Source organism: Diplotaxodon limnothrissa, linkage group LG12 (assembly GCF_057381915.1).
Source record: "Diplotaxodon limnothrissa isolate DT_005_m linkage group LG12, D_limnothrissa_male_GT1.1, whole genome shotgun sequence".
In the NCBI taxonomy this organism is placed as follows: Eukaryota; Metazoa; Chordata; class Actinopteri; order Cichliformes; family Cichlidae; genus Diplotaxodon; species Diplotaxodon limnothrissa.
This window is the reverse complement of record NC_140607.1, coordinates 34388037-34626867: the sequence shown is the minus strand read 5'-3', so window position 1 is coordinate 34626867 and position 238831 is coordinate 34388037. Positions and strand designations below refer to the sequence as shown.

The following is a 238831-nucleotide window of genomic DNA, read 5'->3' as shown; positions in this document are numbered from 1 at the left end:
TCCATAGTGCTGACGCTACATTTGTATTACTAACCTGTAACTTGAGCGTAACCATGTTGATTGTATTGTCTTTATGTGAGAGTAAACCTTCACATTGACCTGCCCAGTGCCATGTAGGAACCCAGTGGTGTATATATTCTGTACAGATTCATGGCAGAGCACTAACATGCTTTATCGTACACTATGTTGATCTCCATCGGCCGTGTATGGGAGCAGAGGGCAGAGCGGGGACGACCGGCAGGAACAGAGCCACTGTTTATCTCGCTGACTTCAGTTTATCTGCAGCACATGTGGTGATGTCATTGGTTAGACTGCATACGTGATGAATACAATCAGTTCGCCCCAGTTTGTGCTTCTTATGAGTGGCAGTGTGCCTGAGGGATGTTAGTGTCTGTGAAATATCTTCACACCTACTGGATGCACTTTCATTATTTGCGTACAGATAGTTTTTCAGGTGTGCTATATTTAGGCCACTGTTGAGTGAAGTATAAGTAACAGATGATTTCTTTTGAACGCATTGCAAATCTACATCACATTCATCTGAGCTTTGTACATCAGAGAAGGACATGGCCACTGTGACTTCCTTTACTTTTGAAGCCTCACCTTTACCATTTTGGTCCCCACCATGTTAGTCTGTTTGGAGTTCATATTTGGCCTCGGGAGTGGGGTGCTAAGTTATCAGCTAGCTAGTTACATCCATAGACTCTAACAGTGCAATGCACAGACACAGATATCTGCTAATTAGTGCTATATAAGAGAAATTTACATAGCACTAATTACTAACTATAACTTAAGCACAATTTAATTTTATTTGCACGAGCATGTCCTGCGCAGCAGGTCATACAATGTAGAATGTATATAGAGTTTTGTTAAAAATGTTTCAAATGGCACCAACGGCACAAACACAGTTGAGAGATCCAGTTTAGAGACTCCGATTAGGAGAAGAGGTGCAGGCTAGCAGACAGTGATCAGGTACAGCTACCTGGGTTGGCACACCTGCCAGCCTTAACAAAATCCAAAGCTGAGCAGAAAAATTGATTCATCCCTTATAGAGTTCTTATGAAAGAGCAGAATTAACTAATTTTATAGCTACATTTTTTGCAGGAGCATTGATTCATTTTGGAGCTAGCCTCCAGCAGCTATTAGAAAGACTGCAATTCAACAGCAGCATCGCATGCATGTTTTTGCATGCACTAGCAAGCCAGACTGATAAAACCAGCGAAAACAACAGTGTTTAGCAGCGGCTATGAGTAATATAGGGATCGTGTTTTCAAAAGCTGAATTGTTTTTTGAGGCATGCTCAGGGTCCATCTAACTGAAGTTCTGGAGCTCGCAGTCATGTCAAATACAGATTACTCTAAAAGCCTATAAATAGACTAAAAAATGCAAATTAGAACAGTTATAGTTTGATCTACTGTGAAAGATCATGTGATATGTGACATGATACGTCTAATCTGATGAGCTCAAGTTAAACAGCTTGGAAAGAGCAAACGTCAAGGCTTAATGTCAAAGTGATTTTGAAGTCAGATGTACAGACTGGGGCTTATAAATTCTGTTGTTAAAATACCTCTCTGTGAAGGATAAGTCCAGTGAACGTTTTCCTTTCTAATGGAAATTATTTACAATAACCTCGAGGCTGTCTGAAACATGGTATTTTCACTCAGGTAAAATAGTGAGTTGATGGCAAAAAACCAAAAACAATAACTGGCACCGATTTGTTTATCAAATGGAACGACTAGATGCAGACTGTGAACTTGGGGTTGACTTCTGTTTTCTTGTTATTCTTTTGTTTTTTCACATTGTGCATTAAATCATTGACTTGCATGAGATTCTGCTCAGTTTCGATTACAACATTTTGCCATCTAAACAGTTTTTAGATGCATACAACAGAATATTTTAAGATTCTTGGGCTCTAGGAAAAAAATAGTTGGTTTGATTACAATATTTATTTTCAATGACACTTACAGTGATAGAAAAGTTGCCAGAAATATCTAATGAGATCAAATCTGCACTCAAATAATGAAAAGTGGATGCACACTGGCCATCCTTTTGTTGAAATGCCCACATTTGTATTGTCAGTGATGACTGTGGGGACATACTGTATATGTGGAGTGCCACAATCCTTCGCCCTGCTCGTGCTCTTGCTCCCATGCTTTCTACAAGTTAACTAGCTCACAGCAGAGTCCCTGATAGACACAAAGGTCTGACTTTACCATTGGTGTTGTACCACTGCCAGCTTAAATAAGGTTCAGTAGATGCATGTATGTTTACAGATGATCCAAAATTTGTTCAAAACTCACTGGAGAACTACTGTCAGAGTGATAATGTTTATATCTGGCATATGTGCTTAAAAAGACCAACAGTAGACCTCTAATAGGCTGTTTCCGCAAATATAGTTTCAGGTTGTCAGTCAAGCAAATAATCCAAGGCTTATTTCACCAGCCCTCTGATCCAAAAGCCTCTGGATGGTCAGCTATTATCAATAGCCACCATGTCAAGAGGATTATGGCTGACAGTGAGGGCCAGTTAATGGTTTCGATATCAGCTACAGACTCAGAACAGTTCCAAGTATGACCAGTATGATCTCCAAAAATTTGGAAGCACTGACTAATGACTATTGGTTTAGGCTAAAGACATGAGTAGCTCAATATCACAGTGCTGCAGTATGTGTATTTGTGTGTATTAATTAGACAATAGCCTTTATATGAAAGGTGAATCAAATAGATCAAATATCACAGAAAATTGGAGATCACAAAGTAGAGACAGCCATTAGATTAAATGGCCCCCCTATATAATTAACAGAATAATCATGTTTTAACAAATGAGCACTCAACAAACGATTGTGACTATAACCTCGCCAGGAAAGTGTGCACTGGGGTTATAGCCCTACTGAACAGTAGGGGGCTTCCTTTTTGTATAATTGTTTTTATTATAAATAACCTCTTGTGGCCCCTTGACTGACGACATCATCCCAGTGGTCTACCTTGTCTATGAGTAGCTCTGCCTCACTCACAACACCTTACCTGCATAGTATCAGTGATCATTCTATTACTTGAATATAGTGCTATGAACTCTGTTTACAAGATGCTGTCAACTTTTGGGAGACACAGTGTTGTCTTTAAAAGGCTGCTTGGTATGTTCAATTCATCCACCTGGTATATCCAGTTATTCACACACTGAAAACGTACAAAAACATGAAACCTGCTGTTGCTTTTTTATACTGTATATGCCTTAATTCATATGTTTGGCAATCATGATTAAAGGATGTTTATATACATTTTTGGTCAGTGAAGGTTTTTTTTGTTTCTTTCTTTCTTTCTTCAGGATATTTGTGTTTCAACAGCATGTTGACCATTGGCTTTTTAAATGTTTGAAAAATAACTGTGTGAAAAACAGTTTTATGTGATGAAGTGTAACACCTTGCATATGACAGGCAAACATCTGTCCTCTGCAAGGTACAAGTGATTTATAGGGTCCTGTTGGAAAACGGTTAGAAGATGATACTAATAGTAATAATACAAGACAAAAATATTTCAGTTAATTCATATTAATGAACAATCTGTCAGTCATTCAAAATAATACATGATTATTTGACATGGTTGAATTTAGAAGTTCGGTTTAAGTGTGTTGCTCTTTGCTTACTTGATAGTAGTAATCAAGGTAATTAATACTAACTAAAATTAAACTAAAATGAAAACTAGACTTGAAAAAAATAATAAAAAAAGATTAAAAAAAATAAGTGAAACGATTTTGTGAACTTGCAAAAGTAACTTTGTTTAAATTCAGCATCAATGTTAATTTGGTTAAAAAAAATTGTTATCATAACCTACCTGAGGCCTTCATGTACGGTGGCCCTGAGAGGCCAAGCGGACTGCAACTTAAAAAAAACACCAGCAATAAGAAAAAAGGTTGCAAAAGCACACAGAACACAACGGAAATAGGGAAAACAACAATGGAAATAGGAAAAAACAAAACAGAAAAAGGAAAAACGACAACAGAAATAGGAAAACTGAAAGCAGTAATAATAAATTCCTGCAACTGGTGCGTCGGGTTATTGTCTCCCCAGAAACACTTCCCTTGTGCTTTTGGAAGTCTGTTTTCTGTTTTCGCTTTTCCTATTTCCCTTGTCGCTTTTGCAGCGTTTTCTTTTTATTGCTGGTGTTTTCTTAAGTTGCAGTCCGTTTGGCCTCTCAGGGCCACCATATTCATGGCTGTGGTTAACAAGGACTGTCCAAAACATCACGTTCAGCACATTCCCTCCATGTGCTAACATAATGCTTTCAAAATTAACATTTTCAAACTATAGGAAGTAAATTTAAATAAGTAAACCCACGCTGGAAACTAAATGAAAATCAGTTATATTAGAATAAAAAAAAATCAAAACTAAATTACAAAATACTCAGAAAACACAAAACTATAATAACTCTGGTAGTAATAGCAGACGTAGCAGTACTAGTGGTAGTAGTAGTAATAGTAGTAGTGGTTAACTTTTACTGCAGTTCCACCTCCAACCAGCATGAGGTGCTAAGAACTCGGGCGCCTTTATCATCACTTCCTCTTTGAAAACAAAATGGGTGGCGCCAAAGCTTGACAACAAAGCGGCTGTTTGCTGCCTGTAACGGTCGTACAGTTATTCTTTATGTAAACTACGTTTCTTTACCTTGACATCTTCGTCAAAACTCAGCTGAGCAGCGGCGGGAAGGAGAGTTTTCCCATTTTGAATAAAACTTTTTTTTCACTTCCCTGCTGTACAAATGTCAACATGGCTGCGAAGACTGACCAACTTCTCATCGTTCTGTCCATTCTGGAAGGTGAGCGATTTAAAGAGCTGGGTATCCTCCGATAACCCTCCTACATTGGAGCTACCAGCCATGTTTGCTTATACGTGACGTGTTTGACTCGTTGGTACCACAACTGCAGCCGTTTAACGGGTGTTGTTAGTCCCATGGGGAAAAGCCGAACCTATTGCTGCTGCAAGTGTTGGTGGTGATCTCAGGTCGGTGAATTAAATCCAGGCTGAGGAGGCATTAAGTGTTTGCTGTTCGAATGACACGCCCTAAGCTGGTGAAGCAGCTATTCCTGTCACTGGGGACAGTATAGAAGCCACGTTAATGTCATTTATGCTGAGAAAGCTTCTTACACCTATGACTTTCTATGTCATCGTTGAATTTGCAAGTCATCACATTGTGTTGGTGTTTTGATGAATTCAGGCTTTCAGAGATAATGCATCAGTATTCTGATTTGTGGCTCAGCACACAGCAGATAGGGTGGCCAGGTGCAACACCCCATGTGGGATTTCACTGCTTTCTGTCTCTTGTTCACCTGTTTGGCCTTTGTTGGCCTTTTATATTATTTCTTTAAACTGTTCTTTTTATAAGGTGGAGTAGTTATACAGCATACATCTTTAGTGACATTCACAAACAAGAATTGAATGCAAGAGTTTTAAATTATTTCGAATTAAAAGGCCAAATTTACCATGACATTAATGGCCAGCTCAATTAACGAAAAAGTCATAGTCACATATTGATTTATACTGACGTCATGATCATTTAATACAGCTACTTAGATGGTAAAAAGTAAATGGACTGATTCTTATATAGTGCTTCTCTGCTGTGTACATCAAAACCTTTTTGATGTACATAATAGAAAGTGGGACAAAGTAGAGAATTGATCAGCATCTGTGTAACCAGTGTGTCGGAAACACTTTGTGTCAATCCCTAGGTCGTCACTTCCCCAAGAGTCCTCGGCTCAGTCTGGTGGTTCAGGCGAGCTTTGACGGGGAGCAGCTGGCCACGGATCCTGTAGAGCACCGAGAGCAACCGCAGTTCAGCACCGAGCTGGCCTGGGAGCTTGACCGCAGGACGCTGCACCAGCACAGGTTAGATATCATGTGTTTTTGAAACTTTTTAATCACATCCTGGGCTCTATGAGTAATTTAATATTTTTGATCTCATGATACAGCTGTTATTTTCATCATAGATTTATACAAAAGGTCTTTGTCGTTGGATACATTTTTCCAGCCCTGTCCATGTCTATCTTTTATATTGTCTGTTCTGTCAATACACAACTTGACTCCACCCACTGTGTTTAGCTGCGATGCTTCTTTGCTACATGCTTGTAAACAGTGGAAGCATAGCACATTCTACTGGATTTACTATGTGATGACGCGACTGTTTTTTTTTTAAAATTATGTTGTTGAGGTTAAAGTTGTGGTAATATTGTAAAAATCTAATTATTATTATCTAATTATTTAATTAAGAACCACAAAATACTAATATTAGAACAATTTCCATTAAATTACAGTAGGTTGAAAAGATTGACTGTAGAGCTGCAACCACATGCCTCCATAGACTGTATGTAAAAGATGGACATAGCCAAGTACATGTAGAGTTACTTGGAACTGCAACCTTGGAAGAAAAATAACACCAACCAGGGACCAAAAAAGGTTTTTGATGTCTGTACCTAATGCTCTGCCTCTTCACAACTGTACAGAGGCTGATTATTGTTATTAATTTTCCATAATTCACATGTTTGGACTTTCTTAAGACTTAAGTCAAAGAGGTTTCTGTTGAGCTGTAACAAATGTTTATTTGGCTAGTTCATGATTCCCTGGTTATTTTCTCATTTAATCGTTTGAGCAACGAGAACAAAACATAATTAGCCAATGTTTCTTTTTTCTTTTTTCGCCTCACCTCCCAAATTGTTACAATAGATAGCTACTCCTCTCTGAGCCTGGCCCTGGTGGAGGTCTTTTCCTGTTGAAAGGAAGTTCTTCCTTCCCTGTGTCCCCAGGTGTTCGATCACAGCAGTTTGTCTGACTGTTTGGATGTTCTTTCTAATACTTTTGATTTGTTAGGCAGCTACCTTTTGAAGTATTACAGAAAACAAATTTTCTCTCAAACCACAAAAAAACCTTTCTAAAGTAGGGTTGTGAAAATGTTAGCCGAGTCACACTAATGCCTCTTGATGGCCTTGTCTCTTCAGACTGCAGCGAACTCCCATCAAGCTTCAGTGTTTTGCTGTTGACCCTGTCAGCAAGAAAAAAGAAAGCGTCGGCTACATTGTCCTTGACCTTCGATCAGTTCAGGAGGTCAAACAGGTGAACGTCTTCTCTGTCTGTCTGTCTGTTCAGAGGTGCGCTGGTAGAAGATTTATTATGCAGGGCTGATGTTCTGATAAATCTGTTGTGTGTATCAGGAGTCACGCTGGTATCCACTGCTCAGCAGTAAGTACACCAAACAGAAACCTTCCCTCCTGCTCAGCATGGTGTTGGAGAATGACAACAAGCCCTCTGAACCTTCACCTGATAGGTTCAAAGCCAAGAAGGCCCCGCCCCGACAAGGTGAGCTCTCCCAGCTCTCTTTCTTTTGTTTTCACCTTCCTTGGTTTTATCTTTTCTCTATTTAACTGTATTACTTGTGTTTGATGGTGATGAGCTGGAACAGTCTACATTTTAATAAACTATTTTTCTTTCTGAAGTCCAGTCGGACTCTGTGCTGAGTCGTCACTGCTGTGCCATATTCCTGCCTTAAAGAAACTTAAAAGAATCAGGGCAAAAGACAAAGCTTGGGATTTTATTTTCCTTTACCATCCTTCTATAAAGTTACTGCTTACTGTTTAGGTTTTGGTCACCCTCAAATATAAAGTGTGAGTAAGAAGAAAAAGGTCCAGATCTTGGCTCAGTTGTAGAGAAAACACTGACTCATGTTTGAAATCTAAGAAGGGAGAATAGTGGGTTGGCAGCATACATGGAGCCTAAATCCAGAGTTTTTAATGTGTAAAATCCGTCTCTATTTAAACCGGGCATACTTTTAACCTCCTCCAGGGTTCTAGATGTGAAAAAAAAATTACTTTTAGAAATTCTTGTCTTTTTTTCTGACAATGACAGACAACTCCAGAGCTTATCCATCATTTTGACAGATTAGTGCACTGATGGAGGATCTGGTGTAACTTTTACTGACATTGTAAAGAACAGTGGTCTGATGGTCTGTCTCTTTCATAACATAATATAGCATTAGTCATGTGTTATGTTAGTCATTACAGGGTCATAGCTGCAGAAGGAGCTCAGATTGTGGGATTTCCGTTCTGTGAAGTGAGCACTTGTAAGATCATAAAGTCGCACATTCAGAAAATTGAATCTCATCATTTCTCTGGGAAAATATTCCCAGTCTATACAGTTGAGCCTCGAGCTGAAGTTCACTTAGTTCATATTTGCCTGTTAAAGTGCACTGACTGCAAGGGCTTTGTGTTTCGGCTGTTACTGCAGGGGGAAAAAATCATAAGGGAGCACTCAGTCTATGTTTCTGTTTACGATTTACTTATGAGGGTGAAGAACTACTATTCTATTACTCATTACATTTAAAACAAATATAATATTTTCATTGAGATTATCACAGTTTATACTTAGTCTAAATGCTATGTGCCGCTTTTTCACAAGATTGCATACACAAGTAGGTAATTCAGAAAGTGAATAAATATATTTTTACTGAGAATGGTTGCAGCTATTGATTATTTTACTAATCGAGTAATCAACTGATTATTCCGTCGATTAATCGAGAAGTCAGATAAGAAATGCTTTTGTTTTATTAATAAGAAATAATAAACATTCAAAAGACAAAAAGCACGTCTTTCAGAATGAACTTTTCATTGTTTTCTATTTTAGAAATTGTAATGCTTTAAAGTTTAACTGCATATAACGTCTGTCAGAAAAAAGAAATCCTTTGATTGTATTTATGTGCCATATTAAAACGTAATTAAAAAAAAATAAAATATATAAATATTAGATATTTTGAATAAATAAATACTCTCAAGTGCAGTCAAAGCTAAATAAAATAAGATATGTAAGCAATTTGTACTCTTGCTTCTTGGAAGGTTTTCTGACATTAATATGAGGCAAGTGTTTGTGTGCTTTTGACAACAAGTTAATGATGTAGACGTAATAATAATTCAGCGTTCTACCTAACAGGTCAGTGGTTCAGAGTTTATTGGTCCATGTACATTTTTATTGGCTTGCTGGGAAAAAAAGCTTTTATTTTTATGAATATTTTTAATTCAGTTTTTAAAAATATGAATGCAATTTAATTAACACAGTATTTTGTATTATTTCATTATTAATCTGAGGAATTGAAAATGCCCCCCTGTAGACTCACCCTGTGTGCTGCAGGCATCGCGCCACGTAAAATAAGACGTCTGTCGTCAGTCTTCAGGAAGCTGTGTAATTTAAACATCCTTTCAGACCAAGTTAACATTCATCTGCATATTTTAATACAACTTCTGGAGACTTACTGCAGATTTATTTGCTGTGTAAACCAAACGGCAGTGGATGGAGCAGCTACAAAGTTCCTCATGTCAGAGTTTGCTGACCAGGTGGTTTGAAGAAGGACGTTAGCTTTTTCCCAGGGAAGGTTTTAATGGTAATTCCAGGATATTTTGGATGCTAGAAACACGTTTTCTTTCACTCAATCTGAGCTCACCTTCTCAGTCACGGTGGTGTGTGTGTATGTGACAGTGTCATCATCACTGCTGTTGTTGTCTTATCAGTGTTTTTGTTGTGAAAAACTGGGGGCTACATGGTCTTACGTTTTATTCATCCATTGCTCCTAAATAAGGTTCAGTTGCAGGTCTGTTTTTAGTAACAAATGTGAATGAAACACTCGCCTGCTCATCGTTTAACACAAGGGCGTGCTAAAGAGCCGTGCTTTTACCTAAGCATTTAGTTTATTGTTGCAGCCCTAACTCTGAGTCCTTTTTGCTGCCAAGTTACTGTAACAACCTGTTCTGACATCTCAGTTTGTACACTTCAGATCTGAAAATGTGTCTGAGGTGAACATTGCTCTATTTAGAGTTAAACTTCTGTTCACACAGTTCCTGGTTTGCAGCCATGATGTCTTGCTTGTGGTTTTGTACAGTCTCACTTCAGGCTCAGCTCCGGTTCTTGTGTAAGCGTTGCTCTGCTACCAGCAAACATCAGAGAGGAATAATTGGTGGTTTCAGTGAATAAAAATAAAACTTGTGGTTTCTTCACATCTGCAACCTGTAAGATTTTTGTTTTTGCTCTTTTATTTACTGCTTGTTTTGATCTCCTTGTTATGCTGGTGTAGGTTCCTCCTCGGTGACCGATCTACTCCCAGAGAGGCTGGAGGCCATACTGATCCCAGACCAGGGATACCATCAAGTAGGGCCGGCAGATCTTTGCACCGACATGTTTGTCCTTTCTGTCACCGTGGCCTTCGCAACCAAACTAGAGCAGGTAAAGACCGAACTCTGACCCTGATGCCTGTCTGATCACGTCAGACCTAAATGTTGAATTGTTATTGCTTAAGATAATGTAGCCAAAGTGATGTCACACCCACAAATTTCCAGTATCTGGACTAAAGTTTGATAACAGAAAATGGAGAAACACTCTTTTTCTTGGCTCGCTCGTATGTTGTCACTGCTGCATGGGTTGTTTCTGTTTCCACGTGTCAGATAATGATGATAAACCCAGCTGACAGCATCCCCAGGCATGCTATTTGGGGTCATCTAAAGGCACTCTGGGAGAAGCTGAGAAAAGTATTAAAGAAATAAAAGCACAGCAGTTTTCTCAGAATGACTTCTAAAATATGGATGAAGAATATCACAGGTGGTTATTGTTGTTGAAAGATTATTGCTTCATCTCTTAACTGCTCCTACAGGGACTGCCTCCTTTGGAGTGTCATAATAAGAGAGCAAAGACACTGAGTATCTCACTGCCAAATTAAACCAATCTCTTCTCCAACCATTACAATTAGAATTGTTTTCACATTACACGCTGCGCAGCATTAGTTATAAATCTTAATTAATGTGTAGTTGGGGTGTTTTTATTTTATAGCTTAATGTGGCAGTAATTCTAATCTTGAATGTTTAGTATAACTATTAATTAATGTCATGCATATATTAAACATACTAAAACTAATAAATGAATTGAAAAAACATGGCTATGGTGTCAGGGGCCCAGATTAGCAGTTGCTTTTAAATGTAAAGCCAATCCCTGCTGGCCTACAGCCTCTCCCACAAGATGTCTGCAGGTGGCAATAAGAGCCCTGCAAAGAAACGAGGGAGAGCTGAAGCTGATAACCAAATGACGTCCCAGAAACCCGAAAGCAGAGCGGGGTGAGAGAAAACAAAGGAACCTGCAGGCACCCATTAATTGTCCTTCTACTGGTTCACCAATGGGAGCCATTTTCAATTATTTCATGCGCTGTAGATTTTTTGACCAAAAGCTCTCGTTTTTATAGCAAAAATAAAGGCAGAAAAGTAATCGTTTTATCCCCAGAAGCCAAAAATGTAATTAAATGGAAATCCAATTAGTCGACCAGCCCTGCAAAGAAGAAGGGAAGCGCTGCATGGCTCTGATGGCTGATGTGCTCTTCAGTGAAACAGATAAAATAATAAAAAAAACAGAATTCAAGAAGTACTAGCAGGGGTTCTCTATAAACAAATAAATGAATGTCATATTGACAATAACTCACTGTTGAATAGCCTAAATGTAATCAGATTTTTAATTTGAATTGACGACTGTGTTGCAGTGGTTTGCACTGCTACATCACAGCAGCTGTCGAATCCAGCAGCTGTCTTTCTGTGTACAGTTTGCATGTTCTCTTTGTACCTCTCTGGCTTCTCAGGCTTCCTCCCCCACAGTCAAAACACATGATGTGATCCCAAATTGGTCATAGGTGTGTCTTTGAGCCTGAAACTGTCCAGGGTGAATTCTGCCTCTTGCTGGATGACAGCTAATTTAGGCTTCAGCCCTCCGCAACCTTGACTTGTTCAGCAAGAACTACCATGAGTGAAAGAAAGCCTCTGGCTATTGAAATATATCTAGAGAAGTAAATCTTGAGAAATGTTCTGTAGAGGAACATGTGGAAGGACCATTAACACTTGCAGCTGCCAGTTTTCTCTGTCGGTGTACTTCAGGGTCACGCAACCGAGTAAAGTCGTTTGACTTTTGCTAACATTTTCTTAAAAACTGTATGTTTGAGTTAACTATCGATTAATTAAAAGTGAACTTCAAGTATTTATTCATATTTAACTTTAAATGAATGTTTTTTTATGGTAAATGGTAAATGGCCTGTATTTGTATAGCGCTTTACTAGTCCCTAAGGACCCCAAAGCGCTTTACATATCCAGTCATCCACCCATTCACACACTGGTAATGGCAAGCTACATTGTAGCCACAGCCACCCTGGGGCGCACTGACAGAGGCGAGGCTGCCGGACACTGGCGCCACCGGGCCCTCTGACCACCACCAGTAGGCAACGGGTGAAGTGTCTTGCCCAAGGACACAACGACCGAGACTGTCCGAGCCGGGGGCTCGAACCGGCAACCTTCCGATTACAAGGCGAACTCCTAACTCTTGAGCCACGATCGCCCCGGTTTATGAAAATCTGCAGCTTCTGTGGGAGTTAAAATTGTTATAAAACAGTTCTTCAATAAAATAGTAAAATATATATAACTCTATAACATTATCACACACATGCACACACTCGTATTTTACCAGCATGCTGACTGAAACTGAAAAATTATCTTCACATGTACATGTAGACTTTAAAAGAGAATCCTTTAAAACCAGAAATGTTTTTGTTTCGCTGTAGTTGGTCCCCAGCACCATGAAACTGTCAGCGGAGGGCTCAGAGTTCTTCTTCTACTATTCTTTACTGGGGAACGACATAACCAGCGAGCCTTTCCACAACCTCCTGAGTCCTGACTTTGAGCCAGAGCGCGCGTCTGTGCGCATCCGCAGTAGCAAACAGATCCTCAAAGCCTTCCTGTCTCAGCAGCCCAGTTTACAGGTGAGTGCCTGACTGGGAGCTCCTGCCTCCCAGTTACCTGCTGTGTACCTGTATGTCTTAGTCCTTTCTCTTCCTCAGATCCACCTGTGCTGTGGGAATCACTCTTTGGGCAGCACTGACATTTCTCTCTCAGCTCTGGCTGGTATTTCCACGGATCTGGATAACAAAGCAGCGACACTAGAGGGAGCCTTTCTCCTGCAGCCTCCGAAGCGAGTCAAGCAGACGCTGCCTGCTCTGCCCACCGACCTGCAGCCGACTCTGGGAGTGGCTGTAACCCTGAGGAGGGAGGAGGTCACACTGCAGGTAAATGAAAACAAGTACTCAGAGTTTAATTTCTAAAACATTTATGATTGGGATGTTGTCAGCTCTAAATTACATGAGATGAATGAAGGATGAATCTTTGCACTCACAGCAATTTGGAGGGAGAGCAGAACTCTGCATAGAGCCTCAGACTAGATTTCATGTGTTTCTTTACCACTGTGATTTTATAACTTCCTGATGCATTGGTTGTTTTTGTTATGCTTTATGATGGACCTGAGTTGTTGTCCGATTATCACACTACATGTCATGCTGCATGGTCTTGTGTCCTTTCAGCAGTCTGTGGGGAATAAAGAGGCTAGTGGAGCGCTGTCTCCTGCTGTTCCTCCTGCTGAACAGAGACCTCGAAGCTCTTCTCCAGTCCATAAGCCTGCAGGGTCTCCTCCACATCCTGGTCCTCGGGGTCCTCCTCTCCCTCCTCCTTCATCTCATACAGAGAGCGAAGCAGAGAGTCTGCTGGATGAGCTCCGGCACGGCAGAGAGCCGACAGGATTGGCAGGTAGGACTTAAAATAAGCAGCTGTCATTTTCACACGAGAAGTTTGAAAGGTTTAGAGCTGAAGTTTGTTCACTGGTGTCCAGCTACAGATTTGGAGGCTCCAGCATCGCTGCCCAGACAGCCTGAGGCTGCAGCGGATGGTGGAATGTCATCCGTCAGTGTTTCTGCTCCCAAAGTCTCCATCCCCCCCTCTGCTCATCACTACTGCTTCTCTCTGGACCTTCGCAGCCTGGGAAACCTCAGCTTACCCCACCCCATTGCTGCTACGCTCAGGTGAAACACTTTATCTGCTTTCAGCTGTCAGAATGAGTTTTTCCACATACGGTGCTGTGCAGAGATTTTAGGGAACTTTAGATGTTCACATTAATATCTGTCAAACACTCAGCAGCATTGAGCCTGAGTCAGGAGGAAGCATTTTAATTTCCATTCAGTTTTATTTACATGGTTCCAAGCATTAGAAATTGCAGCTTGTTTACAACAACAATTAAAAAAATATTATGTCAATTGAATTGATAAGAATTTAGCGATTCTGATGCCATTATTGATATTACTTTTTAATTCATATCCTTATCGATTCTCACGGGGTTCTCATTGACTCCGCCTTGAGAGTCATCACCATCACTAAGCAAGATATCGAAGACATTCGATTCTTGCAAATTAATTGCATGCTGTGGGTCGAAGGTTTGTTGGAGGTATTTTTCCTCTTTTTTCTGAGTCATTACTGGTTTTACAAATAATGCAGTGCGTTACTTAAGTATTTACTGGAGAAATTAATTAATTACACAATGTGATGCATTAGTTTCTTGTTTCTCCGTAAAGTCACCTGAAATGCATTTTCTCATAGTTACATTTTACAATATAAGGCAATAGGCCACACCCCAACATACCGGCACCTAATGCACTATCCTAATGAGCACACACGTGATCTTTCTCTTAGTATGTAAGCACAACACCGGCAACACAAAACAAACATGAAAACCAGCACAAAGCAATCGCCACAGTGATTCTACTTTAGAAACATTAACAGGTAGAAACTGAGGCTGTAGCCTGAGTGGTCATCTATTTGTCAGCTGTTGAGGTTCAGGGTCTGGCTGCATAACTAAAATTTCTGGGCCTAAAGTTGTTATTAATGAAATACACAAATTATTTGCATTAAGAACCTACAAATCCTGTCTGCCATGATTTCGTTCCCATATAAAAAACAAGCCCAGTTGCGACTTGCAATCATGCAATGCTATCAGTGCCATTAAACCTGTTTATATGTTCTCAAAAACCATAAGATGTAAACTACCTGCTAAGTATCTTGAAAACTGGGTTAATGGGGCCAGTAACGATTTTTAATTGTTAACATGTACAAATAAATGTACTGATTTTACCTTTAGTGCTTTAAAGGTCTGTATAAGTGTGGATGGTTAATTTATCAACTGTTCAACATAGAGGAAGTAGTTTTCCTGTATTTTACTCACAATCATCACTTCTAACATTTTATTTTAAAAAATCGGTTATAACAAACATGCCTTTAAAAAAATTATTATCGTAAGATTTCATGGACTTCTGTCTGGTGTTTGATTGAGATAATTTTCTATTTAGGAATCCATCCAAATATTTAGTGCAGTGGTTTTAATTTTATCTGTTCATTGATGGTTGTATATTTGTCACACTTCAGGTACTCCTACCAGTTCTTTGGCAGTGCTGCTCCGATCATGACTAACCCTCCTGTGGAGCTGCAGAGGAACACGGAGGTGTCTCTGCCTCAGTCCTACTGCGCCTTCGACTTTGCTGCCCTGCCACAGCAGCTACAGGAAACCTTCAGCAGGTAGGGAAAAAAACTTCATTCTTCCATCAAAATTTAAAGAAGTGCAGCTATTATTGCAACTGATGGACCCTGTTTTTAATATCATGCTTTAAACATATGGAAGGAGATCAAATGTTGATCGCAGTTAAATAATTCACTTTCATTCAGTATCAGTAAATATTATCAGGAAAAAATATTCAGTGTAACTTACCTTGTATAGTTATAAAGGTCCAGTGGTGATATTTTTAATGATAACACAGTAAAACATAAATAAGTGCAAAGAAACCATCTCACCTTCATACATTATTTAAACAAAGCTGAGCTGTCGGGTTTATTGTTGGTTTGCTCTTTGTCCTCCTGCTTGAGGGATCAGCTCTCTGACTCTGTGTCAGCCAACAGGCACAAAACTCTTCTGATGGAAAAATAACTCCAGACCTATTATAATGACAGCTCGAATAGTGTTTCCTTTTAAGTTATCATCTATAATTATCTTTTCCTTTTACTTCAAAGTTTGTTTTTCATGACAGTATAAATGACATAAATGGGTGAAAAATTAAAGGAAAAACCTGAACCATTGAACCCTTCAGTGATTTCCTTTTTCTTAGTTCTGCTGTAGAGAACATTTTGCTGTTATGTTTTGTGACACCTTTGAGGGAATGGTCACTGCAAATGAACATGATGCCCTTTTTTTATTTTTAAATCCTGTCCTGTCTGGCAGCTTTTGCAATCAGAGTTGTGATCTGAGTGCACTGTGGTGCCAAACACATTTTGCTTTTCCAAAAACAGCTATATAAAATCTTTATAGCCTCCTTGTGTTCATGTGAATCTTTTATCTGATTATTTATTAATTTCCTTTTGTGTTATTTCAGTTATTACATTATATGTGATAAAGTATGACAATGTGTAAGGTAGGACAGGCAGGGGAAAAAGTGTGTGTGGGGGGTATAATAATAGGATGGAGCACAAATAGAAATGAACAATGTATCGACACCTGCTGCACCTGTAAGAAAAACAAACATACAGCACCTGGAACACAAAAATGAGAAAATATACTAATCACCTGAGAGATGTTTATGTGTATTTGTCATGAATTGACTTGATAATGAGGGTGGGAAGCTGCAGTAACAACCCCACAAGAGCAACAGACAGATGGAGATGGAACCAGGGCAACTCTCCCATCCAAGACCCTGAAGAGTACTGAGGACCCAAGGCCACACATCACTGCGACATCCGCGCATCCATCCAAGGAGGAGAAGGATGGAGGCCCCAGATGGGGTGCCCATGGCCAAAGGGTGAGACTCCCAGAGGCAATAGGCAGTGGACCTGCTAGAGGCCGGCCACCCTGTTACAAGTTGAGAACACAGTCACCCAGCACGCAGCAATCCCCCCCCACCCCCCCACCCCACCAACGAGATCGATCAAGCTACCCTGACTCACAAAGGGAGCGGGCCAACGGCCACACCAGAGCATCCAGTCACGCAACCCGGAACCAACAAGCACCCACATCCCAGGGAGAGGCATAAGCGTCCAGCAGGGAGCGGTGACCATGTCCCACAGGGTCCGGGGCTCAGCCATGCACACACACACTCATAGACCACTCACTCACTGTCACATGCACACACGTTGACGTCCCACCTTCGAGATGTCACCGATGACATCGCCCCGCACCAGCAGCAAACAGAAACACTATGCAGTCCCCTGGTAGTCACCTGGTTTTTCTTTCTTTCTTATTCTTTGAGGAAACATTGTTATCCTGATACAGTGTTTCCATAGAATCAGATTGTATTTGTGCAGTAGTGAGGCTGGGGAACATGTATACGGATGTGTTTTTGTGAGAAAGATGGCTCACTCGTACTTAAACTGGATTCATAAATAATGTTGTGAACAGACTTCAGCTCCACAGTTTTGAATTGCAGCCTGCGATAGTTGTCCTTGTTCTCTTATGACGCCTCATTGATCTCAGTGTAGCAGCACGAGCTCTCCTGCTACAGCTCATACTCCTGCAGCTTTGTACATGAATGCCAGCTATGCTTGATGAGATGAGCTCCACTTTTTAAAGTGAACCGGTTGGTAACAAATGTTCTAAAATCTCACAGCAGAAATTAAGAAAGAAAAAATGCAGGAATGTTCATTAGTTTGGTGTTAGTTCAGGAGAAGTGTTAAAAAAGCAGCGGGGGGATTTCATGTGTTTTAACTGTGTGTTGTAGAGTTCCTCTGGTGGTGGAGGTTTGGCATAGAGATACAACCAGCCGTGACCAGCTGATTGGACGAGCCTCCATCCAACTCTCTCAGCTGTTGAGCACTGAGAAGAGCAGATTCCTGGGATCAACTGGAGAGCAGTGCTGGAGACAGACTCACCTGGACAGGATCCCTGTGGTCCAAAAACACCGGTAGAAACCAGACTGACTGATGGATCACGTAATGATGATTAACCTCTGTTTAACAGCTGCATTTCTATCTGTCTCTCAGGCCTAGTGAGAAGGTGGCAGAGTTGGGCTACATGGCAACGCTAGAGGACCTGGGATTGGTTAAAGCCACAGAGGTCATAGTGTCTGACTCATCACAGGTGAGAGAGCAGCGCAAATAACAGCCAGTATGGTGCATCTTCCTTTCAACAAGATAAAGAACAAAAATATTCTGGATTTAGATGACCTAGGTGTGTTTTAGTCGATCCCTCCGTGCAACATTTTTCACCATCAGTCAGACTGAAAACTGACTTCTTTTACTTGCTGCACCATCTGTGGTACAGAGTGCTATTCTATAAAAGCTGCTTTCAGTTCATAACTCTCCAACATGATACACAAAGTATTGGATGTGGAGTCACAGCTTTAGTTGATTTTATAAGGTTTAAAGGATTTTTAAGCACGTCATCTACAATAAGTGCCTTTTAAAGAAACAGGATGTAAACCTTTGTTTCAAAGGATAAACTGAGTGCCAGGGTTTGAAAAATATGTTTTTAACTGAGTCATGTTCCAAAAATAAAACTATATAAACACTGTAGAGCTGGGAATGTGTTCTGCTCTAAAAACAACCTTTTTCTGTCCATGCTAGTTTTCTTTTAGAGATAAAAAAAAAAAAAAAAAAAAAAAGTCTTTCTAGTCTTCTATCACCACAGATTACTTGGAGTAAAATGTTGTTGTTTGTTTCTAGCTCAACTAGATCACTTTTGACATGTTTATTTTCCTACATATCTACAGAATGAAGTTGCACCTCGCTCGCAGCCATCCTTCCACCCTGCAGTGCCCAGACCTGCAGCTTCCAGCCTCCACACAGCGCCACTGGGTCTTACAGTCCCCAGAGAGACTCTGGAGTACCGCACAGCCCTGGAGCTGGAGATGTGGAAGGAGGAGCAGGAGGATCTGTTTGATGATCAGGTAACCACTAGCTCCATGCAGTTTATTGGATTCTTACAGCGCTCATATATTTTCTTACTTTTGCCAAAAATTGAACAATTTTTTTTCCTGTAGGAGTCGACTATTATATAACGTTTATAAAATATGCTTGTTTTAGCTGAGGAAGAAGGAGCTGAGCCACATGCAGGCGTTAGCAGAAGAGTGGAGGAGGAGAGACCGAGAGAGAGAAGCTCTGGTCAAGAAGAAGGTGGAGAGTCTACACCCGCCTACACAAATTCACATATCAATATATGCTTAAGTTTTACTGAAAGGTCCCTCCTGCTCACTTCTACACATCTGTGTGTGTTTGCAGGAGGTGGAGTATAACCTGCTGGAGGAGCAGCTTCAGAAGACTTTGTCTGATCTGGAGAAGAGAGAGAAACAGTTGGCTGAGGCTGAGCTGGAGGTCTGATGCTAGCTGATGACACAACATACAGTATCAAAGGCTCATAATATTCATACAAATTATTGTAATTGTAATTCTGTAAATGTGTGTTTTAGTGTGTTGTCAACACTTAAGAATTGCTTGACAGAAGGAGGACTGTAGACAGAAAATTGATCATCAGACATCACATGAAGTGTTTGGATCATTGCATTATTCAGTAATTTATCAGCATCTGTCATCATCCATCACCTCAACCGCTTTATGACTTTTATGCCACACATTGTAGCACCATCTTGTGTACAACGTTATATATAAAACCAATTCTTCATTCATTCCAAATGCTAATAGCTCACACTTCAAAAGCAGCTATCAGTAAAACTGTACTTTTTGTAGTTCTTGTTTAACATAGACTAGAAATTATGTGGCCATTTCCAAACTCAAGATTATAACTGACCAAACCCTTTATAGCAGGTTTTGTTATTATAGAAAATGTAAGCATAACAAAGACACTTCAATAAATCTAAAGATACAAGTGTATGTTTTAGATTTTTGGCTCTTTTAAAACACTTTTAGTCAGAACATCGGCTGTGCTGATGTTTAAAATGTAGATTAAAGGTGAAATGCTACACAGAAGTCTTCATTAAAGCTTCTCCAGGGCTATTTTGACCATAGAATGTATGTAAAAGCCTTTTTCTTAACATTTTTAGTATTATTATCATAATAATAATTTTTTTCTGAGATCTCTTAAAGACCCCATTTAAGCAGACCATTTTACTCTTGCAGTCAAAGTGTTCACTGGTAGATTGTAGATTTTAGCTCTCTGCAAAATGTAATATCTAAAAATGTATTGATTATTGAGAATGTGAAATGCATGCAGTCTACGTATATTTCACACATACAAAGGTAGAAGGAAGTGACCAGGCAGTGACATTCACTCTAGTCAAGATTATAACTGACCAAACCGTTTCTCTACAGTAAAGTGAGTGCATCTCTGTTTTCAGACTCAGAGGCTGCAGAGGGAGCTGCGGGCCGAGCATGAGCTGACCCAGAGGGAACTGCAGGAGAGCAGCAGGCGACTGCGACAGGAGTGCGACCACCGGGTGGCGCTAGAGAGAGAAAAAGTCCGACTGATGGAGGAGGAACGAGCACGGTTACTGCAGCAGGTAGAGATTGAGGATTAATCTGTTTGACTGATTCTGATTGTAAAGTCAAGTGACTTCTTCTATTCTTTTCTTTGTGCTCCTGTTGTGCAGATTGCAGATGGTGAGTCTCGGTACAAACAGCTGGAGAAAGAGTTCCAGCTGTTCAGAGAACAACAGAACATCAGACCCGAGTTCAGACTGCAGTCAGAGATCAACCTGCTCACCCTAGAGAAGGTAAAGCAGCTGCTTTAGGAATAGTACTACCTGGAAAGACGGTACTCATTATAATGAAATTAAAGTCAAAGTTACAGCAAAAGAGTAAAGAAATAAAAAACTGACAGACCTTATTTGTACATCACCTTTCTGTGCAGGTTTCCAGGTTTTCTTCACAGATATACGATAAGCTGATGGGACAGAGCAGATGTAATATATAAAAATATCACAAGATGAAATTTAATGAAACTCAAAGAAAATGACACAATTTGCACTCCACAGGTTAGTTAGTGAAATAAAGCAATATTAGAGAAAATGCTAAAAAAAGCTGCTAAAAGTCTAAAATAATAAAAATTATTATACAACATGTAATACTACAATATTACATAAAACAGTGCTCTATAACCTTTTTAAGCTAAAAGGGTTAAATAACATTAATGCATTTTTGCAATAATAACTCTAAAATAAGTAAAAATAAAGCAATACTGAAAGAAATAAACTAAAAATGAAAACAAAAAAAATGCAACACAATAAATATGCTATTGAAAAAAGCACAAAAGGTGTTTTTCGTTGTCAGGTGGAGCTGGAGAGGAAGCTGGAGTCCGCCACTAAATCCAAGCTACACTACAAGCAGCAGTGGGGGCGTGCCTTAAAGGAGCTTGCTCGATTCAAACAGGTATGGTTCACCCAGAGAAGGATGTGATTCTTATAGGAGCTGTTTACTGTAGAGTGCTAAACTTTTATACCGGGGTTACAGATTTAAAGGATGGGTAGTCTTAACAATGCATGTTTGCATGTTAGTATGGGCTGTAAAGGTATGTTCATGCTAGTTGTCTAAGTATAAAAATATGGGCCAGTGGTTATCCCTGTTAAGTATGTAAATGTGTTTAAAAACTCATAACAAACCAAACATAAAAAGGATTTTTCAGCAAATTACAGTTACTTATTTTTGTTTTTAGAAAAGCGCAATAACATCTGAAGCTAAATGTTAATTACATTCCAAGTTGATATTCATAGAGTATTCCAGTATGTAATGACATCAGTAACCAGATGGATGAAAACAAGACTAGTAGTCCAGAATCTCAACAGAACAGGACAGAATGATGACAGCAGTACCTGAAACTGACAAAAACAAAACCCAAACTTTACCATTAAAACAAAGCGAGTGAGAGGAGCTGACCTCGGACCGTCTTGACAGCGGTCATATTTCACAGCAGATAATTGTAGTTTTTCAGTGAGGGGATGCTGCAGGTTTTTAAATCTGCTGCTAGAGATGAGCTGACAGTGTTAGGACATGTAAGTGCTCTGTTTAAAGACATAGAGTGAGCAGAGGAAACCAACCATAGCTCCACACACGTCACATCATACTGAGGATGCAGCAGCATGTAGATGTGTGATTGAGTTTTAAGGCAATTTAAAACTTACTGTAGACTTTATATTGCTGTCACCTTTTTTGGTGTTGTCTTTTTATTTCCTCAATCTAAACATGTTCTTTTTAGACTAACTGGTGATTCTAAATTAGCTGTAGGTGTGAATGTGAGAGTGAATGTTTGGTTGCCATTCAGTGTCTTGGTCCAAATGCTGCGACAGATTTCATCACCCTGCAGTTAGTCGCCAAGTTGAGTAATTCACTTTAGTTTAAAGTTCATAGCTTAAACATAATCTCAAAGCACTTTATATTGTAACATTAGGACCCTAAATAAAGCCCCAGATATTAGACGGAGAACCCCAGGAAGAAATTTCCATTAAAAACTGTCTCATTGAGCGGGAGTGACCATCGATGACCAGCTAGGGGGTAAAAAGAGAGGATAAAGGAGCGTAGAGAGATGACAAACAAAAAGGCCAGAACTTAAACTACAAGAGAAACTGGATAAAAGCTGAAGGTGTGCAAAGAGTGGAGAAGTAATGTTTGGTGCATCATGGGAAGTTACGTGAAAGCATCAACAGCAAAAGATGGAAATAGAAAACCGGAATTCAGCTTTTGGTTAGTGACGTCTGCTGCTGCTCTACTCTACTCTAATAGGGACCATCACTTAAAACATGACCATGACGTTGTAAGGCATGAAAGCAGTCTTTTTGAAAACAGAGGAGTTGCTCTCTGCTGGTCATTAAAAAGATTTAAGGCACTTTCACGTTGCTACATGCATCTTTTACAGTATACACTCTGTGGTCAGAGGCCCAAAAAGCATCAAAGTGTATATATCTATGCTGTTTGAGGATTAAGAGTGGATTTGTATTGGTTTTGTGTCCTCACAAGTTTGGAAAGACACACGTGTGTGTTTGTATGTCTGAAGGAGAAAGAAAACGGGAGGAGAACGAAGTGTGTTTTTACATTGGAGTCAAATATTTAGCAGAGTTGAAGTAGACAGCCATCAGTTCTTAACAGCCCATACACACTCATCCACCTATCTTTGTGAGGACTCTGATTCACATACAACTACTAAATGCCTAAACCTAATACCAACCCAAACCCTGAAACCAAACCCTTTGAAGGTCTGTCACAAAGTGAGTGAGCACGTCATCACTCCACAGGCCTACAACTGAAACTTGTCCTCACAAGGGTAGACGTTTATGTGCACACACACAGCACTAAGTGGGGCTTTAGTCAGACTAAGCCTAATGTAAACACACGCAGACGCACAGACCTTATCTGACAAACTAATAACTGTTACCGACATTAACCAGCTGGAAAACTGGACGGACATTTTTCCTCCCCCTCGCTCTCCGTCTCTCTTTCATTTTTCCTTTTTACAGCAGCCTCGCCTCTTTTGTTTCCTCCTGTCTCCTTTTTTCTTCTTGTTTGACAGTTTCTCCTTCTCTTGTGTCTTCACTATTTATCACGTTCAAACTTCTTCCTCATTTTAGTTCTCCTTTCTTTTCTTAATTTTCTTCGTCTGCCTCACGTATCCTTCCTTGTACCTCCTGTCTGCCTCCTTTTGGTTCGCCTTCCTTTTCGTTTCCCATCTTTGTTCTCACTTTTTTTTCTTTTGGTTTTTCCTCCCCATCCCTCCTTCCTCCCCTCTCTTAAGTGCCACATCATTGTAAAGAAAACACAGAGTGATTTATGCACCTCTAAGGGGGTTCAGCTCTGAGTGTCACCCCCCACCTATTAATCATTCCCTGGGTTTGCGTTGAGCAATAAGCTAGTCAGGCGCTAACTATTCAGATGTCACACTCTCGCTTTTTATAAAATATCAGGCCTGTGTTTACACGACCATCCGTCTTGGTGCGCCGCGGTTTTTAAAGCCGCCGCTTGTTTGGTTTTTCTCGGCCTCTACTCGCCTATTTATTCTCTCCTCTCAGCGCCTCGCATGGCGTGCTGTTTAGCTCAAGTCAGATCATAAAAATTCTTGTCCAAGGAATAATGTGCTTTTCTACCCAGGAGGTGCAAGCGGCTGGAGAATTAATACCCACACAGGACTGTGGTTTTAGATCAGAGGGTCGGCCCCTGCCTTTTTGAATTCAAAATATTGGGACAAGGAGCTTAAGTTGGTCTTTTCAAAGAAAAAATACTAGGGCACAAAGAGATTAAAGTTTTGGGACGAGAAGCGTAAATGTGGTATTTTTAGAAGCTAGGTGTTGTGGGACAGAGAATTACACTTGGTCATTTTCTTGAAAAGAAAGAAGCAAAGACTTCTTGGCCAGTTTATTTCTGCAGATCCAGCAGTAACAAAGGCTTTGATACAAAATCCAAGTTTATGGAGGAAAGAAAAGGGGCTGTTGCTGTTCTGATGTGAACTGAAGTCCACCATAGAAGTCAAATATAATCATAAGCCACAACATTAAAACCACCTGCCTGCATCTGATGGGCAAATTATGCAAAAGTGGGTTATTTTTAATGCCTTTTTTTTTTTTTTTCAGCATTTCTAGGCCACTCAAGTACATTTTGCTTCACGTTTTAGCAGGTTTTTTCCCCCCGAAGAATCTATTGTTTCTAGCTTTGGGTACCGCTCACATTTGAACTGCTACTGAGGCCGTTGCTGGAATTTGCAGATGGCCATTTTAAAAACCATGAATCTTATATTTTTAGAATTCAAGTAAATAATTGAATATATACAATTATTTATTAACAATAATAATAATAATAATAATAAGGTACTTTTTGTTCTTTTGTGAGCTTAAAATGATGTAAAACCTTGGAAAATTAATTGAAACTATAAACAGAATATAAAGAAATGCCCACTATGACTTTTTGTCAAAACATCAGTGTATTGTGATGAAGAGACATCAATTGAAGTTGAGAAAGATCCAGGTAAAAAGAAAAATTAAAGGTTAAACGGAAGCATACGTTCTGAAATATTTCAGCAGTTTTATCTATAATCATACAGTCTGTGTATCAGTTTTGCAGTAATGTAAATCTACTTATATAAAAGTGCACATAATGTACTCAGTAGTGCAGTTTTTAGTACATTACATGTGGAGATTGCGCGTTCTCTCCAGATACTCCTACAATCCAAAAAGATGTGTGCTAGGTGATTCTAAATTGGCTGTAAGCGTGAATGGTTGTCTGTCTCTCTGTGTTAGCCTGGGGACCTTTACAGGGTGTACTCAACCCTTCGCCCTATGATACCAGAGACACGTTCTGACCCCCAACCACCCTGCGTTAGATAAGTGGAAAAAAAACTTGATGGATTAGTGTTTCATTCAAAATATTGTGGACCACAAGAAGAACACAGGGTAGCATTATAGGGTATACAGTGGGGCAAAAAAGTATTTAGTCAGCCACCGATTGTGCAAGTTCCCCCACTTAAAATGATGACAGAGGTCAGTAATTTGCACCAGAGGTACACTTCAACTGTGAGAGACAGAATGTGAAAAAAAAATCCATGAATTCACATGGTAGGATTTGTAAAGAATTTATTCGTAAATTAGGGTGGAAAATAAGTATTTGGTCACCTCAAACAAGGAAAATCTCTGGCTCTCACAGACCTGTAACGTCTTCTGTACGAAGCTTTTCTGTCCCCCACTCGTTACCTGTATGAATGGCACCTGTTTGAACTCATCATCTGTATAAAAGACACCTGTCCACAGCCTCAAACAGTCAGACTCCAAACTCCGCCATGGCCAAGACCAAAGAGCTTTCGAAGGACACCAGGAAAAGTATTGTAGACCTGCACCAGACTGGGAAGAGTGAATCTACAATAGGCAAGCAGCTTGGTGTGAAAAAATCAACTGTGGGAGCAATCATCAGAAAATGGAAGACATACAAGACCACTGATAATCTCCCTCGATCTGGGGCTCCACGCAAGATCTCATCCCGTGGGGTCAAAATGATCATGAGAACGGTGAGCAAAGATCCCAGAACCACACGGGGGGACCTGGTGAATGACCTGCAGAGAGCTGGGACCAAAGTAACAAAGGTCACCATCAGTAACACACTACAACGGCAGGGAATCAAATCCCGCAGTGCCAGACGTGTTCCGCTGCTGAAGCCAGTGCATGTCCAGGCCCGTCTGAAGTTTGCCAGAGAGCACATGGATGATACAGCAGAGGATTGGGAGAATGTCATGTGGTCAGATGAAACCAAAGTAGAACTTTTTGGTATAAACTCAACTCGTCGTGTTTGGAGGAAGACGAATACTGAGTTGCATCCTAAGAACACCATACCTACTGTGAAGCATGGGGGTGGAAACATCATGCTATGGGGCTGTTTTTCTGCCAAGGGGACAGGACGACTGATCCGTGTTAAGGACAGAATGAATGGGGCCATGTATCGTGAGATTTTGAGCCAAAACCTCCTTCCATCAGTGAGAACTTTGAAGATGAAACGAGGCTGGGTCTTCCAACATGACAATGATCCAAAACACACCGCCCGGGCAACAAAGGAGTGGCTCCGTAAGAAGCATTTGAAAGTCCTGGAGTGGCCTAGCCAGTCTCCAGACCTCAACCCCATAGAAAATCTGTGGCGGGAGTTGAAAGTCCGTGTTGCTCGGCGACAGCCCCAAAACATCACTGCTCTCGAGAAGATCTGCATGGAGGAATGGGCCAAAATACCAGCTACTGTGTGTGCAAACCTGGTAAAGACCTATAGTAAACGTTTGACCTCTGTTATTGCCAACAAAGGTTATGTTACAAAGTATTGAGTTGTATTTTTGTTATTGACCAAATACTTATTTTCCACCCTGATTTACGAATAAATTCTTTACAAATCCTACCATGTGGATTCATGGATTTTTTTTTTCACATTCTGTCTCTCACAGTTGAAGTGTACCTCTGGTGCAAATTACTGACCTCTGTCATCATTTTAAGTGGGGGAACTTGCACAATCGGTGGCTGACTAAATACTTTTTTGCCCCACTGTACATATACAGGGTAGAATTACTGAGATTACAATTTGGCGATGCACAAACTTCTGTCACACAAGATAACATTCTTCACTCTTCTGGACCTTTTGAAGATGTAGCAGTAGAGTTGGAGTTGGTCATCACGATTAGGAGCTCAATACTCCACTGATTGCCACAGAGTATTTGTTATTTTATTGATTTTAAGTGCAGCATCTTCCATGTGCCCACATACCTGCAAATGCTTTTTATCTTACCACGTAGAAAAATGCAATCCTTTTCCATGGGAAAGAGTCTGCCGGGGGTTAAAGTTTTATAACAGGTTGTTGAAGGTCCATTCTCTGCTTGGACCAGTTAACCTCCATCATGTCTTGGTTTCATTGGTCATGTGATCTTGCTGCTGAGTTCAGCTCCCCTCGGGGCTATCCAGACTAAAAGTGTCCTCTCTCATGACGCCGTGAGTGTGTTTGTATAAAACTGTCTGTCAAACAGCAGATGTAACATGTTGTCTGAGGGTATTTCAGTGTTACTGGTCTCAGTGGACACTCTGATGGTTCCCACTGGTCATTCCTGAAATATTATGGAGTCCCAGGGTGAGGGGTGCTGTCCCAGACAGCGAGGGTCAAAGGGTTTGATCGGTACTGAGAGATTTTAAGGAATAATACTCTACACATGATGAATTTTCAAATTTTTTCCACACAGTTGCTTTGCTGGATGGTTTTCAGTCCATCTGGAAGTAAGCACGCGGCTGAAAACACATAAGCAAAGCAGGAAAGGCAAACAGTGGTAGTTCATAGAAGTTTAATATAAAGAGCCAAGCAGCTCCACTGGGAACGTGAATTTAACACAAATTGCAAACAGTTGGAATAGAAATGACGTTTTTGACCACTTGTCGGTCAGAGAGCTGGTAATGAACATCAGTTATTTCTCAGGAACAGAAACCTCAAATGGAGCCAAAAGAATGTGTCGAACAATGAAAAATGGGAAACACTCTACTATAACCATTGTTAATAAATGGTAAATTGACCGTTAATTAAACTTCAGTTGCCTCTCGCCCTGCGACAGCTGAGCTAGGCTTCGGTCCAGCCCCCCCACCACAACTCTGCAATGGAGTAAGCTGTTAGGAAGCTGGTTGATATTAACAGTGAAAATTGGTTTGTAGAGCATTTTCTGGATGGTTATTATAAAGCTGAGGCTGATTTTGATCATTTTTGTTTTTTCTCTTGTCGTTTTCTTGCATTTCCACTCAGATAGGTTTAGTTTGGTTAAGTCCAGGAAAACATTGCTGTTTAAAGTTAAGTGAGCCTGGTTTTGCCCCAGGAATAGACTAGCGCTCTGTATTTGCCTTCTGGCACCAGGCATGCTTGAGGCAGGGTTGAGAAGACATGGGTGCACAAGCAGTTTAGTCTCTAACTGCTTTTCACTTTTATTTCCATGCAGTAACACAGAGATTCCCAGATGACAGAGGAAGATTTTGTGACAGTTGGAAAAGATGACTTTCTCAGATCATTTGAAAACCCTTCATGATCACTTTGTTTGCCGCTTTGACTTCTTGCTCTACAACAACACTGATGGGCTTGATTTTTATTTCTGGTCTTTACTGCAGTGAGTTTTAAGCTTAGGCCTGTGTTGACATCACAGTTTAGGTGAACGACTAATATGTCGGGCAGAATTGCAGTTTTTAGTGATTGACATGGTTCAGAGTTGGTCTTACAAAAAGCTCGATCACAGCTTTACACACTCGTCTGCATGTTGTCACTGTTTGTGCCGTTCTTTCTACAGCTCACTGTGGTGACTGAAGTTATAATATGCAAACAACCAACGTGAAACATTGTAAATTTGAAAGCTGATTTTGGTCAGATTATTGAGCTTTTGGTCCCATAATTTATTTTTAAATCGTTTATTTTGTGTGTCGCTGCTTGTTTTAAAGATTGAACAAATAAGAACTTCAGCTTTAACTAGGTATCGCAACTCCGATATTTCAGTGCTACTAATACATTGAAACTTCACTTCAAAGAGTGAATACAAACCCAGTGCTTAATGTTAAATGTTTCGGTCTCCATTATAGACGGACGGCATTCTTCAACTCTGCTCCTGCAGCTTTTATCTCCTGCTTATTGGTCTTAAACGAGGGCGATCGTGGCTCAAGAGTTGGGAGTTCGCCTTGTAATCGGAAGGTTGCCGGTTCGAGCCCCGGCTTGGACAGTCTCGGTCGTTGTGTCCTTGGGCAAGACACTTCACCCGTTGCCTACTGGTGGTGGTCAGAGGGCCCGGTGGCGCCAGTGTCCGGCAGCCTCGCCTCTGTCAGTGCGCCCCAGGGTGGCTGTGGCTACAATGTAGCTTGCCATCACCAGTGTGTGAATGTGTGCGTGAATGGGTGGATGACTGGATATGTAAAGCGCTTTGGGGTCCTTAGGGACTAGTAAAGCGCTATATAAATACAGGCCATTTACCATTTACCATTTAAACCTCCACTCTGCATGTCCCTGCAGCCTGAACATATGGACCTTAACCCTTCAAACACAGCAGATATAACAGAGCTGCAGGCATGTTTAACCCTCTGTTGCAAAGATCTCATCTGCTCAGTGCTACATTTAATTAGTGAGGTTGAAAAGCCTGCAAACATTACACTATTTAGGCTGCTGGTTGTGATATTGACTTAATAATTATATCAGTATGATGGTAAGAGTTCTCAAGATGAAATTGATGACTTCAATTCTGAAAACTTGTTGATCCGTCTCTATATTCAAAAACATTTTATTCCAGTTTTATTTCCTAAAATTGGCAAATTTCTCATCAGTCTACTTCTTGAATAAATAAAACTTGCTGATATTTTTTTTTCATCTGAGGAAATGGTAAATGGCCTGTATTTGTATAGTGCTTTACTCAAACAATGTAAGTTGCACATTTTCTAAAAACATCTGTGAGTCCTTATTACTTAAACTCCACTTTGTTTTTCTCCAGACGGCCAAAATGTGGGTTAAGTGATTTACAAAACTGCTCTTGTGTGTGAAGCTCACCCAGCTTCTTATGGAAACCAGAGATTCTGTATATGAAGCTAGGAACCCTCGTTTATCTCTAATCATCCTCATTTCCTTCGTGTTTTATCCGTCATGTCTCTAAACAAGCTCACAGAGCGCTGGTGAAAAACTCCCCCTGAACTCCCACAGGTGGCGAGCTGCTCAGAAAACTTCATGTGATTATAGAAAAGTGTGTCCACATGTAAGCGATGGGATGAAAGTGTTTGTACGAGGCATCCCCCACCCAGCTGCTCAAGACTTCTGACAGTACAGGCGAGTAATGGAGGGTCAGACAGCGGGGGAGGAGAAGTCATTCTCGGAGCATCCATCCCAGAAACCAGCATCCAGCCTGGTCTTCATCTTCAGGCTCACAGCAGTTTTTTTAGCCGTTGATAAAGGAGCAGTGAAGGCTGGATGTTGTGTTGTGGTTCACAGTGGTCATGGATATCATTTTATCTCAGTTTATATTTTCGGTCTGTTTAAACATTTCATTTGAATGTGTTTCAAGAATCAGGAACTTAAGATGGATGCTCTTTTATTCAAACAGTCTGATATAATAGACACAGCTATATATTCAGAGATTTCGATACAGCGGTACCACTAATGTTGAAAAATGAAAAATACGCCAATTCAACGTCTATAAAACTGGAAATTCCAAGTCCAACTTTCTTTCTGTCGTGATTTTTGATTGTTTGACTTTTTGTGATTTGAACCACACCAGTGGGCTTCACATGCTAGATGCTCTACACAAGATGCTCGTAGTCTCTCGATTACATCAAAGGATGTAAAAAGGCCCCAGGAGGAGGCCTGAGGGCAGACTCGGGACACGCTGCAGAGATTACAACTCTCGGCTGGCCTGGGAACGCCTTGGTGTTCCCCCGGACAAGCTGCAGGAGGTGGCCGGGGAGAGGGAGGTCTGTGCTTGAGCAGTAAGGTCGTGTTTATACACCACGGACAAGCAGTTGTGCCTATTATATTTTATTAAATGCACCTGAAGGTCGTAGTTGATGGATCATAGATAAATGACCAGTCACAAAAAAAACTTGAAGAGCAGGTTGAAGTCCACTTGGACGCTTGCATATTCATGGAGAAATATAAATATTATCGCTGCATGATTGTGGATTTTATCTTATCTGCAAAGAGATGACACTTCTGAGTAGAGGCTGAGATTAATTTCGTTAATTTAATCGCTTTTGGTGACCAAAGCTTTTTTATTTCTTTTTTTAATTTAATGAACAATACCAAAAACTTCCAAAAATTGGCATTTGCCCCTAGAGTCAAAGCATACCTTGAGCTTTCTTCTACATGGGTTTTGTTAAGTGAAGTTTCTCCTTTGGTTACCTCAGCTGATGCTAAGATTTTCATTCGGAGTGAGCAGGATGAACAGGGTTAGAAATGAGTATAACAGAAAGATAGATGGACGGATCAAATCAACAAGACATCAGGACAGCAGAGTGAACGGGAAGGTTTACAAGATGGTAGCGAGACCTGCTATGATGCATGAACGACAGGAAGTCGAGCTGGAGGTGGGAGAAGTTGAAGATGCTTTTCACTGGGAGTGACCCGAAGGGACAAGATTAGAATATCAGAGGGACAGCTCAGGTTGAGGTTTGAGGGGCATGTTTGAGATGGTTTGGACATGTGCAGAGGAGGGATGGTGGATATATTGGGGAAAGAGTGTTGAAGATGGCTCTGACAGGTTGGAGGAAAAAAGGAAGACCACAGAGAAGTTCATGGATGTCGTGAAGGAGGACATGATAGTTGTTGTGATAGGGTTGGGTGCTAAGGGTAGGGCGAGATGAAGGGAGATGATCTGCTGTGGCAACCTCTAAAGGGAGCTGAACAGAAAGAGGAACCAACGGAATAATTTTATACAGATTATTTTGTTTTCATAATTGGTGGAAGCCAAAATCAGATTAATTGTGTTGCCTTATATTTAGTTTACAATCCGTGGCCACTGGTCCCCCTTCATCCAGAACTATGTCTGTCCTGTCAAATACACTTCTCGGGTAGGTGACCACATTTTGTTAGAACTGTCCATGTGGTTATTTTGATGCTGTCAGCTGTGATTCAGAGCCCAACTGTGTAATATCTGCTTCAGAGTCCTGACTTTTAGCTACTTTTCTCTGTGCCTCCCGTTCCTCCTACCCCCCTGTTGAGGCCTCGGTATCACCTCGTCCTCTGATTGTTTCAGGACTCAGCCTCAGGTTGTCCTTGGCAGCGGGCACTAGAGAAAATGTTTAGCCTGTTTGTTTTTCTAGTAATTAGCCCTAAAACGGCCTGTAATACAGACTGTTAATGGTCCACAGAGAGCTGAGCCTGTGTCAACACACGTGTGTGTGTGTGTGTGTGTGTGTGTGTGTGAGTGTGTGTGTGTGTGTGTGTGTGTGTGTGTGTGTGTGTGAGAGATGGTGTGTTTTTTCTGTGAGGAGGCGATCAGCCGTGTGAAAGTGGAAGCTTTCTGTGTGTGTGTAATGTGAAAATGTTGGTTTTCCCATCCAGAATGAGCCGGCTGCTCGATCTGCTCTCTATCAGCCGAGCGCACAGACAGATTCCAGCCTCTCCGATCACCTCCCCACTGCCTGCGCTCTGCTGCTCGCACTCTTCCTCATTATTGCGCCGTCAGCTGAGTATGGGATGGTAATGTTGCTCAGCCCATTAAAGATATTTTAACAACTGCTTTTAGTGGTTAAATTTAGAGGATCGCCTTCGACCTTTGGTGCGCCTTCTCCATGAGATCATGGTCAATCTGCACTGTAACTAATGGATACTAAGAAAATAAAGCTGCAGTTAGTCAGTAAATCCATTAGCTCATCAATGGAAAGTTATTGTCCATTATTTTGATACATGATTACATATTAACCGTCAAGCTTTTGTTCCCATTTTACAATTCCTCTGAACTTTCCGCTTTTGGGGCCTCATTTCTGTAAATTTAAAGACTTTTGGATTTTGTTCTCTAAAAATGTAAACTGTCGTCCGATTTCAAAACGGAAAAATCAAAACAGACTCCAGTGAAACTCTTTCTGCTGGGGAAAAACAAAAGAGTTCATCGTTTGAGTGCATCAAAAACAAAGTGCTTAACCATCACGTAACCACACACTGCCATTCGCTTTAGGGAGAATTAACTTAATTGTCAACATTTGCTGCTTTTATTTGCCTTTCAATTATGATAAATTTAATATTTTGGAAGTTAGACAAAACAGCTTTCACTGTTTTCATAGACCTTTGATCCATCTGTTGTCTGAACAGCTGATCTGATTCAGGGCTGATCTGAGAAATGTGCCGATCTGTGGATAGTGGAAGGCAGCTGTCATACCCAGAGACAACAGGGAGGTGCAGCAAGAACATTAAGCTCCCCTGTGAAAATCATTTATTTAAAAATATTTTAAAAAATCAGTTACCTAATAAATCAACATAATTTTTAGTTTAAGCTGTTAAAGAGAGCATCTCAGTTTTTTCATGATAAGAAATAAGAAGCCCCCCCCCCCCCCCCCCCCCACCCCCCAAAAAAACAAAAACAAAACCAAAGTGTTGATTGTCATAACTTCCTACTGTTTGTTTGCTGTTCAGCCATCAGATATTAAATATTTTAGTCTGTTTGTCAGAACAGTGGATAACCTCCAGATCTTCAGCACAGCATGAAGATAAGAAACAGGTTACCGCATAAAGCTGCCATAAACCAAAACCAGTGGCCAAGTGACTTAAAACCTTTGTGCTAAAGCCCAGACAAACTTCATCCTGCAAGTAACCCTAAAAACCTAAAACCCAATTGGTTGATTTGATTAATTGTTTACCTGTTAGTAAAACATGTAATAGTTTGATATTAAGTGCTGCCAATCTTGATCCTGACATATGACAGATTAAATATTTTGGACTGTTTTTCAGACAAAATGTTTCTACTTTAAGAAATTCCTGCATTTTTTGGTCTCACATTCTGTTAAATGTTAATGAAGCTGCTGGTCAGCTTGCCTCTGTGTTTTATGCAATCCCTTCAATATTTCAATTCTTTAAATAATATTAAAAAACAATGTGCCAAATATTCAGCTTTTTCTGTCTTTTATAATGAAATAAATTATTTGTTTAGATTTTGCAAATGCAACTTTGCAAGCAAAACATTAGACATGAGAAGAATGTCACAGCTGAGTAGCTGCTAACCACCACCCTGTTTTCAAAGGAAAAGGGCAAATATTAGATGTTTCTAAATGACTCATTACTCTTTAGTTCATTCAGTTTAATTTAAATATTTAAATTTGTTTGTGGACTGTTACACAGATCAGACTTCACTGCTGGATGTTTTACAGACCAAACAACAATCACATGATCATGAAATTAGTCATCAGATTAATTAATACATTTAAGAAGTGGTTTAACTGATTAATTAACTATAACTTTAAACCTTCAGCGGTAACTAATTACCAAACATGAGAATTTACTTTAACCACTTTTCTGGATCATCATTTCTAACCACGTAATTCGTTCTCAAATGTGCTTAATAACAAAAATAAGTGTTAGCGGCAGCCCTCGACTGGGGTTATGAGTAATTTTGATGACTTGCTGACCCTCTGCTAGTGCTGGAAACATTCACACATCCTTCCAGGGTTCACGTGTAGCCAGATATTTGTCACTTTTAACGGTGACAGTCAGAATAATAAGAAATACCCCAGTAACTGTTTTCTCCAATCACTACATAAAACGTGAGCTGCAATGATTAGCCAATAGATGATTCATCTGCAGCTGTTTTCATATTTATTCAACGTTTTCGGTCATTTTTAATAAACTGAAAGTAGAAAATTCTCCCAGTGCGCTTTTCTGCTTCTCTTGGTCTCGTGTTGAATATGTAATATTTTTCTAATTTAAAAGTAAAAAGATATTTGGTAACATCACTTTATGCTTTTGTATGTTGAGATTTCACATTATTTTTCTCCCATTTTATTATTTTATTGACCAAAAAAGACTTTGTACTTTTTTTAATCTAGATTATTTGATCATTTGTTTACATTTAATTATGTCTTAAATACGGTTCGAAAGCGCGAGGTTTTCACAGCACATGCTCTTTTTATCCCTTCTCGTAGACAGTAGGTTCATATGTTGGAGTTATGTCATCACCTTCAATCTTTTATGTTCTTATATCAGATTTTTTTTTCTGCAGGTTGTTGGATGTATAACCTGCAGCCTTTAAATGATAACTCTTTACATTTATAATTAAAGGTCTGAAGGAACGCCACATTTGTTTTCTCTCTTCAGACGGTTTTGTTGATTTATGAGCGTCCAGCTGACTCGGCTCAGATTGCTGTTCGGGGCGGTTTTGGGAACTCTGAGCTGGAGGCCCGAGCAGCTGAGAGAAATACGGCTTTTGGACATTTTTTATTAAGTTTCCTTTGAGTTCTCACCGCGTTGCTGTTGGTCTCCGTGTGAATTCTCTCGAAGCCCTGCGGCATTTTTCTCAGGCCAGCTTTATGAAAATGTGAAACCAGACAAATTTATCACCACAGTGCTCTGTGTGCAATTTGGAAAAACACTTTCTTGGCATCTGAACTCACACATTTCAGCGCACGGGTCAGAGGTTTATTTTCAAATATTCTCAGTTCAGATCTGATCAGTTGACCGGTGCTTGAATGCCAAGGTTCAAGTCAAACGTGTTGGAAGTCACAGTGAAGATCTTGAGGTTACGTGAGGTGAAAGAGAACCTGATTCTGCTCACATTTAACGAACATTCACAGCTTCATAGTTTCTCTTGTTTTGTTTTTTGCAGCGGGAGCAGGAAAACGCCATGACGCGTCTGAAGAAACAACAGGCTGAGCTCGAAGCCATGAGGCTGCGTTACCTAGCAACGGAGGAGAAGGAGGCGGTCCGACAGGACCGACAGGAGCTGGACAGCATCAGGAACGAGCTCAACAGGTGATGGTGATGATCAAGTTCAACAGACTCGGGGTGTCTTTCTGTTACGTGGCTGCACTTATCCCAACATCAGCAACCGCAAAGTGGTCGCAAAAATCAGCTCGACCAACCCAGAGTTTCCAAATTTAGCTGTGAGCACGCTCACACGAAACAGTTGAAACATCATAGAGAATGACAGGAGTAAAGCTGTCTGCACGCTTAAGACTGGAAATGCCTCTGTAGACAGAATTCACTATAAGCCAGCAAACAGCTGTGAGCAATTAGTTTTTTTAATTACAACCAACAGGAAAAAAAATAAAGTTGCACCTAAAACATGAATGAATAAAATTCAGTTTCTTATTTACGCTACTTTCCAGAGGACTGATGCATCCTTTGGCAGTAGCTTTTTCTCGTCTTGAGCATAAAAGTTCAGCAAATCTGCAGCATAAGTTACCATGGCAACATGCCTCATTTGTAATAATAAAATCTGAGCGTTCAACCTGAAAGTATATTGCCCCAAACCCTGCTTCACAGTACAGACTCCTGTAAGGCATTTTGTTTTCTTCAACAGGTTAAAACAGCAAGATGACAGATTAGGCCCCACCCCCTCTGTGCTTGACCCCGCCCCCGGTCTGGCTCTGAGCGAGAGCGCCGAGGAGCACCTGAGCCGCCTGTTGGAAGAGAGAGACGCGTTGCTAAGGACCGGAGTTTATACCCACGAAGACCGAATCATCGCCGAGCTCAACAGGCAGATACAGGAAGCCATGACGGACAGAGGGAAGCTCTGACCGCTGCTGCAGCCGTCCAATCAGAGTCTGAGTCACACCTGAGGCTGCAGGTAAATCGGCTACCTGTTTGAATTCAGTTCGAAACCTGAGTCCGATTTGATCACATCTTTGTAATTCTTCAGAAAGAAAACAAACAGGCGACACGTTTGTTGTAATTGGGTAAAATTTAAATGGACCCTTTCTGCTAATATCCAGCTTATATTTTTATTTTTTGGAAAATACTACAACAGCTTTTCATGATTTACAGTTCAAAGTAATCCCTGTAACCTGCATCCCCCCTGGCTCATCTGAAACGCGCTGTTTTAGCTCCTCCCCTTTCAGGACCACCCTCACTTTCAGACACACACGGGCGAAGCAGAGCCTGAGGGCTCCAACCGACCACAGACCACATCAGTCTGAAAGATGTTTATTCAGCAGATCCCGACTGCTGAATAAACATCTTTCCTCTGTGCTGCACAATCAGGCATTAAATTTTTCATTATTATGGTATTTGTGTATAACATATAAATAATTAATGTTAACCTAGACCTTTGTGCATTCGTGCAGATCTGTGCTGTGTTACATTTTGATTAAATGTAAAACAGTTTCCCTCTGTATTTATCACATAAAGCAATGAGACGTGCACAATGTTCCTTTTAAGACAATTACCGAGCAGCGGGGACATTTTTAAAGTAAATGCAGCATATTATTGAATTATTGCGCTCTCTGTAAGTATTTTTATTTTTTAAACAAGGCCTTGAGCCTCCTGTGCTGGCAGTGATATGTCACATGTACCTTAATCATGGAGTTTAATGTAGTGCAGTGTGTAAAGTTCGATATCAGCAGCGTCTATATGGAAAAAGGCAGCTTTCCTACGATTGGCTTTCACTTTAACGCAAAGATGAACAGCATGTAGCCTCTATGGATTCTGTGTCTGAGATAACTGTATTAGGGATACCCCCTCTCTGTGACATCATACAGAGCAAGCAGTAAAAAAAAAACCTGTGATATTAAGTATTCAGAGCAGTCTGAAGTCAGAGGTTTCAGCCCACAGAGAGTACTTGTACATGCACTGACCTCGTTATTTAAAAATTTTACCAACCTCATTATGAACATGCACCAATAGAATAGATATGATAGAAAATATAGCAACTTAGAACCTGAATGAGATCTTTTTCTCATGTGCGCCAAAATCTGTCTCCAAACAGAACTCAAGCGCATGATGGTGGATGAACTCTCCCGGAGTCCTGAAGCTTCGACAGCGTCTGTTACATAAATCAACCTCTATTTAAAATCTGTGTTTATCTGTGAACGAGTGAGTGTTGTATAAAAACTCAGAGTTTTGCTTTTAAAGCATCATCCTGCTGATTTTCAGTGTTTTACCTTTAAAAAGACAAATGCATAACGTTCAAGGACACTGCAACATTCACTGTGTGTCTGTTAGTGTATTAACTGTGTAAATAGACTCGTCCTTCATTTGTTGTGTCAGTGAACGCACCACAGACTCAAACGATGATTAGTTAATTGTTCGATTTCTTCCTTTATTTCATGTTTTGTGAATATCTGAAAAAGATATTCGGTTTAGTTTAACAGAGGATCAGGAAAACTTCCTTTTTTTTCACTCCATGCAGATAAATTTATTTTGTTGACGTTATTATGCTCATTTTTACATAATGGCTGCTTAGGAAGCAGAGAATAAATTATAATATAATAAAAACGAACTTTTGATTTTTGGATCTTGTTAAAATCAACAAGATCGGATGTTTCTTTACTAAAAACAGGAAACCAGCAGAGTGATCCTTGAGAGCCTGAAGCATTACTGAGTAAATGTTCTTTTTAAGTTATTAGAGACTCTGACGAGCCTGTGTGCAGTGTTGAGGAGTTTTTCTGTCTGACAGCAGGTGGCGCTGTAGCCTCAGAAACTCTCCTGCAAACACTGAGATCTAATTTATTTTTTAATGATCAGAGATGACTGATCTGTGTGCACGTGTGGAATAAATTATTTTGAGAGAAAAGCTGCTGTGTGTCTTTCATTAGTGTTTTTTAGAGAGCAGATCAGTATATTTACTCATCATTAAAAATTTTAAATTCTCCTGAAACCGTTTCTTTTAAATAAATTCATTTCTCTGTTCGCCAGTAAATGTAAATATGAGAATATTTCATTGGAGTCCTGATTGTGATTTTATTCTAAACCAAATGAGGAGGAAGAATTACAGATGATGTAAAAATGAATCTATAACTGCTGTTGCTCATTGGACTGGAGCTTTAGTACTCGAGTAATACAGGACGCAAGTAACTGAGTGAGGTCATTTATGATGCACACTTCCATGTGCCATCGGGATATTTTAAATTCTCAAAATATTCCCTACAATCCATCCAATTGATTATTAAACTGTAAGTTCTGCAAAGTTTCTGTTAATTACAGCTGTTAGAATTATTTTTTTTAAAGCAGTAAATATAAAAGAGTAAATCCTAAAAATGCAAAACACTTTTAGGTCCAAAGTGAAATGAAACAGAGCTGAAGATGGACTGCGCTGAGCAGACAGACGACATGTGTTATAACATGTAGAACATGTTCTCTCACACACGCAGATGCATTAGTGTGTGCTCACGGTGAGCAGATGTTCCAGCTCATCCGTGCAGACGAGGACGAGAGGAAGACGTGAAGAAAAAGTCAAGTGAAAAAATGTTGATGTTTAAAGCGAAATCCTTTCAAGTCTTGTCGGCTTTCTGCGTTTTTACCTCCAGCTTTTAAAACTTCAGTTCAATTTGCTGCATAACAAGGATGTAAAATGATGCTCAGATGTTAGTGACCCTCTCACTGTTTTTATTCTGAAAAATGTTTTTACTTGATAAGTTTCCAAAGAAAGCCAGGAGCAGCTGTGATGCAAAAGTGATGTTATTTACAAACTGAGTTGGCACCTCTAGTTGTATCTCTCCTCTTTTTGATTTTTTTCATATCAGACATCATAATGTCATAATTACACCCAATGAGACAATTGAAACAAGAGGACTTTGAACTGAAACAATGGAAAGGATGATCCAACTCCTTCAAGTCTCTTTCAAAGGATGGCAGTTGTTTCCAGTTGTCTTTTTGTGTCTAAAATTTTGGAGCAAGTACAACCAAAATGGAAACAAAAAAATGGGTTTTAAAATCAAAACATACGGACAGAAGACTCAAAGAAAAATGCTTTTGAAAACAGAAAATGCAACAAAATAAATGAAAAGCAGTCAGTGTTTGCAAGAGTGGGACAGATGAAATGAGATTCACATGCAGCCTTTAATTATTTTCTTCCCTTTTTTAAGCCAGAATGTTCACTTATTAACCCTCTGAAGTCGTCATCAGTGACAACCTGAATCCAATCAATAACCTGAACTCTAAAATCTAGGCAATCAGAACCTGTCATTTTTGGTTTTACTAAATTGTCCTGCCTTTGCAAACAGCCAGCAAAGAAAAGTGTCAGTGGAAATGCAGCACAACAAATGCACCTTACACTTTTGCTCCTAAAAGTCCATTTAGTCTTCCTTCAAAATATAGGGTTAGGGGTATAAGAAAAGTAGGACTGTGTTATAGCTGCTGCTAGTTGAATGGTCAACCTTCAAATATTGTGATTCCATTTTTGCCAGATGTTGGATATTGGAAAGTCTCGAAAGCCATTCACTGATGTCAGCGGGTCATTTTTAAAATGTTCTGCTGCTACTTTGTAGTGACTTACAGAAAGTCTTTGATACAACAGATTTTAGAGTATTCAAGAAACGTGTGAAGAACAGGATTGGAGCTATAGCTCGCATGTGGATGAAAAGCAACATGGAACAGACACCAGAGAATTAATGATACAGTCAATAGTTAATAGTCAAAGGCCATTTAAAGTAATGATACTATAATTTTATCATTTAATATTCTTAGGAATGGTTTTAATTATTGTATCTTCTTTTATATATTTTCTGTTATCGTGTATATTTTCTTTCCAAGTAAACATATATTTATTGTAATTTCTTATCTTTGTATATTGTGGATATAAAAGCCCAACTAGTCACAAGGGTTGGAAATTACGAATAGCTATACAATCTGTGCAACATACCACTTTTATTGCACTGCATTGCATTGTCTCTATCAAATAACATTTAATATGTAATAATTAGTAACAGTAATTTACTCTTATTTCTTTCGTACAGACGATTCAAATTTATTTTGTTCTGGGAAAAGTCAATAGTCAATATATGTCCCTACCCTCACTTATCATCGTGCGCTCTGGGTAGTGACCAAAAGAATGATGGAGATTGTAGATACAAACGACCAGTAGGGGAAATGATCTTCATCCAAAGATCCTCCTGTCAGGATCCTCCTCCATCCTGTCAGATGGAGAAGGATCATTCAGGAGGCATATAACCACCTCTCCACCGCACTGAAAGGAGCTAGTCGAGATGCTTTGGTCACCTGACCTCCTGGATGAGGTGTTCGGGACATGTCCCATCAGGAGGAGGCCCAGAGTAGAGCCTTGATTCTTGCTGGTTACCTGTCAACATCTCAAATTTCTTCAGCAAGAGTCAAATCTGTCTTGCACACAAGTTTATTCATGCTGTGCATTTTAACATTTTAACATTAGAGTCAATGGGGATCGTCTCACTTTTGCAGTCAGCCTCTCGTGGCCATTAGAGGGACTGCAGTTTGGGGGACATTTCCAGCCTTGAAGGTTGCTGATCGTCTTTTGAGCAGAACATTGCTCTGTGCTGAGATAAATCTCATCAGCTTCACCTCACAGTGGGTTTAATGTTGTGGCTGCCGTGCACAAACGGACTCTTTCATGTGATATATCTGAAGCTGTGGTCGGGTTACCAGCAGACAGATTTTCTCACAGTGAAACTTTCTCCTCCAACATGTTTCCAATTAAAACTTGAGAAAAAAAACCTCCAAAGCTTGATGTCTAATTGGTTTTGAAAGTGCAACCTCTACTCTGCTTAATATGCTCCCAGTCTTCCGAACAGGAAATTCCACTCAAAGCAAAGCATTATAACCATTACACCCATTACACACACACATGGTGGGGGAAACCCCATTCTCTGAAGTCTTCTTCTCTTGTATCTGCCACTGTAGAGTACAACCGAGCTGACCCACAGTGTTTGTTCTAAAGTGTGTGTTTTAGTTCCCATTAACCATACTGTCGTTATTATCATGTTTCTGTTAATCCACCAGTATGTGCAAGCTCTGAAACTGAATTTGCAACTTTACTTATTCATGAATGAACAGTTACTTTTAGTGTTTGACCTGATTGATGATTGATTAATGTTTGACTTCAGGGTGTCAGCTCAAATTTGGACATTTAGTTCAGTGAATGTAATTTTAAATTAAAAAAAAATCTTAAAATGCTGAACAAGTACAGTTTGTCTGGAGAGGTTGCCAGTAAGAAGCTGCTTTCCTTTATAAAGAACACGGCAGTATAGCTTCGGTTTGCAAAGTCTCATCTGCGGAAACCACCAAACGGCTGCAACAATCCTTTGGACTGATGAGACCAAAGTGGAGATCTTTGGCTATAATGCCCAGCGCCGCATTTGGAAAAAATAAAACACAGCATAGCACAAACCATCATCATCATCTCTGAATCACTGTGGGGGACGGGTGATGATGAGGGCTTGTTCTGCAGCCACATGACCTGTGCACCTTGCAGCCATTGAGTTGACCATGAACTTCTCTGTAAGTGTTTTAGAGCAGCGGTCCCCAACCTTTTTTGCGCCACGGACCGGTTTATGCCCGACAATATTTTCACGGACCGGCCTTTAAGGCGTCACGGATAAATACAACAAAATAAAACTAGTACCGGTACCGAAAAAAAGAACATTTATTCATAACACACGTGAAAAGACCCAGGAAAACCGAGTTAACGATAAAAACGATAACAAAATAACGCTGAAAACCGATAAAAACCCTGAAAACCATACATTTCACACCTGAGCCTCAACTCTCGCGGCCTGGTACCAAGGGGGTTGGGGACCGCTGTTTTAGAGAATGCCATTTCTAACAAATGAAGCTAGGCTGACAATGGGTCAAGCAACAGGACATTACCCGTTACAGTTAAGCACAGAAATCTACAAAATGACTGAAAATAAAAAGAATCAAGTTGTTCAGTGGGCCAGACCTCAACCCGATCAAAATGCTGTGATGGGACCTCAAGAGAATGGGTTAGTAGTAAAATGAGTCACAAAGCAAACCAGATTGTCATTTGATTGCATTAAAAATACTCCAAAATGAATCAACAGCACAAACCTGGTTTAAAAGTCTGATTCAGTCACTCACTTAGCAAACACGAAGCGCTAGCAGCTGCAGCTACATGTCTCAGCATCCACCTGCCTGTCAAAGAGGACACGACCCTAAACTTAAAACTGGACATTTATGACAGGAGTCTGTGGAGATGGACTCACTTTGGGAGTCTAAGCCCCCGTTAGAGCACCTTTGGTTTTCCAGCCCTGAAGGCTGTGATGCCTAAACCTGCAATGCTTCGATCCCGTTTTGTAGTTTAGTGTTTTTATTTTCTTCAGTGTTGTTTTTTTGGTAGTTTTCTCTCTGTTTGTTACATGTTTTGTTTATTATCATTTTATAATAAAAAAAAGTTTAATATTATTACCTCCTTTGATGTTAAGCAAAGCTTGTAATAGTAAGGTTTCATTATTGCTCAAGGGTTAAGTTGTTCTTGGGTCACAGTAACCTGATTTCTATTACAAGTACTCTGTTTATGGTCTAATTTACATCCTGTTGTACATTAACAACTTTTTTCCCTTCATTTCAACTCATTTCCAAATGAGCGATTGCTATAATTAGTGTGCAATTTTCCTTTTTTCTGATTTTCCTCATTGCATAATCTGGATTCTCTTTCAGCTGGGGATGTTTTAAATTATTTAGGCTGAGGTCATAAATCAGGCATTCTTCTCTTTTTTTCCTCTTCCTGGGAATTTAATGTCATTGTTCATTTTTCACTTGTTCAACCAAATGAAACTGAACAGTTTTCCTTCTCTCTCTCGTCTCTCAGTCAGCAGTTTCTATACGTTTGTTTTTCTTCCTTCACACTAACTGCTTCTAATTAAAACTATCGCTGCCATAATCTCATTACGTGTAATCTAATCTTGACTCACTCATGTGTCTGTCAGACATTTAGAAAGTGGGGGGAAAAAAACTCCTCAAACTTCTCGTTGTGGGATCATTTGTTTGGCTTCAGAGTTTGGATCAGTTTCCCACGGTGAAAAAAAAAATCCCTGTGAGTGATGTCTGAAGGCTCGCCTTGTGTTTGTTTTGGTAAAATTTTGTTGAATCCTCACAGGAATAATTTCAGAAATCAGACTGGAAAGTTTGAAAATGCAGCTTGCAGACTGACAGAGAGGAGGTCAAGGCAGGGCTGTGTGTGTCACACATTATTAGCAGTAAGTAGAGGCAGCTGGTGATTGAGGGATGGACCATCCTGTGTGACAAGAAGATAAAATATTTAAGCCGTGTGAAGGTGAAAAACTTCAGAAATTATTTAAAAATGGAATTTGGGAACAGGGATCATTTTAATCTGATTAATATCCGATTCTCGTCTGATCAGCACCTCTGTGACCACTTAAAGGTTTGACAGTAACAACTGACAGCACCAATACATGAAGGGTAAACACCAAAGACTGTATATAAAAGATGGCTGGGGTCTTCGTGATGTAACCATTTTCTTTCTAGATACATTTTGAAGGTTCAATGTTACCATCATGACCACTGATCATGCCGTTTTTGGGAGCCATACGTGATCATATTTGTTAGATACAGTAAAAAACTTTTCAGCTAATGATAGCAAGCTAATAACACCTTCAGTCATTTTTTTTACATTGCTAAAGCTACTTTCATAAACATAATTTAAATTTAATTAATGGAAAAGAGAATTTTCCCCATCAAGGACAAACTTTTTGGACTCCTTCACAAGTAAATCATATCATCTGTAAATATAATGTAGCAGCAATAAATCCAGATGGATGAGTTATAAAAAAGACAACAAAGAAATTCTATAACGATGATGTTACAAGAGGCTAAAATCATTTTTGTACCAGACCAGTTATTTCTGCTCTATAACAGGACATTTGGAGAGACTCACTTCTGGAAAGAGCCTTAAGCCAAGTCGGCTCACAGTAGTAATATTTTCTGTGCAGAGATGAAAGCGCTGTCAATTTTTGTTGTAAACAAGACAAATTTCAAGCTCAACAAATTGCTGCGGACATAAAAGTGGTTACATTTTTCTGTCATCCCCAGAAAGTTAATGTAGTGCAGGTGATTTCAGCAAACAATGTAAGACAATAAGATCACAGAGAGCATCATGGGTAAGAATCAAAAGTGGATGTCAGCTTTATTTTCCTCTGGAACAACGTCTTTTTGCTATTTGATCTCATTTTGTCAATCTTTTTAAAAAATGGGAATGGGAGGAGGAAGGGGAGCTGAGGGAATCATGCAAACAAGATTGAGCTGAAATTGGAGACTTTCTGTTTGACATTACAGAGCAAATGATTATCATCATCATCATCATCATCATCATCAGAGGCCCCAAGTAAGTTTCACTTTCTGTTCAGGTCATCATCAGAGTTTAACACTGAAAATGTCAGAAGTAGGACTTAGAACACAGAAGGTAAATCTTTATATTGCCTAAATTATTATTGGAATACTTACCTATTTAATTAGAAACATCTGTTGGAGCTACATTTTTCTCAGGTTATAGTGTTAAAGTCCGGCTTCTGGATTCTGAACAAGAAGTGAGCTTGGTCAAAGTTTCACTTTAGTCCCAACTGATCCACAGTTTGCATCTTTCTATATACATCGTTGGATCAAGCTGCATTCTGAGTAAAGAGATATTTCTCTCAGGTGCAAAACTGTTTTACTTTTAAGAACACAAACGAGTCTGTAAGAGTTTGAGGAGCACCTCTGTCCAGATGCTCGACTGCCCAAACATCTGGATTTATTGTCTTTATTGCAGAGGCTGGAGGCTGCCAGTTGCTAGGTGAAGTTGGATGCTAACAGGGTGCTGCACCAAATCCTCCTCATTGCTTTGGTCACTAGCAGGTTGCTTCTGTTGCCTGCAGTTTGCACAGAAGATGTGTCTGTAAACACAGTTGCCAATCGGTAGTGAAAGAAATAGAACCATTCACCTGCAAAAATAACAGTTTTCACCTTTGGAAATATGCCGTTACAGCACTAATTTCATGGTTTTTTTACTAGTTTCTGGTTTGCATCACACCTTTTGGTTTTCTGCACAATTTACAGCTGAGAGCAGTAACCTGATAGAGGTCAGAGGAATCCCAAGGGCGTGTTTGGTGTAGCAATGTCCACCAACCAGTGTGGGGTTTTTCTCTGGTAACCTGTGGTTTCCAGGTGGATTCTCACTGGTTTCTAGGCCTGTGTGACTTTAGCGATGATTCTGTCGTCAGCCTTCACCAACTGGTTGGGGAATAAACATTTTTCCAATTTCTCCAGGCCTGTGTGAGGTCTAAAGGTGCTCCTGACCTCTCTGAGACACGCATGTGATAAAAAATAAAATAGTTTCCCTGCAGTGAAACATCTGTTTGAGTTTTGGTTTGGACAGCAGAGTTACATCCACTCGGCCGGTCTTTGGAAAGAGAAGCTACAGTTTTCAGATTATTAACATTATTAAAGCTTTTTTAACGCTCAGGCACAAAAACCTATTTGGTGTTCATCTGGTATTAAATGTGCTTTTTACCCTCAGTCGTTTTAATAGAAAGTGAATCGTTATGACACAGGACTATTTACACAGCTGAGATCTGAGTGGATTCAAACTTGCATTGCGTAGCAAATATACTCTACCAGACAACATGATAAACTATTCTTCAAAACCCAAAATTTGTTAACATGTTTGTGCCTCATCTGAGATTAAAAAAAAACAAAAAAACCCATGAACTTAAGAAATGTTTAGCATACGAAAAAGAAATTAAACACATGCTGTCAACTTCATATTGAAACTTTTTAAAAAATGATTATTTCATCAAGAAAAAAGAAATTTCAATCATCGCATCCATCATCTCTGCACTATTTCCCTCTTTTCTTCATCATCTCTAATATTAAATTATAAACATTTTAAAACAAAAGTGCCTGAAGCATGATATGAGGAAAAAGATAAATATAATTTGTTTCCTTTGTCCTTTCTTTTTTTTGTCTGTTTTTTGTTTTGTTTTTGTTTTTTTACAGTACATACTCTTTGTATGGTGTTCATTTTGTGATGTAAAACTCGAGCGTCATCCTCAGACGTTCGAGTCGTTGCTCACTGTTTGCTTTGGTCGCGCCCTCCTTTGGCATCACTGTTGCAAAAAGAAAAAAAGAAGTAAAGCTACAGACAGACCATTAGTCTTAATATTTTTGGTATTTCATTGTTATTGTCCCGGTTTCAGGAAAGAGTTTTCTTTGGAGGGAACCCTGTTGTGGATTCCAAAACGTCCCCAATAAATATTCAAAAGTTTGTTAGTCCGACTCCTCCGTCTGAATCTCTGCTGAGAAAAAAAAGAAGGAAAGAAAAGAGATCTTTGGTTTGGTTGAATCAGGAGTTTCTCCAGCAGGATGAATGTGGCTTGAATGCTGCTCCTCTCCAGAATTCTCAGTCAGTCAAGTCAAAAGTGTAAACAGTCAGACAAACGTTCCCACCAAGACAGATAAATCTGAAAAAAGTCTTAAGTAAAGACCCCCATCCACACAGAAACATCGGGAAAGCATGAAATCTGTTCCCTCTCTTCCTGTGTGCTTTAATAAAGAGCATTCAGTTTGTTTGCAGAGACATGTGACCTCTACTGTGTGTTTTCAGAAACACTGGACATATCCTGATATAAATCTGGTGACAGTTAAAATAACTGTTTTTTTAATGGTCACCTGACACTGCATCACTCAGGAGAGAGAGAGGCCCAAAAATGAGCCCAAATAAAAAGCAATAGTTGGTATTTATTAGGGGACCAACACATTTAACTCCCTCTGCTGGCATCAGCTAAGACCTCCAGGGAAAACCATCCTGATCCAGAATCAGCTACAAAGTGAGGATCTGACATTAGGAGCTGGTTATTTATGATACACTGACTCTTCTTCCCATCATCAAAAAAAAGTCTGCAATGGTCACGGCAGACAGCGCCAACTCCCTGAGCCAGAGGTGTTTTTCCTGTTTAAAGGGAGTTTTTCCTTCCCACTGTTGCCTTTCTCATAGGGATCATCTGATTGTTGGGGTGTTCTCTGTATTATTTTAGGATCTGTACCTTACAATATAAAGCGCTTTGATGCAACTTTTGTTATGATTTGGTGCTAAATAAATAAAACTGAACTGAATTAAAAAGCCGTATCGTGTCCGTTAAAATGGGCTGATCTATTGGAAGCTAACAATGACTGGTGGAGAGTTTGGACATAAATGCCACAACCAGCAGCTTTTCTCTGTGTGTTTGCAAGTTTTTTACTTCAACCGCAGTCAGGTGGGTCAACACGACTGAAAAGTTACAACAACCATGACACTTCCTCTCATGTTGTTTGGTTTAGAGCTTGTTGGAAAGCTGTTATTGCATTACTGTGGTAACTTAAGGTGTTGTCATCAACTTAAAAGCAAGGAAAGGTGAAACAAATGTGATCGTAAATAAGACCAAAGTGATTCTCACACTACACTGAAATGATACTTGCCCAAAAAAATTTACCATACATTCACATTTTGTTGTTTATCCCTGGAAACTCCTGGAATTTGCAAACTTTATTTTTAATCCACACATTTAATTTAGTGCAGGTTGGACCCAATTAACACAGTGATGCTCCTCAGGAGCTTTATTTCTGGAAAACTAAATTAGAATTAATATGAAGTGAGCGTCTTGGTGTGGATGGAGGTCCAAAACTGAAGAAAGAGTCACATTTTCATATTGAACTGTCTTAATGTGGACGTGGTCTCAGTCGGGAAACAGTCGGGGGTTAATCCACCTCGATGGACTCGCTGGTCTCGTTCACGGGTTTGCACTCGTTGGGAAGTCGCTGATGGCGGCTGAGCTGAGTGGCCTGTGTGAAGCTGCGGTCGCAACGCTCGCACCTGACGCACAAACAGAAAGACGCACAAAAGACAGCGATTAGAGGAGTCTGCACGTAGAGAAGCCTGAACAGAGCTGAGGAGAAATACACTTTAAAAGGCAAAACCTTAACATCTGCTGACGCACATGTACACAATCACGCGCACGCACACACCTCCCTGTTAACCCTAATATCCAGTGACAGTATAAAGTGTGTGTGAGGCCCAGCGGAGCAGCAAGCTGTAATTGTTGCCCTGATCCTCACAACCTGACCGACAAATTACACACAGTCCACCTGTCAATAATCTATCAGGCGGGCTGAGGAGGGTATTCCCATCTCACACACTTTAACACACACTCAGATATATCCAGGCCCGATAAGGCAGTGTCACTGTCACTTTCAATAGAAGTAGAGAAGAGAGGGAGCTTTTAGTGTGCGCTGGAGGGGGGTTAGGGGGTAATTTAAATGTATATGAATGTGTGTGTGTGGGGGGAGGCTCTTCAAAGAGAAAGCTGTGTGGAGATATTGGACTTAACAGCCCTGAAACAAGACTAACGTGCTCTCAGATAGATAGATAGGTTGAAGGGGAGGGAGGTGGTGTTAGACACAGGAGGAGAAACAGTGTGGACTGGACAGCGGTCGTTAGGAAGCTCTTTAACCAGAGCTTTTCCTCATTAAACCTCATAAACACGACACAGTTTTCTGATACAGCTTCTGCCACTACATTCATCACAGGGCCTGACTTTCTGTCTCGTACATAAGGTGATCACTGCCATAAACCGGCAGCAGGATTATTGGATGCAGGGTTGCTCAACTATAGCAAAAAACACTCATTATTTAGGTCAATATTTATAATAATAAAGTTATTTATTCCTTAAGCTTTGTGCATTTGCTGAACTTTTTAAAAGAGTATTTATCTGAGATTGCATATAAAAGATGGATGTAGCCACAGTGAAGTCAGCCGGTGTGTTTGTGTTGAAGTCAGTTCACATGTGGACAGCTAAGACACTTGTAAGCTGGATGGGTGCAGCGCACAAAGCAACAGCATCAGCATTATTCCCTCCGAAATGTTACTAAACCCACAAACTCTGTCATGATGTCTGGTTCAGTGGCTTGAGTTTTTTGAGGGAAGACAGCTTGTTGACTGCTGCCTGTGTCAAGATCCTTTCAATTCAAGTTGCCACAAGCTTCAGTGAAATCCAGGTTAAAAAAGAAGAAGAAGAAAAACTAAAGAAAAACCTTATTGAGCCCATACAGTTATTAAAGCTTTCTCCTTCTGTGAAGGTGGACATTTTAAAAAGGAAGTCTTTAATGATTATCTCACTTATGGCCTCAGCTTCAAGTGAAGTATATCTCAATTTCCGAACGGGGAATGCAGGGACGATATGGGTGTTCAACCATCTAGCGTTGACACCATTAATGTGGTGGAAAGTTGCAGAGACAGTCATCAACTGCCAAGAAGAGCAGGACAGGTTAACTGAACTGATGTCTGACGACGGGTCACATTTGTAGCTTTTTGGATTTGGTGGTTTTATGGTCGCTCTAATTAAAATCAAATGTTTTTAAATGTGTTATTTAAACGGTGTAATTTTAGCTAATGTTGCTGATCTGACTGACCACTGTAAACCAAATTTCATCCTAACATTTTGAATAGATTACTGTCAAACATGTTGCTCCTGGGCGAACCTAAACCTTAAGGTCTCAGAGAGAAGCATTTACCATGAAGGATCATGTACTTTGCATTCAGTTTTATTCCAAAACGTCTGCAACAGCTGAGACCTGAACTGGTTCTCCCCATTTTTTTGACACATTTTGTAAAAGCAGCTCTAGATTGAAAGTACATTAAAACAATGAAGCTTGTGAAACACGTTTTCAGTGGGTTCCACCTATGTTAATCTGCTTGGGTCCCTGTAATGTAAATTTCAGCATCAGTCAGAGCGTGCAGCGGTCTGCACAGACATCCACCCGCTTGCCTGTTTTCAGGTGTCCAGACAACGCTGCAGCGACTTCTGCCTTCTCATTACTTTGTCTGTCACTCTTAAATAACCAGTTTCTTTAAAAAAAATAAACACAAACTTCTGTTTAAGCTTCACCAAAATTAGTTTGACAGAAACTGTTAGCTCGCCCCATCACATCACAGGATATGAATGTTTTTCTGTGATCACATGAATTTAAAGAAGTCCTGTATGTTTATATATATTACATATACGTGTGTGCGTGAGGACCAGACTTTGAGCTGATGGATCTGAAATTATTCTCATTTTCTAAATTTTCTTGCAGCACAAGAAAAAGAAAACAGACCCCCGACTGCTCTGCCATTAAGGTGGATGTTCCTGCTGTCATTCGTCTGTGAATTTACAAAACCACAACAGCTACGGACTTCAAAGCTCCTCTGAAGCTTCTCTGTCACAGCGACTTATCCAGGCACGAAGACGGCTGTCCTGCACAACAAAGAGCAGAGCTGAAACGAGGCAGCTGCAGTCCGCTGGCTATCGACCAGCGGGCGTCTGTTAGCGGCCGCCGCCTCCATTTCTCAGCAGGGAAAAATAATGTTGAGTTGTTGTCCTGACAAAATGACAGAGGCCGCTTTAATCACTTTCCCTCAAGGATCAGTGAAGTTTCAGCTCACCTCTTATCTTAATCTCATCTGTACGGATGTGGATCGAATGCGAGATAAACAAGTACAGACTGTGTTCAGTCACAGACTGATAGAAGCTGAAGGGCTAGAAGAAGTACAGACGAAGTCTTCATTTACAACAACGTTCAGCACCGAGACCGAGCAGTTCAGACAAACTCTGACCACACCTTTACTTCAAAATCAAAGGCTGTGTTTGTGGGAAACGTGCAACTCTGGTTAGTAAGATCTCTTTCCTGAGGGAATATTTTTGAAAATAAATCATGATCTAACCATGCATTCATGTGGTGTTGGATTAACTGGAAAAGAGAATTTCCCACTGGGGAAAATCCACATGAACACCACCTTAAAGTTGGAACACTAACTGGGAAAGTCTGAGAAATTGTTGTTGAGCTTTTGCAGTCACACATTAAAACATGGCGGATGAAAGACAATATTTTGTTGAGTGCAAGAAACTTTTTCAATTATTGGCGCAAAATGCTCAAAACTTGTTTGGGCAGCACCATCGAAATGAAATTTCACGAACTGGTCTTTAAGGTGTCGCGGATAAATACAACAAAATAAAATGATACGACCAAGACAAAAACTGTGGTATTTTATAAATATAATGATAAACACGAAATTCACTGTGTAATTGTGTAACTTTATTAGCAGCGTCCTCCTGAAATGCGCCAACAACACTGAGAGTAACATCCTCCTCTCTGCCCCTTAATGATCGCTGTGGTAACGCGTAAATATTTCTTTCAAAATAAGACACACAAAGCGCATGAAAATATATAGGAAATTTATTCATAACACACGGGAAAAGACCCAGGGAAACTGAGTTAACGATAAAAACCCTGAAAATCACAAATTTCAAACCCGAGCCTGAACTCTCGCGTCCCGGAACCAAATAACTCGTCCAGGGCCCGGGTGTTGGGGACTGCTGCTCTGTGTCACGGTCCTGAGTCTGGCGACTCATTGTTTATGTTCTTGTTTATTATTATTCTTTGATTGAGTTAGTTTCCGCTTATACTTTAGTAATTTTTAGATCTCAGGTTTTGTTACTGTCCTTCTCTTGTGTTCCATGTGTCACATCAAGTCATGTCAAGTGTTATTGTCCGTTTTTTCCCCAGTCTCCATATTCATGCACCTCCCGTGTCAGTAATGTCTCCGTGTCGCAGTTTGTTATTGTCTCTGTGCTCCATGTTCTCTCTGTCTTCCCTGTCAGCCGTGTCTCCTTGTCAAGTCTGCGTTCCCGTGCCTGTGTTCAGTATTTCCTGTTTTACTTTGACAGTCTGGTGTTCAGTGTTTTCAGCTTTGCTTCCGCCCTTTCTCGTTTGGTCAGATTAGCCCCAGCTGTATCTCACTCCTGTTTCCCATTCCCTCGTTACTCCCTGGTGTATTTAAGCCCTGTGTTTTCCTCTGTCCGTTGTCACGTCACGTTACCCGTTTAAAGTGCTTTATAAATAATATTAAATTGAATTGGATAGCTATCTAGTTTCCAGTTTAGGTTAAGTTTCTGTGAGTTTTGGGTTTTGTTTGATTTTTGCTACAGTGCAATAAAGCTGCTTTTTTATTTCATCTGCATTTGGGTCCTTCATCCTGCCTGCCACACAGCGCTGCATGACAAATAGATTCAACAAATGTTTAAAGAAACATTGAAAAAATGTTTAGTTTTCCTAATTTATTACAAGAGGTAATGACTCTACCAGCATCCACTACACAAAAGCATAATCTCTGTGTGCTGGCTATAGAAATAGGCATTTGTTAGTCCTAAAGCATAGTACATATTAGTGTTTTGGGTTTTTTGTCAGTGTTCGCTCACTCTGAATGCTGTCTCTATGCAGCTTCACAGTAATAGAATCATAAATATAATGTACTAAGTCAAACAACTTTCTGTGGTCTCCAGGATGACATTTAAAGCTAAGACGTTGCTTCTCTGAACAAAATACAGAAGAACAAAAAGCGGAGCAGAGAAAACAGCAGCACGCTTTGACAGCCTGCACAGTCCAGTGAGCATCAGCACCGAAAAGCTGCCGACCACACAGAATCGCGGCCTCCGTCTCCTCAGTGGGAAAATAAAGTTGAGCGTTTTCCTCCTGACAAAGTGACAGTGGCAGCTTTAATCTATCCGCTGCACCGTCCGAAAGGAGATAACTCCCCGAGGCCATCGATCCGCTAAAGATTTCTGACGCACGTCCGTGATTGTCTTTGTCCCGCTCTGCCTCCACCGAGACTCTGAAGTGCTGATGAAAAGGTTCGGGGGTTTCCTCTGATTGCTTATTAAGAATGCTGATTTGGTTTAACTGAATTTAATCGCCACCGCTTGTCGTTTCACTTTTTACACCATGATCTCTTGTTCCTCCTTGCTCTCTCTCACTCATCCTTCTCGCCTCTTCGCTCTCCACGTCAATGATGACTTTGGATTTCTCTGATTGCTTATTAAGAAGGTTAATTTGATTCTACCCCCGTGTTCCCCCGATGCCAGTCCTTTAGATTTTGCACAACTCAAACATCTTATTTTGCTTTCTTCACTTTCTTTTATGTCTCTTACTCTTTGGCCCTTCTGGCCTCCACTTGAATGCTGACCTCTTGGTCCACTGGAGGAATCCTTATTGTCCTCTGTTGCTGATTAGATGACAGGATGACAACAACAGCATCCAGAAGCCTCGAATTGCAGCGTGGCATGCCCTCTAATTATATTAGCCTTAACCAGCAGAAGAAAATGGAAATGAGTGTGGGGAGATTCATTACCGGGCTGTTAACAGATCCTGTATTTACACTGGACAATCTGCTGATGCCCTCTGATTTACAATGAGGAACAAACAAGAGAATTTCCTCATAGTTTAACGTTACAGGCAGCCAACAGTAAAGCATCAAAGGTCAGAGGTCACAGCAGACATGATGGAAGTGAATGGAAGCAAATATTATCACGAATAATGAATAATAGAAAAGTGATTGAGAAAGTAGTAAGGGATAAAAAAGCAGTTTGCAAATGACTCTTATTATGATTTTGGTTTTTAGGACCAGAGCTAAATTTAGAGCTGAAGACCAAAAAGAAAAATGTAGACAACAAATCAACTGGTTTCTAAACTTCTGAAGTGTTTGGTAGTTTCAGTGAAAATGTGTTAGCCACCATCACGTTTGATTTTTGGAGGCAGAAGTGATGCGTTTGGATGGAGTGCTAACTTATCAGCTAACGCTAACTAGTTTGGTGAGCAAGCTGGATGTAAGTGTGTAATGCACAGACTGATAGCGGCGTATTAGTGCTTCTTATTAGTGCATCAAAACTGGGGCATGGACTTCTTAGATGGTCTTTTCTCATTTTTAAACTCCAGTGTCTCCTTCACATACCTTTAGATCAGGGGAGGGGAACTCAAGCCCTCAAGGGCCGGTGTTCTGCAGGTTTTAGACGTGTCCTTGATCCAAATGGCTCCCTTGAAAAAGAGGTCTTTGATCTCAACGGGACATTCCTGGTTAAATAAAGGTTAAATAAATAAAAAATGGCTAAATTAGCTCCTCAACATGTCTTGAAGTTCTCCAGAGGCCTGGTAATGAACTAATCATTTGATTCAGGTGTGTTGACCCAGGGTGAGATCTAAAGCCTGCAGGACACCGGCCCTTGAGGCCTGGATTTCCTCACCCCTGCTTTAGTTGGTCAGTCCTGGTATGTTAACAGCTGCCAAAGTAAAACTGTGACTCAGTTGGAATATTTACCTGTAGATAATCTGAATGGTCACTCTAGAACCTGCAGCACCATTGGAGGACGTGTTGATGTGTCTCTCCAATATTCATGAACAAGAACCTGAGTTCCCGCTGCTTTAGTGCATATTATTTATTAATTTATTTACTAAAGCATATCTGTGTACATCTGTTGACAACAATGAAATCCCAACCCATTTACTACCATTTTATATTTTTTTTCTTTTGTGCAAGCTAAAACCTTCAGGACTTCAAGCCCTCGGTGGCTCACTTTAGTTTTCTTATGGTGACGTTGGTTTCAGGAGTGCTGGGGGAAATTGATTTAGCATCCAGACAAAGCAGATGTGACACTCTTTAAAAACATATTAATCATTTTATGATTCTACAAATTTGATGTCAATGACATGAAATCATTCCATTGATCTGTATCAGACTCATATGGGAATATACACCATAATTGCTTTTATTACTGATTTAAAAACCTGAATAATTTACAAGCTGGTGTAACAAAATATTTAGATTCACAGTTTAGTACCTGCTATTAGAGAAGTTCGGTCAGAGCTTTATTTGTTCTAAATCGTTCTCTGCTGTACCAACATGGGTCGCTGTTGATAATTACCAGTTTATGGGAACATCAGTTGCCATCCACATTAAAAACAATCCATGGTGCCTTTGACATTTTGAGCGGTTTAGCGGATCCCTGAGCGTTATATTGTCCTCTGTACAGTTTATTCAATGACCTCAAAGACATAATTATGAGAGACACAGAAAGACAGAGTTATGGAAGTGAAATTATTGGTGTCAAAAGTATAATTTTCAGGAGAGGAAAAACTTATTTGGGACAAAGTCACCCAATATATCTAAAGGTGAGACTTGCTTCTACAATAATTTTGGTGGTGACAGTTAAGAGCAAGTCGAGTGGTATTAGCTGGGTTGTTTGTCGCAACAGGTGGCAGGTGGGGGCAAGGTGGGTGGATTTTATGGGTGTTTGGGGGTACTCACTGTTACTTACTTGAACGGCTTCTCTCCTGTGTGTGTGCGGATGTGGTTGTTGAGCGTCGTGGCGCCAGCGAAGGCCCGGCCGCAGTATCCACATTTGAAAGGTCGGTCGCTGGAGTGCGTCACTACATGGTTCCTCAACTCTGAAGGCTGAGAGAAGGACTGGGAGCAGTGGCCACACTGGTATGGTCTGAGGACAAAGACAGTCGGATGAAAGAAGAAAACAGAAGGTGTGTGCGTGCGGGAATGGCTTAAATTCACTGCCTTAAATTTGCATTCTTTCTAACAGTCAGCAGGGGGCACCATTTGTAGTTGCAAAAAGAGGACTGCTACTAGTGCTCACTTTATCGAAAATGAATTTAGAATATTATTGTAAAAGGCGAGATTTTAAACTAGTGATTGAGGTGAGGTCATAGAGGATGTGAGCTGAAGCTTCATTTTCTCATAGACTTCTACACATTCACATCCTCTTCAGTTACCTGAGATGTCTCCCCCTACTGGCCATGATGTTACTTACCCGTAGGTCTATTGGTAAGATCATATTTTATTTTGTTAGCTCTGTTACTTTGTGACTCTTGTGCTCCATGTATTAATTTACCACGACATGAAAATTCATCAAAAAAAGAATTATTTCTTCATCTTCCCCATGAAGATTCTTCATTTTTATGGGTTTGTTCCACCTTTTCTGTTGTTCTTCCATTATCACAAAGAAACAATGATGCACAGATGAATTTTTCTGGGTGCTTGTAACTGGAGTGGAGCAACGTGAATTAACACAAAATGAAAATTTGGAGACATTTTGTTTACATACAGAAAAACATGAGCCTGCACACATTACAGCTCACTAAAAAGCAATATATATGGTCTATAAACACACGCAAACAGGGGGCGGGGGAAGTCGGACACTGCTCCGGTAACCATGGCAGCCTGACCCTCATCAACAATGCAGGCCTAGATCATGACTGGACCATTTATCATGGTGTGTGTGTGTGTGTGTGTGTGTGTGTGTGTGTGTGTGTGTGTGTGTGTGTGTGTGTGTGTGTGTGTGTGTGTGTTTGTGAAGAATAGCAGTTACAGAGAATGAGATAGAGACAGTAAGAGAACAAGAAAAGAAGAGATATATTAGGTTATTGTGTGTCAGTGTGTGTGTGTGTGTGTGTTTGGCCCAAATGGGAGTTAAACAAACAACCAAACAGAAGCTGTGTGTCTGCTAATAGAGTGTCCTGCTTCCATACAGCAGCAGATCTAATCTCACACTCCTTCCATTCGCTGAGCCGAACACGCAGCCAGCTGTGAACATTATCGAGGTATTTTGTTTTCACTTACAGGACACTTCAGCCTCTGCTCATATCTTGCATCTCCTCTCTTTTCCCCCATTATCATTTTCAGGCTCTGTGTGCAAACCTCTGTTTCCCACATACAGACTTTACTTAGGCAGCCCGCCCAAGCCTATATGTTGATGCTTTTCTTTATTATCTTTTTGAGAGGATAATTTAGTACTGCTCAACCCTCTGCTAAACAAACTCACCCCGGCTCTTTTCTTCACATATTTTCCTTACAGGCTGTCTCACTGGCCACATTGCTATCTGTGTAGGTTTCTTGATATCATTTAGCTACGTCTTCAGAGAGGATCATCGTCCACCTCCCTGATGGCAGCAGTCCCTTCATCTGATCTGAAAACTTACTGAAGTGGAGAGTCAGTCTAACCAGAACACAGCAGCTGATTATATTGGTCCAATATATACATTTATCTGTAAGTATTTTGAAATGTCACTATTTACAGAGCAGAGACTTGTAGCAGTAGTATTTCACATGCCTTTTTTCTTCCACAGTTTGGTTTGCACATTGCATTCCAGTTTTATGGACTGCTTGTTTAAAATCACTAAAATTGCAGAGTGAGACCTGAAACAAAATCAAGCTTCGAGGCACTCCATGGCTTTGACACAGCACCACAGGAGGATGTGGGGTTAAAGTACATAGAAAGTCAGTTAGTGCCGTGTATCAGTCAGTGTGCATTGATGAGCCGGGAGCTCTGAGGTGATTAGCTGCTGTGTGTCTTCTGTCAGTCACATTAACGACCTCAGGAGTACACTGAGGATCCCGTTTTTAAAGCTACTTTAAAGACAGGGATCAGGGACGCTCTGGTGATTACCATTGGTACTTTATCTGCTACAGTCACACTTTAGCTAAGCATGGATATTATCATTAATTACTTTAATGAGTGTTATGGCTACTTTTACTCATTGTAATTGTAATCAGCATTATTATTGCGTCAAACGCAGGTGGGGCTCCTCTGTGTTTCATTTGCTGGTTCTTCCCATGTGTGGATTTTCTCCAGGAGCCTGGGAGACATTCAGGCCCAGGATATAAAAGAACCAGAGCTGGAGCCTATCCCAGCTGTCATAGCAACCTCTCACCCCACGAGAGCAGGGTTCACCTTGGACATGTTGCATGCTCACATTCACACCTACGGCCAGAGATGGGCAGTAAAACGTTAAAGGTAATGCGTTACTGTAATCTGATTACTTTTTTCATGTAACAAGTAAAGTAAGGGATTACTGTTGCAAAAAGGTAATTAGATTACTGTTACTTTCCCTAATATGGAGTGCGGGAGAGAGTACGACCATGCAGTGTTTAAAGCTTGGAAGCATTTACATCACTTTGAGTTTGATTCCATGAAAAGCGACAAAAACATCAGCGTCCAATGTACTCTGCGTGGGAAGAAAATTTCTTTCTACAGTGAAAAATTAAACTTCTAATCTGAGCAGGCACCTAGCACGCCGCCACGGGAATGTGAAATTTACAGAGAAACCCCCGGATCTCCCCCACTGACATGACTGCTGCGGCACTGGGCAAACCTCCACCTGCCTCACAGGACTCAGTGCTGCTGGATCTTTGAATGTGTGTTTTACTTGCATCTATTTGAAAGAGTGAGTGTAAACACAAAACACTTGATTTTATATGATGGATTATGCAGAAAAAAATTGAATTGGGCTGAAAGGTCTATTCTTTATTATGTATTTAGGTTGTGTGGCATGTTTTTGAAAAGTAACTAAGTAATAAAGTAACAAATTACTTTTGAAAATAAATAATCAGCAAAGTAATGGGATTACTTTCATTGAGAAGTAATCAATAATTAGTAACTAATTACCATTTTCAAGTAACTTGACCAACACTGCCTACGGCCAGTTTAAAATCACCAGTTAATCAGGCAATCATGGAATACACTGCAGAAGGATTTGCAGCTCTCTCAGCTGATTTCGCTGAGAGGTCTCCTTCTTCGGTGGTTTCTTTCTTCCTCTTTTTCTCAAATTTATGGATTAATGAAGTTTATTTTATCCTTTTATGAACCAGGCTTTTAGACCTCTCTGAGACACACTTTGATTTCTTGTCTTTACCATCTTTATCTCTCCGTAGTCCAAAAACATCTCATCAGACTTGTATATCCATCCATCCATCCATCCATCCATCCATCCATCTTCGACCACTTATTCGGGGCAGCAGTCTAAGCAGTGAACCCCAGACTGCCCTCGCCCCCTCCACGTCTTCCAGCTCATTCAGGGAGCACACCAAGTTTATCCAAGACAGCTCAGAGACATAACCTCTCTGGTGAGTCCTGGGGCTGCCCCTGGTTCTCCTCCCAGTAGGACATGCCTGAAAGACCTCACCTATGAGGAACTAAAATCGGTTGGCTCAACCACCTTAAGTGGCTCCTTTCAGTGGAGGAGCAGTATCTCTGAAGGAGATCCCCTTCATGATTTCCTCCTGGTAGGATCTCCCAAGGCAAATTGGACCTGGATGAGGGGCCAGACAAAGAGAAATTCTGACAACCGCTATGATGACTAAAAAAACCCCCCCAAAAATCAAGGGTCCAGTTTACACTGTCCAGACAAGGTCACCAGAGGTAGAGGCTGAAGGTGCGAGCCTCTGGTGGCCCGGTCCAACTAGGCTTAGCCTGAAAACCTACATGAATATATAGAAGCCGCCAGGGGGGCTTGAAAAATGTTTAGTCATGAAGGAAATGGAAAAATGATATAGTTTTTTCTGTTTTTCTTTTCATATGGGTCACTTGGTTCTGTATTACTGTGTAAGCTGTTAAACTGACAGGATAAACTCCCATGTGCTGCCTGAAAATAAAGCGATTTTCATTCTGAAACTAATAAGACAAAACTCTGACATCAGTTCCTTACAAATGGGTAAATACCCCAGAACTAGAATAAAACAAATAGACCAACATCTTCACCACTCTAATAAATCACAAACACCCACAATACCCTGAGACGATGTACACACACACACACACACACACACACACACACACACACACACACACACACACACAGGAAAGTAATAAGAGTAAAATAGTGTAATATAAAATCGAAAAATTCTCACTTGCAGTTTTCCACATAAAAGGCGTCTCGCCGTGGGGGTCGGTTCATTTATCAGCCGGCCGGTCTATAAGTTCACGCCTCAGTGGGCCGCACCACTATTTATTAGGTGGGTTTTCTATGAAGAGCTGCATTGATTGTGAATAGTTTAAGTTGATGAATGTGTGGATATTATTTATTAAGGCAGCAGGCCGGGAGATTAATGCCCGGTTATTGTTTATTACAGGGAGGAGTGGAGGAGGAGGAGGTGAAGCATAAACACCTCTATCATGCACATAAACACACATGGACACACAGGTATGTGCATATGCAACCAAAATATGGGAACAGACAGGCAAATGCAAATACGATCATTTATGCATAAATTACCGCACATACTGTACGGTCTGGGTTTTATACCAGAAACACTGAACTTCTTTACCATGAAACACAGGGGTGTGCGGATAACACAGAGAGGGGAAAAAAGCTTTAGGAAACTTTAGTTTTTAACAGATTTCACTGGTGAATGTGACACTGAGCACTGAAATGAAATACAGATAATATTTCAAAATATCAAGGTTTTTCCTGGCTTTTAATGGGCGTGCTGAAAACCAGACTAGGTCTGCCTATAGCTAAAACAAGTAGTCTGTGTTTCCACGTTTAAAAGGACCCTTTTCCTCTCAATTTCATAATGAAATGTAGCTAGCAAGCTTTCTACTCTTGTTCTATGACAGCTGAAGTAATTAAGAAAAGTGATAGATTGACATTTTTTGCATGCGGGATAAATCCTAATTAACTCCCCAAATAAGTTCCTAGAGGACTGTTGCTGAAACGGCACATTAAATTTGTTTCGAAGGGGAAACAAATTTCAAACAAATTGTTTTACATTTTAGAATAAACTCATATTTTGATGGAAAAATAGGTTCTAGACAAAACTGAGAGTCATTCTAAAACCATTTTAAACCCAAAGTCAAAAAGCATGGGGAGAAAATATTCTCACAAAATAGGGTTGAACTCATCTTTATGACTCAGTGACTCAGATCATGTTCATATTATCAAAACAAAGCACTAGATGTCAAACATATGACACATCATCTCCATTTTAGGGATGCTCCTTGTGACTATTTTACTAACAAACAGGATTTTAAAAAAGTCTAAAAGTAAGAAAACATTAACTAGGAGAACAGAGGAGAAGTGGAAAGTGTATCATGGGGTCTACAGCAGCATAACTAAGTGAGGCTCAGGGTCAGCCGATCAAGCTCTAACTATATGCTTTATGACAAAGGAAATCTTAAACGAAGACAAGGTCTGTCTCTTGAATCAAAACTGGGAGCTGTACAGGAGTCTGATAGCTGCCTCCCATTCTACTTTACGAAACTCTAGAAACTGTTATGTGATGGCTATGTGCAGGCAGGAAAAGGACCTAAAGTGCAGACTCCGGAGACAGAAAGTAACTCAAAACAGCTTTAATGCTGAACTCAAAAGGGTACCAAAACTAAGACTACAAAATACACCTACACAGCTAGATAAGGGTAGATCGCGACAATGACAAACTGAAACACAGGGCTTAAATACATAGAGGGAGCAATCAGGGAATGGACAACAGGAGGGAAACACTTCTGGGGCAAATCAGAACTGACGAGACAAGGAAGCATAAACTGATCACACTGAGGTAAGACAGAGACCTTCAAACTAAAACAGGAAACACAGACTGAACAAAGACACAGACTCACATGCAGGCACTACAACAGAGGGAACAGAGACGTGGGACCAGGGCAGACACAGACACTGACTGGACACGGGGGATATAGCGGACAGGGGAGACAGCAACTAAGGATTACACAGAGACAAACCATAAGACATGACTCTAACAAAAACCCAAAGACTAGAAATTATAAATAATATAATGAACTCAAAAACCCTGGGTCAACGACCCAGGCATCCTAACAGAAACCACAAGTAAGCCTGCAGTCTGAGGCTGATATGTCTACTTGGATATACTATCATAACATCATAGATGGAGCCTAATAATTATGTGACAAGAAGGATTTAAAATTTGGTAACAAAACACATTTTAAATGTTGCAAATGCCTGAGAAGTCCAACCTTTATAAACAGTCTATGTACACAGTTGGACATGCTTTTTACAAATATGAGAGATTTTGACTGCAATTTTCACAACTTTTATGTTTTCCAAATAGTGTTCATTATAATTTGTCAGAAGCTTAAGCTCATGTGTCAAAAAAATAGACACACTGGAGAGCATTTCACATTTATGATGAAAAATTCCTTATTTTACTGTCAAATTAATGAATTAATTTGGTATTAATTCTTGTAGGAAGTTGTTATTTCAGTCTTTTCTTCATCTTTGTTACAGCTGATCTCATGAACCTCTCCCCGTTTCTCTTTTTATTGCTACAAACGAAGCTGCTCCATTTGGACTGCTGGCTAACTGTATCACGTCTCTTTCGGTGGCCGTTAGCATCAAGTCGTTACTCAGTCCGATTGTGTCGACAGCACAGACAGCCAAATATGTCTAAAATCAACAACGCAACAAGGTAATAAAAACACCAAATGGACAAGTTAATAATGCTTAGTTTGGATACTCGATGAGAGCTAAATCAGCTGCTGTGTTTTTCACGCTTAGCTTAGCCTGTGTGTGTATGTGAGATCTGTAAAATTAGCCATTTTCAACACATCCGTGTAATACGGTTCAGGACAATAAACCTCGTGTCAGCTTTCAACACAACATGTGGTAGGAACAACAGAGTCAGAGTCAACATGTCGCTGTGTCCACACCTTTAACACATGAGCTGATGAAAGAGGCAGCGTGTGTGAGAGACCGACTGCATGCCGACCAGACCTCACTACTGAGACTACATGGGAATGAAACGTTCTGGCTCGCATACATGTTTTCATAGCATCAGAGAGAGGTCAGAGGTCAAGAAGGTGGACAGGCGAATGGAAAGTAAGAGCGTTGCTGATCAGATCTCTCGTAGACTGGAGAGAAAAACATTTAAACGGTGTGTGGTGAAGTGGGAACTTCACACGATGACAAAAACATGCAAATGACTGCTCTACTGCAAGACCGCAGGCAGTGAAATTATGGGCTTAAATTGTGGTCATAAATATTGTGAACTGAGTTTTGTAACCTTGTAAACAAAAATATCTGAAAATTTTACGTTTGTGCATCTATTTGTATGTTTGTAAAAAATATTTACACAAGTTGCTTTTTTTTTGTTAAGGTCCAGATACAAACCAAAGAACTACGTATAAAACTCTGCGCTCACGTTCGCTCACTTGCGTGTGAAATACTCATGACCACAATTTGAGCCCAGACGAAAAGTCTGTCCATCATATTGCTTGTACAGATTACTATGAAGCAAGGGCCTGTGGGTTAGAGTTTTCCCTTGTGACTTCAAAATAAAAGCCTGGGTAAATATAATCACTAAGACTCTAGACAACCTGAGGTTTGCAGTAGCGGTGGAAAAAACTTACAAAAACACTATTTGAAAGTCTATTTTCTAATCAGTTTGTAACATTTTCTTTGTCAATTTAAAAAAAAAATGTACAGATGTTGTAACATCTGTAAAAATTGTAGGATTATCAGCAAACAGTAAACACCACTGTGCTAAAAGTTGCAGTATGATCAGTGGCCATTTAAGGCTCCAAAAGTGAGTTCATCCAAAAAAACAAACAAAACCAAACACAATGCATCATTAGCATTACCAGGGGTGCAGCTGGTCTGACTGACAGGTGGATGTTCTGCTCTGACTGTAGGTTTCACCTCCATTAATTGGAGTCACTGAACTGGACCTTTTCACCATGTCTCTGCTGCTGCTCCTGCTGCTTTTGGACCTTCTTCAATAGAATTACCTTAGAGTTTGTGCTGTTTTATAGCAGGTATGCATTTGTGAGTTGCACTCATGCAGTTTCTGGATGCAGACTAACAAAGTGAGCGTGACAAGTGTTAGCTTGTAAGATTATTTTTACAGAAGGACAAACATATCTGCTTCTAGATTTAATAAAAACAATATTTAACCACTACATTTCTGACAGCATCACATTCATATTTTTATGTGTTTGGGGGTTAAATCGGTTGCTTGCAGATGATGTTTTCATTTTCTGAGCTTTTAATTTGATTTAGGACCTCAGTGACTCAGTGAATATGTGTGTGTGTGTTTATTTGCAGCGTGCAGTGATGCAGAGTGAAGTGTGTCGATTGACCCGCATGGACTCAGTCTAATCCATATGGAGTTATATCTGTGCTGTGAGGACGTCTCCTCTGTCTGCCTCATATGAAGACATTATTCCCTTGAGACCAGCAGCTATAAATCACTGCTCCCACATCGTCAATACAGAATCAATGGCCCTCTGAACACACATAAAAATATGTATGTATGTGAGTGGAGCACGGACATCCTAGCACAAACAAAAATCACTGGAAGACAACCGTGAACACACACAACTCCTTTTTCTTTTATGTGCTGTTTTTTATCCTCCAGTATCCATGTCTTTTTGTTTCTCTCTGTCTTTTCTTTTTCTTTCAAACCTTATTGACTGATCTATTAGAGCAGAAAGTTCACATAATGTCCTCTCATCAGCTAGCTGTACTCATCAAACCAACCTCATAAAGAAAACTAAGCAAACAGCCAATATTGTGTCATTGTAGATAATGCCTTTTGTGTGTTTTGTCTGTTTTAGTGTGTATGTGGTCAGGGAGTACTGAACATACATTATGGGTATTGTAGTTCAAAAGGAAAACATAGTTATTAAGAAGATCTACTGATGGGTCCCAAACAACACTGGGTGATTTTACCAATTTACCATTTTCTGTTTATACTCAATGATGGATTTCCCGCCATTGTAATATCTGCAGTAAATGTCAGCTTTGAATGTGCATTTTGCAACTTTTTTCACTGATGCATTTATGATCACGCCCTGAATGAACAGACCAATTTTATGTTAAAGACTCAGGATTGACGTGTATGAGTGTTTGCTATGTCTCAGCAATCCGGTCTTTAAGTCTGACGTCATTAGCCGTGTCTGGGCCCAAACTCCGCTGCAGGTCCATAAGTCAACGATCACTGCAGGATCGCTGAGAGTTGGAAAACTGTCTAAATTCTTTCATCTGTAATAAAATGATCAGTGTGGCTGCTCTACCAGGTGTAACAATTAAGTTTAACATCCAGGCATCCATGGAAATCGAATTTATTATCTCTCTGTAGTTAGAAGTTAGCAGGGAGGTGGCTCGCTAGTTTCCATCTAAATATAATATACCATGTCCTGACTGAAGGATTTCTGAAACAAATGAATTAGTGAATGTTTGAGTGGATATGCTAATTGTTTAGCTTCACTTTGACCAGTTAACATGATACATAAAACTAACCTATGTATATGCCATCATTTGCTTTCTAGTGTTTGCTCTCCAAAGCTAGCTGTAACTTAGCTATACAATATGAAGCTGGCACTAGAAGCTTTGTCACATCCAGTGATGGGAATAACGGCGTTACTAACGGCGTTACTTTTTTCAGTAACAAGTAATCTAACTAATTACTATTTCTATCGTTACAACGCCATTACCGTTACTAACAAGAAAATGCGGTGCGTGCGGTCGCGTTACTATTTTTCAACAAACAGACAGTTGAAGCTGTCTTCTGCTTACTGCATTTTATATCAGTTGCCGGAAGTAGCTGTAAGTAATCTGGGCGCTACAGCTTTAAGCAGCTGCGCGCGCTCCCATGGACGGTAATCACTTTCTGCCCGTCGATCACTTTTTGGCACAACACCTGGAGTAAGTGCAAAACAATCACATGAGTGCTGCTGTTTGGCTGAAGAAGAATAAAGTAGTCGTCGTAAGCCAATCACACGATCACTTCAAGACGCCAAAGCAACAAGGTGATATATACCAGTTTTTAAATTGTGGTGATAGGCCACGTAAAACCAGAGTCATGATAAACAATATATACGCGGCGTTTTTCCTGAATAGTTTTGTCACGTTTACTGTCTAAGGACAGCGCTAGCAAGCACTCTCTGCTTATGACCAAAAAATAAATAAACAAATCAAAAAACCCTTTCGTGTTGGTGGAAAAATGCACCATGTCGACCAATCAAAAATGATATGGCAACATGACATTTGGTTGTTTAGGAAGACGGGGAAGTTTTAGGAGTAACTGTGTGTGTGACAGAGAGAGAGCCGAAAAAGAGAGAGAGCGAGTTTTGAGATGTGAGAGATTTGTGACGTTTACTGTGTTTGTAGTGTGTAGTTAATGTGTTGTCTTGTGTAGTTAGTGTGTAGTGTTGTGGATAGTTTTGTGTTGTGTGTCAAAACAATGAGATGACTGCTGTCTTCAGGTAGAGAACAGGAGTAACACACCTGCTGTCAGACCTGCAGGTATGTGATTTTCTCCTTTATAGTGGACAGAAATAATTTTTTTGGAGTGGCACAAATAATTTGTTTGGCATCTTATTTAATGCAGAAGACCTGATTGTTATGTAAATAGTTAGGGTAAAAGGTAAACGGCTGCAAATAACTTTGTTTGCAAAACTTGTGCATAGGATTTTAAAATTGACAATTTATATTTGCATTTAAAGTTATGAAATATGATTCAATAAACATGTTTGTGGTTGTTACAGTAAAAAATATTACTTTTTCTACTCGGATTTTATGTTTTTTGTCTGATTTTAGGTCAATTGAGTTAATACAGTAAGTCAAAATGAAAACATAATTGTAAATTCAGACACGTGAGGTTGTGCTGAAAAGAATGACATCAATTTTTAACACCAGTTTGTAAAGATATGACCAATTATACCCTGGACCCCAGAAGGTTAAACATTTTTTTTAAAGTAACACAAAAAAAAAAAAAAAAAAATGACAAAGGATGAACTGAAGCTCTGCCATCACGTAATGTCGCATACTGCTGTTTCTGATGTCATTTAAAGAAAAAAAAAAAAAAAAAAAAAAAAAAAAAGTAACACAATAGTTACTTTTCAAGTAATTAATTACTTTTAGAATCTTGTAACTCAGTTACTAACTCAGTTACTTTTTTGAAGAAGTAACTAGTAAGAATAATTAATTACTTTTTCAAAGTAACTTGCCCAACGCTGGTCACATCCAAGCTAATGCTATTGTCATTATTCAGGTAGTATTCAACATAGTGATACATGACAGAGCAACTTAATTGTGCAAGGCAGTCTTGTGCATGTCTCAGCAATGTTTTTGTCAATGCCAGCTGACAAATGTGAGCAGCGGTTTACTGACTGCAGTTCACTTAACAGCCACGGGTTTCATTTATATGATGGTCTGAGGGTACACTGAGCTTTCTGCTTCGGTTTTCAGAAATGGTGGCTGAAAATGTCCCAGGCCTCTAAGCACTGTAATATGACCAAACTACATTAAACAAATAAAAGCGATTACGGATAAGCACATGGGAACATTGGTGCATTTTAAACTGGAAAAAGTAAAACCACCTGAGACTTGAGGGTCTAAAATTTGCTCCAGTGTGCTCTGCCAGCCCACAGAGCTTTACTTACTGATACTAAACAAAACTCACTCGCATGCAGATGCAAAACAAAGTAGGTGTTTATTATAATGGCAAACATGACAGATAAAAATAGACTTTGAAGAAATTTCTACAAGCCCGTCCATCACAGTGATGAATCATTATCCTGCGGCTACACATTGAAAAGAGAAAAAAGCTATTTTTCAACACATCTGTATGTCCAGCAGGGACAACACACATCTGTGTTAGTGTTAAATGCAAATATGTCTTCACTGCCGGGTGATAAATCTCCTAAATGTCAACTGTTTAGTAACACAAAGAAACAGCCTCGTTATAGCCTGGCATGCAAACATTTTGAGTTAATTGTGTTTTGAGAATTTTCTCAGCTCACAGAGCAGCAAGTGAGACCCAGCTGAAAACATGAACAAGTGTGTTGGTTTTAACACTGATAAATCCATTACACTTCTGTAAAACATCTCTGAGCATTCAGATTCTTCAAGAGACAACTAAGGTTTAAATGTGTAACCAGTTACAGTGCAGTCCAGAGGTTTTATATTTATATTTAATTCACAGAGAAACACTTTCAGATGTTAATTACCACCACTGGTCCCCCCCCCCCCAATGCTCCCAGTGAGCTATGGTTTACTCCGCTAAGATAAAGGAGTGCAAGATATAATTAATTAACTCCATCACATGTCCCTCACCATCTAGCATTTTGACCGTTAGCTGGAGACAGTAATACTTGTTTTGCTTACAACAAGCTGGAGAAGCAACTGCCAAGTTGATTAGTTCTAACCAGAACGTGAGGCAAGCAGAGAACTGGTTTGATGCTGCAGAGCAGAGCAAGGACTATTTACACCAAGATAGTGGAGGTGGAGTCTGTGCATAGGATGACGAGCTTAGTGGAATGGTAGCTGATTATTGCTCCATTTTGTATTGGGACTAAGTTTATACATGGTATTATTCTATAATAACTATTTATTCAAAATGTGTACTACTCAAACAATGTTAGTGTTGGGAAGAGTTTAATTAGATCATTAGAGAAGGGTGATTGGACAAAACAGCAGAAGCTTAATGCAGTGAAAAGTGACAGATGAAGCTCCAAGAATTAAGGCCAAACACAGGCTGATATATTAATGAAGAATAGTCTACCAGAGTGCTAATATAAAGTCAGTGGCAGGTTTCTCAAACTGTGGGGCAGGCCCCTCTAACAGGACTTTAAATCATTGCAAATTGGGTTTGGCTGACCAGGAACAGAGTGAAACTCAGTTGAATAGATGAATTTGTGGGGGTAAAATTTCAAAAGATTACAAATAGATTGTTAATGCTTTGGTGATCTTTATTTTACTAAAATTGAATATTTTTATTTTTGATTGGCAAAAATTTTAGCTATTGGGTATGCTGGTTGGGTATCCCAGAAAAATGTTATCTGTAAAATCAGCACATTTACGTCAAAAATATTTGAAACGCTTATGTTTTTAGCATTAAATTAAAAAATATAAAATTGTAATCCTAAAAAATGGTAAGACAAAATAACACATCTTGGATTATTTTGGGGTTAAGCTAAATGAAGCCACCAAAAAAGGAGGAGCTGGGGTGGAGGTGGGTTGGTTAAGGCTAAATTTTGTATTTTAAGTAGGCTATATTGGATATGTCAACAATTATCAGATGAGCCATCAGTTGACCTGGACTGCCATTTGATCAACATTAACATCAAATATAATATATAAAAATACATAAATAAAAATCAAATCAAGTGGGAATTAGGGTTTGCCATATATACTTGTACATATGATAAACACGATGATTAAAAATGAAATATTGCTATCATATTTATATTTTTCCTTTGGGATGCATGTCGGTGTAAAACAGACATAACAGGTGCTAAAAAAATTCACTACTTGATTAGCCTGTAACACCCAACCCATCAAAAAATAGCCTGAAAATTCTTATTTTTTTGGAACTGAGATGTTTATTAACCCTTATAACAAAATTCACAAAAGCTTTATTGCTATATCATGTTGTTAATGATATATTTATTATATATTTTTTGTATCACATTTGATACATTGGGCGTCTTTGGCAAGTTTTTGTTAACAACAATGTTAATTTTAGACAAAAAAAAGAGTTTTGTACATAACATTTTGGAATTATGACAAGCATCAATCATGTTGATGAGCTAGAGGTCTCAGAAACTCATGTATCAAATATGATGCAAAAGCATCATAGGGTTAATAATCAAGTGGAGAATATATAATATCATGATGTCCCTCCCCAGTGGTATTATAATCAAGGAAAAAAATATTTAACACGATTAATGTCTAGGAAAACTTCTCGCTCTATCAGTTATCTCGGTTCAGGGTTTTTCGGCTTTTCCACTGAGAAACATTAAACCTTAGAACATTTAAATGCCTCAATGCTCTCATTATTGTAGCGCTTACGTGAGTAATGGAGAATTTTAAATGTTTAACTGGGCTGCTGGAAAGCCGGAGAAATCAGGCCAAACCACCAACAAGGGATTGTTAGATGCCAGAAACAAATGACAGAAATTAAAATTTAATTCCTCCATAAAGTCGGGCTCTGTGATGATACACTTTCAATCGGCTGTAAACCTTCTGTCCTCCGATATACAAGCGTGATTGTGTCCATATACAAATACAGGCCTTACTCATAAACAACATCAGCCACCAGAATGAGACCTGAATTGTGAACTGTGGAGATCAAAGTGCTTAGCAAAAATATCCAACTTTCCCTAAAAGCACTAATGACTCCTTTAAACACCAGTGCGGTAAACACATCAATCATAAAAGGAGTGGTTATTAATTTAGTCCATTGCTGTGGTTTACACTGCACTGCTTTTGTAATATGTCAAGGCTATAAGTGGAAACGCAGGCCATTTATGATCTGATTTTTTTCCTGATTCATCACTCATTGCCATCACAAAACTTAAACAGTATCCTGTATCTCGACACCAGTTTAAAGCTGAATCGAAAGCACTTCCAAGGCCTTGCTGACATAAACAAACTGCTCCTCTGATGATGGATTCTGTTGAAATGACACACAGAGGGGAAAAAAAATGACAGAGAAGAAGAAAAAGTTCAGAAAAAGAAACAGTCAGCAGAAAAAAAACAAACCGGAAAGAGATGGAGCTCAGAGGAGGTGTGCAGTGTTTTTTCTTTCCCTTTTTTTAGGCTGATATAAAGAGCCATCAGTCTTCAGCTCCAAATGTTCCCATCAAGTAAACATCAATAAATATGTATGAAGGGGGAGAGGGAGGCCAGGAGAAAGTGAGGGAAGCTGTTAGAAATCAAAGTGAGAGATGAGCTTTTATTACTAGTGAAACCATACTGGAAGAAGAAACTAAACCTTACAATACTGGTAGTAGAATCTAAAGACTCAAATCTGCAGAGGAAAAACAGAAATCTGTAACTTACCCATCAAATATGCATCTGTCATTGGTGGCTTTGTCAACATCAAAGTCAACTCTGTTGTCATTACATCAATACTGATAATTTGCTTTTTTTTTTGAGGCAACGAGTTTCCATAATTTTTAAAAGTTAAAACCAACTATCAAATTTAACAGTGTTTGAATGTTGTTAGGGCAGTACAGCTGTTGCACCAGATGGTGGATTTAAAACAGGGACCTTCTTGCTGTGAGCTGCAATGATCAGCACTGTGTTGTCTCCCAACAAGAAGGTCCCGGGTTAAATTCCAACATCTGGCCAGAGGTGTTCTGTGTGTTTAGGTTGTTTCCAGGTACTTCGGCTCCTCTCCGTAGACCAAAGATATGCAGTTAGTGGAGTTAAACTATGATTCTAAATTGGCTGTAGGTGTGAATGTCAGTATGAATGGCTGTCTGTTTCTCTGTGTTGGCCCTGTAGGTTGTACCCCAACTCATGGTCTATGATAGCTGGGATAGGCTCCAGTCCCCCTGCAACCCTGAATTGAATAAGTGGACAAAAATGGATGGATGCTGTTAAACTTCATTTCAGAAGCTAACATTTTAATCAAATCGATATTTAATTGAACATTTTATTCTTCCCTACAACTTACCTTAACCCTACAACACTAACATGAGTTTTGTAACACTATCACTTTCAGCCGTTAGTGTTCTACGTTTAATCTTGGATATTTGATGTCAATGAAAAATTTCACACATGGGGTATATTGAGTGCTTGTTTACACTTTAAAGACCTTTACAGGATGTAAGAAACTAATACCAGTTTTGCATTATCAGCATGTCATGACTTGTAGGGATAGTGGTAGTTCATAGAGCGCATTTTTGTGAAACACCTGGCCAAACAGAGCCCACAGTGATACACTATGATGACTTATGAGTTGGTGTCCAACAGAAGCTTTTCTGATTTGCTTTACTTTCTATTATCACAACTTCATTCATATTATGAACTTAAATATAAAAGATAAGAGATGAGATAAGATAAGATAAGCTTCATTGTACTCATAAGCACAAACATGCAACGGAACTGGAAGCACTGCTGAAATCATTCTACTTGAATGAAAGAGTAATAAAATATAAAAATAAAGTAATAAATACATAGCTAATAATCCTAATGACAGCAGCTTTGACAATGGCACAGGTAGAAAGCAGAATAGATGATATCTAGAGGTATTTTAGCTATTGCACTTGTTCAGTGAATGCTTAGAGTTTAATTTGGGTGTTGAATAGCCTGATGGCCCAAGAAGCTATTCTTTAGTCTTCTGGTACTGCTTTTAGAAGGTGGCAAACTAAAGAGTTGATGGCCAGGGTGAGAGTGAACCTCTTAAACATACAGATTGACAACTCTTGTCCTTTGTACAATGAAGAATGGTGGAGCAGAAAAACATAAATTTCATCATTTGATGCATATAATAGTCTGGTTAGGTGCAACTTTAAGAAAAAGATTAGTGCTTATGTTGGGGCATGACTTTGCCTCATGGGCATACTGGTATAATTCCAGTTCACCTGAACGGTACAGTATGGCCTTGGAGGTCCAGGACTGTTTCTGTTTGGCTTGTTCAGCTGAATTTTATCTGCTCCTCTGTCCCATAAAACCTTCCTATTGACAGGCAGCTCCCCATCGACTCTCCCTCCCTCCTCCATATCCAGCCCACATTTTTCTTCCCTATGAGTATTAGTTTATTGAATAAGTGGCATCTGTTTTCCTGGCCCCGTCACCGTAAGGCGAGGTATTTCTCAGTGACGCACAGCGCTGATTTATACGCCGCTCTGACTCTCCCCACAAAAATAAAGCTAAGCAAAAAATTTCCAATACATCCTGTGTCCCCCTTTTGCACACACATACACACACTCCACGCATGCTGTATATAATTAACTTGGCAGATGTTATACACACTCAAACACTTTTACACACTCTTCACTCTCATCCCCAAACTCCCACTTTCTGTCACACACAAATAGTGCCATGATGGAACAATGAGAGTCATAAATCACAGCAAACGCATCAGATTTGCTGGCTTCCTCTGGGAAAACAGCAACAACTATCTGACACTTTGTCACTTTGAGGGTCATATTTTTTTCTTTTTATACAAAGTATTGTACACTATAATACAAAAGACATTGATGTGGTGAAGTGTCATCTTTGTGCCAAAAAAGTATTTCTTTTCAAGCTGCCAGTAGGTACAGACCAAAATCTCGAAGCCAAATTCTTGACTGAAAATGGCGTTTCTGGACATATGAGCACTTGGCACTTGCTACCTATGTTGATTATACACGTTATCTCTAGATCGTGCTTTGTTTACAGTTAAAATCATCGCCTTTATTCATTTAAAACTCATTTTAAATTATGCCGAAGTCCTTCTACCTTCTTTAAGGGCTTTGGTACAACACAGTTGCTTACAATGTTGATTGTAAGCTATCAAAAGATTTTGATCCCCTGAGGTTTCAGACATAAAGAAAAGTTTTTGGAGTCATTCTCAAACCAACACTGTGTCCCTTTAGTGTCAGTTTATCCTGCATTACAACAGCCTTGAGACAAACTGTCAAGTACCTAAAACCACTGTCTTACCGGTCAGGATTTTGCGGACACACATGCATCTGGAGCAGGATCCTCTGGGTGAAGGTCTTGAAGCACTGGCCACATTTCCACAGGTGCCAGTCGCTGAACTCACTGCTAAGCTGGCTGGTGGATGTGGGACTTGCCAGGACTCTCTGGTTCTTTGACGCCAACTGGGCAAAACTGGAGTCCGACTGAACCCCAACCTTATCCAACAGGGAGAAACTCCGAGGGCAGGGGGAGTGGGGGAAGACCATGGAGCGCATGAGGGTGGAGGACGGAGTGGAGGACGATGAAGAGGATGAGGAAGAGGGTTTGCCGTTTTTGCTGAAGGACTGGAGGGATTCCTGCCTCGTCATGGCCTCCACCACTGTGGCTGGGACATTTACTGGACACAAGAGAAACAGAAATGATTTGGTTTTAAGTAGAAAAAAAGAGAGTCCAACAACTGCCAACAACTGAGGAAAATGATGTAAGTTAATGTTGATGAAGATGTTCTTTAAAATTTTGACTTGGAGGAATAGCTGGAAGGCACTCAGAAGACTAGCAATGCTAACATGGACTGTTAAAGTTTTCAAAACTGCAGCACAGGATCAAACAAGAGTGCAAGACTGGAAAAATATTCTTGGCCTGAACACAAACAAATGGATGAAACCATTTATTCTTTCAGGTGGCCCTTAATGATATCTGTCCCTATAGGTTGGATTGTTGTCAGTGGGCTGGGCTTAATAGATAAAAGTATGGTTTAGCTGTTTTGATGGGAGGAAAGGAAAGGAAAGCCAGAACTTTATTGTCCTAACTGAGACCAGAGCTGGCTGACCAGCCCGGGGCAAACTGCAGCTCCTGGTATCAATGAATGGAATTATGGGAATTATGTTAGTACAGCGACTCACTGTTTTCCTCTCAGGGAAGACAGAAAGCTGCAAAAGCTATGTTTCAGGGTCAAAAAATGGACCTCCAGCATGATGCTACTACAGATGAGTTTTAATTTACAGAACTACTAACATTTCTACTTTAAACTTTGCTTTCATTCCAGAAACTCAAACATTCTAAAATGTTCCCTTCACTAGTTCACTGTTAAATCCAGAATTAAATTTACCAGTCCTTTTCATATAAAAAGTTAGCCCCCATCATATCTGAAAGATCTCATAGTCTTATACTGTCCCAATAAAGCATTTTGTTCTCAGACTGCAGCCTTACTTTTGGTACCTAGAGTTTTTAATAGAAGAATGCGACAACAAGCTATCATGAAGTTCTCCCAAAGAACCATCTCCAAGTTTAAATTTAGGAGACAGACACCTTCTTTACTTTAGAGATTATACTCAAAACTTTCCTTTTTAAGAAGGCTTACTGTTAGTGCTGGTTGAGTTGATATTGAAGCATCCTTTAGTTGTGCTCCTATAGACTCAAACTGCTGTGGGACTTCCCATAATACACACCCTTCCTTTTTCACTGCGCCTACAGAGCAGAGGTGAGCAACTTATTTATTGTTTTATAGAATTCAATTCAATTCAAGGTGTAGAAACCCACACAGATTTAGATAAAATAAGCAAAGGGCCCTAGAGTGATATTGCTAGCACTAGCATGCTAATAATTGCAACCATGGTTGCAGGTTACGATGAAAATAATACATTCTATGCAAATGTTGGCATTTTTTGGTTACACTACATAAGTGTGTCACTTGAATTGAGATTCCTTACTATAAACAAGGCCTCTTCTTGATTTTGTGGGGTTTGATGGTTTTACCTTTACCTTATGCTGGTCAGATTGACCAGACTCGTGGGCCAGTTCTGGTCATTGGAGCTTTTTTTCTGATGTGGTTGGGCCCTTATGTTACAGTACAAAATGACTGCTTTGACATGACTGCTATATGGTGCTATATAAATAACACTGAATTGAATTGAATATAGTAAGTGCTTCAGAGAAAAAAAATGAACACAGGAGCTGGCATAATAAATCCATTAGACCGATAGGAAAAACAGATTCTGGATAAAGTGTTGCTGGTGAATACAACAGTCAACTACAATGAGATTAACAGGAAAAAACACATTATATAAAAGTGTGTAAATTAGATTTTGGTTTGATGCCAGCTGTCCTCACTTGACCCAGAAGTCAGCTGTGTTCTGTTTTGTGGTCAGACCAACTGACAGACCTGGAGTCCATAACCCTTCATCATGTTTGAAATTGCATTAAGAGGGTTGATTTACTTTAACTCACTGTGGAGGGTTTTGCTTTTCATTCTGTAAAACTGGTTTGCTTGGGAAAACTTGGCATGCAGACTGGGAGGAAGGAAAACTATTGGACAAGTTGTTTTACATCCTTAAACTTAACCAGACAAACCAGTAGATGCTCATAACGTGTTATTTAAGAAGACAAATAGCTTATTTTGTGACTTCTTTAGTTAGACTCATTTGGGTAATTTGTAAGTCCATTTTGTTATTATTATTCTTGGGTACATTTTTCCTTCTCTACCCACACACTAATGCATAAACAACAGTTCTGGCTTTCTTAGTTTTTCTGAATTTCTTCGCATCATTTCGATTGCATCATTTTACATGAGTAAACACCCCTCTCTCTGAGATCTGCTGCTTCAGTCGTCATAACCATTTTCCATCCCTCATCAGCTCACCTCTGCCATCAGGCCACCAGGCTCGATTGATCCTCTAATAACCTGATGAGGAGATAATTACACCATTTGTAAGTTGCCCGACGGTGTTATTGACGCCCGCGTTATACGCCGCTCGCCCACACTTAATTCATTTTGCAACCAACATTGCATATACAAAAAATGCAGGTCAATACGGTTTGGATTGCGTATGAAATGCATCATCAAAATGAGAGAATTATGCAGATGCAGCTGGCAACATTGCAGAGTTTGTATTTTCTTTCTTTATGAGGGGTGTGTTCTCTCCTACATGCCCCTCATAAAGATACAAATGGAGGAGATGCTGGTCTTCATCGCACAGAACAGAGTTTTAAAAGCAACTTCTGACACCTAAACTTGGAGTTTCATCTTCCTCTGTATTGTCTGCCTATCCATCAGTTCTGTGTATTCATTCAAACATTTTTCCATGTCATCTTCATTACGAGAATCATCTGAGGCCCTCTCCTCATCCTGTCCTCTTTTCCCTTTTTGTATCTCTCTCTTTGTCATTCAGTTTTACAATATATATGTTACAGCCATCAAAATGTATTATATCTAGAAGTTCCCCAAAAATAAAAAATAAAAATAAAAATCATGAGACTCATCTGTCAAAGGAGTTGGTGTTATCTGTTTGTAAATGTAAATGCAATCTATTTGTGGAACTATGGTGCTTAACAGTGATATAGTTGCTCTATTAAAGGATGAACTGATGTGTTCATATTCTTAGATAACAAATTAGACCACCTTATTTTGCAAACCTTCACCAGTCTATTTGAGATGGATTCCAGTCACTCCAAGTAAGAGCCCAATTGTTTGGAGACAATATCCCTTCCACCAAGGGCCTATCCAATTACCATACGTTACGGTTGTTCCACGATCAACCTTCGGGTCACCAGAACTACTTGCTCTTGGTAATTGGCAACAACAACAGCAAAAAAAAGTAAGAACACTGAGCAACCATTGTTGATTGTGATCAAACTATGAAAGGACTCTTTATTTTGATGACAAGAGTTTCACTTCCAGCACACCAATTAGATTGTCCAAGTTGTCCAGCGCCTCCAGGACGGCATAATTAGAGCCAACATCATATGTGCCATTGTAAGTAGGTATGCTGTGTCTCTCAGCATAGTGTCAAGACTTAGGAGGATTGACAACAAATTGCAGTCAATCTGTCTGTATTAATCAGTGGAAGGACAATTATTTATTTATTATTTGTTAAACTTTCACCAATGTATTTGAGTGTAAATACAGTCAAGTCTGAGTCCGACTGTGATTGTTTGGGGACAGGCTGCCTGCTATCGGCGAGGCATCTGAGAAGGATTGCACTCCACAGACCATTGCCCTCTCCTTATCCGTCTCAACTGACTTTTCTCTGGTTTTGTTTTTTAATCAGTGTCCTTCTCATGACTAGTAACATGAGACAGTGACTGGAGGCCATTCAGGTCCTCCAATAGTTAAGCTCCTCCAGGGTAACCACACGTGCTGCCACAAGAAGATATGTTATGTCTCCCAGCATAGTCTACAGAATGAGGAGATACCAGGAGATGGACTGTCAACATGTGGATAGTTGGACATGGTCATAGAATTGAATATTCTCAGCAGAAGGACAGTTATCTGTTCCTTTGTGGAAGGAGGAACAGGCGGAGCACTGTTACAGCCCTACAAAATGACCTCTGGGGGCTACTTGACTTCATTAGGGTGTCATGAGAGACCAACATCCACGGATTTACATGAAATAAGTTAAAAATAATAAGAATATGCGTCAGTCTTGTACATTTCAATCATACTGAATTAGCAGGAAGTTTGACTCTTGAGAGGCCACCGTTCGTCTCAGAGTGTCTTCCTCTCTTTACAGGAATGAAGTACAGTTCTGATTATGTTGCCAAATCTTTGCTGGGTAATCAATAACCATAACGTTACAGCGATTATAAAGTTTCATAAAATCAATGGAGGCAATTATAAGACTGGTAATAATAATACGTCACATAAAGAAGAGAAGTACGGAGGAGTTTACTGCAGAGGTGGACAAAATCAAAATCATTCTTCCCTCTCCTTTCTTTTCTTCAATCTTTTGCCTCTTTGACTCCTCCACTTTCCCTCTCATTTCATCCATTTTCCTGTTTTTTCCCATCATTTCTCACAGTTCTAGAGGATAAAGGGAAGTTGAAAAAACTAAATAAAGAGCAGGAGCAAAGAAAAGAAAGATAAAGCAGAGTCTTTCTGAGATGTTTCCTCGTCTGCTGGTGCATATGTTGCTGTGGAGCGTCAAGCCGACAGGCTGTGATTGGATGGAACATGTATGAGTAAACAACCATGGGGTGTGTGTGTTTTCTTTGTTGTGTGGTTTGGATCTTGATGTGTCTGTGAGTGCTTGAGCTCTGCACATAAGCAAGAGTATAGAGAAATGTGTGTTTAATGTTATGTGCGTGTTTCCTGTTGTTTGTCGTTTGCCTTTGTGTATATGACTTTACTTTAAGGGGTCCTATGATGTTTTTATTTAAACAGTGGATCAGTGTGCCGCTTTTTTGAGGAGAGGGGATATGGACATCCTTTTTATTTTTACTACATGAAAGAATAAGTGCGTAATAGTAAAATTAGGACAGAAATAACTACATTATACTGCTAACACAACACTGCCTCTCTGCAAGAATATGCACAGATAGCATGCTAGCACAGAGCTAGCCAAGAACCCAGAGTGATGTTATAGCTGAGTGTATGTCGACCCGTCCAGAGCACCAGTCCAGAGCCTGATCTTCAGCAGGTAAATAAGGCAGTGATGAGCAGCCAGGCTTGCAGCGTGTAGCCTCCAATTCTGCCTGTGCATGCTTTGAAAGTAGAGTCACTGTGGAAGATCGGTTTGAAGTCTCTTCGGATTGTTGTCAGCTTTGCATTTTTGTTGGTTTTATGTTCATACGGAAACAGCAACAGAACGACTGTATGTGTGTCCTACTGTAGCCTCAGGTTTATATAACGACCTGATAATTGTGCGGCAGTGCATTTCAGGTCATGTTATGGAATAGCACGAAAGTAACATAATGCGTTCTTTCTCTAACATATAATTAAGTAATATGCTGCACTGGTTTCAGGAAAAGTAACCAGTAGTGTCTAATCCAAGACTTGTTTTGTAGCAATAAGCCCAACACTGATAACGAGGACAGAGAATGTGTGAGTCAGTCAACTCAGATTGCTCTAAACAGTTTTAGACAGTTTTTTTCCTGCTCTTTGATATGTATTACATCAATAAGAGGGGATGTCCTTATATGGTCACCACTTTTAAGAGTTTGAACACTATTGTACCCAAACACAGCAGATAGAGCTACAGGACAATGTGACTGCACTGGACATTTCCCAGTCTTATTGTGTTCAGGCAGCCTTTGGAGCACTAATAAAGGTCAAAACTTTAAATGTCTGTTCCACTGAGGACAGCCTACTGTCTCCAGTGCAGTGTTTTGACGTCACAGTCATCCTTTGTGGGTACAATTACAAGATAACAATGCCACAGAAACTAACTGCTCCAATGCAGTTAGAAGCAAAATGTCTTTAATTTGGAGCAGAACTGCTGCTTTTCATGTTTGCACAAAAGAAGCTTAATCTAATTTCATTTAATTTTCATGTGAACAAACTTTTTTCACTGCAGGGTGGAACAAAAGCAAATCCTCCGGTATTTGTTTGTGCGATGCCAGGGTGTGTATGTGTGTGTATGAATGTGTGTTTGGTACATCTGGACTGCTGAGGACCAGATGCCTTCACATGAATAGAAACCATTCAAAGGTCTCAATTGTCATCCCGTAAATGCTGACAGTAAATGGTCCATGTCAACTGTGAACACACAGGAGGATTTTTAAAAATTTTATCCACTTCATTTATACTAATTAAGTCACTCTAATTAACAGAAACATATTTCTGTATAACACAATTTAACAACGTTGCTGACTATGTTTTTCAGACTGTTCATAGAGCTGAATTAACACCTCATCGCTAAATCTGATACTATTTCAATAAAACCTGAACAAATAACACCATGTCATTTGCAGAGCTGTTGAATTTAACTCATTTCATAAATCTGAGGGCATCATGTGAATAAATTAATGAGGAATCTGAGTCTGAAACAACCTTGGAAATAATGTTTTCAGTTCACACTGTTTTTGTTGTCCTAAAACTAATACGTTTCTCATAAATGAATCCCATTTTCTTTCAGTATTCATATTATTTTTATTTAATATTTAATGAAAATCTGAATTTTTTGGAACAAGACAAATTTTCTTATATGTAAAATCCATACATGCATAATTCTCCTCTGGCTTCCTTCTCCAACTCACTTCGCCCAGTGTTGCCAACTTAGCGACTTTGTCACTATATTTAGCGAGTTTTCAGACCCCCTTAGCGACTTTTTTGTCTAAAAAGCGACTAGCGACAAATCTGGCAACTTTTTCTGGTGTTATTGGAGACTTATGACTTTTGACGTGAAAGCACGTGTCGCTCTTACTGTCAACAAGCAGAGGGTGCTACTGTGGGCAGTTTGTTAACAATGTTATAGTTAAAAATATTCTTCTTTTACTGTTACTTTTTGTGGATCACAAGGTTTAAAACTACTTAAACACACACACACAAAGATTGCTTATTTTGGGTCACTTTTGCCAGTACCAAGCCTGGATAAAGGAGGAGGGTTGGAATTGTGACATTAAAAAAAATAATTGCTGAAAGAAATTTAATTTTAGTTCTAAATATATTCGAAATGCATTTAGCGTGTTCTTTACTGGCTTTATGTCTCTTCCACGATGTTATTTCTCTCTCTCCTAAAGCGTCAGTTGCAATTACATAAGCATGACCAATTATGCAAATTAGGTGATGACATCATTTTGTGACTTCTAGTGACTTTTAGGACAGCCAATAGCGATTTTCCTTCCTGAGGAGTTGGCAACACTGCCTTTGCCTACCAATCAGGCTTAAACTTCTCTATGTGTTTGTTAAAATGTCTTATATATTATCAGAACTGATTTAAAAGACCAGCCTCAACAGATGGCCAGAACAATAAAAGTCAGGTTGTTTGGCTGAGGCTCCCTAAAGCCTGTGTTACTCGGTTGCAGACACGAAAAGCTGGAGACCTGACAGTGGAGTGGGGTCTGCTTGAAAAGTCTCCACGAACTAGTCCACATAGTCATAAAAAGAACAACAGTCAGGCTCGTGGATGTCCATGAGTCTAAAATCCGCTTCACATTTTTCACTCAGTTGTTCACAAAGTGGGATGAAACGTTCATATCTTCAGTGCACAATTCCTCCTTCAAACCACGGAGATAATGGTTTTTGTTGTGTCTTTATTTCTCTCTGTCAATCAGTGCTTTGTATTTGTCTCTGTCCCTCCTCTCCCCAGTCTTCTGTCTTTAGTTTCTTTCTTTCTCCCCCCTCTGTCTCTTCTCTATCCATTCTCTCTTTTTCTCTGTCACTAATTTGTTTTTGTTTACATCTCCTCCAGTTTTCTGCTCAGTCAGCCTGTTTATATCTGTTCCATTTAAACATTTTTTTCTCCTGTGGATTTGACAGAGCAAGCCCCTGCAGGGGGATAAAAACAAACTTTGACCAAAAAACCCCACAAAAAACCAAACATGAAAAAAGATTTTTAATCTGTGGAATCTAAATTGAATTGAATTGAATTAGAGGCTCGTCTTTCACAGAGTCGCAGTGAAATGAGATCGTGCTGCTGATTGCAAATTAGAGACGTTTGGCCACAAACTGGTTTTACAGATGAAACAAGTCTTTTACATGCCATCGTTCATCATGGCGGGACTGTGGCAGCAAACTGCAAACGCACACAGTTGCATTACTTGTGTTTACAAAGACCTAAGCTGCCTATGCATTATTTTTAATTTCACCTAATTTAATCAAAACTCAGACATGAAACAACTGGCTAGTATTTGCCCAAAAAAAGCACCTATAAAATAGGGATGGGTGTTGAAGTTTTTCTTGACTTTATTATAATCGTTGATTTTGCTCTTTGATCAATTCTCGTATTAATTCCTGAGCAGTTTCGTGCGTTTGTAGGAAAAGTAGATCTGTAGAAACAGAAACGAGGCTTGAATATGATTCAGCAGGGTTTTTCCTGGCCCACAATGGGCATTTGTGGACTAAGCATGACTCTTGCATACAGTAAAGGATCTGAGTCACTGTTACCTTCTTGATAAACATCTGTTCCAATGAGTTCAAAAGGATAGCGCCTAGGGGGGAATGATCCAAAAGATACTGAAACGATGACAAAAACCCAATACTGTAACAATATTTATGCTTTTTCCTGATAATATGGCGATAATATTAATACATGCACCTGTGCTTTGAGTGAATAAAACCTATAAAAATGGATGGTAAGGATTTCTTCATAACACTGTCAGGGAGAGGGGATTTTTCACAGTTCTAACAAAAAAAAAAATCCTGAAAAGGTGTGCAACAGCTCCTTTGGTATGAGTTTAACATCATTGTTTTGCAATGTTCAGCGTTCAGGGAAACACCTACACTGATAAAAAACACTGATAAGCTTGGAGACAGACAATTACGAAAGAGTGGACTATGTGGAACAGGTTCTCAACTCGTCCTGGTTCTCATGTTTTTGTGCAAAAATTCCTCACAGCGTTTTCTTATCTCATGGGGGAGAGGTGAACTTTTGATAAAATGGTGTTCTGCTGCTGCTAAAAACACAAGATTTGGACAACAAGTATATTTAAATTACAATATATAACCTTTACTCTGAAGGCAAACACCCTCCATTTTGGGAGACCACTCTTCCACTTTTCTCAGTTTCACTGCTACTCGCCAAGTGGTTTGAAGTAGTTGTTGCGTAGGTGCAGATCAGTCAGAGCCCCTGCCTGACTGAAGGTCGTGGGTTCGACTCTACTGAACGGCTACCCTGAGGTACCCCTGAGCAAAGTACCGTCCCTACACACTGCTCGTTGAACCCAACCTGCTCTGGAGTAGAGAGAGCTTTAGAAACGTGTGGGTTTTCAAAGAAGAAAACAATGAGAAGTCTTGATGGAAAACATCCTTAGTTTCATTTGACTTAAGGACAGGAAAATAGGCAAGTGTGTCAACACTAACCCACAGTGTGGCCACATTTTAGCAAATAAAAGACCTGCCCCAGTCCTGTTTTGGCTGGCTTGGTTTTTCAGACAAATAAATCCCCTTTTTTTTTTTTCTTTCTTTTTTTTTTTTTTTTTTAAAGAAAATGCATTTGTATCATTGTTTTTGTGGCAGGCCAAAAGATTTCCTCCAGTTTAAATACTGTCAGTAATAAAAGCTAAGGAATGGCCAAAGAAAACAGCTGATTTTAAATGCAGGCAGGCCAGTTTTCAGGGCAGAGGTTTGGCTTATGTTTGGACGTGTCAGACATTTAGATATCATAGTCAAATTTACATCTGAGTCCATTTTTAGTGCTTCAGTTTAACATAGGGCAGCTGAAGAAGGTGAACCTATTGCTTCCTAGGAAACAGATGACCTTTAAACACATTTTCTTAACTATGTAAATAATGTTGTACTTCAACAAATTTGGAAGGTGTGACCTAACAAAGTTTGGACAGAAAAACACATTCAGTAAATGTCTTTTTGTTTCGTTTGCCTAAATTTAAGGCTTATTTTAAAAAAATGTTTATCAATCTCACTATATGTATATGTACATATACATACACTAGACAGGTCAACTTAGATTATTGAGACATTTTCTCACAGTTTTCATCCTGGGCGATGCACTGCAGCGGGATACCGAAGAACGAGGTGTAGGAGTCGTTGTACCAAACCAGCAGCTCTGTTCCTCTGGGGATATCCATACATGCTCTGTAGAAGATGCAGGATCTACAATACAGACACAGGCATGTTTAGTTTGAAAAGTGCATCAAAAGTAAACTTCACCACTCTCTCAGGTCATGTTGTCACTTTTAAATTACAATGCAGGGTAGACATTTAGTGCAGTTTATTTATTTATTTATCCCAACATGTAGTGATATTTCTTGGGAGTTGCAGGGAGTGCATAATTCAGGCATTCATCCTGAAAAAATAAGGTGTTTTACTTGAGAAGAGCTGAAGGAAAACCAAAATATTCTCTAGCTGAATCGAAGTTAAGAAATAAACACTAAATAGATAAATGCAACCATTTTGATATATAAACAAATTCATTCATTGGCAAACCTGAGAACTGATTTGTGGATAAAGTGTGATGTTTCAAAAATATATAATTGAGCTTTGCAAGAAAATTACAATTTAGAAAAATAACTACAAACAAATAAAACTATAAAAACTTTAAAGTTATGAACACACAAAAAACACACCAAACTATATGCAAATGAACACACATATCCACATTATATGCATTAGAATATTGAGGTCAATAGTGGTTCAGTTAAAAAAAACAAACAAGCAAACAAAAAACTTTCAGAGTAATAATGCTGAACAAAAGTGAAAAGCATTAATGTTAATCTATCCCTCTGTGGATCGGCGCCCTACAGGTTACAGATCAGGTCACTGAGGTCGTCCTCCCAGCAGCTCCTCTCTGTCCCATCCTCACATATAAAAACTAAAGGTGTGCAGGCTTTCTGTTATTGCCAAAGCCTCTGGAATAGTCTGCAATTACACAAAGTCCACAAAGACTCGCCTATTGCTGTTTACTTCGAGTCGAGTCTGAGGTGTCTCATCATTTTTCTCAAGTTGAGTATTGTTTCTACAGACTTTTTATTCACTGATTTTTTTAAATTAATATAATTTTAACATTGCCAGCAATCACTGCAAAGATTTTTTTCAATCTATACGTGTTTTTCTGCACCATAGAGCACAGCTTATCTGCAGTGTGTCTCTTTGCAATATGGGACTCAAGCGACCTCCAACGTCCTATAGGTTGCTGAACACAGGTTTCAACAAAGGGTGCGGTTAAATCCATGACTTCTTGCAAAAGCAACATCAGTATATTTATGGCAGAATGTTTAGATTTCTGCCTTAAAACGTGGCTGGAATCCGAATGTGATCATTCAGAGTAAATTTCTGTGTGTGTGGACAGCAACAGGTTTGTCATTTTTCCCGGTTAATCACAATATCATCACAAACAGATTGGACGTAACTGCCAACTTGACCACATGTAGTCACAACGTGATAGCAGACTGTTGCTGTCTTATCACAGTTTATCACCACCTTGACACACCAAAGTATCTTTAAAGATGTGGTCGCAGACCTTTCCATAACTTTGGTTGTGCAGAAGTCTTCAAGCAGTGGTGTGACTCTAGCATTAACTGTGTGCTGACTCTGGAGAGTGAAGGCCATTGTATGTACCTGGCTAAGAGGAACCCACCCTGAGGAGAGGTTTATATAGACTGCAGAGGTTTATATATAAAAACATACAGAGACAGCCACAGACCATTAAGTGTAAAGCACATCTTAAACATATTTTTCTTTTATAGGTACAGACCGCTGGACTTCTGGAAGGAAATAACTTAATTTTCCCTGCAAGGAGCCATGTAATTTTACTCTTTACCTAGAAGTGAAGCAGCACCAAAGCTCTCTAAAACAATAAAGAAAAGACATCGAAGATAAGCGCATGCCTGATTTATAGATGTGTGGATAACAACTTTGATGAAAATGTTGAACAAACTGTCCTTAAACCCTACTTCGGATAAAAACAGTCCTGGAAACAAGATGGTGTGAGGTGGTTGGTGACTCTTTCCAGGTCTGATTTTACAAAAGCTTCCCATCTGATAACAGCTTAATTTCACATCGGACCAAATCCGAATGATTTATGGGAAATATCTGGTGTCTCTCACTCTGTTCAGACCAACTAATCACCATTATATTGTTCAAACATGCAGCCACTGGGCTGTCGGTTCCCGGGTCACACCACCGCTAAAACAAACACCTCATCCACCCAAAAACATCTTTGTAACAACATGAGCGAAATCCACATTCAAAACCACATTTTCATACCCAGACTATTTTAAAACACTTTCCCACATGTTTTTCTCCCACCGGGGCCGTACAGTGTCAGACAGACCAGATTGTAACAGAGGTCACAGGTTCAACTCCCTCACGACTCCCTTGTTTTTTGTTTTTTTTTTGCCAAAGTGCCTTTGAGCCAGAAAACCTAGTCTGTGCAAACAGCTTGTGACAACCACTTAAAGTGAAATCAAATTACATTTAATACAAACCATAACTCCTTTTTCTTTTTTTAAATTTCCATTCGAAGTGCACCAAGTTCCTCAGTATAAGAAATGTTCAATTAATAAAATTTGACTTGATGTTTCAAAAACACCTCAACACTGAACCTGCTCATCCAAGAAACACTCAATACTAATAATGTATTTATTTATTTTAGATTGATTTTGTATCTTCAAGGAGACATCAGTTCTCCTGAAAGTATCTATAGAAAGATATACAATCAGAATTTAGACAACTTTATTTTTTCTGGTCAAGTGACTCTCTGGGGAAGAAAGGGTTGAACAAACAGTGAGAGTTGGAGAATTTAAGGAGGACAAACGTTAAAGCAGAAAAACACACACACAAAAAAGTTAAAGATGATACAAAGCAAAATCAGACAGACAGGAGAGGGAGGTGGGAGTCAGCCAGTGACATTATGCTTAATTAATTAAGTTACGAAACATAAAACTAACAAGGGAGGAAATGGAAGAAAATGTAAAAATCAAACATAGAGACAAACAAATTAAAAGGAGGACTTAGAAATACAGAAATATGAGTTACATTTGCACTTAACATTGGGGGAGACAAAAATAACAGAAAACAGAAGCATCATAAATCTCTTTAAAATGGTCTTCCTCTCAGATTCATCAGTTTAAAAGATTTATATGATTTTTACAACATAAGATACTGAAACACACTGATGGCAACAATAACATCTAGAGCTCCCATGATCACCATGCATTCCTGCAAAAGTTGCACAATTTGAATGCATGATAACACTCAGCACAGCAATACTTTATTTTGGTTTAATAGTAGTTGATAATGACCCTGGCTCCGCCCCCCAAAGACACAGCTGTAGTAGTCTAATTTGTAAAAAACAAAATAAAATACAAATACTACTAAGTAAGTATTTCAAAGACGCCTATCAAGTGGCAAGATGTGTGTTTAGAAAGATTTTTATAGGACTACACTAATTAAATTCACTTCGGTTTATTAACAGTGCACACCTTTCCCATTGTCTACCGTGAAGTCCTGGCAAACTATTGCAGATAATTGCTATTATCAACTGACACTGAGGGACTGAAATGGACCTTCCAGGTTACGTGAGTACTAAAAGATCTGCTTATGTAAATGTTCATGACTATGATAACAGGAATGAGGCATTTCCCTCTTGTAATGTGTTATAATGTCAGAGAGGAGTTAATGAAGCCAGACAAGTCCTGAAGATCTGCGTTTAAGAATGTGTGTGTTTTATTAATTCTTTCCACACAGTGACAGGAGTAAGGTGTTTTTGGATCCATGTGAAAACACAGCTAGGAGGGACTGGGTTATAAATCAAACACACCCAATGACCTCCCCGGAAAAAAAGGAGAAAGAGGGGTGCACAAATATGCAGAAGCTTGTATGCATTAAAACAAATGTATGTATTGAAAACATGCGTATTGAACACATGCCACTACTTTCAGGTGGGGCTGTGTTATAAATCAAACACGCCCAACAGGCTGCGGTATGAAAAATAAAAACCCCTGCTGCCTTACAGCAGCCGACAGAGTTCAAAACGATTCGTCTGGCAGATCAGTGGGGCAGCGTCGTCAAGCGTCTGATCTTCTTCTGTTGTCTGTTTTCATAGAAAGCAAAGGTAAAAGCTTTATAATCAGGTTTTCAATAATAACACATGCCCGTCCATGTGCGCGGTTCAGGATTATAAATCACACAACTCCAACACCTCACAAGGAGTGCGTATGTGTCTTCATTTGCTTGAATGTGTTAAACCATTCGAGCTGACAAAATGTCATAAAGTCATGACTTCAGACTGAGTCTAAAGGATCAAAGACCGACTTGTAACTCGAGAATCTCGAGCACGAACATAAATGCAGGAATCCTGCTCTGTTGCCTCATCAGTCTTTTCAGATAAAAGCCTGTTTGTCTTAGAAGAGGATCATTTGAAAGCATCTCCAGGAACTCAACAGGGAAGTGAACTCATGTCCTGACCAGAGATGGGCAGTAACGCGTTACAAGTAACGCGTTACTGTAACCTGATTACTTTTTTCAAGTAACGAGTAAAGTAAGGGATTACTATTGCAAAATCGGTAATTAGATTACCGTTACTTTCCCGTAGGAACGCTGCGTTACTGCGTTACTAAAACCGTGATTTTTTTTGCGAGAATGTCTCATGACAGTGACGTAAGCAAGTGCGACGTTGGTGACAGCAGCTGTGTGCAGATCAACAATGGATAATATATCGAGTGCGGGAGAGAGTATGAGCGTGCAGCGTTTAAAGTGTGGAAGTACTGACCTTACTTTGAGTTTGATTCCATAAAAAGTGACAAAAACATTAGCGTCCATCGTGCGTGGGAAGAAAACTTCTTTTTACAGCGAAAAAAACCCCTAAACTTCCAAACAAGCACCGAGTAGCTACGACGTGATGGGAAACTCACAGAGACACTCGCGCGGATTCTTCAACTGACCGCAGCACACCTGCACCAGGGTAACCCTCCGCCTACCCTGCTCCTGCTTTACAGGTGAAAATAGAGCAAAAGGACCGCTGAGTCTTTGACTTTATTTATTTTCTGCTGTGTTTTACTTGCATCTGTTTGAAAGAGTGAGTGAAAACACAAAAAATATTTTATTTTATGTGCTGGAATGTGCAGAAAATAGGTTTAAATGTTAAACTAATTTATTCAAGTCAGAGAATGTTGCATATAATTAAATGTTTTGCTTGATGCATAAAGTTAAAAGATTAAAACTGATAAAACAAGTTAAAAAAAGAGACTTTTCCATTTGATTACATTTTGTATGATGGATTATGTAGAAAAAGTAGAATTGGGCTGAAAGATCTATCACTTTATCACCTCTTCAGGTTGTAAATCGTGTTTTTAAAAAGTAACTAAGTAACTAAGTAACTAAGTAATTAATTACTTTTGAAAATAAGTAATCAGTAAAGTAACGGGATTACTTTTTGGGGGAGTAATCAGTAATTAGTTACTGATTACTTTTTTCAAGTAACTTGACCAACACTGGTCCTGACACACCTTTTTTTAAAAATAGATAGAGGTTATTAAATGTGTAGTTTGATAATGTGGATGTGTCTTAGCTTGGATCAGTATTACCAGTTTTTCCAGCCCTGCACCATGCAAGCACATTAAGGTAATTTTAGACTCTGCTGTGTTTTTAATGGGAGGGCCCTAAAGTTGGAGTTTCACTTCAGTCTAGTTTTTCTGATGGGAATCTAGCTAAACCCAATATATTACTATAAACAGAGACATTTTAAGAGACAGGCATGGTGCTCAATTATACATGACTTTTCTGAAAGAGCAACACTGGTGGTAGAAGAATAATGCCCAGTAGAAATTAGATTTGACTGGTAATTCTGCACACAAAGTGTTTAGATTTTCATGACCAAGATCAAGTTAAAGTTATTTTAGATAATGCTTTAAAACATATGTCCAAATAAGTGTCTTTTCAGGATTTCTGCTCAATGGCAAGACTTTCTTATAACATACAGTAGACATGTTAAATTTACAACTTTCACTACATGTTTTTTCAGTTCCCCGTCACAGCTGTTAGCATAATTGCACGTTAGCATTAGACTTTTGAATCTATCAGGAAGATGTTTTAGTCACCTGACCCAAGGCTCTTTATAATACTGTATCAGTAAAGTATTAGATAATAGAATGTATTGCTGTAAACATAATTGAAACTGAGTGGCTGATGGGAACCCTGCAGGGTGTCAGGTTTCTGTTGTCAGGCTGAACAATGAAAACATTTCATACTTTTTGGAATTTGGCAGGCGTTTGTCAGTGCATGTATCCTGCCGTTTAGGTCTCACACAAACTCTTCCTTGACATTATTCTATTTTGAAGCAGCTCTCCTATCTGGTATCTGGTAAGTATAAAACAGAATATCTGTGTGTTTAAATGCATATTGTTTGTGTATATCTGCAATCCAAATCTTGTTTAGTCATTCGTAACTTTCAACAACTGGAAAGAAAGTGTGTGGTAAAGCACTTAAGTGGGGTCAAATAAATACCTGCTGCATATTTAGTGACAAAAAAAAAAAACTTACATAGGTCTATGGTGATGTCATTAGCATGTTTAGAAGTAATGATTATTTTCCAATAGAAATGTACAAAACTCTGGAAAATACATTTTTAAATCCAGTTTGTATTTCTGTCTATATATTCTATTTCTACAGAGGGGTTAGTTCATAGATTAGTAAGACCTTTAAGCACTATTTACAAATGTAATGCATATTTGTAAATTTTTGAATATTTTTGCAAATTTAGCATTATCAAACATGAAACTTTAGTAAAATTCTAATAGAAAAAAAGTTGTTTCTTTTTTCATTATTTTCAACATATACTATGTTCATCCTGGTTTCCTTAAAAACAGACAAACCGACATGACGGTGACTTCAACCAAAAATATGACAGAATGATGTTCCAGTAAAATATACCACAGCCTCAGGTAAGTGCAGCAGATTTTTACTTTGCGAAGCAAAATCAGTATTCAGCACGAAAGCTGTAATTTGGAATTTTTGTCTGCATTATAAATTAAGTATTTGTTTGTTATCACAGTTTTTGTCAAGTTAAAGTTTGCAGAAACTAAAAATGTTGATACTCATGCACTTGTTGAGTATAATGATTTAGAATTATTTCATGTATGTGTTTAAGTTATATGTTTATTATATTTTATAATATGGCTTGGTGCATGGTACTTGATACTTTGGCTACTACAGGGAGTGCAGAATTATTAGGCAAGTTGTATTTTTGAGGAATAATTTTATTATTGAACAACAACCATGTTCTCAATGAACCCAAAAAACTCATTAATATCAAAGCTGAATGTTTTTTGGAAGTAGTTTTTAGTTTGTTTTTAGTTTTAGCTATTTTAGGGGGATATCTGTGTGTGCAGGTGACTATTACTGTGCATAATTATTAGGCAACTTAAAAAAAAACAAATATATACCCATTTCAATTATTTATTTTTACCAGTGAAACCAATATAACATCTCCACATTCACAAATATATATTTCTGACATCCAAAAACAAAACAAAAACAAATCAGCGACCAATATAGCCACCTTTCTTTGCAAGGACACTCAAAAGCCTGCCATCCATGGATTCTGTCAGTGTTTTGATCTGTTCACCATCAACATTGCGTGCAGCAGCAACCACAGCCTCCCAGACACTGTTCAGAGAGATGTACTGTTTTCCCTCCTTGTAAATCTCACATTTGATGATGGACCACAGGTTCTCAATGGGGTTCAGATCAGGTGAACAAGGTGGCCATGTCATTAGTTTTTCTTCTTTTATACCCTTTCTTGCCAGCCACGCTGTGGAGTACTTGGACGCGTGTGATGGAGCATTGTCCGGCATGAAAATCATGTTTTTCTTGAAGGATGCAGACTTCTTCCTGTACCACTGCTTGAAGAAGGTGTCTTCCAGAAACTGGCAGCAGGACTGGGAGTTGAGCTTGACTCCATCCTCAACCCGAAAAGGCCCCACAAGCTCATCTTTGATGATACCAGCCCAAACCAGTACTCCACCTCCACCTTGCTGGCGTCTGAGTCGGACTGGAGCTCTCTGCCCTTTACCAATCCAGCCACGGACCCATCCATCTGGCCCATCAAGACTCACTCTCATTTCATCAGTCCATAAAACCTTAGAAAAACCAGTCTTGAGATATTTTTTGGCCCAGTCTTGACGTTTCAGCTTGTGTGTCTTGTTCAGTGGTGGTCGTCTTTCAGCCTTTCTTACCTTGGCCATGTCTCTGAGTATTGCACACCTTGTGCTTTTGGGCACTCCAGTGATGTTGCAGCTCTGAAATATGGCCAAACTGGTGGCAAGTGGCATCTTGGCAGCTGCACGCTTGACTTTTCTCAGTTCATGGGCAGTTATTTTGCGCCTTGGTTTTTCCACACGCTTCTTGAGACCCTGTTGACTATTTTGAATGAAACGCTTGATTGTTCGATGATCACGCTTCAGACGCTTTGCAATTTTGAGACTGCTGCATCCCTCTGCAAGATATCTCACTATTTTTGACTTTTCTGAGCCTGTCAAGTCCTTCTTTTGACCCATTTTGCCAAAGGAAAGGAAGTTGCCTAATAATTATGCACACCTGATATAGGGTGTTGATGTCATTAGACCACACCCCTTCTCATTACAGAGATGCACATCACCTAATATGCTTAATTGGTAGTAGGCTTTCGAGCCTATACAGCTTAGAGTAAGACAACATGCATGAAGAGGATGATGTGGACAAAATACTCATTTGCCTAATAATTCTGCACTCCCTGTATTACTCACTATTCCACATAAAAGTGTAAATGTTTCTTTTTCTTTACAATATAGAACAATGCCATTCTATATTTGGCGACATCTATGTTTAAATTCTATACATTCACCAGCCTCCAACTGTCACACAAAAGAATCTTGAATGGTTAAACATGTGAACATCTTATCCTTAAATACATTTGTTTATGAAACAGTTTATGATTTTTTGGAGAAACGAATTCTTCTCCTTATACTAACATTTACTTCTGAACATTTGTGCTTCTAGTAGAAAAATATTTTAGCTATATTGCTTGCAGTAATGAAACAATGAATTAATTTTGCTTTTAATCTGAACTGAACTCTTCATAATTGTATTTAATTTTTTCAAATTTAACAGACACTGAACTGAACTTCTGTGTGGTGGAGTTTTGTTTGCACAAGATGGCAACTGGTAGGTCCAGATGATGTTTGTGTGCAAGAATAATATAGGTCCCATAAAGAAGAATAAAGGCGCGCACACACACACACACACACACACACACACACACACACACACACACACACACACACACACACACACACACACACACACACACACACACACACGAGAAAATTGAGAAAATGTACACCTCTAACCATGGCCTGTGTTACCATAAAATACGACAAGAGGTTCATGTCACCCTAACCCAGGAGACAACTGTTTTGATTTGGTGCCTAATCAATAAAATCAAATTGAATTAAACTGAATAAAGAGCAGACAAATGATCTACAATAGTGTATTCTGCAGCACACAAAGCATTACTCTTTCCTGGGATAATAGCAATCCTGTTCTAATCTTGATATTAATAGAGAAGGGCTGATAATTTCCTGTCATAAAATTGCAGCAATATGTAATGCCTTTGTTTTCTTTTGTTTGTCCTCTGTTTTTGTCTTTTACAGTATCTGAACTCAGAATTGTGATTCTTGGAAAAAACAATGACGATAAGACAACGCTGAGCACTTTCATCAGTGAAAGATATGACTGTCCTTATCGAAAGACAAACAAGCAGTTTACTGAAATTAAAGGAGAGTGGAGGAGAACTCCATTCACTTTATTGAAAACATCAAATATCTTCATTGTGCCTGCAGAAAGAGTGCGATATGAGATAAAAATGTGTATCGCACACTGCCAACCTGGACCAAATGTTCTGTTGCTCCTAGTAAATCCTTTGGATTTCACCGAGGACGATAGACAAAAAATGAAGTTCATCGTGAGTTTCTTTGGACGAGATGCTTTTAAACACTCATTGGTCATCACAACATGTAATGACAGGGGAGGGAATTCCTCAGTGAACCAACTCGTCCAAGACTGCAGACAAAGACAGCACAAAATCAGGCTTGATGAAAAATATTTTCTTGAACACGATCTTCAAGAACTGATGAAACAAATGGAGAAAATAGTAAGTGATAACAGGGGGTATTTAACTTTTACTGAAGACGCTGATCCCGTTGTGTTGCCTACAACTACAAAATCCCCTCTAAACCTGATTCTGTGTGGGAGAAATGAAAGCTTGAAAACTTCAGCTGTTAATGCCATTCTGGGACAAAGAAAATGTATTCCATCTAAGAGCTCATCAGAGTTGACCAAACACCAGGCAGAGGTTTGTGGCCGTCGTGTTTCTGTGCTGGAGCTGCCTACTTTGCACGGAAAACCTAAAGAGACGGCGATGAATGAATCGTGCAAGTGTGTCGTCCTCTGTGAACCTGAGGGTGTCCATGCCTTCATGCTGGTCCTTCCACTGGACCATCCTACTGATGAAGACAAGAAAGAACTGGAAGCCATCAAGAATACTTTCAAGAGTGTGATCGATAAGTTCACTGTCTTGCTTTTTATTGTTGAAAATCCAAATCTTGACCAGTCTTCAGCAGTGGAGAAGATTCTAAAGGACAACAAAGACATCCAAGAGCTCTATAGGCGCTGCGGTAAACAACACATCGTTTTTGACATAAAGGATAAGCATCAAGTCGCTGATTTGTTGCGTACTGTGGAAACAATGAGAACTGTCGGTTGCAGAAGCTTCACAAAAGATATGTTTCCAAAACCTCCACTGAAACCAGTTTCAAGACATGTATCCCTTTTAAAGCCAGAAAATTATAGACATCGCTGGACACCACCTATTAGGATGGTACAAAGCAGAGAGCCTCTCAGGATGGTGCTGATTGGGAAAACTGGATCTGGGAAGAGTGCCACTGGAAACACCATGCTGGGCAAACGGTGCTTTTATTCAAAAGTCTGTCTGAAGTCTGTGACAAGTGTTTGTCAGAAAGAAACAGGAGTGATTGACGGGCGCCCTGTCGTTGTGGTTGACACGCCCGGCTTGTTTGACACGATTTTGTCCAATAAAGAAGTTGAACAAGAGCTTGTTAAATGTATCAGCTTACTGGCTCCTGGACCTCATGTGTTCTTACTGGTGGTGCAGATTGGTCGCTTTACAAAGGAAGAAAAAGATACCGTGGAGCTCATCCAAAACTTTTTTGGTAAGAAGACAAAGGATTTCATTATTGTCATATTCACCAGAGGAGATGATCTTCGAGGTCAAACATTTGAGAGTTATATAAAAGAAGACAGTGAAGGATTCCTAAAACAACTGTCAGCTGATTGTGAAGGGCGATACCATGTCTTCAATAACAATGATCATAACAATCGTTCTCAAGTCAGTCACCTTCTGACCAAAATTGAAATGATGGTGAGGAAGAATGGTGGTGGCTACTTCACCTCAGAAATGTTTCAAGAAGCAGAGGCAGCAATACAGATGGAAATGCAGAAGATCATGAAAGACAAAGCAAGAAAGATAGAGAGTGAAAAGAGGGATCTTATAAGAAAATATGAGGAGGAAATGCAAGTGAAGAGGAACAAGGTAACACACCTAACAGCCAAATTTGAAGAAGAAATAAAAGCAAACCAAGCCCAGGTAGCCAAAAAAATGGAGGGTTGCATTAAGAAACAACAGGAAAATATGAATAGAGAAAGAAAAAAGAGAGAAGAAGAACAAAGGACTAAGAAATTGGAGGAGAAGGACCAAATTTATAAGTGGGATAAAGAAGATGAAGCTCTGCAGAAAGAAATACAAAGACAAGAGATTCCTGCTGGGATCTTATTACAGAACAGAGAAATAATAAGAAAAGAAAGAAAGGCTTGGGAAGAGGAAAGAAGAGCATGGTGGGATAAACAATGTTTAGAGGAGGAAGAGAGATTTTGGGAGGAACAGAGACAACTTAAAAAGCTCAGAGAGGAACATATGCAGGAACTAGAGAGATATGAAATCAAAAGAAGACAAGAGGAACGAATCGGAAGAGAACAAGAGGAAAGACAACTGAAAGAAAACTATAGGAAGGAACTGGAAGAAATGATGAGGAAACATGAAGAGGAGGCCAGAAAACAAGCTGAAGAATGCAATGAATTCAGACAGAGATTTAACCAGGATTTATCAGCTGAGATGGAAAAATATAGAAATGAAACAGAAGATTTGAGGCAGAGTCAACAAAACCAAAATGACTTCATGATAATGCAGCTCAGGAGAAAAAAGGCCTATGACAAAGACTTCGACAAGCTGCAGAAAAGACAACAAATTCAAATGACTAACCTAAAATTATCAAGTTTGCACTTTGACAGTAAAGAGCAGCTAAACAAGCAAATTGATGAGCTGAAAAAAGTGCATCAAGAGGAGATAAATGAGTGGATTCAGGAACATGTGAAGAAAGCCACACAAAATAGCGCTTGTAGCATTTTATGAGAAGTTTTGCGTTTCAGTGTTGTTCAGTTTTTCAGCGTTAGATGTATTATATGTAAAGTCTGTATAAATAAAGTGATCACCATAGCTAATGGGTTTTGCACATGCAGGTCAGAGTAGCTGTAAAAGACAGCCAGGATGGCAAGTTTCACTTTGTAGACATTTTTGGATTTCTTTTCTTTTTTGCCATTCGACACAGGTCAAATGAAGTTTACTTAAAAGCATTTACTCTGTTAATATATATGTATTCTTTTTTTAAAAAAGACAATTGGAAAAGGAAGATGCAGAATTGCTGACAAAGCACATTTATTTTTATTTCACAGGGAGCCTTTTATTCTTGAAAATTGTCACTCCAGTGATAAATTTATGTAAAAAAATAGGCAAAGACTGCAACAACACTTTTGAAAAAATATTGTTCTTATTTTCTTATATTTTCTCTTATATTCATGTTATTAATCACCATGGACGATCTGATATCTTCCTGTTGGTGTTGTTCCCACATCATCATAATAAATGTTGTTCCATGTTCAACATTGCAAGTGACCAATCACATTGTTGTGACGTCGCCCTTTTGTGCCTTTGAAAAATCTACTTCACTTGCGAGAAGAGAAACCGCTTCTGTCCGCCGATCCAGGAACTTGAATTCTTTGCATTTCAGGATACTTTTCTTTAATAAACGGTAAGCATTATACATATTGTCCTTACAGAGGCGGTTTCTCTTCTCGCAAGTGAAGAAGATTTTTTGAAGGCGTTTGTTTTTTTCGAGGTCGCGGATGACCTCAGGAGAAGGTGATTGGTCACTTGCAATGTTGAACCTGGAACAACATTATTTATGATGACGAGGGAACAACACCAACACGAGGATATCAGATCGTCCAATCACCACACTGGCAGAGAAAGCATGTCTTACACTGCAGTGCCAATCAGCTGGAGATTGCTACCTGTCACTTTGTTAAATTGGTCATAAAGAGGTGTAAATAAATAAGTAATGGTGCTGCACAGAAAACCACTTTGTGATTATTGATTTTACTTTTTAGCTGGTGTTTCTAGCAGAGCTCTGCACCAAAGGACAGCTACGACGAGGACGGAACATGTATGTGTGTCAGCTCTGTTGACTGTCAATATACAAACTTTACTTCAGTGTGTTATTACACTGACCTCTTCTTTTTGGAACACTCCTTATAAATGTTCTGGTTGCTTGTTTTGGTGTCTGTTATTATCAGCTTATTATTCATATGTAAATCTTCACTTTAAATCTCAATAGAATATGCTACACAAATTAAGCTTGACTGATTGAGAAAAAAAATCTTTACAGAAGTGAACATATTGAAATAAACTAATAAAAGGTGACTGACCTGTAGGACCACCTATTCTTTAGCTTGCATTGACTTGTATTATAAATTATGTGAATGGAATCAAACTAAAGTCTAAATAAACATGAGAGTCCAGTTTGAGACTTTTCTCCAATTGGCTCTTCATTACAGTAGGTCAGAGTTTTACTGCATCCTTGTATATTTTTACTGCACAGTAACTTTATATACTGCCAGGTAGGTTTGTGTATCACAAAGAAAAATAATTTATTAGCCGATTTGACATTAATGGATGAATATGATCTTATACCTAAATAATAACTAACTGTAGGAGACTAAAAGAAGAAAAAAGTACTATGTTACATTCCACCACTTCTTTCCTTTCTGATAACGCAGAACATTGTCAGATTGAAAGGAAAGGGTTGGGCAGGTGCATAGTTTGACAAGGTGTTTCATGTGTCAGGCGTCATTACTGAAGAGAGAGAGAGAGGGGGGGGGGGGGCAGGTTGGGTGCTGCCAAAGTTTGTTTTTCCTTCAGGTAACCACACCACTTTACTTGTTGAGTCAAAATCGAAACAAAACAAATCATGCTACAGATGTCACTAGCAAACAGGAAATGTCACCTGAACATGCATATTTTTTTTCTTTTTTTGCTTTGGTGCAAAATTTCTGTAAGCCAACAGGAAATGCTGAGAACAAGTCCAACAACTAACGACATGCTGCAGAAACCTACAAATCACTGACAGTGACACCCAGGAAGACGAGTCTGTGTTTCAAATGCATTTTGATATATATCCTTAATGGATAATAATAAAATACCTTAGGTCAGTGGGAAGGGTTAAACCCTTAAAACTCTTTTATTTGAACTGAAGTACACTCAAAAAACTGGTACAATATGAGTGCATACTTGGGATACATGGGATTATTATTTCGTTCCAGTTACACACAGATAAATGGCCTGCCTGCATTTGTATAGCGCTTTATTTAGTCCCTAAGGACCCCAAAGTGCTTTACACTACATTCAGTCATCCACCCATTCACACACACATTCACACACAGGTGATGGCAAGCTACATTGTAGCCACAGCTGCCCTGGGGCGCACTGACAGAGGCGAGGCTGCCGGACACTGGCGCCACCGGGCCCTCTGACCCAAATTAATTGTATATGGCAACCTGTTTAGGTTTCTACTAATTAAATATAAATTGGTGTATGAAGTCTCAGCTTCAGTATCAGTAATTTTTTGCCCATTTGAAGCTGTGCTTTTAGAAATAGTTTCACAACAGCAGCATCATATCTTGACTGTTTGCATGCTTCAGATTTAATCCCAACACTTCATTCTCATTTCACGTGGGCTAAAGTTATGAACATCCTCCTGTGGACAGGTTATACTAGTTTTTACTGCCACACTTTGTTTGTTTAGAGCCCCTAACATTTGCCTTATGGTTGTGGAAGAACTTGAAAAAATAAGTGTAGAGAGAACAAGTAAAGTCACAGTCATAAAAATCCAGTATCTGTTTCCTTGACGTACCACAGTTGTCAGTCATCGTTATAAGTCACCTGTCTGTCATAATAAGCACAGCTCCGCCTTAGTGAAGTACGTGAGCTGCTTTCCTTTTAGGGTGCTACCTTCATTATTAGCTTTGACACCATGAGGAAGTCGTCTGGTGAGTACTTACATTAAAGTATATTTAACAAAAATTTAAAATACATGGACGTATGTGGAGTTCAAATTGTTATCCTTAAACTGTAAAGAGACCAAAACAACAACAACAACCTTTTAATTGTATTTTTGCTTAGGTATATCAAAAGTAGTATTACCACATGCTCTGACAAAGGGACAATTTCAGTGCAGCATGTTTAAGTATGTCAATGTAATTCGACTCAAAATGTAATTCAGATATTTAGGTTATTTATGCTGAAGCCATTTAAGTCAGAGATTATTCATTGAACTGTATTCATCATATACATGTACTAATGCTTAATTATTACATTTGCCAAGATACCACAGAAATATAGTTTTATGCCAGAACACTTTATGTATTATCTAAGAATACATTTTACATTATTTAAACACTTGTTAGCTTCTTCTTGTGTGACAAAGTCAGCTGATTTAAAGAAAAACTGCCCCATCCAAACGAACAAAAGGAGAGATACCTTAGACACACCCTGTTAAATGAGTCTAATAAGTCAGTGAGCAGATACAGAAGGACCTCTAATTCAAACTCTAATCAAATTAATGTCTTTAGTTCATGGTTCTGAAAAGCTCATTGTAGAAAACACTCCCATAAATACCACAGGTAGACACTCCTGTTTCATAAGGTTGTATCTGCTGAGTGTATATATACACACACATACATACATACATACATACATACATATATATATATATATATATATATATATATATATATATATATATATATATATATATATATATATATATATATATATATATAGTGTCACAAGTTCATTGTTAATCCCTTGTTGTTGCTTTCATTTAACCCCAACAGATTCCAACATTTTGTCCAGCTGAAGTTTCCAGGTCAAAAAGGTGAAAACATGGCAGCACGTGGTGAGTTCAGCAGATGGCCAAAAATATCCCTGCATTCAGGATGGTTGCTATTTGAGAAAGTAAATACAAGCTAGCAACACTTAAAGATGTTTAAGTAACAGATCCATGAGTTTGAATATTTATTAAACACTGAAAGACTTCCCAAAAGAGTTGAAAGACTTGACATCTTTCATTCCACACATTATCCAAGTAGCCAGTTCACTGTAAAGTCATTCACCAGGAATGTGAGCTTACAGGTATTTTTGGACCACCAAAAGACACTTTACTGTGTGTGTGTGTGTGTGTGTGTGTGTGTGTGTGTGTGTGTGTGCGCGCGCATTGTGTTTAGCAGCTCTTTTTTTCCCCTGATGATCCTTGTTTTTTTTTCACCAGAACCCTCTGAACTTTTCAATTCTGTTTTATTTTATTTATATAGCACTAAATTAAAACAACAATGTCCTAATAGCGCCTTATATTGTAAGGTAAAGACAGAGAAACAGAGAAACCAAACAAGCAGATAACCCGCTATGAGCAAACACTTGGGTGTCAGTGGGAAGGAAAAACTCCCTTACAATACAAGGAAACTGCCAAAAGAACTGGCTCAGGGAGGGGTGGCCATCTGCCATGACTGGGTGGGGGTGAGTGGAGGAAGACAGGACAAAGACATGTTGTGGAAGAGAGTCCGAGATCAATAATAACTAATTATTACAATATAGAGTGGTGGCAACCTTACTTTTCATGACTAGCTGCAATTAATTAAAAAATGAAAACCTTAAAGTGACACCAAATGCAGATACAGACTTAACAAATGCAAGCTTTTGTATGACAGGAAGACCCCTATCATTAAACAGCTTCACTAGATCAATGCAAGACAAAAACACAAAATTAAAAGACAACTATGACACTAAGCAAATTGGAACAACATGGCATTTAATGTGTTTTTTGTGTTTTTCTACAGCATCTCAATTCAGGATTGTCATATTTGGGAAGAATGATAATGAAAAGACTGCACTAAGCAACTTCATCACAGGGAAAAAGAATCCTATTCGTCTAACATTACCGAAGAAATCTATAGTCCAAGGAGAATGGAGAAAAATACCTGTAACAGTGGCAAAAACCACAGACCTCTTCAGTCAGCCCGTGAAAAAAGTGAAACTTGAAATGAAGATGTGTGTGGCCCGTTGCCCCCCTGGACCAAATGTTCTCCTGCTCGTACTCAATCCTTCTGATTTCACTGAGGATGACAGACGCACTCTGAAGTCTATCTTGTGCTTGTTTGGTGGTGATGCCTTTAACTACTCTATGGTCATCACAACACAAAAGGGTGAAGCAAAGAATACAGCAATAGATCATTTTATCCAGAACTGCAGAAAGATGCATTACACACTTGACTTTGACAAAAAAGACTTTTGTGACTCAGATCGTGAAACACTGATGGGAGAGATGGAAAAAATTGTGGCTTACAACAGGGGAGGACATTTGAACTTTACAGAGACTGCTGACCTAGTAGAAGAACCACAAGAAGAATCTGGACATGGAACTGAAGAGCCTCAAATTCCTAATCTAAACTCTTCTTTGAATTTGGAACTGTATGACAGACCTCGAGTTGATAAGGAAAACCTGCAAAGTCCACGTTTAATTCCTCCTTTAAACCCGGAACAGAATGAAAACCCTCAGGCCAGTACAGAAGTACCTCAAAGCCAAAAACTAAAACCTTTGAATTTGGTGCTGTTTGGGAGATTTAGAGTTGGTAAAACTTCAGCTGCCAATGCCATCCTGGGAGAAAGAAAAGTAGAATCTGAATCATCTCAGTGTATTAAAAATGAGGCTGCGGTGTGCGGTCGTCTGGTTTCACTGGTGGAGCTGCCTGCTCTCTGTGGAAAACCTCAGGAGGAAACAAAGAAGGAAGCATTCAAGAGTATTTCCCTCTGTGATCCAGAGGGTGTCCATGCCTTCATCTTGGTTCAACCACTGGATCCTCCAACCAGTGAAGACAAGAAAGAGGTGAAGACTATTAAAGATACACTGAGATCCCAAATTGACAACTACACCATGATTCTTTTTACTGTGGAGTCAGATCCTACACACCCAGATGTTGTTAACTATGTAAAAACTAATAGAGAAATCCAAGAACTTGTTCATAGCTTTTTTGGCCGATACATTGTCTTCAACATCAATGACCAAGAGCAGATCCCTCAGTTATTGGATGCTGTAGAAAAGATGAAAGGTGGGGCATCAACAGGCTTCAAAATAACAATGATTCCAAGACCTCGCCAAAAACTTTCACGGCTCGGATTGAAACCTGAAGTAATGTCTGAACTGAATAAGAAGATACATTTTGAAAAAAATATGAAAAAAGGGCAAATTCCGAAAAAAGAACAAATTCCGAAAAACAGACAGATTCCACAAAAAGAAATTCAGAATCATCTCAGAATCGTGTTGATTGGTAAGACTGGAAGTGGAAAAAGTGCCACTGCAAACACTATATTGGGAAGGGACTGCTTCCACTCGAAAGCCAGTATGAAATCAGTAACCAAGCTCTGCCAAAAAGAAACAACAGAGATTAATGGGCACCCTGTTGTTGTGGTGGACACACCTGGTTTATTCGACACAAGTCTGTCCAACGATGATGTTAAACAGGAACTCGTGAAATGCGTCACAATGTTGGCTCCCGGACCTCATGTGTTCTTACTCGTCCTGCAGGTCGGTCGTTTTACAGAGGAAGAAAAAAAAACTGTGGAGCTCATCAAAAACTTTTTTGGCAAGAATTCAAATGACTTCATCATTATCTTATTCACCAGAGGAGATGACCTAAAAAATGAAACAGTTGAGAGTTATATAGAAGAAGACAGCGAAGGATTCCTAAAAAAACTGACAGCTGATTGTGGAGGACGATACCATGTGTTCAATAACAATGATCCAAATAACCACTCTCAAGTCAGTCAGCTGCTCGCCAAGATTGAGTCAATGGTGAAGAAAAATGGTGGCGGCTACTACACCTCAGAAATGTTCAAAGAGGCAGAGGCAGCAATTCAGAAGGAAATGCAGAAGATTATGAAGAAGAAAGAAGAAGAGATAGAAAGACAGAAGAAGGACCTTGAGAAAGAACATGAAAAGAAATTCCAAGAGGCACAGCTAAAAATTCAACAAGAAAGAGCTGCAAGAGAAAAAGCATTGCAAGAGAAGGAAGAACTCATTAAGAAAGAGGAAGAGGAGAAGAAAAGGATGGAGGAAAAGAGAGCAGAAGAGGAAAAAGAGAGGAAACGGAAGGAAAAAATTCAGCAACAACAGTGGGTACAGAAAGAGAAAGAAATTAGATCCAAACCGGAAGAAGCTACATATGCAAACCAAAGGAACGAAGAAATACAAAAAGAAATAGAGGCTTGGGAGAACGAACAAAAAGAGTGGGAGAAAAAACGACTTCGAGAAGAACAACTGAGACTGAACGAGCAAGCACGACTGGAAAAACTCAGAGCTGAATATGAGCAAGAAAAAAAAGAACATGAATGCAGAAGAAAAGAAGAGGATCGACTCAGAAAAGAACAGGAGGAAAAAGAATGGAGAGAATTGCAACAAAACTTAGAAAAGCAAGTGGAGGAGATGAGGAGGAAAAATCAAGAGGAAGCCAGAAAACAAGCAGAAGAGTTCAATGACTTCAGACAGAGATACACCACTGACTTTGCAGTTGTGGTAGCAAAGCATGAAAGGGAAGTTGAGAATATGAAACTAAAGCAACAAAAAACCAACGACTTAATGATTCAACAGCTGCGCAGGAACAAGGCATATCAAAAGGACTTTGACCTAATGAAGATGAGACAAGAAGAAGAAATGAGCGAGCTCAAACGGTATAGTCCAGAACCAAAACAAATTGATGAACTACAGAAAGCTCACGACGAAGAAATAAATGAGTGGATCCAGGAACACGTGAGGAGAGCCACAGAAAAAAACTGTTCCATCTTATGACTTTTTACATTGATATGCTGATATGATGACACTTTAGTGATGATTACTTGGATGTGAGCAACATTTGAAGTTACTACATCAATGAGTGTTTAATGGAGGCAATTTCCTTTGAAAGAAAAGAAAAAGAAAACAAGTTTCTATATGTACGTTTCTACATATAAACATAGTCATTGTCAGTGTCCTACATTAAAACCTCATGATGAATATAAATTTCCTAATTGCCAAGAAATGGTTTGCAGTAGAGATGAAAACAGCCTTTGACATATTTTTTTTCTTGTGTAAGCATATAAAGAAAACCACTCACTATGGAACACACAAGGATGAGCAATATGTAAAAAGATTTAATGTAGGCACTGTGCTTTTAGCTTTGACCAATAATTAAGTCGTTTGGAGGTCAACAGTGATCACTGACTGTTTTAGGAGCTTTTTGAGATTAAATAGAAGAAAATACATAATATTAAACATGTTAACAACACAAAAGCCATATTAAACGCAGACTACTTTAGGCCCGGAAGTAGGATTCGTCACGTCATCACTTAAAACGACCGGATAGAGCTGTAGGCGAACACAGTCACTGTTTCAGTACATTTTAGTCTCCAGGGAAAGGAATAGGGAACACTTGTGTTAAATGTGACTTACTTAAGCCAGATTTTGAACATATCATACTGGTACAATTCTCTTCTCTGATTTTAGGTAAAGTTTGTGGACAGTTTAGGGGTTAGCACTATACTGCATACTCAGTATAACTGAGAAACAACCTAAATGTATAATTAGATTTAGGTAGTTCCTTTTGTTTAGAGACTACTTAATATGTTAGCAATTGAGTTTACATCAAAAACAGACTATAGGCATTGTTCTTTACATCACTTAAAATAACCAATGGACAAGCTGAGTTATAAAATTAAGCCTCATTTTGAATTTCAGATTCAATAATAACTGTTTTTAGTGTAATTTTGATATTTATATCAAGAAATGTAGCTTATTTACCAAATTAGGTGAGGAATACATGAAAACAAATTAAGAAAGCTTAATAAAAATGTTTCTTTTTACAATTTTCATGAACTTTTATTGAAATATCTTTTGTTTCGTTGTTTCGTTTGTTTTTCACTTATTAAATTATTCCGTTAATGATGGATTAATAGGAATGTCATACAAAGACAAAGCCCAGCCCCCTGAATCATGTGAATTGCTTTTCTTGTGGTTGCTGTCATTTACATGAACATCTGATATACTTCTTCTGGTGAGTACTTGCATGAAAGTCAATTTTTTAAAAGTCTACAAGTACATTAATAAAAGTGGATACTAATCAATAGGATTGTTATTGATAGCTATCAGGTGCATTAAATATGGTATTTTATATATTTATATAGCAATTTTGGTGAGAAATTGCGGCATGTTAATATATGTCAGTGTAAAGCAATTTTGTTCTTTTTGCTTTGACCTTTGATGGTGACTACGACACGTCTGAGATTCAAAAGGAAATCCAAAAGATTATGAAGGAGAAGGAAGAAGAGATAGAAAGACAGAAGAATGAACTTATTAAGAAAAAGGATGAGGAAAAGAGAGCACAATAGCAATGGGAACACAATAAAGAGGAAAATAAATACAAATTGCAAATAAAAACAAAAAGAGTGGGAGGAAAAAAGCCTTCAAGATGAGCAACTGAGACTGGAGGAGCAAGTACGGCAGAAAAAGCTCAATCAATTTTGAGTTGGAAAAAACAGAGCAGAAGAATATAGACTCAGAAAAGAACAGGGGAATAAGAATGGAAAATATTGCAAGAAAACTAAGAAGAAGAAGTGGAGGAGAAGAGGAGGAAAAATCAAGTGGAAGCCAGAAAACAAGAAGAGGAGCTCAGTGAATTCAGACAGAGATACATTACTGACTTTGCAGTTTTGGTAGCAAAGCATGAAAGAGAACTTGAGAATATAATTCTGAGGCAACAACAACAAAAAAGATAAATAGATAGTTTTTATGTATTTGTACTGACATTTGCTTGCAGTGGAAGTCACCTGACTTCACCACATAAAAATAAACATATCAACACAAGCAGACAATATGCAGACATTTTCACTCTCTTTGGCCACACCAATTTAGTAACCTCTGTGTTGCTAATGTTTGGAGATGTGAAAACCTTGAGGAATAAAAGATCGATCCTGTTTTTGTGAACAAGGTGGGACAATAGTAATATACATATGAAGGAGACAAATGGATTCTTCACATGACATATTATTTGCTTTACTCCATATACAGGCCCTATAAATACTTTCCATGCTTGATAATGCAATTCCGAGCAACTTACTAGCTTATCGTTACAATCATTTTAATGGCCCTTTTCTGTGCCTCAGATACATCTTCCAACCAACAAATAACACAGGAAGTCAACTACAAGGCTCTCACATGAATTGGGCCTTCTAAAGATAAAGCACAACCCTTAATGCCAGGCCCAACAGTGGCAGAATCAAAATATTATTTTCTATGGGGTTTATGTCTTTGGAAAATCAAGATCCACCACACCAGTGCTCTGCACAAAGGACTCACACACACCACTCCAGCGTCAAACGAAGAGACACTAATTACTTTCACCTGTGCTTATAAAGGGAAGAAAAACAACTCAAACCTGCCCACAAGGAGTGGAGCTTGGTTTGAGTTGTTTTGTTGGGTGGAGCCTAATTGGAGTTGTTGGGTGGAGCCTAATTGTGAAAGGTGAACCTTTCACAATTAGGAATCAAGTATGGGTTTTTGTGACAGGCTGGTAGTAACAAAGTGCCTAAAGATGTACAGGTAAGACACAGCTTACAGGGTAGGTTTGTAGTCAGTTTCAGGTGAACACCCAAACTGTATGTACTCTTAGCTACTAGTAAAGAAAATTCAGGAATTCTGCTTTTAAGGTTCACCTGCAGCGTGTGCTATGATAAACTGTGGCTTGTACTGCACACTCACTTCTAACCTAACTCCCACCCCACAGCTTCATTTCTGTTTAATCCAGCAGTGATTACAATTACTTTGTTATCTTGGTGCATGCTCAATCATCCAGGTAAGGAAAATCCCAGAAAGTTGATTCTGTTCTTCTGCCCATAGCGTTTTCAGTGGGAGTGTCCCAGTTAAACATCCAGATGAACAGAATCAACTTTCTGGGAATTAGTTTGGTATGTTTTGTTTCTTTTTGTGCAACATTTCTCATCTGCATTTCTCCAGCATCTGAGTTGATTTGTCTATTGATATTAGTCATGGTTAATTAGTTTGCTTAAAACTTAAGCTGGGGGAAAAATGACCAAGTACAGTTATAAAATGAAACCGCACATAATGTGTACACTACACTATATGGTTCTACTTATTGTAATTTGCCAGTTACAAATATTTATCCAAAATACTGACATGACATACATTATTAATTTTATCAATTTCAGTAGAATTCTCAGTGCAGAGGCTCTGGCGATAAATTTGGGTTGTTTACGTGCATAATCTGTTTACTCAAAGTTACATCCTATTGTGATCTGTTTTAACAAACATTGCTTGGAAAGCAACAGCTCACCCACACCTAAGCCAGTTCTCAGGGAAAATAACTCAACTCTGCAGATAATGAAGATCTTTAGATTCATGCAAAAAGTGGCAAAAACACCGTTTTTCCTTAGTTGAACAGCTGTACAGACCTGTTGGTAAAATATGTCCAGTACTTTACTTTATAGGTGTTCTATCACTTCAAAAAGCCATCAACAAAGTTTAGTGCATACTTAGCATCTCCCAATGATTGCTTTTTGGTCAGGGTTGCTCCTGTACAAACATATTTTGGCAATACTTAGCCAAAGTAAAAGGACAGTTAAGAATATTGTAATAAAATGTTTTATTTGACCTGCTTTATTACCTAGGCTTGATCTACTCACGCCAATACCATCTCCATTTTAATTTGTCTACCACCAGTTGGCAGCAAAGTCCTAATATTACAGGACTCAGTAGGAATGGTAATAATTGATGTGGCAGAATTGGTTTATTCACAAGAATCACTGCCCATAAAAACAGAAGTGGGGTCAACCGGAAAGCGTGCATAACAATGTTGGGAGCTATAGTAAGATAGAAGTTAGTGTTCCTAACACAGTGAATATAAAATGTGCTTGATTTTAAGTTTAAGTTTATTCCCATAAAATGCGAATGCAAAGTAAAAAAACAAAACAAAAAACTAAGGTTAATTTCCTTTATAGAATCTTGATATAGTTTGTTACTTCTTTAATTTGTGCAGTGTGATAAAATATCCAGCACTTACCCCCGACAAACTAAAGCTAAATAAAAGCTTTATAATAGGTGGTTACACCCATTAAAAAGTCCTTCTACAAGCAAGTGTTGCCACATGGCAGCTATAACTGTAATTTTAATGACCACTGGGACATAGATTTACACCACAACTTCAGAATACCAAGAATGCTACATATCTCATTTTTGCTATTAAGGATTTCGATAAAATTATATTCTCAAACTTTTTTGTGTGATGCGTCACTCTTTTTTCTATGAGTCTATGAGCTTTATTGGCTCAATTGCCCACTTTGTGTTATAACGGCAAACTGCTTGTAAAGCATCACGTGGTTTTGACATCTAAATGGTAATTTTTAAAGTCAAGGCATTCAGTACATATGGTGGACTGTTTGTGGGTGTTGCACTGATGTGCATAAAGGAATGTGATAAGACTGAGTTTCATTTTTACGATTTGTCTGCTGGTCTGACAACTCACAGAGATGAAAGACAAATGTTTAGTGATCTGATAATATTACTTATCTAGTAGCAAACGGATAACTTTGTTCAGTGCTGGCATTAAATAAGAGATAGGACATAGTGACTCACAAGGAAGTAGTCAACACATTCATTATACATTTTATCTGAAGGCTAATACCTGAAAGACTCAGCTGAGATATTCAGGATATTAGTGATAGGATATTAGTCCTGGGTGATTAAAGGAAGAAAAGAGTACTTCACAAGTTTAAAAGCATGAACACACTAAAAATAAAACCATTGGTAAAACAATTTAATGGACATTCGAGTTACATGGTTATATATTGTCCTAACAAATATCGCAAGTAAGTAGTCGAGTGGTTACATGTTTGCAAAAACATCAATTGCAACAAAATGTAAGCTCAAATGAATTCATTTATAATTATTTTTGTTGACTGACTGCATGATAATATCACAATGTCACTCACAGGACATCAGTAATGAGCAATATGTCAGTAATGTTGTTTCTCAGTCAACCATAGCCATTTCATTGCTGTAATAGCTGAACAGAGCACTCCTTTCAAACTCTCCTAATAAAGGTTTTTTCAGCTGACCTGTTTTCAGTTTGGGTTTTTAGTTCCAGTGTTGAACTTTGACAATAACATTTTCATCTTGTGAACCTTTTAATTACTGTACCAGCTGCAACAAGTCCTAAGTAGGCCTGTAACTTCAAACACTGCTCATATACTCAGATGTTCTCCAATCCACGTCCAATAAACAAGAGTGGTATAAAATATCATAAATGAATTTGGGTCAATTCGTATAATCCAAAAGTTTTTGAACACTCTCAACAACATGACATAAAAGAAAAATGGAACTGAAGAGGAAACACTATTAAGAAAAAAGTACTGGGCCACCTAAATATTATACCTACATACCAACTGCTGTTAATTTCACAAGTTTACTTTATGTGATCTGCTACTTTGTGGCTGAGTTACTGTAGTTGCTTCCACTTTACCATTTATAATACCACTTATAACTGATTGTGGGATATCTAGGAGGGCATACATTTTACATAAACTAAACTGTTGATGTCTTTAGAACAACCCTATTCCTTAACCCTAGACTACTTTTCAACAATGTTTGTGAAGACTGCTTGATGCTTGAAGTGCTTAATTCCATACACGCATGGCAACATAATGAAAACCACCTAAATTCAAAGATTAAATGATATGACACCAATGCTTTTAATATTATAGTGTATATTACACCCATAAATCCAAGTAATATAATGTGCATTAACTGTAAATTACTTTTGGCCGTTTATTTATTATTTAATACAAAATAATTTTAGCAGGACTTTCCAACTCATATGGGTCAAATTATATTTAACTAGGAAACAGCTGTGGTAGTAAAAGTATGAACTAAATCAAACGCTGATACACATAGATTTACAAAGTATCATTTAGTTAAAAGAATGGTTCGCTGAATTAAATGGCAGGGCTGTATCAATTTAGAAACCAAAACCAGTTCAAATTTCTGTAGTATCTTATCACAGTTAAATCATGGCACCCAGATGGGGGTGGCATGCCAGGTTAAGGCATGTTTTTATAATGATAGCTGGTTCTGAGGTCTGGCTCTGTGTGTGTTTGGCTGCAAACTGGATACTTCTGAAGCACTGGTGGAGAAGAGGTCACCGCAGATTATTTTGTAGACCCTCTGCAGTTCCTGCTGAACGGGGAGTGAAGCCCGTTCTCTCACAGACTGACCGACTGATTCAGCTTTGCTTTACATTCATCAGGTTTTGTATCAATTCAGTTCATCCGACAGTAAAACCATCTATCTGAATGTGTTCTATTCTAGTGTTCTGAGGCAAATTTGACCTTCACAAGTATTTGCTCCCTAAAATCCTAAAAGTTTATCGATTTTCTGTAAATATAAACCAAATTAAATGGTTGCTGTTTTGACACACTAGTGTAGATTCAGTTGAAAACACAAAAAATACAGGACATTAACCACATTTGAGATGTTTTAGAAAAAGAACATTTTTAGAACACCTTTCTTAGAACTCTTTTGATCATGGTATTTTACCGATGGACCAAAATCTACAGATTTCAGTTTTCTTCCCTTCAGTTAGACAAGTTAAGCCCCTTTTTTTTGGCCCATGGTTTGCTCATTGCCCTGGGTAGCAAGTGAAGCACTCGCAATAATATTTTAGTAAACATTTGAGCATTTGCTAGCTGTAAGCCAGAGTGGCGACGTGACTCGAGCTGACACTCATCAAACAGGAAACAGTCATCAGTGATTGGAGTCTTAGATAAGACCTTTACATGTCCTGTATGTTTTAGTTTATCAAGACTCACTCGGTGGATGGAGCCTTTATGATAGATTTCAACTGAAAGAAAAAAATTCTTTATGCTAAGATGCAACCGAGCATAAACAATGCAGAGAATGCTCTAACTCTATCAGATAGAGCCTTTACATTGCTGTCATACTTGTACAGGGCAACACCTCCCAATTCTGTTAATAAAAGGTACTTTCGAGTGACCTGATTCAGTTTGGATCTGCAAAGGAACATTTAAAACCGCTGAGGACGATCAGCAGTTTCACCCGGTAAGTACATTCACAAAGAGTAAAGGCAATGAATATAAAAACCTATAACTGCATCTGTTCTCGGTTTTGTAGGTCATGGTAGACTCAAGTCCTTAATAAAATCTGTAATTGTGCTACAAAAAGAGTGTGGTCTTAAATAGATTAGTCACAACTGTGTATATTAATTAAGTGTATGACAGCAATGCAGGTAAGTTAAAGTACCGCATTTTGTATATATTCATATTATACTTTGGGGTGAATGTTCTACAACATGATACGAGCAATACCAGACATGTCAGTTTTTAAATCCTACGTACAAAGAAGCTGACTTTAATTCTCCAAGCTGAATTTACATATAAGGTTCACCAGTATGAATAAATAATTTAGACTTACTTTATTTATTTTCATAATTCAACTTTAGTTGGAAGCCTTTTGATACTAAACTGTTCTGATGATTGTTTGCATTTTTTAAACATCCATTTTTTTTTATACAACTGCCAGTTCTGCCTTATAATATTATTGCACTCACTGACAGACCTTTACCACACCACTATACTGCACTATACTACATATACAACACATTCTCAGGTCTTGTCAAAACTTTTTGACTTCTCATAACCATAGGGAAAACAATGTAATGACACTGCAATTATTAAATAAAACATATATTTTGTACTCCAGTACCTGAGCCATTATTATCAGATCTGATAAGGAGAATATTTGTAGCCATGCTATCCACAGGCTGATCCTATAGTGGCAATGATATTGCACTTATTCTACCTGCTCCTGTGGCATCATATCCACCACATGATAGAGCCCTCTGGAGTTTTAAGGTTTCTTCTAAAGTTCCATGTATTCAGATTCTTTTTGTCTGATGGTTTATTATTAGATGACAACTTTCTCTTCCTTTTTCTTTCATCCAACAGACACCAACCAATTTCTCATATTTCTATCACAGTGGCACTATGGCATCACAACCTCTTTCATCACGCGGTGAGTCTGGCGAGATTTATCAGAACATAACACAGATAGCAAGACAGAAAGAATGCAAGTATCTGAGCATGACGAGGACAGCTAAAATCCAGGTTAAGCCCAGTGCTAGGCAAAAGTCACAAGAAAATAAGGATGTGTTAGGGAGGATAAAGGTGACAAAGAAAATTATTAACAAAACCAGAAGCCACGTTTACTCCCGTTAACACACTTAGAATGACAGTTAGAAACACTAGTTATGTTGGGAGTAGGGACAGTTATGACTTTACCCAAACCCAGGGCTGGACTGGTAATCTTGCATACGCATAAGTTTCGTCAGGAAGAAGTGGCGGAGAGGTGGAGCTGGAAAACAAAATGAAAACAATAAAAAGAAACTAAAAATTGGTGCAGCTAATTGTAGTACTAGCAAGAACTAGTAACAAAGCTTTATGGAGAAGTGAGGAAGAAATCAAGGAATGTGAAATTCACAGGGTAAGACAACGATGAAGGGACATAATGGGATTAAAAAATGCTAGGACCAATTTTCTGACCCAGTCCAACCCTGACCAAAACACATGAACATCCGAATCTAGAAACAATAAACTTTAAAGCTGTTTGACACTTATCCCGAACATGTTACACGTTTCTAATTTACAAACTAAAGGACAATTACTACAGCTATAAAAAGCATTGACTCTCCCCAAATTTCTTAAATGTGCCCCCTTGTGCATTAGTGAGACATACAAGCAGCTTTAGCACATTATCATTTGATGCACCAAAATTTTAAAAAGGCTGGTGTTCACACCTTCACAGTGGGGGGAGAAGGATAAGAGAGTTTAAAAAGATTATTTGAACACTTCCCCGTAAAGAGTAGATATTTTTTTACAAATAATTAAAAAAAACATTAAAGTTAAAAAAGAATAAAAGAAATAAAAGATATAAATATGTATGTATGTGCTGGAACACATGTAATAATTTTTTTGTTGATTTACAGCATATGAACTTCGGATTCTGGTTTTTGGAAAGACTCAAAGTAAAAAATCAATTCTAACCAACTTCATCACTGGGAAAAAAGATTTGACTGGGGATCTTCTGCAAAAGGTGTCCCCATCCACTACAGTCACTCAAGGACAGTATAGGAAAACACGCCTAACAATAGTGAAAACTTCAGATGTCTTCAGTTTAGCTGGAGAGAAGGTGAAGCATGAAATGAAGAAGTGTGTGGCTCTTTGCCCCCCTGGACCAAATGTTCTCCTCGTGTTGATAAAGCCTTCTGAATTCAGTGAAGAAGACAGACAAAAACTAAAGCTCATCCTAAGATTCTTTGGTCAAGATGCTTTTAAATATGCAATGGTCATTTTGACACATAGTGAGGAGAAAAAAAATTCAGCTGTGGATCGACTCATACAGGACTGTAGACAAAGGCAGCAGAGAATCAACTTTGACAAAAAAGATCTGCCAGAAAAGGATCTTCAAGAACTCATGGAAAAGATGGAGAGCATAGTGAATGAAAACAGAGGAGGCTATCTAAACAGAGGTGAAGAAGCTGACACCACAACAGTCGCTTTTAAACCGCCTCTTAACCTGGTATTGTGTGGGACATATGAAGTTCTGAAGAGTTCAGCAGCCAATGCCATTGTAGGAAAACACCAGTTTGGTAAACCTGCTGACTCCTCAGAATGTGTTAAGAAGGAGACACAGGTGTGTGGACGTTTAGTGTCCCTGGTAGAGATGCCTGCTTTGTATGGAAAATCTCCTGAGGCAATAAAGAGCTGCAAAAAACAATGTGTTTCTCTCTGGAATCCCGAAGGTGTCCATGCCTTTATCCTGGTCCTTCCTGTGGGACCCCTCAGTGACGAAAACAAGCGAGAGTTAGAGATCATCCAGAATGAATTTGGATCTCAGGTCATCGACTTCACCATGATTCTTTTTGCAGTGGAATCAGATCCCACAGATCCAGTTGTTGTCAACTTTGTTAGTGAAAACAGAAACATCCAGGAGCTCTGTCAGAAGTGTGGAGGACGAAACATCATCTTCAACATCAAAGACAAGCAGCAGGTCTCTGAGGTGTTGCACACTGTGGAGAAGATGACAGCTATGGGATCTAAGTGCTTCACAAGACAAATGATTGTTAAGCCTCGATTGATTAAACTCAAAGGAAACCCTTCACAGAAGACAGAATCCTTTGATAATCCCAACCACAGCCCAGATGCTCTCCGGATAGTGATGATTGGGAAGACTGGCTGTGGGAAGAGTGCAACTGGAAACACCATTTTAGGCCAAAAATGCTTTTATTCTAAAACCTGCATGAAGTCAGTGACAGAGGTTTGCAAAAAAGCAAAAGGAGTGGTCGACGGCCATCCAGTTGCTGTGGTCGACACACCAGGCTTGTACGACACGACTCTGTCCAACCATGAAGTCAAACAGGAGCTTGTGAAATGCATCAGCTTGTTGTCTCCAGGACCTCACGCGTTCTTACTGGTAGTGCAGATTGGTCGATTTACCAAAGAAGAAAAAGACACAGTAGAGCTCATCAAGGAGTTTTTTGGCAAGAAATCAGAAGACTTCATTATTGTTATATTCACCAGAGGAGATGATCTTCAAGATCAAACAATAGAGAGTTACATGGAAGAAGTCAGCGATGACTTTGTTAAAAACCTCATTGACGACTGTGGAGGAAGATACCATGTTTTCAACAACAGAGATCAAAATAATCATTCACAAGTCGCAGAGCTTTTAGACAAAGTACAAACAATGGTGAAGAAAAATGGTGGCAGCTGCTACACTACAGAGATGTTCCAAGAAGCTGAGGCAGCCATACAAAAGGAAATGAAGAGGATCCTAAAAGAGAAAGAAGCAGATATGGAGAAAGAGATGGAAGAACTTCAAAGGAAACGCGATGAAGAAATTCAGGCGAAAAAGAAACAAATTGATCAAGAAAGAGCAGAAAAAGAAGAAGTACTGAAGGAGAAGGAAGAACTGATTAACCAGGAACAAGAGAAGACAAAGAGAGAGGAGGAAAAGAGAGAACAGGAGACCATAGCATCAATAAGATATGAAGAAAAACTCCGAATGCAGTGGGAAGAAAAACTTGAAGCTCTTGAGCAGAAAATAAAATCAGAATGTGAAAAAAATGTACATGCTGACAGAAAGCTGATGGAAAACCGAGAAGAGATGAAATTAGAACGCGAAGCTTGGGAAAAAGAACGCAAAGAATGGTGGGAGAAACGAAATCAAGAAGACAAACAGAGGAAAGAGGAGGAACAAGCGCTGCTTATAAAGCTCAAAGAAGAATATGATGAGGAAAGAAATGAATATGAAAGCAAAATAAAAGAACAAGATAGACTCAGGAGAGAACAAGAGGAGAGAGACTGGAAATTAGCGCAGGATATCTATGAGGCAAAAGTCAAGGAAATGAAGAAGAAAATTGCAGAAGAAGCCAGAAAGCAAGCAGAAGAATTCAATGAGTTCAGACAGAAATATTCAGTAGATTTTGCAGCGTTGAGAGCAAAGCATGACAGTGAGATGGAAGACATGAAGCAAAAACAACAAAAAAGCAACGCCATCATACTTAAACATCTGCTCATGAAGAGAGAATACAAGAGAGACTTTGACAGACTGAAGAAAAAACAGGAACAAGAAATGGATGAGCTGAATTACAATCTTTCTATAGGAAATGAGGGCGAGCCAATTGAAGAAGATATCAACCAACTACAGCTAGAACATGATAAACAAATCAATGACTGGATAGAAGAATATGTACAGAAAGCTGACGGAGATAAGTCTTGCACCATTTTATGAAACGGGCTCTTTTACCTGAATGTCAGTTTGATTTAACTTTGATAGCTTTTGGTTTTAAAGCTTTTAATAAACAAATACTTTTGTTATAGCTGCATAATAGATGACACTTATGTAGTTCCATATAACATAATATACTCAAATTATTACAAATTGATTCATTTGTTCTAAAATCACTGTCAATCTTTTTTTTCCTTTTTCTTTTATTTACTGCAGAAAATGTTGCCTGCTAAGTAAAAACATGAATGAATGTAAACTAATCATATAAATCATTTAGGTAAAGATCTCGTTTAATTTGCATCATATGATTTTTACTGCAGGAAGTAATGCATATTTTTCCATTTAAAAACAATGACTGGTGTCAATAATCTCACGAAAAGCACAAAATGTCTTTGGCTCAGATGGGTTTGTTATTTACAGAAAACACTTTATTGCACTATATAACCATTTTTTGGCACAGCTTGTCTCTTTTTTCAGAATGATAAAAATGTTTCAATTCCTGATTGTTTTTTGTTTTTATAAAATACTTATTGCATCTGATAAGTAGTCTGTGTAGAGATATATTAAAATGTAAGCTTCATATTTTGGACAAAAACCAGTTGATGTTCTTATCGTTAATTTTGATGATCACTTTATCACCAAAAATAATTCTGATTCAATACGGGACAATGAATAAGTACTACTGTTGGGAAATATCACAGTAAACTTTAAATAAAAGCAAACATTAGCTGAAGACTCTTTAAGGATATTGATTGATTTATTGATAGATTAAAACTGTTTTAATCTAACTTTAAAGTGAAGGAAATGTAACAAAGTACAGGCAACCTAAGCATGGAACCACACTTCATAGTGAAATACAAACCATATTTGTTGAAAAGCTTGATTTAAATTGTTTCTTCAATTTTGAATCTTTGAAATAAGGGAATATGTCCTGCCTTTATTCAAAAGGTCCTTTCATATTTAAACCCAGTTTCAGAAAATTTATTTCACAGAGTTCATAGGGTAGACGTCATCTTTTAGACCTTAACAAATAATCTACACACCTGACAGTTACGCCACATTCTTTAAACGTACATGTACATAGGAAGAACAGTGACAGTTCTCAATTATAATAATGTGAGTGTTTGAGGTGGAAACACCACTGTTGGAATAACACAGCTTGTACTAATGCTGTGAGCTCTTTAGGACAAGAAATTATTTAAAAAACTTGTAAAGGTAGACTCCATGGTTTGCTGCTTGATTTCATATGCCTGTGGCAATCATGCAGAAAAAAATAACCGAATTCAAAAATTAAGAACTGTAGTCCATTGATTTTGTCCCTAAAGCATACAGGTTTTGATTCTGTGGTTATGACTCAGCAGTTTTTACTCATTCACACAAACTGCTTTTTCTATGTAAGTCTATTAACCGCATTTTAATTTAAACCCACTGTCAGTTTTTTGATAATGGACCAAAATCCACACATTTCTGTTTTTTCAACTAGTTAAGGCAATGTGCCCTTTGCCACCATTTGCTCCTTGCCCTGCATAGCAAGTGATATCCTTGCCATCACATCGTGTGAACATTTTCTACATGTAGATCAGGATGATTAGCTCAACTTGATATTTATCACTGACAATGATTAGATCTTTGGGTGTCCTGTACGTGCCTGGTTAATCCAAGTGGAAAAACAGCCCAATAATAACAAAACAACTAATGCGGATTTTCGCTTAGATTAGACATAAAACCACCTGAGACTTGTACGACCTTTTTCTGTTGTTGAAGGTTCAGACAATGCATGGAGGTTGCACAGATGCAACAGAGCATAAAGAATCCAGGGAATGCTCAGTGTTTGGTCATTTATCAGTAACTGTATCAGACATCACCTTTACTCTGTTGTCATACTTGTACAAGGCAACACCTTGATATTCTGATAATGAAAGGTGGTTACAAGTAACCTGATTCAGTTTGGAACTGCCAAGGGACATTTAACAGCACTGAGTAAAACGTCAGAGTGTCACCTGGTGAGTACAATCACTGAAAATAAATAGTCTGAAGTGATTAAGAAAGTCTATAATTGTTGGAAACAGACTAGAGTCCTACACTGGTTAGTTTTAACTGTTAATACTGACTAGGTGTATGAAATATATACAGGTCTGGTAATTATATACAGATCACATTGTGTAGTTAAAGTACTGCATTTAATATGTCTTCATATTATATGTGTGGGAAATGTTTTACAAAATAGTACAAGCAAGAGCTACATAGATATTAGTCTGAAACATGTAGAGTTACATAAAGACATACAGACCTGATTAATGCAAGTTACATTCAAATATCAGGCTAAAATAGGTAAGGCTGATCCATAACAAACATCAAATGGGCATCATTTAATATAATTTTAACTTTACTTGAATTGCCATTTTATGGAAACTCAAAGAGATGATAGTGGACTACAGGAAGTCTAACAAAGACAACTCTATCTTTATCAAAGGTTCTGATGTTGAGGAGGTAACACGTTTTAAGTTTCTACATAAATTGTTGAAGACCTGACGTGGTCTTTATTTAATTTCTGTTAGATAAAGGCCCAGCAATCCCTCCACTTATTGAGCGGGTTAAAAAGGCCAGCTGTCTCTCTTGTCAATTTACTGTATTATACAAAGCATTATAACATCTTGGATATCAGACTCTATCCAGTGAAAACAGTTGTGCGACCTACAGACATCTACATAAAACGCTGTATCCAGCATGCACATAACAACACCCATGACCTCACTCACCCTAGCAACAGACAGTTTGAACCCCTGCCAATTTGGAAATGGTACTAGTGTCTCGGGGCTTGCACTACAAGTAACAGTTTTTTTTTCACTCAGGATTGCAAATCTCTTAAACTGTGTTTCTGACCATATGTTCCTAAGCATTTTATTGATGTTTTGTATTAATGTTCAATAATGTTATTAAATGGACAGTCATGCACTGTATAACACACAATCACTGAAACGGGAACTGCCACATACTGACAGTTTATCAGCAGTAATAGACTGCTTATAATTCACTAATCTGCTGCCATTTTACAGCACACCCTGGACATCTTGCCCTACCAATGCAGGGATGAAACAGAGACTGATAACCATTCATGCTCCACGTTCACAGCTATGGGCAGTCACCAGTTAACCTAAATCCATCCATACCTTTGGGCTGTGGGAGGAAGCTCGAGTACCTGGAGAAAGCCTACGCAGACTTGCAGAGAACATGCAAACTCCACACAGAAAAGATAAATGATTAATATGCTATTTCTATTACCGTTTGCCTATTTCGCTCTTAAAAAATAAATAAATTTTAAAAAAGCTCATGTAACATGGGATAAGCATACTTTACATGTTAAGAGACCAAGAAAAGAGGGACCAGTCATTCCCCTAAATAGCCCATTGAACTTGGGTGCACAAATCAAACAATGCTGCACACTCTCTGCTTAAGACTCAGTTTGTACCTGATCCTTGTCACTGGCAGTTGCCAGTAGCAGCCACCCACATGTAACCGCACTCTGTCAACATATTCTGATAGTCTTGATATATAGAACATCCTGTGGTAAGCGAATATCTTGGTGTGCAAAAACTCTCACGTTAATGGAAGCTCTAGGCTGTACTCAACATCAGACCTTTGACTTCTATGCAGAAAAAGTGATCCAGATTGTAATGTAACTTCCCAAGTGCTTGTTTTGGATTATATGTAGATTAAACGATACTAACTACTGTCTAGAGTTTTAACATATACAGTAAAGAGAATACTATACAGTGTTTTGCCTGTGGAAGAGAGAAGTAAATAGGCCATCTTTTTTGTGTACCAGCAGATACTGGTACGCTGCTGCAATATAACTGCAAGAACAAGCTCCACAACTCACCTTTGCAAAGAATTCTGAGTCAATGTTTAGGCAATACATTTTTTATGAGCCTTCTGATGCTCTGAATTTGGCTAATTTCTCTTTTAATCACTGACGATGGCAGAAAGGATGAAAGTGCATCATGTTTTGTTTCTTTTGTCATAATTTTCCCAGCATTCATATTTCTGTGTTTACTGTCCCTGTTAACATTTTTTTGTGTCTAGCATATGTCTATTGGCCATTTCCTGTTTACTGTGTTAGCTTTTCTTATCCTGTCTGGTTTTTACTTCTTGTCATTCTTAGTATCTTCACTTGTGTTGATTACTTTTGCCCGTGTCTTTTTCCCCACCTGTTTCACAGTGAACAAAGTCAGGTCTACATCATTGCCAAAGTTAGCCATTTGTTTTCTCTGTTTGTTTTTTCCATGTGGAAATTGCAGATTATCCTGCCAATTTGGAGCAGCATTTTTTTGTATCTCTCTCTCTTTTTTTTTTTAAGTTTGTATCCTGAATTTTCAACACCCCAGATTTGGATCATCTCTCTTACAGCATCCTGACATGCACTTTGTCAAACATAAAGTCACAGACTACCGCTCTTAAAGTGGCAGACCATGAGATCCACCACAAAGCTAGAATAGTGAAACTGACATGGTAGGGAGAGTTACACTGCAAGGCAGCACTTCAAAATTCTTAAAAAAAAAAAAAAAAAAAAAAATCATCCATGATGTGTTGGCTAAATACAGATTTGGTTGTTTCTCTATTGTAAATGAAGTTTAAAGGTAAATGAATGGTTAACTGGTATTTCTACTACTGACTTTTTTTGAATAAATTAATGTAATGTGTAATGTGATAAGCATTTTTAAGTGTTGAGAGAGCAAACTAGTAATGATGGCTATTTTGCCCTAACAGAGCCCACTTAAACTTGGGTGCAAACATCAAACAATCAAAAACAAAAATACTCAGAAATGCCAATGAGTTGCCACAGTAGAAAGCCACTCCACAGTCTGTCAACATATTGTGATACTTTTGATAGATAGAACATCCTGTGGTAAGTGAACATCCTGTTGTGCAAAATCTGCAAGTCGTCTGCAAGTAATTTACTACATAAAATGAATAATGTGAGCTAAAACTTAAACGAAAAACACCAGCCCTTGAGCCTGACCTTTGTAAACATTTTCCTGATGGGGTAATGGGCTCAGTCAATCATTTAAGATTATACTGAATATATTATTAAGTCCATTTTCATTTATTAAACATTTTTAAAATACAGACATTCAAGAATTAGCAGAGAATCCTTTTATTGTTGTTGATGCTGTAATTATGAATTTCGATTTTAAAATATTTATAAATGGAAAAAAAAAATTCTAACTGCTGTGTATTACTGTGATACTATTCAATGAAAGGATTTTTATTTTATCTTAAAAGATTTTGGATTTTAGTAAAAAAAAACAAACACTGAGATTAGATCACCTTAGACAACCTTCTTGAATAGTTAAGAGGCAGGATATTTGTACAGACACAGTTTCATTTCCAATTCAACCAAAACTAGCTGACAGAAAATTCTTTTAAGAGCTCCAAGCAAGACGTTCTCACAGATCTGGTGAGTACACCTAACAAAGAACATTTAGCACTATATGCAACAGATCCAATGCTTATACAATATGACTGAACTGAGAATTAAATAGTATTCAGTGACTGAGACAATGCATAATACATAGTGCATTAACATAAGAAATATTAAAATCCACATGAGAAGTGAGGGGAAAACCATATCTTACACTTTAACGTTTTTGGTAAATTATTTGTCCGCTGCAGAAGACATAAATAAATAGGTTGGGTCTCAGAAGGCTATAAATTAAATTTATTACGATCAAAAAGCAAGTATAATAGTAACAAATAAGGGCTGGTGTTTATATTTTGTTAACATTTAAATCTAACAAATTGGTTGGTTTTTTTTTAAGAACACATCTGTTGGAGGTGTAATAGAATCGTTTTGAATTCATTTTGAAAGAATTTATCCATCTTACGCAAATAAATAGCACTTAGAAAAAAGTTCAATTTATGGCACAATTTGTAACTTTGTGTGAGTAAGAAAAAATGTTCTCTCACTGTCACATAGTGACCAGTGGTTCATCCCTGGTAAAGGCAAAAAAAAAAGCATAATTGTCAGTATTATATGTATATGAGTTAGAGAACCAGCCCTGTTGCAAGACACTTCAATGATAAACATCCAAATTCACCATTATGTTTTTAGGCATTGAAGCCATTAAACTAAACCACGGAGGTGGTAATATTAATTTTATCCGGAAAAAAAGAGAAGCATTTTGGATATAGAGTCTGCACCCCAGAGGTATGAATGAGGATTTTTCGAATCAATGAGTTTTTGTGAACTGAACCTTTTTTATTTTTTATGTTTTTATTCTAATTTTATCAGTTAAATTATTCACGCATGGGTAATGTTTATTTAATTAATTTTATTTATTTTTTCAGCAAAAGGAGTAGCATTCTAGACATCTTTTCTTAAGTCTACATTTTAAGTCTACTTTTTAGAGATTTTACATTTTAGAGACATAAATTAGGACCTTTTAACAAATGTGTTCCCATGTGATGATGTCCTCTTGTTTTTTAATTCAACTGCTAGACATACTTCCTTTTATTATCAGATACTGCCCTTTGTCCCTTTTTTTTTGTATATTCACAGTATTCTTTTTATGTATTTCACGCATCTGTTATTTTGAGACAGGTGGGGATTATGTCTCCTCCCCCCGTCCTCATCATTAATGATCTAGTCCAGTATTTACTTGGGTGTGACTTAACCAGTTATATAACCTGTTATATGTCAGCTGATCTATCTATGAAGTTTTGATTGGTTAATTTGAATTTTTTTCTGTTTCCTGTCTTGTATTCAAGCAATTTTCTACATTCCTTCTTTTTAAGATTGTTAATTTGGTCACTTTCAAAGTTTTTGATATCTCTCTGATTTTGTTTTATTTTGTTCTTGCAAGCTTCATCACCATCTCTTTGGACCTACTATTGAGACCAAATACAATAATAGGATTATTTTTTTTTAAAAACCCTCCCCGCTCGCCCCTGCAGCTAGTCTGTCCTTCAAGCTCTGGTCCTCTACCAGAGGCCTGGAAGCTTGAGGGTCCTGCGCAGTATCTTAGCTGTTCCTAGGACTGCGCTCTTCTGGACAGAGATTTCCAATGTTGTTCCTGGAATCTGTTGGAGCCACTCGCCTAGTTTGGGAGTCACCGCACCTAGTGCTCCGATTACCACGGGGACCACCGTTACCTTCACCCTCCACATCCTCTCAAGCTCTTCTCTGAGCCCTTGGTATTTCTCGAGCTTCTCGTGTTCCTTCTTCCTGATGTTGCTGTCATTCGGAACCGCTACATCGATCACTACGGCCATCTTCTTCTGTTTGTCTACCACCACTATGTCCGGTTGGTTAGCCACCACCATTTTGTCCGTCTGTATCTGGAAGTCCCACAGGATCTTAGCTCGGTCATTCTCCACCACCCTTGGGGGCATCTCCCATTTTGACCTCGGGACTTCCAGGTTATATTCGGCACAGATGTTTCTGTATACTATACCGGCCACTTGGTCATGGCGTTCCATGCATGGCTTGCCTGCTAGCATTTTACACCCAGCTGCTGGATTGTCTCATGGGTGTCTTTACATAGCCTGCACCTGGGGTCTTGCCTGGTGTGATAGACCCCAGCCTCTCAGAGCTTGTTCCTGTGCTGCCATGATAAATGCCTCTGTGCTGTCTTTCAGTCCAGCTTTGTCCAGCCACTGGTAGGATTTCTGGATATCAGCTACCTCCGCTATCTGCCGGTGGTATATACCATGCAGCAATGTTCCCTCTAATTTTTCATGTGTCTGAGCGAACACACAAACTCCCTGAGCGGTCCCTTGGACCACTGTCAAGTCAAGTCAAGTCAAGTTTATTTATAGAGCACATTTAAAAACAACCAAGGCTGACCAAAGTGCTGTACAGTAAATACAGATAAAAATACAATAGAACACAATTTCGTAAAACACCTCGCTGATCAAATAAAAAATAAATAAACAAATAAATTAAACCTTTCTAAAAGCCAATGAAAAGAGGTGAGTTTTAAGAGCAGTTTTAAAAGTTTCTAGGCTTTTGGAGAATCTGACGTGAGGAGGTAAACTGTTCCACAGTCTGGGTGCAGCCACAGCAAACGCCCTCTCTCCCTTTGTCTTTAATTTATACCTGGGAACATCTAAAAGCATCAGATCGGCTGACCTCAAAGATCTCCTGGGGCGATAAATACTAAGGAGTTCTGACAGGTAAGAAGGTGCAGTGCCATTTAAAACCTTAAAAGCCAGCAGTAAGATTTTAAAATCAATCCTAAAAGCAACTGGGAGCCAGTGGAGAGAGCAGAGAACCGGAGTGATGTGTTCTCTTTTTTTTGAACCGGTCAACAGGCGAGCGGCAGCGTTCTGCACCAGTTGAAGGCGATGTAGACAGGAACGATCTAGGCCAGCACTGTGAGCAACAGTAGACATCACGCCAGCACTGAATCCATCCAAGTTACATGGTTTATTAAAATAATCAAATTACAGCATTTACATTTATGTTAGACTACAGGGTGGGCCATTTATATTGATACACCATAATAACATGGTAATGTTTGGTGATATCAAAGTCCTGTTTGTGGCACATTAGTACATGTGAGGGGGCAAACTCCTCAAGATGGTTAACTCCTCAAACTCCTCAAAGTTACGTTAAAATCAAGCACACCATTGTTTTTCTTGTGACATTACCAATAAGTTTGATGTGTCACATGGCCCTCTTCCTATTGAAAAAAAAAAAAAGTTGTATCCAAGATGGCCGACTTCTAAATGGCCACCATGGTCACCACCCATCTTGAGGAATTCGCCCCCTCACAAATACTAATGTGCCACAAACAGGACTTTAATATCACCAACCATTCCCATGTTATTATGGTATATCCATATAAATGGCCCACCCTGTACTTTTAATTAAGTGCTTTAGCCCACTTACAATGAAAATTAAAAAAAAAATCTTGCTCATGACCTGTGTAGTATGTTAACACTATTGGAAGTAAAAATAACTTGAACTCCAATTTTGAAAACACAACTTTTTTTTTTTTTTTTTTTTTTTTTAATAAAGCTCTGACTTGTTTTAGGAGTATGAGTCTGTGGTCTGGGAGAGAGTCCTGTAACTCTCTGTCTGCAAAATACAGTAAATAATGACCAATGTTGGGCAATTAATTACATAGTTACTTCTTCAAAAAAGTAACTGAGTTATGCAAACAAAGTTTTTTGCAGCTGTTTATTTAAAAATGCAGCCAAGGCGTTTTTTAAAATAAAATTTCAAACTATTTACAGAACAATCAGCTGTTCTGCATCAAATTTGATGCCACACAAATTATTTGTGCCACTCCAAAAAATAATTTCTGTCCACTATGAGATAAAGGAGAACACCAGCCTGATACCTGCAGGCCTGACAACAGGAGATGTATCACTGCTGTAACACCTGTACCATTCAGCAGTTGCCTCATTGTTCTGACACACACAACAAAACTATTGACTAGACTACACATTAACTACACAAGATTTGCGCTAAACGTCGAAAATCTCTCACATCTCAAAACACCGCCGTCACTCCTAAAACTTCCCCCTTTCCTAAACAACTAAATGCCCTGTTGCCATATCCTTTTTTGATTGGTTGACATGGTACATTTTTCGACCAATAGGAAAGGGTGGGGTTTTTTTGGTTTTGTTTTTGCTCACAGGTGGAGAGTGCTTTCGAGCGTTTTCCTTATAAAATACCATTTTTATCGTTTCTTCCCTCAGTAAATATAAACAACGACAGTATTCAGGAAGAAAACCAAACATTGCAGATATTTTTATCACAACCCTGGTTTTACGTGGCCTATCAACACAATTTAAAAACTGGTATGAAGTCCACACTTTTTCCGTCAATTGTTCCGTCTGTCCTGCTCACATCTCCAATGGTTGTACACGTTGTCATTAACGTGGATTCACTCCACATCAGCCATGCGGCTTTGCTAGTTAAAACACCGGTGTCGGCACATAAGGACGCTGTCATAGCCTGTCAACGACGTTGATTAGCTGCGTATATACGAATGTGAATCGCATTATTGGCTGGACTATGGGATAAGGTTGCATCATTCTAATCCCATACGGGAGCAGCCAGTCACTTACTGACTAACACTGCAAAACAGAATATTTAAAGTATTCATTTGAATTTCAATTCAGGTTAGATTTTTTTTGTGCGCAACGCAGATTTTCTGTGTGCAGAGACCGTGCCAGCTGTGCGCAATTGCGCACGCACGCAGCTTAGAGGGAACATTGCCATGCAGGGGCCTGTCCTTTCATGATGGTGCCTCCCCTTCTTCCTCATTCTTGGTTTTCTGCTGCCTGAGGTATTCAGTGAGCACGCAGTCGGTTGGGGCCATCTTGCTGATGTATTCGTGAATGTTTGTTGTCTCATCCTGGACTGTGGTGCTGACACTCACCACTCCCCGGCCCCCTTCCTTCTGCTTAGCATACAGCCTCAGGGTGCCGGACTTGGGGTGAAACCCTCCATGCATGGTCAGGAGCTTCCTTGTCTTGATGTCAGTTGCTTCTATCTCCTCCTTTGGCCAGCTTATTATCCCAGCCAGGTACCTGATCACGGGCAGGGCGTAGGTATTGCTAGCCCAGATCTTGTTCTTACCATTCAGCTGACTTCTCAGGACTTGCCTGGCCCTGTGCAGGTACTTGGTCTTTGCAGCTTTCCTAGCGACCTCTTCATGGTTCCCATTTGCCTGTGGAATCCCCAGGTACTTGTAGCTGTCCTCTATGTCTGCAATGTTGCCTTCTGGTAGTTGGATCCTCTCAGTTATGACTACCTCCCCTCTCTTTGTTATCATCAGACTACATTTCTCCAGTCCTAATGACATTCCGATATCATTGCTGTATATCCTGGTGGTGTGGATCCGTGAATCAATGTCTCGTTCACTCTTGGCATACAGCTTGATGTCATCCATGTACAGGAGGTGGCTGACAATTGCTCCATTCTGTAGTTGGTATCCGTAGCCAGTCTTGTCAATGATCGCACTGAGGGGATTCAGGCCTATGCAGAACAGCAGTGGGGACAGAGCATCTCCTTGGTAGATCCCGCACTTGATGGCAGCTTGTGCTATGGGCTTGGAGTTGGCCTCTAGTTGGCCGCTAACTATATACATATATATGTGTGTGTGTATATATGTATTTTCAGGTCAGGTATTCCTCATCTTCCTCTTGTCAATACCCTTACACATTCTCTATTAGTTTCATTTCAAGTGACTGTTCTGGAAAATCAAACACAGCAATAACATGGTCAGCGATTATTTAAGATAAGATAAACTTTATTAGTTTATTTGACCCACATGTGGGATATTTGAAATGTGTTGTTTGATAGTAGTTTTAGCCCTGTGAGAAAGTCCTAAGCCCTGCTGGAAAAGGAAATCCGAATCTGAGCTTGTCAGCAGATGACACAAACGTCTCTAAAATCTCCTGGTAGAAGGCTGCATTGACTTTGGATTTGATAAAATGCAGTGGACACATTTGTGTTTCAGTGTTATAACTTTTCTTTTTTTTTTCCTTCCCTAAAATTCAACAGACATCTGCATATTCTGCTGCTGAACTGAACAAAATAAAATCATGGCAGGATCAGCATATAGGTCTGGTAAGTGCACAAAATATATATATTTTTGGGGTTGTTTGTTTTTTAAGTTAAAGAAACTTATTCAAATTTATTCATATTAGTCATAAATAAAATAATACCTAAAATGCTCCTTTTTGAGTTTTACAGCAGCTGCTAAATTTTTTTGTGACAAATTAACTGAATATTTTTCAGAGAGTGATCCACCATGAATATGAACTTGAAAATATTTGTTTAGCGCTCTGAAGTCTATTTCAATTTAAACAATGATTTAAAAAAAAATTAATAAAAGAAAATTTATTTGTAACAGTGTTTAATCATAATGTTTCTTGTGTCCACTTCAGCATCCGAACTCAGGATTGTGATATTTGGAAAAAACCAACATGAAAAGGCAACTTTAAGTAACTTGATCACTGGTAAAAGAGATTCTCATCCTCTAAAAATATTAAAGAAATCCATTGCTCAAGGACAATGGGGAAAAATGCCCACAACAGTGGTGAAAACCTCAGACATCTTCAGTCTTCCTGTGGAAAAAGTCAGACATGAGATGAAGATGTGTGTGGCACGTTGTCACCCTGGGCCAAATGTCCTACTGCTGTTAGTGAAACCTTCAGATTTCACAAAGGAAGACAGACAAACACTGAAGTTCATCTTGAGTTTGTTTGGTCCAGATGCGCTTAAATATTCAATGGTCATCATAACACAAAAGGATGAAGAAAAGAATGTGGCAGTCGATCAATTTATCCAGGACTGCGGACAAAGACAACATAAATTCAACTTTGACAAAAAAAACATTGACTTTGATTTTGAAATACTGATGGAAAAGATCAGTCAAATTGTGACTGCCAACAGAGGAGGACATCTAAATTTTTCTGAAAGCGCAGAGCACCTTGAAATACCTGAAATGCCAAAATCAAAAAATTTAGCACTATTTGGGAAATGGGAAGATGGGATTGAAGAATCTGAGAAACCAAAGCCTCCTGTGAAGTTAGTAATTTGTGAGAGACCTAAAATTCCAAATCTGAAACCTATGAATTTGGTACTGTGTGGGAGGTTTAGAGTTGGGAAGGCATCAACTGCCAGTGCCATTTTGGGAGACAAAAAAATAGAATCTAATTCATCAGCGTGTGATAAAAATGAGGCAAAGGTGTGTGGTCGACTGGTTTCAGTAGTGGAACTGCCTGCTCTCCATGGAAAATCTCAGGAGGAAGCAGTTAGTGAAGCAATCAAGACAGTTTCTCTCTGTGATCCTGAGGGTGTCCACGCTTTCATCCTAGTTCAACCCTTGGATCACCTTACTGATGAAGACAAGAGTGAGGTGGAGACCTTCAAACAAATAATGAGCTCTAAAGTCAAGGACTTTACAATGGTTCTTTTTACTGTGGAGACCGATCCTACACACCCAGGTATTGTTCACTTTTTAAAAATGAACACAGAGATCAAAGAGCTCTGCGAGAGTTTCAGTGGCCGATATGTTATCCTCAACATCAAGGACAGACAGCAGATCCCTCAGTTATTGGATGCTGTGGAAGAGATGAAAACACCATTTAAAGGCTTCAAAAAAGAAATTATTGAAAACCCTTTCATGCAAAAAAGCGCAGGAGATAAATCCAAAATGGGAGAGTCAAGATTTGAAAAAAAGAGCCAGGACTGTCTCAGGATTGTGATGATTGGGAAAACTGGAAGTGGAAAGAGTGCCACTGGAAACACTATTTTGGGAAAAGAACACTTCCATTCGAAACCCAGTGCGGAATCAGTGACCGTGGATTGCAAAAAAGTAACAGGAGAGATTGATGGGCGCTCTGTTGCTGTGGTGGACACACCTGGTTTATATGACACGAAGGTGTCCAATGATAAAATTAAACAGGAACTCAGGAAATGTCTCACAATGATGGCTCCTGGACCTCATGCGTTCTTACTTGTCTTGCAGATTGGTCGCTTTACGGAGGAGGAAAGAAAAACTGTGGAGCTCATCAAAGGTGCTTTTGGCAAGAATTCAAATGACTTCATCATTATCTTATTCACCAGAGGAGATGACCTAAAAAATCAAACAGTTGAGAGTTATATAGAAGAAGACAGCAAAGGATTCCTTAAAAAACTGACAGCTGATTGTGGAGGACGATACCATGTGTTCAATAACAATGATCCAAGTAACCGCTCTCAAGTCAGTCAGCTGCTCGCCAAGATTGAGTCAATGGTGAAGAAAAATGGTGGCGGCTACTACACCTCAGAAATGTTCAAAGAGGCAGAGGCAGCAATTCAGAAGGAAATGCAGAAGATTATGAAGAAGAAAGAAGAAGAGATAGAAAGACAGAAGAAGGACCTTGAGAAAGAACATGAAAAGAAACTCCAAGAGGCGCAGCTAAAAATTGAACAAGAAAGAGCTGCAAGAGAAAAAGCATTGCAAGAGAAGGAAGAACTCATTAAGAAAGAGGAAGAGGAGAAGAAAAGGATGGAGGAAAAGAGAGCAGAAGAGGAAAAAGAGAGGAAACGGAGGGAAGAAATTCAGCAACACCCGTGGAAACAAAAGGGGAAGAAAATTCAATCTGAATCAAAAGAAAAGACAATTACGGGCCAAGATTTGATACAAAATTCAGAGAACATCAGAAAAGAAAGTGAAGTTTGGGGAAAAGAACCAAAAGAGTGGCAGAAGAAACGACTTCAAGATGGCCAACACAGATTGAAGGAGCAAACACGACTGAAAAGGCTCAGAGAAGAATATGAACAGGAAAAGAAAGAATATCAAATCCGAAAAGAACAGGAGGAAAAAGAATGGCAAGAATTACATGAAAACTTTCAAAAGCAAGTGGAGGAAATGATGAAGAAAAATCAAGAGGAAGCCAGAAAACAAGCAGAGTTTAATGAATTCAAACAGAGATTAACAGCTGACTTTGCAGTTGTGGTAGCTACAAAAGAAAGAGAAATTGAAAATATGAAGCTAAAACAACAAAAAACCAATGACTTCATGATTCAACAGCTGTGCCGAAAAAAGGAAAATAAGAAGGACTTCAATCAAATGAATAAGCGACAAGAAAAAGAAATAAATGAGCTTAAACATTCTTGTCAAGCCGTAAAACAAATTGATGAACTGCAGAAACAACATGAGGACGAAATAGATAAGTGGATCCAGGAACATGTGGAGAAAGCCGGAGAACAACAATTTTGTAAAGTTTTATAAAACATTTTCTGACAGCAGATTTTAAATGGGAGCAAATGTGTTTTAGTTTGATATTTCCCTATAAATTGTCAATGTAATATTTTCATTTTTTCTAATTTTGAGAAAGATTAAAATTGTTAATTCTCTATGTATTCAACTACCATTAAAGTTATAACTTTCTCTCCATTAATTTGGACAAGAATTTTAAAAATGACATCCTGGAGGTAATAACAAGATGGTTGCCAAGTGACAAGACTTACCTCCAATAAGCCTTGGCAGTTGATAAAGACAACTGAGTTATTTTATGAGTTAATACTTTCTGAGGCAGCTGTCCACAAAGATAAACTGTTTCTTATGTGGCCCCTTGGGAAAATTAATTGCCGACACCTTCAGGAATGTCATACTGTTATTGCTTCAAAATAAGAAGTAATACGCTTCCATTATAATAGTTGTAGATTTTATAATGTCAGGCATAGGAGGAATCTTGCAAAGATGCCCAAATTATTTGAAATCAGTTTTGCTGAGACTGATAGTGACAGTGTCCAAACAATTATTAGCTTAGTGCAGCTAAGGCCAGCTGCATCAAAGATACCAAACCACACCAGACCATATGGTCATTCATCAGAAACTTTATTATTTGCATCTTGTAATAATACAAAAATTATTTTCTAAGGAAAGAATGTACATATTTCTTGCTATTCTAGCTCGAATCCTTGATGTATAGTGTGCCAGTGTATAGCAGAACTGTCTTAACAATTTTCCAGTTGCTACTGCATCATAATACATTTGAAGCATACCTTAGAAGCAAGTGCTGAACTTCAGACAGTATAGCTAAATGAGCATTCTATTGTTTTAAACATGTTACATGTAAAGAGGCAAGGTGTTCTAAGAGATTTTTGTAAAATCCTATTTCTTTTTTTCTCCATTTTCATTATATACACTTAGCAGAAGTTTAATAATAAACCAAGTGCACTTTTATTCTTAGGTGAAGTTCAAATTACAAACCCGTAACCTGAAATTCATTGGTATATTACAATATACCGATGTCATTACATCTCTGTGTAAAGTGTGAAAATGTTTGGGGTTTTTTTTACCTAGTATTTACGATTATCAGCAGGTTTTTCATAATAAGTTCAAAGGGATGTCTCATCTGCACTCCTGCATTTGAATCGCACGGTATGGGGTTTGATTAGAAACAACTGCAAGACAGTCATTGTGAAAAAAAAAATGTAAATGATAGATTCCCTGTAAACAGAATAAAAAATGGCACCATACTAATTCAACTGTGGTTGTGTTTTTTTTAATGTAATGCTAGTGCATAAAGCTTGCCATTTCGTAATCAATTTTCATCTCTAAAAATTGGGAAAGAGAAGAAAAAACCCAAAAGCTTAATTCTCTTAGATCTCTACTCTACTGGACAAGAAAAAGAAAGATGGATAGAGATGTATCAAAAATGGAGAAATAAAAAAGTATATGCAAAAGTTTAACCTTAGTTTTCTACAACTAAAAGAAACCAACAACTCCTGCAGCTAGAAAACACTAGGATATAAATAATTACATTGTACATATTATTAAGGAAATTTCTGTTGACTTTAATAAATTAATATATACATGCTAAAATACATGAATAAATGAAAAGGAGTGAAAACCTCAGACATTACCAGTAGATAAAGTTAAAAACCACATGAAGAAATTTGTGGTTTATTGTCTTCGCTGGACCAAAGGTTTGGCTGTAGTGATGTGAAACCTAATTTCAGGGCAATACGCTTGTGTCCATTTTGGTGTAGATCATTTTAAATACTGCACTGCTGGCAAAGACAAGGAATCAACTAAACCAATCATCAAAACCAGCACACCCAATCTTAGTCTACATTAGACTAAAACATGCCCTATCATGATACTATATGTGGCTCTGAATCTGAACTTTGCAGCTGAAACTCTCATTCATGTCTTCATTAACTCCTGCCTGGACTGCTGCAATGCAAAGCCCTGGACATGTTCTATGTTCAGGACACAGCTGTCAGAATTGTTACCCACAGCAAGTCCTAACAACCTACAAAATGTAACTACAAAGTCTCCTGGTCTTCTGTATCTCCTACAAAATCCTTCTCCTCTTCTACAAATCCTGACACACCCCTGCTCCCCAGTACTTACTGGATCTCCCCTACACTGCATCTTAGACTCTAAGATTTTAACTAAGTCACCCATTCTCCATCCCATACATAAGACAGGTCTTTTGGGGCAAAGCCTTTAGTGCTGCCCACTCCCTGAAACATGCTCCCGTGACCTGTTCATTGAGAAATTTGGCCTTTGACTATTTTCTTTTTCTTTTTTGTTTATAAAGATAAATTTACATTGTGCTAAATATGCAAAAAGCTAAGAGATAAGGAAGGGAGCTAATACATAGTGCGTTTCAAGAAATCCAAACTGCTGTTGTTAGTAGTCGTATCAGTATTAGTATTACATTATTTAGATCTATTTTGAAATTTAGCTGGTGAAGCAATCTATGAAAATATAACAAAGAACTCCAACCATCCATTATCCTTGTCAGGGTCATGGGGTGAGGGCTGGAGCCTATCCCAGCTGTCTTAGGGGGAAAGGCAGGTTACACCCTGGACAGGCTAACACTGCGGTCCCCAACCTTTTTTGCACCACGGACCGGTTTATGTTCAACAATATTTTTATGGACCGGCCTTTAAGGTGTCGCAGATAAATACAACAAAATAAAACGAGTACCGGTACCAAAAATAAATAAATAAAATGTATTCATAACACACAGGAAAAGACACAGGGAAACTGAGGTAACGATAAAAACAATGAATATTAATGATAAAACAAAAAAAAACCTGTAAACCATAAATTTCACACCTGGACCTCAACACTCGCGGCCCGGTACCAAACGACTCATGGACTGATACCGGTGCATGGCCTCGGGGTTGGGGACCGCTGAGCTAACACATAGAAACAGACAACCATTCACACTCACACCCACATTCATACCTATGAGTCTCCAATTGACCTAACCCCACTGACTGCGTGTCTTTGGGAGGAAGCCGGAGTATCCGGAGAGAATCCACGCAAACACAGGGAGAACATGCATGCTCCACACAGAAAGGCCCCGGCGTGATGTTGGAACTGACCTCAGAACTTTCTTGCTTTGAGGCAACAGTGCTAATCACTGTGCCACCGCGCTGAATCAGATTTAAAAAATAGAGAAAATACACTAGACATTGTTCAGCTTTTTGTTTGTGCATGTATATTGTTTTTGTTTATGGTAAATCGTGACAGTAACACTATAAATGCAAAGAATGTCCAATCATTTTAGCTAAGCATAACTTATCATTTATACAAGTTTATACATATTTACCTTACCTTGACATTTATTATAGAATAAGTTGAACTAAGGTTTGTGCTTATAACTCACTAACAGGTGTTAGTGAGATTCGTCTTAAAACAAAAGGTCACAGACAGAGTAGAATCTCAGTCCAACCCAATAATTAAAGGTGGGTTTTTTTCTGAAAAAAGCACCACGTCTTGGTGACACCTTTTGGTGTATGCATAGTAAAATATATTCCGTGATTAGGTGTCTTTTTGTAATATTTCTGGGAAAATTATATTTACATTTTTAAAGGAAATCCAAATCAAATTTTATACAGAACCAGTCTAAAAAACTTGCCTTTGTTTTAAGTTACTCAATATAAACATGCAACAGTATAAGTAACTGTTCATTGTGTGCTTTGAATCTACACTGTGAAAAATGAATACAAATAACATGTAAGACTTGCACCTACCTGTACTGTACAACCATCATGTTCTGCTCCCCACAGTGTCTCGCACAGCGAATATACCTCATCCAGCTGGATTTACTGGGATCATTACCATCGATGAAGTGCTGTAACGTTCCCTCTGAATCGTAGATCTGGAAACACAAATGATCAGAGTTGAAAACAGAGACATTAATTCAGGATAGTATTGATATATCTGAAAACAGACACCCTTCAGAGTTAGAGGTAGTACATGTATCTTTTTCATCCATAAAAGAAAAAATGTCAGATACGAATTAGACACAACTAACTTTTTAGTAACTGTAATTGTAGCTACTGTAATAACACCTTGACTGTAAATTTTAATTGTATAGATTGATATACGTATTGAAATCTACTTTTACCAGTCAAATAATTTAGCTCATTTTCCAAATTGGCAGTGAAACCAACCTTACTTAACTAGGGCAGAAAAATGTTAAATATAATAATTATTAGTTTTAATTATTTAATTATTTTTATTATATATTATAATCTTATAGCTCAGTGTAAATCCAATTCAAAATAAATCTGAATTTGTATATTTGCCATTACAATCGTATCCTGTTAAAAATGAGGTAATAGTAAACAAGGTTATTATAGATAACTAAAACTAAAGACTCAAACTAGAAATAACCACTCTTTGTGTCATGGTTTGATCTTTAGGGATATTTAGGCGTTTTGTAGTTTTGGTTAACATAAACAGTAAAGCTGGAGGACGAACGCTAATGAACGGAGGACTTTTTTCCACTCGAGAAAAGTTCATGTGAGGGTTCCCAATGGTTAGGGGCAAATGCAATCGCATGGCAGCATGCTGTAAACGGACCAAACGTCAGTCAGGAGAACCACCGAGTTAATCCATCCACAATACGAGGTTAGTCATTAATATACTTCTGCGTGGGCTGGGCTGTAGTTACATCTTAAGGGTTTAAAAACTGAGCTTTAAAATGATTAACGGTAATAAAAACCGTGAGAAGTCGACATTGATCACTGACTGTTATTAGGGGCTTGTTGAGATTAAATCGAACAAGATACAAAGCATTAAACATATTAAAAACACAACAGCCTCATTAAATGCAGACTACTTTGGGCCCGGAGGCAGGATTCATCACGTTATCACTTAAAAGACCAGATACCGGCCATGGAGGCTAACAAGGGCTGCCCAAAGAACATGTGGATTAAGACATACCGCTTAAAAAAGTTTTGGTTCTTTACAACAAATGCTCTCAGTCGCTGTTGCCATTGGCAAGCAGTAGCCGCATAGACACCAGTTGGTTGCCCTCACTCTCTCGTCCTCGTGCAACGGATTGTTTCCATCTTCATCTAAACTAGGTACTGGTAGACTATTTTCATTCTCTCTCGGTTTGCTCTGGTTCAAACTGGAAAGTGTCACGGGTTGCCGGGGCAAGCTGTGTGTGGATTATTTAGGACCCAAGATGCGGCAGCTCTGGTGCAAGTGAGTTTATTAACCAAATGTGGATACAACAGAGATGGCGGGGGTGAACATGAAACTAAGAAAACCTAAACTGGGAAAAACTAACAGAAACTAACCAGAAACAGAGATGCAGGGAGGCACAGGGAAATACACAGAATGACGGATGGAGAGACGCAGACGAACCAGCCACGAGGACGAGGTAACACATAAATGCACACACCAGCAAACAGGAGGGCAACACACCTGGAAGACATCACAGCTGACGAGGCAGGGGAACGTAAACAGAACGCACTGACATCAGACAGGGACCTTCAAAGTAAAACAGGAACACATACACGCAAAGACACAGACTAAGAAACGCGAACTAAACACAGAGACCTTACTACACAAAAGGGGATACACCAGCAGGGATGACACCAAACAGAGGGAACACAACTAAACCCTGGGAAACCAAAACACAACAGTCATAATACATAAAACTATCAAAAGTAAAAGTACAACAACCAAAAACACTGGGTTACTGACCCAGGACCATGACAGAAAGGTTGAACAGAAGCCATTTCCAGTGTGCTGTTAACTGTGAACTGGATGCGGTGCAACCGTATGACGTCACTACCCAGAGAAGTAAGTAACAAAAAGTTAGTAAGTAAGTAAGTTAAGAAGTAAATAAAAATGGCGGCCTACTGGTAAATTGGTTTTATATAAAATGTGCTTAAAAGGAAAACATTTGGCGTATTTTAATACCACATATGTGTTACTGAAAGCACAGTACATATTTTAGGCAAACAACTCTTAATAGCCGGGGTTCCCTTTAAAAAGAAACATAAATTGTACATAGATGAGAATAAGATTTCTAATGAAATCTAGAAGATTATAAGTTGTGGGGCGATCGTGGCTCAAGAGTTGGGAGTTCGCCTTGTAATTGGAAGGTTGCCGGTTCGAGCCCCGGCTTGGACAGTCTCGGTCGCTGTGTCCTTGGGCAAGACACTTCACCCGTTGCCTACTGGTGGTGGTCAGAGGGCCCGGTGGCACCAGTGTTCGGCAGCCTCGCCTCTGTCAGTGCGCCCCAGGGTGGCTGTGGCTACAATGTAGCTTACCGTGAATGTGTGCGTGGATGACTGGATATGTAAAGCGCTATATAAATACAGGCCATTTACCATTTGTCCTATTAGAACTGTCACTTCCAAAATTTCATCCAACATTGAAATTTATCTCGGCGTTTAAGATAGCATCTCTCGTGACACTGGTAGGGAGTTGCAGATTCAAATGTGAACTGAAATTTTTTTTTTTTTTTTTTTGCTAATTTACGATTTATAGTCTGATGATGTATCAGCCTCTTTTCATAAGAATGAACCCTTGCAACTGAAAACGATATCGAGTTGTGCACTTGCAGCTCAGACAAATAACTTAATTTGATTTGAAATGTTTTAAACAAGCTTTTGCAACTACTCATTAGGCTCTTATCCACAGTCAGCTGGAGCTGTGATGATTACAGCCTGCTGGGTGTTAAACATTACACAGACCTGATTTACATGTGCACCTGCTTAAAAGCCTTACAGCTCTGTCTGCCAGCTTTAACATCGAGGCCTAAAAATACTTTTTCACAGCAACAGTGGAAGGCTGCACATCAAATAAGAAAAATGGAGCTGAAACGTAAACCAAACAAGGGTCCATTAAGAGGAAGAAGCAGCTTGCTTTTTTTCCTGTTGCTCCTGGCTCAAAGATGAGATCTCTCAGTCTGTTCCCCTAAAGAAAACCACAAGTCCTACTTTTAAACGGAAAACATTAAAATGAAATGTTTGAACTGGTGGGAAATTTGCTGATCACATTCCCCAGAGATTTAATGTTTCTTGTATTTATAATGACCCAGTGACCTCTAGTGCCACCCTCAGGCTCAATGATTTCATTCTCTATTCAAGCTTTCAGTTCCTTCAACAACAGATCTTTTTGTTGCATGGAGAGTCTGAAGTTATCATTTTACATTGATTTGAGAATGTGTAACTTAAAGGATCACTAGTATTACTGGACCGATGTAAATGGTATATGAGAAGATGACATCTAGATATCTGCTGCAAAGGCAACAGGGATGAGACAATTAAAAATGAGTAAATAAATCAACAGAAATCTGAAGAGTGCACAGCTAATAGTGATCATAAGCACTTAAAAGCAGTCGATCTCCCTTAGCCTCCGTCTGTGTGTGTGTTCATTATTAATCCATCCCTCCGTCCATCCGTGGTAAAGATGCAGTGTGACTGTATTGAGGCAGCGTTGAGTGTGTTTATAAGGTGATGACCTGAGCCAATAGCCTGCCTCTCTGCTGTCCATACAGCCAACAAACAATCAATGCAGTAAATGACTGTGAGAATCAGAGGAAACAGCTTCATTTATTATTCTCTGTATGTAAGCACTTTACTGTCTGTCGCTGTTGGACTGCCTGCACACTCTCCTGCCTTTATCCGAATCTTTGTCCATTTCACATAAACTACTTTATATGATTAAGTGTACATTTTTTTCTAGGTTGTTTATCTTGTGGCCTGAAACTCTTTCCACGTTTACTCTGTTTTACATAATTAAGACACAAAAACTTCCAAATTAGCTTTTTTGTGCTATGCACAAAGATGTTGAGTTTGCTATGATAAATACTATTTAATTTATGCAGTAAACCTTCACATGAGAAGCTGGTGAAAAAAACAAAACAATCTATGATTAATGCAGTTACGGACTGTATATAAAGACTGTGAGAGGCATGATGGCTTTGCCCATTTGTTTGGGGGCATTTTATAGCCTCATTCTCATATTTTTTCGGTGGGAGGGGGTGGGTGGGTTCAGGGGGTGGAGGAGATTACTATAATTAAACAGAAATGGTTAGTTACCAACTTTGGTGAGCTCGGTTAGCACGCTGCATTCATAAACTATATGAGTGCAATGCAGAGACATAGACACCTGCTATTTACTGCCAAGTCGCATCCCAAAAATCGTTTTTAGTACATGCACTATAATGTGAGAATGTTTATTTCTGCTGTAAATCTGGATATTTTTAATATGGGAATCTATAAGAATGAACTCACTTTGGAGTCAGCCTCAAGTGGACATTAGAGGAACTGCAGTTTCTGGCACATTTGTTTTTCTTTTTTTTCCCCTTTTAATTTTTTTTTTTTTTTAATTCCAGGAGGTAGCCACTCAGTAAAGTTTGTTTTGTTTTGTTTTAAATAAATGAGGGCTCATAATTATTGTCTACACCAACAATTCTCCTGGGGATGACTGATGAGGTGCTTTATTTATAATTTTGCAGCATCATGGAGATTAGAAGCCTTATATATTTCACATTAAACATCAGTCACTTTCAAATATCACTGTTCTGTTCTACTCAGAAGTTTACTTGTTCATTTTTTTAACATTTAGATTTTCCAGAGTAGTTTTTAAAAATTTAGCCTGCTGGCTTCACATTCACCGTGTACAGTAGTGAATGAGTGTCATTAAAAAAGTATTTTTTCATGATATTTTTGTTTTTTGTGGGGTTTTTAATCTTGTTTCAGATAATGACAAACAACAATGACGTAGCCAGCACATTTGTTTTTCCTAAAGCTTTAAAAGTGCACAAAGCAAAATATACAGGAAAGTAGTTCAGAAAATATATTAAAACTTGTTTCGGTATTAGTCCTCTGCATGCTATGATCCAATGGTGTTGTGCACTGTAGGATTAACAGCACTCTAGTCTGACTCTTGGTAAAACTGACCGATTAGCTGAATTCTATTTTTTGTTTTCGTAGACTTTTAATTTTTGTTTTCTTTTTGTAATTTGTGTCCTTGCCTCATTGAAGCATTTTGAATTTCCTGAAATGGTTTTAGCATTCATTTCTTGTCACGAATCTGTGCTGATTTAAAGTTTTACCCTTGCTATTATATTATGTCACTTTCTCATTGGCAGGGCCAGCTTTTGCTGAGTTTACATATGACATCTGAAGCTCCAGTGAACTTGGGCCTCTCAGACCAGCAGCTGGTTTCTAGCTCGATGCTGTTCTGTCAAAGACGTTTTGGCCGCCTGTGTTTATCAAATCCATCGCTACAAAATTCCAGCCATAAGATAAACGGCCAAAGAGAAAATGTTGTTTAGCTGAACAGACAGAAAATGTTGCAAACATTGCCAGGCTGCCGGATTGGCTTCACAGCTCCAGCTGTCATTTTTCCATCTGAGCACAACAGTCGTCACAAAACGAGACTTTTTTTTTTTTCTTCGTAGCTTCAGTCTGTTGAAGCTAAATAAATTCTCCTTGTTTGACCCTCAGTTTGTTCGGGACAGATGACCCTTACAGCAGCACACTGGTTTATTTTCTCACACTCAGACCACACATAATACATACTATAAGTGCTGCTTCTGCAGAAAGCGCAGTGTCTTGGGAGCTTTATTCAAAGAAACTGCAATGACTAACACGCCATTTCATCTTTGTTTAATCTATTGAATAATTCTATGTAGTTTATGAAACAGTAGAAAAAGTTCACACCACATCATATCCACACTTGCCTTGTTTTTCCCGACACAGCAAAGCTTTCCATCTTACTCCCATGTATAAATCTGCAAATGCTGGAGTTTGACAGCTTTTCATCACAATTATAACATTTTAAGATTTTATCTTTCAATTCTGGTAAAAATCCTGATAATATTGAGAAAGCCATGCATGACACACTTTCATGTGGTAAAGCACTATGCTCTGACAATACACTTAAAGGTACTTATTTAAATTACCCTCTTTCACCACCAAGAAATTACATTTTACATATAGGTATGCAGTATGAAGACATTTCCTCCCTTTAAGGTTTTAGATTAATAATGTAACAACATACACCGCAGCTCTAATGCAGCTTCATCTGATATCTCTTCAACACAACACATTTGACATTTATCAGTAAGTGGTTGTTTTGTTAATACCTTTAGTTAATGTTGCACAGAGTGCTGCAGAGGTGTAAAATCCACTTTCAGACATTTCTACTACTATTTCACAATTTTGTTTAGAGAAGGATTGTTCAGATCTGCTCCTTACTTTGAGTATTGGATGTTTTCTGTCCTTATTATTGTGGAAAGTGTGGCAAGTTACATAAAGTCAAGCAAAACTGCTTATTTAGTTTTAACTTTTCAATAGAGCTGAAGTGGAGGGTGAGAGAGCCTAATCTATCTGCATCCGCCTCTTTGGCTTTACAAGAACCAGAAAACTGGAGGTAAGAGGGGAGAATAACACGCTCACAGACACACACACACAGACACACACGTGCAGACGCAGAAACCAGTGACAGCTTGTGTGTCTTTTTAAGAGAGTGGATTACAGCTCTCTCTTTCAGTCATTGATCTCTGCTGTCAGGTCTTCACTTACTGCTCTGTCACTGGCCACACACACACACACACACACACACACACACACACACACACACACACCAGGCTATACTAAATAGATGCTCTTACTTGTTACCCTGGAGCATGGATGTATGTAGCTTTCATAGATTAAATATTTAATAATTAATTTTTGCTTTCGAGCTCAGGAATTTGAATTTGGACGTATTTGTGATTGATGGCTGTTAATGAGGGACCTGCACAGCCTCAATCAACACCCTGGAATGCACACATACACACACTCTCTCTCTCACACATACACACACTCTCTCTCTCTCTCTCTCTCTCTCTCTCTCTCACACACACACACACACACACACACACACACACACACACACACACACAGGAGGAGAGACTACAATTTACCAACAGTGTTTTGACCTTCTGACCTAATTACAGAGAGTAAATCTTCTCCTTGTCTGGGCCAAGAGCAGAGATACTCTGTGATGTGTCTGAGTGTGTGCATGTGTGTGTTTACAGACAGGAATGCATTTCAGCTATCAGTTAAAAACACTTAACTGTCGCTCTGAACCTACACTGGCATGTAAATGGCCACTTCGCCGTCAGACGACGATATGAGTGAGACAAGTGTGTGCGTGCGTTAAATGCATTTATCACTTTGTGTGTGTCAGTAAGTCACTAATGCAGCTGTGAGTTATCATTTCTGAAGGTGTTACGACACTTCCTCTATCACACACACACACACACACACAAGCATATGGGAGTGTGTTTGAAGCTTTTAACAGAGAACAGTTTTGTTTGTTATGAAATGAAGCTAATATTAGGTGATATTTGGTGTGACAGTTCAGTTTTTCCATCTTCAGTATGTCAACACACACACACACACACACACGCACGCGCACACGCACACACACACACACACACACACACACACGCACGCACGCACGCACGCACACACACACACACACACCAAGTGTCAACAGACTTCAGAGTCTGAATTCTCTCTGCAAAACAACAAAAACTATTTTATAACGGACCCTGTATATGTAATAAGTATAAAAAACAAAAACAAAAACATACTTGTAACTAATTAAAACCCCTGGAACTGGATAATTAATACCATAACCTTTGTGTTCTTAAAGGTCTTGGGGAAAAAAGGGTGGAAGACTGACTTCAGGAGTGAGTTATGATTGCTGGGGGGAAGACTTTTGCATCTTAACAATGTTAGATTTCTTTGAAAATGTAAATGTTCTATTTAGGCCCCAAAACACTGCAAAAAAAGGGGAAAAACCCCAAAACAAACACAAACACACTTGAAACATAAATTTCTTTGTTACTCAAAGCAAGCAACGTGTGGTTACACTTGAAATGAACACTACCATTTTATGGTGTTAAATGATGTGTAAAAAAAGTTAGGGTTAAGGTCGGGGTTAGAGTGCTGCTCACAGCATGAAAAGAAATAAAATTTAAAGATGAGGGTCCTCAACAATTTCCTTAACACCATCTTACAACATAACAGTTTCCCTCTTTGGGGGCACTTTATCTATATTTAAGATCTTTTAATATATGCCATGTATCCAGTTGAATAATTGAATAATTGAGTTTGAATCATTTTGAATTGATTTTTTTTTTTGTCAAAAGTAAAAAGCAATGACCAATATTTACTGTATGTCCTGAAAGTAGCCTTAAAAATGTAAAAGTTAAAATAAAAAGGTGCAGTTTCTCTACTGTGAGTTGATCTTGTCCTGCACTTGGGGCTAACTCCAAAAGTGAGTTAATCTCCATTGACTTTCATGTTAAAATGTGCAAATTTAATACAGAAATAAAAGTGCTTACAGTTATTATTATGGTCTTTACAACTAATTTCCCTCCTTTATAACAACTGAGTCCATCTCACCTATTAAAGGGCAATTTTTTTTAATAACCCAACCATTTCAAACTTATGAAGGCTTAAGGTAACAAGTGTGATTCCTGTGATTGACCTATGCGTTGCATCCACAGCTTTTATGACATCCCATTCTAAACAGATCCCTCCCTTGGCAGCTCTAACAGCTTCCATTATTCTGAGAAGGCTTTGCACAAGATTTCAAGCAGCGTTTGTGGAAACTTTTGCCCGTTCATCCAGAAGAACATTTTTAGGGTCAGAGTTCAGGGCTCTATGCAGGTCAGTCCAGTTTTTCCACACTAAACCTATCCAACATGCCTTTATGGAACTTGTTTTGTGAACTGGGGCACAGTCATCCTGGAAGAGAAAAGGGCCTTTCTCAAACTGTTCCCACAAAAATGGAAGCATAGAATTTTTCAAATTGTTTCTGGTAAGCTGAACCATTAAGAATTCCCTTCACTGGCGCTAAGAATGCCAGGCTAAAACCCAGATCAAGATCAATGATCAGGGTAGCCCAACTTTTGTCTTTATGGTCCATCAGCTAGGCCTCATCTCCACTGTGTGCTGTTGGTTCATTTTAAATACAATTATCTGACAAATAATATGGCATAATGTATCATATTGCCCACCTAGGTCGTTTGTGGGGGGTTTCTGTGAATAAATTCCTAGTATTTTTGTTAATTAGCATCAATTAACAGGAAATTATCTGTACGTAACCAGCCAAGCATGCTAGCAGTAGCTGACTGAACAACTTAATATGCCACCATCTAATCCTTATATGCTATGCTAACTTCTAGCTCCAAAAAACCCCAATATGGTGGTGGTAAAAACAGAGGCTTCAAAAGAAAAAGACCCAGAGACACACAATGGCTGATTCCACTTTTTATTTCATAATATACACACACACAAAACACTATGTAGGTTTTGTTTTTGTTTTTTTTGCAAACCTGCAAAGTTGAAGTAACTGCAAGTCACAAGTCACAAAATGTAATCGTGGTATTTATAGCTGAAAACAATAAATCACAGATTTCCCTCTGAGGGGTTTTCCAGACTGTAAATCACACAACAAATCAGCCCTCAGACCCTTCATGCAGAATTAATGACTGTGCAATAAGTTTAAAAAATTTTTGTTTTGATTCAAGATCTATCACACAGGTAAGGAAATCGCAGAAAGGTGTATATATATATGAGTGACAAAGCAGTTCTCCCAGTGAAAATACTACAGCCAGATGACCAGACTTCCTGCGATGTTATATGAATAATGAACCAGCTTAACCTGTAAGTTTCCAAAAGCTTACAAATCAAAACTACACAGTGTGTAATTTAACGTCATTTGTAATAATTGAACTAAAACATGATAAAGCTTACATGCTAATAAGTATGTAGTCTTGATATGGTAACATTAAACCACAAACGCTCTTCTTTTATTCAGAACTCAGTCTGACCAACCACATGCTTTTCTCATCAGCTGACCACATCTGTCAGCTGTTATAAAAGACAAACATCAGCCTCAGAAAAAGTCAGCCTCTCCACCCTCTTCTTCTTCTTCTTCTTGTACTAAACGCACCGTTTTCTTCTTCTCGTTCTTCTTTTTCAGTCCAAATCCTGTAAAACTGTTCCTGAGAGCGGATCAATGCTTGCACACTTCACTTTTACAGCTAATCAATGATTATCCGCTAATTCCACTGTTATCTGCTCTCTTCATCTGCCTCCTCCTCCTCCCTGTTATCTTACCATGTCTCCTCCTCCTCTGTCCTCACTCACACTGCTCTCCTCCTTCACCTCTTCCTCCTTTTTCTAATTTTACTATAAAAGATCTCTGCATTCACAGCTTGCACAATTGACTTGATTACAGGACTGTGGGGCCACGTCTGCAGTGATTTTGCATCTCTTTTGTCATTTTTGTGTCTGTTTGTGGTCATTTTTGTGTCTTTGTGGTCATTTAACCTCTCTATTTGACTATTTTTCTGTCACTTTGTGGCAATTTTATTCATCTTTGTGTTCACTTATGTTTTTTATGGTGATTTTTGATCTTTATATAGCCATTTTGTGTGTTCGTGGTCATTTTTCTCTTCATGTTCACTTTGTCCCCCTTTGTGGCCATGTCTGTGTCTCAGTAGTCATTTAAGACCTCTGGTAAATTTTTGCTTCTCTTTGCGCTCATTTTGTGTTTCTTTGTGGTCAGCTGTGTTTGTGCAGGCCTTCAGTAGCCCTACATTGTCATTATCTTTGTCTTTGTGGTCATTTTGACTCTATTCATATTCCTTTAGTATCTTTTTTAGTCATTTATTCATTGTTACTCTGCAATTGTTTTGGATCTCTTTGCCTTGATCTCTTTTTCCTCAACCTTAGACAATACGTCCCATAAGGGTAGTGTTCATATCTGTAGACATTTGATTCTCCTCGTTATTGTCACTCTGTTAAATCTTCCATAGCCACATGATTTATTCAGCCTGCCAAAAATAAATGGAAGGTTAAATAAAGCCACAGTCCTGCTTATTCACCCAATCTGACACACTGCTATTCAATCGTTCAGTTTCTTTAAAAACACTACATGTCGCTGAGGGGTCCATTTTTCAGCACTAAGCCTTATAAACTGTGCTGCCATTGCTGCCATCACCACCGCTGCCATCATGCCCAAGAGCAACAGTCTGGGCCTCTGCACACAGCCAGAGCAGCCTCACCATCTGAAACTGTGTTTTCAGCAAGCAGCGAGCAGAGTCATAAATCTGAGGGCTAATAATCGTTCAGAGAAACGGATAATATTTGGATAACCGACGCTGATTCACCTCAACGTCAACAGCAGAAAGTTCTTGTCTGGAAGCAGAGGTGCTGCTTTCTCACACAACAGTAAGAAGCAGAGGGGGGCAGCAGCCCACCACCCAAAAGGACAGAGACCACCACCCATCAGAACACCTTTGTCTGTGCTGCAGTCCATGGCACAACTCAGCTCCTTACAACAGTCCTGTTGACCCAAATTAGCCAAACCATAGCTCATCTCCAGCAGCTCTTCATCATGCTTTACTTTTTCAGCAATTTTTTTTTAAATTTGAGTTGACTAATGATTCTTTAAATGTAGTTTTAAAGTCTTATGCGACTCGCAGTCTTAAGTGTTTCGAGTGGTCAGTGAGACTGGAAAAGTGCTCGATATAGATGCGTAAAGGTTTTTGCAGAAATGTGACAACCAAGAAGACTGCAATAACTTCAATAAGGAATCTGCTTTTTTACTTTTAAATTTTAAAGTTTTGCCTCTAAAAAAAAAGCTCTTGCCTCTTTTACGCCAACGTGTTGCCATTTCTGCCTCTTTGCCTTTTAAGAGCCACCCTCCATATTTGCAGGTTTAAGAGAGAATTATTAATGGGCAAAATATGTGGGCTGCATCTGCCAATCATTGGTAAATTTATTGCAGTAGCCCCTCACTTAGACGTGGTTTCAGAGCGTCCAAATTTAGGATCATTTATTTTGTTTGCAATGTGTGAAACAGGGTTTAGATTGAGCGCTGTCTGCATCAGTGGAAAAGACGTAAACAAGAGTAGCAGTTCCACATTCCATGCTAATGTGGGGCATAATCGCTGCATTCACTGAATCCATTCCTTCACGGTCAAGAGTTCAGGTTTTTCTTTTAATTTGTCAAAAGTCTGTGTTTGTATGTCTTAGCCTGAAACATTCTAATCAGACAGAAACAATCATTTTAGAATGAGTCAGTTTTTCCATGCACACCATGACACTTTTTTTTTAGCTATTATTATGACAGAACAGGAACGCCGGGAGAGAGCAGGGGAAGACATGCAGTAAATGGCCCAGGGCGGATATGAACCCGGGCCTTATGGCATCTGGGTCACCAGCTCAACTAGGTGGGATAGAATAGCACCCACAACAGACGAGTTCAGGCTTAAAGCCCTATTTATTAAAACTAAAAAAAAGGCACTATTTATATCATCCACGCCTCATTATTCCAGGCCTTCATTTATATGCAAGTCACCTATCAAATCTTCAGTTCAGTTCAGTTCATTTTTATTTCAAACATTTCAAACATGTGCCTTCACAATCATTACAATGATCTAGCCAAGTTTGAAGCACAGATTTAAATTTGTGAAACCTTTGTATAATCATAATCTTGTTACAGCTTTGTTGGATAAAAGTAATTTATAAAATCAGCTCATAAGTGCTACCACAAACACAAAATTTTGAAAGTTGCCAAATTTCAAACACACCAATGTATTTGGCCAGGCTAACAAGCATGCTAACATGTTTGGTCTTGTGGCCTTCAGAGCATGAACTGCTTGCTCCTGTCACTGTGCCACTCTGATTTCGTCTCACCCCTGAAAGTCTGATAGCTCGACCACAGGAAAGGCAAAAGTCGGGAAAGCTAAAATTGTCTTTTTGGATAATAATATTGAGAAATTGGTGGTGATTTCCCTTATCACATTTCTGAGATTTGCATACCATTTTCTTTTCTGTTTTTATACTTTTTCACACTTTGTGTCATTTCCACTCTGTCTTTTCTATCATTTCTTCTCTCGTCTTCTTCCTATAAAGCCCTGCTGTTTTCCAAAGAGCTAGATCAATAGAGTTCAATCCTCCCTTCAGCAGCTGTCTTCAAGACCCAACCCAGAAGACTGCCTATTGCACATTATGAGGCTGCTTCAGCATCCAGCTGACCCATCTGTAGCCATGACCTCTGATGCTACTTCTTAAAACTGACCACTGAAAGAAAATCCCAGCGTAACTGAGCTATTTCGAGGATTTAAAAACTTTCCAGTAAATTAAAACTGTTTTACTTGTTTTAAGCTCCAAACTGAACAACAATCTCTCACTTCCTTCAGGGCATTTCTAAAAAATGTTTTTCCCGACACAAATCATTTGACACAAATCATAAAACTGAATATGAACAAAAAATGTTGTGAAAAAACTGGAACGCAGCCAGTTTGGTGATTTTGAGCAACCACCAATTACCAATAAAATCATAGGGATAGTTGTGGAGAAGGCAGACATGCGTGCGTGCACACACACACACACACACACACACACACACACACACACACACACACACACACACACACACACACACACACACACCGGAGAAAAGAATGCAGAATCGTATATCTTGGGATTATTTTCGCTTTAAATCTTTCTGGTGAGATTAGATAAGAACACATGGCTAGCTTACCTAGCATGGACTCCAGGATAACTTGTTAGCTCAAAAATTTATCTGACACAGAGCAGACACATTGCACACTGGTGCTTTGTTCGATGGTTTTTAAACACTGACCAGTGCTTTCTTTGACAGACAGGTGGGTGATAGCAGAGGCAGCTATAGCTGCTAGCTGTTTGCTGGGGTTCCCCTCCACTAATTGGAGTCACTGAACTGGACCTCTTGGTCAGGTTTGTGCTGCTGGTGTCTTTGAGTATTTTTAACACAATTATCTGACAAATAATATGACTTTCTGTGTGTTTAATTATAAGAACAAACCACCGCAGAGTTCACGAACCCATGAATAGAGTCACAGTGGTCTGTTCATTTGTACAGCTTATATGCACAACACAACAATATAAAATTAGATAACCTATACACATAAAAATAATAATAATTTAGAAAACCCCCCAAATTATCTCATCAATCAATTCTAACCATTAGGAAGGTGAGAATAAAGAAAGTCAGTGTTTGCAGAGTAATATATAAAAAGGATCTTAAGGATAGCAGGAGTGTTGGTAACACTGAAAAAAGAGAGAGTCTGCATTAAATTTCAGATTTGTTTTCACAAAGTACTAAATTATAGTTATAATTTAAACCATATAATCATACAATACTGCCTGAGGTGAGCTGAAAGAAACGATAAATGACTGTGGGTACTACAATGAACTTCAAACATTGGCTGAAACATGTGGTATGAAGAGAGTGGACATGTTTGTACTATAGCTCAGCACAGCAGGTGAAGCCTCCACAGAAACCAGCACAGGAGAGGAAACAACCAGCGGCTCTGACGCTGGAAAAACACTCTGATCAAACATGCTGCTGGATTATGAAGAGACTATATACATGTACACACACACACGCACACACACACACACAATGTTTTTCTAACATGTAGGTCTGGGTGGAAAACCCCAGTCTTTGTTCTTGAACCCCTGCTGTTACCATGCCTACAGGGTAATGTCACGCAGAGCAAGAAATGAACTGAGTTAACCCGACTCACCGAGTGGGTTTAACCAAACAGCACCAGGCTGAGTGGTGGTTTATAACAGCCACAGTTTGACCTGCAAGGCAAATGATTCCCCGGGGTATTGAAAGAGTTTTTAACTCAGAAATGACAAAAGAAGAGCATGAAGATGGGCAGGAGAAGAATTCGAGAAAGGTCTCTGGACAAAGTTTGGTTTGGGTTTATATAGCAATGGATGGGAAATGGTATCAGATCATGATGCAAATGCACCTTCCAAATAAATTCCATCATTTGATACATCCAAGAAAAAAGTGATGCAATACCAAATGACATAGAGGCTGTATTGTACAGATGTACGGAAATAAATACAAACATGTCTTAAATTTTCTAGCTTCTCCGTTAGCATGCCTTCGGCACAAAAAAAACGGTCTACAAACTCAGACCAATACAAATGGTAAATGGCCTGTATTTGTAAAGCGCTTTACTTAGTCCCTAAGGACCCCAAAGCATTTTACACTACATTCAGTTATTCACCCATTCATCCACACATTCACACACTGGTGATGGCAAGCTACATTGTAGCCACAGCCGCCCTGGGGCGCACTGACAGTGGCGCTAGAGTTTAAACTTAAACCCAGTTGGAGGACTGTGGATTCTGCTGAATTTTGACTGGATCCGGAAGAAGGCAGAAGAAACAAAGCAGGTGTCCTCAGTCATGCTAGCAACTCCAAGATGTTTCATTGGGAGCATGGATGCAAAGATTAGTACTAACATCACATCAAAGTAGTACTATTCTACCACCACGCTTTTATATTCCTGCATATACTGGGGTAGCGTTGCATGATTCACAGCTCAAAATAGTCCCTGTTGATCTTATACGAGCCCTGATGCAGCTTTTCAGTTCAAAATGAGTTGTTTTAGCTCCTTCCTCCTCTTCTCCTTTAAGGCTATCTTCCCTTTGACTCAGCTTTCTTATAGCTTTCCTATTGGCTGGTCTTCACAAACAGAAGGTTTGTTCTAGTAGTCTGCTCACAACTTGAGCTCAAGACCAGTTTTGTTCACATTTCACACCCTGTTGGGCATCTTGGGTACCCTCTAGAACTGTGTGCCCAAGATGACCCTATTAGGTATATCCCAGCCATCTATGGGATATACCTAATACAGCCTTAAGTGTCGTCTCTCTATATGATATCACAGAGAGACAAAAATAGAAAAAAAACCAACTTGGAAAAACTGGGTAGTAAGAGCAGCAACCTGATCTCTTGGCTCACAGAGATAAGTTGTGCAAGGGACTTTATCCACCAACTCCTACAATTCAAAAAGAAATCAGGACCCTTATAAATATGTGCCTCTTGCTTGCTAAACGTCTAATTGCATTGTATTAGAGAAAAATTGATAGAGCAAAACCGGGCATTGGTTACGGGACATGTCCTCATCTCTGGCTATGGAAAAGATAACCTATATTTTGAAAGGGAAGAAGGAGCTGTTTGAAATTGTCTGGAAACCTTTTATATTAAACTTGGAAGGAGTGGAAATTTCACAAGTGTTGGTGGAAAAGGGGAACCTGGAGTCACATAATTTGGAAAGACATAACGTGATATAAATATGAGGGATATGGTGGAATGATACTTTGTATAGTTCATCTGCTTTTTTTGTTTGTTTGTTTGTTTGTTTTGGGTTTTTTTTTTGGGGGGGGGGGGGTGTTTTTTGTTTTTTACGTTTTTTTCCTGATGAATATTCTGTCATATTTCTGTATACGATTTATTTGACCTGTATTTTATGTGTTCTAAAAACTCAATAAACATATTGTTGCAACAGAGATAAGCTGTGCATACACTGGCCTCATTGTTTGAAACTTTGTCCATAGTTATTGTGAGCATCCAACACTGGAGCAGTTTAAGTAACAAAAAATAAGGAAAAGTCTCCAAAAAAAGTGTATATGGACATGACAGAAGCTCTCATCAATCGGAGAAACACCAGTTTTGTACATTTCCTTTTTAAAGTTTTGTCTATATTTATATAACAATAATTTGTTGTTCATTTATTAAATCAAACTTTTTCACTGAATTCTAAGTTGAAGGAATGCTACTGTCATTATCAATACACATAACTTGCTTTAATCATTGGGTGATTGTTTGAGGAATTAATGTCACATCATGGCTTAAAAAAAAAAAAAAGCTTTTGTAGTCGAGTGCCCAAAAATCCAACGATATTGAGTTTATGGTTTATGTGGAAAATTATTTCAGGGCTTTAAGACTTTGTTCCTGCCATCTATCTGACGTCATATTATCAGTGTGAGCGTTTCTGCTTTATTAATAAATTCCAATGATAAAAACGTACTTGCCTCACTGAAATCCAAGCAACACGAAAACCACCATATGGAATTTGCCATAAACCATTTCTGATTATGTAATCAAAGCGATGATGTCAAAGGCGATCAGGCCCTTTAATAAAACCCAGAATATATAAACATGAAATAATGACATCAGTCAAGAAAACATTACAAAGCCTTTACTGGATGCTGTGACCACAAACCACTAAAAACATAAAGTCAATGGGAATTCTGCACTGATGGACGGACAGGAAAACACAAACGGACAGACTGACAGCCAGGAACAGACAAAGAAAACAGCCTCATGATGCAAAAAGCCAAGATGCCAACAGGCATTTGGAATTTTCTGAATCCTCATGTGTCCCATCAACATCCCACACTAACAAAATATTTTGCCTCAAACTGAGCAGCTCCAGTTTTTCTTTCTCTGCAGCTCTGAAGTTATGATGTTTGGGCCATATTCACCGACTCGGCGCTGACAGCTCATCTAGTCTCTGATCTGTCCAAAAAGAAAACTCCTGTAAAACCCCAGAGGACGAGGTCAGAGGACGGCGCCCGTGTTTTTACTGCACATTCTTTTCAATCAGAGCGTACTCGAGGTTCAGATAGAGAGGTCGCCGGTTCGAGTCGAGAATGAGAACCTGTCACGCTTTCCCTCAAAAAGAAACTGAAACTCAAATTGGGAATATTTGGATGTGTATGAGATTTTCCACTGCTACATCCAGGATTGTAACAGGATCTTCTTACTAGAACTTCTTACTAAATCATCTGCAAACAATCTAACGTTCTGCTGTAGCCACAAATAGACAAATTTGTTGGAAGAGTTTACATTTAACTTCATTCATACCTTTTGGCTTTATAGTTTTTCTGTTTAATGTGTTCCAGATATTTGAAAACACTTAAAAAAAAAAGGGTGGAGCCAGTTACTGGGTCTCCAATAACTGGGTGGATGTTCAGAAGCCAATAAAGCAATTTAATACCAGTTTCAATAAATAATACAATAGAATAGAATGCCTTTATTGTCACTATACAGTTGTACAATGAAATACAGACCACCTCCTACTCAGTGTAAACATGATGGGGGGGGGGGGGGGGGGGGGGGGTACAGTTCTGCAGCACTATGTACATATGGACAGTATTAAAAAAAGGAAAAAACATATATATATATATATATATATATATATATATATATATATATATATATATATATATATATATATATATATATATATATATATATATATATATATATATATAATGCACAATATACAAGACGTAAGTAATATGTAATAAATAGTGTTATGTATATACAGTTGAGTAAATAAACACATAAATAAACAATAAAAACAAGCTGGAGTGAACCAAGACTTTCTCCCTGGGTTGTGGCATTAGTCCTGTCCTTCATTCCTATCCCTTTTTTCCTTCCTTCCTTCCTTCCTTTCCCTGTCCTTTTCAGTCTGTCCTTTTGTTCCTTTTCCCATCAGCTTCACACCCTTCATTATCCCTTTCTTTCCTTTTCCATCTTCTTTGTACACTTTATTTATCCTTCCCCCACCTCCTGCCTTCCTTCCTTCCTTCTCGCCTTTCTTCATTTCTCTGTGCTTTCCATCAGTTATAGCAGCGGTCCCCAACCCCCGGAGTCATTTGGTACCGGGCCATGTGAGTTGAGGCTTAGGTGTGAAATTTATGGTTTTCAGGGTTCTTATCGGTTTTTATCATTATTTTTTATTGTTTTTATCGTTAACTGGGTTTCCCTGGGTCTTTTCCCGTGTGACTTTTTTTTGGTACCGGTACTGGTTTTATTTTGTTGTATTTATCTGCAACACCTTAAAGGCCGGTCCGTGAAAACATTGTTGGACCTAAACTGGTCCGTAGCTCAAAAAAGGTTGGGGACCGCTGACTTAGAGCACTTATTCATTGCTTTTTCTGGCCTTTTCCTTCACCTTCCATCTTACCATCTTTTCACCTCCATCTGACTCTTCCTCCCTTTTCACTTTTTCCATCCAACAAGCAGAAAGGACTTTCTGAAGTTTTAATTAACTCTGTGAATATATTTTAAAATCTATTTATCTATAATAGCATAAATCAGTGAATCAGCATTTTCAGAAAGCTTAAGGTAAGAAATTAGGAAAACTGGACTGTGGGAACTGCTTAACCTACTCAGTATTTATTTTACTTAATTGATTAACTCATCAATGTAGCCCTAAATAAAACTTTATTACAAAAATTACATTTACATCAAGATAAAGTTCAGTTTTAGCGCTCTGCTCCTGACTTCTCTGCCACAGCGCTGGAGTAGGGAGTGATGAAGCTGCCGGTCAGATAGTTCAAGAATTATTCCACCATAAAGTTGGACTCCAGCACTGAGCTCTGCCTCGGAGGGGATCGATTTGTCGAGCAGTAAAATACTGCCGCTCCAGAAAACCCTCTGCTGTTCCACTCAGACGTAACGGTAAGTGTCTTAATTAAAACCGGCTCTTCTAGGATGCCATAGACAACATGACACCAGCTCCCTGATTGGCTATAGGACAAGCATCTCTTCCTGTTTTGGGAGGCGTCAATAAGTGAGTTTAACAACCAGTGAGTTTTAATGGAATCTGTGTGTAAAGCTCCTTCATCAATAGGCCTAATGGCCAGTCGTAGCCTGGCAGCCGGTAATCTGCCGGTTAGAGCTGGGTTATCTGACCAGACCAATTTCTTCAGGGTTAGTGAGTTTAAAAAGCTGGTTTCAGACCCCATGGAGGGTCACTGACAGTTTGTGCCAGGTCCAAATAATGAGCTGCAGCAGCAAAACAAAAATTACATCCAGGATATTCTTACATCTTAGCGCCAGAATATTCAGTTTCTACACTTTGTGTTGTAGATTTCATTTTAAACAGGCAAATTGTCTCAGATTGTCAGTTTTAATTAGCCTTAATATGCAACTAGAACAGGACCATTTAAACTAACTATTTAAAATCAGCTGTGTTCATTATTCATGCTGCACATCAGGACAAAAACAAACTCTTGAAGTCTCCACAATCTTTACCTGATCACAGAAGTGTATAACTGTAGACACCAGACCAGCCCAGGCATCAGGGACAACAGATATAATATTGATATTATGTTCCTGCCTTGATTCACAAAGACATTCGATGGCGCGCTGAGTACAAAGATACACTTCTTTATAGTCTTCCAAAAAGCCAGTAACTACTCAACAGGAAGTGATGGCATCCAATTGTTGAAATAGAGTAGTTCACATATTTATGAAACTGCCCCCTGGTGATGATAAACAGCTACAACAAGCAGACAAGGCTTTGCAAAGCTCTACCAAAAGCATAGCATGTAAAAGGGGAGGTGTAGTAGATGGGTTAGAAAATGACCTGCAGACGTGGTGGTCATAAATAAGTTTGCTGCTGTCTGTCACTTGGCAGATTAGCTCTTGCAGGTCATACTGTTGGGCACAACAGATTTAACTGCAGCTTCATATTGGGTTCAACAGGAGTTAACATGTGAAAGTAAAATCTGCTCAGTGATTGTCTGCATCAGATAAACTCATAAAAACATGTCGTCAGTTTAATCCTCATCACTTTCATGTTCTTTTTTCCCCCCAAGCAAAGACCTGGTGGCCCTGCCGGACTTGGCTGATCATGTCTTCTGTGCCCCCTAACCTCTGACCTGTGATCCTCTACAGCCTCCCACCACCACAACCAGAAGCCCCTCTCCACCCACGCCCACTCCCACGTCCTCCTCCTCCACCTCCTGTCCCACTGCAGCCAACAGCAGAGAGACTGATGTCCGGTCAACCGACGTCTGACTGACCTTTACCAGCTCAGCCACACGGGACTCATCTATCTCTGTGTCTCCCTGCATGCCTCAGTCCACCCTCCCTCGCTCTCTCTAATGCTAATGCAGCTGTTTATAACTGCCACATTGACTTTCTCCTGCCACTGTATGTAAATACAATCTGCTCTGATCAATGGACTGAGAGGTGACATGACGCTGACCACAAGCACACACGCACAGAAAAAAATCCACACAAACAGGCAGACACACAACTAAGTGCAAAATGCGAGAACAGGATGAAATTTAAAAACCTATTATTTGTTGAATTAGTATCAGTTTCCCCCCCCTGCAGAATACAACAGGAACTCCAAATGATGCAAATAATACAATTACTTGAATAGGAAGCCTAACATAAATGAATCGGTCTAACAATTCAAGTTAGTTAATTTAACATTTTAACAAAAGGAAGTCTGGTCCTCATTCCCTCATTTCAAACTATGTGCACATAACATAACCCCCTTCTATATACTTCCATCATGTGATAATGTTGATAATGTGGTTGTGATGCTAAAACCAGTGTTATAGTCACAGATAAACATGAGGCTCCATGAGGACATCCCTGTACTCTCCAAATGTCCGCAAGAGACTACGCTTTATTCCACCAATTGCCCATACATCATACAAGCAGACTCCAAGTGCACATGAAGAACGTATAACAGGCGCTTGACTACGGTTTCATGGTTTTTTCACATGTATGTCAGGATACAAGTATAACCTAAGAGTACCTCCAGCATCTAGCTAGCTATTTGTTGTTTTCCATTTCCTCACTGCACCGCTAAAACTCGATTTAATGAGCTAACCACCTGTAAAAATGCACCATTAATTCCTGGGTAAATAAGCAAAAAGCAACCCCAGTAATGTTATTGATCTCAATTCAAAGATACATTTCAAAATGTGTCTTTACCAGCCAAAAATAATTAATCTTCCTCGTATGGGTTTTGATTCCTGTGCATCGGAGCAGCCATGAATCTTTTTGGAAGGATTTAATGACACTTATTGCACAAATGCACAAAGCCATGAGGCAATCGTGGGTGCACGCATAGATATAAAGCTCTCCCCTCCTTACCTCCCACAGGTGTCGGGTGTTCCTGACCACTCCAGACTGCAGTTTTTCCAGCATCAGGGGGACTCCTTGAAACGGGCCAATCCAGGTTCCCTGAGGGATCCTCTGAGCTGCACAGATTCCGTAACCCAGACCAGGAACTGTGCTGGTGCACAGACACACCTGCATACAGAGGTCAAAACAACGTGACACCAGCAGCTGCAGTCAGCTAAAGGTGAGACGTGTGTAGTTTGTTCTGTAGAAGAATTTACTTACAAACTGTAGCTGTGATTTATTATATCATGGTCTTACAGCAGCCTACTTATCAGACATGTATCACCCAGTGGAAGTACTAGTTTCACAGTATTTGTATAGTTTTATTTATTTATCTATTGTGTGTGTTTTTTGCAGTGACTGTGTGTTGTTGTTTTTTTACTAAGCTATACTTTCCACCACTGACACCTCAATTCATCAACCAAAATGACCCACACCTGTTTGAGCCCAGTTACTGTGATTGACATTGTGTGTGGCCAATAAAAAATAAGCATTCCTCGGGCTTGGACCAGTTGGATACCTGGAAGTAGAGATGAACGGACTTCACCCAGATACAAAGCAGAGGTAGTCATGATGAAGGTAGATGGCAATGGAAAGATAACCAGCAGGGGATTGATGGGCTTACTATGTAGATGTTATGATTATTAAGCTTTTAAAGCTTTTTGGTGGTGTCAAATTAGTAGATAAAGATATTAAATGTTGCTACCAAGTGGGTGCACAATGAGGTACATTTATATGATTACTATTAAATATAATTTTGCAGGCACTACATTGAATTTAAGTATTTTTCAATAAATAATGAACCACTCAAATATCAGAGAAGAAAGGGGGATTTTACTTGCTCTGAACCAAACTGTTTTTAGTTAGAGGCTGCATATAGGAAGTGGGGGTCACCTCTCTGGGCAGGTCTCTCAGCCAATCAGGGATGTCTGGTAGGGTGACAGGTGCTGCCGTGCTGCTGGTGCCGACGAGCCGGCGCAGAGAGTGAAGAGGGCCGTGCATCGGACACTCACCGTTCCTGTTGTCTGCACACATGTCACAACCTGGCAAGGAAAGAGAGACTTTTTAACACCAGCAGATGGAAAACTGAAAACAAAACAACATAACATACCATAACTGAAGACATTTGTTTTAAATATGATGAAACTCATTTTTAAAAGGGCAAAAAGTGTTGTTTGGGTCCTGGCTGCAGGCTTTCAAGTGTTTACACATGTGTACTCTGTCTTCATTTGGAGATCAACACACTTATGAACTGTTGTAACCTTATGACAGCTTGTGTTCCCAGACTTTTAATTAATACAAGAGCATGAAAAATGTGTTGCTTTTGGCACAAAATGTCAAAATCATTTCTCACTGAAGTTAAACTCACTTGTGCTCACTCACTCCTTTAAATTAATATGTTTTGCAGTTTTCTAGTGTTTATTATTTATTGTTGAAAAGAGATAATTTATTTTGAAAATCTAGGAAGTTCCCTGGAATTTCCTTTCAAAATTTATTGAAGTTTTTGTTTTGATAGCATAACAAAATTTCAAAATCCGATTTCTATGTGAACCTTCTGATTTAATAACTGTATGAATGCATTTTATCCGTTTGGATTGTTTATGCAGAATTCCATTAAAAACCTGCAAATTCCATTTTGAAAACACCAATTGAAAAGTTTTAACTGGAAATGTGACTGAATGCTGGCACAGTTATACAGATTTTGTACTGATATATACTTTTTATTAATTACCAGCTATTTAAAAAATCCCCTTAGCACACACATTAAGTCCCAAACCTCCAAATTGCAGTTCATTATGATGTAAGCGGATGAAAGACTGACATATCTTTTTGTATTTTTACTTGTAACTACACGACTGGAAGAAAATCCACAAAGCAGTCATTGCAAATCTAATCTGGAATCTTTATGTAACAGTAAATAAACAGTTTCAGAGTCAAAATTGAAGTACGAATGATTAAATCTTTCTAAGCAGTGGTTAATCCTTCAGACTGAATGAAAAACTGAAACTGAAGAAAAAGCAAAAGAGGAATAAAAAGCAGGAGCCCTGATGAAGTCCAAATGAGGGGGGAAAAGTCCTCTCCTCTGTGTTTTTCCAGGTTAAATGTGGCAAAGAGCGTATTGCTGGGAGTTAGCGAGTGTCAACATTTACTCAGAGATGCAGTCTGACAGTAATGGATGTTAATTGACTGTAGCAACATAATGAGAGATTATTATCTGCGCAGAAAACTCCCACAGAACAGAGCAGCTGAGAGGAACAGGATGTTAATGTTGTTTTTCTTCTGTCTTTCCCAAAATTAAATATCCGTCATTTGATCGACTGACGGCTGCTTTTACACCATGATGGATTGAAGTTAATTAAACCATATTATGGTCATTTATAAAGCAAAAAATGTAACTCTGGGTCACGGTCGAGTAAATGGGAAAAATTCTCCAGGATCCTTGACTTATTAAACCGAGATAAAATAAAAATGTCGCTTTTATTTCAGCTCAGGGGTAAAAGTAAAGTCTGCGACAACGAAAAACACCACAGAGCAGCCACTTAAGATATTTCCTCTCATGACTGCTTCATGCATGTGGGTAAACAAACAAACCAAAGAAAACAAAAGAAATAACTAAGTAAATACATATGTGTGTGTAGGAGTCCCGACACATGAGCCAACAAAAGCTCAAAGCGGAGCCTTGACAAACAGAATAACTGAAGCAGGGAGAAGAAAGATTAAATCTAGATCGCATGGAAAAATGAGAGGATTTTAATAAGGTGCAGCAGCTAATGTTTGGACATAGAGTATGTCTTCATCAGCATGTGAGGAGGCAGGGGGCATGTGGATGTTTAAACTTTTACCCAAAGAAATATTGAACGCTAAGAAGATATATGGAATAACAGAAGAAAAGAAAAGCATCTTGATTTTTTTAGGGTACAAAGAGATCCCAGAGGCCCAGGATTGGAGGGCTCTGGTCTTCACCTGGAACAAAAAGAAGAAAACCACAAACACAAACATGATCTTGAAGACCCAAAGACAAAAAAGCACCAAAAGGAAACACAAATGTGAGCACTGTTACTTAATTTAGGAGAATAGAAAATACATACAGAGTGAGAGTCAAATTTTATATATAAGAGTTGGACATAGCCGCTGTGATGTCACTCTCAGGTTTAATTTATTTTAAATTTCAGCTCCCTTCATAGTGTTAGTAGAAGAGAGGACGGAGAGTTGAGTTGACAGTTGTGCAAGCTGTTGCCTGAGAGTGCATGGGAGACACACAAACCCATCCATCCATTTCATCTTCTACTACTTATCAAGCCACAGGGCAACAGTCTAAGCAGAGATATTATTTTTCGGTCCAAGTGACCAAAATATTTTTGCACCCAGATGTAAATATGTTGATTTCTGCTGTAAAACTTAAAAGATTTATTATGTGAGTCTGTGGAGATCAACTGGCTTTTAGAGCGAGCCTCCAGTGGCCAATCTAGGAACTTCCGCTTCTGTCACTTCCTCACTGGCTTCATTTTTCAGACCCAGAGTTTGTTCCTTACTTTAAACACGCAAAAAGTCCCGGAGACATAAATCTACTGGGGTGCACTGGCCCAAACCTGGGTGCTGAAACCGAACCAGGCCTGTAAGTTGCACATCTGGCCACCATTGTCAGTGCTACATCCATCTGACTGCTAGAAACACAAAGAGTTTGAGGCAATCTCCTGATTCAAACTTGTGATCCTATAAATCTGATGATAAATATCACTGGTTCTCAAGTTTGTGGTGTTCCAGTTTTAGCACATGAGAGGATCCTTCAGAGGGTTGTTGTATTTAAGTTGAAGTTACCCAGGTTTATATTTCATATGTGCGTGTGCGTGTGTGTGTGTGTGTGGTTTCTGGAATAAAAACATAAGAGAAACCACAACAATAAACAACAATGCTTTGGCTGAATAGGCCTTTATGTCATCTTTGCAAGCTGTCAGTCCTGCACGGCTGTCGATATCTTTAAGAATAAAAAAAAAACTAATACATATAATAAAACTACTATAATGCCAAGAAATTAATATGCTTACGCTACATTGGATGTTTCTATCTGAAGCACACGAATGAACCACATTTTACCAACGAGTCTATCAAAACACATCAAATCACTGGACCTTCTGCTTCGACACTGAAATAACAAATGTAAAGCATATTTACATGTTAACTAAAACATACAATCCCAAACATCTCCATCAAACAGAGATCAAACAAACTATGAGCCAGGTTATCAGTTAACCCCTCAGAGGAGCTGATGGACTCCTGACATGTGTGCACACACGCTGAGAGAGAAGAAACTGTGGTTTATGAATCTATGAACTACAAACCTTCTTTACAGAAACAATACAACAAGATAGCAGGGAATATAATTGTGGCTTATGTATACTTTTTTCCTATTACTTATCATTAACACATACTTTTACATGTAAGTAACTTTATAATCGATTCATAAACACACAAAAAAATCCCAATCCTATTGTAATGTATACTAGTCAAATCTAATTATACATAAAAAGTAATAAAACTAAGATTTAAATTAATTCATGCTAAATATTACAGGATATGCTGTGCGTCAATACACTAGAACCAATCCTTTTTGGACAGCCAAGACCATTGTGGAGATGCACAGTTCCACACTTAAAGAAAATTAAAGAAAGCATAACAGCGCTAACACTGAATACAGACTGTCAAGCAAGATGATGGAGGGGTGAGGATTTTGGATCGTTTGATGCTGCAGTCATTGAGTAATAAAGTACTCCAAAGTCAAATATGAGGCCATCTGTCTGAAAGCTAAAGAAAGTAGGAAATTAGGATTGCTGTGCTTCATCCTAAGCACAGCAGCAAGTCTACAGCAGACTGGCTGAATGAAAGGATGTGAAGGGACTGTCATAAACAAATGCCCACAATGAATGAAAGCAACACTGTAAAAAGTTGGGCCATTGCTCCACAATGATGTGAATACGGATAAAGTCACATGGGAAAATAGCACTACAAGTTATTGCCAGTAAATGTGGTTCTACAAGCTATGTATGTTTGTTTTCACGATTGCATGTCTTTTTCACATGACTGTATGCAACACACACAAAGATGCATGCTCATATTAAATGTGACAAAGATGTAATGCGGTCAGAATATGTGTGAATATCCTTGTAAGCCAAAAGCTCAGACTTCAGACTGCTCTAAAGGCTCAATTCTGTATGATGACATAAAGATATCCCCAATATGTCATCTGAGACACTAAAGCTCCTTGACCGTAAGACCTTGTTTTTATGAACGTGACCCAATCAGTAGAAAGTTAGCTGAAAGGGGGAGGAGCTAAAATTGTTTGCCTTGACAGATGATTGGTGATAATATCACCAGATGCGCCAAGGTCCAGAATGAGATAAAGATTGTTTATTTTAAATAGAGTCCAAGAACACAGGTCCCCCTTTAATTTGACTCTGTTGTTATCACTACTGAGACTACGTCTGATACTGCTGCTAATTCACTGCATACAGGAGCAGACTTAAATCTGTAAAAGTGTCATTGGTGAACATATCTTCTGTTTCTTCTCTATCCTTCACTCCTCTCTTCCTCTCTTCCAGACTGATGAACTGGCTGTGAACTTGTTATGGCATGCTCTCCTTGCTACCCATCATTCAACCTCAGTATTCTGTTGCATCCATCGCCAGTGTTTAGACAGCTCCGCTCTGCCTCTGATCCCCGAGCTCCTTCCAGTGAAAATGGCTACAGGCACTTCTTATTCTGCTGCTTTATGAAGTGTTTTGTTCTCATAAAAAAAGATTTTTTAATAAGTGTGTTTGACTTTGATATCTCTTATCTCTTTATTATCTCTTTAAACTCCACGCCGAGTTATTAATCTGCTCCATTTACGTCTTAGTAACAAGCATTTTCATGTTTTGAAACTTTAAGGTGCCTCTTTCAGTCTCCACAGTTTTTCTTATGTCACTCTGATCTTCAGCAATAACTGTAAGAGTAATATACATTTTGTGTTATTTCCTGACTTTCTGCCATTACAAGCATCAAAGAGCAAGAAATTTGAGTTTCGGTGACTTCTCTTTGGCAAAATCATCACATTTGATAACAGCTGTGGATGTTAATAGCACAGCTGTGAGTCCAGAGGAGATGGGACCACACAGTGAGGCTTATACTTACTTCTTCTACGACCAGAACTATACTGCTACACTTTTTAGCTCTCAGTTATCCTCTTTAGGTTAGAAGGAAGTGGTTATAGAAGCAGATATTTCTCTCAGGATTTTGCTTTGAGACTATAGATATTAAGTGGACACAAAAAGACATTCTGCTGTTACACGTGTAAAACACTTTTTTGTTAGCTATATCAACTGTCATGTGGAGTTTGTGGTGAGTCTTCTGCCTCCTAGTGGTCATAAATTAGATGGTACAGCTTTAATCTATTACATCAAAGTGAACTACACACATATATCCTTCAGCATCTTTAATATAAAGCCAGAAATACCTTCTTAAAACAAAGGCATATATTGCATTGAGTGTCTAATAGTTTGTCTTAATTTTCTAGATCAGGGGTCGGCAACCTGCGGCTCTTTAGTCCTTATAGTGCGGCTCCGTGTGGTTTGGGAAAATAAATTAGAAGTATTTAGCTGAAGTGTATTTTATTTATGTTAGTTCTTTTTTAACTTGTAGTTCTAAATTGGAAGATTATTGTGATATTGAAATATAAAAATACTATTATATTCTTTTATTTTTTCATCGCTCAAAATAAGCGTCACACTCGTGGAAGCCAGTGTACCCACCAAAACGCCGTGCATTTATCAAGACTTTCAACCCCAGGTAGGCCAATTATGGACCTTCAGATCCACATTATATCAGCAGCTGTTCTCCACCGTGAACTATGTTAAAAACAAACACCGCTCACGCCTCACAGATGACAGCTTACAGTCCTGCGTGAAGATGAAAGTGACTTCGTACAGCCCCGATTTGCAGACGCTGTGCGCAGAGGTTCAGGAGCAGAAGTCCCATTGTAAACATATCACGGCAGACCCGACGATGTTTGCATGAACATGCTTTTCAGCATCTCTTTATTGACCACTTTTCACACACGGTTGCTGTACGCATACAGCTGTAGCTTTTCAGCTCACAGCCCGACACACACCAACACAACAGCATAGATGGCACAGACGTTAAGGCGGCGAGGCGTGATTGCGGGTGCCGCTCAGGTGCGTCCGCCTCCCCTGCAGCGGCGCTGCAGACCACGCCCCGCCACACACATTAACCAGGTAAAATACATATTTAGGCAGAATTTTGCAAATATCTATTTTTTATCTTTTAGCAGCATAGTGCTTTTTTTTTTCAACTATTTTTTAAAAGTCAGGTCAAGGCTCCAAAAGCCCAAAGGCGATATGAGGGTGGCAGCACAACAGTTTTTGTTTGCTACATGGATCATTTTAGTTCAGCTGGGTGTCTTTCCTTTTGTTATATTTCTTTAAGAGTTCAAAATGTGTTAATTACATAAATAAAATGTAATTTTCTCTGTAGCACTTCATGGATTTCATAAGCAACACATCTTAGTTGTTCACACAAAGTGGCTGTAGAGGCAGAGTCCACTTAAAAACTAAGAGTTGTTGTTGTATTAGGGACAAATTCAGACTCCAAAGTCAGCATTTGCCCAAAGAGTGAGGTTTATAAGTGAATAAATATATATTTCTGTAACATATTCAGTATTCTTGAGTTTGTTCTTCCACCTTGTAGTGGTCAGAAATCCTTGTGGACATCTTAAAAACACATTTAGGTAGAAAACCCTTCTCCTGTTTTTGGTTCTCCTTTTAAAATAAAAATAAAAATGCTTGTACAATCATAAAATATATACATAAAAACTATTAACATTCTGTGATTCTTTTCTTTTTCTTTTCTCAAAACCATTTGAAAGACAGAGGTGTCGTCCTGTGTCCAGTCTGGGAGGTCTACACTTTATGTATATACATGTTAAACATAACAGGCTTGACTGCTGTACTGTAACTATGAATTTCATAAATGCAATTATTTATTTTTCTTCACTTGAATTACATCGATGGAAGAATATCAAGGTCTTTAAATGATTTTCTAAGACAGGTCTGGTTTAAATCTTTCAACCCTCTTTATTTCCACGATTGATCATAATCAGGAAAATCAGCTCTGTGAGGTCTTTCTGAGCAACATCAGCTCTTACACAGAGAATAATTGTATCTGGAGCTCTGTAATATGATGGCTTTTTGTTTTTTGTAGGAGAAACACATATCAAACACAGGAAATACTGTCATGGTTTAATATTAAACATGTCAACAAACCATGACAGGTTTAGATTTTAAATATTTAATGAAAACCACAATCTTTTACTAACATGCATGATTCTGAATCCTTCTCCCTGCATCAATGTAACCAGATGAGACATAATCCAGGCAGCAGTCACAGCATGCTGCCTTTAAAATGCGATCGCAGCATCAGTCAGAACTCTATGCATGTGATTTTTCAAGAATTGGATTTGCACAGAGCATACGTGACGTACTGCTTGCTCCTCGTCTTTACAGAAGGTTTGGATTTCATTTCAAGCCTCTCATTAGCACTTAAAGACAGTAAACAACAACTTAACCTGCAAGCTTGTCGGTTAGAGAGAGGTTAAAGTGTGATTTGCATTTAATATCTGTCACACAGTATAATGTCTGTGCTAAAGTTGTTTTGAGTGACTCCACACAAACTGACAGAGGCTGAAAACCAACATACAAGCAGTCAGAGGTCTGTGTGTGTGTGTTCAGCAGTTATTAAATTACTGTAAAACTGTCAGCTGGTATTAACTCCAGATGTAACTCGGAAGAACTGATCTGTGTTTCCTATCAAAGCAGAATGCATCCCAGCTGGCTGATAACTTCCAGCCATTTTTGCTGTTGGGCAATCGACATAAAGCTTTAAAATTTATGTATGTATTTATTGAACATAAAATTCCAGCCTCTTTATGTTTTCTTTCGGTTTGTTTTTCCACTTCTGCTCAGTCACATCAAACTGATGTGAACACAGATGACTTAAACATCTAAAGGACTGGGGGAAATATGGCTGGAATTTAATTTATTAAAAATTATTAATATTTTATTAAATTAATAACTAAAAATGTATATATTTAGGCAATAAACCAAAGGAACTAATTGTATGCTAATCCGCCAGCATGTTAGGTAAGTCTGCTTGATTTATCTGTATTTTTTGCTTGTAATAGCAGCAACTAATGGAAGAATTTGTCATTTATTGATCATTTTTTAATCTAGAAGTAGCCAAGAATCTGTGAATACTAACATTATGATTTTTAAATACAAATGAGTCACAATCCAAATGTTTGAGAACATTTTGACTCATGTAACAAACTCACAAATTTTGGAGCATTTAAAGAACTCGGTTTTCTCACCACCAGTAGTTTTACTCAGTCTGTTGAAAAAAACAAAAAAAAATCTCTTTGGAAAATATTTTTATAAAGTCTTAAAAACTACCTCGAATGATGTCACAAAGGCATCCTCATGTTTATCCTGGGTTAGAAGCTTCTAACAGAAAGCTCATGTAACAAAAGCAGACTGTGATGGGCTAATGAGAGGTTATTCCATGGCATAATGGCAAATGTGGGATCCAATGTTGCTGGACTTTGAGGTACACCAAAGATTGATCTGTGAAAGCTTTAAACTGTTTTAATAATTATTTAATTTAATAATCATTCAATGTTTGGAGAAAAAAACATCTTTTAACTGATCAATCAATTAGAAAATAGTGAAAAAACAACAAAAAAAACAAGTGACCCTCTCTTCTTACATGTAAGAGGTAAACATTTGCAGTTTTCCTCTCTCAAAAAACAATCATTTTAATAATAACTTCATTTATTTTAAACTGTATCAACATATGGCGAGCTAGACCTTCAGTCAGACCCGCATTCTGTTGGTGGATGCTTTCTACATTTATTCTTCTATTAGTGCGAGAGAGAAAAAAACATTCTACGTTTTTGAAAATATTTATCTAAAGACGTAAGAGCCCTAAAAAACCAAGCGTGAAAATCAGTGCCATAAATATTCAGATAGAACCTGTTAGCATAGCAAAGAAGGATAAACGACTTGCAGTTATTGAACTTAAATAAAAATAAAAATAATAAAAAAAATACCCCCCCCCCCCCCCCGCCCCACCCACATTAAATAAGTAAAAACGTAAATGGATAATAATTAACCATCATCATCATTATCATCATTATTATTATTATTATTATTACTGTGATTAATAATCGAGCTGTGACAGTGACACATGAAGGAGTGCGTATGTGACTGCTTTATCTACACCCCCACTCCACCCACTCAAGCACACACGCGCGCGCGCGCACACACCCAGGAGACCTCAATACGACCGTGTTGGGATGATAAATAGCGGGCCGGTAGGTCGGTGGATCGATCCCCCCTCCTCCTCTCTCACTCTCTCCCTCTCTCTCCCCTCCACAAACACAAAACTATATACGGCAATTAATTCCTGCTTGTCCCTCCATCCCTCATCGGCCCTGCCGGCGCGTATCGACTCAGATTACTGCTGATGGTCCGTTTTATCACCGCGGAATATACGCGCTCACACACACACACAATCTGCGTGCTGTTTAGGATCGCTGCCATAACGCCTGAAAGCAGAAGCGGCGGAGATGAATCCCGAGGTTACGGCACAGACGCCAAAGCGCCAGATTACAGGATTATTACAGCAGAACGAGACAGAGCGGTGACGCTGCAGCAGCAGAGAGCACGAAGTTTAACGTTTAAAGCAAAAGAAATAAAATGAAGTCCTCGTTATTCTCCTGCAAATTCTGAACACTTAAAAAAAAAACCCAATGAGATCCGACTGAAATTAAGATGGATCACGGTGCAGCCACTTTAAAATCACCTTTTTTGTGTGGGAATGTTCTGGAAGTCGGAGATTAGAGTAATCAAAAACGGACCTTTTTTAAAGCAGTGAGCGAAAAATTCCTCCATAATGTTAGAAATGTTGTGAGGACATTAAAATAAAACTGCGCGACAGCAAAATAATAAGAATCGGGCTAATAAATGATTAAATTACAATAATAAATAAATTCTGACTGTAATGTTAAACTAATGGCAAACAATGCGATTTCAAAAACTTAAATTACGCTTGAACAAATCTGTTCAGTTCAGGATTTAACTCACTCGGTGAAAGTTTGATTATATTCAGAGGGTAATGCACATCACAACAGAAAACTGAATCACTGATATATATGAAATTAGAAGCATTTTTCTGGGTATTTAAGTGATTTCCTGGGGTAGATGTCAAACTTTCCGAAACTTTAAATCAATCTCCACGTGCACAGCGGCTGTTTTCAGCGCTGAGCCTCCACCGTGAAGTATGCGTGTGTGTGTGTGTGTGTGTGTGTTTCTTTTAACGGGACGTCCCGACAGCACTGAAGAAACGCACCTCTAGGCCAGACTGGCGAGATTTTAACCGGCGTGTTCGTGCGTCTTTTACGCATGACAGCGCCTCGTCGATATCTGTGTAAACGTGTGCGAGGATTCACAGCCGATATCGAAGCTGGAGTTTAGTCGGCTTTAGAGTGAAAAATATCCGTTTTTAAGGCGGATGAAGATTGTCTTTTTTCGAAGAACACAAAAAAAGTAAAAGTGAAAAAACATTAAAACTAAATAAAACTAAGAAAAAAAATCTCTAAATGTTTCTATTTTTTAATATAAAATTTTATTACTTTTCGGGAAATAATCCGCAGCTTTGACCGGAGTGAAATGACAGCGCACTCTAATAAACACCCTTAAATGGTGCGTGAAGGCCGACAGGTGCAGAGAAAAGAGGCGTTTGTTTTTTAACATAAGATCCAAATGGACTCTGGTTAATATTAACTGTGAGCTGCAGGACTGCTGCTGTCTGAGAGCGTGATCCCAGGCCAGGCTGCTGACCTTTGACCTCTGACCCTCCAAGCCAACCACTATCCTCTCCTTCCAGCTCCTACTGTCCAGCACCGCAGCTGTCAAACCAACTGTAACGTCTCACACAAGTGCTGCATGACACGCTTTAAAACTGCAGTGAATGAAATTAAGTCTTACATTAGTTAAATCATGTTAGATTTGCTCGTAAACTTAAGTTACAAGTTTACTGCACTTTAATGACCAAATAAATCTGAAATTATGTGCAGTTTAAGGAGTGAATCACATGTCGAGTGATGGAGGAGATTTAAATACATCCTTTTATTGGGAATTGTCTGTATAAATTATTGTAATTTTAAGAGGTTGTTTAGGTGGAAACCGATGCTGGCAGCATGCCACATATGTGTGTATTTTGAAAGAAATGCCGCAAAACAAAAGAGAAAATTATTGTGGTCCAAAAGAGCAGACGTTATGTGTTAATTTATCTTTAAAATTATAAAATATATATTTTAAAAGATTAGTTATAACTTTTCAAAAACGAATAAAAAATTTTTTTGCAGTAATAATACATAAATATTCATGGGAAATTATAGAAATAAGCAATTTTTTAAAATAAAAAATTATAATTAGCAACACTCAGTGGTTAAACATTTTATTAAAAATTTGTTATTTTAGTTGTAATAATAGGATTAAAAAACACCTGAAACGCTGAGCAGATGATTTTAAGCCCGACAGAAACACTACAGTGTGATTATAAGTACTTGATAGTTAAACACTGAGTACACCAAAAGGTCAAAGGTCATGGTCGAGCGCCATAGAAGGATTGTTAGAACTGAAGATTACAGGACTGCTTCTCTAAATAAAGCGTGTGTGTCAGTGTGTGTGTACGTACGGTTGTTGAGCTCTCCCGTGTGGTTGCTCAGCGGGATGATCTCCATCCTCTGCTGTCCGTACAGATAGTAGTCCAGCTCCTCTGCCGTCAGCTTGAACCTCGTCACGGTCCCTTTGCCGCCCTCCTCGCTGCCTCCGCTGCTGCTGCTCTTCACGCTGGACGACACCACTCCAACCCCCACCCCTCCGCAGCTCTGCTCTTTGGCCTGATGGAGGAGCCCAGCTGCTGGGTTGAGCCCCTGCGGGTTCTCTGGAGGGACCACCACCACTAGATCTCCTCCTCCGCCTCCTCCTGGTCCTCCTCCTCCTCCTCCAGGACCTCCAAGTCCAGCGCACACTGGGGCCAATGCCTGCCCAAAAAGTGCGATCTGCTGGGGCACAGGCAGCTGGGAGAGCCCTGCATTGGTGGAAATGGAGATGGAGGTGGACGGAGTGAGGGCTGCCGCTGCGGCTGCTGCTGCGGCTGCTGCTGCTGCTGAAGAAGAAGCTGCTGAAGAGGAGGAGGAAGAAGAAGAGGAAGAAGTGCAGTGCGTGGAAGCTAGGAGGTGGCTATGCAGGCGGGACGGGCGCATGGTGTCAATAGGGATGGAGAGACGGTCAGGTGGGGGTGGCGGAGGAGCCAGAGGAGCTTTTAGCTGAGCCTGAGGGAACAGCTGCTGCCAGTGCTGCAGGTAGGACGGGTCCACCTTAAGGAAGGCCGAACCGCTCGGGTCGCCCGGCTTCAGCATGGCTGTCCACTGACTGCTGGGAGGAAACATCAGAGAGAGCGGCATCAATCATCAGGATCAAAAAACATATAGAAACATTCAAGAGGTCAAAACATGAAGCGCTGAACATGCAGGGGTTCCAGTTTGTTCACTTCAAACACGAGAAATACAACAAGTGTCAGATTCACTACAGACAAATTTTTTTAATTGTGTGTTTAATTAATTTTTAAACATATTTGACAACTTTAGTGAGACATTTATGACTTTTTAAAAGATAAAATCAGTGCTTTAAGTTACTGCGTTTTTACATAAATCAGTTTTCAGGGACTTAAGAGAGAGCTCCACTCCAGAACTCAACTGATGACCGATGTGTTTGCTTGATTTTTTTTCTGCAGAATTCAGTCTCATTGCTCATTTCAAAATCTACAACAGATCACATCTGATTCACACTTTTTTTTTTTTTTTACCAGAAAGCGTTTTGTTTCAAACAATTTATTTTCTGAGGATTCATCCAAAATTATATTTGTGTTAAATTTGTGAGCACATTGAACATCAGCCTGCTGATCGATAATGTTTTTTTTTTCTTTACTTTTTTTCCTTTTTCTTGCGTTTTGTAAAAATTGTAAATGTAAAATGGTGCAAATTGCATTGAAATGTTTTAGGTATAAAGTTTAAAATGACAATTTATCAACATTACATGTAGTCTGAGTTTTTTTATCTATAAATTTACAAAGCAGGTGTTTCACTTTTCTACAACTTTGATTGCAAACCAAATCTCAAATAAATATGTTTCACAGTCTGGCTTCTGCTCTCCTTTCAGTCACCCTAATGTGTTTTTAGGCTTCAAACAAGCTAAAAAGGATAAAATCCGATACAAAATTCCAAATTTAAATTTATACCCGTGTTTATAATTAAAAAAGAGTGAGAGGGTCATGCTTCAGATGTTTTTGGTGATCATGCTGAGTTTGTTCAGTCTTAAATACTCCACTGGTTCAACCTGAATTCTTTCACAGAGGAATTTCAAAGGTGGATGTCCACACTGGTGTGTTTTTTGTTTTAAAAAAAAGAAAAGAAAATCTGCAGATCTAAATTCCAATGATAAGAATTAGGTACGATTCTACACATCTTAAGAAGACATTATTAGAAAGTAGAAAGAGTTTTTATAGTGGTGAATATTGGCGAATATTAAAAAGAGGAAACAATTACATCCACTGAAATAAGCAGACGTAAACGATGTACAAATAAAATAATCTTCTGTATGACTTAAAATAAAATGATCTTATAACTGAATTGTTTGCCTCTATTTGCAGTTTTTTTTTCTTCTACGTTCTTTTTAAAACTCGTGACGAATTAAGTCTCACCAACCAAATAAAAGCATTCAGTGTGGAACATAAACTTCGAACACCAATAAAACACCAAATATAAACTGACTTCTGCCTCCTTCCTCTGCTCCGCTGTCTCTGTCTCGGATGGTTTGTTTTAGCGCGGATTTTACGCACACCGAGCGCAAAAAAACGCGTTAGAAAAGCCAACAAAAGCCGTTAACGCACTCACGTTCACACTTCCGAGTAGTTTACAGTGTAAACCAGTTCGTGATGAATAGTTTCATCTGAATAAGTGAGCAGATGATCCGGATAAGTCCCTGGAAGCTCGGCGATCTCGCGTGCTGATCAAGTCCAAGCAGAGGCAGCGCTCGGCGGGCAGAGACGCGGAGAGGCTCCGATAGGTTTTGCTTGGAGTTCCCTTTGATGTTTTCCCTTTCTTTTTATAACGTGAAAGTTGGCAAAGCAGCAAAGCCTTACAGTTATCAGAGTGTGTGCGGCTCCTGGGCGCCGATTTCCGGGCAGCGGTGGAAGGTTTGTCCCTCCTCCGGGCTGCGGTGAACCATCGAGAGGAGCCGGGACAGTCCGCTGCGTCCAGCGCGTCTCCGGAGCCAGAACTACCGGAGAGTGTTCTACACGAGTCTCTCTCTCCCACCCCCTCTCTCTCCACTTCCATTCACTTATCCTCTCTCCTCCTCTCTCTCCGCTTTTCTCCATAGTCTCTCTCTCTCTTTCTCCCTCAAATTCACACGTATCCTTTCTCTCTCACTTCTCTTTTCTCCATCCTCCTTTTTCTCCAAACACTCAGTTTTTACTATCTCCCTCCTTTCCCCCCTTTTATTTCTTTCATGTCTTCTTTACAGTGCTTTGCTTCAGACTGGACTCTTTTTACTTCATTCAAATGATCTTTATTGACACTATGAACAAATGCCAATATGGTGAAAGCAGCACTGGCTACATGCAAACCTCTCTCATGTGTCTATCAAAGGTTGCTGGTGATTTGTAGTAAATCAGTTGAGCACACCTTTGTGTGCTAAAGATTTGAGTTTGTACAACTAAGCAGTTTTTCTTTAAATCAGTGCAGTTTGGTTCATCAACCAAAGGTAACTGAAAGTTTTTCAAATATCAGTTCGGTACATATACTTTGTTACCCCTGGAGGTCATAACACCCCGTAACCCTAATAAAGAAATGCTGTTTGTTCACTAATGTCACTCAAAGCTGACAGAGCAGAATCATTCCACTTCCTACTCATTGCCCAGCAGATTGTTCTTGATGTACAGAATCACAAAAGATTTATAGTTTTTTCCAAAAACAGTACAGATAATGACTAAGTCATGCTAAAGTAAACATCTTTGAGCAACATCTTTGCAAATAGGAAAAAATAACTTTCTGGTGACTGGATTTATTCTTTTTTTGCAAGTAGTGTCGGCGACCAACTAGTACCCCAGAGGTGAAAGGTGTTGCATGCTCAGCCTCTGGGGGACCGCAACATGATTACACAGGTCACTTGGTGGGAGGCAAACTGCCATTCTACAGCAACTACATCACTCTTTGTGGAAGAAGTTCAGACTTTCTGTTTCAACTCTATGGGGTTCTAGCTAGATTATGAACATCAGTAGTGAAAGCGAATTTCAGATTTTTTGTGTATGTAGACATCAGCAGACTTATGCTTTTAACAAATCTGCTACTAATGAGGTTTCACTGCAGCAATGGAGGCTATGTCTACAACCTGGATTCTCTATGTAGACAAGCAATCACATCCATAACCACAAGAGGTCTCTTCTCAGGAAAGATTTTTTTTTTAAATTCGTATAGTTTTTGAGCTTCTTGTCAGTTATTTTTCATTCTCCTCATTCATCCACCGAAGAACTTTCAACAATCTAAAATCTTGTTTTTCTGATATTTATTTTTATTTCTGATCTTATAGGTGGTCATTCTGCCAGTTCAAATCGCTCAGCTTTCATCCACTGTGTGTCTGTGTAATGTATGTATGTGTGTATGTGTATGTATGTGCGTGTGTGCGCACGTGTGTACCAGTGAAGATAAGACAGATTACAGCCGAGCTCATTGTGTTTTGGGTCTGACTTGTTATCCATGACCCCAAGCTTTCCCACCCGTCTGCTTCACAAACACGCACACGCACGCACACACACACACACCTACACACGTAAAGCATACAGTATGTGTGTGTACATCAGTCATTGTAAGCTGCTGTGGATAAGAACAGCTAAGAATCAGCTAAATGCCTGAAAATGTAAATGTGTGTGTGTGTGTGTGTGTCAGTATGAGTGTGTGTTGTTATGACTGGCGTCGCCCTGACAGGACCCATTTGTCATCCTCGAGACCTCTGGTGGATTGATAACGAACAAAAACACAAACATAAGCGTCTGAAAATGAACTCTTGTCGGCTTAAAGCGACTTTTTCAGCATGGAGGAATGTGGAGCAGCAACAGCCCGTCTGATTGGCTGAAGCACAAGTTCAGGGTCGACAGTAGCCCGCAGAAAAGCGCAGGGTTGGTAGTTCAAATCTAGGGTCTTCTTACATGTAATTTTTCACCTCCAAGGAGGTAGGTCCTTATTGTTAGGAGATTGGTTTTTTTTTAACGTGGACTCAAAAAGGCAATTTTAATCACAACATCAGTCAAAATGTCCTTGTATGGTTGGTTGTTCAATTTGATGAAAAAGGAATATTGTTTTAACAGTGAAGGAAGCCAGCAGCACTGCAGCCCAATCCAACTTCTTTACTTCCTTTTTCAGTGATTTGTGTGTCTTGTTCTAAGGAATTAGCTGTTAGTCACTGCTGAAGAGTCAAATCGCTGGCATGACACTTCCTTTTAGATCTAAGGCTTTTCTTTTTTTTGCATCCAAATGAACAATACCGATGAATTTTTAGTGCTGAGTTTTAATAAAACGAAGAAATCCATAAAGCTGGGAAAAAACAACCTGAGCATTATTGTTTACATTTCAGTGACTTTTAAGACTTCCTGCTCCTGGCAAAAACTATACAACTATACTAGTGAACAAAAAATATTTGGTGCATTTTACATTTTGAGTTTAACTGCAGGCCAAAAATGTCATGATTATAATAGTTAATATTAGTTTTACACTTACAGATTAATTTGTTCAATTAATAAACTACATTTTACAATGCTAGCACTTGTCTCAGATTTGTTTTTATTTTATACAACAATAACAATGCACAAATATATAAAATTAAAACTCCACATTCCTATTGGAGAATTACAACACCTCATAGTTGCATAGACGAGAAATTCTTTTCATTCAGTTTTCATTCTTATCTATATAAAAGTAAATAACTGCAGCCACAAAACAACATCAGCTGAGTTCTTCAGTCTATGAGCTAAACTTCCTTTGCTACACTGAGCAGGAAATTGCGCCCTCTACCAAATATGTTTATTTTGGTCCTAGCTTACTTCGCCACTAAATAATTGTCTGGGACAAAAAGAGCCCAGTGTGAGGAAAACTAAGCCCCAAATGCACCTTTAAAGACGCCAGAGATGATCTGAAAGTTCACTTTACTATTTTTTTCTCATGTTTCTTATGTTCTGTTATGAATTATTGTAAGAATTTATAATTTATCATAACATTTTACATTTAAATGCTGGCTTCCTCTTCACTGTGCTCGCTGTGTACAATAGTCAAAAAGCTACACTTTGTGCATTTGTTCATCATAGTTTTTTGCCCTCTTGTGTGTACAGACTGTTGACTGACAATATATTGTTTTAACTTGTTCATAAACATTACCAATGATAAGATAGTGGAGGTATTTCAATGTGAGATCAGAAGATTGCACATAAATAACACACCGCTTCTGTCATGTTTTGGTTGTTATACTGAGGTCGTTTGTGGTGTTAAATGAGAAAAACGTTTAAAAAAACCCACACAAAGTAATGGTAAATGTGAATATTATTCCTATACACTTGTTATTGTCATTGTCAACTGTTTAATTTCATCTTTGAAAATGAATTTTTAGCATTTATTTTCATCCAGTTATGATATTGTAACACCATTCACTGGAACAAATTCATAATATTTTATATAAAGGTCTTTTTTAACATCAGCATGACTCCCACTTTAAGCTAAACTGAAGCTGTGGTGTTTGTTTTTATCATTACAAATGTAACATTGAAGCAAATGTTCCCTAACCAGCAGATATAAATGATGAATTCATGGTGCTTTTTATTCTAAATGTACATTTCTTATATTTCTTCTCCATCACCATCATTTTTAGTTCATAGTTTTGATTCGTCTCCATAATGCCGCGGGGGATTTTCCATTCCAGACAGAATGCATAAAGAAAGAAAAGAAAAGGGGGAAAAACAGAGCAGGAGTAGAATTAGGTGTTTTCATCCATTGATTAATGACTTTCTAAAGCAAAGCACATCGAAAGGAGCCGGACGATCAATAAATTAACTGCCCAAATTCATCATTTTCTACAACAAAAGCTAATTATTTAGACGGCTGCAGGAAAGGAAAAAACACAATATAAACAAGAGTTCATTTAGCAAAGCTGTGTATTCCTGCATGTGAGAACATTGCAGGAATGCAAGAGGAGTTTCATTTTCAACAGCGACATGGACGCAGTTTAACTTTAGATTACAATTATTTAAAAAACATGCAAACTCAGATATGGCCGTACAATAACTGCGCAGTAATGTATATTAAAGGATAAAAGATAAGTGTAAATAGAACCGATACAAATGAGTGGCAGCAGACCTCAGACGAGAATCATCCTATGAATGTAGCCATCCATGGAAAAAATGAAAACTGTCCACTGCAGTTACCTCCTTTGATTCTCATGCTGTACTTTTGATTGTTGATGTATTTTATTTATTCATGTATTTATTTATTGAGTTGTTGTTTTCTCCTTGGCACACGGGTACATCTTAGGCCCCTGAGGGTTCTTATCTATATCAGAAGTTCTGACATCATCTTGTTACCTAGCAACCACCTAGCAATGAGCTAAAATGGCCCATTTTCTGCATTTATTCAGCTATAACCTCATAAAAGCAGTGTATCATTTTTATTTCTTAACAATAACATCTAATTTTTAAAATTTCTCTCAGTGTGATTAAGTATATCAGTTTGCCAACAGCACAAACAGGCCAAGCAGGGGCATGCACGAGTGTTTTTGAAAAAAAAGATTGCTTACAATGAGATGCTTGAAATTAATGAAGTGAATAAGAGTCTTCTCGTGTATACGGTACAGTCCCTGATACCAGTGAATATAACTTACACCACTGATATGTTGTTATAATGGCATAACTACATGCAATAATATATATTGTCTTTAAATATAAAGTTGCTTCCAGAGAGCAGACTTCATGGTAAAAATGGCCACATGAGGACATCCTCATATAGATTTTACACAACATTTTATCCACTGTGTTACTAACGAGGTCATCAGCCTGAATTCTCTATGTAGACACGTAATCACATTTATGACCACAAGAGGTCTCTTCTCAAGGAAGATAAAAACACTTTTAGTTTGTTTGTTTGTTTTTTTAGAGTTTTTGAGCTTCTGTTCCTCCTGTTGAAGGTGAGCTCAGTTGTCACTCCTTTTGCTCTTCCAGCACAGTTTTTAACCCCATCTGGATCGGACAGCGTGTCACCCACGTTGACTTACATGCTGTTTGTTATGTGCATGCACATTATGTATGCAAGCAAGGTTGGAAATCCCTTAGGCTCTACGCAGGCAAAAAGACCAGTCGTACCATAAATTCTACATTTGCCCCTCCTGAAAACTGAACTCAACGCAGAACTGCCTTAAACATGTTTCTTTCTAATGGACAGCAGGTGAAGATCCTTCTGGTAACAGAAACTCTAAGAGAAAACCCAAATATTCACTTGACTTATGACCTCAATAAAGATTCTTCTGTTTATAAACCACCGAGAGGGAACATAGTTTCTTTGAAAATGTGTTTAATTAGATCTATGCATGTTACACATGGGTTCATAAAATAGTTATATTTATTTCAGATTTGATGTATTTGGGTTAAAACTGCATTAATTTAGTTCAAGCTGTAAAACAGCTGCAGGAATTCAGCTGAAATAAAAACTATTTTATTGAACAACCTAATTTATAAAAATAGCACCAAATGACAGTATTAAAGGTCAACATAGCTTTTGATTCTGAAAGTGAAGCCAACACTAAAATGGCTAGCAGGGGCCAACATGACTTTTTAGCAGTTGTATCATTTTTATGGGAAACGTAGCCTCAGGTTTCTTTCTCTGTGAAGAAAATGTGTCAATTTTCTAATTTATGGTCATTATTAGAATCAGAAAGGAGAATTATTGAGGTTATGCTAATTGGCTACACATTGACTTACTTCCCATTAGTCAGCAAACATGGGGTGTCCTTGGTTTCATAGTCAGCTTCACACCTCACACGTGAAGTCTAGTTTGATCATCCTATATTGCCTATGAGTACTAATATGAAAGACTACAGAACAATGCAAAATGAAGGTCCCAAACTGCTGCCAGGAACACCTAGTAGTTTAAAAAACAAAACAAAACAGTGTTTTAATAGAAACACTATTAATAGAGGGGATTTTTTGTGCCCCAGGCTGGTATGGAAGTACTTGTGATGCACACTGTCCCAAAAGGATTTCCCCACTGTTGAATTATTCCCAAGAAAATTGACCTCAGGTTTTGCTTTACAAGTAAAACGTCAATCCATCAATCCAACAAGTTTTCAAGTATCAGACAATTATTTCAGTTGACTTAGTTTCACTTAAAGGAAGTCAGAGTATGACTAATACTCAAGCTCTATGGGTTCCATTTCAACTGCCTTTACACAACCCATCAGTGACAGAGAGAAATCAGACAAAATGATCAACCAATCAAATCTTGATTTGTTGATAAAAACGATCATCTAATTTACTTGTAATTAATATGGCTACGAATCACTCTTGTGGCCATTAAAGTCTGGAGATGTTTACAGGGTTCGCTTCCACTATTGGTTGATTGAAGTCTTACTGGTTTAAATGCATGGGGCCAATTAGTACACAAGTGGTGTTAATTCAATTAAAATGTTTGTAGTTACGCTGTGCAACACACACACACATGCATAAATACATGACTGTGACCTTGGTATAAACCCACATGTAAACCCACAGGTTTAAAGCGGTGTCACTTTCATTTACATAGGAGCATGTTGTTAAGGTCCTGCTTTGACATTCAATTAAAACGTTTACATTTCTGCTTAATTAATTCGGCGGACGGCGGCAGGAAAAGACGAATGGACGGGCTGCTTTGACAGGAGGCCGATAACCGTGTGTGTTTGTGTGTGTGTGTGTCCCTGCTGTGGTGTTAAGGTCACGGCAGGCTGACTATTATAATTCATCTCTATAGACATGTATTCAGCGGGGACTTATATTCTCTTTTTCAGCTTTATTTCCTGCAGCTGAAGCCAAGCCCAAGCAGACCTGAGGTGTTTTTAATGCAGTAAAGTATTTTAAAGATAAAATACTCTGCTGTATGGACTTCATTATCCTTCATTTAGTGTTAAAAACGAGCCACTGCACCTTATAGATCACTGCATGCTGGAAAATGCAACTCTTTGTCAATTAGTCAAGAAAAATATAATCCTCTGAGCTACAGAATCTTTTTTCCCTGTTTTGAGGTATTATTATTCTCATTGGAAAATAGTAGCTTGTGTCTTTAGATTTTTTTTATTCTGTATATTAGACAATCTTACAGAAACATATATAATTCATCTATTCTTTAACATACATAAAGAGCCCTGCATAATTTCCATAAAACTTTTGTTATTAATGACACACATAGCAAAGTGAACTTAAGTGAGAAATAAGATGCTCACTATAATATGTGCTATATGTCATGTGTCTGCACTGTATACATGATTATCATAGAAATGGACATGCCAATGTCACCTGTGTCAAATATATGGTGCATCCAGATATACGTTATAGCTAGTTGGATAACTGTGTTGGCTTTTATGGTATCTGACGAAGAAATCAAAGGGATACTGCACCCTAACATATTAGCACTAATTACTTACAAGGTAACTTTGCACTTATGTTTACCCCGCTTTGGGGTCAAACTGAGAACCTTCACAGACATTTTACCCCGCTTTGTTGTTTAGTTTACTTTAAATGGGACCAACAGTTACAATTTGAACATATTTTTGTATTGAAGAAAGGTTTTAAACTAGCAACTGACACCACAAACTCATCATGAAAGTGTTTTCTGAAGTCACAGGTGGGAAAGGCTGGCGGTGGAAGAAAACTCATCTCCCGTTGGTCAACAGAAAGAATACATGTTTACATTGCCTTCACTACTTCACTACTCAAACACAGATGCTTCATCCATCTTTTATATACAGTCTATCACTAATATAAGCACAGATTTTTATTACACATGGCAAAATACAATCCTGACAAGATAACATTTTTGCTGTTTTGAAATCTGTGTAACAACCCAGTGGAGGATTTGACTATAAACCACATGTACACTGACAAACAACTTTCTGATCACAAGTCATTAGCCAGTATGCATACTCTGCATTATCCTCCTTCATGACACTATATCATCATAAACTATAATCATCAAAATTGGGTTTAATGTTTTATTCAACATTAAACCTCTTTCTCAAGTCTTAACATTTATTTTCTCTGCAATTCTTGTTTCCTCTTCAGTCTCGTCTTTTCCTTTCACTCTGTCTGCTCTCCTCTCCCTCTCAGTAGGCAGGTCTTTGGTCCAGACTCAGCCCACAGGGGGGAGTGGTCTTATGATGTAGCCGGGTTATGAGCGCCGTTCCCCGGCCAGCCTTCCAGCTGTGACTTGCTGTGACTGCCTCTTTATCCTCTCGCCCTTTCGGCGGTTCTCGCAGCAGGGGCCTGTCTCCGTTAATCAAAGATGGAGCTCCGGACGAGCCTCCCCGCTCTCCTCTTCCTCTCTGCCGTCGTCCTGCAGTCGGTGTCCGGCGCAGTTTCACGGACAGGACCGAAAGTCACAGAGAAGGTGGGTGCATATTTTGCCGCATTTATTTGCATTAATCCAAAACCGCGTAGGCTTCTTTTCCGCGTGCTCGATCTGCATCTTCTCGTGGGTTCACGGCGATCCCGCAGAAGTGCTGTACTACAGGAAGGGCACGCGCGCACGGTCACCCGGAGTGCGAGGGGAGACGTGTCCGGTAACGATAGGAGGCCAAGGCTTCTGTCTCCGTGATTCTTCGAGAATATGTGGGACACACACACACACACACACACACACACACACACACACACACAGCTGTATACGTGTCCATTGAGATTAACTTAATGCGCAATGCGTTTGTCCGCAGGCGAACACACGCGCACACTCTTAGATAAATGTGTGACCTCCTTACTCTGAGGCTGTAATAAACATGCACAGACCCTGAAAAGACATGAGCCACCCAACATCTGCAAAAGCCATCTGTTAAACTCACACTCTGTTATTCAGCCACATTCCTGCTTTTACTTTGAAATTCATTTAAACACGGAGCTCGTGCATGAAAGTGTATAAAGAAAAAGCACCAGTGATTTTCAATAAAATTACCCGTATATCACCCGGCATGCCTTTGGCTATTTTTTGACTGCAGGATTATTCTCTTTTTTGCATTTACAGTTGCATCTACATGCATCAGATTTCTTACATAAGGAACATTTGGTGTCTAAGTGTCTTTAGCTTTTCTGGCACCATGTTGGTATTGGCTAACCTCTCAAAAAAGCTATACTTTGGTTGAGGCCTGTTGACATCTTGCACAGATACAGACCATCAGACAGGCAGCACTTCTTTTCTTTATTTGGTTTCTTCTCAGTTTTCACCCTTGTTAGCCTCTTTAGTGTCAATTGTAACCTTTGATGTTACATACTCTTTCAATTCTCACCATACACCAGGTGTGCCAAGGAGTGGATTTATTATTATTATTATTATTATTATTATTATTATTATTAAGATGGAAAAGCTGCATAAAAAACACAGCTGAACTTTTAGAACCATTTTGCAAACACTGTGTTAACATATGTGGAGCTCAAACCCTGATGTACTCTCTAAGACGATGTTAAGGACCTTCTTTGAACAGCCATGAGATCCTTTCTTGACATTATAGCTGTTGTATTATAGCTCTTTTATACTGTGCTTAAAGGGTGCATAGCTCTAATTAAACCACACATTTCTGTGATATGATGTTCTAAAGTAGGAGCTCTGGTCAGTTTTTGGAGCCACAGAAACCTGATACTTAAATGCAACAGAGATGGCAGAGGGAAACTGACTCCCTATTACGGCTGATACGGCCTCTGGTTGCAAAGGAAAAGTAGCACGCTTACATATAGACACAGAGGATGAGTGCTCAGTATAAACTCAGAGTTAAGTTTGCATAAGAGCATGGAAGTTTTTTTTGACTAAATTAATGTTGACATCCATGTGCTACATGAAGTTTTATCTGAACCTCTCCGGCTTATCAGATGGAGATGATTCCTTTGGCGTCATGTTTACAAGTGCTCCTACTATTTGCAACAGTGGGATGTACATGAATGATCTTCTAACTTCAGACTATAAAAAGTAAATGTAGGAGACGGCTAAATTCACATGGTATCTTGAACTCAGTCTCTTCAGGTGAATATGGCTTCTGGAAATGGGTTTATTTTAGGTAAGGTCATTATCTTGAAAGTGTGTACAAGAGGAATGGCACTGGATGACGACTTGCTTGGTTTTCTGTTTTCACAGAAGCTTAGTTCGTCATCACATGTCTAGAAAAGTACATGGCTGCAGTACATGTGTGAAATGATGGCCATTAGTGAGCTGATTGAATGACAATACGTTGTATGACGTTTTATTAAATGACAGCTGTTTTATTTTCCAGGTATTTTTTGACATAACGGTGGGAGGTCATGAGGTGGGGCGGATCGTCATTGGTCTGTTTGGAGAGGTCGTCCCTCTAACAGTGAATAACTTTGTCGCACTGGCAACTGGAGAGGTAGGATGATGTTGGACAAATACACATTTCCACGCACACTGATGTGATTATGGTAGATATTCAGCAGCCACTTCAATTGATACACCTTGCTAGTACTGGGTTGGAACCTCTTTTGCCTTCAGAACAGCTTGAATCCCTTGTGGCAAAGATTCAATAAGGTACTGGAAACATTCCTCAGAGATCTTGGTTCATATTGCCATGACAGTTTCATCCTTGATTTGAGTTTCCCATTCTACCACATCCTAAAGATGGTCTGGTGGACTGACATCTGGTGACCTTTGAGTGAATTCATTCTCATGCCCAAGAGAACAGTTTAAGATGATTTTAGCTTTCTACCCTGTTGGAAGCAGCCATCAGAAAATGAGTAGACTGTGGTCAGCAACAATATTCTGTGTTGTGGCTGTGGTGTTAAAGAAAGTGCTCAGTTTGTATTGGTGGGGGTGGGGTGGGGGGGCAAAGTATGCCAAGAAAATATTCCCCCACGCCATTAAACTGCCACCATCAACCTGAACTGTTGATACAAGGTACATCCAAATATTGTAGCAGAAACCAAGACTTATTTAAGCAGGCAATATTTTCCAACATTGGAAAAATACAATTGAATCCTGCATGGTCTTCTGCTGCTGTAGCCCATCTGCTTCAAGGTTCAGCAATCTGTAAATTCAGAGATACTCTTCTGCATACCTTGGTTAGCTATTCGAGTTACTGTTGCCTTTCCAGCAGCTTGAAGATGTCTGGCTATTCTCCTCTGACATCTGGCATCTAAAAGGCATTTTTGCCCAAAACTGATGCTCACTAGATATTTTCTCTTTAAACACTGGAAATGATTTGGCAGAAACAATCCAGTAGACCAAAATACTCCAGTACAACGCAAACAACCATGCCACATTCACTGAAAGCAGCTTTCTTCCTCATTCAGTTGCTCTGATGCTGGTTCGAACTTCAGCAGTCTCCATGCCTAAATGCACTGAGCTGCTGTCACGAGACTGGCAGATGAAATATGTGTGTTAGCAAGTATTCAACAGGTGTAATGAAATAATCAGTGAATGTACATAATCTTTACAAATTAATATGTCAAATACAACATGCATGTGAATAGACAAACAGATGAAAACACACACATAAAATTTAACGGTAGTGATGGTGATTAAATGTAGCCATCATCATAACCACAACATGTCAGTCAGGCCCCATAAAGGCCTCAGAAAGTTAGAAATTAGCGTTGACATTGTTTCCAAGGTTACTTGTACAACATGTTTATATTTTAAGTTCTATATGATGTTTGGGACATACAAATGTATCCACAGGTGGAAAAATCTAGTTTTCACATCGATCAATTCTTTTTTTTTTTTTTGTTTTGCAGTTTCATAATTGTGTATCACTCTTGATGCACAGTGGTCTTTGTGTTGCAGCATTATGTTTTTACATGTCTCTGCAGAAAGGTTATGGGTACAAAGGGACGAAGTTCCACAGAGTCATCAAGGATTTTATGATCCAAGGAGGAGATTTCACATCTGGTGATGGGACTGGAGGTGGGAATGAAAGACAAAGTTGTACCTACACATTAAATTTAAACCTTTTTCATTTTAGGAAAAAAAATCCACCAGAGCTTAACTGAATCTCCTTTTTTAAAATCTAGGTCACAGCATTTATGGAACAACTTTTGCAGATGAGAACTTCAAACTGAAGCACCTTGGAGCAAGCTGGGTGAGCACACTCTCACTAGCAATTCATGTATTGGAGAATAAGGTAGTTGACTCAAACTTAAATATGACAAGTTATGACATGACGTAACAAAGAGTTGTGTGTGTAATTGTGTACTAGGTGAGCATGGCAAATGCTGGGCCAGACACCAATGGGTCCCAGTTCTTCATCCTAGCTTCCAAAGCTCCGTGGCTGGATGGGAAACATGTGGTTTTTGGCAAAGTCCTGGATGGGATGGTGGGTGGAACTTAAGATTTTTTTCCATTAATCTTTTTCTTACATCTGGTTGCAGGGGAGGAGAAGGTGTGGGTTTATTTGTGCAAATGTGTCCTGACTGTGAAATAATCTGTTAACAGCCTGCAGGGTGAGCGGTGTGATACACAAGTGGGCCTCTGAGCAGAATCTCAAAAAACGTCAGAGATGCATAAAATGACCTCAGTGACAGCAGAGAACTAAAAACAACCCCAAGAGAAAATTAAAACAAAGCCAGAACAAATTAAGCATAAAATATATGAACAGAAATAGAGATGGGAAACTGTCAGATTGCCAACCAACCAATATTACATGCTGAAATGTTTTTCTTTTCTTTTTATGGTCGTCTTTGTGCCCTCTTAGATGGACCTAAAATGTTGTCCAGACTTTAATTTGTAATTGGCAAAAAAAAAAGCCTAATAATAATTGAATGGGTGGAAAAAGGCAGAAGCAAGGTGTCGACGAACATCACCTGCGAAGAACTATGAGTAATTAGCAGTCCCATTCAAACATGTCAAAACATAAACAATTCAGCTGAATGAGCCATAAATGGAGATCAAAATAAGAATGACCAGCAAGATGAAAAATCACACTAAAGAGAAGCATTTGCATGTAATGCACAAAACTCCAAATTAATACAAATTGCACCTAAGAGACATTAAACTTGTATAACTTGTGTGTTATACTTGTATAACTATGCATGTGACAAATAAAGAACCTTGAACCTTGAAACAGCTGCACATTCTCACAAAACTGGACCCTCCTACTTAAAAGGATAGCTGGGGTAGGCATTTTCCTGTCTGCTCAGAGGGCTCATAAAGTTCTGTTTCCTTCTCCCTTTTTTATTTATTTATTTATTTTTCTATTTTTAAAAAGAGTACTGATGTTTGAATAATATTAGCTGAATACAGCTGGCATGGGAGGACTCTGGTTTTCAGGAAGCTCGAAGACTCTTCACTGAGAGCTAATGAGTTACTAAATGTACAAACTATTAAAGAAAGTAAGCTCACATTTGATTCTTTTAGTCCTTGTATTTGTTCTGAAAGGTCTGCCAAAGGCGAACTAGTTTCTTGTATAGATTCAGGAACTCCACCCGTACAGGAAATAATCCAGACTTGGGCTGCATTCAGCAGGAGCAAAACTTGGCAAAGCATTAAATCAAGTAGAAGATTTTAATCTTGAGGTACAAGGAAGCAACAAAAGAGATGAGCACAGGTATGCAAAGGCTAGGGAAGGTCAGTATTAGCAATGTTCTGAGGTGTGGGGACTCAGCAGAGGGCAGGAAACTATTACTTAGGTTTCTAAAATTTACTGGGCTTTCTCTGAGAGTGTAGTAAAGTCAAAGTGCTGAGAAAATAATGAGTGTAATGTAACAAGGGACAGAATAAGATAAGTACTACACATGGAAGCGGAAAATATGTTTTAATTTGGCAGGTTTTGTTCATCATTATCAGACTGAATCTGTCCTGGGTAGAAGAAGGTAGGAAAGGAAGGACATTTTCTAATCGTGTGCTGTAAAGGATTTCTGATTTTAGAGATATTATGCAAATAGAAGAAAGAAGTCCTACTTGTTTGTTTAGTATGTGCATTGAAGGACATTTCCTGGTCAAAAATGACTCCAAGGTTCCTCACGGTAGTACTGGAGGCCAAGGTAATGCCTTTCGAAGTAAAAATAGGGTTAGATACCATATTTCTACGATCTTTAAGGCCGAGTACAATAACCTCAGTTTTATCCGAATTAAGAAGCATGAAGTTAGCGGCCATCCAGGTCTTTATGTCTTTAAGACATTCCTGCAGTTTAACTAATTGGTGTGTGTTATGATCAAATTGGAGTATATTAGATAGATATGATTCAAACCACTGCAGCGCAATACCTGTAATACCTACAGCATGCTGTAATCACTGTAATAAAATATAATGATCAGCACTGAGGTCCACTGTCAGAGGCCATAAGAAGATCATTTGTAACCTTCACTAAAGTTGTTTCTGTGATGAGCTCTGAAACCTGACTGAAACTCTTCAAATAAGCCATTCCTCTGCAGATGATCTTTTAGCTGTTTGACAACTACTCTTTCATAAAGTTTTGGGATAAAAGGAAGGTTGGCGATTGGCTGCACCAAAAATCTTCTAGTGATTGCTTTGATTCCTATCAGATTTCTGCATTTATCTGTAGTTTTCTATTTTTGGCTGCAAATACTTGCTAATTAATAGTATAAATGTGACAAAGTGTGAGAATATTTGCAGTTGTTTTAACCCCACAGCCAGTATGTTTAAAAAGGTGCAATTTTTCTTTGAAGGCTTTACTTTCAAAGTACTTTATTTCCGGTTTGGGTCGTACTTTCCATAGTTTTATTAAAGCTCCTGAGAATAGCAAGACATTGTTTGCAAGTCCATCACTTGCATTCCAACTAAGAACACAAGAATTAGGGAATGTCCGTTTTTTTGTTTTTTTTGGTTTTTTTTCCCCCCTCACAACCTGTGGTTACCAGATGGTCAAATGCTAGTTTTAAGACCTGTGTGAATGGGACTTTAACGACTTGATCCATTGTCATGTGTTTAGTGGAAATACTGCACTGCATGTTAAAGGTGACACCTAAAACAAACTGATGTGTGATTCACTGTCACTAAAATAAAGTATCTAACCTGCTTCTGTGGATCTCCTTTTGCAGGCTGTGGTTCACACCATTGAGCTTCAGGACACCAACGACAGGAACCTGCCATACACAGAGTGTGTGATCGTCAACAGTGGCAGGATCCCTGTTAAAGAGCCCTTCGTAGTGGAGGTGGAGGGCTGGTAAATGCCAATGGTGCAAGACTGTCTGTAGGAGAAATATATTAATATTTATATATTAATCATTAGTCCCACTGAAAGCGTGCTAATTATTATTATTATTTATTTATTTTTTATATTCCTTTCGTATGTTAACATGCTCTTTCTGGGGTGCTAGCATGTTGGATTGGGTACTTTTTAACACACTTATAACTAAAAAAGTCTGAAAATTTCACCAAGCAAGCTCATACGATGCTAACTGGGAACATATTAACTCACAAGCTAATGTTTACATGCTAACATACACCAGTGGCTAATGTTAACTAAGAGGTACTATACATATTAAGTATTGTAATTCTTAACATGTATAGTAATAATGAGCTTGCTAATGCTACCTTGCTAGCATTTAGCAATTGTGGGTCAAGTAGTTAAAGTAGATCGTGACTTCTGATTGATTTCCATTGTATGCAGATGTAATAAAAATTGGAAATTTCTATTAAGTTATTAACAGAAATCGTTACAGTAGCTAAATAACAGGTGTTAACTTTCTGAGAAAACAGGAAAACCCTTCAAAATAAGGTGTTAAACCTGGATGCCAATGTACAGGTTCAAATATTAGTATTAGCATTGTATTAGTATTAATTAATTGTTATTAATATTCATATTAATTTGTCATTCTTAGACCATCAAATGGAAGCTTTACATTTCCGAAATGACCCATTTCAAAGTCGTGGCAGGGAAAAGGAAAAACATATCAAAACCTCAAAACACAAAGTCTTTAACAGAGGAGTCGTGGCAGTGTGTGAGTCGATGTGTTCAGTATTTATCAGGTTCACTGTGGTAAATGCTAATGGTTTTACACATTAGTATACTTCAATACTTTACGTGGATGATGCTAGTTAGTATCATCTAGTATTAGTAACAAATAATGAAGACACTGTATAATCTGCCATCAGAAACACTTATGTAGCATTTGTTGCCAAATCATTCTTTCTTTGCCAAATGCATTTCCTATGCATCTATTTGATAAATATCAGAATTTTAAAATCCGTTAACATGCATATGCAAAAAATATGTAGCACATGTCAAGTGCTAAATGTTTTTGTTTTTTTTAACATTGCATCACTGTAAACATAGAATTTGCATTGTGCTTGGGAATACATTATGCACCATATCATGTTTGCAGAAACTACAGCACAAACTGCACAGGATGAAATGGTTCAAAAATTGTGAAAATGAGTTCTGTACGGACGCTTTTCAGTGACGTTGGTGAACTGTCACAGTTCTTTTGTAATGACCCCAAAACTGTCATGGTAACATACTGTAGAACATATTCTTGTGCCACTGCAGCTAATACAACATTTAAACCTCTTCAAGAAACATTTTTTTTTCTTTATTTCAGCAACAATAAAGGAAAGTGCCAATGAGTATGTTTTCTACAATAAAAATGTTATTGCAAAACAACCAGAACTAGTCTTTATATTTGTTACTTCTTGTGTCTCTAGCTTTTCACCATTCGCCTACCATCAGCCATCAGCTGATCCCCTTTGCTAATTCAGGTAGCTGTACTGATGAATTCTGTGTCATATCAAGTGGAACAATTGAGAAGCCACTAAATTATAATAAAATTAACATTATAGCCACTACATTGTAAATCACATTTTGGGTTTTTTGTAAGCCCCTAACATAAATGACTGTTTAGGTAGTTTTTGACACATGCTACGAACACGACCCCAAAAATATACAACAATATACCACCTACAAGCAGCAAAAGCATAAAAGTCCCTTTTTAAAAACTGTAATTCGGATTAAATATGCTTATCTCATATGGATTCTGATGTGGTGAATTTTCATATGACAATGAAAATGGCTTATTGCTTGCTGCACAGATGTTGGTAAGGACCCATTCAATCCACACATGCAAAGAGACTAACCATACATGCTCATATATTAAGTTGTGTAACAATGAGAAATGACACAGAAAAAGTATTGAACACATGGAGAAAAGCAGGTGCAAAAAGGTATGGAAAGTCACGACACTCGCCAAAGTCTATCAGTAATTAGAAAGCAATCCTGCCACTTTGCATAAATTAATATCAGCTGCTTCAGTCCCAACTGATGGCCTATAAATAAGTGTCACACATAAAAACTGAGCTCAAGACCTTCACAGCCTTATTTTTGCAAAACACACTGATTGTGACTGACACTGATTACAGAAGATTTTCCAGTGAGAACTGTTGGTGCCATAATCCGGACGTGGAAAGACCATCATTTCACCATGAACCGGCCATGACCAGGTGCTTTTCACAACATTTCAAACAGAGTAGGGAAAATAATTATCAGAAGAGTTGTCCGAGAGCCAAAGGTCACTTGTGGAGAGCTACAGCAAGATCTGAAATCATCAGGTACAATTATTTCAAAGAAAACAATAGGTAATGCACAGCCCATAGCCTCTATGCACGCTCACCGTGCAAGACTCAATTGCTGAAGAAAAAGCATACTGAAGCACGTTTAAAGTGCATTTAGACAAGCCTGTAAAAACTGGGAGAATACAGTATATACACCATGTTTGGAGGTCAAAAGGTATCTCACCTTAAAAACATCATACCAAGAGTGAAGTTTAGAGGTGGGAGCGTCATCATGTAGGGCTGTTTTGCCAGGAAATGGCACAAGCACGCTTCATATAATTGATATAATTGTGCTGTATATTAAACCCTACGGGTGGCTGTTTGAGGAGCGTTGCAGTTAAATGGTGTAATTATAGTTGGTAAAAGGTGAAGCTGCAGCGGAAGGCCGAGAGCTGACAGCTGATCTCTCAGCACTGACACAAAACTGCTGCTAATGAGAACTACAGCGGGTGATTTGTTTTCCCCTGTTCTACAACATACACACATACACACACTGATACAAACAGATAAACACACACGCACACACACACGCAGGGGGGAAAACATCTTCGAACACAAAGGTCAAAATGGAGCAGAAATCTCTGGAGGAAGACAGGAAGTCGACAGAAAACAATGAAATATATCACAGCCGTCTGCTCAAAGCCTCCCGCCTTCTGAAAAATCAGACCTTCACAAATTAACAAAATAAGAGAATAATTTCACTGACACCTGTTTATAACAGAGCAGCTAAAGATGAACAGAATATGGGAGAGGTATTTAAATAATCAGAAAGGTTGGTTTGTTTGCTCAGATTGTTCACATTCATTTCCTGTCATGTTTCTGGTTTTTTCATTTGATTCTAAATGTCATTAAACCTACACGTTTTATCTCGCCACAATTCAACAGTTACCGTAATAGATTACGTCTAAAATTAACTAAAATTACTGCTTAAACATGACACCGAAGATTGATTTCTTTGAGCTGTGGAATATTGGATACTTTGGCATAGAGAAACATATTTTTGTGATTTCTTACAATTTTTCATCTACCTCATTCTTTCCGATTTCCTGGTTTTGAACTTCAAATCAGCTCTGTAAGTGGTGTAAAACTGTTTCAATTTTTACATAACAGATCTTACGGCCTCATTGTGTTTCTGAGATTATGTGCTGCTTGGATTATTTTTTGGTCTCTTTGGTTTCTTTGCTCAAACTCTGTGGTCTGCTAAAATTGTCAAGCAGAGAGCAATGAGAGGCCAGAGTGTTTTTAGAGACCACAGTATAAGAAGAAACGAGGACGATCCCCTGATTGCAAAAACAAATCAGACTGTATCACAGTCCCTGCAATTACCCTGCTTCAGTCAAAGTTTTTGCTTTGATTTATCACCTTGGTAAAAACTTCTTGATGAACTTATGGTTTCAGTCTTTTTTATATAACCTGATTAATTTGAACCTGGTTGATTTTCTAAATTATAATCCCATTAAGAGCTAAATTACACATTACAGAACTACTTCACATGTGGAGTCTAAAAACCGCCTGGTTGAAATAATGGTGGTCGTGTTTTTTTTTCTATGTGTACTGCATGTCTTATTTTGTCCATTTGTTATGAATTCATGAGTAGTTTTGAATGATTTAAATTTGAGGACATGTAAATCCTGGCTTCAAGTTTCCATTCTTTTATGTTTTCAGTACTTAGTCACGCTGCTACAGTGCATATCAAGCTGTAAAGATGACTAATAAAGAAATTGTGGAAACTTAGATTCGCTTAGGAAATCCAAACCTTCATTCATCTCATAATTTTGTTAAACGATCATCTGTAGATGCTTAATTGTATGTGAGCAAAAAGTTTTCCATTTGAAACCAGTTAAAACAACTTTTGTAATTTAGAAACCGTTCTGACCTGCAACTCACTGTCAGCGAATTAAAGGTAAATAGAGACATTTAAAATAATATATTTTAAAGGTTTGAAAGCCACTATGTGCTAATAAAATAAATAAGGGCTCTGCTGGTAGCCTGTAAGACTGGAAGCTTATTTTAGATGTAATATAAACTCACTCAGAAATGTCATTTTTTGATCCTGTTACTTTCCTCTCTGTGAAACTTCTCAGCTGAGTCTATATTTCCTAGCTGGGTTGTTTTATTTTTCCACAGGAACACCAGGTGAGACGACGGACAGATGGACAAACTACCACCTTAAACATCCACCACCTCCACATCGGCACGCCGTGGAGAAACCCCTTTCTGTTTGTCAGCCGATATAACAAGACTGTCTGAACCCAGCGAAGGAGCCAAGAGCCGGAGATGGAGGGGGGTTTAGGAGGATGGAGGAGAGAAACAAAACACGATAGAGAGACACAGAGGGAAAGAGACAGAGAGGCAGAGGACAGAGAGAGAGAAAGTGGTGGTAGGTTTTTAAATGGTCCAGAGGGATACGTGTCGAGGAGAAGGAGGAGGAGGAAGAGGAGGGGAACGAGGGGATGCTCCCACAGTGACTGCTAGTTGTTATATTGGGGATCTGTTAGTGGATCAATGAAAAAAGAAAGAAAGAAAAGAGAAAGAGGGAGGGAGGCTGCGTGGAAGGATGACAGGCCTCATTACCACCAAACCTCAGACAGTGATGCCTCTGTGTGTGTGTGTGTGTGTGTGTGTGTGTGTGTGTGTGTGTGTGTGTGTGTGTGTGTGCGCGCGCGTGTGTGTGTGTGTGTCTGTGTGTGTGTGTGTGTGTGTGTGCGCGCGTGCATGTGTGTTTCTAGTGTTTTTGTGTGCACATTTTTACATGTATACTGTGTGAATCCCTGTGCTGAGAGAACCCTATTTACATGCATGTGAGTGTGTTTGTCTCTTCTTTCTACCTCTGTATAATCCAGTGTGTGTGTGTGTGTGTGTGTGTGTGTGTGTGTGTGTGTGTGTGTGTGTGTGTGTGTGTGTGTGTGTGTGTGTGCGTTCACTCCCAGTGGGCCTCTGTAGGAGAAGCAGAGGATGATGGGACAGAGTTGTTTAAAGGTCAGCTGCAAACACATCATCAGACAGAGAGAGTTGCTCTGAGAACTAACAGCTAACCTGCGCACAACCAACCCCAAATTAAACTACCCACAACAGCTTATACACAACTGTGAGGCTGTATTCAGGCTGTTATTTAAGAATAATTATTATATTTTTTTCCTTATTTTTATATTTTATTAAACAATTCCTGTTGATAATAATGCAAAAAATATACAATTGAAAAAATATGTTATCACCCTTTTTTTCCCTCTACAGTGCTGTAGCACTCACCCCAGAGGATAATATAACACCATTAAGTCAGATGCCTTCTCAATCAGTGTGCAACAATATTTGCCTCCATGAGATAGCAGTCATTTTTAAAGACCTATGTCTGTGTTACGGGGTTGGCATGTTTACAGTAGCATAAATCGCTGACTTGTCAGCCAGGAGACCTTTGTGTTTTGCACTTTGCTTTCTTTTCTTTTCTGTTTTGTTTTTCATTTCACCTATTGGTTAGTTTTCAGTAATAGAACTCCTCGGTTTGGGTTAAGAAAAAGATTTGACCTAAAATATGCCCCTAGCAGTGACCCTGCTCTTTGACAGATCTCTGGAGTGGCAATCCTCCTGACAAATGCCATAGCTCGGTGTGTTCGAGCACAAACGCCAAAAGACGTGAACACCAGCCACACCACTGATCGAGGTAGGAGAATGGGCCCTCCTGTAAGGTCTTTACTTTATACTGGGATTTTTATAAAAAGGAAAAAAGGTGTCCTTGACATATTGGTAGTGGACACAAAAGTCACAGCCTAACCCTCCTTACAGTTTGTGGACTTATGTTGCTCTCTGAAGCAGAGCCAGTTTTTGGTTATGTCCGCAATAATTGCTCCTCACACTGTTAGGGTTTCTACTGTGTAAACTAAGTGAGCAAAGTAATTCTCACATTTTTTATTAACTTCTGTTTCTACAAAATCAATTTAAAAATCTTTGGGAAATAGTCTTCAGTAAAACAATCTACAGTTTGAACTCAAACCTTTCAGCCTTTTGAAGTGAAATGTACTCTTTTCTAAAGCTCTTTAAGTTATAAAGGACATGGGATTTTTTTTTAGAGCTATGTATTACTGGAGAAGTGCATTTTGAGGCCAGTGAAGTCATAGACAGGGGACAAGCAAAGCCTGAAGTGTCCCAGGTGTAAATGGTGATCATAAAGAAGGAAATATTATACTCATTTTAGACTAATTGTTCTTCTCGGACATTACTTTGCATTATTTACAATTAAATTTTCTGCTTTTATTTTTTATTTTCTGCAATATTTGCTTTATACTGGGGCTAGGTGTACCCATAGACAATAAAAGCTGGATGGAGCTTCAAGTGAATCCAACCTGCAGAGCCTCTATTCTGTTTAATGGCCAGCAGCAGGCAGTTCCTCTGGTAACAAAACTCTTTTGGTTGTACAGAAGTCTGTAGAAAAGGGTGAACTCCCTTCATCTGTGACCCCTGTTAGCACTTTCCTGATGACTTTCTGGGCTCAGTCCCTAGTTTTAAGTGATAGTGAATAAAACTGTGACCATATTAGGGATATCTCCTTTAATTGACACCATACTGAACCATCTATAAAAAGCTAACATTAAACACTAACATTAGAATTAGAAAATTTTGCAATGCTAATATGACAGGATATATTATTTTTGTGAGTACATCCAAAAGACGGTGGAACTGGATTCAGTCTTACTTGAGTAGAAGTCCAGAGTTTTCCAATCTACAGGTTTTTTCGAACTAAAACATAATAACTAACAGTCATGTTCTTTCCTCACTTTTACCTATTCAGGCCCACATTTTCAATACTCTTAACATGTGCAGAGGAGTCTCACACTCCCCTCCATCCTCCTTTAAAGCAACAGCTTCCTTCTTTCCCCCACCTCATCCTTCCTTCTCATCTCTGACTTCAATTAGAAGCAGGAATAATCATATTGACAGGACTGACAGGTCGGGGCAGGAGAGCGGGAACGTGAATAGTCACATGTCTCAAAGGCAGAACAAGCCGGAGGAGGAGGATGGGCGGTCAGTTATATCAGTGTGTCTTATTGTAGCTTTGATATTATGGCAATGACACACAGTCAATTCAAATTCAGAATCGCTGGGGCCACCAGCTCTAGTAAATGCCCAGGAATTAGTCTGCTGACATTTCTACCAGTCACTTTGACATCTAACACTGTAGAACTGAGCAGACTGAGACTGCCACTGAACCAAATTACATATCGACACACATGGACCAAGAGACTTCGTGCTTGATATCAGCTGCCTGTAAAATTATAGAGCTAATCACAAAGTTGTTGGATAGATCATTCATCTTGAAGTCAGCGAGTTACTTGAATTGTTTTTTGGTAAAAGTCCCACCTGTGGTATAGCCCCCCATTTTCAGATGCTCAAAAGTAATTGGAATATATTTAATTAGGAAAGGTGTTTAGTGTTTTTTTCATGTTATTTCGATTTTGCTTCATTTCCTTGCACACACATATATGTGTACGTGTACATGTATAGGCAGGTATATATATTGATTTGATTGTTTTATATGTCCAAAATGAAAAGTTGTCATCCTCATCGTCAGACCTAACCCAATAACCCTAACCCTAAACTTTTATTCTTATCTAATCTTATCTTATTAAGATAACATAAAATACGATTTTTAAAAACTCTGTGGGACCTGAACTGTTTTTTTAGTTATGTGAGTAATGAAAAGATTTCTTTTGCTTATAAATGTGGATCTTTTCTCTCTTTACAAACTGAAAATCTTTGATTGCAATATCATTGTGATGAAGAACGCAGTAAACAAAACAAAAATGGGAAAATGTGCAGATTAATAGGTAATGTGTCTTGAATATTTCACATATATGGGGAGTATGCTTGTTTAAAATTTTACCAAAACTTGCGTTTACCAAAAAAACCCCAAACAAACACAAAAAACGTTGTTTCAATTTTGAGAGGATTTACAGTTTAAAGTTTCTTCTTTATCTTTGTGCATACATTTGTGTATTACATTTTTTTAACTGTAGTGTGTCTTGTGGGAAGGTTAATGTAAAACTAATTTCTTCTCGTTTAACTGTGTGCATCAATTCTCCCGTGATCTTTGTCCCATTTAAATTCAGCCGTGTATTAAAAGCTTATTTTCCTCTGCTTCTTTCTTACAAACGCAATTGCATTAAACCCAAATTTCTCTCTCTGTATGCATTTTGTCATTAACACCTAATTGTCCAGTAATTTTGCTCCCATCTGTATGCGGCCCTGCGTTGAAAGCCTCATTCTGCCTCCACTTCTTTCACCACCCACACATATTAAAAGCTATTTCCCGACTCTGTTTCTGTCTTAACTACATGCATTCCATCATTAAAAGCTAATTTTCTGACAGCCTCGCTCCCATTTATATGCATTGCTGCGTCGAAGCCTAATTTTTCTACTTTCTCTACACCTCCTCTCCTCCCGAGCTCCATCAGTCGGTGGGAGCCGGCCGGGGAAATCGTTAGAGCGCCTTCTCTTTAAATTGGGGAGGTGGACGGCAGGTGAACATCGCATTGATCGCCCTCTCAAGGCCTCATTCTCCCCCCTTCATCCCTCTCTTGCACATCCCTCACCACCAATTGTCTGGCCTTTACTTCCCCCCTCCTCCCTCATCACATCACCACCAATTGCTGGCCATTTTCTCTTTCCCTCCATCTCCTCCTTCTTCTTTTCTTCAGATGCTTGCGGAGCTCACAAATTTACAAGAGAGAGTTAAGGGGAGGGTTTGTGGGGGGTATTGCTTTCTATCTGTCTAACAGCCACCATCATGGGGCGGAAAACAGAGATATGGGATGGGGTGGGGTGGGCGGTTAGATGGGCCAGGGCAGCAGGGGGTTATGGGACAGAGATGGTGGGTGGCGTGGGAGGAGGGAGGGGCCGGTGTAAACATAGTGATGATTTCCCCTGAGTTTCGTTCATCCAGACCAATGAGGAGGGAGAGAGAGAGAGAGAGAGAGAGAGCAGCTGCTGTCCTGTCACCACTGGCAAGTACAGTTGTGGTGACACCTCCTCCACCTTCTCCTCCTCCTCTTCATCCTCAAAACAACCAAGAAAAGAGAGGGATGGTGCAAGAAAATCGAAATGCTGACACACACACACGCACACACACGAACGCCAAACAACCTCAGCGGGCTCCTCTCATCGTCCAATTAGAGTCCTAACTGAGAGGAGAGAAGAGGAGAGTTTCCTCTGTCAGACATTGTTTTATTTAAAGTGCTCTTGTTTTTCCAGGTTTTTTCCTTTAGTTGTTTTGAGTGAAAAGCTTTTGGTTGTTCGGACCATTCTTTAACTCATTAAGTCTTTTTTAAAGACCTGGGGTCAAACAAGACACATTAGCATCCCTGTTCTGTAACTCAGTGTTAGCTTCACACACACATCAAAATGTTTGTACTGGCTGTTCGTAGGCATCACAGAATGGTACATCAGATGTTGCCTCCTCCTCCCACAAGGGCTCTTTTGGCTTCTGGATTGGCTTTATGTCTCCAAACCTGCCTTTACCAGGAAGCTTTCCTATTCCTGATGACTTTGAGGTGTTGAGCTGTTGAGGTGCCCACTATTCCTGCGGTTGTGGGCACCTCAACAGCATAATGATACCACTACCATACTTTGCTCTACCACCATGATATTGTCACGTAATCAGATCTCCTCAGAATAGCTTCTGTCAACCAGATCAATGAAGTAAATGGTTTCTTAAATGCTTAAACGGCTGTCCTTCTAGTAGGTTCTCCATCTTTCCAGAGGACTTCTTAATATCTGATAAGCAGAGTGCTGGGTTTGTGGTCACCTTCCTCACAGGGGCCTTTCTTCCACAGTTACTCAGTTATTCTTCCCAGAGTCCTGGCGGCCTTTAGATTCTTCAGAGTTGGAGGCCGGGGAACACTGAAAACTTTTGGAAGCTTTTATACTTTTGTCATGATCCGTCTCGTGACAATCTTAAGTGATCTTGTGTGATAATCTTAGATAATCTTAATTGGTCTGACTTTGTGGTTTGGTCTTTGTTCAGACATGCAGTGTAGATCGGGAGTTCTTACACAGCACAGGTGCTGGCTTTTCTAAACTATACATAAAATTAATTTCACAGACCTTTAGAGTAAATAATATTAACCGGACTCCAATTTCAAGCCACAGGAAGGGGTTTAAAACCTGTGTAAAAGAAACAAAGAAATCCTTCTTCTCATCCAGGTCCTGATTTCATGGGGGCCCGTCTAAGGAGGGCATGTCAGCCCAGAGGTGTAATGTCTCCAGCCTCACCGGAGTCTACTCTGGGATCTGCCATCCTGCCGTGGCGTCTGCATTCGTGTGGTCAAAAAATGTACACATTTAGTGTGCACAGAAGAACAAAGGCATGCAGCAGAGTTGAGGGAATTTGTAATGAATCTTTCTTTACAGACACCTCGGGAATTTACAAGAGAACTCTGCTTTACATTAATTCACGCGATCAAAGACCTATGAATGTAAAAAAGAAAAGAAACCATAATGTGCCACCCTCGACCCTGCACAGGCATTAACACGTGATATGAACAGGACTCTGGAAATGGTCCAGAGTCCTGAGACAAACTTAATATAGACATAACATTCATTTAAATTTAAATTAAATAGGTCTTCTTGTGCTTATAAAATCAAAAAACTTTTTGCATTGCACCTTATCTACATTAGTATTAAGCTTCAGTAATAATAACACTATAAGCAGTTAGTCAATATGTAATTTAGATGTATATTGGTACTAGTAGATGCAATAAAATAAATGTAGAAGTAATTCCATCTGGAAAAGTGTTACCACTGCATATTGATACTCACAGCAGCAGTTGTCGTAGCTGTTACAGGTATGCTATATAATTAGGTTAACCCTCGATGTAGTAAGAGTCATTTTTACTAAACTCTCCATTTTCTCTCTCTCCTCCTCATGTGTCCTTTCGTCTCCTCTTTCTTTGCTCCTCACCCTCCCTCACCCTTCTCTGCTCTCCCTCTGAAACTAATTAGCAGTGAAGGCCGGAGCAGAGGGAGGAGCGAAGGAGGGAGAGATGAAGAACGAGAAGGGGACTGAGAAACCAGAGGAGGAAGATGAAAAAAGATACTAAAAGTGGAAAAAAGATCCATATTAGATGGCTTGAGCCCTGGTTCATCCCGAGAGCTGTAAACAGCCTCTTTCTACATGTTCTTGACAACTGTGCTGCTCACGTGCTAAACTTAGAATTGCTTTAAGATGTCCGTCACCTTATCCATTGAAAGCAATTTCAGTTTTCATGTTTCGTGCTTAACAAAGCCAGCAGGAAGAAAAATGTTACTGTTAAACTCCCATGGGTCAAATTTGGAGAATAGGGACAAACAACAACGCTGGGCTGAAATGTTGTGTATGATGCACTTCAGTTAACGGATCGAGCATCGTACTACTGTAAAACTGTCACACTTAAGAAGAGACAGTTAAAAAAAACAAAGGCCCATATTACTTGTTCACATAGTTATATTTTATTGTTTGTGAAACTGACGCCACAAACACAGAGTCCAGTTTACTAACTTGAATAAGTGGAGGCAATGGCTAGCTCCTTGAGCCATCTGTGTTGATGCACCTGTCAAAGCATAGCAGCAAAAAAGGATTATTTATCCATTCACCCACTATACAGTTGTTATAAAGGGGCGATGAAACTAACAAGAGCAAAACCATATTTTGGTGCAGCTGTACACATGTGGATTTTTCAAACAGTTACACTTGATGTTAGCACAAAAGATATTTTAAGATTACTTTTGGAGTTAACGTGGCAACAGGTCAAGGTCAACGAGTATTTTGTGGTACAGCCAGCATGAAACAGGCACACATTACCTAAACTCGTATAGTCACAAAAAAGAAAAACAAGAGCGCATCACTGCAGTTTCTTATTCAAATCAATAATAGCAGATGTAACAAAGGAATACCTAAATTTATTAGTCCTGAACTGTGGAAATTTGTATCTGTGACCAGATGGAAGCAGCTCAAAGGGTGACACGAAACAGCAAATACTGACTGAGCCTTACTTAGAACCCTCAAATCGCCCTCAAAATATAAAGCAACACGTTCTCATCTCAACACGTAACATACGGACACTATGTGACAAATCATCGGTATGTTATGCATTGGGATGAGAATGCTCTGTTTAACATGGTTCCTGTCACTTTGAAACATGCATTCACACACCCTGAAGTTTTTTTGTTTTGTTTTTAATGTTAAGGAAGTCATACCAACTGATAAACGTGAAGGCAGGTAGGTGAGCGACATCTGCATAGCATTGGAAAGGTGTGCAGTATTTCCTCAAGAAGGCATTATGTGAGAAGTATGGGTCCTAACACAGAACCAAGGGGAACTCCATGATTAACTTTTGTGTAGAAGAAAGACATAACATGTGTGCGAACAAACTGCAACCTGTCCTATTAAATCATAACAATATCCTCCTGAGAACCAGGAGAACCAGCCTTCATTTATGTCCTCTGTAATGGACATTTGTTTTTGGTCTACATCTTTTGACTTTTTGAGCGACCCTACTAAGTCCTGATATACTAAATAGAGAACATCCTTGAGTTTCCATTGATATCTCATGTGTTTGGGTGGCCTTTTTAGCTCCAAAGAGGAAGGAAATCACTAAAAAAGCTCATTGGGTTGATTCTTTTCTCCTCAGTTCTCAGGAGGATATGTCCACCTTCCCAGTAATTCAAGTTAGGAAAGCTTGTTTATCTGTCAGCGTGTTGAAAGTTAGAAACTTCCTACCTCCCACATCAGCAGAGAAAAGAATAAAACAGACTAAAATAGGCTCTGGTCTCATTGCATCTCTTCTCCCCACTTAAAGCTTATTTTTCTGTCAGTAAACAGCTGATGGGCTGTGTAAAGCTACAGCTGATCAATAACATTATGCAAAGCGCGAGAAAATATATAAAGAGAAATGCTGGAGAGGAAGAAGAAGAGGAGGGATGAAGTTGAAAGGAAATCAATCCATGAACCATTTTAAACCCCGCGTCTGGTCATATATGTATACTTAATTTTGTTTATGCACGTCGGGTGTCAGCGAGAATGCAAATAACCATCAAAACAGGCTCTTTGCTACTTTCTGTCAAGTTTGGCTATTTTATTTCTGTTATCTAACCACGGAGCAGTAAAACAACAGTTCTGTCATGGTCCCTGTGCCTCCCCGGCCAGCCCAGTGTGGCCACAAGTGTTTGTTGTTTTTCTCTCACTCTGTCTCTCCTACCTGTCTGCCTGGGCGGAGCTCTGATTGGGCTCCTGCCCTTGGCCCACGCACCTGCAGCTGATCTCGAGCGGATTGCAGTTCTCTGGCTCTTAAGGCTGGGGCTCTGAGCTGTTCGTCGCTGGAATATTGAGTAACTCTCGTTAGTATTGCCTGGCTTCCTTGCGATTCTACTGTTCCCGTGTTTGCCTTCGACTTACCCTCGTCTGTGTAAACAGGTTTACCTGGATCAGCCCTTTTGTGACCCCTGGACCCCGTGAGTAGGAGAGTGAGCTGAGCTGCTTGTGTGGAGACTGTTTGGACGAGGAGCAGAGCGAGTGCGAAGAAGTGTGTCTCCCCAGCCAAGTGATCCCCGGGACCCTGGTGTTTCCCCCCCCTTCACGTGTATATAGTGCACCAGTGTGATTAATAAAGTGTCGTTGAACTGTGCTACCTCAGTCTGCGCCTGAGTCCGTTCCACTCCCGTGACAAGTTCCTTATATCGGATCTGATTCTTCATGCCTGCATTTCTCACTCACAGAAAAAAGCAACAAAGCTTTCTTTGACAATAGTGACAGACAGGAAACATGAGGAGGCAGTTATGTAACAAGCTGCTCTAACAGTGCTGTAAATCTGCTACCATTGGGGACAGTTGAAAAAAACATATATATGGCTTAATTTTGTTCATGTTATGCTGGAGCATGAAGATGAAGTTTACTTCTCTGATGAATATCTCATAAAGTTTGAAGAATTTTGAGTGTATGAAGTATCACTTCATAAACTGAAGTGATACGTCTTTACAGTTGTAGTGAGGAAGAAGTTGATGCAAACCAAATTTAATCAAAATTACTTTTTGTCGAGGTTATAAAGAACAACACCAAAGCTGACGGCTGAAAAATGATGCAAACTTGGAAGAAAAAAAATGAACGGTAACTCCCCTCCATCACAACTACACAGAGGGAAATTCATTAATAACTCACATATTCAAATTAATCATAAGTAGAAGAATGGCTGCACTTAGCAACTGGTGGGTGTAGACACTGGCCACTGTAGCTGCTTGTTGTTATTTTAGAGCTGCTAAAAGAAGTTTTTGGTGCATTTTTGTTAAGTAAAATTCTAACTAGCACTAGCTGATAACTTAACTGTCCACCCACTTATCCACCGCCCATTGGTCCATTCTGCAGCCTCACTTTTGCTAACATGTGTTAGTTTATTAAAGCCAGAAATTACATATTAGCACAAGAGGGAATAATAAGTTAGCAGCTCGCTAGCTTGGTTAGCAAGCTGCGTTCATAAACAAAATGGTTGTGATAAACAGGCAGATACGTGCTAATCAGTGTTGAATAGCAGATTAAAAACATACTAGAATTTCACTAACCCTAAATGAAGCACAAACTTGTCCATCTGTACCACACAACAAGCCATAATGAAGCTTACTGTATGTGTAAGTTCAGTAAGGAAGCACTGTCCCTGCTTTCCTGGGTGTTGAACTGCTAGTCTATTCTTTACATCCTGACATTATTGCTCTAGTCCAATCATTTTCTTACTTACTTTCTCCACCTTGAGCCTCCATTCTGCTTGTTTAAAATCTCAGTGCTCTTCTGTCATTCTGCCTTTGAGACTCTCATTTGTGCAACATGCCTCCTCCCCGTCTTTACCCCATCCTGGTCACTTGGAGCTTCGACTTCATCTTCACTCCACCCGTGTCTAGAAGTTGGGGGATTCTGTCCTAATTCATATCACTGCTTGGATTCCATTCTGCTCTGAAGGGTCATTAGAGTCTAATCGCCAGGTAGCAAACGATTTCTTCTTATTGAAACATTAGTCAGATAATCTATTAAAATGTTTCAGAAAGCATTAACAGCACAAAAATAAAAGGACGGTCTAGCTCACTGACTCCAATTATTGAAGATGAGGCCTAGAAGACAAATAGTATTATAGCTGTGTTCTCCTGCCAATCAATGCAGTCATACCATGCACTCTAGTAGCCAGCTGCATGAGTCAGTAGACACAGGTTAGCCAACCCTTGGCAGGTTATGGGAAAAAGTTTTATTCCCATACTAGTTGGTGAGTAATTGTTAGAGGTTGTTTGCAGGTACCAGGTGAAACTGGTCAAAAACTCCATCGAATACCTCCTTGCAGACTGCTACAGTCAACCACAGTTTGGATGGAAGACTGATATTTACTCCGAAGACGAAATTTCCCAGTTTCTGGCTTCTGTTGCTTTTTTTTTCTTCTTCGCTACAAATTGGTGACTAGTTGCAAATTTTGAAGCAAATACAGTTGACCACAGCAATCTGGTAGTGACCAGAGCAATCACAGGGATGTTTTTGATGTAGGACTCTCACCGGTGGGGTGGTTGTATATCAGGAGATAAAACAGGTCATCCTGTAATTGGAAGGTTGGTAGTGTAATCTCTGGCTGCTCCTGTCTGCATACGAAATATCCATGGTCAACATTCTAACCCCAGGTTGCCCTCCGATGCATCCACTGGAGTGTGAATGTGTGTGAATGTTAGATAGTATGAATATCTAAATGCATTTAAATTGGGCGCTCATGTAGAGCAGAAAAGTTTCTCCCACTGGAAACGCTACGTCCAGATGAACAGAATCAGCTTTGTGGGACTTCCTTACCTGGATGATTGAGCATGCATCAAGACACTATATAAGAACTATTCTATTTTTCCATTGCAACCACTTTCACCCAATAAAAACCAGCAACCTTCAGTAACCACTCACCAACTGATCAGTACACACGCTTCCTGAGTCCACAACCAGCCTTTTGGCCTGTGTGACTGTGGTCAGTAAGAGAAACCAAAACTGTTTTGTGTACTGGGCCATAAACATGTTTATTTCTTCTTCGGGGTTGGTTAAAAAAAACCTCTGGTGGCCATGCGAGGAACTGCAGTTTTTAGCACCTTTATGTTGGCTTAAAGTGTGCAACATGGTCACTTCAGGTTTTTGGATGATGGATGGACTTTTAAGTTTCAGCTGCTGTTGTTTTTAATGAGACCTTCACGATGTCTCAGCTGTTTCTATGTCTTTGATACTGGCTTGTTAAAACTGAAACCACCTACAGAGAGAGAGAAGATTTTTTTGTAAGATGATGGAGCTCTCTCTCCTCCCCCCCTCTCAGTGGGATGGATGGATTTTTCGTCCTCCTCCATCTCTCTTATTGTTTTCACACACCAGTAGGACGAGATGCTCCACTGAATGGCCTTAACACCCCGCGGACACGTGTGTGTGTGTTGGTATTGCTGATGTTATGGGGACATTTATATATTTACTGTGTAGACTGTATTTCATTTTGAGGGTAAAAAGCAGGTCTACATGAGCTAGATCACTGTCATTGTTATTTTTTTAAAAACATTTTTGTATCAAGACTTGGTTTCGAGTTTAGTTTAAATCACCTGGGAACAAGTGGAAGTCAATGTAATGTCCTCTGAAGTGAAGGAAAATCTACTTTGGGTGTGTCTTTGTGATCTTTACTCACAGCTGGAGGTCTGAAGATCGAACACACACACACACATTTTAATGCACTTTACTGGCATGATTGTTAAAGAGAAACAGGAAATGTGAACACATACACACAGACACATGCGCAGTGATAAATGCAACGCTGGCAGCCGATCAATGATACCAAACTTTGGTTGAGCAAACAGCGATCCATAAAGAGGACTAATGCTTGTTTTTCTATCACTCCATCTTTACTTTTATTTGTCTTTCTCAGCAGTCAGTCGTTGTCTTTCAAATCACCCTGACTCTCTTTTTCTACATGTCCTACATGTCTTCTTGAAATGTTCTCTTTTTGTACTTATAATCATGTAAAATCCTGTATTTGCTGCTGATGTTCTTTTAGTGCCTCTTTTGTCGTCTGTTCTTCTTCTCTTCTTTTCTTAAAATATTTTATGTTTATATTTGTGTGTGAATCCTTCAAATTTTAAGAATAAATGCAAAATTGAGGCTTATATTGTAATTTAAATGACCATCAAAATAAATGAAATCCATATTAAAGAGGTATAAAATAATCTGCAAACACAAAAGATAATATTTATGTCCGTTATCTTGATTTTTAAACTATAAACAAGAGACAGAAGGGGGAATTTGGCTATGTACATGTTGAACATTGATAGCATCAAAATAAAAAAAAAACTAGAAAACAACAAAACTTGCTTTTTCCCAAAGCAGCAGAAAGACATTTTATCTTAGGTTGTCCCAGAATCTCCCAAATTTAACATTCTTAAATTCCAAACAGTCATCATTAAATCTCTGTCTGCTCTAATTTTCCTGTAGTTTCTCTCCTAGTGAATCCATCCATCCATTGTGTTCTTGCGACCTCCACCCTCTGTTCTTCCCCTTATTTTCTGCTTTGATGACTCTGTCCACCCTTGAAAGTAAAACCAATGTGATGGAGCTTCAAAAGGAATATCTTCCACTTTTTTTGCCCTCACTTCTACTTCCTTCCTTTTCCTTTCTTCATGTCTCTCCTTTCTTTTATCTTCCCTTTCATCCCTTTTTCTTTTTCATTCACACCCCCAATTCCCTCCCACCCATCTAACCCACCCCTGTGGCCATTTCTTCCTATTTTCTCTTTTATTGTCTTCGTAATGTCTTCTCCTGTCCTCTTCCCATTCCTTCTTTATCACTCCTAACTTCAGATATTGCACTTCATAATGTTTCACACCCTTTTTTCTTTCAGTTTAAATCATCTTCTGCTCCCTTTTGCTTCACTTGTCCCTTTATGTCCTTTCCGCTACACCTAATTTTTCCTCTTATCCCTATTAATTTCCTCTTCACCTTTCCCTTTCATCCCAGTTTCTACATCTTTTATTCTCCTTATATCTCTTTTCCTGTCCTCCCTTCCTAGTTTCCTCTTTCATCTTCCTTCCTCCTCCTACCTCCGTCCGTCAGATATTGTTTAAAAAGCGGAGCTGCAGTTTGATGGTTAAAACGCTGGCAAATCGATACCTTCACACATGACAGAATGCCGGCAGACGACAGGACGGCGGGCGAGTGAGGAAGGGAAGAACAGACAGTGAGAGAGAGACTGAGGAGGAGGAGGGAAAAATAACAAGCTGACAACGAGGAGGCCCTTATTTCCACAAGCTGAGATGGATGGATAGCAGGGGGACGAGTGTGTGTGTGTAGCTTTAGTCTTCCTCTTGTTTCAGTCTATTACTTTTTATCTTTTCTTGGTTCCCTGGCGACACCTTCTCCGCTCTGTCTCTTTTGCTGTCTTTCTTTTCTTTCTTTCGGACTTTATCCCTTCATCTGTCTCTTGCGCTCTTTTCCTCCTCTTCATCACTGTTTTTTGTTCTGATTGTCATCCATTACTCCTCACATTTTTTCTTAATACTTGCTTTTCTTTTCCGTGCCTTCATTTTCAGCTTTTCATTCTTATTAATTCTTATTAAATCTATAGCCTATCAATTTGAGGATTTTTTTCTCTCACCTATATTGTTGGGCTGTCTAAATGACAGATAGAAGAAAAATAAACACTCCAAATTAAAGAAGATAACCTGAAAACTGCTGAAGATACCATGGATGTAACGTTCTCTGTGCTTTATTAACCTCATAACCTCCATCATAACCCTGCCTGTGAGGTTGGGTCATTTAGGCATTCTGTCATAACACGTTCACTTGAGAATACCATGGGCATTAAAATTCCATATGAAGCTGTTGACGTGAACTTATCCCTAATCCTTATCCTCAAATTGTCGGCCTTGTGGATGTTAAGTGGTTAACATAGCGCAGACCTTTATATGTCAGACTTACATAGTGTATATAATGTTTACTGTCCACAATAAAAATGGACTACCTATTGATTTAAATTCTCCTCAGCAGAATTATGCATAAAGTTCCATCCAGCAGGAAACAAAGTCAAACTCGTGTGCAGTCCTGGTAGATCAGGTTATCTCAGCTTATCAAGCTCACATCACCTGATGGGTTGGTGGATACCCTTCCATACATTAAATTTTACCTTTAGCATAGCTCCAACAGCTGTAGGTCTGCAAGCCACTTTGCAGCGCACCTACACTCCAGCTCATATTTTCCCTGCTATTGTAATCAGTGCCATGATGATGCCTTCTCTGCTGTGTGCTGGAATCTTTCTGCTGTTCTTCATTCCCCTGATTTTCCATATATGCGCACACAGAAGGGCTTGGAGGTCCTAGAACAGAGGCGTGCCACAAATAAACTGTAAGATACTGCAGATAGAAATCACAGTCTTTTAAGTGTGTTGATTGTCACTAATAACATTTTCTGGTTGTTATGTAGGGAATGGTAGGGTAAAAATCATCATTTAAAGTTGGCTGATCTGACATTTGCGATGATCCTCTTGTGGACATCTGGACTGTTTCCAGAGTATGTGCTATTGTTCCCGCTGTATCCTGTTGTTGGCACAGTTCGGACTGACATTTAAATTTGTCCTATCTGGCCAACTTGAGAAGATTTTTTTGAAAATTAAATTGTCCAGCTTTAAATCAGGTAATGTTTATTGCTACTAAGATTTTGAAATTATTTTTCTTTAAATGATGTGAAATCAGTTTAATAAAGACCAGATTGAAGCTTTTCACCTTTGACAGTTTTTCTCAATTCTCAAAGCAAAAAGTCGTTCTTACCAATCTTCATGCAGTTCTCAAAACTCTTAAGGCATTTTTCATAACACAGAGTCACCTGTGCAAAAAGACACAGCAACAATAAAAAACAATCAAAAACAATAGCGTGATGAATAAAAAAAAAAAAAAAAACTTTCACCACCCTTTAAAGACCTTTAAAGTCATCAAAATGTTTTTTCTTTCTCAAAACCTTACTGACGAGTTCACATAATTTAGAGTAAAACAATTCAGAAACAACAATTAAATGTGAATTAAATGTGTTTTTTTTAAACGTTATGAAATTAATGAAATGGAAAAAAGCAAAAATAATGATCATTAAACTAAAAGGATCAGAAAACAGACACAATCTGAGAACATAGCACCAACTACTGTATAGTCCAAAAAAGTCACACTACACATTCAGCAGCCACTTTATTAGGTACACCTGTTCCACTGTCACAGTAATCCAAATATCTAATCAGCCTTTCACATCAGCAGCGACTCAAACCATTTATCACCTGCTGAAGTTCAAACCGAGCACCGAATAAGGAAGAAAGATACCTGAACGTGGCTTGGTGTTGATATCAGATGGGCTGGTGTATTTCAGACATTGTTGATGTACTGATATTTTTCCATATAACCATCTCAGGGTTTATGGGGAATGGTGTGAATGAGAAAATATCCAGTGAGCAGCAGTTCTCTGGGTGAAAATAGGTTGTTGATGTCAGAAGTCAGAGGAGAATGGCCAGAGTACTTTGAGTTGTATGGAAGGCAAGAAAAACTCACCCAACCACTCATTACAAACACGCCATGCAGCAGAGCATCTCTGAAAAGACAACACATCTGACCTTGAAGCATATGAGCTATAGCAGCACATGACCACACCTGTGGGGCCGCACCTGTCAGCTAAGAGCAGGAAACAGAGCCTAAGTTTTGCATAGACTCACCAAAAGACAGCAGAAGACTGAATAACACTGTAATGGTCTCCACTGTCACCAGAGCTGAGTCCACTGGAGCATCCTTGGGATGTGCTTAAAAGAGAAATTTGGGTGAGCGGCTCTGGCACAACAGTGAAAATCTGTATTTCAGTGCGTTATTGTATTTGCTCTTTTACACATATTTGAACAAAACTTGAAGTAACTAGATTGAAAACACTGCAATGCAGGACAGTCTTTGGGAAAATGAGCGATCTAGAGCTGTGACTGAATAAAGTACAAAGTGTTTTGATGAGTTGTCATCAACACAGTGACAAACATCTTTGGTAGCGAAGTACGTGTAGAAACAACAGCAGTGTGGATAAAAACAATTTGAATGTCTAATGCGGGTGAGGAAATCTGTTACTGATTTGAGAACTGCATTAAAAGTAGTTCTTTTCTCTTTCTCATTCTTTTCTCACAGCAGAAAAGAATGACTTTTCTGCTGTGAGAATTGAGCCAAAGCAATCGAGATCAACTGTAATTCCAGCCTCTGTACTGTTACTGTTATTGAATCCTTCGCCATTTTTATAGCTTGCAGAGGGCTGCACATTCAGTGAAGTGACGGCATGGGTCTACTGCATTTTCCAACGGCCTTAGATAGCTATGAGGGTGTAATTTAAACCCTAATTTGTAGACTTGATTAGATGGAAGTGAAATAGCTGGTTGAATGTTTCTCCTAAATCCTCCAGACCATCTCTTTTTCACAAACACGAGAATTTTCATTTTGATCTTGCAGTTTTGAAGATATTTCTGAAATAAGGATTTTAAACATTTTTATTAGGTGGAAATACCATAATACAGTTCAATTTTTTCTTTATGTGAAGGTGACAGAACAAAACAAAAGATAAAAAATATGAAAATACGTAAATATAAAAACAGTTGTTTGAAGGAGAAAAAAGAAAATGACAGGAGAAGGGGGGACAAACACTGAGAAAGAAGGGGGTGCATAGAGGGAAAGAGATGAAAAATAGAAAAAGAGAAAACGGGAGAGAGCTGATTAACCCTTTCTCCAGCTATTTGACAAATGAATAAAATCAACAGGAGCCACACTGCATTTATCACTGCTGAAACACACACTCACACACACAATCACACACACAGGGGGCCCCAGAAATAACTAGTTTCTGCTAATAAACCCAACTAGCATGCCAGGACACATTACTCTGTCATAGGCCACACACACACACATCCATCTTCTGCAAAGAGGGCAAGAGAGAGAGTGTCGGGCGGGCGATCGAGCTCTACTACACAGGCAGGAGTGATAGGGACATTTGTTAAGGATGTGGTCCGTTCAATAGCAGTCATAGACCACCGCCGTCACTTTAAGGCCTCATCCATCTCCACCACCCCGTTTTTTTTTTTTTTTTAAATAAAAAGCCTTTGTGAGGAAATATGACTTCCTATTTTTATTGTTTCATCATTTGTTAAAGGGCTCGCCAGCAGCCGGGTGACCGGATGCGTGTCTCTCTAACGGCCACGAGGCGTCGATAACTTGCTGCCGCCGCCTCAGAGTGGATCTGTGCGGAGCGAGGAGGCCGATCACAGGTCAGGGCTGGATCTGAAGAACAAATCCATCCAGCTTGTTAGCTGAAAGCCACTTCTCTGTTGCTCTGATCCCAAATGTGTGTTCAATGTTCAGACCAGAGACCATTCATATATCTGGATCAGTGTCAGATATCACACATTTAAATTATAAACTTCACCATTCGTAGTGGGAACTTTCAGACTAACCATAAGCAGCACTTTATGTATAATTAATGTCACAGTATAACAGCAGTACTTGTCTATTCCCATAATCTAGGTTTTAATTAGAGCCTCTGTGATAAATACTTTTATAGCAATGAATTAAATTAGTGTGCGATGTGAACTGAGGAAACTACTCTGCCACCATCACGGCACTTGATTTTTAAAAAGCTAGCTGCGGCTAACTCCCCCAAAAAACACTAAAAATAACAAAGACTTTTGAATCCTAAAATCACAAAAACATCAACATCAAACAACAACATCAACAAATGTGAAAACACAACAACAAAACAGAAAATATCACAGGAAATAGTCCGACGTTATCTTAACTCTGTTTTAGCTCCGATTTGGTCTCCACCAACTCATAAACTCATAGCTGGTCATTGACAATCACTGACAATGACAAACATACATTGTACAATTATCTGGAAACAGCACATAAATAAACACACACACCAACATAGTAAATACATACACAGCTCCCTGTTGAAATAATCAAGTTATATAGTTGGTCTTGGCTTCAACGTTTAAGTTGCTGTGATTCATTTTTTTCAGGGTGGGGCTATTTTTCCTTTGTTGCTTTTATTTCTAATAAATTGGAGCTCCTTTGTGAGAAAATTGTTGTTTTTACATTTGAGGAAGACATTGTTAAGCTGTCACAGCCTACACTAAAACAACAAAGTCAAACCAAAGGAACATGAATCACTAGCCTGGAAGACAGAACATGAAACATGCTAAATGTTAGGCCATCCATCCACCCCAACCTCCTCCCTATCCCCACCTTGCTGCTAGTTAGCAACGTCACCTAACGTCCCCCTTTGTTCCCAATAACAGTCACAGCAGCAGCTGTGAAATGTGTTCATAAGATCTGTTAAACTGATGAAACGAATCATACATCAGCTATTTTCTGAACAGGAGTTTTCTGAGCATTTTAGAACACAGAAACTCATAAGATATCCAAGAGAAAAGTAAAAAGTTGACCCACAAAAGAAATGGACTCTGTTAAAAAGAATCACTTACCGTTGACCCACTTTTAGGTATCTAAAAAGGTTTCATCTTTGGAAATATCCATTTTACAGGATTGATGATTTTTATAACCACAGCTCATTAGATCTTTATATTTGTTTTGTCAATATTCACAACAGCTGGAACTATATTATTTCTGAATGCCCTTTCACTCAGACAGTGGGGCCACTTGGTTCTTAGCAGAATGTTATTCTTCTATTTTGAAAGAGGAAATGACTTTTTATTTAAGACAATATTTAACAAAAATCATGATGTTGAAAGCTCAGGGGAAGTGGACATTAGTTTAAAGTGTTTTTAAACAGCTGTTTGTTGGTGGTCCGACTCTGACAATCCTTTATAAATAAAAACAAGTAAAGCCCTTCTGGTTCACCGTGGTTCACAGGGTTTTGTTGGTTTTTCTGCTGGCTTGTGTAACGGGCTCTCAGACACATCCATCACTGCTCACAGTCACAGCGCGCCTAACGTTGGCAATCTGCAGCTAACACGCCCTCACACCACAAGGTCAATTAGCCTGACCTGGCTAATTACACGACCGGTCAGCTGGTGCGTGCACACACACTTGAACGTATTCACACATAAGCACAAAGACCTTCATGTATTTCAGGACACACACACACACACACACACTCAGGTCCATTAGTACTATGTGTTGGCCCAAATGAAGACCAATGGCCAGGCAGCTTTAATCTGCTGCTCCTAATGAGGAAACAGAGGAAATAAAACAAGGCTAAATGATGATACAACTCTCCTTCAACTGTTTGTGTTTGTGCACGCTCGCCCCAGTAAAACACTCAGCAATTCTCCAATCTGATGTTCAGGTTTGCTTGAAGCTGATTTCAGACCACAGCAGTGACCACAGAAGGAAAACGATGCAGGAGATAAAGTTACCGTACGAGTCAGACTGGATGCAGCATGCAGCAGTGGTGCAAAGAGGTGCATTTGCACCATGAGTCTTTTACTCCACTGTGTTTCTTCATCTTTAGCCACTAGATTTTTGCAGATTCTGATAAAGAAAAGAAAAGAAACTATTAACTCATCACTAAATGTAGAAGCTAATCAGCAAGATAAAGTCAAATGAGAACAGCTCATTAATATATTGCAAAGATAGTTAGAATTTAACTACTATAGTTTAATATAGACCAGTATTCATAGTTAACTAAGTTTTAATGTATTCAAATGGCAACTTTCTGACGGGCTTTCTGTTGTTATAAAACGCTTGCGATAATGTGAAGGTAATGCTACAAGTTTTAAAGGTTTTGTGCAGATAATAGGTACAATAGGAACAATCACTGACAACTTTGATGGTGATTTTGTTATCTTGCCTCTGGGCTTTTACATAAACCTCTGTTTTGTTGATTTTCTGCAGTTCTTTGAGTTCAGTACAAATCATAAAGATTTCACTAGGACTTCTGTTAAGATTTCAAAATCCATCCAAACAGTGAACAGTTCATTTTTGGTACAAAATATAAACAGTAAATGAACAATAAATTAAATCAAACACTCAGGAGAAGGTAAAATAATGTAATTAGCTTAATTTGATAATAATCCTGTAATTGAATTGACATTATTTGGAAATATGCTATTCCTAATAGAAGTCTCAGTTATTGTTGAGTTTCTTGTCTGTTGGGTTTTTTGGCTTTTCTCAGTGGCCTGTGTAAGCTCAAACTTCACATAGATGAGAAAAAACCCTAATAAAAAATAGAGAAACAAAACAAACAAACAAATTATAAACAACAACAACAAAACAGGTTGCTACAATGCAAAGTAAGATCTAGCAGGCTGAGTAAAACCTAAATAATGTAATACACATTCAACCAAAATATTAACAAGAGGGTGTTTTTCAAACAACTCAACACACACACACACACACACACACACACACACACACACACACACACACACACACACACACACACAGTTTCCAGAAAGTGAAGGCAATCCAGAGAAAGAGGAAGGAATTATTTTTTCTTTATTAAGAGAGCTGCTTTCCTCCGGGACAACAAACACAACACACATTAATCTACCTGCTACTGCTGCGTTTGTGTATGTGTGTGTGTGTGTGTGTGTGTGTGTGTGTGTGCGTGTGTTTGTGTCTGAGAGGTTGAGTCTCAGGAGTTTTGGCTGTTGCAGAAACGGCGTATTGGCTCTCTCCTCAGCACAAAGACTAATTACTCCGAGTGACGTGGTGGCTGCACTCAAGCAAACACACACTCACACACACAAACACACATAAACACACACAAACACACATCTCAGTGAGTCAACAGGTGTGTCACGCTGCTGCAAGTTGTGGAAACATTGCAGCAGAGAAAAGCAGACACACACAGAAAGCAAAATTCAGCTTTGTGTGTAACAGTCAGCATTAAATTGTAAAACAGGTTTCCTGTCTTTTCACATGCAAACTGCATTATAAGCCATATTATAGATGCCATTAGTGACAATGAGACACATTTAGCACTATCCCCACCAATGACAAAATATCCCAGCGTGTTCAACACCAATCCTTCCACATCACATGTGTCGATCTCAAGGCTGAAAAGCCTTCAGGGAGCTTCAGGTGACTTGAAAGAAAAATTATTTGCTTCCATATTAGCACCTCTTTGAAATCCAAAATTAAATTTAAGTATTTAATTTTAGTAAATGAGCATCCTTACATACAACCTGCTAAAAGATCAGGCCATATCACATCGTAAAGAACCTTTGGGATGTAGGATCCCTACACAGCACTTTATTAGTTTCACAGGCTTCTCTCCAGGAGTTCAGGAGATGGACGCTTCACTTTTAAGATTAGGCTCAAACAGTTGGTTTTTAGCTAGTTTTAGTTTCCATTAGTTATGCTCAGGCTCAGGCTGCTGGGGGGACTTCGTGGTTTTGTTGAAGGTCTCTTCCTGTTAAAAGGGAGTTCTTGCTCCCCAACATCACCACTTGCTTCTCAGACGTGATCATCTCAACGTTTGCTTTGATATTGCACAATTTTTATTATGTAAAGCACTTTTTAAAAAACTGTAACACTAAAGATATTTATTACAAAGTTCATATAACTGAATAAGTTGCTCAAATTGACTCTGACAGATAGTACACTCGATATTTGTGTGTCAATCATTACAAGGCCTCGCTCACCAAGGCTGGAAACCCAGAAAGCGAAAAAATAGAAATGGAAAGAATGAAAAACACATTTTAAAAGTATAAAACAGAGAATGTAACGTCAAAAGACAGAGACATAGCTGTATGTACAGAAAGGACAGACAGAAGGAAAGGTGAAATGAACCAAAGCAGAGGGGAGAAAAGAGAAGAGGAAGACGAAAATGAACCCAAGCAGATAAAGTGGAGGGAATTAGACACACACGTACAAGCACACACACATCGCGGCGTAAATCGAGCGAAACAGTGATGGATTTCAGTTATTAGCCAATCAGAAAGATGGATGGCGCCGCGCTCCATCCAATCAACATCATCATCTAGATCCAGTTAGCAGATAGCGCCTCGCCGCTAATCAACTTATTAAAGTTCCTGATAATATCGCCGCAGAATAATCTCACACGCGGGCGCACACAAACACCGGCTGAGGAGTGGAGAGTCGATAAAATCACTTGAGGCGAGGGCGAGCGCAGAGGTAAGTAATGACGCTGGAGGTCATTAATATTATTTAACACCTGCAGGCACAAACACTAATGAAGAAGAAAAACTGGGCCGCCCGCTTCCTGCTGCCTCATTCTCCGGCTGTGAAGAGAGAAAGAGTGTGTGTTTTATTTTATGTATCTCAGGTATACCACACATGTTGGTTTGAAGGGTTTCTTAATGTTTAAAATAAAACAAAATTAAGCACCTAGCCATGTAGTCTGCCTTTACAAACATCTGTGAAAGACAACACTGCTGCAACAAGTCAGTTCATGAACTTTCCCTTCTAGATCTTTCTCCATGGATTGTAAGGTGCATTTTTGCAAAGCAGAACCATTTAGGAACCAAAGCAACTCAGCCACAAAAGTGGTAGATGTAAAACATCCGAGCAGGGTCGCTCAGTGCGGCAAAAAGTGCTTAAAAGTTGACAAGGTTCTGATTAATCACTAACTGCAGCACAAAAAAACTTAACATCAGCACAAAAACTGTGAACCAGGAGCTTCTTGGCATGAGATTTCATGACTAAGCACCTCCAGAAGGTGTAATGTCTGCGTGCCCAGGACTGTCCATGCAGTGTATTTTTTTTAAAAAATATTTCAATGTGTAAATAACTGATTACCATTCTGCTCACCGTTACCACATAACAACATGCAAAAATTATCTAAAAACACTTTTTTAGACCTCGTTTCCTTGTTTTCAATACAAGATTTTGAAAGATTTTATAGTGAGTTGGGAAATGTACAATTTAAAAAATTATACCTAACTCAGTATGAAATGGTTAAAGCTTAATGGCATGGTTTAGGTTATATAAAAATTCATCTGCAGTTTGCAGTGCCCTTTTATTTTTCTCAGATGTTACCACTCGACTTTGTTTGGCATATTTATTTGGTACTATAATTATTCCAGCAACAAATCACCTTTTTCTAAATTCATATGGGAACTCGTATGTCTTCATACAGACTTAGAGAATTGTACATAAACCATTCAACATTATTGCTTTATATATACTTGTCCAAATATTTAAATAAATAACCATTTGAGAGTGGTTTAATTGCTACCTCAGCCAAAAAGAAATTATCTCTTAAAGAGGCACTCATTTCACTGGAGGGGTCAGAGTTCAAAGGTCACCATGAAGCCTGTTTTGATTCAACAAGGAGGAACAGAAAGAACGGAAACTGCAACCATGCAGCTCTGGAACAATGCGAAGCACTTGAAAACAGACAGGACGATGACGGTGTACCTTCTCACTGTCAACGCTGTTTAATCTGAATAGATGAGCTGCTATTAGTGTTAAAAAGGAAAATAGAAAAACAGCTTTTCTACTCATTAAAGAGACTCCTAATTGAGTATCAATTCTACTTCAATGAGTTCTTGTGTTTTGGCTCTTCTGCTGGACGTCTAGGCTCTGGGAGAGGATGTTTGATTTCCATACAGATCGAAGCCTGAGAACTGGCTGTGTTGGACATATTTGAGAAGCTGAAGTCTGACAGGAAACATACATTTACTACAATATACTGTTTTGAAAACATAAAGTAAAATTAATACAAACAGACCAGTTAGAAATATATGACAGCATATGAGGACCATTCTAGGAAGAGGGTGGACATATTCTGAAAAAGAAGAAAATAATTTAAGATTAAAGTGTTAAACCCATCCATATCCATCCTTTTTCTGCCACAGACTAAGAAGACATGCCCACACCTTCCTCTGCCTGCCACCTACGCTAGGTCTACTCCACCCGAGAGCCTCTCTAGCATGTTCTCAGTCTGGGTGCCTCACACTGTTTTAAAGAGGGACCCCAGAGTCTTTTGTGTAAGCCTATTTTTTGCCACTTGATCTCATTCTTTACGGTGGCCCCAAGAGACAAAACACGTACAAACTCCAAAACACGTACAAACTCCAAAAAGCACGCACAAACTCCAAAAAGCACGTACAAACTCCAAAAAGTACGTACAAACTCCAAAAAGTACGTACAAACTCCAAAACACGTACAAACTCCAAAAAGCACGTACAAACTCCAAAAAGCACGTACAAACTCCAAAACACGTACAAACTCCAAAAAGCACGTACAAACTCCAAAAAGCACGTACAAACTCCAAAACACGTACAAACTCCAAAAAGCACGTACAAACTCCAAAAAGCACGTACAAACTCCAAAACACGTACAAACTCCAAAAAGTACGTACAAACTCCAAAAAGCACGTACAAACTCCAAAAAGCACGTACAAACTCCAAAACACAACGGAAGTGCTCCAGGACACTAGGGGCAGTGTTGAGCACTGTTGAGCTCCATAAATGGCAAGTTTGTTGCAAACACATGGAGTTGGATACCAGCTGAAAACACCTGCAAGGATAGAACAACCACACTTTATAAGAAAGGTAATTTGCAAAGTGTTGTTTGTTTGATTTGTTTTTAATTACTATGAACGCTTGGCTTATGGTGCAGTCTAATCTGACCTAAGCTCACAGTCAGTGTGCTTTGCCCACAGAGAAGCTCAACACTGCCCCTAGCGTCCTGGAGCACTTCCGTTGTGTTTTGGAGTTTGTAGGTGCTTTGTTTCTAGGGGCCACCGTACATTCTTTTGCTCCTACCCACAGCTCGTGACCATGGGTAAAGGTATGGCCCAGTAAATCAACAGATTCCATGTAAGTAAGTAAGTAAGTAAATAAGTAAAATGTATTTATATAGCACTTTTCACAGATAGACACAATAAAAAGAGATATAAATAATAATATAAAACAATGAGAAAATTAATTAAAAGCTTGTTTGTACAGAAATGTCTTCAGCTGCTTTTTAAAAGAGTCAATGGAGTCTAGACAGCGTAAAGACAACAGAAGACAGTTCCACAGCCTTGGTGCCAGTGCCTGAAAAGCCCGATCCCCACGTGTTTTGAACCTAGTATGTGAGACCAACACTAACTTCTGACCTGAAGACCTCCATGTCACTACAGATCCTCTACCATGTCGTATGCCAATCTCCCAGTCCATTCTTCCCCTAGCTGTGGACAAGACCCTGAGATATTTAAATTCCTCCACTAGCAGAAAGTCCTCCCTAACCAGGGAAGGGCACTCCAGCCTTTTCCAGCAGAGAACCACAGCCTCAGATCTGGAGGTGCTAATTCTCAGCTAAGCCCCTTTGCATTTGGCTGCAAACTGTGAGAGTTTGAGGTCATCGCTAAGTGAAACAAGTGAGATGAGATTCTGAAGCCGGTGAACTCAACTGTCCATAAAAGTTATGAACAAAATCTGTGTTATGGACATTCTGCATGCGCCTCACCAGTTGGCATGGACTTATCTTTATCTGTTAAGGTAGAAAAATATGTTCGCATTTTTTACATTTAGTATTTATGTGTTATATGCATATATATGCAACTTCCAAATGAGTAATGATAATTTGTTGAATCTACCTCTGGGGTTTCCCACATTTACCTCTGCTAACTTCAAACTTCTGCCTTCTGATGGGGCAGAATGAATGATGTGGGCTAGGAGAAAAGGTGTTGTTAATAAAGCTAGTCATTTTCATTCTACTACTTTTTGTAGTCACAAAGTCACAAAAAACATAGAATATAAAGTCAACATTTCATGGAAAAACAAAAAACAAGGCTTTTTTTGTCAGTGAGGGTGACCCTTCTTTGCAAATTGAAGTGATGTCCTTCAGCAGCTATTGGTCTAACTTTACAGTTCTTTAAAAGAGCCCCATTAGACGTTATCCACATTCTTCACTGACACACACACACACACACACGCACACACACAGTCTCCCAACATGTCATCCATTTACTAATGGAGATAGTTGGGATTTGATCCAGGTCAGCATGGAGGACAAAAAGGTTAGGAGCGATGGCTGTGTCACTGCCCAGCAGGCTGACGTCGACAGCCATCACACTGGGAAAATGACTGTCACATTACTGTCACATACCTGAACCTTCCCCTGTGCGTGTGTGTGTGTGTGTGTCAGACATTGACGTGGGGGGGTCAGGATCCTGGTGTGACCCCTTAGCTGGATCGATAGCCGGCCCATCAGAGCTGACAGATGGCAAACCTGAGCCTGACTCTCCACCAGAGAATTTCTGCCACATCCGGCCACTGACAGACAGCAAACGCACCACAGTGCCCCGCCCCCCTGCAGCACCAATACCTGCCTGAGAGTCATTCTGCTTTCAGACCAGCTGTGAAAACATCTATTTATCACTTTATATAGTCTGACTCTAGAATCTGTTGCTATGTTTAAAAAAAATGTGATTTGTATTTTATTTTGTTATTTGTTAATAAAATCTTGTCAGAGGACAATATCTTAAAAATCTTGTAGTTTTAGAATTAATTTTAAAAACTTTAAAAAAACAAAAACAAACCCAAAACACACTGATCTGTCCCTCCAAATTAAAAGCAGCCTTGCTGTGTGGAGTATTTGTGCCCTACTGCTTGTTATTATTATGACTTTTGTCACCATGGCAAATTTCCCCATTGTTGTCTTTCTTTTTTTGGTCATATCCCACCCCTCTGTGGTCATTTCCCATGTATATATGTCACTTTTTCTGGTCATTTGGTGTGTTTCTTATCATTATCTGGAGAATTATGGTCATTTCGTGTCTTGTTATTGCCTTTTTTGGTGTTTGTTTTGCATCTATTGGTTCTTATTTTAGTATTTGCAGTCAGTGTACTTTATATTTGGGTTTGTGTGGGGGTTTTTTGAAGCTGTTTATCAGCTTTTGTCATCTCTTTATAAGAATTTATTGTCATTCACCGGTCATTTTCATTTTTATTTTGTTGGTCTGACTCTCTGTGTTTGTGTTGCTTTTCAGTCAATGTACCTCTCTTTGTAGTCATTTCATTTCATTTTTCAGCAGTTTTGAGGCTTTTGTCACTGTATAATCAGTCAGTGTTCTTTATTTTTCAATGTTTGTCCCTTCAAAGCATTTTTTCATCTGTTATGATTTTGAATCTTATTTTTGGAAAGTTTGTGTTTTTGTTGTTGTCAGTTTGTTTCTGCCATGACTCACTGAGATCATCTTGCATCTCAGTAAAGATCACTGGTATTATTTTATTTCAGCAGTGTTTTTGTGTATCTTTGGGGCCATTGTGTCAGTTTGTCGTCATTGTGCATGCTTTTCAGTGTGCCTTATGTTTCTTCCAATTAATTTTCATTTATACATTTTTGTCTTTTAGTGGTTGTGGAGAATATTTGTGGGGGTTTTCTTCCCTTTTGGGTGTTTTTGCAGTCATTTCATATCTGTTTTTGGTCATTTTATGATTTATGATTTTATGATTTTTGTTTGCACGTTTACGATTTTTTTCTGCATGTTTGTCCTTATTTTGAAACTCACTTGTTAGCTCCTTTCTGTGCTGTCAGTCATCCATCCTGTCTGAGTCAGTGAGGATTAGTTTTTCTGTCTGAGCTACTTGAAAAGACAGTTCACGACAAATATCAGCTAAAGCAACCCTTCACGCTGAGATATACAGCTCCTGACCAACACACACATTTACACAAACAAGCACACACACAAGCACACACAGAGGATGGAGTGTGCTGTGGTTGATGTGTGAGGCTCATTAACACCATTGTCTCTGTAAGGAATGGTGGACACAACAACAACAACAGCAATAACGACAGCTACATCCATCCTGTGTGAGGATTTACACACTCGCTGTTTGAACCGCCGCCTTATTTTTAACTTTCAGCCAGCTGCACCGTCTGCCAGCGTTTTAGCCTCCTTAACAATTTCTGCTCTTTGTTGTTTCTTGTTATTTTCTTTAAACTGCATTGTTCATTAAAACGCATCGGTCTCATCTTTTTTTATATTCAAATTCCATTTTCAGTGTTTTACTTTGTTTTAATCATAATTAATAAATAATAGGAAAGTAATAAAAGGATACAATTTTAAAATATATCTGGCTTTGTATCAAGAAAAATATAAAGTAATTGATAGAAACACCATAGCTTATTTTGGTTTGAGGTAGCTGGTGTTACACTCATCATTTTGATCAGAAATAATAAAGCGGACTCACCCAGATAACAGCAGAAACATGGAGCCATCACTCAGAGTCTGACAGAGCAAATTTTTTTCCCCCAGTTTATCTAAATAACTTCATTTGGAGGTCAAAATCAAAGTGACCCGAGCGAGACCCAAGTGTCAAGGCCTTCCCCCACAAAAAAATGACCTTGTAGGATTTATCACTTGCATTTTACTGTTAGTTGATCTCAAGCTGTCGAGATGAAGATGATGAAATGAAGATGATGAAATTGCAGAATGTAATATCTCGGGAGAAGGGATTGGAATATTGAAATATTCCCAAAAATTTCATTGACATGCTTCAAAATCCAGGTAGCAATTGTCCAACCTTCCAAAGTGATTTGTTATCGTTCCTTAACAAAATGGAAAAACACTAGATATTAATTTCTGCTTTAATAAAACTACTTTACAAACAGTATTTTTAAATTTGTTTGTTTTTTGTTTTTGTGGTTTTACTTTGTAGAAATGAAAGCATAAAATACTGGTTAAAATATTAACTCTAAAATAAAATAAAACACAGTCACTGAAATTCAGAAAATAGAATAATGACAATGTAACGCATTGTCATCAGTTGTATCTATCCAATATCTAGTGAGCATGAGCAGCATGTACTGGACGCCTCCCACAGGCCTTACACCACTCTGATGATGACCCTCGACATGCTCTACTGAGAAGATGGGGTCAAAGGTCAACATCAAAGCCAAGAAGGCTAGTGTGCGTGTGTAGAGTATTCAGTGGAGTAGTGAAGGGGGAGCATCGATGAAGATTCAAACTTCCCCAACAGAAAATTGTAAGATTTTGTTCTTTCAGACTGCTAAAACCTGTGACCCCTGCAGGAGGGAAGAAAACTGATGAAACAAAACAATCTGCATCTTCTCTCTGGAAGCAATGCTTCACTGGGAATAATTATTATTTCAGAATTTTGATTTCGATTCTGGTTTTCTTAATTTAAAAGGATCAAATAAATTCATCAATTTGTTATTTTGTTTTTTAGTGCCCAAATTCATCTGATTTAAATACGGTACTGTATGATGGGAATTCTAGTGACAAAAAGAGAATAGACTGTTTTTTTCCACTCTGCTTCAAACTGCTTCATGATTTATTCACCCAAACACTTTTAAAAATAAACATTTGCACACATTTAAACTCTCAGGAAAAATTCAAGAGTAAATTTCAGTTCAGTATCTTAGCATACTTTGGCACGCAGCCTGGAGCAGCCAGGGACTGAACCATCAACTTTCCAATTAGTAGATGACCTGCTCTGCCTCCTGAATGACAGTTATCCCACAAAGTAAAAGTAAAAATGGAGAAAAACTGCAAAGCACTGAATGGAATTAGACAAACTCTTTGTTAAAGATAGACTTAAGATGGAAAATAATCTAGAAGTGTAAAAAGAATAATGATTAGTGATAATAATCACCAAAACCCCATAATTAAAGTGAGTAAAGAGGTAAAACCACCAAATGGGTTAATTTTATAATGTGTATTTTTGGGGGTTATTCGCTCTTGCAGACTTTGACTGCTCTTAAAACATCTTGTTTCTAACACTGTTTTTTTTCTCTCTCTCCAATTCCCTTGTCCCCCACCCCTATAAAAAATACTCCCACCATCTCCTCCATCTTTCCTCCCTCCCAGACTTTGCTGCTTCTAAAAATAAGAGTTTCTGGCCTCCCCTTCTGCTCCTCTGCCACCCCCCATCCTTAACCCCGTCCTGGTCTGCAGCTGATCTTCCTCGGCCGGACCCTCAGGTACCGGGCTAACCGGACGCTGAGGCTGAGGCATGCATCACTGTCAAGCTAAATGTAGAATCAGCATTTCTGAGCCCGCCAAACCTCCGGCTGGGCCTAACCCTTACCTGGTCAGTCCAGGGGAGACGCCGCGGCCCCTGAAGGCTCCGCACTGCCCTGGTATTGATTTCTTTCTTTTACGGCAGAAACAAAGAGACTTTCTCTGTTACATGATATATCATAATCACGTCATTTGTAGCTTTGAGTCCACAGATGTACTAGAAACAGGCCAACATTATAGTGAGAAAGAAAGAGACCTAGATAAAGAGGTCTGACCTGTCTCGAGGTAAAAAACTAATTGTAGCATCAGAATTTCTGCTCCATTTCTTTGAGCTTTCTTCTCGGCTTCAGTTGTATGTGTAGTTGAGACAAAACTTTATAGTATTGTCTCAAAGGATCTGGATTAAAGCACACTAATTATAATGTTTTTGTAAAATTATTAGTGTTAGAGTTTAAAATAGAGACTGAGGAGCACAGAGCTGGAACAAGCTTGTTCGAGCTCCCAAGTTAAACGTTCACATTCTGGTGTTAGTTTAACCCTGGACACCAGCACAAAGCATCCTGACCCTCTGAATTATACATCACTTAAAAAAGCTCACAATTCAAACTGTTTAATTCATTCTTATAGACCAACTGCACAACAAAGGTTCTTTACTTTGGAAGCTAAACTGTTGGATGTAAAGACATCAAAACTCTTTCTTTCAAACTTTTGGTTTTATTTTAAATGAGTCAGTCCTCATACACTCCCTGTTAAAATAACCAGTTTCAGAAAATAATGAAACTTGTTCACAATCTGACAGAAAAGTGTTTCAAACCCAGTGTTTGAAGGCAGGATCTTTCAATCCTCACTCTGTATCTCACTATGCAAAGCACCCTTTAGCATGACCAGTCATGGAAGCTCCACTGCCACTATTATAAGGGGGTCCCTCGACATCACATTACATTTTTCAGTAAATACTTTTACTTTAATTACTGTAATTACTGTGCTAGATTCTGTATTCTTTGCAGCTAATAGAAGAACTTTATCTGTTATCTGTGCAGATAGAAAGAAAAAACATCAGACATGCTTGCTTTTCAAAACCAATAGAAAGATCTCATGTGTGTCCTCATTAGGATGTTGATTTGTTTTGGTTTGTGGGAAAATATAAACAAGTTTATATTGTTTACTGGTAATTATGTGACAGTGTATTTCGGGTAATTTTACAGAGTACGATAAATTAATGTAACAAGTAGTGTAACAAATTACTTTCTTCGGCGAGTAATTAAGTAACGTACTCTTTGTAATACGTTACTCTTCTTGAGTAATGACCACAACACCGCTGCTGACATTTGGTTGTCTATTGTTGCTGGCATAGTTGTCATAGCAACAGCAATCGATAAGAGATGAGTAAGCTAACAGAGAGTTTAGCAGCTAACGTGAACCAAGCTAGCCTCCTGTTGCTAAAAACAAACTTTTAGTAATTATCAACTTCTTCATCCTTTCAACACTAAACAACATCTGTACATTAACTTCACAGTTTCAGGATATACCCATAATGTGATTTTATTGACTAGAGGTAATGTTGGACCTTTCTTACTGAATACAATTTCTCAACTTTTCAGAAGCAAGTCAACAAATCCACTACTTGCTGTAGCAATATTTAGCATCACATCACTCACAGCAACTGAGAGCCGAGACCACTTAAGCTTGAAATGGATACACGTGAATCCTCCCTAACATGTTGATGTCTTCTGCGCGGGTCAGCTAAAGACCATATTATTATTTTTAAATCATTGTTTTGAAAACTTCAAGAACTTCAAGTTCAGTTTTTCTAAGCAGCTTAAACTTTGAGTTTAAAGCTGTTTTCAGAGTAACACTAGCTCTTGTTATCACAGAGGGCTGATTCCATGAAAACTCTTTAAATAGATCATTACTCAGAGAGGTATGCTGGGGGGAGGGGGGCAGTTAAAGAATCACTGTTAATATTCTGCCTGATGACGAATACCTCTAAATTCTTTGTTTAATGCATATTTTGGCAATGCGGGACAAAGTTGCTGACACCTTGCCTCCCCGTCTCCATTTATAGATTATATTTACTTTAAACCTTAAGTCCTAACAGCAGCTTCTTCATCATAATTGCAATGACCAAATAGACAAAAAATCTTTCTTTACTCTCCTGATGGATTCAGTCGTGTAAAAATGTCCAAGTACAATATTACAACCAGGTTTTTCTTTTTTCATCCAAAGCAGAAATACATGAGCACATACCAGTAAAAACACACGCACGCAGTCATGACCGGGATGTCTTTTTGCCAGAGTGTCATGCTCAAGAATATGATGGATGGTTTCCAAACAAAAACCGAGTTTGAGGAGCGCGCAGCAGAGAGACTACGAGCTGATGATGGATGGATCAGTCAGCTGCATTGCCTTGCCACAGCACACAGTGCTCACAGCACAACACATCATGCCACCCCACAAAAAAAATAGAGAAGAAATCACCAGTTTTGGCAGGAAACACCCCTCCTCCTCCACACACACACAAACACACAGACTACAAAATGACCTCACATAGACTTTTTTAAAATACACCAACTCCGAGTACTGCATGTGGTGTGTTTACTGTACGACGCCAAGCGTGAAAATTTAATATCCGTTCAGGTGACAGAAAACCAAAAAATCCCCCAGACAGCATCAAAGTTGAGCTTTAACATCAATGTTTTTGGTCAAACATATGAACTCCTGAGGAGGTCACGCTGCCTGCTGCTCTGCAAACTCAACTTTAATGGAGGCTGAAGGCTTTCACTGAGGCTACAGTGGATTCTGGGAGACACACAGAGCATCTCAGTCCTAAGAAAAACATTGATGATGCAGGCACCTAAAATTAAGTTTAAAGCCAATGTCTCTGCATAAATGAATCATTAAAGCTTAATGCTTTATTAAGCAAATTCAGGGCACCACTCGATCTGTCCTGTAATTAACATATGCTTCATACATCATGAGTAGATCAGATCAGATCTGATTTTAACCTGCCACCATACAGAAAAATGGAAGGCTAAGGGTAGCAGTGCAAACTTTGTGATGGCTCTGTTCTACGAGCAGACATAAAATTACTACAATATGTACACATTTAAGTGGCCCGACGTGGCCTGGGTGTTAAAGGTGACTTATACGCATTGTTTCCTGTCCCACAGTGGTATTCATGGACTCTAGTAGAGTGCCTTTGCATGATTCAGAGTTCAAAAAGTTCCTTTTTATCTTTTACAGTGTCTTGGTGCACTCCCACAGTCCATCCTTTATCTGAAAAAAGCTGTTTTTGTTATTTTCCCTTTAAGTCAGTTACAACCCCAACTCCAAAAAGTTGGGACACTGTGCCAAATATTCATTAAAAAAAGAATTCAATGATTTAAAGATGCCAGAAATCCAAATCTTATTCACAATATAACATAGAGGAGACATCAAATGTTTAAAATGACAAAATTTACCTTTTTAACCCTTTAGAGCCGATCGGAGCGGGAACGCTCTGTTATGCGTAACTATTTTTAAATCCCAGTAGCACTGCAACCACGTAAGCTAACGCAAAAAATTTTTTTGCATATGAAACCGGAGGAGTTGTACTTACATCTGATGCCATCAGCTTGTCCTAGGTCACGGTTTCCTTCCACATAAAGCTTTGCAAAAACTGCATAAAAAGCGCTTGCAGGAACAAAAACATAATATTCCAGAAACAGGCTTTACCGATCTGATCAGCTGTTCAAAACACTTCCTACGTTGGAATAGACGTCAGCGCGAACTTTTGCATTTCCGCCATTACCTGCCCGAAACCGGAAGTGACGTCATTTTCGCGGAAATGTAGTCTTTTTTGCGATCAGGGCCTCAGGGCCTATACTGCTCTTTTTAAAAGTTATCTTTGACTTTATGACTTTCTGTGTCGTTTCTGGGATGCTTAGGACTCATATTGCACTGCTGGAAATAGTTTATTTTGATGCATATGCTGCTTTTTTGCAAATTTGCGGAATAATATTTATTTTCGTTTTTCCTGCAGTGTATAAAAATTGGTGTATTTCAAAAATAAAACTATGAAGACACTCAAAATAATTTTCCTGTGGTGGGAAACTATTTTGTGCAACTTTTTTGTATTTACAGTTTTGAGGGATAAGACTCTTAAATTTCTCTAACTACAAATATATGTCAAAAAATCAAAAACGATTTTCAATTTTTTTGTAGTTTATTGCACTTTTTTGCAATTTATGTAATTACTATGCACTTAATGAATACATATTATTAAAATCTGGGCTATAATGGTTGTATTGATGTATAGCAACTTGAAATGCTCCCAAAAATGGCTCCACAGCATGTAAAAATATAATATAAGCTCTGGCGGACTTGGTTCTATGGTAGGTCTTAAAGGGTTAAGAAGAACATGAGTTTATAGCACCCCGTCTTCTTTTAACAACAGTCCATAAACTTCTGGGAGCTGAGGAGACCAGCTGGTGGACCTCTGGGGCTGGAATGTCATCCCATTCTTACCTAATATAAGATTCTAGCTGTTTAACAGTCCAAAGTCTTCTTCGTTGATGCTTTCTAAGCTGAGTTTCAAATTTTTATTTGTACGAACACAGAACAGTTTTCCACTTTGCCTCAGTCCAATTTAAATTAGCTTCGGCTCAGAGAGGGTGATGTTTACATATGGCTTCTTTTTTGCACAGTAGTTTCAAGCTGCGTTTGGGGACAACACAGCAAACTGTGTTTACAGACAGTCATTTCTGGAGGTTTTCCTGAGACCATGCACTAATTTCCATGTACTGTATATGTTAAGACTTCCAAAGTCTTTGCAGTTCGAGATTGGTGAACCTCTGCCCATCTGCACGTCTAAGATACTGTGTCCCTTTACGTCATTCGTTTTTATAACCAATCATAATACTGACCTGTTGCCAGTTAGCTGAATTGCTTCCTAAATGTTCCTCCAGCTGTTTCTTACTTTTCCAACTTTATTTCCCCTATAACAACATTTTTAAGAAGTGTTGCTGTCAAAATGAGATATTTTTCATGAAATGTACGTCTCATTTTAAACGTTTGATATGTTTTCTACGTTCCATTCTGAATAAAATGTGGCTTTATGAGACTTTATCAGACATTGTACACAGCATCCAAACTTCTTTGTCAGCCCCTCATAAACAACAGGTTGGAACAGCAGGTAGTTGGGACTTCTGTGCTCACAACTAGAGCTCTGTGCCTGAAGTCTTGATTGTAGTTCATTGTGGACATGGATACAGGTAGCTGGAGACCGGATGGCTGAGCAGTCCTTCTCATTATACTTCTTTAAAGTCTGCTTGAGATCTGCTGCCTTAGGTGGATGCTTAGATGGTGAATAATGTAAATTCTCCTCTGACGACTCTGCATGATCACAAAAACGGGCACGCACATAGACATCTGCACAGGTCCTGATAAAATTTGTGTCACCTACACCCACAGTGAACCTTATCGGACTTGGATATGTGGAAATTATAATCAGTGCTCATTATGACCATATTAAGAATACGCTCGCTCTAAGATGTCGCGCAGAGTAGAAATAAACTGTCAGGAACTGAGTGATTACAGCAGCATTTGGCTCAAAACACAAAATAAAGATAGCGGGTCAGTTTGAAAAGATTCATAGAGTCTATTCTGTTCATTTTAATAAAAAAAACATCTTCATTTTGAAGTAAAAATCACTGTAATCCTTGACTTTGATGCCTGCGTGTGCGTGTTGGCTCTGAAATCAGAAATGTCATTAGCAACAGAGCCTAAGGCCAGCTGAACACTGGGTAATACCTGTCACAGAGCGTCAGGGGAAAACACATTTGGTTGTTGAGCAGAGCGACTCTGACTCACTTATAATCAATACGAGCAGATCCCGGCGCCCCGCGTCCCTCAGAGGCTCCAGCATTTACATTTTGATTCGGGCCCTTGATGAGAAGAGGAGGGAGTCATCAGAATAAAAAAGGTTAACTCTGCAGCCTTTTAACTCTGCTCCTCCTCCTCCCTCCACAGAACAGCTCAGAAGATGAAGGCGGGTTGGATCTTCCTCACAGGCTGGTAGCAGCAGCAGGAAGCATACAGAGATGCCACGGAGCATCAGAGCCAGTTTGCCTTCGACTCTCCGACAAGTCTGAAGCACTTCTCTTGATCTGTGCCCCGCTGATGGCTTGTCAATATATGGATCCCCCATCCCCCCGCTCTCTAATTCAGTGAAAAAATCTAGTTTTCCATTAGTCTCTGCCTCGCCAACGTTACCCCGAGCCTCTCCACCTGTAATTATTAAAGGCAGATTCCCTGAAAGCAATCAGCCCGCCGCCATTTGTATCTTTGAAATCTTAATAAGCCGAAGGGAGGGACGGGAAGGTGAACAGGAAAAAAAAAAGAAATGGAAGAAGTAATGAGAGGGAAGGTGATAGGAAAAAGTAAAGTGAAGAGGAGATGAAGGAAAGAAAAGGATGAGTTAGGGGAGAAAGAAAAAGTTTGCAAGTGACGAACAAAAGGAACGACAAATGGGAAAACAATGAAGAAGCAAATGAAGCACCAACGAAGGAAAAGAAAAGGAGACAAGGAAGAGGGTAGAGAGGAAAAGGAGAAGGGAGACAAGGTCATACCAGAGGATATGGAAGAAGAAAAGAGGAGAGAATGTTTTGAGGTGGAAGAACAGAAGGTGATGAGAAAGAAGTGGAGAGAAAGAGATAAGGAGAAAAGAGGAAGAGGAGAAACCAGAGACACAGAATGAGGTACTGAGTTAAAGAAAAAGTTTAGAGCTGACAGGAGGAAATAAGAGAAGGTGTAAGATGACAGACTAGAAGAGGAAGAAGGCTAAAGTAGAGGAGGAAGGGGAAAATATAACGATGCCTGGGGAATGAGAGGACATAAAAAGAGAAGATGAGAAAAGTTGAAGAAGGGACAGAATGAAAGAGAGAAGAGATGAAGATGCAATGTTCAAGTGGATAAAATGATGTTAGCCCAGCATCAGGCCGGTGACCTGTCCAAGGTGTATCCCACCTCTGACCCTATGGAAGCTGGGACAGGCTTCAGCACCTGGATTATGAGGTCTTTGTTACTATTTTCTCTCTCTTTGCTCTTTTTGCTTTTTTCCTAATTTGCTGTTTCTCAGTTTTATGCTCTAGCAGACGGGGGTGAACTTTACCGAGGGTTCTTTCCCCATTCACATTCCGTCAGGATACACCGAACAAACTTTGTAGAAAAGGTCTTTCTCTTGCTTTTTTTTCAGATTCCTTTATCTTCAGAAATATCTGACAGACAATGGTACGTGCAGAAGCCCCAAATTAAAACTAGTTACTGGCAAACAAAGATCATCTGTGATAATGCTTAGTTCTGATTCTCTTGGGTCTGATTTTTGACAGCCTTTAACCTTTCTAGTACAACCTGAGCAAGAGCAGACGGGTTTATGTGAGGACAGCAAAGGTAATTATACTATTGTTACGTGTCCTGCCTGCTGCTCGCTCTAACAAAACAACAGCCACAATGTACCCACGTTGTAGACTGTATACAAAAGATGGACGTAGCCACGGTTTGTCTTGTTTGTCTTTTTTTTTTTTTGGGGGGGGGGGGAATACATGTACCACCATTACGTATTTCAAATACAAGATATGAGTAACTGTATTCCATTACAGATACCGTTTAAAAAGGTGGTATTTAGAATACAGTTACTTTGTTGAAAAAAATGGATTACACGGCGGTATTTCCCTGGTTCATATTGTGGCGGGTCAGGACTGTTTGGGTTTTGTTTGACAGCTATGTTCTGTTGTTCCAGGCGGCAGCGTTACGGTTGCCATGGTTACAGGGTGACGCTCTCTCTCTGCGTGTTTCCTGGGTGAGAGAGCGCCATTTTGTTGTTGTTGTTGTTGTTGACCTTCAGTAACAGTAATAAATAACAGCAATAGTACATTCATGTAGTTGTAAACAGCATGATAATATGTTAAGTAATCCAAAGTATTCAGAATACGTTACTCTCATTGAGTAACGTAACGGTATACGTTACAGAATACATTTTGGGGCATGTATTCTGTAATCTGTAATGGAATACATTTTAAAAGTAACCTTCCCAACACTGCAGACTTCTAACTAATCAGACTTCTTTTGCAGTCAGAGGTGTTGCCCCCTGCTGGCCATTTTTGTGATTGGTAAATTTACTTAGTTACTCAAGTTCTTCGGCTCCACTTCACCTACCTGGTGAAAAAAAAATGGTTTCCTGTCCCTGTTTTTATGGCAGCATAGTGAAAGTGAGGCTTACAGGCAGCCGATCTGACGGGTCCTTTGCTTTTTGAATTGATTGTAAAATGTTGTGGCTCTAGAGTAACTTGCCTAAATAAATTCAATTAATATTTATTTGCCTTGTCAAACATTACCTGCGTCTTTAGGTTCGGGTGATCAGTGTCATTTTCTTGGCTTAACACATATTTTTCTTATGAGGTAAATATGAACCTGAGGAAAATGTAAGAGCACACGCTTTTGTGGGACTTGCATATGTAGTTTTCTGTGTGACTTTTGTTAGCGGTGTTTTATATTGTTCGTGGAGTGGGTTTATTTCTCCTTTCACCATCTTAACAGTCAGAACTTAAACCTTTTTTCTGACTTTGGTGCTTCTCTGTGTAGAAAGAGATGAACTTTACCAAGTGTCCTTTCACATCCTCATCTTGTCAGGACGGAGGGAGAAAACTTTGATGGAAAAGGTCTCCCTCTCCATCTCTCTCTCTGTCGGCCTTCTGAGAAATGAGGCCTTCACCCCGTTTATTGCTGAGCTGCGGCGTTTTCAAGTGGCGGGGCCCGACAGGAAAAGTGTCAGGCCAGTTTCTGACATGAATTTGCATCCCTCAATGACGGGTGACAGCACTGAAAGGCCAGGAGAAAACCGGCGCATCGATTGATTCGTGGAAACTATTCAAAGAAACAGATGAGCTGAAGGACCAGAGGGCTTCTCATACCTCCCTTCCATCCCTCCATCCCTGCAAACCACCACTTGCTTTAAAGAACAGAACTTCATTAAATTGTGCCACTCGGTGTTTGTATCACGGTGCGGAGGGGGAGTTGTGGCGGGGATGCGTGCGGGGGCGTTGAAGGATCAGAGCTTTGCCACAGAAGAGCTATTAACTCGACCCCGTCATCAGTGCTGGTCTCCTGCATACGAAAGTAGCAGGTTGTCACAGTGCGTTCCCACAACGAGAACACCAGGAGCAGTGCCAGGTAATGAGGGAGCACACACACAAACACACTCAGATGTATACATACAGTCAAGAGCGCACACACATATAAGCGCAAGCATGCTAGTAGACAGAAAATACTGCAAAAGAAAAAAGTACACACACATATGTCTGAAAGTTGGAAGGGAAGAGCTAAAACACTGAAACACTGAAAAATGCAGATGACAGCAGCAGAGTCTGAGTAAGCGTTACACTTTTGGTGTTATTTGAAATAAAGGCAATTAATAAAAATGTAGGTATTGTGTGTACTGAGTGTTTGAGGTGGTTTAAGCACCTGCTGTTGGTAGTCTACCAGGCAAAGCCAAACGATAAGAGACCCTGAGGGGAAATGTTACACCAGTTTTTCTAGAACTGGCTCCAGGATGAGCTGGAGCACAAAGAGCAGAGAAAGAGAGGCATTAACAAGGTCTAAAGCTTTAAACATTGTCAGAGGTTTTTGTCTTTCCTTGATTAACATGAATAAGAAGTACAGATTCTTTGAAGCAAAATTATTCCCGTTGGCTTCGAGCAATTATAAGTAATGTTATTGTTCTTTAAGCCTTCAAATAATCCCAAAACAGAGCACCTAAGTCAATTTTGATTTAGCCAATATCACTTTTGGAAATAAGCTTTTTGTTCTTTACTTCTTCTCAGGCTGTTTAACACCACCTGGGTTGCAGCTGAAAGAATACACACCATGAAAAAGGATGTGGGAAACACATTTAATGGAATAGAAAAACCACAATGATAGTCCGATGGACCCATGATGCTGATAAATCTGTTAACTCGCACAGTGGGTTTTGTGCAGGATTATATATATGCTTTGTTAGTAATGGCACTTTTCAGTACACATATGTATGTATACAGTATTCATACTATTTATATTATATAGCATTTTTATAAGTGAAAATAAAAGATATGACATAGGGTTACACAGGATAACGTCTGTGCTTCCAGAGCCAAGATTGGTACAAAACTATAACAAATATGGTGAGAGGGTATCCCTTCAGATGAAAGAGTGCTTCAGTGTGAAGTGAGTACCTGCATTTATAGGCAGGTGCAGTATAGGTAGCTGAAGTAAATGAAAAAACAAACAAACAGTTAATTAATTCTTAAATTTGATAATCGGATTTTGCTCTCATGAACCAATAAGAAAAAAAAAGAGAACAAAAATGCACAAAACAGAACAGCATATGAAAACCCCGTATACAGAGACACACACATGCGCACACGCACACACACACACACACACACACAGAGGAATGGCTGGACTGACAGAGCCAGCTGTGCTCTCTCACTCTTCAATTAATTCTCTCTGCCGCTTTGACCTTTTCCTTCGACAGAAACAAAGAAACTAGATGCTACTCCAGTTGTCGCTCACACACACACACACACACACTGTGTGTGTGTGTGTGTGTGTGAGTGTGTGTGCACATATGCAAAGAAAGACACAGACACAGACACTAATATAAAGAAAATGATGCCTAAACGTATAAACCTCCTCACATATTGCACACAAAATCAAAATTTTGAAATTCTGACAACACTATTCATATTTTTTTTATGGGTTTACAGATGTTTAAAGTTTTGAAATGACTGCTGTGTTTGGTGATTAATCTCAAAGCCCAGATCTCCACTAAATTAACTAAATAAACCAGGTTTCAACAAGTTTTAAGAAGATGATTTCAACCCCAGAGAGTCTCTTGCATGGGTGGTGTAGCACTTCCTGAAGGCTTCAGATTAGGCTTGCAGTGCTGACCACATTCATTTGGTCACGTATGCCAGTGTTTTCAGTTCTTTGTTGAACATCATCTTTTTGAACTTGAAAATGCAGATTATTGCCTGATAATAATCAGCAACCCAAGACATTCATGGATGACAGCAAAGTCCCAGCTTTGTCATCTATTTCTGCTTTTGATATATGAGCAGACAGATGTGCTTACACTTAATACTGTTTGCAGCACTGTGTAAGCTGAAGACGTGTGTTTTTTCTTGCGTGGACAGTCCAATTTGTCTGAGACAGGATGGTGCTTCTGGGCTCCCTGCCCAAAACAGTAACACAACAGCTTCTGCCAGTTAAAAATATAAAATGTTTTCCAAATTTTATTGATCACTGATTTTAAAAGAGGACACTTGAGAGCCAGAACAAAAAGTGATGAAACAAAGTCCAGACAGGAAGTTATTCAAAAGGACAGTTGGACATTTATCAATTAAATGCATTAATTATGTTTATTTGTTTAAAGGTCCAAGTCAAAAGTTGACAATTACCTAGTCAGTATCACCAACTGCAACGGAGTGCAATGGATTCCTTATTTACTGGACAGTGCAACTAAATAAAAATGACAATTGAGTAATATATGTTTTAACCAAACCTGATCTAACAAACGGCAGGTATATTAGACCATGATAGGTGGGAAACAAACTTAAAACTAGTGTTTTGTATTTTAAAATACTAACAAAGTGTCATTCCTACTGCTGATCCCACTCAAAAGCCCACTGTGTAAAGCTGTAAGAGTGAACATTGCCTATAGACTGTAAAGAAAAGATGGCAGTGGCTTCTGGGTCTAAAATGTTCAGCCAATGGAGAAAAACCTTGAAGCTGCATTCCTTCTAATGGCCAGCAGGGGACAGTAAGAAGTCAGACTGTATAGAAGACAAAGACCCCATTTCAATCCAGCCTCCAGCTTCATCCACTACATGTCAAGTCTCTTCTGTTTCCCTTCACCCCCAACCAGTCAAACCAGTCACCTCCCTAAACTTAGTTCTGAGTTTTATTTTCTTAAAAGGGAGTTTTTCCTTCCCACTTTTGCTTGATTATAGGGAGTCATGTGATCATTGGGGTTTCTTTCTTGGGTCTTTACCTTAGAACATAAAGTACCTTGAGGTGACTATTGTTATTAGGTGGAACCATATAAATTGATTTGAAATGAATTTAACTAAACTAAGTGTATCTCTACAGGGAGTCACATTTACTGTACAGCTGCCGAAAGATCTCTTAATTAAGATAATAATCTTAATTAATTACCTGGGCCTTACTTCACCCTTGATTTTATGATGTCTGATGCTAATTTCAAGTCTTATGTAAAAAGCTTCCAAATGTTTCAAAATTTCAGTCTAAATCCAAAAATGATGATGCCACTAATTTTCTAACTCCTAAACTCCTACATAACCGTTTACAATTTACAAAGTCACAGTTACTACAATGTTCTAATTAGTTTTTATTTTCATTTTATTTTGAGTTTTAATTTGTTTGTTTGTTTAGTGTAGTTACAGTTATGTATCCAAAGTGGGTTTGCTCATTTCAAGTTTCTCATTTTCTAGTTTTCGTATTATTTCAGTTAACAAAATTATTTTATCACACGCATATTAACTTTTTAACTTAACAAATTAAAATAACCTGGGGGTGTTCAGGGAAATATACCCTACTTTTTGTTCAAGGTGTTGAATAAAAATATGTCAATATAGTCTGACAGACTCACTGTTAAAAAGCACTAAGCTGCTGTTAAAGCTAACATGAATTTTTTTACAGTGCAGTCTCTCAGCCAGTCAGTCAGCAGCTGTGCAGCGCTGTCACACTTCATCAAAGCTCCATCACCAATGATAATGTGACCTGGCCGACTCAGCACCACTGCTCCCCGCTGCCCAGAATATTGGCAAGTGTCAGATAGCCAATAGATTTATGTATGCAAATCAGCCCGATCGATACGTTCTGCCACGGCCCGAGATCTACAACCACACCGCATCGCCTGGAATATTTCCTGTCAAATAAAATCCACTGGCAGAGCACAGGGAGGGAAAAAAAACTTAATATGAAAGGAAAAATGATTTGAAGAAGAGGAGAGGAAAAGTGGAGTTATAATGAAGAAGGCTTGCTGTCAAGGTGACGGCAGACGGCCAATCATCAGAGAGAATAAATCAGTGCAGGGTTGTCATTGGAGGAGAGAAGAGCAGCCAGGAGACATAAGAGGAGGTTTTACTCTGTCACAGTCCAATTACATCTACTATGTCAAAATGTTTCATTTAGCAGATCTGTTTTTATGACATGTCACACATGTTTGAAAGCAACACCTCATGGAAAAAAAGCTAAAAAGAGATTAATCGTTTCTATTTAAGAATACAACACACTTAAAATGTCACCATGGTTAACATATCTGCCTGATAAATATTGCTTAGTTTGACATACTGCGTTCACGACATGTAAAGTTAAATTTAAAAATTCAAATTTTTCCTACTTAATCTTTAGAATCTGCTATTGCTAGGATGTTTTTCTTTTTGGAAAACAGAATAAAAAATCATATATATTTAACACTGACTTTTAGAGAATATCTATCCTTACTGTCCGTATAATAAAGAATTTACAAACATTTGAACATGAAAGCCTAAAATATACTGAAAATATCCAATCATGAGAAATACAGAGAAATTGAAATTTTAAACTTTGAGGATTGATACCATTACATTTTTGACCAGGATATGTCCTTCAACGCACATATTAAACAAATATGTAAGACTGCTTTCTTCCATTTGCGCAACATCTCTAAAATGCAGGCCATTTAAAATGAGAAATATCCTGTCTAGTTCATGCATTTATTACTTCCAGGCTGGACAACTGTAATTCATTATTATTAGGATGTCCTAAAAACTCCCTGAAAATCCTTCAGTTAATCCAAAATGCTGCAGCAAGAGTCCTGACAGGGACTAGAAAGAGAGAGCAGATTTCTCCTGTTTTGGCTTCCCTTCATTGGCTTCCTGTTAAATCCAGAATTGAATTCAAAATCCTGCTCCTCACATACAAGGCCTTAAATAATCAGACCCCATCTTATCTTAATGACCTTGTAGTACCATATCACCCTATTAGAGCACTTCGCTCTCGCTCTGCAGGCTTACTTGTTGTTCCTAGAGTATTTACAAGTAGAATGGGAGGCAGAGCCTTCAGTTTTCAGGCCCCTCTTCTGTGGAACCAGCTTCCAGTTTAGATTCGGGAGACAGACACTATCTCTACTTTTAAGATTAGGATTAAAACTTTCCTTTTTGCTAAAGCATATAGTTAGGGCTGGATCAGGTGACCTTGAATCCTCCCTTAGTTATTCTGCAATAGGCCTAGGTTGCTGGGGGATTCCAATGATGCATTGAGTTTTTCTTCTCTCACTCACTATGTATTAATAGACCTCTCTGCATTGAATCATACTTGTTATTATTCTCTGTCTCTCTTCCACAACATGTCTTTTATCCTGTCTTCCTTCTCTCACCCCAACCAGTCGCAGCAGATGGCCCCACCCCTCCCTGAGCCTGGTTCTGCCGGAGGTTTCTTCCTGAGGGAGTTTTTCCTTCCCACTGTCCCCAAAGTTCTTGCTCATAGGGGATCATATGATTGTTGGGTTTTTCTCTGTATCTATTATTGTAGGGTCTACCTTACAATATAAACCACCATGAAGTGACTGTTGTTTTGATTTGGCGCTGTATAAATAAAATTGAATTGAACTGAACTGAATGTGGACATAATTTACAAAATGTGTAAAAGTTTTTACACACTGAATACATCCAAATATTCTTTAAATTCCTTTATAGAAAATCTTGTGGATAATTTTATAGTTTGTAGAATTTAAAAATGTAATGAATTACTAGTTGCCGGAAAATATTTTCACACAGTGATTTTCAAAAAACTACCCGATGCCAACACATAACAATGCAATGAATTAAGAGCATTAAAAATATTCTGTAATACTGGGCAATTGATTTATTCATTTTGTTAAAAGGACACTGTATGTTTAATTGATTTAAGTGATTTAAACCCAAAGGGGATTTTACGTTTAACTTATATTATGACATTTTATCTTCTAGCATATCATCACACACACCTTGGAGTGCATTAAGCATTTGCTAGAACAGTGATCTATGCCATGCTCACGGGCACGTGTTTTATTCCCTCCTGCTCTGACATTTTTTTAAGGTTTATGATTTAAATTGCAAACTACAAAAAATACAAAATAAGACAATTATGACAGACTAGATACAATATTAGAATTAAAAATGCACTGAGTAGGTTTGTTTTTTGTTTTTTTGTAATTTTGATTGTGACATTATGTTGTTACAGAGCATTTCAGGAAACATGTTTAAGTTTTATGTGAGCAGCTCCAGCAGAGCAAGCAGAGCATCCCACTCCTCCATCACCTTCTTCAGCATCCGGAAGGCCAGACTAAGCACAAGGAGGGGGGTCGGGTGGAGCAGACAAGGAGGAGGGGAGGGATCATGTCGGATGCCTGTCGGCGTGGCAACAACTGTGGTGTCACCACCTCTCCCCGTGGGAACCACCCGTCAAACGGAAAGGTTGTGCCACATCTGCATAATCATTACCACAGCGACAGAAAGTCATTGCGGGAAACAATCAATGTTGTTTTAAGGGACCCAAAAAAAACAGAAAGAGAGAAAAAAAGAGTTGAAGTGTCTTAAAGAAGATCTAGTGTCTCAGACTGCCGAACGGCAGCGCTGGCAGTTTTACCGGAAGCTCTGAGTCTCTGAGGTTTTTGGAGACAAACAGTTGGAACCTGTTTTTCAGTAAAACACAAAGAGTGAATCAGGGGTGAGGTCTGCCAAATACACTGAAGAAATGCAGCAGTTAGCTACCACTGCTGTGGCTGTACTCTACATTTCTGTTTT

At 39.0% G+C, this 238831-nt stretch overlaps 7 protein-coding genes across 8 annotated transcripts; 6 read left to right on the top strand and 1 right to left on the bottom strand.

The window, feature by feature from the left end:
* The first annotated feature begins 4712 nt into the window (after positions 1-4712).
* On the top strand, positions 4713-36518 carry cep120 (centrosomal protein 120). 2 transcript variants are annotated; one of them, XM_085366863.1, is made up of 20 exons: positions 4713-4811; positions 5722-5878; positions 6985-7099; positions 7198-7342; positions 10101-10249; positions 12612-12809; positions 12888-13112; positions 13407-13626; positions 13709-13898; positions 15292-15441; positions 17628-17810; positions 17890-17986; positions 18618-18794; positions 18931-19020; positions 19126-19218; positions 20199-20360; positions 20451-20573; positions 21130-21228; positions 35606-35751; positions 36302-36518. In XM_085366863.1, the coding sequence occupies exons 1-20, from the start codon at positions 4763-4765 to the stop codon at positions 36516-36518; spliced, it is 2985 nt and encodes a 994-aa protein (XP_085222989.1). In that variant the 5' UTR covers positions 4713-4762. The 2 variants fall into 2 exon arrangements, with proteins under 2 accessions (XP_085222989.1, XP_085222988.1); XM_085366862.1 differs by having other exon boundaries at positions 13404-13626.
* Positions 36519-48438: 11920 nt separating this feature from the next.
* Positions 48439-172166, bottom strand: prdm6 (PR domain containing 6). Its single transcript, XM_085366860.1, has 9 exons — positions 172126-172166; positions 169866-170605; positions 157953-158101; positions 157029-157187; positions 134972-135099; positions 84084-84208; positions 73744-74119; positions 55863-56039; positions 48439-48553 (listed from the first exon to the last, which is right to left on the bottom strand). Exons 2-9 carry the CDS (start codon positions 170590-170592, stop codon positions 48439-48441), a joined length of 1956 nt encoding a protein of 651 aa, XP_085222986.1. The 5' UTR covers positions 170593-170605; positions 172126-172166.
* On the top strand, positions 93732-96578 carry LOC146621744 (GTPase IMAP family member 8-like). The gene has a single exon (XM_085366859.1). It carries the CDS (start codon positions 93957-93959, stop codon positions 96576-96578), a length of 2622 nt encoding a protein of 873 aa, XP_085222985.1. The 5' UTR covers positions 93732-93956.
* On the top strand, positions 100446-104400 carry LOC146621743 (GTPase IMAP family member 8-like). Its single transcript, XM_085366856.1, has 2 exons — positions 100446-100458; positions 101396-104400. Exons 1-2 carry the CDS (start codon positions 100446-100448, stop codon positions 104398-104400), a joined length of 3018 nt encoding a protein of 1005 aa, XP_085222982.1.
* LOC146621742 (GTPase IMAP family member 8-like) lies at positions 112659-116463 on the top strand. Its single transcript, XM_085366858.1, has 2 exons — positions 112659-112686; positions 113657-116463. Exons 1-2 carry the CDS (start codon positions 112659-112661, stop codon positions 116461-116463), a joined length of 2835 nt encoding a protein of 944 aa, XP_085222984.1.
* LOC146621741 (GTPase IMAP family member 8-like) lies at positions 128023-131201 on the top strand. The gene is made up of 2 exons (XM_085366857.1): positions 128023-128047; positions 128368-131201. The coding sequence occupies exons 1-2, from the start codon at positions 128023-128025 to the stop codon at positions 131199-131201; spliced, it is 2859 nt and encodes a 952-aa protein (XP_085222983.1).
* Positions 172167-180768: 8602 nt separating the features above from the next.
* Positions 180769-188401, top strand: ppic (peptidylprolyl isomerase C). The gene is made up of 6 exons (XM_085366855.1): positions 180769-180900; positions 182765-182878; positions 184317-184410; positions 184518-184585; positions 184703-184819; positions 187504-188401. The coding sequence occupies exons 1-6, from the start codon at positions 180796-180798 to the stop codon at positions 187630-187632; spliced, it is 627 nt and encodes a 208-aa protein (XP_085222981.1). The 5' UTR covers positions 180769-180795; the 3' UTR covers positions 187633-188401.
* The last annotated feature ends 50430 nt before the right edge of the window (positions 188402-238831 follow it).

Excerpts from the sequence above, each read along its gene's own strand:
- LOC146621741 (XM_085366857.1), top strand. The coding sequence starts at position 128,023 with ATGGCAGGATCAGCATATAGGTCTG. Across the intron at positions 128,048-128,367 it reads AGGATCAGCATATAGGTCTG|CATCCGAACTCAGGATTGTG; the intron begins GTAAGTGCACAA and ends TGTCCACTTCAG.
- cep120 (XM_085366862.1), top strand. The coding sequence starts at position 4,763 with ATGGCTGCGAAGACTGACCAACTTCTCATCGTTCTGTCCATTCTGGAA. Across the intron at positions 7,100-7,197 it reads CAGTTCAGGAGGTCAAACAG|GAGTCACGCTGGTATCCACT; the intron begins GTGAACGTCTTC and ends TGTGTGTATCAG. Across the intron at positions 20,574-21,129 it reads ACCTGCTCACCCTAGAGAAG|GTGGAGCTGGAGAGGAAGCT; the intron begins GTAAAGCAGCTG and ends TTTCGTTGTCAG.
- LOC146621742 (XM_085366858.1), top strand. The coding sequence starts at position 112,659 with ATGGCATCACAACCTCTTTCATCACGCG. Across the intron at positions 112,687-113,656 it reads ACAACCTCTTTCATCACGCG|CATATGAACTTCGGATTCTG; the intron begins GTGAGTCTGGCG and ends GTTGATTTACAG.
- ppic (XM_085366855.1), top strand. The coding sequence starts at position 180,796 with ATGGAGCTCCGGACGAGCCTCCCCGCTCTCCTCTTCCTCTCTGCCGTC. Across the intron at positions 184,411-184,517 it reads ATCTGGTGATGGGACTGGAG|GTCACAGCATTTATGGAACA; the intron begins GTGGGAATGAAA and ends TTTAAAATCTAG. Across the intron at positions 184,586-184,702 it reads AGCACCTTGGAGCAAGCTGG|GTGAGCATGGCAAATGCTGG; the intron begins GTGAGCACACTC and ends ATTGTGTACTAG.
- LOC146621744 (XM_085366859.1), top strand. The coding sequence starts at position 93,957 with ATGTGTATCGCACACTGCCAACCTGGACCAAATGTTCTGTTGCTCCTA.
- prdm6 (XM_085366860.1), bottom strand. The coding sequence starts at position 170,592 with ATGCTGAAGCCGGGCGACCCGAGCGGTTCGGCCTTCCTTAAGGTGGAC. Across the intron at positions 74,120-84,083 it reads CATCGCCCAGGATGAAAACT|TAAATGTCCCAGCCACAGTG; the intron begins GTGAGAAAATGT and ends TCTTGTGTCCAG. Across the intron at positions 56,040-73,743 it reads TGTCCGCAAAATCCTGACCG|ACCATACCAGTGTGGCCACT; the intron begins GTAAGACAGTGG and ends CTTTGTCCTCAG.